Here is a 288,358-nt window from a genome sequence, read left to right as displayed (position 1 = left end):
ATGCCGTCCCCGGGCGAGTGGCGAATCGGCTTTGTGGGTTTTGTCAGCGTCGGCTCGGCTTTGGAGCCTGGCAGCGCGCGTGGGTGTGTTTGTGCCAGGACGTGGTCGCGGAGGTTCCGGCCACGCCTTCGCTTTACGCAGCCTGACCATCCGTGACCTGCTTGGGCTTTATCTTGTGGTCACCTTGGGAGCTGTTCTCTGGAGGAATAATATATACGTGTGTAGGGTACGCACGAGTTTACGCTGTATTGACATCTGGGGACAAACTGAGCAACGAAGTGGCTGTACAAATGAATCAGATGAGAGGTAAACGTTAAACGTATTGACAGACGAGGCTTTTGTACAATGACAAACTGAAATAATTTACATTAGAACGAACATTTGTATGCTGGAGCGCTTCGAGTTTGTGTTGTATACGTGTTTCAATGGCGGTACGTTAGCTGCTGTCTCTGCTGTATACATAGATGAGTAATTTAGACAGTGCAGTACCCGCGCTAGCCTGGGGTCTTTAAGGTGCGTTAAGCAGTAGTGATACACGACAGCATACCATTGAGATGCACATCGAGATCGAAACGTGTAGGGGTGGGGAGTGTTTACACCTGGCACGCCGTTCAACCTTACAATTTATGTGCGACTGAGTGAATCACAATGCCCGCCAATAAAACTAGAGCCTCACTCCAATATTTTTTTTTGTGTGATGTGTGTGTGTGTGTGTGTGTGTGTTTGGGACTGCATCATAAAAACAGTATTAAAGTATTATTCGCATGTTGTGACAGATATCACACTACATCACTACCGGTCCAAGAAACGTTGAATCTCACTTACTTCAGTACCGTCTTCGCAAAAAGGGTCACAGGGCATCGTTCCTGTGTAATTTTTTTTTTTTTTTTAAATCTTCGTTCTCTTTCATTTTCGTTAAACACACTGAACCACCATTAGTGTTTCCTATAATCCTCCCCATCATTCAGTTATTTGGTACAGGGTGTCCCCCCCCCCCCCCCCCCCAAAAAAAAAATATTTTTTTTATTATTTTTTTTTATGGCAAGGATAAACTGTGCATGGCCGAAAACTCATTCTTGGCCGAAAGGTAGTGAGTGCTAGAGGTCCAAACCACATGCCAAAGTTTCAGCACGAACCGGTACGTTATTCAAAAGTTATAAGTGATTTTCTGAAAATTTCAATGGGAAAATGGGGCCTATTTTTCGCCTGTAGTACCATGTATTCGAAAGCTCCTAAAACAAATCGCATCTTGTACGCGCGTTCGTCAATGCTTTATTTTGGTTATTTACTTCGAATCTTTTATATGGGGTAGGCGTGCGCGTGTGGCGCGTGGAACACCAATCCCTGCATTCCCCTTGATGCTTGAGTAATATAGCAAATGGTCTATTCATGCTAAACAAACTTCGAAGACATTTTTTCGCGTCAAAGATTTGGAACCAACCCGGGCACGTGCTTAAAAGAACAGCGCGAGCTACTGATACCAGAAGGATTCTACGAAAAGTCAAACTTTCGTAGAAGGAGTCGGCGAACGTGAGAGCGGGAAAGACACCGTCAACTCCACAAATCGACGAACTCTATATACCTACACACTTTTATGTGTCGTCCCCATCGTTAATACTTTACACAATTGTAAAGCTCCATGAATTGGACGCGAACCACAACTCTCAAATCCCTTCCGTGGTTTCAGATACACATTGCAGAAGAAGGAAAGAGTCGTTACGTTGATACGACATGCCCAGAAGTCATTCATTACAGCGCCGTAAGGGGCCAAGAAGATCCATGCCAAGCAAAAACATGGCAACCTCACATGGCGGTGACGACAGTGATCGTCGCTTCGCGTCTGGTTGTTACCTGGTGATGCTAGCATCTCACTGGCGGGCTGCCATGTGGGACAATCCATTTCTTTAGGAAAGTTCCGTATTGAGGTGTTGGGCAGAAAACGCGTGCGCGCAACACGAACCTTGGAACGAGCCTCTCGCTTGAATGCCTGTCATGGTCACTCGTGAATCCATGGAACGCGAATATCTGTTTCCATACCTTTGGAACCATAATATAAAAAAGTAGATTGCAAACGAAGAGGAATATACGGATATATTATATACAAGATTTCAAGGAGGGCACAAAGACGCTGCGATGTCTGCGCTCATGTGAGCGAGTACGTGCAACTGCAATCCCACCGAAGCTACTTTCACGCGCATGATGCACGTGCTTAAATGCATGTAGCAGAAAAAAAAGAAGAATATGCTTCCATGTTCTTTTCAGAGTACCTAAACTGCCGAGCTCTGCACAGTGGTGCTAAATTTCATCCATATCCGTGCCGCCATTTTTTTTAGCTCGCATATTACATTGTGCAATAACTGTATACGCATAGCGCTCCATCGTCGTTGTCGACAGGTTTTTCAGCTAAGTATGTGGCGCTGTGGATGTATCCACCGTAAATTACTTACGACATCATTTACACTGCAGTCTAGCTGCACTCCTGTAATCATTACTTCGTGCGGTTCACGTTAAAGAACCCAAGTTAGCAGTCATACCGTACTGGTCAAGTATCTCATTTTAAGATTAGTCACTCTCACTGTCTGAATATCCAGTGAACGCTGCGCGTTTGCGCGCGAGGCAAAACAGCCTGGATGGCACGAAGCGACACTTCACGCGTTATTGCGGTCGTTATCGGAGCACGGTATGAAAGCAATTCGTGACAAGAGGTCATGACGCGAGTCGGAGCAATCTAAACCAGGGTGTAGAGCCTTTGATGTGACACGAGGCTCATAACTGAAAGGCGCGGTCTGGTTGCGCAATCACTCCACAATCTCGAGAGCCCGCGACTGAAAGACCCGCTTGGCGTTGCGTATTAGGCAGGGAAGTTACAGTTTGGTCCTATAGTATAATATGTGAGAGTATGCAATTTTGCCATTGATAATTTCAGAAAATCATTTATAAATTTTGAATAAAATATCGGTTCGTGCTGAAACTTTGGCACCTGGTTCAGACCTCCAGCGCTACCTTCGGGTGGAGAATAAGTGTTCGGCGAAGCGTCGTGTATTTACTTTTATTTTATTTATTTTGTTTAAAAAAAAAAAAAAAAAAAAAACGTTCGGAAACTTCTTTTTATGGGACACCCTGTAGTTTCATTCGTGTGTTGGTTTTTTTTTCTTCTTTTCGCAATTTTCTTGCCGTGCTCCTCACTTGCAATCATCATTTTCCCTCCATTTAAGCCGCGGAACCTAATAAGATATTACCATTTCAACAGTTCAATAATGTGCGAATGTATGAAGTAATTCATAATTCGTGAATAGTTCATGACAAGTACGAAGAGCCAGGAGAAAGACTCGTAGATAGTAATGTTAAGACATTTTATTCCAAATAGTCTTACAACGCTCGTAACTTTGTCACCGAATTATGTGTCAACCTCCTCCCTACATGTTTTCGCCATATCTTAATCAATTTCTCTTTCTCTTTCTATCTCTCGGTTGTGGTTTTGGCTTTAATGACCAAACTTTGTTCTAATGATTGACTTCACTGACTTCTAAGATCATCAAATGTTTTAGTGGTAATAAACTGGGTTAATAATCGTTACAGATCCCCTCAGTGAGTATCAGTGCATAGTTCGTTTCATACAGACAACTAAAGTATCATATGGCAACATCCGCCGGTGAATTTGGAACAATCTGAGAGCGTTTATTCATGCTCGCACGTTTAGAGCAGTGAACAAGAGCTCGCTCTTGAACGCACATAAAGGTATGCTGACAAAACAGCACGAAACTAGACTGAATCCACCAACTTGTTTCATCATTAGATAAGGGATAAGGTTGAAATTTGGCAGTTATTAAAAACAAAGACTGACTCCAATGCGTTAAAACAAAAGGGAACATAAAGTGTACCGTAATGATGCAACGCGTGCTTGGCAGCAGCTGATGTTGGAGCCTCGTCTCCAAAGACTCCGCGAGACGCTTTCTTTCTCTCATCCCCATTTCGTTCTTTTTTTTATTTTTCACTCCGCGTCTTTACAAACACCTGCCGCGAAATTGCGGCTGACAAAACCGGCGTTACAACAATCAGCACTTGGCCGAGCGTTTCCAACTTAAATCCCGGCGACAGTTTCCATCCCGGCGGAAGGTCCTGCGGTCGTGGGCGTGACACCAATAAAGACATGTCCCGGCTAACGGAATGCGACAGTGTTGTATGAACCCGCGCGTGCGCACACTGACTCATTTCGGCGAGATTTATGCCCGCGCTCCGAGCGCCCACTTCCTTCGACTCCCCTGTTGCGCAAGTTGCGCCGCGCCAGAGTTTGGCGGGAGGATCGCAGCCTCGGTTAGGCCTAACGATGTCTGACAGGTCGAAGGTTTCTATATTACGCCGGGCAGCTCGGCGGCAGATCCCCCAGGGGGGGCGTATACGGCGATACGAAGAGGAAGCGGTCGAGGGGAAATCGGCGTGCCGCCCTCCATCCGTCTTGTCACTCGCCGGGCGGCCGGGCCCTGGGATTTCGCAGAAGGATTAAGCTCTGTTAACGTGTTCATTAACAGTCCTTTCCCGGTCCCGGAGCCGACCGCATTGTCAGGGTGGTTTCCCATTTCACGGATTGTTGAACTCTTGCCACCCCCTCGCTTTCCTGCGCTGCCCCCGCAGCACACTGCGAGTCTCCTCGGAAGGGGGGGAAACACTTCGGAGCGGCCGCCTGCTTTCTGACGCGCGGGGGAGAACTTTTGGGGGGCCATCTTCCTCTCCGTACGGCACGGGTCTTGGGCTCTCTTGGCTCTTCGCTGCAAACACCGGCGGGGCGCAATCGGCGTGCCGTGAAATTTCCCCAAGAATCAGCGTTGTCGACGGGTCTCGGCGTTCTCGAGGCCTTTCTTTGTTTTTTGCCTTTTATAGCGACCTCTTCTTTAGGTTCCCATTTGTTTAAAGAAGGCGCTGGGAGGAAACATTGGCATAACACTTTTGTCGTGGTTTGTAGACCACTGATTGCAAGTTCCACAGCCGCTCGAGGGGATCGAGGGGCCGTGCAAGTAAACTCCTGGGTGTTCGGTAAATTTATTTGTAGCCAGTAAAGCACAGGAGAGATCGATATTCCGGATGATCATGACAGTTCCTTGCATAGAAAACAAACCCTGGCACACTTCTGACCTGCATGGTACTTTCCTCACCTCAGGTGGCGACACTGCTGATGCATGGGGATAGAAAGAGTTATTATAATTTTTGTAGTGGTAAAGCAGTGTCTCGCTATATCCGTGTTGAGGGTACCAAGTTGCGAGAGCTGCAATTTGTAGGTAGCCTGGGTCACTACCCGCATAGGTCCTAAAATTCTTGCATCTCTCTCTCTCTCTCTCTCTCTCTCTATATATATATATATATATATATATATTTATCATTGCGGTTACAATTTGTTGCGGTAAATATGAGTAACTCTCCCTTTTCGTCTGTAGCCTTTGGGGTTCCTCAATTATCTGTTTTAGGACCTTTGTTTTGTTAATATATATAACGACCTCCCTCTTAATGTTTCCTTGTCTATTCGTTTATGTGCTGACGACTGAGTGATTTACTGTGAGATACTTAATGATCATAATAACAGCATGCTTCAGTCTGTCATTAATGCTATCTACCAGTGGTGTGATGTGTGGTCTATAAATCTTAACACTAACAAATGTAAGTCCATGCTTGAATCTCGCCAGTCACATGAAACGCATAACTACTTTTTTTAATCAGGCTCAGCTGGACACGGTATCTTCTTGCAAATATTTCGGTGTACATATAACTTCTAACCTCTCAAGGAAAACACATGTTCAGCCTCTAATGCTTCTAACCTCTAATGCTAACCGTATGTTAGGCTACCTCAGGTGTAACTTTTCATTAGCGCCTGTTTCCCTCAAGCTAACTTTTTATAAAACTCTAGTTCGACCGAAGTTAAAATATGCAGCCTCTGTCTGGAATCCCAGACAAGCCCTTCTCTTCACCGCGTTGGAGGCCATTCAAAATAGACTCACTCGTTTTATTCTATTACCATTATCCATCTAGCGTTACTTCTATGAAATCAACTTTGCCACTCCCGCCCGTCTTCCTGCAACGTAAGCTTTCGCGCCTCTCTGTATTCCACCAAATATATTTTTATAGCTATGTGGCTTCGCGACAAATTAATCACCCGTCACTTTTATATTTCTGCTCGTCATGCACATCAGCAAACAGTTGAGGTACCTATCGCTATCACATCTACATTCCATTCTTCTTTCTTTCCTTGCACATTCCTCGACTGGAACAACCTTCCCGGACCAATCGCATCCTTCACTGACTCCACTTTTTAGTTCTGCTCTAACCAAACATTTTTCTGTTGAGTGTGAATAACTGTACATTGTTTTTGGGGGGATCCCACCTTTGCTGTCCCCCTCTGTAATGCCTCCGGACCCTGAGGGTAACGCAATTAAATAAATGAGTAAATAAATAAATATGTTGTCGTATTTCTTTTAAATTCTTCAGCACTGTGCTACCGTCGTTTCATTAACGCTGCATCGACCGACTTAATAGGTTCCTATTATTTAAGTACTATCTTATTGATGTTGACTGATATCGAGAATGAAGCGGACACAGCTGCCGAGTGCGACTCGCAAATATCGTAAAAAAAAAAAAAATAACGAAGTCAAGACAAAACGTCAAGTTTATCGATGTACGCCTACCTTTTCTACGAAGAACAGCTAGCGCGCGCGATTTCGAAAGGAATTTCGAAGGATGCGAGCCCTAAGGGCCTGTCCCCGTGAACCTCCCAAGTCTCTCGACACCGACCGAATTGCGCACACTTGAACATTCTTCTTTTTAGGGGGGAAGGAGGGGGCTCCTCTTTCGCTATCTCCGCCTCTATATACGAGTCCACTTGGTTTGATCACCTGATAGATGCAATCTGGATCGCAAGCAATCACCTTAATGGAGCGCCCGAAGATCCACCCTTTTGTTTGCGCTCCTTCCGAAGCGCCGACGCTCCTCGAGGGGCGTTAATGGTAATGGTGCTTCGTGCGAGGAGCTCTCCCCCTTGCCCCGGTGTTGCTCGGTTCCGCCGCCATCCCGTCGCTCTCGCGAAAGAGCCCGCCGGTCACCACCACCACTAAACAAAACAAGGAAGAGAAGTACGCCAACTCAAAAAAAAGCTTTCAAGAAAAAAAAAAAAAAACAATGAACGACATAAAAATTTAGGCCTTTGTAGAAGCTGTCGTCGTGGCGTGAATCGTAATTCACAATTGGTATCCTTCGTGCTCACGGACTCACTCGAGACGGCGGCGTCGTTCTCCGAAGCGGTCGACTCGCACGTCTTGCTTCTTCCGTGTGCATGCAATGCCAGAAGTTGAAAAAAAAAAGAGTGTGTGTTTTAGTTTACACCGATGGGTTAGGATATTGTACATGCAGTTCAATATCGAGTACTGGCATTGGCTAAACTGGGGACAAGAGTGGGACAGGCCACGAGAGATAAATTCCGGAAGCATTGGCCCATAGCTTAAGCGGCGCTCCACGCTGGAAGGACAGAATAATCTATGAGAACAAGCCGGAATATAAACTATCGAAATAGATATAGTGTGGTGAGGCAACGGTGATATCGATATCGTAGACTCCTCTTTATTGCGCATCTAGGTTTAAAAACTGAAATTTTATTCACGCCAGCCTTTCGCAAGTTGCGGTTTAAAAATGACTTCTATTCTACAGTGGTAGGTAAACTGGCAGCCAATAAAATAAGAAGTTGCTGTAGTAACAGATTAAATGACGGATATTTATTCAAATATTCAGTGTTGCTTGTATTTTAGGTTGTGTTCTTAGCCGGTAAATAAGCACCGACCACTTAAGTAAAAAAAAGAATGATGGGGAACCAGCCACGAACGAAGTCAGAGAGAGTTAGTTATAGGAGACTGTCAAATAAAAATGGAGCTTATACATAGAACGTTCTAACGCGAGATGGCGCTACCAAGCCCATAAGGGTCTTCCTGGACACCGTGTGTACAGAACTGAATGTGCTATTGTCAATACAAGATGATCCTGAAACTCAGTAAGGGTCGCTGCTTTCGAACCTTTAACAAGGGGGGGAGAGAGAGAGAGAGAGAGAGAAGGGGGGAATGGACAAAAATACGTTCAAAAATTTATCGAAATACTAATACATAATACTGCTACAGAAATATATTTTATTACAAATCGAAATACACTTTTTTACAAAAGCATCTAAATACTAGATACAAATACAATGAGAGTATTCGGTAATTTTCAGATACTTTTAGAAAAACATTTTGTTCCCATAGTATGAAAGCTTGAACTTAAACATGACCCTGGTAAAAAAAAAAAAAACACTGTGCGAAATAAAGAGTGGAGTATATACTACCAAGAATCAAACGCTTAAAAAGAAAGCTGCAGCTCTAAAAATAAAATATGTTTGGCATAATAAAGGCGGGTACACCGTCAGGCAACAGTGAGTGTTCAGTATGAGTTTTAATATGAAATGCTCCGTCGAAGCAATAAAGCCTTAACAACATATGCTAGTATCGCAACGTTTAAAAAATAAATCGGTCAAGAAAAAGTTAATGATTGTACCCATTTCGTTGATTTCTTGCTTTACTCTTCTTTTTTTTTTTTTGCGATGTTTTGTTGTGAGCAAAAAAGCAAGTTTCATGCTCTTTGCATGTGACTTCCATCGCGAAGAGTGTCAAATATCGCATTTGATTGCGAAGAACAGCGCCCAAAATTGTATTTGGGCAGTATTTTAAACACTCCATTTTCAGTATTTAAATACAGGTGACCAACACATTCCCCAAAAAGTAATTAAATACGAAATATAAAATACTCAAAGTAATTTAAATACGTATTTCATATACTCGTATTTATAAAATTCGGTCAGTCCCTGCCTTTAACGTAACAACCGTGATGGTTAGATAAAAGGCGGCGTGATGCATAATTGAAGACGTAATACGATTTTCCTCTCTCATAAACGTAAATTTGGTGGGTTTACCAACAAATGGCATCTTGCATGTTACACCCAAGTATCAGGGATCATTTTAAACTCGAGTCATACCGCTGTCAGACAGGCACATTCATGGCCTCCAGAACGAACTCCTTTAAAAATTCGACGCATTAGCTCGCGGCATTATCGCCAATGCCAACTCTATGCTTGGGTATCTCAAAAGAAACTTCTCTTCAGCCCCTATGTCCCTCAAACTAATTTTATACAAAACTCTAGTTCGCTCAAAGCTCGAGTATATGCTGCAGCAATCTGGGATCCCGGCCAAACGACGCTCATGAATAACATTGAAGCCATGCAAACTCGTGCAGCGCGTTTCATTTTCTGCAATTATCACCGCACGGCTAGTGTCTCATCTATGAAAACAACTCTATCTCTGCCTCTTCTTTCACTAGGACGAAAAATATCACGCCTATGCCTGTTTTTCAAAATGTATCATTCGAACGCCTCACTGAAGGACAAACTACTTCTGAGCCCATCTTTCATTTCTCCCTGCATCGATCATCGCTTCAAAGTCGGCATACCTCTTTGCAAAACCTCGGCATACATTGACTCCTTCATTCCTCGAACGTCCTCCGATTGGAACCACCTTCCTGCATCTTTTGTAAACATACCATCAGTTGATTTATTTAGAGCTGCATTAGTTAATCATTTTTGCTAATACATATTAGGCTGATCTTTTCCTCTCTCTAGCAGAAGTGCATTGTTGGCCTTTGCTTTGCTTTTTATGTTTTTGCATTGATGTTGTTCTTGTCCACCCCCTCTGTAATAAATAAATAAATAAATAAATAAATAAATCTCTCACAGATCGGCGTGCGCCGGTTCGCAAGGCCCTTTATACAGGTTAGTTATGTAGACATTTTAAGTGCCCGTCTTACAGGCGTATTAGACCACTTTTACTGCGTTCCACATTAAAGGGGCACTAACACCCCCCTTCCCCCCCCCCCCCTCACCATAAAAGAGAAAAGAAAGTTTTATTGTTTGTCAGGCGATTTAATATGGTGCCAGAAGACTACGTAATTAATATTTTGCTGCAGAGTCACTTATATTTCTAATAAAGCCAAAAACCTCAACTGCTCGAAACGGAAATACGAGCACGGAAGCTCATGGCCGGAAGTCACGTGGCTACACCCGACCAAGTTTTCTTCTTTTTTTTCTCAATTTTTTTTGGCTTTTGAAGCAGACGGCGAACTTACGGGAACCGTTTGTCGTGCGATTGTTTCGCACTTCTATCCCTTCCGCTCGATGCTCTGCGCTTGAAGATCGATTGGCCGGTACCTCGAACGACAGTTCCGAAGTAGCGGCCCCATGTCCGACGCAACGTTGGTCCTTCGTGCGCCGCCATCGCGTCGTCCAGCCCCCGGTACGTCGCCATACAGAGAATGACGTGCACACCAGGGTGTACAATCCCCCCAAAGAACAGAATTTTTTTTTTTTTATTCGCGAAAATAAAAGATGCATCGCCGAACGCTCATACTGCGCGCAAACGTAGCACTAGAGGGCCAAACCAGATGCCAAAGTTTCAGCACAAACCGAAATATCTTATTCAAAAGTTAGAAGTGATTTTCTGAAAGGTTCCAATGGGAAAATGGGTTATGATAATAATGCAATTAATGCAAAGGTGCAAGCGAGCTGGACAAGGATGACGATAATAATCCCTGGAGAAGGGCACATTTTAGCCCGCTTCGGTTTCTGGAGCAATAGAGGTTCATGTCTTCGAGAGCTCCATCGGCAGCCATCTTGCCATGGAAATTTTCAGAAAATTACTTACTACGTTTGGATAAGATAACGGTTAGTTCGAAACTTTGGCACCTGGTTCGGATCTCTACCGATACATTTGGGTGTAGAATGAGTGTTTAGCGATGCCTAGTTTATTTATGCGTTAAAAAAATGCCTAGTAATTTTTGTTTTTGTTTATATCTTGTACTTGTGACTTCAGCAGCATTATTTTATTATTTTTTTTTCAACATATTTGAAATTTCTTGGAGGCCACACAAAATGGGGTTCATATTCTGTTCTATTTTTAATATTGAGTGTGTGTCTTAGAAAACCTACGACTTTGGATATATTTGGTACACATACAGCGTGTACACTAACGCTTCGATCTCACTTTGGGCGGTCTGCAAAAATTGGTTTATCTACGTATCGCGCTAAGATTTACTAGAGAGGTGCAACTTGGTGGTGCACGTATAAAGGTAAAATATTAACGAATAATCCTACCTTGTTCAAGAAAGAAAACAAGAAAAGCCTGTTTGGGGGAAACCTACGGCGTCATTTCCCGGGTGACGCAGACGGTGTTCGTTGACTTAGAGACGCTGCCGACAGATGGCTTATGTATCGAAGGCGCGGTGCACGGCGCGCGGATTCGGGTTTCGATTGCAAATAAACCTAACAAAAGTTTTTTTTTTCTGTTTTTTTTTTTCTGTTTTTGTATGCATACGTTATCTGTCGACAGCGTCTCCAAGTCAACAAACACCGTCTGCGTCAACCGGGAAATGACGCCCGCCGTAGATTGCCCAAAACAAGTTCTTATTATTTTTTTTTTTTTTAGCGAGCTAAGGTTATCTGTTGATATTTTAATGTTTATCGTGCATCACCTAGCCGTACCTCTGTAGTAAATCCCTGGGCGATACGTCGAGAAATCGATCTTTGCGGACCGTCCAAAGAGGAATTGAAGCGTTAATAAGGCTCTTTTATATTCGTGACTTTCAACGATGGTGGTACCGCGGTGTGAGAATCGCGCTTTCGAGTAGGGCTGGGCACTTAATCAATTAACCTACCGATTAATCGATTAATGCTTTAATCGCGATTAACTTTTTAAACTGGTTAATCGGTTAAATTTTGACTAACAAAAATACATTAAATATTCAAGGCTTTCATCTCCCAGACGTGGCCGAGTACAGCTGTATGAAGGTAAAGTTTAAGAGATATCTTGACCTAATGCAAACTGTAGGGGTGAGCTTTGTAACTCCAGATTATTGGAGTAAGTTGTATGCGTGTCCCGGCCTCTTCAACGCCGTGCGAGTGTCCGTTTGGCCCAGCAGAGACTGTTGGGAGCAATCAAGGCAGTTCGCTATTGCCGCAGAATAGCAACGAACCTCTTTGCTTCCGCGGCTGAAGTAATCATTTGGGAGTGTAGGAGTTTTGACTGTTATCTACTACACTTCTAGGTTAATTCAAAATCCGAAATTGAACATTGCGCCGTTTATCACCTATTTAGAAAAGGCAAAACAAAATGAGATTCTGACTTTAAAAAAAGTATTGTGCATTGGATTGAAGGAAACCGATTACTCGATTAATTAATTGACTAAAGGGTGGCGAATAATCGGGTTAAATTTTTAATCGACGTCCAGTCCTACTTTCTAGCTACTGGATGATTGGCTTCACAATAAGGGTAATTGCCTGCAGCTTCCTGACGTGAACAAATAATGTAATGCTCTAATACCGATCGTATATTTCAAAACTGGAATTATTTACGCGTCCCAGACCCAGCCTCGTACTTTTTTTGTTCTACGACTATAATACAGATTACAACCATTTTGATAGGCACCACCACGCCCCCTATTGGTCGTGAAAGTTGCGAATTAATACTCTGACGGTGAGCGCAGCGAAAGTATAGCGTAGCGCAGAACTTGGGCGTTTCATTAGACAGTTTTAGTATAGCGTTGCTGGCTCTTGCGTACGCAATACGCAATAGTATAGCGTACGCTAAAAATGACCTGCTCGGACCGAATTTAGTTGTGCGTTACGTTTTCGAGTGAACACCGCGCATGATCTTGATCAAATTTGCTAGAGCCGTAGAATTCCGCGTGCCTTATAGCGCAACCATGCTCCTGGAAAGAAATATTGAAGAAGAAAAAGTGTCCAATCATTTTATTTGAGATTAAACCAAGCCACAGCAGCCTCGTCAAGCGCGCTTTTCTGCGGGGTACAGAGGCTACGAGTACGAGTGTGTAGCCAAATTCGATCACGGAGCCTCCGTCAATCTTCCCTTTGAAACGGCACCTTTTATCAATGCTATCGCGGAATGAAATTCATGACCTACTGATGTCCAGTACATAGCGAGAACTTCAGCGATTTCTTTTAAAGTCGCTCGTCCGTCGGCGATGAACTGTGCGAATGGGCTTAGCGTTGAGCAGATCGCAGCGTTGACGCACATTCCAAGCGGCGAACATTTTCACTGTGCACTCCTTCAGCTGCACGGCGATCTGATTCAACCGCCGTAGGTCCCGGAAAGAATTGCCGAGCTGAACACCACGCAATTTTACGTAACACAGAACTTCGAAAACACCACGTCGCCTTTGCTGCGCCAGTCGAGGTAACCGCCATCTTGAAACTGGCCCTCTCGTTGGGTCCGAAATCTCTCGAGAACGTCCAGCAGAGCCCGCTAGCCCGTCACGCAAAATCCCCAGCGTTGCGTGCGTACGCAACACGCTAGCTCTTCTATTGCGTTCTGCGCACGCGCACTCCCGACCCGCAATTTTATTGCGTACGCAAGGCTTTAGCGTACGATCCACTAAAACTGTCTACTGTCCGGCGAGCAGGAACTCAGTATCTGCGACCAGTCAGTAGCGCTGTGCGCTGCGCTACGCAGCGTTTACTAGGTTCAACGTCGGAGTATACAAGAGCATTTAGTGTGCACGCTGTAATTTAAACGCCAAAAAGTAAAAAAAAAAAAATGTAAGTGGAAAACGAGCGACGGGCGTCTGGCACACCCCAGTGGAAGACTGATGATTGATTTCGACAACCTGGGGATCTTTCGACGTGCACCCCAAAGCTCGGTTACGCAACACCTTCTCCGCAATACCCTTCCGTCATATTGCTGGCACCTCGGCCGAGATTCGAACCCGCGCACTTTTTTGAACACCACGTGCCCACGAAAACAAGAGTGAGCGCCACTGAAACCGCGGCCAATTGGCGACGTGCGCGACCGAAAGCGTCGCTGTGGTCGGCCTTCCACGATTGGCCGAACGCTGACTATGACGTCAGAAAAAGATTTATCATCGACGGAAATAAGTGGAATGAAAGAACTTTAATTTTGACGGTGTTGGCAGTGTTCCTTTGAGAGCGCAATGATTTCAAGCTTCCACCATGCTATTTACAAACACCATCGAACTTGTTGTTTGCAAGGTAATGACGTCACAAGGGGGAACCGTAGGAGGGCGCCACTAAAACATCTCGCCGCTAATAGACCGATCTCACCAGCCAGTTTGACTGCGCCACCGCTGCCGCAATGCATCGAGGGAACTTTAGTCTTTCTGCACGTTCGCCAACCTGGCTGGAGCTCAGCGCATGCAGAGCACGAGGCGGACCGAGCCATTTCGTGCACTGCTGCCTGTCTCATGCGAACTAGAGTTATGGCGGCATCACGCATGGCGCCAAATACTTGGTGAGATCGGTCTATTCTCGACACGGCTGTTTTCGGGCAGAGAGAAAAGGGAATTTCGAGCCTCAAATTGTGTTCTGGGGGTAGTTGAAATTTTATAAACCTTTGAAAAAAAAAAAAAAAAAAAGAGCACCTTTTGCGCGCTGACGTTTTCGTCTGCTAGGCTGTGCCTTTCTGGCACAGCCTAGCTGACGCGCTAGCTGAGAAAAGCCTTTCTGAGCTAGCGCTGTTGCTCTGCTGTGCGGTATAGCAGACGCTGCGCAGGGATCCACAGCTCAGTGACTTGGCATTTTTTCACCCGGATGATAAGCGATGCAAAAATCTATAGGTCATGTTAAAAAAAAAAAAAAAATTTCGGCGAGCATTTAAGTACCCTGTGAGCTGTGAGTGTCCCTCGAAGCCCGACCGCCACCAACGGTATGGAGCTTTCCAGCGCTAATCGCCCTAGCAAAAACATGCCGAGTCAGTGGGCTAGCTGTGGGAGCATGTGCGGCGTGACATATTTTGTTGAAGAGAGCTACTGCGCACGCTCAGAACGCCTTCCATAGCCCAGTAGACAAAGATGGCAGCGCCCAGAAGGCTCTTATTGAAGAGGTCTATAAGATCCGAAGGAGTACGTCACTAAAGCAGCGCCAAAAGTGCATCGTCAAGACGCTCGTCCTCTTTTTGGGGTTCGCTGTCACCGACTATATACACCAATCACGCACATCGTATGCTGCAAAAACATAGAGCACCAAGAAGTCAACAGGGCCGAGAGTTTGGTCAATGGGTGGCGCGGGCAGAGCCAGGGCGTGGGGGCTTGGCATGCTCTCTTGGCCAACCAGAAGCCGAAAAGAATCCCCTAGCGGTGGTAGGGAGAAACAGTTTTATCGTTTTAGTAAGCGCGTAAGAGTTAAATGTAGTAACCCTTCGTGGTTGAAAATAGGATGCACGGGATGCTGCGATCATTATCATGCAGAAAGACGTAAGAAACGATTGTGTCGCTCAAACTCTGTTTTGCTCGGACAGGGTGTGACCGCTCGGATGGCAAATTCCCGGCCCTCGGCGCTTGGCGTACGGATTATGTCGATCGTTCCGCTAGTTGCGCTCTTCCACTATGACTTTGGATGACCTTTATTGAAATATCACGGGAACCATATACTTTCAGTCACCGAGAGTCACTCCGACGCACAATTAAGTTTGTTTCTCGCGACCACCGCCAAGGTATTATTTTTTTATTTCCGGATTCTGGTTGGCCACGTTCGAATTTGCGAAGACGCCTTGGAACACGCCCAGCCCGCTGTCGGCCAATGGCGCCTCCTCATTCGTCCCCTATACATCCCAAAGAATGGCCAAACTTTCTACATATACGGCTCTGGAAATGAAAAGATACACAGTAGTTTTTTCTGTTTTTTTTTTAATGGTGGTAAACTGCGCAACCTAGATGTTGTAGGAAAAATTACGGCCTGAATCTACTGTATTCCATTGCGTGTTATATTTCTTTTATATACAGGCCCTCGACTTATTAGGTGAAATATTAAATATATTTCCTCTACCAACACATATTTTGTTGCTGTTGCTGCTTTATATTTGATCACAGTGTCTCGTTTCGTTCGTGTGCCGTCTGGTACATTAAAAAAAATCATGTCTTTTGTGATTAGGTGATTTCCACTGCTCAGTTTTTTTCAGGATCCTACCAACCCGTGCACGAGTGAACTGTCCAGATACATCTGACGGCAGAACTACCCACATAATTCCATGTACAATCGGCAGAATGTCAAACGCAGTATAGGGCGGCGGGATCGGCAAGGCCTATCTGTGCGCAGACTGAGGTCTTTCTTGATGGTGGGACGGCAGCTTTTGTTTCGGGACTGCTTGAACTTCGTAAGACGAGCTCGATGAGGATTATACGCAGCAGCACTTTCTATCTGAAATACGCCATCTGAGTATTTAGAAAACAAAATGGAGTATACGGATGCGTGCAAGTAAAGGTTAACCGCCTCATAGCCACCGTGGCAGCTTTCACCTATCGCATGGAGTTGCCGCTATTAGTGGGACATTATTTAGTAAAGTATTCTATACCAAAGTTTAGTTTCGAATAATATCTAACAATATTACGTAGTATTTGTGCTCTACTATACGAAAAAGTCGTGTTGATAGTGGTGCGCAGTAAGATGCACACACAAATAAAAAGCAACAATCAAAACTCGTGACACATAAATATAATGTTTACGTCACGTAGAACATGACAGGGTTATTCGAGCAGTATCCCCCTATTCCCCTCCCCTTAAAAAAAAAAAAAAGAAACAAAAAATTGCAATTGGTTTGTTTGTTTTTTTTCCTTACGAAATGCTTAGTGGAGATGTCGTGGCCTGCCTGGCGCCTTCAAATGTTGGGGCTCGTGTGTGCATCACGTCCGTTCGGCCTCGTTTGTGAGCGTGTGTGTCCGGCATGGTCTGTTCGGCCCGTGCTGCCACATGATAGCCTTATTCTATGGGCATTAGAGTCACGCTCCAGACGCCGGGGACATATGATCTGCCGCTTCGTGGGCGGAAACACGAGCTCTTCTCGCTCAGAAACCCCAGCCTGACCGATACTCGAACAAAACAAACAAAAAAAAAAAAAAAAAGGAAAGGAAGCAAAAGCAAGGAGTGCTACAACGCCGCCGAATGATGTATCCGGCACTTGCGAGACGCAGCGAACGACATTACCATATTCGTGACGAGAGCCTCGCGACAGTGACGGATGGCCACGAGCGTGAAATTTGCCGGAGTAATTTTTCGACTACGCCGGAGAGCGAACGCGCGCTGTGTACGAATACCGGCGGCGGTCAACACGAGAAGCCAAAGCCGCGCGTGTGCAATGGTGTGTGAACGACGCATTGGCGCGGCACGCAGCCGCGCGTGCTACGAGCTCCCTGGCGCTTCGCGGTGTCCGCGGAGAGGTGGCCCGACTAGCACGCCTTCCCCCCGCGTGCGAGTAAACCGTGGGTGTTCCGTGGGATATCTGACCGAGCAGCGGAGGAAATAGACAGGAAAATGATCGGTCATCTCCGAGAATTGGCGCTGCACGCGAGAACGTCGTTGCCCGCGGGCTTGACGTCGTCGACCGAGCCCGTCCCGAGTCATCGCGTCGGACGCCGAATAATGATGACGAAGAGGCCCACGAGCCTTCATTCGGATGGCTTGTCCGTCCACCGCCGCTGGTGTTTATCGTCCTTTCGTCGTGAGTGAGTCTGCCTGTGTGTGCTTAGATCCTGCTGCATGCGAGCGCACGTCCGCGTGCCCCCTGAACGGGGAACCAACGGGTGGCCGTACGCTCACTCGGGTGCGGCCGGGCCTGGAACACCGGCGGCAGTTCCTGCAAGATGAAGTGCAGGATTGACGGCATGATTGGGAATGGATCATGTTGCGTCCCGGGCGGTAGAGCCAAAACGCGTGGCGCCATGCGGCGGGAAGCCACACAACCGACAGCACGAATGAAGACAGTGCGGTCGTCCGAGAAGCTATGGAGTCCTGTGTATCCACAAAGTTAAGCTGGAATTAACTTGACCTTCTGCTTAAGTTCGTCTATGCCTCGTCATCCCAAAGTTTTTTTATGTCACTGGACAGCGATATTTTGTTTTTTTCAGTTTTATATAATTTGAGGTAAAACAAGCGATACCAATAGACCGATGTCACCAAGCGAACTGCGCAGGCGCGCATTCCGGAAGTGGTGCCGCCGCCATGCTACTTGTAGTCATCCCTTGTCGGCTTCCCGGCTACATATGGCTGCGCGTATGTACATGATCATGGACTATCATGAGGCACGCCCCGGTATCACCTTAATTCTCTGGCATGTTTTTACTTCATAAGATTGCGTTGTTTGTGATGCCTTACTTTCCTCAGCAAGTGCAGAAAAGCAGTTTCAGTCGTCTTATCGCTTTAGAATCACTTTGTCGTCTGCTTCGTCGTCGTCTGCTCCTTCGTCTTCGTGAACGCCTGAGCCCACTGCCGTTCACGGGGTAATCCCACTGCGGCCGCGAAAAAAACAAAACAAAACCAAAAAATAAAAACAAAAAAAAAAACGGCACCACTACTCGAGCATTCCGACTCCTCGGACGTCTCAATTCCCTTGCAAACAAGTGAACATCTAGTGCAATAGCAAAAAACAAAAATATTCGAGGGACCATCGGCTCGGTGTAACACCACGGAACAGCATCAAATGTGATGAAAAACTGAAATTGGTGGTGCTCAGTCTTGTGCATAACGTTTAATCAGCCATCAAGTAAGAGGAGCTAAATAGACTTTCTCGGTCAGCGATAGTTTTCTAAAAGTTGTTTCATTCTGGTTGACAGCCTGTGCGACAGAGTACAGATGAACAGCGGGAGAAGCCTGCACACAAAGAACTGATCTACAGAAAGGCCATGTCTGACGCGCCGTAATAATTGGCATCTATCAAAAAGAAGCAACCATGCCAGATACCTGAAAGCTTGGGGTGGAGATGATTTTTCGTGCACAGTTCCTATTCAGTTTTATTTTGTTTGCGCAACATCCGAGCGCTAACAGTCGCCCGACGGGGGAAGCTTTTTTCTGCGGTCTCGACTGGTGCTCGTGCAGAATGGATCAGTAACACCAGCCTAATAGACCACCACAAAATGGATGAGGTTCGTTTGTTACATTTTTGGCGGTAAGTACGTGTTGCACTTCTAAATTGCATTATGTAATCTTTTCGCGTTGGTGTGAAAAAAAAAAAAAAATGAAGGCTGCTTTTGAAAAAAAGTTGTTTTATATCAAGTGGTGCATATCGGGAATCGCTCTTTTTTAGTGATTGTCCTGATCTTTTGAAGCACAGTTGTGCTTGAAACATGTCGTCGCAATAACAGTTATAACCACCAAAATACACCGAGTAAGAAGTGTATTAAAAACGGCCTCCGCAAAGCAGTGCGGAGGTCCTATTTAGATATACCAACGAATAGGAAGCTACGGAGCAAATGGTCAGCGAGATTCCAGCTTACGGAACACTTCGGCACGCTCTATGTCTCGTGCCCTGTAATCTTACATATTTTAGCTGACGTGCAATAATTGGATATAAATTATGAAGCAAACGCTATTTTTCCTGCCGCTCTGTCCGGCTCTGTCGACCTTTCTTTGCCATGCTTCTTTCTTGCGGGAAGACATAATATCCAAGGCCTTTTTGCCTGGTGCTGTTATTATAGCTCCGTGGCACACAACATGTGAAGCCACCGATTGAAAACCATGAGTCAACAGCTGGCTAAAAGTCTCGTGCTAACCCGAAAATTTCCAAACGCCGGGCGTACAATGCGCGCCGACGCGGCCGGAAAACTGGGGAGAACTACAGGTACCAGGATGCACCGCGGCAGCGGTGGCGTCGCGCAACTCCTCGTGAGATCGGTCTATTGGGTGAGAAAGTTTTGCTCTCCGTGGCGTAGGTTATTCAAATTTCCACTAAATTACGTTAATTTTCTGCCAATGACAATGTTTCCTAGATTAGGCTTACCTCGAAAAATTGTCATGACATTAAATTAATAGCCGATGCGACGCTTAGTTCTTGATATAGACCACTGAGGCTGGGCGTCGCATACATCAAATGGTACATAAATGAGAGCCAACGAATTCCATTCATAAATGCAGTATTCGATTGCTTTCGCGATAATCAATTATTTGTCATGAACGCCGCTTGATTGAGAATACTTCAGTGGCATCTGCTGCTCTAGCAATATTCTCTGAGACAGGTTGTGCGAGCAATAAAAGAAGTTTATGACCCTTATTATCGTTTGCTCGAACAACAGGTGAAACTATATGATTCGATGTGACAGCTTTTGTTACCATGATCAATTGCAGGGCAACAATTGATATTGTGAGGTTGGTATTCAGAAATTACAGAAAATGAAGGCTACAGTAACATTTGGAATATATAAACGTTCAAATTATGCCCGTTGCTCTACATGAGTCTTATTCCCAACGAGTTCGTTCAGTACACTGTCCCTCGCAGGGGGGCTGGCTGTTCAGGCCCGACTTCCACACGGGAAGAAAACGTGTCGCCAAAAGCGAGGGACCTCTAAATGACCCTTTCCCGGAAAGCTTACGCATATATCCAGATCGATAGGAAGGCATAAACAAGGTTATTCCCGCGCAGTATCAATCCCGGCACGGACAACAAAAAGGGCCGCGATAGCAGCGCATCTCCTCGAGTTTCGGGGCGAGGAACCGCCCAGAGGGAAGAGCCGAGGGAAAAAGCCGGGTGGGGAGATCGTTTGGGCGGGAAGGAAGGCCAGCAGGACACGTCTGTCTGCTCTCAAAATCCTGGCAGCGTCGTTGGGGAAACGTGTCGACAGCAACGGATCACCGGGTGAACGGAACGAGCGACCCTCCTTTCGGTCTCAGGCGTTCGAGCGACACGCACGACGCCTATCATATCCTCGCACCCGGACGTCCCCAGGGACCGGGCTCTGGAATTGAGGGGCATTTCTCTCTTACTGCCGCACACCAGCGCTATTCTTTGCCCATATCGCGTTGGAGAGGGGAGAGGGGGGGGGGGGGGGGGCGGGTTTGGGCCCCAGCGAGCCGCCGTGGGGACAGAGGGATCGCCGGGCCCCCATGGCGGTCGCCGCTCGGCCCGACAGCGTTCCCGAACGCCAGCGTGTGCGTCTGTCTGTTGCGTCGGTGTCTTTGTGCGTGTGGATATATTTGCGTGTGTTTGTATGTGCGAACGTGTGTCCGGCGTGTGTCCCCAAACGCTTCACAATTCGTCTGCTGCTCCCAAGACGACGAAAGAGGCCCGGAGAAAGTCTCTCCCGATGGGGAGATTGCATTTAGGGAAGCGGCCAACTCTCGCTCTCCGCCGTGTCTCATGGGAACGCCGTATGTAGTTATATATGTTCGTGTGTGTGAGAGTGCGTGTTTTATCTTTTTTTTGCGTCAATTTAGTATCTCGGTTGGGGCGTACAACCATGTCTTTTTTTTTTTTTCTTTCTTCTCTGCTGCTTCGCCCAGTGATCCATTTTTTTCCCTTTATCTGTTTTACTTGTGGTGTTGCTGTCAGGATGGTTCACTCTGAAAGAGTTGGAAGAGCAATCCCTGGAGGCGAAGGGAGAGAGGGAGTGTAGGTTGAAACGAAATGAGAGGTTATTAAGGGATTTCTACAGAGCACCACCCCCCACAACCCCATTTTTTCTTCTTGTTTTTTGCTTTGTCTGTCCCCTTAGGAAGATATATAAACTGAAATATATCTAGATGTATATTGTTTCTTTTAGCCGTACTGACACGTTGTTGGACAAGCTGTAGCGTATTGCTGACAAAGCGTGGGCAGCTAAAGCCGGCGCGGTTGTCCCAGACACGTGAGAAAAAAAAAAGGAGAAAGAAAATAGAATAACCGGCTATCGAGAGAGGGAGAGAGAGCGAGTGAAAGAGGGGGTAAAAAATGGAGTGCTGAAAAGAAGAAAGCTCCCCTGAGGATTCGTGCCTCCGCCAAAAGCTGCAGTATTTTGCTTATTGGTTACTTTTTAATGGAACCTTTTTTGTCCGAGTTTGGGAGGAATGCAGTCAGTGAGTAAAAGCTTCTCCAGATTGGAACAAACGCTGCTTCGAATGTTGTTTAAATGAACAAATAAAGAAGTCGCGAATCCAGAAAGCGGTCGACATAAAGACACATACGAAATCACAGTGGCGATAAATGTGAATTTACGCGTCTATCCAGGGTGTTCGTTTTCCTGGTCATCCTACACGTCTAGGTGACTTGCCTACGTCTTTGTTGATATCATTCTCGCGTGACTGAGAAGGTACCAACTAGTTTTAATGCGACACCGTCTTGTACCAAGTATTCTTCTTTGCCGGAGACATAGCTACTTTTAGTAAAGTTTTGTTTCAGTATACTTTCGTCACAATTGTTTCAACATGCTTACCTGAAGTGCAAAAAATTGCAACCGATTGTAAATTCATGCATAACTTTACACCACGTCGCACTGCGAAAGGTTCGAGTTGCAAGAGTCGGCCGACTTGAGAAGGTCCTCGTCTGACCATAGCTTGTTAACGTGAAACATTCGTTGGCTAGATGTTTGGCATTTCTTGTGGCGAAAACTGAAGCCTGGATAAAAGCGTGGCCGCGAGGCTTGACACCGATTGGTTTATAGTTTGTGTGCGTGTGTGGGGAGGGGGGAGGGAAAGAGGGGGGGGGGCAAGAGGCTATCGCACTACAAAAGCGTTTGCGCCAGACGGAAGTCGAACAAAGCCAATTTCGATTATTAAACGAGTGTCTGTCTAGCATGTCACGGCGCATTTTTTTATCGCTGTGAGTTGAGATGCTTGCTATTTGGCGGGAAAGCCTTGTGGGGTATCCGCTCTGCGTCCGACCGGCGGGTAGCAACTTGGCACCCCGTCACACGTTTTTTTTAAAAATCGGGTAAGCGCCGATCGCCATTCCAGGGATTGCAATCAAGTGTGCATGCCACGCATTAAGCCAGTCGCTAAACTAACCGACGACGAGCGCCGAGAGCGTAGAGAATGCCACACCTTTCACAAGCAACACAATTGCCCAGCAATTTTCTATGCATTTTTTTTTTAATGTTGCACTTCTTTGACTTTTCACATTTTTGCATTTCCGGCTTGTAATGTCGCATTGTGTTTCTTTTTGCAGAATGAGGAACGTATGACCTCGTCAGTTCACCATTCGACCCAACATCGATGTCCTCAAGTGACGTGACGGACCCCCGAACCGGTGTTTGATCCTTGCGTTGGCCTATAAATTCGTAAAAAAAAAAAATAAAAAAAATAAAAATATAATACATTAAGGGCGGTTTTTAAGTAAAAATAATCACATTATACGTGAAAAAAAAATGTTGCCAGAAGAAAAGGAAAAATACGAGGCAAAGGGGATGAAAAGCAGCCGAGTAAAAAACAAAGTTATTTGCGTTGCTTGAATTCAAACGTCTATTACATCTGCTGCTAAGTATCTAGAAAGAAATATTGTATCCACGTCGTGTCTGTCGTTCAGCGATCTTAATAGACGTAAATGTTTGGTGCTTTTGTTTTTCAGAGCTCTTGGCCAAGTGCACCTAGTCCGCGCACACACTCAGGCCGTGTTGCAGTCTTATATTTCAAAGAAGACGTGACTATCGACATTAACCCGAGTTGCCGTCTTCGTAAAAATACCCACGCCCAATAAAAAAAAAAAGTAAAACGGTGTTTGTTTGTTTTTGTTTTGTTTTTTACTGCTCGGGGACCTCGACACGTGGATATAATATTGGTGTATTTTCGGTGGCATAGCGGTGGTAACGGGGGCCTGCGAAAAACAACACTGCATGCGTCGCGTGGTGTGACGTCGTCCACTACCCATAAAGTAACCCTAATGGAACATAAAATGCCTTTACGATAATTGAAGATCGCCTACAGTCCGAGTGGCCTGGCCGAAATGCGGCCCAATAAATGACCCATAAATCTGATCATACGTTATATACGGAGACCCTCGGATAAGTGAGTCCCTTGCGAGACACGCGCTTTTTTACGACGGTGGCAGTGGCCGCGTGAGGATATTGCTTAATTTATTTGGCTGTTTAGTCCCCGACAAAAGCTGGCCCTGTCATTCAGTTACTCGAGAAAAAAAACAACAAAAAAGCAGTATATAGTCTCGGTTGGCAGCGGCACAACACCTGGTAACAACGACTTCTTACACAACACAGGAAGTCTCCGACTTCTAACTTCGCCAACGTTTTCTTCCTTAGAGATCCTGTCGCACTGAGAAAACGCGGCGGCGGCATGAACTCGACATGCTCATGAACAATCGGTAAACTTGTCGCTCGTTGCCCGACAATCTTGTCACATTGAGGGAACATGAACTGAACATGAATTACGGCGACAATGATGCCTCGGTGTGACAGCTTTCGGCGACCGAAACAACCGAAACTTGTGTGGGACAGCTCGTGTTGCCCTATATTCGGTGGATGAGCGAATTTTGTGTCGGACGACAACAAACGCAGATAGCTTCGAATGTGAAATGACCGATCAGACGTGTTTTTTTTTTAATCAACCGATGTTAGAAGCCTAGCCAATACATTTAACCATAATCAAATCTGAGAGCAGCTCAGGTAGTTTTTATCAACGCATTCATTGCGTAATTATGGAACGCGATTATCGGAAAGGTCACAGCTACGGCCCTTAACATTCGAACCGCCGATGCAACTTGAATTGCCAGCATGGACAAGCCCACGCACAACTAAAATAATTAAAAAAAAAAAAAATACGTGCCTGCTTTTTTGTAGAAAATATGTCAATATTTGCCTCGAGTGAGTTCATGAATTGGAGCTCAACGAAAGTCGGAGCGTGCAAACAACCGTTGTCAATCGTAATTGATAATGCTGGTAGCTTGAAAACGGCATCTGCTAAGCACCTAAAATTCTTTTTTAAAACAAAAGAAGAAGAAAAGAATCCCTGAAAATTGTTGCGAATGAAGCGATAACAGAGCAGACAGGAAAGACAAAAAAAAAAAAAAACAGTGTTTCTATACCAATTTTTATGACGGCCGAACCGACAGTTGCCATTTTCAAACAATGTCAGCTCAGCAGGCATTGTTTGCAGTTTAGGTTGTACCTGCGAGCCACGACGGCATCCAAACCAAGCACAGTTAGACACAGAGAAGGAATTGACTTGAGACCCCGCGTCCACTTTCAGCGAAGCTTCCTGCTCGGACACTTCGGTCTTTAGAATATAATCACGTTCAACGTCTCTATACGTTCGTGCAACGGGGACGCACTTAAACGCATCGGCATCATTACACAGGAGGTTATCATTAGCAAGCCTCAATCCTGCATCCACGACTTCGTTGTAAATGAAGTCAGACTAATATTGAGCTATACACCCGAACTTGTGCCTGTGACTAGCGTCGCGGGTGGTGAACTCTTTCACCACAGGCAGCGCTGCCCCTTGTGTTAGAGGGGTTTCACGAGAAAGTTCTACGGGGAGGAGCAACGTCAAAGGTATGTAACATGTTTGACGCCCCGTTCGGTCGCTACCGTTGTTCTTCGACTTCCGTTTGCAATAGACCCTGTCCACAAAAAAGTGACCGGAGCACAATCTACGCTCGGGGATATCGGAGTAATTAACAATAATAATAATAAAATTCAATCCAACCAAAGCATGTACACCATAAAGAATGCTGACACATTAAAGCCAAAGATAGGCTTTTGTGGCGTCGCCCGGCAGCAGCGACAATGCTCACAGAAACGTTATCTTGACGCACAAAATAAAGCGACGCAGATTATAGTTCTTGGAAAGCAAGAATGGCAGCTCGTAATTGGCTTCGCGAGCTTACGTCAAACGTATCATAAAGCAGCTCATTAAAAAATGGTAAGAATGCAACGAAGTCTTATTGTAATTTATTGTAATGTGTGCGCACTCTTGGCTTGACATAACGTTTACCGTTTGATTTTATGGTTATCCCGCCAAAAGTATTTTAATTAGGGCTGGGCGTCGATTAAAAATTTAACCCGATTATTTGCCACCATTTAATCGATTAATTAATTGATTAATCGGTTTTCTTCAGTCGAATGCACAATGATTTTTTTTTAAAGTCAGAATTAGATTTTTTTTTTTGCCTTTTCTGAATATGTGATAAACGGCGCAACGTTCCATTTCGGGTCTTAAATTAACCTTGAAGTGTATTTGATAACAGTCAAAACACCTACACTTCCCAATGATTACTTCAGCCGCGGAAGCAAAGAGGTTCGTTGCTATTCTCCGGCAATAGCAAACTGCCTTGATTGCTCCCAACAGTCTCTGCTGGGCCAAACGGACACTCGCACGGCGTTGAAGTGGCCGGTACACGCATACAACCTACTCCAATAGGCTGGAGTTACAAATCTTACCGCTACAGTTTGCATTAGGTCAAAATATCTCTTAAACTTTACCTTCATAAAGCTGTACTCGGCCACGTCTGCGAGATGAAAGCCTTGAATATTTAATATATTTTTGTTAGTCAAAATTTAACCGATTAACCAGTTTAAAAAGTTAATAGCGATTAAAGCATTAATCGATTACTCGGCAGGTTAATCGATTCAATGCCCAGCCCTAATTTTAATACAGCATTGTTGCTCGATTAAAATATCAAAAGAAGGCAGACCGACAGATCTAAATAAACTCTGACTCTCCCAAACTCAACCCGTAAAGAAAACTTGAACGTACATTTTTAAGAACACCATTAAAACGGGTTCTCCAGGTAGAAGAATGGTTCGCAAAACAAAATGGCTATCAATGTTCATTCCAAGGTATTTAGCGGACGTTACACATATTTCAGATCCGCAATAAGACTTGCCTTCAGTCGTATGAAGTAAAATGGAGCCACTGGGAGGCATACTATAATATTAGGATTGCAGAATCAAACAAGCTGGGTTTTTGCTGAATTGACTTGTATTAAATTCACTCGTATTACTAGACGGATGCACATGACTGAGGCTTCTTGAAATAATTCCATTAAATGAAACAAGTTCTCGTTACTTCACACATTAACACGGAGGAGCCATTCCTTCTAACATGCTGAAAATAGCATCAAACAGCCAAGGGCTGGTTTCAACTCGGTTGAGATGCTTGAGTCGTTTTTCGTTCAGATGTTCGCGTCGGCCGCGCTGAATCCTTCTCCCTTCGCAGATGGGTCAGATAAGCAATATTTCTCCACCTCTCTTTGTATTCCTACGCTGTCTGTGGTCCTGTCAGCTCGCAACGTCGGCTTCGTCGATCTGGACTAAAACGAAGACCTCCTTTGCTAATTCAAGTACGTAAAAAAAAAAAAATAATTTTGAACTAAGTCCGTCAAGCTACCGAGATGAAAGACGCAATCACAAAATTACATTGCAATTCACGCCACAATATTTAATTATATTTATAAATTTTTACATCTGTAAATTAATAAACGACATCACTAATTACTACAAAAAAAAAAAGAAGAAATTATCGTAATTGCTTTTCAGTAGCGTCATTATACTGCCACATGTTAGCTGTTCCACTTGCGTAGGACTGAGAGGAATGCCCTTCTGCGTGCTTAGGCGGAACACTTTCCACCCCACCACATGCGTATGGTACACTGTTCCATCTTCCATCTTTGGAGGTTTTTTTCTTTTTTTTTTCTTTTTATTTCGTCCACTTAGACGCATTCGATCTCATTTATCGTCTCTCAATACACCTCTGATTGTACCCTTTGAATACCCTTGCCCCATATTACATAACTGTGTGCAACGAAGCACATTTTCACCATAACATAGCGAAGGGGACTATGTGTTGCGTATTCTGCAGAAAAAAAGTACTAAGCTGTATACCAAAGGGCTATTTCCTCCACATCGTCGATCTATAGCGAGGAGAGGAGCATCCCAGCCACACGCGAACGTTTCCAATCTTCCTTCTCGGAGTAATTCCCCTCTCACGTGTTTGTGCATTGTCGATGCCGTGTTTGGTCGCCCATCTCCCTCCGCTGCCTTTGAAATCAAACCTGGCGGAGGCGAGCAATCAGGACTTCGTCATTCTACTTGCGCAAACTGGCGCCGGCCACGGCACAGCGGCCGCGCGCGTGAGCGCTTTCAGTGAGGGCCGTTGCGCATCGCCTTGATGGATAGCTGCCAGTCGGAGGCGCGCGGCCTTGCCCGCAGCGACAAGATCAGGGCGTCAGCTCATCCGTGACAGCAGCGCTTTTCAATCGTCCCGATCGGGAGTGCAGCTTCTGTTGTGTCCACTCCGGCCGCTCAGCTACAACGCTCAACATCTATGTGGCAAATTTCGATTTTGTACTCGTTTCGAAGGAACCGAGTGTGTGGCCGACCAGCGGGGTCCCGGAGTGGCGGACAATGGCTCCGAGAAGCGTGCATGTGGCCCGCGTATCTGGTAGGCAGATCATTAGGCTGTCAACAAGGAGATTCTTTCCTGGGGAGCCTCGCCGTAATAGGCTCAGGTGATGGCAGCCGGCACGCAAGAGCGCCCTACCTCGGCAGTAATAGAAAGAATTTCGTCCGATCATGTTGCTTTTATTCGCGCTTCGCGGTTGATGGATAGCCACTGCCTTGTTCCGAGCGCATGCTCTTCCTCCGGAGTACTTCTATTGTCCCGCCGGGACACGCCAACCGTTCAAATTCATGATAGAAGTCCTGTGCTCCGGGACTGCGCACGCCATGGCCTCCTGCATTGCCGTCACCGCCAGATCACTGCTCGGCCTGCCCAAATGGGCGCGACGTCCACGGCGGTGCTCATAAGTACGCAGACTGCGGGCGCCGCCGCTGCAGATTTGTAATTTCCTTGTCGTGACACCCAGGGAAACAAGTGCGGCGGCTTCTGCTCGGCCCGGCCTTGGAGGTGCCCCCGGAAAAGCGGCGTTGCTCCGTTGCGTGTGCTCGCGGGGTTAGCCAGCTCAGAGCTCTATTCACGAGGGAGGGGATTTGTTCAACAAGCTTGCGGGCTGGAACTTGACAGTTGGCAGAGAGCCTGGGCGAGGAGCAGCCTGCGCCGGGACTACACCACGCTGATTGCCTTAACTTATTGGCGGCGGTCGGCGACTCTTTTAATCTCCTCTCCTTGAGTAATTCGGCCCTACAATGCTTTAAATTCTGCAGTGGCGCTCTAATGGAAGACGAAGAGGAGCATTTGAAGCGAGGTGGCTGGAGGAACCCTGCTTCTGAAGTGCTGTGTGGGGCGTCCGTTGACGGGCTGCGTGGAATCGCAGCCGGTTCGCTCGGTCAGCTGCCTTTGCAGTGTTGTAAGGAGTAATTCGTGTTTATCATCGAAGTTCTATCTCTGCACCTTATTTGCCTGAGTCTTGGTGCCTTTCCCTACCCGTGTAGACATCATCCGTCTATTGTTTGATCTTTTTCTAGTACTTTGACTTCCTTCAGAGAAGCTGCTGATGTTACTGGCGATCCGAACAGGGTATTTTGAATGGTTGCTTTGTTAGCCCCCATTCAGCTTACGGTGTGCGCCTTCCAAAGCTTGCTTCATAGAGCTACCGTTGAAAATACTGCAGAATGCTTGTTTCGGACGAGAACGGCCTACTTACTCGTTCTACGAGAAACATTGAGACTCAAAGGAAGGGTTATGCGATCTAAGAGAGAGAGAGAAACCAACTGCTGTATGTGGTATGCCCGAGGATGAAGCTCTACGTGCATTCCTCGCAGAACTCTCATGAAACGTTTTTACTTTAGTATACCTTACGTCCACCGTCGGGGCTATTTTCAATCGTTTGTCGGTTACACGCACTGATCTCTATGACAATGGCTGGATCGCGTTTGCCCGCTCCGCGAATGCGGTCACTGGCGGCCATTTTTTTGGTAGAGTTATATTACTTCTAGCCAGGGATGGGCAGTATTTCAAATACAAGTATTTGAAATACGTATTTCAAATACTTTGTGTATTTTGCATTTGTATTTAATTACAAATTGAGTAGTGTATTTGACAGGTGTATTTAAATACTAAAACGTGGGTATTTCAAATACAATTGTAATTAAATACAATTTTTGGGCTAAAATACATCCCTCAAATTTATTGTCACTGTTCAGAGCAGGAAGAAAACTACATTCTGCACCGAATGCAGTGTCTCTCAATCAAGCACAAGCGTTTAGTAACTTTGTGATTACGACCGTGCTAGTCAAGCGCAAGAATAGTGACGAAATCGACGTTCACAGGCTGACTGGCTAAATAAGTGCCTGTGAGAACTTGTGATGCTTTCCAGCCTGATTTCCATCCATATTTTTGCCTGGAACATTCTAAATGCGCGGGTCGTCTAGATTTTCGTAACTGGTGCGAGTTGCAACAATAAAAAAAGTCTCTAGCTAGTGCTGCGCGTCTTGGTCGTCTCGGTTCTTTGTTGGCTTATACCAAAATGTAATCGACAAAAAAAGCTGCTTAAAGCTCTTTACTTCTTTCAACTATTACGTCCAAGCTGATTAAATTTTTTTGTGATTATATTTCTATTACGTTACTAGAGCCTCGCACACTAACTCCCGAGTGTGTAATACAAAATTAAAATGAGATACTCAGAAACTCGTTGCAGGTGCCCTGAAGTCGCTGACGCAAATTTTGAGGAATGTATTTGGAAAAGTATTTGGAGGAGACCAAATACATTTGGTTGTATTTGTATCTTGTATTTAAATGCTTTTTTGGAAATGTAATTAGATTTGTAATTAAATACATTTTTGACGAAGTATTTTGTATTTGTATTTCGATACATATTTGCATGTATTTGGCCCATCCCTGTCTCTAGCCAAGGTACAGCTGCTGCAGCCACTATCATCCATCCATGGCAGACAGCGTTGTAGCAGTTGTGGTGGCCGGCTGCCATCAAAATAGCGTGGGTGATCTTTCGTGCTTGATTGAAATTGTTTGACGAAACATATTTTTGAAACCCGGTGTGAACGGTAGCCCAATCTTTGAGGACCCGGTGAAAGTTTCACGAAATCGCAGCACCGGGGAAAAGCAGCACAGCACGCATCAAAGTCGCATCAAAAAAAGCATCGAAAGCAGACGCCGGTACGGAGTCTGCTTTCGATGCGAGCTGTGCTGATTTTCCCCCGTGCTGCGCTTTTGTAGAACTTTCGCCGGGTCCTCCAAGATGAGGGTACCATTCACGCCTGGTTTCAAGAATCTGCTTAGTCGAACAACTTCAGTGAAGCACGAAATAGCACCCACGGTACAGTGCACTAGATCCACGGTTATTTTATGCATCCTGCCGCCATTGCGCTGTCCGCCATATTACTATGATGGCTAGAGATTATATAACTCTACCAAAAAGATGGCCGACCGTGGCCGCATTCCCGTCCATAGGCGCAGCTGGTCAAACGCGATCCAGCAAATAGACATAGAGATCAGTGGTTACACGTGCATTTTTGACGTTGACGTTGACGATGAGGCTGATATTTAATGAAGATGCTGATATTAACAAACAGCTGTTTATATAAGTAACATAGACAAATTACTCTTTTACATCTCTTTGTACATTATATAATTTCAGATTAAACTTTTAGGGTTACTGCTCCTAACCCCTGATGACTTCCTTTGTCGTCCTTCTCGGCCACACCTCAAGCGGGGGTCCCGACCACAGTCGGACTCCACAAACAAGAGTTTCACACAAAGGCGGGCGAGCCGAACTCCTCCTCAGCCGTAAGGGGTCCTAAGTTTGAAAGTTAGCGGGCGGAAGACTTCACAGCCGAAGGGAATAAGACGTGCAGGTGGACCTCCAGAGGCACAGTGAGGATCAAGGCTGGGTATCCAGGAGCCAAGTTCTCCGCGGGCCTCTGGCGGCCGCTATATTGAGTTTAGCAGCATCCTGGGGCCACGTTGGCTACCATTCACAGAAGGTTTTCTTAGAGCCAATCAAAAGGCTCGGAGCCCAAAGTATAAATGCGCATCTCAAAAACAAGCGCATACACAAGACGAAACACATTCCGAACGTTGCTCACAAGAACAGTCATAAACAATATAAAGCTCATTCGTAGACAGAGAAGTTATACACGGTGCCAAACCACCTCCGAAGTAGAGATCCCAAAAGCAGACATGCACAAGACAAAACATCTCCGACGCGGGGTTCTATAAACTAAGTGTACCGTTACAGCGTTCGCGTTCTTTGGGGCCTCCGGACTCCGGCAGAAATCGTGAGCCGTGCCGTGGGGAGAAGCGAACCCTCGGAGAAGGTAAAAATATAAGATAAAGCAAGAATAAACGCGCGCGCAAGCAACATTTCGCGACAATATTGTCCATGAGATTTGGCACTTACACACACACTGTGGTCAAGTGCAGAACCAGACTCCTCATTACCTGATGGCTCAGAAGATGCTACGTGCAGGAGGTCAAGGCCACAAACTGCATTGACCCTGAGCACTAGCAGTATAGTTGCTGACAGGTTAAGATTGCAGTAGGAGCTCCACCTCGTCGCTTTCCGTCGTTCTTTCGCTGCGCGTATTCACGAGGCTCTGAATTGTTACCGAAGGTTGAAAGCTCGATCTGGAGGCGGAGCTTGTACGACGTTCTGCACCTGTCGTTGGCAATAGTGCCGTGGAAACAAACCTTTTTTAAAATTTAAGAAAATAGTGTGGATTGTCCGTTGATTGTCCTCCCCACTTAGCAAACAGCCGCACGTGTCAATTCCATTCACTTTGACCGTGCAGCGAAACAAACCGATGCGTTGCACGACCCCTGGCCATTCGGCATCCGCGAATCAACGGTACCCAGCGGCTTTAAAGCAGATGTACAAGTTACCTTAAAAAAGTAGTTAAGTTATTGGGTACCGGCGTCAAAAGTAATGTGAGTAGATTAAAAATTAATCATTTTCAAAGTAACAAACTACCGTAAAAAAAGTAGTGGACTACTGTCGAAGTTACATTTGATATTGTTTATGCATAATAGCAATGAAGTACAGAAGTTTTATCCATGAGCGAAATTCTGCTAACCTAATAGACGGTCACCTTGTCTGAAGGTTCTGCTTCTGTGTTCCTTTGTGTTTTGGTCTTTAAACTTTTGTTGGATGACATACGAAGTGATTCCTATTTTTAGGCGTACACTGTGGAGGTATGCAGTTTCTACTTTGAAGTTTTGCTCTGTGTGAGCTTGGTTGGGTTTGCAGACACTATGCTTCATTTAAATAAAACTGAAAAAATAAACAAAGGGATGGACAGAACAGCCCATCTTTCTACTTTCCATACAAATAGTTTTATTGGTTGCCGGCACCCGGCCGAAGAGACCCATAGAGGGAAACTTTGTTTATTATTTTCTTTTAGTAAAATTCGAAGCCTGGAAGACTTGCACATTCTAAGTTCTGTGAGGTAGGGTCAACCAATATAGATGACCTGGCTCTCCCGCGCGCCTACCAGCTTCTTTCCTCCCATTCCCTTCTTTCACCGCCACCACCAAAATCTTTCTCGAACCATGCCGCTTAAATTCTTCTACTTCACCCTACAGATTGCTCCCTTGGGTTCTGGCTGGTCATCCACGGTACCCTCTCGCCAAGTCAACATGGCTGCTCTGCCGTGTTTGTTCGATGCCTCATCCTTTTATGTGGACGACCTCTCGTCATCATGGGATGATTGTACGCCTTCTGACGATCGGCTGGTGCTTCAACTGCCGACACTGGATCAGCCCTTCTACGGAGGCACTATAGTTCCGCCAACATCCGACAGAGATGCCATAAAGCCATCGACGGAACAATTTTTCTTTCAGTGGGCTCGTGGCAGCTGAATGAACCATGCCGCTTAAATTCTTCTACTTTACCCGACAGTCAGAGTTTGTCTCTTTAGATGATAATTATATGTCTGATGATTGCTGTCATTTGTTGCTATCGGGCCCACTGGTTAGCATTTTGTCTGCTTTGCTGTATTGGTCGAGAATTTGTTTATCTATCCTACTGTGTAGTGGCAATGTTCAGCCTAACCCTGGCCCATCAAGATACATAGGTTCTCCTTGATGTTGAGATTGACCCTGGCCCTGATACACAGGTTCTTCTTCAGCAAATGTTTGCTGGACAAACGCAAATAGCTGAGGATGTTACCCTTATAAAAATGAACAAGAGGCCTATGAAACCTGTCTGGTTTAAACCGAGTCGGGTTTGTTCCAGATATCTGATCTTGTTAGGCAAATACTATCTTCGAAAGAAAAAGTGCCGCTCTCGAGACAGATGTCTCTTAGCTTACAGATACGAATGACGATTTGGAAAATCGTTCTGGCAGAAATAATTTGGTTGTGTATGGCCTGCTGGAACCTACGAATGAATCCCCTGCGTTGTTATTTGATGGCATAGATAAGCTGCTGTCTTCGAATTTGTCTGTAACTTGCGATGGCATAGAACGCTGTCATCGCCTCGGCTCGTTTCTAGAAGGTAGAACCAGACCTGTAATATTTAACGTGATTGATTTTTGAGATAAAATTCGCATGCTCCAAATTGCCCACAAACTTAAGGGCACTCGGATATTTGTTAACGAGTATTTCTCACCACGGGTCTATAATATTCGTCAAGAGCTTTGGTTCGGTACTGCTGAATTCAGAAAGAATGCCGCCAAAGTTAGTCTGCGTTACCACCAAATCCTTGTTGACAACGTTAGATACTCGCGGGGTGCGACAAATCGCAAACTTGTAAAAGTTCTTCCTTTGGCTCAATCTGGATGTTCAAACTGACTCGTATGGAATAAACCGTTTTCTGTAATAAGCATTAACGCTAAAAGCCTTCGTCTTAAAGTCAGCGAGTTCTTGTATTGCATCTTCATATTCATTGCACGTAATATGTGTAACAGAAACCTGCATGGTTACATGATGCCATTCTTGATTGTAAACTCACCCCTTCTAATTACAAAGTAGTACGATGTGATAGATCTTCCAGAGGCGAGGGTGTTGCGCTATATTTTTTTTTAACTGCCCTTAACTTATTTGTTTTTCCTAATTTTTCTAATACCGAGTCTTTATGGAGCAAGGTGTAGCTCCATAAGTTCGTTGTTGTTATCGGCGCTGTTTATGGAGCTCCTGGAGCTTCCCTACAAGCTATTCTTGATATTTACGATTATATTTTGAAATACATTCTTGCTAATTTTAAGCTCGTCTTACTGGGCGATTGTAATGCACCTGATATAAATTGGGAACACTTTTAATTGGTTGCCGAGATAGGGCCATTTGCGATGCTCTGGTAGATTTGTTGGTGTCATTTTCACTTAGATCAGGTTGTTAAAGTTCACACCAGAGATAATTCTATTCTTGATCTTGTTTTTCTTGGTCACAGCATTACAAACCTAGGTTACGATTGTGAAGTGATTGAAAGAATTTCTGATCACAAAGCAGTTTTAGTTACCCCCGAACTTCGTGTTAACCATATATAAGCCCTAGAATCGTCATGGTCTTTAATTTCAACGGGGCTGACGATGTCACTATAATTGATGAACTTAGTTATTTGTTTTGATAACTTTTATGCTGTGAGTACAGACGCAGATCTCGATGCGCTGCTTAGTCATTTTAACTTTCTTGTACATAAATGTATTAACAATTTTGTTTCTGTTACAAAGAAGAAGAAAAATCCTTCGAATTCCTGGATTACGAGAAAGGTCTTGCTGTTGATGCGGAAAAGAAAAAGGAAATGTTCTACGAAACGCAATGTAGCCTCGGCTGATAACGTTTTGTTTGATGGTCGAAATACCATTTTGAAGGAAAAGATCTTAGCAGCTAAAACAAAGTATTTTAACGAAACTTTGTCTCGATACAATAAATCAAATCCTGACAAAATCTGGAGGTCTATTCTCCCAAAACGTAATGGGTCGCAAAGCTTTATTATTCGAGATGAATGTCTTATTGAATCAGCAGGGATTGCTAACCGTTTCAACGAATACTTGAAGGGAGTGTTTAGTTCCGATAATGATTACGTTCCAGGTTTCTCCTTTGACGGTAAGCGCTCGGCTTTATCGGATGTTAACATTAGTGTATATGGTGTTCTTAATTCCCAACTGAAGCTCGAGTGTAAGAAGAGGCCTAACCCTTATGGAATCCTCAATTCTTTTTTTCACCGTTATTAACTTTGGACTTCAAAGTACTTATCTGTAATTTTTTTTAATATCCATTTATAGTACAACCGCATCTCGAAAGTCAGGTAAAATTATTCCGCTATATAAATCCGGTAGCAAGCAAGTGGTTACTCACTTTGGACCCATTTATTGACGTCATGTTCTTCCAAGCTTCTTGAACGCATAGTAAACTATATCTGAGTTCCTCGAGGCTAATTCGACTTTTGTCCCCAAGAACATGGCTTTCGTCATGGCTACTCTACCTCTACCCAACTACTAAAACTTGCCCACGATATAGCTTTTGCCTTAGATAAAAGGGGGCCTCTAGATGCAATCTTTATTGACTATTCAATGGCTTTCGATAAAGTGCCACATTCTAAACTTATTCAAAAACTGAAACTAATTTTTAAAAAACGCATCAATACTTAATTGGGTCGCTGTTTGCCTGAAAGGTAGATCTCGGTTGGTCTCATATGGGGATGTTTATTCTAGCAACATCTCGGTTGGTTCAGGTGTCCCGCAGGGTTCGGTTTTAGGACCATTTATGTCCTGCTTTATATTAATTACGGCGTTGACCATATTCCTTTTAAGTTTCGCCTTCATGCTGATGATTTCGTTTTATACAACGAAGGCAGTTCTGTAAATGATCAAGTCCTGCTAAATGACTCATCTGTATCATTCCTTAATTGGAGCCAGAAATGGAAGATGAAAATTAACTTTAAAAATTCAGTATTCATGACGTTCACTATTAAAAAGACACCGTCTTTGTTCAGTTATGGTACAAGTACTGCAATTCAGCAAGCAAGTGTGTAAACATTAGCAGCTAGAGAATTTTATTTACTCGATCGGAGAGGCACATTAATTCTTTCTCCTCTCGCGCTTTGCGAAGACTTAGGTATGTTAAAATAACTTTAAAATCTTCAACTAGGGAAGTTGAAATAACGCGTACAAGACCCTTATTAGACCAATTTTAAAATATGGCTTTGTCGTCTGGGACCCGTATTTAAAGGAAAATATTAAGCTGTTTGACGCAATACAAGCTAAGGCAACTAGATTTATTTTTAATCGATATGATCGTACACTTTTTTCTACTGCGTCAATGTCAGACATTGAACATGAAGCCTTAGGTTCGAGTCGTGTTGTGGAACAACTAAAGCTGCTACGCAAAATAGTGAATAAGAACTATGCAGTTACTCGTGAAACTATATTGATTTCATTACTCAATCACGTACTCGTATCTTCCATCCTCTAAATATTGTACCGTATACATGTCACCTCAATAGTTTTAAATATTCATTTTTTCTGAGGACCATTGATACTTGGAATAGCATTGATGGAGCTATTCGTTCACTTGAACTTGAGATATTTATATTAGAAGTGCACTAGGTTATGGTTCATATATGTTGTCAGTGCTGGAACTAACATGTTACAATTAACGACGATATTGGTAACACGTTAGTTGTTGTTTTTTTATTAAAGTACTAACGTACTCGCTAGAACCTCAAATGACGAACGAGTAAACTAATTTTGTTCTTATTTTACGGTATCTCCTCTCAAAATATGTTACCCGTTACTCCTTACGTTTGATTAAAAATGTCCGCATGATTGATCGAATTTGTTTTTTCTGTACACTACGTGAACCTAAACAAAACTTTGTATAAGCGGCATCATTTCAAACTCCTTCGGAAGACACTTTTAACCTTCCCACAAACGGGACAAGAAGGAGCGAGATCATTGCTGCGCGGAGTCTCTAAAGGCCGGTTCAGACACTTGCGTTTGAGTGCGTTTGACTGCGTTGCGTCGAGTGCGGACAGCTAGTCACCGGCACATCTGTACTTCGTATGAAGCGTGGAATCCAATCCAAGGAATCATCTTGGCACGCGATATAAGCAGCAGGGATGTCCTGGTTTCTCGCTGCCGCAACGCAGTCAAACGCAGTCAAACGCAACTGTCTGAACCAGGCTTAAGAGTCCTTGGTACTTCCAGCGCTGCGCTTACGCCGCTCCGCCGGCGGCAGTCTGCGGCAGCTCATTACAAAAATGTTAACCCACTTGGCCCACCCTTTAAACGCCGTGTCGCGGCGGCCCACTATTCGCTAAAGTGTCTTTTGATAGACAATTGACGTTCGCTAAAACGTTGTTCGAGCAACTGAGTGCCACCCAGCAGTAGTCTCGCTGAAAAGAGACATCCGTTCAGAAGGCAACAGTCTCCCGCCGCTCGAATGATTTTGCCTCAGCGTCCCTGGCTCCTCCCAGCTGGTCACCATCCTTCTCTTCAGAACAAACAAATTCTCGTTCTGTCAACAACAAAAAGGATAAACTCTAAGTTTGGAAGCTTTGACGTTCCCACGCTTTGAACCAAAACAATTTTGTCAGTGGTGGCCGGGTGCTCAGGAGTCAGGTGTCGTTAATTGGAAATGCGACGTTGGTTTGTGTAGGAATGAAATAACGTTTATTTTACCGGATTAGCCTTGATTACATGAAGAGGTCTCCTTTGCGTCCGTTACGTGACGTGTATTTAATCTTTCTTTTCAGAGCGGTTACTTCTTCCCTGGCGTGCTATAGGCGAATTTGAGTTCCCCTAATCGCGCTCGCGAAGCGTCACGTATTCGAGGATATGCATTACACATCCTGCCGACAGTGAATCTTTCATTAACCTGATCAATTGAATGTGAATTTCTTGGTTAGTATTTATGGAGCTGTTGAAATTTTTTAAATTTTATTTTTGTATGTTTTTTTAATTGTTTATTTATATTGTTGGCTGCTGGCTTGTGCTGTTTGTGTGAGTTTCCAACGTATAAACGGGATATGTAAACCTCTCCTCTGCTGTAACGCTCCGGCGCTGCAGAGTACAAATAAATAATCACTCTGAACAAGTGCGTTGTTGCCGAAGTTTATAGAGGCGGTTTATTATAAACAGCTGTCATACACTAACAGATAAACACAAAGTAACGACAAACTACCATAAAAGTAACGTCCGTTAGTCATGGCAAAGAACGACACCGGTATTTCGTTATGTTTGCAAAATGGTAGCGGAGCTTTGTAACTTGTTAGCTTTTTTCCAAGCTAACGAGTAAAGGAATTTTGTTACTTATTTTCGGTAACGGGCACAACACTGGTTGTTGCTTTGTTACCCCATTTTTATCCCTTGGTAATGTTTTCCTACAAGGTGCGTACTTCATACATTTTTGTGTTGTATTGACATGCAATGTATGTACTCTGTTCCACTCCTGCAATGTCCTTCTTAAAGGTCGCAGTATTTTGAAATAAAATGAAACTCTAATGACTCGAACGCACTATAAACAAATATCTGGTCGTAAAACTAACTCTTAGGGGTTCTTCGGCTTTTCCATATTTTGCACACACAAAAAGAATTTATTTTAAGCAACCCCTAAGAGAGTTCTTTGTAGAAAACTCGTAAGCGGTTCTCTTGAGCTCCTTTTTTTTTCTTTTTTGGTGTGTAAGAGTTCTTTAACGCCAAGTTGCCTTTGTAGTGCGCCAGGGGGCGATAGTGGCTGAGGCGAACCTAGACATGTACGTAACTCGTTAGTACTAACGAGTTACTGCGACCAGTTACTTTTTTCGGTAATGAGTAACGTATTTAGTTACTTTTGACACGTAACCAGTACAACCCGCTTAAACAGCCTCGTTTTAATTTTAACGTGAGCATGCGACCATTACGACGAAGGCAGATAGCCAACTGGAAAAACAACTAAACAGTATGACAGTGTAGCAACGCTTTTCGCTGAACACGTCAGTCGAACACTACAGCTGGGAATGTCCTTCACCCTTCTAGAAGGTTAAACCTTCTAGAATCGTGTATAGACCGAATGTAAGCCCGGAGGTAGCCAACGCGGTAGAACATAGAACCTATTCTAAAATTAGAGCTTTAGAAGCAGAGAAAACAAAAGAGAGAGGAGGATCCCAGATTCACCAGCTCTTCCTGAAGCACAACACTGTTCTTCCTTCTAGCGCTTCAGTAGAACCACTCTTCAGCGTCGCCGGAGATGTATTCTCAAGGAAGCGGGTAAATATAACTGGTTAAAGCTTGCTACTGCTGGAGAGCAACGACTACTAAAAAGAAAATAATAAAGCGTGAAACAAAAGCAGTTGTGTATTTGGTCGTCAAAGTAACGAAAAAAGTAACTCGTTAGTTTTAAGGTAAAGTAACGCGTTATTTTTGATAATCGGGAACGAGTAACGTACTTAGTTCCTTTTTCAGCGAGTAACGAGTAACGGCATTTAATTACTTTTTGGTGTAACGTGTACATGTTTGGGTGAAACCGTTCTTCACTAACAGAAAGAGTTCTTGGGGCGTCGAATAAGCTTTTAAGAACGAATTTTTGTTTTATATAGAGTGACTGCTTCAATAAATGAAGTCCTCAGACCGTCCTCCCTCTCGCGTTGTCCTAAAAAAAAAAAAAATTACTGAACGAAAAAAAAAAAAACGCGGGCACTTTTTCTGGGAGCTTAGGGACACAAAATCGCCAGTCGTCGGCGCTAACCCCGCGGTCACACCGCCCCACTGGAAACGCCAGCTTAAAGACTCACTTAGGGCCCGTTCACACATGCACATGCGACTGCTTAGGAACGAGTGCCTTAAAAGGATACTGAACCGAAATTTCGAGTTTACAATACAAGGCTGGAGCGATATCTGGCACGCTGCAAAACCCCAAAATATCACCCATACAACGATATCCCTAACGGGTGGCCGTAGTTTGGAAAAGTGCACAACCGAAGACGACCGACGAGGCCGACGAGACATCTGACGTCACAATTCTCATTCCCTCTCCTCATCGCTTTGTCTCCACGAGCTGGTGAAGCGAAGTGAAGAGGAGAGAAGCGAGGCCGCCTCGCCTCATTCTCGACTGTTTCAGAAGGATTGTGACGTCATAGTACTCGCTTGATCGCGCCTTTGTTTTCCAAAAATTGGGCCATCCGTTTGAAATATTGATGTATGAGGGATGTTTTGAGTTCATAGCGGTCTCGTTCAACACTTCTGCGGTCTTATTTTGCGAAATCCAAATTTCGGTTCAACAACATCCGTTCAAAAAAACACTGACACCCAATAAAAAAGTTTTTTTTTTGCCAGTGATTTATTATGGTGTCAGATGACTACCCAATCAATATTTTGTTACAACGTCCCGTATATGTTTAATAAAGTCAAAAAACGCAAATGCCCGAAACCGAAATCGAAACTGGAATGGGAAGGAAGAAGAAATATAGAGGAGGTGAGAGTTGGCCGGAAGTCACGTGGCTGTACAACATTTATTAATGCGTTAGCATTAGAACGCGTGTTTTGACAAAAAAACGCGGCAGTGACTTTCGGTTGTCAGCTACAGGGAAAAAGGGAGAAGAAGATGAAGAGTCTGACGCATACGACGCTCTGATTTGTCCGAAGCGATGACGTCAACACACTTCAACCTCTCCCCCTCCTTCTTCCTCTCTCCCCCCCCCCCCCCCCCCACCACCCCGTAGATGACAAACTGGAAGACATTAACGGGTCTTCATAAAAACGAGTTACAAGTGAAAACGAGCGTGTTGGTGAATAATACAAAACTTGAAAGTATAAAACAGCGAGGACGAGGACGGGAACAGGACATCTTTCAATCAGCAATAACATGGAATAGGACAACGATAAAACCGCCCCCCAAAGGTTTCAACGTTCTCAAAGAGGGAAATGAGATAATTGTTATAAGGGAAAGGGAATTTACTGTAAATATAAAAGTTTAAAAACGCTGGCGTCACGACGAGGTGTCAGTAATCTAGTCATCTCTCTGGTGTTAGCAATTCGACCTCTGTCTTTGTCAATGATAATGAAGGTGCAGAAATGTTGTTGTTTACAGTCCCCATGGCAAATGATTCAATTATTTCTCTCCCAAATCTGTTGTTGTGCCCGCCCAGTATTCTAGTATCAGAAAAATAAAGAGTACAGTCATCGCACGTGCGGCTCTGAACGACGATTGGGTGATACGACTCATTTGAAGCCTTTGATGCTTCCAAGTTGTGTTCTCTGAGTCGATCGTTGACGCACCTTCCAGTCTGTTCAATGTACTAACTGCGGCAGCTTAGTGGAATTGAATAAACCTTCCTTTCTTCGGGCATTCTACGAACTTTTGGCGTGCTTTACATTGCACCCTCTGGGACTGTCGCTCACATTAACCTTTTTACACATCTGTCTTAGGCGCATACGACAGGAAAAGACAACACTTGTGTCGAACTTGGACGCGATAGATCTTAAACGGTGCGCGGAAACAACACCATTTCTGCACCTTCAGTATCATTGACAAAGACAGAGGTCGAATTCCTAACACCAGAGATGACTAGATTACTGACAGCTCGTCGTGACGCTAGAGCTATTTAAACTTTTACATTTATAGCACATTTCCCTTTGGGACTGTAAACAACAATATTTCTGCACCTTCATTATCATTGACAATGACAAAGGTCGAATTATAAGTAATCGGAGATAACTAGATTAGGAATACCTCGTCGTGGCGCGAGCGCTTTTTAAACTTTTATATTTATAGTAAATTCGCTTTTTTTTTATAACAATTATCCCTTTTCTCTCTTTGCGAACGTTGAAACCTTTGGGGGCAGTTTTATCGTTGTGCCATTCCATGTTGTTGCTAAATGAAAGATGTCCTGTTCCCGTCCTCGTCCTCGCTGTTTTATACTTTGAAGTTTTGAACCTAAAAACGAGCCCTTTGGTTTTTGTCAAAGTCACGCGCAAAGCTGGCGCGGAGCCAGAGAGGAGGAGGTGCGCGCAACAGCCCCTAGAGATAACAAAGCCTTAGTGCTGAACGAGATCGCGTCATCAGAGAAGGCCAACACTGGACACATATCGGAAACGAGTGCCGCGTTTCGAGTCAAGTTTGAACTTTTCCGCTGAACGTTGACGTAATCGTCGTATCTAATCTGAGTCTAGCGTTGGCCTTCTCTGATGACGCTATCTCATCCAGCACTACGGCTTTGTGATCAAGAGGTGTTGCGCCACGGCGCAGTGGAATGCGGGCGCAGTGGCGTCACTGGGGTCAGCGACACCCGGGGTAGTAGCCCTACGCGACCCCCCCCCCCCCCCCCCTTCCCCCGCTCTCGTGGCCCTCCGCGACACTCCTAAACCCTTTCATTGCCCAGCTGCACCAGGGGCGGTCCGCACCCCCCCCCCCCCCTGCCCCCGCCCCGCCCTTGTGACTCCACACTGCGCGCGTGCACAGTTCCCGCTCTGCCATCGCCGGTTGTTCTTCGCTGTGGGCTTCTGCAGTAGCGGTGCGTGGGCTGTGATGTGTGTGTATAGTTAAAACTATGGATGCGGTTCCTTCCACGAGCGGTATGGATGTGGTTCTTTCCACGAGTAGAAAGGATGACCGTATCCAAGAGGGTCAACTTACTCTGACAGGCAGAGAGTACAGAAAAGGGGCGAAAAAATTGCAAGAAGATCCATTGGTGAATTCTGAGGGAATCCGTTAGGACGACCTTTGGGAAACGCCACACACGCCCCCTTTTGGGAAACGCTAACACTGACCCTGTAACGAGGCGAAAGAGAGGCAGCAAAAAATAGAGAAAGCAAATAAGAAAGCCAAAAGAAAAATGTGAAGGGGTCAGCGTTAGGCGTTTCCCAAAGGGGGACGTGTGATGCGTTTCCAAGGGTCATGCTAACGGATTCCTTAAGAATCCACCAATGAACCTTCCTGTATTTTTTTAATCAACGTATCTGCACTTTTTTAGAAGCCAGAAGAGTGGTTATCATATTCTTTCTATTTTTAATATTGAGTGTGTACCTTCGACGACCAACGACTTTTATTTTATTTGGTAGTTGTGTCTAAACCATAACAAACGGCACATGACCACGGCGAAGAGAGTAAGCGCGACTTAAACCGGCCAATTATCGATCGGCGGTTGTCGGGCGAAAAAAAAAACAAAACAAAAAAACAACAACAACCAACTTTGAGACGCAAATTGGGTTCGGAGATTCTGGTCTCACATGTCACGTACAAATAAAAACCTTCACGAGAAAAATACACTGTCAGTGTCCCTTTAAGAACTCTTAAAATCTCTTACGGCGACAGAACACCAAATTTTGAAATGAATTGCCGATATCAGCTTACAAATAATCAATATCAGTTGAAAGACTTCGATATCTTTTTTTTAGATTTTTTGTTTGTTTTAAATGTGTGCAAATGTTCATTGATAATAAAGAAATCCATCAAATTTCGAAAGTAATTTGTAACTTGAGTAGAAATTACTCGTAAAATATCATTAAATAAACTACTCATTACCGTAATAAAAATGCAATTGAAAGTCACTAAATTACTCAAAAAGTAGTTAAACTACAATAACTTGAGTAGAGTAATTGAATTGCGTACAAGTCTGCTTTCGAGTAACCTGCTCCGACCACCGTGACGGCGCTTCGCGTCAGCAGCGCTCCCTGGCGAATTACAGGTGGCTAATCTGCAACGGTCGCGTTCGTTCGGAGAAATGCGCTCCAGCCACCTTTCCAGGTGACGCCTAATCTGGGCCGGTTGCGTGCGCACAAAGCCCCGGAGCAACACGTGTGGCAAGATGTCTCCATTGGCGAGGCAGCGGCAGTGACGAGCTTTGTAATTAAAACGGTATATGAGTTTGCCCCGCGGTTTGGGCATCGAGACGAAGGAAACCCGGCTCGCGGCGGCTGCGCTATTGTCATGCAGACGAGGCGGCATGGTGCGTCGTCGTAAACCGGCACCGATGATTACGATGTCGAGTCCCAGCGGAGGCGTCACAAAGCCCGCCGTTCGCAAATATCCCCAGTCGCGTATGTACAGTGCTGATAGGCGACCAGTTAGTTTGGGTTGGTCAGCCAGCCGGTGCAACGAGAACCGGGCTTCTTTGGCGATCGGCTTTGCTCTCGAAGAATTGCGTCCCCGGCGCGTTTAATTATCATCGGCTGACTGTTCGAGCGCCCGGCTCCGGCGGGAGAACGGGAGGTTTTGGTAGGTTCCAGTTGGTCTCTTCTCTGTCACCCTGCTGTGATTGCACTCCGTGTTGAATGCGTGTCACAAGCGTGTCTGGAACCGCTTCTCTGCGGAAAGACCACCTTGAAACCTTAAAGGACGCGTTTTAGCTTGCTTGTAAATACGCTGACTTTAATAGCTTTGCTCTTGAAATTTGCGTTTAAGAAAGTAAAAAAGGGAAGCGGAGTGCGTATTGTTTAAGTACACTGCCCCCCCCCCCCCAAAAAAAAAAAAAAAAAAAAAAAGTTTTTCTTTTTAAAAATGAAAAAAAAAATACAAGGGTGCAATGCTTCAAAAAAATCTCCAGAGAATCTGTAGAAGCTTATTTCCTTTATAAAGAGCCAGTGCGATGAACAAAGGTGACACGAAAACACTTTCCACGCACGCAAGCTTCTCGCACTGAGTGGCGGCGCCTCTCACCGCCATTGTGTCGTGTCCCTCTCCGCCGTTGTTGGTTGTTGTTATTGTTTCCCGCTGTTGCCGCCGCTCGAGGGAGTTAATTCGCAGCTTTGCACGATGCCCGCGAACAGCGAAGAGTGGCGCGGTTCCTCTTTCTCGGCGCAACTTGGAGGGTCTGTGCGCGCTGCCGGCGAGCTGCGTTGTCCGGTCGCACTAATTGATCTTCAGAGCGGAGGCCAGGAAGGGCCCACGAGTCGTTTCCCAGCGCAGCCGGCCCCAACGAGCCGCACATTCGCGTCAAGGCGCTCGCAATTAGCGGTGCACTCGCTGTTCCTAATTTGTAAGGGAAAATGTTGTTTCTCTTTGGACGCCCCTTCCGCGCTCTGCTCGCTTTCTGCGCGGGCTTCTTGACGCGTGGTCTCCGCTCTTGGCGCATGACGCCTCGGCGTGTGGACGCGCTCTTCCGGCTACAGCGCTCGCTGGAACTGCTGGCACAGCCAACAACAAAGTCGCTCTCCTGGCGTGCCACGAGATCCGCTATCGCTGGGGGATTGCGCGCGAGGGTCTGCGTAGATGCAGCGTTGATGTATAAGGGGATATACACGGATACGTTGTTCCTACATCTTCTTATGAAGACTTCCTGCTCTGCCGCAAAACCGTCGAGTACCGGCATTGTGCCTTGAATTCTCCTTTCCGCACCAGAACGGTTGCGTGCATGTCCTCACAATAGGTGTTGACCGCTGCCCAGAGAATCTGCCTTCATCAAATGTATGTGCATTTTGTTGTTAAGACTTGAAAGGGAGGGATATTCTTGACAATCGACGTGTGCTGAAGAAGGTATTCAGAAACAATGAGCCAACACTTGTGCCTAACTACATGTTTGCCCGTGACGTCATTCAAAGAGCGCTCCGATGACCACCAAAGAAGAGGGGAAGAGGGAGCTCCCCTCTTATCAGGATCCTCTTTTGTGTCTCACGGATCTCCACAGAAGTCGCCATTCTCCTCCCAGAAGATTATAGAACATTAACCTGTCATTCAAAATTCTTACAAAAGCAGCTTCCCTCTTCTCCTCTTACATGGTGGTCAAAAGTATGCGATGTGACGTCAGTGCAAGCCATGTATAGACCGGCACGCTGTTTGCAAACAAGTCCGCGTTTGCCCACACCAGGTCTGGGCACTGCGCGTGCGCAGAAACCGGATTCGTGTGAAGTGAAGCGCCTGCGCATGCGCAGTGCCTTTGACAGCGCCACCGCAGCTACGTGACGTCAGGGCCGCGTGTTGATGCGCCGAGTTCTGACACGGCGTTAGTGCGCAATGTTTAGGATTATCGTGCGTGCTGATCGTCCGTGTTACTCACAAGGATTGTGATATGTACATGAGCATATCATAATCAACAATGTATATCAAGAACACGTCTGCATGCATTGCTTTTTTTAATTTTGTTGCTTTAAAGTTTAGTTTGACATCAGTCCGCCAATTTATACTCGGTAAGTAACTACAAGATAAGAGACATCGCTCTTTCGTGAATACTTTAATGACAAATCAAGCTTATCAACGATTTCTTGGCTTTCTATCTCCTGAAAACTACATGAGACTCTACGAGCCCCTTCCCTCCCCCCCCCCCCCCCCCTTTCCTCCAACTCCCTCTCCCGCACAACTGCCCTAGATAGAGTCTCGGTGTCGTTTGCTTACAATTAACCATCATCTCTTTCGATTAAAAAAAAAAAAAAAGAAGGGAAAAAAAGGAAACGCTTAATCAGGGTACAAAGGGAATACGAACCCAAGAGCTGTTTAGAGAGCTGCATACCGCCGCTGATAATGAGAGCGATGTGTCAAGAGAGGGATCTATCGAAAACGACGGGCGAGTGTGAGCGCATCTGTTTTAAAGCGAAATGGGTGAGATGAAAGTCATATTCGGGCGCTTATCTCCGGCTTCCACAGGATGGAAGAGGTCTGCTTGGATTCAAGGTCCCCCAAGCCCGTGGACCCGTCCGATTTTATCAGTCAGCATAAAGGACTCTGTCTTGCTAAGTACGCGAGCAGAACGAATGGTCTAGGGGCTCGGATTGTCAAAATTTCCTTCCGAGCCGATCGATTTGATCCAGACGTCTTAAACGGGGTTAGGCAGCGTGCGCTGGGCACAGCGGCTCGTTTAACTTGCAGGAACGAGAATTACTGGAAGGTCAGTGTTTTCGTTCGTGTGTTCGTGCATGTTTCATCCTTACGAAATTTCCCTTCATACATGACCCCTTTGGAACGCCTGTGTGAAATAGCCACGCATCAAGGGCTGCGTTGCGTTCATTTGCCTTCAGGAAAAGGTGGTACAAGCGTGTTACAATAAATTGCGCAATAAAAATATGAACGCATTTACGCTATGCCGCGTAACGTGTGTCACAGCGACGGCAGATCGCGGCTTGCGCGATTCGTTATCATTGTGGCGCCATTGTGATTTCTACGCCGCCCCCTGACACGATCATTCAAGAATTTTACTCCATTTTCACTCTCGCTTATAATTCCAGTCCCTCCTTCATCCGTACTTCGTCAACAATGAGACTCTTTTGCGCACCATAACTGAAATTTGCGTCCTTCAGACCCCTGACGGACCTTTCGAGGTCTAGCCATACTCGCCGTGCGATTTCGTCTGCTCAGATGGTTGTGCGCATGGATGGCACGACGGGATGACTTGAGTCAACACCCCTTAGTCACTATCCCTACGTTGACAAAATCACACCTCAGGGCGCGCAGCACGCACGTGCTCGTGACTTCGCAAAGCAAGCACAGCACGCGCCGAACGAACGCTGAAAATGGGACCAGCCAGAAGCAACGTTCTTTGTTGGTCAGAAGTGATTTTCTGGACCACTTTCGGAGGGAGTTCATAGAACGAGGGCGCGTCAGTATTTCGTGTTCCAGCAGACTTCCGGTACTGCGTTCATTTGCTCGCGACGCACAGTTATCGGACCAGATTCTTCTTCTTCGGGAAACTAATAATTGTAATACGTTTATAAGAGGGCAGAAAACAAAAGGATGCGAAACAAAAATAAAAGAGATGAAAACCATATGTGTGCAGGGGTCCACCGATAGCGACGTTAGCCAATAATAGTCGGTAGTGAGCTCGTTTGCAAACGAACACAATGCAGTGAATACAATTATTGACAAGGTGGGCACCGGGCAGGGCGTCTCTTTCGAAAGTCGGGCCTCCAGAGCGCGCTCCTTGCCCTTTGCCGTGCTCTGGCGTCGCGTGCGCACTCGAGGCCCACGAGAAGTCAAAGGGTTATCGAAGGTAGAAAGAAATTAAATGAATGCGCCTAGAAATTGAGAGAGAGGGGGAGACGAGATCGCGCGGGGACGTCAGAATGCCGAGCTCTCATTCGAAGGATGACTGGGTAGACCTGAGGTCACTGAATGTTCCCGGAGTACCGGAACTCCCAAGCTTCGTACCAGAACCGAGTAGCGGCGCAGCAGTCGCGATTTCCAATATGGCGCAGCCCTGTGCAGTCGAAGCGAAATGCGTACTGTTAGTGTCACTAAACAAGCTACGCTTCAGAGTAACGACACTTGCCCATATTGTGTCTTAAAATCATGGTTGCCAGTTATCTGAAGCTTTATCTGAAATCACAGGAAACACTTTTCCGTCCTCCACAAATGTTTATACAGAAGGTAAGGGCGCAAAGGAGCTGGTGGTGGTTAAACATTTCGACAGAAACCCCGAGACTAGGTCAAAAAGGGACGGACAAACACAAAGTCCTTTGAGACTTTGTGTTTGTACGTCCATTTTTGACCCAGTCTCGGGGTTTCTGTCGAAATGTTTATACAGTTCGCGAAGGAGCAAAGCTATATTAACATGAGTTGTCCAGCTCCGAATTTAATGCTGAGGAAGTCGCACCTTTGAATCATGACAATCGGAAGTTGCGTCTGCTCTGCACAAGCACCACGATGGCGGCACCCGCAACGATATCGGGGAAAAAGTGCCGATACTCTAAACGTATGGCTCATTTAGTGGCTCTAGACGTACACTGTAGCGTTCGTACTCATGTGAGCTCTTCAATCCACGTTTCTGACCTGCGGCGACACTGGCTTGTTGTTATTAAAGTTCTTTCCTTCGTTACGAGCGGTGCGTGACTTGCTCCCCGCTGTCTCGTCTCTCTCTCTCTATCTCTCGCCTCGAAACACACCGAAGTCGAGTGTTAGGCTTAGCGCCTGAGGCGTAGAGTTTCAAACGCAGCACCAGCGCAACAGGAGCGAGCAAACGAGCCGGCAATCTTCTTTGGTGAACCAGATTAGCGGCTACTTAATAAAAAATAAATAAAAAATAGAGGAAATTAACGCATCTTTCGTTCGGTCCTAACTCATCGATGCCCAGAGCTCCCTCCCGTCCATACCCGCCGTAGCCGTGGAAACGCAAAAACCGTTTTGTATACTTTTTTTTTTTCTCTTTTTTTACCGATCCACAAACTTATAATTTCCGCCACGGGCTAAACCAATCAATCAAAACTGGATTCTGCTGGATTGACTTCCGGTAAGCGGACTGAACAGAATTCGGTACTCTGGGAACATTCAGTGACTCTAGAGACAGACCCAGCTGCCTTTGTCTGCACTGCACTCGATCGTCCGACGTTCGAATGCTAGATGCGGCGAATGCGGCGTTCCGCGTTCCAACGTGTTATAGGAGTAGAGTGGAGACAGAGGGCGGCTAGTTTTAGGTCTACCCAATGTAGAAGGCTGGTGAGCTGGCATAGTTGGTATGATGACAGGCTAAACATAACAGCGCACGAAGGACGAGGACAAAGGAAAGAAACACACAAGACGCACAAGCGCCGTTATGTTCTTGTCTGTCTTGTATGTCTTGTGTGTTCCCTTCCTTTGACCTCGTCCTTTGTGCCCACTGTTATGTTCAACATGTCTACCCACGAATCGTTCGAACCAGAGCTCGGCGTTCTGGCGTCTCCACGAGGCTCTAGTCGCATACCACCTTTAGTTCACTGAAATTTATTCCCCTGATGGCTCTGCGGGTAGAGCGGTTGACCATAGAGGATACGACTGCTGTCATCCACAGGTCGCAGGTTAGAATCTGGCCGGACGGATGGAAGTTTGTTTTCTTATAAACCCGGCGGTGACGGCTGGGATGATCATGGGGTTGATGGCGTCACGCGGTTATATTACCATCGTATACATCATGCGACCACTGTATATAAAAGTACTTAGGTCATTCTCTCCTTATTGTGTATTTGTTTCTTCAGTGAGAATGAATTGAATCTCATCAAGAGCGGAATGCATCTAAATACAGTGAAATACACATGGAAAAAATATAGGAATTTGATCGATAACAAAGTATGCAATTCGACTGTACACGCGATTTCTGCAATGCTTTTAATTTTTCTGTAACGGCTGAATGCCGTGATCAAAACTGACAGTGTAGATGAAAGTGCATATGCGGAGCAGCAACCTATTCGCAACTCCAAGGGAGGCGACGCTACACGGCGAAGACGTGAAGAAGAGAAGAGGAAAGCTACTGCCTATTCAAGCGTGCAGTGAAAACTGGCACGGACTGGCGACAGAAATGGGAAACCGAGAAAATGGTGTTAAACGCGCGCCGTTGTAGATGAAAACAGGTGGAAAACTTTGGTTTTGGGCACCAACTAGGACGAGTCAAATGGAGAGGGGAAAAAAAACAGTTATGCCGTGTTCTCGTTAGCTGTGTCGCGCAGTGTACGCGTGCATTGGTAGTGCAAATGGCGCTTTAAAATCATTGTGCATAATGTTTTGCTTAGGTTTGAGCATTCAATCGGCAATTTTATGGCGAACGCTGAAACATTTTTGGTCAAAATAAGTTGCAAAATAGAGAGATGGTTTTATTTTTGTGTTAATTTAAGTTCCTGGAAGAACCCAAAACTTATCAAATATTTAGTTGTTGAAGCACCGCATATAACTCTGAAAGTAAAGCCTTTAAGCTGCATGGTGAAAAAAAAAAGTCAATGTACCCCGAATGTAACGGTTTCAAAATCAGTTTTGAAGTACGCACCAAAATACCCCGTGACGCTTAATTATAATTTTACTGGACTTTACAGGGAATAAACTTACATAGTAAAAAACTGTGTATAGCGGAGAACTTTTATACTTGTGTATCATAATTTCCAGGTTACGCGGTGTGAGCATGCATGTCTCAAGATTTCAAGGTCCGCCACACGCATGTTATTGATCGCTCACATCGTCCAATTGTCAACGAGCTCTCTCATATCTTGCCCCTTCCCCCCTTTCTCTCTCTCTCTCTCTTGGGTCAGCCAGATGCAAAAGTAGAAATAAAATAAAAAAAACGCCTGTACGGTACCTCAATGCTGCTCTCTATTGTTTGCGATGTAATGTGCTACGAGCAGCATTGCACGCAAGAAAGCTTGTCCGGAAAGCTGCTCAGTAATAACTCGATAGCAAAAATAGGATGGCGTGCGGCAGCGAAAACGAGCCCGGGAATTGTCTACCGTTATTGAGACCACGAAAGGACCGCCGGCGACGCGATTGTGAGAGTGTGTTGACATAGCAAGGAAACCTCCCGTGCACTCCGTGTTCTATTAGGCCCCCCCGAGTGTTCTCGCCGCCAATCTCTGGGCGCTCTCTTGCCACATATACCTCTTTCGCTGTTCATAAAAGTAAAAAAAGAACGTAATGAAGGCACCTTGAGTTTGGTATTTCGAGAGAGTATCGTTATTAAGGTTGCGCAATGTTACCAGCAAATTGGCTGCCGGTCTTTTAAAGGTACCGCGACGCAGCTCCGAGGGAGGATGTATTTCGCACAATGTCTTTTGCGAGAGTAACAGTAGCTCATCCGGAAATTTCTCGTTGTCAGCTGTAATGTTCGTGGCGTTCATTTTGTGTGCGCGTCCCTGGGAATCGGTGTACGCAACCGGCGGTCGGTGCAAGCGGGTGTCGGGAAGACGCCTGCGCTCTAGACGCGCCGCGCGGCGTTTAATGAAAAGCCTGGTGGTCCCTCGCAACACTGTGCTCGTCCAGGGGCTCTAATTGGCGGGCAGCCCGTCTAGTGCCGGTGGTCCTCGGTGGTAATTTCGTGTTTTTTTCTTTGCCTCGCGCTCGTGTCCATCCAAGTTGCGAGAGCGTAAAGCAATTTGCAGCTAGGGTGCCCTCCCAAATTGCGCCTAAGACGGGCCCCAAAAGAAAAATTCGATCGCGTGCGAGATTAGGGACACGTGACGTTTTTTTCACGGCTTCTATCTCCATAATGAGTGCCTAAATGGTACACTAATTGCGGCTATCAAGAGAATTAATTTTCCTAATGGATGTTTGCCTCGAATATACCTGCGCACGAAGTTTGCAGGCTTTTAAAACGAGTTCCATTTTTCTTCGCGAAAATGTGATCCGCCGAACGGACAGCCGCCCTGTGTGGCGGCGCTTCGCACCATGCCGCCGCCTGTCAGCCGCAGTTCAAAGATTTGCGTAATGGCAGTCGAGGTACTTCGCCCGAGCATCGAGGAGACATGCCGCCTTGACCGGTGCCGATACCTGCGCTTTTGATGTTTCGTTCGGCCGTGGACCACATCAGGAGCAGGTTATCCGCTCGCGTTAGCCCGCCTAATGACAGAGTGGTTCTCGATATTGTTTCAAGAAGCGATTAGAATGACGCCGTGACAGCGTATTTTCCTCCTTCGAGATAGCGCACGTCCATGGAGAGAGAAAACGTTACCGACCTTACAGAACAAAAGACGAGAAGACGTACTTTATACCTTGAGTCTGTGGAAAGAAAGCGAGGAGCACAACAAAAAGACTGAAACGTTGCTGGGTTCGTCCACGAGTGAACTGCAGTAGATACACGTTCAGGCAAAAAGAGTATGGAAAGAGAAAGGCACGCATTTGCAACGTCTGTTGACCGAACGTGGACAGACAGGTTAAAGGGATGCTCAACCAAACTTTTCATTGTCTATAATAAGTGGCGCACTACCTTTTCATGAGTCAGCAGCCGCCGGTGTGCGCGAGAACACGCAACGATATTGACGTCATCATATCCCTCATTCAAGCTTATTAAGCGTGAATGGAGGGTATGATGACGTCAATATCGTTGCGTGTGCTAGGGCACACCGGAGGATGCTGACCCATTGAAAGATAGTGCGCCATTTATTATAAGCACTGAAATGTTCGGTTCAGCATCCCTCTAACCGGCACCCGTATAACATTCATTAGACTAAAGAAGGAAAGTAACCCAAACACATTAGACCAATCTGTCGTAGCATGCTTCGGAACACAGTTCTATAAGCCTCTCGAGTTCTTCAACGGCACGACGAATGTTTAAACGCTTACTTGTCATCATTAGTGGGAGTAGTTCCGCAGGTACATTGAATGATGATCAACTTTGGGGAGAGAATTGCTTATAGGCCATAAGGAATTCCTGGGAAGGTATCCCGCATACCTAAAAACAGGCTTGATTCCATGCCGGTAAAAGTAAATATTTATGTAAAATAAAAGGAGTGCGAAAATTACTATGGAGTGATCGCGCTCCGCATTAACAGCACGAACTTCCATCAGCTGTTTTGGCATTCCGGTCAAACGTTCCAAATGTAAAACCCTTATGACGCAAGAGGATAGTGACAATCGTACGTGCAGCCCCCCCCCCCCCCCCCCCTTTTAAAAAAGTGAAAGGCATAAAATGTTCTAACCTGCAGGTACATAGTGCAATATGGTGTCAGCACATTGAACTCTCCCAGGTGCCTAAAAGGGCCACTAAAAAAAAATTAAACTCTCTGGTTGGGACACGCGTGTCAAGAAATTGATTTACGCGAAAACAAATAACTTTTTAGAGCAATATTGATGGCGCGAGATTTATTTCAAATTCTGCGCGCAAAGTCCATGACGTCGCGGAATGGTCATACATTCTTTCCACCTCAATGAGATGGTCATACACTCTCTCCACCTCAACGTGGTGGCCAAGCCGATCCACCTCTCCTCCACGCGCCCGAAACACCGAGAGAAAGATCAAGTGGAAAAAAGGTGACTACCCACTAAATAGCGTCTCGCGCAATCAATAGTACTCTAAACAATGAAAATATTTTTCACGTAAAATTTATTTTTTGACACACGTGTCGCAACCCAGCTGTTTAATTTGTTTTTTCCTTTTAGTGTTTTTTTAAGGCTCGAATCCGACGATTGCGAAGTTTCGTTCCGTCTTTCTCAATTTTTTGAAAGGTGACTGTTGGTCCAACATATATATATTGTTTATATGAGTCGATGTTAAGTGCTCGCTGGCAGTTGCAGCCTCTACTATGTTCATTTTAAACTATCGAAGTTGTTCTTCAAGGAAAAGAAGAACACACTCGTCCCACAGCTTGAGCTGATGACCACATATGAGCACTTCGCTCAGCTGTCTTTGCGAAGAAGGTTTATGCACCTGTCTATTGCACAGCGCAACGTTTCGCCTCCACTGGGAGAAAAGGAAGACGAAGCGCTTCGAACAGGTCTGTGATTTTCTCGGCTCATCTGTTTGTGCTTATTTCTATTTATAATACCGCCAGTTTAGACAACTCTAGCTTCAGCGAACAATTAATAAGGCTTCCTCCGCCTGTCGGAGGGGTGGCTTTCGATCGGCTCGGGGTATAAACCCTGATTTCACTTCGCCATGGCTACCGCAACCCCTTCGCTAACGGCAAGTCAAAAGACTCCAACTGAGCGCTACAGCATGCCTCCTTCAACATGCGGATCCTCTATCGCCGAGCTAGAGAACGAAGCCTCCGTCACTAACCTGGCAGAAGTTAGAGCTCCTGACCACGGACCCCACATATCTCCACCCAACGCTGAAATGTTAACTAGCGACATGGAAATCGCCGACACCGACCAAGGTGAATGGTACGATGCCAAGACATCCAAGAAGCGCAAAAAGAACTCCAGTTCAAGCAAAAGCGGAGACACAGTTACGAACTCGCCTACCACGACAGTTGGCCTGACTGTAATTTTTGTACCAGCGGCTGAAAACCAGAGGATCACAGCGATCAGCAGTCTAAAACTGTCTGTTGCATTGGAACAGATGTGTCCCGAATGCATCCACGAGATTAGGCCCAACAGCAGATTAAATCTGATCGCAGTGGATACTCGAAATGGCCAGACAACCCGTGCGCTCCTTGCCTGCACTCAGATCTGCGGCTTGAAAGTTCGGGCGTACGAGCCCGTTCCGCGGCATTTCGCAGTAGGAGTGATCAAAGACGTCGACACTTCACTTTCTGATGCCGAAATCGAACAGCATGTGAGATCACCAGAAGGCCGAGTGGCGAGAATTCGACGGCTTGGACAAAGTTCTATAGTAAAGATAGCGTTCAGCGAAACAGCTTTGCCGAGTTTTGTTTATCTCGGTCACGTTCGCCATCCGGTGACCCCGTTCAAGGAACACCCAATTCAATGCCGCAAATGTTGTGGATATGGACATCGCGAAGCCAACTGCAAGCGCTCACCTATCTGCAGTCGCTGTGGAGAAGCCCACGACAGCAACGACACGTGTTCTGGTCAAGAAAAATGCGCAAACTGCAGTCAAGCTCACGCTGCCACGTCCTCTTCCTGCCCAAAATGGCAGAGAGAAAGTGAGACCCGCAGCTACGCACGCAAACACGCAGTTGACTTTCGCGTCGCAAGATCCGCCGTCTCACAAAAGACGGAAACAAAACAAACGGCTGAAATTGAACAACGACCTCTACACTCACAGAACGCAATAAATGAGACATCTAATAAGCAGAACCCAAGCTCCCATGACTATGCTGCAGCTGTAAAGAAGAATCAACAACAGCTCACGAAGGGGGCCCCTCCCTCAAATGTCCGAAAAAGTCAAGTTTCAGAACCCAAGGGAGAAAAGGAAAGGCCGTCGACGTCAGCGGCTGTCACTCCTGATCCAATGTGGAAGACTACTTCCACCTCTGGCGCTCTGCCAATCAAAGGGAATGCATGGGAGAGCTGGATTCCGCTTCTCAAAAAAGCAGCTCGCATGGCCTATAGCCTATTATCTTCTGTCGACGCCCAATGGGCACGAAACATCACATCATTGCTTAATATGATTCTTCCGCTTATGGGAGAATTATAAACGCGGGAAGCACCAAGAAGCCGCATAAACGCGTCCGCAATAGGAAATTATTCAACATATCAAGACTATTCACTATCCCCATGAAGAAAGGCAAGCCTACGATCCCCACCAGAGCCCTTTTCTAGGAGCCACGATCGGAGTCATCGCCGATCCAGCTTAATGAAAAAACCAACCTAACCACTGACGTCCTTTTGCCTCTAATCTGTCAAGCTGCAAAAAACATTTTTTTTTTATCAGCAAGCAAGACACAGCTTTCAAAGGTATCATGCTCGCACTTTTAACTATGATTGAGCCTACTCTCTGCCTAGGCCCCAGCTGCTAATCTGGACATGCTATCAATAGATAAGATTCGATACCAAGCAACCATTTTCCAGTGGAATGCAAGGGGCCTTCGCAGCCGTCTTTCCGACTTTCGCCGATTTGTGTATAAGTACCAATTTCCGGTTATAGCGTTATCAGAATCAAACATTGCCGACAATTTTCGTTTATCTGGTTATGAGGTTTTTCACTCGATACGAGGTAGATCTCCAAGCAGAGTTCTAGTGGCGATTCGTAAAGACCTTACCTACATCTCCCACAGCCTTACTCCTGATGCCACCAACGAGTATGTCGCTTTAACTGTGAAACAAGGTCGCAACATGTTCACCCTAATCGCAGGATACATTCCGCCAAATACACAGTTTGACTCCCTGCGTATTAGCTCTATTATTAAAAACACCCCCTCTCCACACATCTTAACGGGGGACTTTAATGCCCATCACCCCTTATGGGGAAGTACAAAAACAACCACCCGAGGTACCTCACTTGTGACACTCACGCATCAGCATGGTCTTTTTACTTTGAATGACGGAAGCCCAACCTTTTTCCGGGGCGCCACAACAAGCAGCTGCTTAGATTTGACATTTGCATGCTCGAGCCTTTCGAATTCTCTTACATGGTTTACAGATATTGAATGCCATAGCAGTGACCATATGCCTACGTACACTCTTCTTAAGGGGTTTACATCCAATACCATATCGTCAACAATCAGACGGACAGATTGGGGCCTTTTCAAAGTTAATCTTGAAAAAGCATGTGATTCATTTAGCAGCGACGGTGATTTCTACCACGGTATCGGAGAACTTGTGAAACAACACACAAAGACATACAAACTACCCCGAAGGTTTGTTACCATTGACGCGGAATACGAACGTCTTCGTGCGCTTCGCAGGAGGTACGAAAGAAAGGCAAGAAAAACACATGATCCTGAAGATATTCGTAAAGTAAGACGCCAACAAAAACGCATAAAACGCCATCTAGATAAACTAGCCCAACGTCATTGGAGGGATCATTGCGCAACATTAGATCCTCGTAAGCCTCTTTCTAGAATATACAGTCTTGCTCGTGGTCTAAGGACGACACCACAACAGCGTCAACCTTTTCGTGCACTAGCCCTCCGACTAGACCTTTCGGAACTAGCTGTGGCTGAAGAGTACTGTAAAAAGCTCACGGAAAACGTCGGAAATTCGACCATTCCAGTTGTTAAATCCAACAGTCCATTCCGAGCGTGTCCATACATGGACACACCGTTCGATATACGAGAACTAGACGAGGCCCTTTCTGGACTACGTTTCACAACCTCTCCCGGTCCCGACGGTATAACTTACGCGGCCTTATTTCACCTGGGTACAATAGGCAAAGTGAGGCTCTTGAAACTGTATAACACATCGTGGGAAACGGGCCAGGTGCCCCGGGATTGGAAAACGTCGCGCATTATACCCATCCTTAAGCAAGGTAAATCTCCCCTAGACCTTTCATCGTTCCGTCCAGTTGCTTTGTCCTCTTGTGTTGGAAAAATCATGGAAAGGATGATACATACCCGACTTGAATGGTACCTAGAGCAATATGACATATATCCCGAAGTTATGGCAGGTTTCCGACGCGGACGCAACTCTCTTGATAATATCATTGACCTCACAACTAGCGTCGAAAAACAAAAGAAATCCCGAAGAATCACCACTGCAGTGTTTCTCGATATTAAGGGCGCTTTTGACTCTGTAAGCCACAAGGCTATCCGCAATGCACTCTGCTATGCCGGGATAGGAGGACGTCTGTATGCGTGGATTTTAGACTATCTTGAAAACAGAACAGTTCATATGGTGACGACAGAAGGGAAAACAGCTGGGTATATTGTTGCTCGTGGCGTGCCACAGGGTGGTGTTCTCAGTCCCACACTTTTCAATATCACCCTCATAGGACTTGTAAACAAACCTCCTCGAAACGTCAGAATAACTCTTTACGCGGATGATATCTGCATATGGACCTCATCAATCACGCAGCGATTTAATGTGATTCGCTTACAGAAAGCACTTGAGACAATTTCAAATTACTTAAAATGCCGTGGACTATCGCTATGCCCATCAAAATCCGCAGCTATAGCTTTTACACGAAAAAGTACGCTTAGGCATCAGCTCACTATTGATGCTCACCCTATATCATACGTCCAAACTCACAGATTTCTTGGTCTTATCCTAGACAAAGGTTTAACATGGACACCACAGGTTAGGCAACTGAAAAGAAAGCTTATTAGCATTACCCAGCTCTTACGATTCATAAGTGGAACTACGTGGGGTGCATCTGTAGCTTCACTTATCCAACTATATAACGCCCTTTTTGTCGGCATTATGCGATAGAGTCTGCCAGTACTTCATGGGATGTGCCGCACAAATATAAGAGCGCTTGAGAGTATGCAGGCTCAAGCCTTACGTGCCTGTCTAGGGCTCCCAAAATGTACTTCCAATGTTGGAACTGTAGCTGAAGCAGGAGCTATTCCCATAGGTGTCCTTAGACTGCAAGAGACCCTTAGAACACACCTTCGTCATCTTACCAGACATAAAGATCACTATCTTGCAGATATAGCAGATAGCAGAAGTGCATCTGGATTTGCTCAAGTTATTATTTCTGGCAGCTTAGACACTCCTCGAGATTTCGAACCAGCAGAGTTCTCTTCATCGCCTCCATGGACCTATCCAATAATTAATATAAAGACAAATATTCCAGGGCTACATTCCAAAAAACACATTTCGCTAACCGTATTGAGGCAACACTCTTCGGAAATAATTAGTGTTCATCACCGTTCGCGAACACATGTCTATACCGACGGGTCCTGCACTGACGAAAGCTCCAGTTACAGCTTCGCAATACCATCAATCAATGGGAGACTTCATGGAAAATTGGGTCACACGACATCATCAACAGCAGCAGAATTAGTAGCGATTCGAGAAGCACTTCGCTTCATTTCTGCATGCGACTCACGAGATTGGTCAATTTTTACCGATTCTAGGGCAGCTCTTCAGAGCCTCAAATCCACTAAAAACAAGAACATCAACGCACAGCTCGTTCATCAAATTTTGAAACTGCACCAGGAGGCTATCGAAAATGGGCATAGTCTGATGCTACAATGGATTCCAAGCCACTGTGGTATCCAAGGCAATGAAAGTGCTGATTTAGCTGCCAAAGATGCTCACCGACGTAATTCTGGTTTAAAAATCCCATTTTCTCGTACAGATGCTAGGGCAAGAATCAACTGTGTTGCTAAAACTATGATAAGTTCCCTCTGGGCAAATCCATTTTATTATTACAGACACCTGCACAGCATTGACCCCTTCCTTGTCTTTCGTTCACCCCGCGGCCTTAAACGCCGGACTGAAACCACGCTCCACCGAATACGACTCAACGTAGCTTCAACGGGATCCTATCTCAACCTCACCGGCCAGCTAGACTCTCCTCTCTGTGAGAACTGTGCCGTCACAGACACACTCGAACATGTCCTGTGCCAGTGTAGCCTATACACAAGTCAACGAAATGAACTGGCAAATTCTCTCCATCTTCCCAACGGAGAACCACTTTCCCTGACTCACCTGCTCGGACCATGGGACTCCGCATCGGAAAGGGTCAAATCAACGACCTCCTTCATCCGCTTTCTTAAGAAAACAAAACTGGACCGAATACTCTAAACCCAGAACATACTTTTACATGAACAAACAATAACGGACAGAATTTTCTTTTCCTTTATGCATATGTATGTATATGCATGTGTGTATGTATGTATATATATGTATATATATGCACATAGGTGTGTGTGTGTATGCATGTGTGTATGTATATACATGTATATATGTGCATAGATGAATGTATATAAGTATGTATATATATGTGTACATACCTTTTTATTTTTTTCCTTTTTTTTTTCTTCTCTCTCTCTCTCTATAATCTATACCTCCCCTCTTTCCCTCCCCTAAGTGTGAAGTAGCCATCCTGCCAATCTTCGCGGGATAACCTCTTCTCCTTTCCAATAAACCAATTTCTCTCTCTCTCTCTCTCTCTCGCCTCCACTGCCCAAAACGTGCGCGTTTCTCACTTAGGGAAGTGAGCGAAGCGCCCACCGTACTGTACGCACAAACTCTGAGAGGTCACCAGCTAGAAGTCAAGGCGACTGGTCGCCGTCATATCTCTGCTTGTGCGCACAAGCCCGTGCTGTTGCAAGCCTGCCAAATCTATGTTCACGCGCACGCTGCACGCGCAGACACGCATAGGGAACCAGTCGGGGCGCTATGCTTGAAATATAACATTTGCTAAATTACCCAAGTACCAAAAGGCATGCTGCGAGTGTCGTATACGTTAGACACGCTGCATGTGCTGGCGTCTGCAGTAGCATAGCCTTCTCTATACTCACGAAGCCTGGCAGTTCGACGACGGAGCCATAGAGTGCCCGGTCGCAGATTTGAAGCGCGAGGATCTCGTAGCACAGAGCATTTCTCGGGATGGATGGATGGATGAATCCGGGTGAGCCCTTTGCATCCGGCGGTAGCTTACGCCACCTAGCCATTTTGCTTTACCATTTAAGCTTAGAATATTTAAATGTGAAATCTATATCCACTCCGCAAAGAAACGAAAGTGAGGCTATAAAACCCCCTTGCCATCCGTTAATAAGAAAATACCTAGTTTTCCCTCACTTTCTGCCATCATTCACTTCATCTTTGCTTGGTAATCTCTACAGTCTTGAAATCCACTCTTCCTTCGCTGGCTCTAGAACCTAATTACTTTATTAAATCTATGTTGTCTTCGGTAGGCATAGGGTGAAGCCCTTCACAGTAGAGTATCAAGTGCTCAGCCGTCTCGTCCTCCTCTCCACAAGCAGTGCACACTGTATCCATTTTCTGGTACTTCGCTCTGTATGTCCTGGTTCGCAGAACACCCGTCCTCGCTTCAAACAACAATGAGCTTCCCCTAGAATTGTCATAAATGCTTTCTTTGGCAATAACTGTTTTGTTTAATCTATAGTTTTCCAGAGCCGTCTTTGTCTGCATTCCCTCTAGCCACCGATCTCTTTCTGTGACCTTAACTTTCTTCTTAACTGAGACTTGCTCTTCCGTATCTCCACTATAGCCTAAAAACTTTCCTCCTAATTTCCTAGTGCGCTGTCTCCACTTTGCGTCTATACTCCTCATGTATAAATAGCTGAAAACCTTTTTGCCCATTGATCCCCATCCATTTGCCTCAACCGATCCTCAAATTCTATCTTGCTCACAGCTTCCCTGCTCTCAAATTACACCCATCCCATGTCTCTTTGTACTCCCTGGTTTGGCGTTTTGCAATGTGCCCCCAAAGCCAGCCTACTTATACTCCGCGCTGTTTTATTAGACTTTCATGCACTTCGGATTTCGTGCATAGCACTGCGTTTCCAAAAGTCAAACCAGGCACCATGACCCCTTTCCAAATCTCTCTCACTACCTCGGGGAACCTAGACATCAGCGCACAGCTTTTGGAGCGGCGAGGATCCAAAACACACTTGCTAGATCGGGATAAGTGTGTTTCGGCGTCTCGCCACAGCGGGGCGCCAGTCACGTGGCTCTCCTCTTAACCGTTGTCTGCCACTCCACTTTTTCCATTTTGGCGGTCACTTCTCGTGGCGATCTGCCAGGCTTTGTCAGTATATATTAGGCAATGGCAGTAGTGACTGTTCTGAAGCAAAAGCTTAAAAGCAAATGGTGTCTTGCACGCGCGTTCGTCAGCGCCTTATTTCAGTTATTTACTTCGAATCTTTTCCACGGGGAAGTGCGAACGCGTGCGGCCCGTAGACCTACATTCCCAGCATTTTCCTATATGCTAAGGTAATTTAGCAATAGGTCTCTTGTCTATACACGATTGCGAGCGGGAAATTTGGTCGGTGCTACGTCTCTACTCGTGCGGGCAAGCACGTAAGCCTTAAAAAGCTACGTCCGCGCCCACGCTGCACGTACTCGCACGCATGGTGCACCGGACGGCGCACCGTGCTTACAATAGACTCATTCCAAAACTCGAAGCACCTCGTCGCGGCACCATGGTGCACGTTATGCATTGTGGGAAGCATTGGGAAGCAAAATCCACTAGCGCTCCGCTCCTGGTCCACTGGTTCCCAGAATGCGAAGCGCGAGGTGACGGATTTGTGGAAGTATAGTCTATTGTCTACAGTCCATTATTTTTCAATTAGCTTTCTTTTTTATCGCAAGTATGTTTCTGGCAAGAGTAATCCGGTGAAATGTTACAGCCGCGATTACAGAGGTAATACATTAGCACAAGAGACAGACTGTGGACATAGTCTGAGGTGGTTTGTTTATGACGGTCCTGTCATGTTGATAATGTAAAAACACTGTCTGCAGACATCAGAAGCTGCGTGAGCCGTGTCTGAAGATGTCATCGTGTCTGAAGCAAACGCCGTGTCTTTTGTAAGATGTACGAGTGTTGCGTCTGCGACTTAAGATGCAAGAGCAAGACGCGAGAACGGGACGCGGAAGCGAGACCCATAAGCGAGACGCCAAAGCGTTACCATCGAGTGAACAATGTCACCGCCTCAGGAGGCCGACAGGTGGCGCCTCATTCCCTTTAGATGGCTAGGTGGCGTAAGCTACCGCCCGATCCAAAGGGCTCAGCCGTATTCATCCATCCATCCATCCTGGTGTAAGCGATCGTGTGACCATATATGGCAGTGACGAATGGCGTTCTCGTCGGAAGTCGAGGAACGTAGGCAATTGCACTGAGATTTGCCCACCTTAAAATGTTCTCTACGTATTATGATGTTGTCGGGAATGACCGGAGTACAGTCGCATCTTTTTTTCTCGATAAAGTGTACGCAATTTTTATTATTTGGGAAATATCGGTGCGTTCAATAAGGCATCGAATCTCTATTGGTGGAATCTAGTCAACTACCAATATCAGGCTGTCGAGGAAAAACAATATATTCATGAAAACGTTGAGAGGTCTTGCACACTTGGCTCCTTTCGTATAGCTTAATTCCGCTATTCCACATGCAGTAATAATAGGATTCACCACACTTGAATGATGACCCTTCGAGTTTACTTGACCCACCTGGTCATGCTCAAGGAACGAACACAAGTCGCGTATGCACGGTTCCAAATGCATGCCAGTTGTCGGGGCTGCCACACACGAAGGGGAAGCGCGACAGGAGGCGGACGGCCATCTTGTTACAGAGCCGCTTTGTGCTCTACTCAGCCGCAGAATACAAAACATAATTAGCCCCGCGGGCCTCTGGACGGCGCCTTCCTCTGGCCTCGCACTTGCTGCCCATGACCTTCCCTCAACCGAGACCAGAGAACAGCTGTAAACTTCTTTTTTTTCCACCGAGAAAGGCAGACTCGGGTGGGCGAACGCCCGCATCAAAACTGCACTTCAACTGGAACATGGGCAACACAACACAAGTGCGATCCATCTACCGAGCGTTGCGAGGCTGGAATCGCGGTCCGTGAATAAACAAGATACACTCGAAAGAGGGAGGAAAAAAATAAATAGAAATAAAGTGAGACCACTGGAAAAGAAGAAGGCCGGCATCACGCACGGCTCGGCGATGTGCTGGACACGGCTTGCACGGGAGGTGACACGGTCCCCGTGCGTGTTCACGCAGCGACAGAAACAGGTGAAGACGACGACAAGTTGGCAAAATAAAATCAAGCCTGCAACACGGACCGGCAACGTGTAATTTCGCCCGCAGCCTTGGCGGCTCCAAGAAGCCAACGAGCCGTGAAAATCGAGACAGGAAGCCCAAAATTGTGCCCATCCGGTGTCCTGGGCGAGAGAGAAAGAAAAGGGAGCGAGAAGGCGCGGGTTTGAGGGAAGAGGAATCGCCGTGGAGAGGCGTCGTTTGCTCTCCCCCGCGTAAGCTAAATTTATTGAGCCTCAGTTGAGGAAGGCACGAGAGAAAGGACTCTTGACCGCGAGAACCACTTTGGCCCTTGTCACGTACACTGACATCTTTCCTTAGATGGCCGTCCTACGGTATCTAGTCTGCGCATCACAGGCTGGTGGCGACCACCGAAATGCGCAGTGAAGGGACGTCCATCTACGGGCACTAACTACAAAGCCGACAGAGTAAATTTGAGACGCAGTGTTTTAAGCCTTTGGTGACCAACGGCCAAACAACAGCTTAGATGAAGTTTCCTAATGGAACGAGCATCCCGTAAAACCAACTTTCAACGAGGCAATTTATGTCCCTGTTCCGCGAGACAGTGGCAGGAGCAGTGTCGGCGTAATCTTTGCTGCCCACTGAATTTGTTCATCGTGATCTTCACTGGTTGACAATTTGTAAATATTAATAAAAATGTGACTATACTCTATCGCAGGGGTTGTGTGCAGCAAAGGTAAAGGCATAGGCGTGGGCACATAGCTTTCAGATTTGCTTTTCTTTCGCCAGTGCTCGTGAAAGGAACGCAAATCTGAAAACCAAGACATGGCGCATGTGCTTTTGCCCTTTGCGGCACGTAACTCATGAGATGGAGTACAGAGTTCCAATTTCGAAGAACTGACTCTTTACAGCATCGAAGAAACAAGAGATTTTCCTTGAAATGTCTGATGTAATCGCATGTGAAGCATAGCGAGTGGCATAAAGAAAGCCAAAAAATTTGGGGGGGTTTTACGTGCCAAACCTACGACGGGCATCTGGCACGCCCCAGCGGAGGACTGAGGATTAATTTGGACCACCTGGGGATCTTTTGACGTGCAACCGAAAGCTCGGTTACAAATAAAGAAAGCCGGAGCCTTCTAATTTCATTCTTTATTATTCATATGTCAATATGCGGTACACATTATATATATATATATATATATATATATATATATATATATATATATATATATATATGAAGAGATGTTTTTTCGCGATTCTTTGGCGGATTTCTAACCCCGCCGAAATTGCATGGAAGAGGCTACGAGCGTCGTCATTACTTCACGTCGTTACACTCGATGGAACTCGGACGAAAAGACTAACGTCATCGAGGCGAACTGTTGCAAAGCTCTCGGTGTCGGAGCGGTGTGAATACCTGCGTTTTGTTTTGTTGTTGTTGTTGTTGTTGTGTTCGCGTGTTTGTGTGTTTGTATGTGTCACGCCGAGACGCTTTTATCTTCCCTGTCTACGCGTAACGATATGCACGCTCTGTTGCCTGCGTGTAGCCGTTGGCAATAATTGTAGAGCGTCACTCGCGTGTCCTTCCGGGAGAATTTGCCAGAACAGGTCAACAACAAGCGGAGCGTCAGGGCGAACCGTGCCTATTGTTCCGTCTTCTTCGGCGGTGCCTCGCGAAAAGCGGAGGGAGAAGAACCTGCAATCGCCGAGCGCCGTTCCTAATTCGTTTCATAAACGCGTTCGTTTCAGTTCGCGCTAAGTCCGATTCAGTTGGTGCGATTTTGCTTGCGAATTCACAGCAGCGAACGTCGGGCCCCGCAACTTCCCCCCGACTTTTTTTTTTTTTTTGCCGCACGAGCGACGTTGCATCTGCGAAATCGCAAGTAAAATTGTACCATGTGAATTAGGCTTTACGTGACCGAGGCACCAGTTTTGTTGCTCCGCTCTCCTCGCACGAGAACTTGATCAATCCTTTTCACGCGTGTGTTCGGTAGATTAAATAATGGCAAATGTGATGATGCCGGCGAGCCGCTATCATTGCAAATGAGTTTATCGACTGAATTCCATGAGCCTCTTGACTATTTGGCGGCTCTAGTAAAGAAGCTTAGTATATTTATTTTTCTTAGTTTTGTTTGGAAGTTTTGTTTATATTTAATTTTCTTAGTTTAGGTTAAAAATTAAAATATGCCCCTTTCGACGTATCATTGCTGCCTTCGTCGCATTTGTGAGAACCTGCACCAATAGCATCAGAAATGTGATGATGATAAGCACTAGCTTATTTTTTTATGCATACTGCCTTATACTAGTATACCCTTTGGTAGCCAAGACAGGAGTGGATATACATACCAAAATATTCCAACCGTACAGAGATGAAATAAACTACACCGACTACGAAAGCATAAAGCATTTTATAGGCATAAAATAATAAAAATATCAAAATATTACTAATATAAACTTACGACTGTATACGCGGCATCCCTTAAATGTTTTAACCACCCATTGCCGTGATTCTCCAGACTAAGTGTTAAGAATATGGTTTATGGAGTACGTAGCGCCGGATCCCCTAGAGTACCTCGTCTAAGAACAAACCATGGGCTTCAAGTGGTAAAGTATACATTGCCCACCGTACTAAACTTTTTAAAAGACCAACATGCTTGTATTGATGCACTTAATAAGAAAACAATGCCCAAAATGTTCACCTCTAACATATAAAATTTTTTCCGGCATGGCACTTCCTCTTTCTTTCCGTCTTTAAAATCTTGTGTTTTTTCCTGCCTGCCGATCTGCCGTTAGGGAGCAGGGGCTTCGTGAAGCTGCACCTTTTCACCTTTTTTCCTGTTTCCGTCACCCATATATATGTTGGGAATAAACAAATCAGTAAAAAAAGTGAACTTAAAGAGTAGTAATTGTAGTGCTGACGCAAACGCTCGATGTTATAATGTAATTGTAAGTGAATTCTTTAATAAAGTGTTCCTTCAATGCATTCAACATTTGTGCACTTTCTTTAGTTGCAATTTTGATAGCGTCATCAACGAAAACAAGAAGGGTCGCTCCTTTGGGATTTATCATTTTTCTTTTTTTTTTTTTCAGGTTGGTTAGTAGGGACACTTTTCAGATCAACTTAAAAACTTCGCTTTAGCTTGTGCAATTGCTGTTATCGACTCCCTAGTATGCTTTGAATATTTTTACCAAATGCTGATGTTGGTGTATTGCTTTTCCTTTCTTAAAAAAAAAAACATTTTGTTTTTCCTTCTTCATGCCACCAATTGCTTTGGTGAACCACGGATTTGAATTATCGGATCGAATCCTGACCCGCGGTGCGCAGGAGTTGCAAATTGAAGTCATCATATTTCTAAAACGACCCCAGTTTTCGTTCACTGAATACCGATCAAAGGTGGATATGATTTATATGAATGAGTTGTAATATGTTTCCAAGCCCTCGTTTATAGTCTGACAGTTTGCTTTATTTTAGTCCGAAATGTAGGTATGATACGCACTTTCTCACGTCGAAGGAAGTTCCAATAAAAAATGTATAACCATGGAAGTGGTCACTCAGCCCCAACAGGTATAACACATTGTTAATGTTGTCAGGATGAGAGGATAGGTCGAGTGCTCGGGAAAAATCTCTAATTCTAGTTGGTTTATTTATCATTTTGGCTAAATTGAAAGTTAAACATGTGTCGGATGAACATGCATGAGGTGGCGCTTCGTGGTGATAATGTGTGCTAATCAATATCGGGATAGTTTAAATAACGAACGGTTGTCATGCTGGCTTTAGCATATTTCTTTCTTTATTCGCATTTTTCCTGATTCCACCGGGAGGGGGGCAGAGAGTAAAGGAGCAATGAATGGACCAGGTCTCTGCCCCCTTTATATTTCTTGAGCAGCATTGCAAATCTTTTTTGTACAAAAAGAAGCAACATCAACAAAGCATACAAACACTTCAGAAAAGTATATGAAACTATACATTAATTATGCGATGCAATAAATACACACAACAATGAAAGCTTTTTAACATAAGCATTGAAATCTCTTAATCTCTAATTTAAATACTGCAAACGACTTATGTTCCGCGGGCTCAATATTTCGCGATTTATGTCAGACCTGAAGGTTTTTAATAATTTGCGGGTTCTAATTTTCGCGACGCGGTGGGATCTGAATATAGATTCCAAAGTGTTTACAATTTACCGGAATAGTTCGCGAAACCAATTTTTCGCGAATTGTAGGTGATTTGCGAAATTCGCGAAAATTAGGTCTTCGCAAAAATGAAGTCGTGTACAGTATATAGGAAGTGAAAAAAAAAAAGATATATAATGGTTAGAACTCATTAAAGGCACATAAATATTAAATATTAAAAAGCAATGCCACTGCCCACCAGGGTTTTTTTATTTTTTTTTTATTTGTAGTTCTCTTGTAGTTCTCGAATATCCGTAGAATATTTTTTTTTGTAAAACAATCAACCTATTATAATTTGTTGTCGATGTTGTGCCCCACACTAAAATACAATAACAGAGTTTAGAATAAAATAATTAATAATACATTTTTTTTTTGTCGTAAGGGAGGTTTTAAGATGCGCATTTTATGTAGATACCCCACTGCTCGGGAGAGCTCAGAGCTCAGATTATTGACGCGAGGGTTCCTTAGTGCTTGACTAAACCATACACCAAGAAACTTTTCTTCAGTAACTTTTATAACTTCGTCTTAAAAATATTGTCATATTACTGTTGTCGCATTTATTTGTGGGAGCGAAAACTATTTACTTCGTGTTTTTTTACGTTTGGTAGCAATTTGTTATATTGAAGCCACAATGATAGATTGGCGAGATAGCTATTTGCCAATGGTTTCTAAGGACGCGTTTGAAGTTGAAGAAAAACCTGCGTTAGTATCGTCTGCACACATGACAAGTTCCGGGGATTCCATAATAGTTGTTTTAACGTTGACATAAATAGAAAAAAAAAAGAGCCCAAGATAGACCCTTGTGGAACACGGTATTTAATTATGAGCGTCTTAGAAAAAAATATTGTTAAGTTTACATACTGTAATCGATTTTGGAAGTAGTTTTTTTTACTAAATCAAGAGCAATCACATGTTTGCCATACCGTTGAAGTTTAATGATTAGTATGTCGTGTTGAATAATATCTAAAACTTTTTTTTTTTAATCTAGAAATAAGCATTATATACATAACTTCTTTTGTATGTTTTTATTCTTGAACTCCAAAAGAGCCTGCTCCGATGATCTCGATTTTGTAAGGTCATACTGACATTTCTCGCTCGTGCTTGGAAAAAAAAACACTTCTTAGTCTAGTATTTATTTATAACGCCCTCGATGACTTTTGCAAAAAAAAAAAAAAAGGCAAAACCGAGATTGGTCTATAATTTCATAGAATATTCTTCTCCTCCTCTGTAACGGGAGCTACTCTCACAAACGTCAAAATATAACATATTCGCCGTGAGACATATTTGACAGGCAGGGGTTTCAAATCGCCAACGCATCTAATAGCATAATTTGTAACTGTGTTTGTGAGCCTCTTTAATTGTTATTGTGTCATTGTTAATTACATTATTTTGTTTCATACGGAAGTCATTGCCTCTTTGACTCGGTGTTAAAATCAATTTTGTATGTTATAGGTGAGCCAATGTCAACGAAATGCGTATTCATTGAATTTGATAGTTCCTTCCTGGCCGCTCACGTTTCTGCCGTCAACAGTCACACTTGGGTTCCTTCAATACGGATTTTTCCATCGGTAATTGTGGCAGTTTCCCACATCCTTAGTGGTTCATTGTATAATCTTGATTATAGGTCCTGATAATACTCAGATTTTGTTTTTTCTAAGATAGGAGGCTAATTTATTTCTAAATATCTTAAATTCCGTGAATGGGATTTGGTCTCGACACTTAAAAAAAATTATAGTGCATCTTGTCCTTTATTTTTATTCATCTGTATAATTGATTGGTGATCCAGGACTTTCGTACTTTATTTTTACGTCTACTTGCTTGTATGAGCGGAAAAGCACCGTCATAATAAAGCTTAAATTTTTGTAAAAATCTGCTATACGCAAGGTGGCGATCCAATTCCAAGAGGACTTTTTTCCAGTCAGTTTGATCAACCATGACACTGAAATGTTCCAATGGTTCGTCATTTATTTTTCGAGGAGAGTAGGTATTTTGTTCCGATGTGTGTTCATCTATTAACGATGTAAGACAAACATTGGCACGTAGTCGCTGATATCTACTGTAAATACAACAGACGTGACTTGGCCAGCATTAAGATTGGTTATACATATATCGATTGAACTAGAACTTTGTGGCGATGTAGGTACTGTGTAAATAAATAAATAAATAAATCGATTGAACTAGAATGTTCTAAGGTTACCCGGGTGGGCAGTGTCACGGTTTTATAACAAACAGAGGCGGATAAGAATTTTTTTAACTCGAGTACATAACTATCATGCTTAAGTAAATCGATGTTAGTACCACCCATAATCACAATTGGTTTAGAGGTCATACCCAGAAAACTCAACAGATCTTCCAAAAAGGAGAGGAAGTCCCTCTTACTACCGGCAGGGGCATATATGTAACAACTATGAAACATTTCTAGCATTCAACATGAGGCACTCGACGTCAGCTGTGATCACCGAAAAATCATCAACAATAAACATTGAGATATAAGTTATAACTGTTCAGATCGATCACAACGCCACCCCCTGTTTTTGTTAGATCTGACTGAAGTAGCACATTTATAATCACTAAAGTAAGGCGGCTCAGCATTTTGAGTAATCCAAGTCTCCGAAAAATGGTATGCGTCCAACCTTATGACTAATTATTAAAAAATATTTCCAAGTCATCTTGCTTGTTTTCGATACTCCTGGTGTTGAGATATATCTCAGAAAAAACTACTATCAAAGGTATGAGGAACAAGATGAAATGACGAATTGTCAAAATACCTACATTCTACCGAACATGATTTATTCAGAGAAAAACAATTTTACTTGAAAAGGACGTAAGAAAAGAAACAGCCTCTTAGAATTCGGTTCGAAATAAGTAATGTAAATCTGGTTGTACGCAGACTCCTAGTAAAGTTTCATGCGGACATCAAGAGGTAACCTTTCTAGCGGCGACGGTAGTGTCACCCGAATACATGATAAAGCGTTTAGGGTATTTCAGATATAAACAGCACGAAATTTATATTTGCCGGGAACACCTCCAAGCCTTATTTCAGGACGTAACCAAGTTTCTGTAAGCAGTATTACGTCAGCATCTGACAGATCAATCAAGGAATAAGTTCACCTTTAACGCGATGACGTTTATGACCCCGTGTCGCAGAACATGCGACGTCGACGTTGGCATCGGTGGGAAGGGAAAATCCTGATTGGTCGATAGGATGATGACGTCACAGCCACATAACCCCACTTGGGAATTTCAAACAACCCACAACGCTACCGTTAAAAGTGACGGCACGGGTGGAATGAAAGTGATTGAAAACATGACATGTAATGCGAATTAAAAGACGCTGCAAGTCTCAAAAGATTTCACTCTATAGAGTAATTTATTTTCCTTATAGAAAACTATTGAGGAGGTTCAGGTGGAGGCGAGATTCGAACCCACGAACCCTTGGTTACGAGCCAGACTAAAACACCCAAACACGTTTTTTTTTTTTTCGTTTTTTGCAAAAAAGCTAAAGTGTTAACTTTTTAAAAAAGCTTTACACGTCTTTTTTAGTACATGTTAAAACTCTCGCATATCGAGCAGGCACTTACAAATGTCTAAACGCGCGTGCTTCAGCTCACACTTACCAAATACACTCTCTACTCTTTTTTACAAAACTGAAGAAATAAAATCGAACTTCTTTCGCATTGCTTTCGGCATGCCTGACGGCCATGCGCGGGCGCCATATGCTACACAAGTTCCCCCCCCCCCCCCCCAAAAAAAAAAAAAAAAAAAACATATCATAAGGTACAAGGCTATCGTTAGTAACGTCGAGGAACCGGATGCCAGTCGTGTTGATACTAATTCCCTTTACAATGTTCGCTGCAACACATGAAAAAAAGAAAAAGCAGCGTCCCAACAGAAAATAAAAACATGCTCTATGGTCTCGGGTTTTTTACACAAAATGCAGTCAGCCGACCATGGCACATCCATTCCCTTCTCTCAAAGGAAAACCTTGACAGGCAAAGTGTTTGTATGCAATTTATAAAAGAAAGTTTTGACTGAGGGCGGCATTGACATGCACTTGACTCGCCTGAGCACATCCTGTCCTCCGTCACCAACGACAGTTCCAGAGGTGCTGGAAATAAACTATACTTCGTTTCAGCTTCAATCCAAGCGCGGCCGATGTTGTGAGCCGAAGGGCCAATCGAAGAGCGCAAAAAGCGCAGCGTCATGGCGTTCTCTCTGTGCTGGATAGCACTAGCCGGCAGAGGAGCGCGCACAGAGAGGCGGCGAATACAGGCTGGTCCTATCAACTGCAGAGAGCACGCCATGACGTTGTGCCTCTTTTGATGTTTGATTGGCCCTTCGGCTCATAACATAGGCCGCGCTTGGACCAAAGCTGAAACGAAGTATAGTCAGCAGATCGCGTCTGAGCTTTTTCTTACTCACTACAGATAGGCACTCGAAAGATAAACAGGCTGATAAAAAAAGAAACGTGTGCATCACCTCTTTCTGAAAACGCACGAGTCTTATTGGTTCGCCGCCCAATGACGAGACAAGAAAAAGAAGGCAAATTGCGTGCTAGTTTAGTCTGAAAGAGGGTACGGGTAAAAGTGTACGGCTTGAGAACGAGCGGGGTTTGTATGTTTACCTATCACGTCGCACTCTTAAAGGCGAAGCCTAAGGGGCCCTGCAATCATATTTAAGCGCCTACCTTTTTTACGGTTCCAACATCTTTTGGGGTTCGAGCAAGCCAGCGGTCGCGGCGAGAGTAACTAAATATCAGTGCGTCATATTTTAACCGGACGACGCGGAAACCTCCTCCGCCTACGGGGGCGACTCGCGGTGCCGAAAGCGCGCGATACGTGACGACATCGTGACGTTTTTGGTCCTGGCCTTACTACTGGTCAGAGCCGCTAAAAGCTGTTTTTTAATTGAAATACAAAATATAAGTGGCGCGAACCGTTTCCATTATTTATGAAAACATTTTTTCAGTATTTTAGATAAAAAAAGAAACAAACGTAGTTTATAAAGTACGGAAACAAGAAATGACCCGTCGACATACCCGCCACCAAGCGGTGGAAAAGGCGGCGTATGCTAGGAAGGGGTAGTGGGGTCAGGCGCTGACACAGAAAGGTCCCGGATATAGGCGGCGGCGCTGCGGTCGGATGGGCTGGAGAATCCGGCCGGTTCCGAGCGCTCCCATGGCCTTCGACGAGCAGGTTTGGCTTGCGGTTTGGCCGTTTGGTGGTTTGGTAGCGAGAAGTGGCTCCCGATCTGAACTGATCTTTAGCCCGTGTTTGCTGTCGTTCGAGGGCAATGAAGTGTCATGCCGAATTAATGTTTAGTCGCGCAGCATATGCAATGCGAACCGCCCTGGCCGCCCGCTTCATCCAGCCTATCCTGCACATGCTTTAGTGGCGCCCTCTCGAGCCGTCGAAGCCGTGAACGTTCGCTGAGCCCAATACCCCTCCTCTAGTTGACGGCCACCCAAGCCAGGACCAAGGACGTCATGAAAACGGTTATTTTTTTTCTTCTTTTTGTGATTTTAATTTGCCTTTAACTGTTAAAATAAAGCGAAATTCGAGAAAAGAAGTTTCAGTAAGTTACTACATTCAGAGTGCTCAGGTTCGGTGCACATTAAAAAAAAAAAAAAAAAAAAAAAACAGTCAGAAAGTCCCCTTGTCATTTTTTGGGAAGTGCACTTCGAATGTTGGCAAAAAGGAGTGCGTTTTGTTAGATGGCCTTTGGAGAAGTAGAACAATTTAGATGGGATACCGGATTGTTCTGCTCATGATCCACACGTGATGACCGGAATACAGAACTCCTGGCTTGTCATTTCTCATTTTCAATGACACTAACGGGCCCCTCATGGAAAACGTATAGCACTGTTCACCAATGAGTAATTTCTCTACGCGCAGTTTATAACGAGTACTTTCTTGTTTGGTGAATCCAGTAGCTTCCGCTGGTCGAGTTTTACAGGTTGAGAAAAATCCTCAGACTGCAAAACCACTGCTTAAAATTTACAACTCGAAGTCAATACTGCTTCCTTTCGCTTAAAAAAAAAAAATATATATATATATATATATATATATATATATATATATATATATATTTTGCTGCACTTGACCTGTTTTCTTCTTCTTGAAAAACACATATGTGGTGTGCTATATAAATGCTATCAGGGTTTATCTGTATGTCTAGTTTCTTTAGACACCGATCGACCACAGGTGACTCAGATTCTAACCATGTTTCTGTCGCTTTGTTTTGGATCCCGAAGAATACCAAGTTTGACCGGCGTGACCGGCTCTCGTTGCCGATGCAGCGTGTTTTTTGGAGCGCAAGTTTTGCTTGCCCACGTCGCAGATCTGATTCAGAATTTCGCTTGTTACATTGGTCTGACCAAAGATTAGGCCCCTACCTTGATTGCGCTCACCCGAGCATTTAGGTCGCGCACCGAATGGTCAGTGCGTTTTGTAGTTCGCTAAGTACCCCGATTTATCTAACTATAGTTCAGTTTTTCCAGTCTGTAATTGTCATAGTGTTAATATAATATTCTAGAAGTCCCATGTATTGACGTCACTGACGTGTGTTGCCAGTTGTAGCAGCGGACAAGACGAGGGGGCGTCGTGTGCTTGTTCTTTGTGGTATAGGTTGTTGGAGGCGGGTCGTTGTAGTCCGTGGTAGCGTTAGTCCAGCTTGCAGAATTGGGCCCAGGATTATCGATGTTGTGGACGGTTGTGAAAAGGACCATCTGCAGAAGAAAAAGGCGTGAGTGCATCGTTTCATTGTTGTTGTTGTGCCTAGCATTGGGGCGTGGAGATACCGCTTCAATGAGAGCAACTTAATTGAAAAATAACAGTACTGAATATTTTATGAGCTACATTTATTTGGTAGATTTCGGAACCTTGTTCTTCCGCGGATTTTATTTTCCCACGTTCAGCTTGCCACATTTCCCGAAAGTTTAATTCACTTAAGGCTGCTAAAGACACCACATTCAGAAAAATGAGGCCCCATTAAGAGTGTTTTGTACACTCGGACCCGTGAGAGCGTCGAAAACTATATACTGGATGCGTTGTCACCACCGCTATATAGAAGAGCCGACCATCACTAAAACAAAACTTGTTCTCGCTGGCCTGTCCAACGTATTATTTTACTCGACACTCGACGCATCTCAACAAAAGGGAGATTATGCTGCTCCGTTGTCCCGCCATCGAACTTTTTTTTTTTTTTTTTCGTAACGAAACTGGCTGGCTGATCTCGCCAGCATTCCCCATCTGTTTTAGTCGCCGGCCGCAGAGGCGCTAATGACAGCGTGCGGGGCGTCGAGTATTTTTAATCTAACGCGAAGGCCGTCAATTAGCCGGGCACCTTTCGCCTTCGAGCGTTTTTGCTCGAGTTGCTCGCTTAATTCTTGGAAACAAACTGGGACCCGATCAAAATTACCATGGTCGTAAAGCGGCGTTCGACGTCCTTCGCCTTGGGGCGCTACACGACGGGAGGCGTTTCTCCGCGTAACACTGGAAGCCCAAGAGGAGGAAAAGGATGGAGGTTAGAGGACGGCAGCAGCGGCGAGCGTGGCCACTCGACTACACCAGGCGAAGCCGGCGCTTTATCACTCGATCCGTCCCAATAAATCCTTGAATGTTCTCTTCATTAAACAAGTCTATAGCTGGACCGCGTATATACGTGGGCACGAGGTGCCAGGTGCACTGTCTAGCGACGCCGTAAATTTTCCCTGGTCCTCGTCCGGAGGTGCCCCGGCCGCACCGAGTACACGGACGGGCTGCGCGTCGGACTGCCGGACAGCGGCGGCAAAAGCGCGGTCGCCATGCTGTTTCCAGCCGCCGGCGCCGAATGTATAATTACCGGCGGCGGACTCCTTGATTAGCGCCCTCTTTTGGGCGCAGGCCCCGCGATGCGCGAGATGCGCCGTCGCGTGATGACCGCCAAGGTTGTGCCCTTAATGATGCGCCTACAAGATGATGCGGCGCTCGGATGTGTTCCGGGGCGGAATTCCGGTGTGTGTGGTCCCATGGTGTGAGATCGGGACGTCGTGCGCCGAGCGCAAAGGCTTGGTTACATAGTGCAGGCAGACGCGATCTGTCACCATTACTTGTTTACGCCGCAGCGTCGCAATGTGTATGCGCTTCTTAAGTGCTGGTAGAGGATTCGTGATACAGTTGAAAGCGGCGATTTTCCGTCTTTAAAACTTATTAAAGTTTCTTTGACAGTGAACAAACGTTGCGCCGATAATTCGTGAGAGAACAGAGTAATGACTTTTTGTATATCGAATATCTTGAAATATATATGGGTAGAGACAATCTGCATTGCGCTGGGGCTACTATGAAAGCTGATCAAGTGAAAATGGTGGACACTTACGACGAGAAAGTATCGTTTCTGGGAACCAGAATAGATCAACATCGTCAGCGCCTCAAAAAAAGAAAAAAAAAAAACGATTCAATGAGTCTGCCTGAAGCATATACTTTAATTTAAACTTTTACGTTCTCCTTCACGTGTCGTTTTCAGTCCAGGATCACGCTCCCTTGTATTTCTAACGTCTGAAATATCCGACGTTTATAAAAAAAAAAAAAAAAAAAAAAAGGAACGCAACGCGTTACATAGGTCTACAACTCCAACACCCCCCTCCGCCCCTCCCCCAAGCCTACTAAAAAAAATGGTTTTGAAATGAGAAGCAAGGCCAAAATTGAGAGACAAGACATAAATCAAGTGAGCCGTTGGCGTCAACGCCGAATTCGTATGCCGACACCGAGTCCGCGAGGCCCGTCTTTGTTCTCTTCATAGTCCTTACCAGAAGCCGCGTCTCGTCTCACGGTGCCAGGTCTAATGGCCCGGTGGTAGTTTTCCTCGCGATTAATCACCAGCAGCATCATCCCGGAGCTTCGTCGGGAGCGTCAAACAGTTCTTCTGTCTCGAGTCTCGTGTTGGTTTGTTTCTCGCATTCGGTGTGTCACTGCCCTGTGGAGATTCGTCCTATTCCGGTTGTGGCCCTTGGCTCTTCTGCCTCTTTTCTGCTAGTGCCGCCGTTTTTAGGAGAGGGGAACGCCGATCTTGCCTTCTTAATTTTGTCTCCAAATGGACCCTGCAAGCGTTCTGAGTTATGCAAACACAAGTGGGGCGCGCGTCTGCGACTTAAAGGCTAAATGGCAAATTAGCCAAGAACCGCCGCGCTCAACACGGTTGTTTGAGGGCAGTCGGCAATCAGCGAGCGAGTTATATTTCTTACTGCCGTCTCTCCTCTTCCTCATTTGCTGTTTATATTTCCTTGCTTCTGGTTCCCAAGAAGTGGGAGCACTGTGGCGTATAGGCTTTCAGTCTATTAGAGCGCCTTGTTGTCTGCTGTCTACGTGATTTGAATGCAGACGAAACGTGGCATCCGAACGTTTCTCTTGTTTATCTTGGGCGTTGAAACAAAACCAAAAAGCTACTTTTTTTCTGTTTTGTTTACTATGGGAGAAAAGATAACGAGAGATTCCAGGTTTATCTCAATGCCTGTAAAGTCCGGTTCTCTTGTCTCGCACTTTCTGTGATGTAATATAAATCTATGGTTTAGCGCGTTCCATGTGTTGTATGTGTCTATGACGTTGTCTTTATTCCAGCCTTTCACGTCATAAAATAGGAAATTCTATAACCGGACTTTTCGTTTTTCCTGATCAAGGCTTTTGGAACTTTTCATGCAAAGTAACCCTTCACAAGGTTTTGGAGCTCGGAATTACCCCCTTTTTTTTTCATGGCTGCATCGAGAGGCCTGTATCTGAGCGAACTCTCTTTTGGGGGCGATTATATAGATAATTCAGTCACAGGAGAAATGCAGAGAAGAGTTAAACTTAGCCAGTCGAGCTCTTTGACATTGGTCAACATTGGCAAAAACAAAAACATCAAAGTAGCGTCGCATTAACCTGCGTTTGAATCACCCAAGGCGCAGGGATACCACATGTGAAACCCATAGTTGTAGATCAACCTAGAATTATGTAACCTATATTAGGCTAAAATAATGCGACCACAAGTTACAGCCTCCATAAAAGCGTAGCGCAAACTGCGCCAAACAGGTAGCACAAACGCGACATTGGTCGTTTTTCTTTTTTCGTTTTTTAGGGGGGGGGGGGGGGGGGGCTGGGGGGGTTGACTCGAAGAAGCTACCTGCGAACTCAAATGTTTTACCTATGTTGGTGCTTTGGATGAGCACCCGCCACTACACTATACTGCGTTTCACTCTGTCCACCTCAATCACGCGCCAGTTAGAAATCGAGTGGTATGCTGATCCGACGTGTGTATCAAGGCTCCGAGACTCATGCACGGATTTACGAACATCGAAGCAATATTCCATGTGGTTTATATGTGGCTTGTTGCTGGACATGTGAGCCTGTAACTTTAGCTGTACTTTAGAATAGGCTGGGAAAAACTAGTATGTTTTTAATAAAAGCTATTTTTAACGCAGGAAACAAAGTATCACTTGTTCGCGAAAATACTGTGCTGTGCTCTCTGTAATTTCCTTATTACCGTATTAGTGAAGTCGAAGGGGGAGAGTCCGGAGAACGTTTCCGGTCAAGAGGTCTAAGAAGTAAAGAGATCCAGTGAGTCAAGAAATCCAACGAGTCAGTAGATCCAACGAATCGAGGGATTCAACAGTAACGTGACAGCCGAGTCAAAAGATCTAATATGGGTCAAGAGATACATCCAGTCAAGATATCCATCGAGTGAAGAGGTCTAACGAGACAAGAGCCCAGTGAGTCTAGAGGTTCAACGAGTCAAGAGATCTTGTTAAAAGTCAAGTCCAGAGCGAATTCGGTTCGCCTGAGTCAAGTTCACTTTTAGTTAAGGGCGATGAGTCAGAGATATCCGCTCAAGTTCTTTTTTTTTTTTTATGAGACTAAAAAAAGTTTGCTGCTGCATGTGGTTTTGAGTACTCAATCGCGGTTTTTGCCTTACAACATAGTCGACCGTAGCGGTAAATTTGTTTTAAAGGTTTTTGTTTTGTTTTTGTAGACACTGCACTCTGTCATCTGTTAGGCGAGATTATAGTAGTGGTGCAAAACTATGCAAAGTATCGATAGTCGCCACCAATCTCACTATCGACAGTAAAAAAAATATCGATAGTACTATCGATAGTCGACTATCGAAAAACTATTGAAAGTATTATCGATAGTCGACTATCGAAAACTATCGATTCAACTATCGATAGTCGACTATCGATAGTTCTGCGACACTATCGATAGTTTTTCAAAAACTATCGATAGTGAGATTGACACTATCGATAGTTTTTCAAAAACTATCGATAGTATCAATAGTCGATTTATCGATAGTTTTGCATCACTAGATTGTAGACGTATTGGGTTTTGATGAGTTACATACGGCTCGTTGGCTTTCACGGATTGTGCTAATGAGCCCTGGAGCATTTCTGGGAAGCCAACATAAGCTTCTTCTTTGAAAGGAAAGAGGAGTTGACAAGTTATTATTAGATTTTCTGACTCGTTGCATCTACTGGCTCGTTGAACCTTTGACACGTAGGGTGAGTTAAGAGATACAATGGGGGTCAAGATGTCCAATGAGTCAAGAGACCTACGCCGAGTCAAGAGGTCCAACGAGTCAAAAGGTCCAATGATTAGAGAGGTTCAATATTGGTTCTTCTGACTCGTTGGACGCCTTGACTCGGTATCTGGAGAATTGTCAAACTGCAACCCTACAACCTTTCCTCTGGCCTTCCATACACCGGCTCTATAGTTGTGTGAAAAATATAAATGTGGTATTGCATGAAACTGTAGCCGCGTCGCGCTCTGTGCTTTATACAATAGGTATGTTGCCGCATTACTGTGTGGGCCTACGTAAGTGACCCTACATTATTAGCGCCCTAATGACGCAAAAGATCCGTTCGTTCTTGACAAGACACGCCCACACATTGAGGCACGAACAGATTGAAGTGTAAAGCCCAATCTCTGTACCGCCATCTTGGTTCGGAAGTCACAGCAGTTCCGAGCGTGCATGCATCGCCGCGGCTGGTCTCCGAACAAGTGTCCGCGACAAACGGACCACCCGACTGTCGGAGCCGTTCTCCTTGCGCGAGTCCTACGCCGATGCTGCTTGCCCTTGCGGTCGCCACCCAGGTAGAGCACATCTGGACCGCTTCCGACTCGTTCAATCTTCATTGTTCCTTGGAGGTTGCGTCTTGCTAGCAGCAGCAGCAGAAGCATCCGACGGTCACTGGGGACCGAGCATTAATGCAGCTTTCCGGCCAGCCAGTGTGGCCATGGTCTCCGGGCTGCGTGCGGGTGACGGTGATGCATGCGTCAGCTCTTTTGTTTAGGATCCGGGCTTGCCATGTAGATCGAGTCCTTGCATGCGCTTCGACGAGCCGGTTGTCCACCGACACAAACATACACACACTCAGGAACACACGCAAGCAGGCACGCGAGCACGCACCAAACAAGCAGAAAATACGGCAGAAGGTCTCGGGGTGTGCGGATCCACCGAGATTATAATAATCGCAATTACGCGCCCCAAGGATCGCGCGGATGTAGAGAAGCGCGCGAAGCGTTCGGCCCTCTCGGAAGCATCCTGTGTGTAGTGTATAGTCGCACGTGCATCCGCAACATTTCCCGCTTTCCTCGAGAGCGAGGAGAAATTGCCGGGCCCATTAATGGCACATTTACACCGCAGTTAGCGCTGTTTTAACACGTACGCTCGTCTACCGTTTAAAGTTAATGCTCAGATTATTTTGTGAGCATAGAGAGAATTTTGTTTCTTCCCGGCACTCGTACGAATAGGCCGGGTCTAAGTTATTTAAATTATTTCCCACTGGCTGCTAGATAGTGTTGTTGAATTAAGAGCGTGCTCTCTAAATATTGTACTAATTATACTGCATGCCCTTTCATTCTCTAGATGCCGTAGAAAGGAAGCGTAACAATTAGCGGGTTATTCGGGAATACTTGAACCCGGTACTTCAGCCAAATTCAAGCGTTTCCGCTACTCAATTCTGGCACAAACGAAAACAAAAATGTATGTCTGAAAAGCGCGATTAAAATAACCTGAGCGTTTCCGCAACGTGCAGTTCTTTCATTTGGGATAATGTTAATCAATAATTTAATTTAATTATTTTCAAATCATGTTTCCACGATTTTTGTTCCTGCAATTATAAGTTATTTAATTTCCCGTTCAGTGCCATATAGCAAGATGAACATAAGATCTCCCATATGGGCAAGATGCAACAAAGCCAGAGATACTAGGAGATTGCATATTATCTCAAAAGAGTGCGATAGATTAGACATCTCCATTTTTTTTAATCTTACTTTAAGTGGGTTAGTAACCTACCATTAACAGTTGAATAGAGGTCAAATAATCTGCACAGTTGTTGTCGACAAAACGTCGTTAAATATTGGGACGGGTTTAAGAAGAGGAAGAAGACGTCACGTCGGGGACAAGCAGGGAACAGCTTGGGGCAAGAGACACGCTTAAATAAAAGCGTTACAACTGGTGTCAGAAGTGGGGTGTTCAGTCAAAACGCCTTCTGCCGGCGCGCATGGACCTTCCTCAACAACCTGAGGATGAGCTCCCATGAATCAAAGAAGCCATCAGGCCTCGGCCGGTTCGCGACTCCATCGACCTTAACATTCAAACTGACACTTCATCGGCCATTGACGCCCTGCTGGACGCCCACCACCAATGGACCACCAACGAGCTCAGGCACAAAGACAGGGCCCTTTTGGGGGTTCTATCGAATTTATTCGAACGAATAGATAAACGAGTGTTTGACAAATAAACCTTCAGCTGTATTTGAGATGCCGTGTTGTGTTCGTCCCCTTCTGTGTTCCTGACTCTCGGATTTTTATTACCATGAATACCGGTCGCACTTCTTGATGGCCTGCGAGCGCTGGTCTAGCCAGGACTTTTTCAGGAAAGTCCAAATGATCTTCTGCCCACATAAGTGACGACAAATGTCGCGCCCACTATACCTCTATCTACAGCACCCCTTAAGCTGCGGCCATCGCAGTTTGACGGCACAGGCACATGGTCCACTTATGCAACCCAGTTCGAGAATCTTGCTAAAGCCAATCGCTGGACCGAGGAGCAGCAGGTACGAGTACTTGCAGTCGACCTCCGCGGTTCATCATTGCAAGTCCTTCACCACATCTCGCCAGAATCCCGTGGGTCGTACACCTTGCTGGTCCAGGCGTTAGAACAATGTTTCGGCGATGGGACTCAACGTCACCTTCACCATGCTGAGCTACGACATCGACGATAAGCATCCGGTGAGACGTAGTCCCAGCTCGCCGACGACATTGAGCGTCTTGCACGCTTGTCGTATCTAAGGTCTACCCGTCTTCTGAAGATACCGTGGATGCTGTCGGCACTGCGGCGTTCATTTATGCATCTGCAAAGATCCAAAATGCGGTGCGTCTTTTCCACCCCGGCACATTTCGGGCCGCTCACAGTTATGCACTAGAAGTGGAAGCAGCTCGCATCCATGCATCAGTCGGCACACGCCCTCCCAACGATGACTTGCTCGAGTCACCAACACCAAGGCCACAGCAGAACAGACTATTGCAAGTGAAGATGCCCAAACAAGAGTTGCTCTATGTAAGGAAACTGCATCTTCTACCTTGCTAGGCTCGTGTTCTGTTGACCTCTACGCTCTACTTATTTCGCTATACGAGACTACTGCTTCTCGCCTTCAAGAGGATGACGCTATCCTCCTAAAAAACTTTCTATCTCCTTTTTCAACGGCATTCAGCATTAGCGACACCAATTAAGGAAAATTAAATCTAGCCACACAATGCATCGTAACCGGTGACGCTCTGCCCATTCGACAGCCACCTCTCAGGGTGCTGCTAGCTAAGCGCTCGCACACAAATAACCTTGTTCAAGAAAGGCTCACTCAAAGTGTCATTGAGCCAGCCTATGAACTCTGGTCTGCACCGATCAGCCTGGTAAAGAAAAGTGATGGATCGACACGATTTTGCGTAGATTACAGAAAGCTGAATGACTTCACAAAGAAGGATGCCTTTCCGCTACCACGGTCAGATGACATCTTAGACGCACTCGGTTCCACTTGGTTCTCGATTCTCGACCTGAAGAGCGGCTACTGGCAGGTTCCAGTACATTCACCTGACCGCGAAAAAACAGCCTTCAACACATGCTGTGCCCTCTAGCAATTCACAGTCATGCCATTTGGGTTGTGTAATGCTCCCGCAACGTTCCAACGTGAGATTGAGAAGGTTCTCCAGGGACTGACCTGGTCCGCGTGCCTTTTTTATTTAGACAATATCGTGGTCCTCGGAAAGACGTTCGCCGAACACTTGATAAATCTTGAGCTGGTTATCCAGCGAGTTCAGGACACAGACCTGAAGCTAACTTCTAAAAAAATGCATCCTATTTGCTAAGGAAACTCGGTACCTAGGGCACATCATTTCAGCCATTGGAGCATCTCCTGACACAACGATGTTATGTGTCATAACGGACTGGCCGACCCCAACGTCAGGTGCGAACGTTCTGAGCTTCCTTGGCTTGGCGACTTACCGACGATTTGTTCCTGGTTTTTTCACGAGTCGCTCAACCGCTTTATGTTCTGATTGTGAAGTCCAAGGTGTTCAACTGGTCCACTGAATGTCAAAAGGCACTCAATCAAGCATTAACGTTGACCCTTGTACTGCCTTACCCAAGAGGTGACGCCTTATTCATTCTTAATACAGATGCAAGCAACGCTGCGGCCGGTGGCATTCTATCCCAACAAGAGCGCCATGAGCGAGTCATCGGGTACTACAGCAAAGCCTTCTCGAAACCAAAGCGTAACTATTGGACCACGAGACGCAAGCTTCTTGCCATAGTCAAGGCTCTTTGACAGGGTTGCTTGGTTTCGAGGCGCCAGAAGGACAAGTGGCTCGCTGGCTAGAACAACTACAGCAGTACAATTTCGAGATGAAACATCGTGCCGGATCACATCGCAGGAACGCTGACGCCCTCTCCAGACGACCATGTAGTGAGGGCTTCTGTCGACAGTGCTTGAGCATGGTCCGCCGTAGTTTAGCACCAACAGACACCTTCTGCCAGGTAGCCATCTCTAACAAGCCATCTCTAACATCTCCAAGAAGCCCAGTTGCGGGACCTTGCTGTCGGCCTATGGTGTCCAGTGGAAGCGAAGTGAACACCGACCACCAAGTACCGAGATATCGTACCTTTCTCCAGACGTCTTAAGCTATTGGGCCCAGTGGGACACGTTGTAATTGCGCAACGAACTTCTGTGTCGACGCTGGGAATCACCTACTGATAACCGAGTCGTGTGGCAACTAGTAGCACCACGAGAGTTCCGCACCCAGATATTCAGGCAGCTGCACAGCAGAACTGAAGGAGGACATTTTGACGTCAATCGCACTTTTCGGAAGATACGCGAGCGCTTCTACTGGTTGCAGTGCCATAATGACGTTAAGTATATGGTGCCGGCAATGCGACATGTGCGCCTCGCGTAAGGGCCCACACAGGAATGCGCACGCGCCATTGCAAAATGCATCGGTGGAGCACCATTTGAACGTATTGCCATTAACGTTCTAGGTCCATTACCACGATCAAAAACTGGAAACCGGTATCTACTCGTCATTGTGGACTATTTTTCAAAATCGCCAAACGCCATCGCCATTCCTGATCAGACTGCTCCTGTTGCGGTGGATGCTCTGGTAACTTACTGGATATCCCGATACGGCGCACCCTTGTGGCTGCATTCCGAGCAAGGGCGGAAATTTGAGTCCCAAGTATTTGAAGATGTTTGTAAAAAATTTAACTTAACAAAAATACGAACGACACCAGTGCATCCTCAGTCCAATGGACTCGAGAAGCGCTCTATTCACACCATACTGCAGCATTTGGCTACGTTTGTTAACAGTCACCAAGACGACGGGCATGACTCAGTTCGGAGTTTCTTTATTTATGTACTCCTACCGAACAGCGGTTTATGAAGTCACCGGGTATACGCCTTCAATGTTTCTCTCTGGGCGAGGAAATTCGTATGCCGTGCGACCTTGCCTTTTCAAGACCGCCAGACCGTCCCTCTCAACCGGAGTCGTACACTAATGACCTGATGACACGTCTTTAACAGACCCACGACTTCGTCAGAAGCCGGTTGTCTATCGGCTTCCAGCCCATAAAGGCACGCTATGACAAGCACAGCACGCACCAGGCTTTTGAGCAGAGTGACAGAGTGTCACTGTATAACCCACTATGAAAACGAGGAATTTCACGGAAACTTCAAAGAAACTGGCAAGGGAAATTCACTATTGTCGCGCGTCTTAACAACGTGGTGTACCATGTGAGACACAAGACCCGTTCCCGCATGTTTGTGGTACACAGGAACCGCCTTGCTCGCTACGAGTGCAGCTCTACCTAAAATGAGAATCAGAAGTAGATAATTTTGAAAGAGGGAATAGTGTGACGGGTGTAAGAAGCGGAACCAGACGTCGCGTAGGGGACAAGCAGAAGACATCTTGGTGCAAGAGACACGTTCACATAAAAGTATTACAATATATTTCACAGCCCGATAGAATTTTCAGTCTTATTTTAGCCTGCTCCGCGATTCTAGAATGCTGAACGCGTTTACTTTGTTTATAAGGAGAGCAGAATAGAAATCCATAAACAAAAAAAGTATTATATTTCTATCTTAGCCTGGTATTTTTCGTTTGTCTTGAAATTGGATTAGTGACTTCAGGGCTACCTTGACACCTGTATGTCTGAGCCTCGCTCGAAGCGGAACGCGTCGTCTGGTATCCCGACGTTTCCGCAGATCAAATACCCGCTAGCTTCTCGGGCGTCTCCAAATTTCCCGGCAGCTAGCACCACACTCTCGATCCCAGGGCGTGGGCACCGGCCCGTGTCTTCTAATTTCCCGACTCTCGAGGCCGAGTTTCCCTTCCCGAGCACGGCGGTGCACGTTGAAACCAAAGTCAGCCGCGCGGCGCATTGTTTCCGAACAAAATGTCTGAAATTACGTCGGTTACAACGGTGCGAAATGAGCGTCCTCCCGGTTACAAGGTTCCTCCGGAGAGAATGGCGCGATTGTGCACTCGGACATCCCGAGCCAAGGTTAGCTAAACCTACAAAGGTTTTTCTTCTTTTATTTTATTTTCCGGCACGGTCCGAATGCGCCCCTTCCTATCCTCCTCTCGCCATTGAGCTCTTCTTCGCTGGCTGTGTTGGTATTTGGGCGACGCTGGAAGTGTCCTCCTCTGAGCGGAGCGCCACCGTCAGATGTGGCTCTCGCTTACCAAGTGCGCATTTTGAGGCATGTTTGCGGGTCCCTCCTCTGACAATTACAAGCGCTATAATATCGTACGGTCGTAACGCAATAATATCTGTTATTAGGCCTCCTCTGCTCATTACGGTAGGCTTCCGAGCCTTGAGAAGGGAGTGGACGGCGTGGCAGCACTCCGCAGACTCATAAGCAGAGAGCGCGTGTGTGTGTGTGTTTTAGAGTCTTCTTTTTTATTACTGTTATTATTCTATTATTGAAGTTGACTATGTGACGCGGCGCTCAGAAGGACAACATATGCTGCCGGTTTCCGCTTGAGCCTATGTGCTTGTGCACACCGTGCGGGTTTCATAAACATATATTTGCACATGCCAGTTGTTTGAAGTGGTAATGTCGGCGCCATGAATGGTATTTCCTCAGACCGTTTCTAGTGCTTCGGAACATCTGCTCTTTGGGCGGGCTTGATTCTTAAGGGGAATCTTTGTGTACCACAGTTCGAAAGTGATACCATCTGTCTTCTTTTGAGGTGGGGTGGCTTAACAAAACTGTAAGCAATTGTATCCACGCTTTCCAAAATAGATGTTGTCTTTTCCTTGGTCGTGTCGGAACGCAGACGTAACATTTGCTTATGTTACGTCTGCGTTTGGTCTTACAACCTCGAATTAATGTATCCTACAGGAAAAGCCTGCACTCTAAGAAAGGCCTGCGAGTCAACTTACCGGCAAAACACGCAAAGAGCCAATCTCTGCGATCTATGGAATCAGCTAAGCGAATGATGAGGCGGAACATCCGTTTAGACCTAAAAAGTAAGTCTGCGCTGTGGCATTACGCAATGCAAAGCGCCATGCTTGCATTGCATGATGCCACAGCGCAGATTTCATTTTTAGGTCTAAACAGATGTTCCGCCTCATCATTCGCTGAGCTGATTGCGTAGATCGCAGAGATTGGCTCTTTGAGTGTTTTGCGGGTAAGTAGACGCGCAAGCATTTCTTAGAGTGTGCGCCAACCAATAATACATTTGGTACCAAGGGGAATGTAAATAATAGCGTTAGCGAACAAAATTTCGATTTTCTTATTAGTTATTTATTTTGTTATTCTTAGTCCTTCTGCCTGTTATCCCAGTAAAGCATCTTGGCACATTCCAACAAATTATTCCAAGCTGGCACATTCTAGCTGCATTTGCTCGTCGGTTACCTGTTGTAAATGAAGATCTTGAGCTCATCATTTACGCTCATGTAAATGACAAACTCATGAAAATGACCCTCATGTAAATGACAAACTCAAAAATATTTCTTTTTTTTTTTTTTAAGCAAGATGTGTGCGTTGGGACATTGCATATAGTGCATGAAGCGAAAGGCTGGAAACCAAATCTTGAACCACACTTGCAATCTGTACAGATATAGCGCAGATTTTAAGTTTGCTTTAGGACGTAATTAGTCTCGGTTATTAGTCTTCGTAAACACTGGACACCATTTTTTTGGATCCTTGAGCGTTTTAGTGCACTAGAATGCGAAAACGGAAGAGGGACACGGACGTGAAAAACTGCGTCGCGAGTATTGTCTTTTGCCCCGCTTTTTTGTTTTCATAGTCAAAACACAGCTGTTCAAAAATAAAAAAAAAAAAAACCTTTGCATTGGCATTTGTTTTGTCTTATTTTGGAAGCATTAATGTCATATATCCGAGCCTAACGTGGAACGTCCGTATCCACTCATGATAGTGGTATTGACATTGGCATTGTTTATTTCACTTTGGAGAGTAAGGGTACCATAAAATGCCGCAGGCCCATTCCTGTAGGTTTGAGATATTGGTTTCCAAGTGAACGATGCACGTAACAAACGATGTGGGAACCATGTCCCATTCCCGTTACAAGTCTACAAACACTTATTTTCCATGTCTAATTAAGCCGGCCGGCTACCTTTACAGGGAGTCTATTGATTAGGAAACTTAAATTAGGGTCGTTTGCTCCGGAGTAGTTTACATAATGTGTTTGCCTACTCACGGCGGCGTCATTTAGCCGCCGACGGTCATCGAGATAGGCATTTACAGCGTTCATCAGTTCTTTGCAAAGGTAATTAGTAGGGAAGGTTTCGTTAACACGATGGAAACATGTATCGTAGTATCTTCCGGTGTCTGCCGAAAGTTGTTGCCCAGAGGAAATAAAATATCCCTTGAGTTGCGTACATGGACCATTCAATTACGCGGAAAAATATCTGGCCATCCGTCTCCCCTGGGAAAGCGTATACCCAATTCTGTACACTCAGTCCTTTTTTCTACACGCTTTAATACCAGCAATGGACGGTAAAGAGGTTTTTATTACGTTTAATAGTCGCGAGGACGTTATAAAAGAAACTAAGTGCAGCAGCTTAAAGACCGTAGCTCCTATTGTTTTGCTTTGCTATGATGGTTCAAATTACCTTTGAGTGTGTGAACCGCTATCTGGTACGCGCACGATCCATCACAATATGTAATTGCTGCTTGTTCCTATTTCATTCATAGGTGCCAGCTTCGCACATTCGCGCATGCCGTGAGAGGTTTCTGATGGGATCTACTACGTTTCCTCGCATTTAAGGAAATAGAGTGAGAATCCTGTCACTATGCATTTGGGCCAACTCTGTCGCGCCCCACACGCTTATAAAGACGCCATAAAATATCGGCAAAACTAGGTAAAAAAAAATAATAATAACGTCCCACAGTTGTTGATGTCGATTTTGTGCGCTTCATAAATGAACACGTCATGGGCTTCTTGGCACACATCGAATGCATCGCTGCGCCATCTTTTACACTGGCACACCTTGAGCCTGGGGACACAAATGTGCTTGTCAGTTGACCCGTTTCTTTTTTGTACATTTCGGCGGATTTTACAACCGTCTGGCTGAGGACACGCTTGGCGTTGGAAGCGATAGGCGCAGTGGCCCTTGCGTCTTATAAGGTCTGCCGACGGCGCTGCGTGCATGAGCGCGCTTCGCGTGTGGCCAGCAAATCAGTGTAGATTTACGAAGAGAGGTTAGAGAACCTGGTGCTGGAGACAGGTCCTGTTTCTTTCTCGCCAGCACCGCGTGAACCGCGGGCATAATGGTGAGCTTTTGTCTGGGGCATACAAACTTAGCATGCGGGGTGCATATAAAAGAGAGGTTGTCATAGGTACGCTTTGCGTTTTGATTCTTCTCACGGAGAACCCCCCCCCCCCCCCCCCCCCCCCTTCTCAGATGTCCTGCTATTACTACGGTCTGCCGCGTGCAGCGGAGTCAATTGCCGTCCTCCGAAACACGGCCTGTCATAGTGTTAGGTCTAACTCATGCATGGAACCCATCTGCGTTGTACGCGCAAAGGTCCTTATGAACACGCTTCAGTTCAGATTGTTTCGTTGTTGTTGCTATTGTTGCTCCTGTTGATGTTGTTGTTTGTTTGTTTCTTTGTTTCTGCTCCGACTAACTCTTTCCTTCCAAGTGCGCCTGGATTCGCGCCATCTCGGGTCGTGTTTCTGCTACTCTCAGAGGAAATGACAATGGTGGCAATGAAAAATAGTGTCTGATTAGGGCTCAGCCGTAATTTCTGGCCCTCCCAAGCGTGCCACTTGCCGCGGCGTTTATGCTCGCCTTAACTCGAACGGAAATAAAAGCTGCAGCTTCATAACTCAAGTGTCCCTGTTTGCGTTTTGGACTGCCGCTTTCCGAGAGCGTAAGTGGCCATTTTGCTGGCGCGCCACCGCGTCGTATATGCGATGAGCAACGCCGCCTGCGCTCGCCGAGCCCGGCTGGCAGGATCCCTCTCCTAATGGCTGTTAGCTGGACCCAGAAAGCACTAATGGAGTAAATGAAACAAGTGCAGTTGTTTGCGATAGTTAGCCAGCTTGGAAGATGATGGAGGGTAAGCGAACATGTTGCGTGTATGCGAGAATCGGACGTCAGGTGGGAGAGTGGGCTCGTTATGAGAAGATATATATTCTTGGATGAAGTATTGGAGGACAGGAAGGAAGCTGTGGGGAGAGAATTCTAGAGTAATTAGACGAATTGTATTCTTATAAGCGAGGAAGTATTCCGGCAGCTTCACCACGGTAGGAAATGCCTTCTCTTTATTTGAATTTCTTTTTAGTTAACATGGAAAGAAGCGGTCGCACAGGAATTGGCAAAGATAAAAGAACGGTGCTTGGACTGTTCAGCTAACCAATATATGACAGTAGAGTAGATTATTGGGCTAGTTGGTTTTGGAACTTGGAATATATTTTAGCACTCAAAACACAGGGACACAAAGACGAGAATCAGACACCACAGTGGCACAGCTGTTGGTAGCACACTGTGGTGTCTGATTCTCGTCTTTGTGCCGTTGTGTTTTGAGTGCTAAAATGTATTCCAAAATATGACGTTCGCTGTTGAATAACAAGCCGCGCACTTATTTTATAGTAATAATTTTATACTGGTGGGTATACATAAAAGTTCAGTCCTTAATTCTCAATTGTAGCATAAAATATTGCTTGCTGAATTCGAATGTCTATGTGGGATACTAACACGTTGTTTTCAAAAAGCTTGCAATTCGAAAGGGACTGAAGTATGCCACTTAACCTGTATCGTAGAAATAAAAAGTTTGCGACTCGGCAATGTGGTTACCACGCCATTGTGCACGTTTAGCGTCGTAGCCGGTGATCTGATTTCAAGTGGGTTTCTTGCTCCGGAGAGTGAGCATTTAGTTCGCGGTTTTATATGGCTCAAGGAATTGCGTGAATGCCCTTAACAGTGAATTTGGGGGAAGTGCTGGTCGTTTTCGTTTTGAAACCGGCCATCAAGAAAAATTACTCTGTATCACGTCACCGAGCATTGCATCATTTATATGTGTCTAGAACTGCGTGCCGTTCCGCCGTTCTGAATAAAAATAAATAAAACAAAACAAAACCGTGAACTTTAAAGAAACAACCTGGTCTTGCAACGCTCTCACAGTGTTAACTTACAACACACGCAAGCATATACGACACATATCTTCAAACCTTAGGAGGTGATTCATTTCTGCTATCTTCATTAGTGTAGTATGCAGTTCGTCTCTGACGAACGTTCTTGTTTGTTTTGATCACATGGTGCCCTTTCTTCTGGTTTTTGTACTTTATAACCTTTCCTTTGGATAAATGGTGCAATGGGACTGAGCGTTCTACACATCTCTGAACTGCTCTGTCTTGCATTGGGGAACAAGTATTATTAACACACGCAGGGCCGGCGTTAGGCATAGGTTACCGGGGCGACCGCGCCAGGCCCCGCAGCCCCAAAAGAGAGTATATATATATATATATATATATATATATATATATATATATATATATATATATATTGGAAAAGAAGAAAAAAAAAAGAAAAAAAAAATATGCACGATAGTGTATTATGTAATTTTTGTCACAGGCTCCGAGAAGAGGGTACGTAAGCATGTGAGTCGCCCACCTTCTCTCCCTAGCCAATTTAGCTGGTTGGTGTATTCTTCGTCCGTGTGCGTATGATGTATAATTTGCTAAATGATCGGCATGGGTTCAGGTGCGGAAACAGTGACACGACATATTAGTACGATTCATGAATTTGCTTGCTGTGGAAAAGGATGGCCAAGTAGGTGCTATTCTTTTTTTTTAAAGATTTTTCGAAGGCTTTCGTTAGAGTTGCGCACTTGAAAATACCTTATAAACTTAAACAGCTATTAAAACGTGATTGTCTTTTACGTTGGATGAGTTCTTGCCTTACGAATCGTCAACTGTACGTTACTGTTGGTAATGCGAAATCTGTAGAATTACCCGTTCTTTCAGGAGTACCCTAGGGTAAGTACCCGGTGCTTTTTTTATTACTATTATTATTGATCTGGGAAGTGTCAAGCCCTCAGTACAGCGTCGTTTATTTAGCTGATTTTTTCGACTATTTCGTTTTGTTTCAAAAAGTGTCATGTTCTACCGATCAAACAAGGTCTAGGCGATAGCCTTCATGTGGTATTTTCTTGGTGTCAACAGGAGCGAATGAATTTAAATGTCATGAAATGTGGGCAAATGACATTACCACTGAAAAGGTATCCACTTTTTTTTTTTTGTTTATGCTATAACTGAGCGCCTTTCGAAATTCACACTTCATAAAAGTATCTAGGTGTGAACATTACGTCTAATTTGAATTGGTCTGTTCATAGTGAAAATATTATAGCAATTGTGCCTCGAAGCTATGGTCTTAACGCAGGACAATGTGTCATTATACTTCTGAAACGAAGCTGGTGGTATACACGTATTTGACTCGTTCTTTACTGAAATATGCGGGCACCTCTATGAAATACATATTCCCAAGAATTTATTGACTAAATGGAAGGCGTTAAAAAAAGACACTAAATTGTATTTATAATGTTTACAACATGGATAAGGTCGTGTGATCCTATATTGTACCTGTGTTACCAGACCCCAGTTATTTACTCGCAGAAAAGCAAACCGTCTGAAATGTTTTCACAAGATAGTACATGGTAAGATTTGCTTGAAGTTCGAGGACTGTCTCAGGTGGAATAACAGCCGTGACACGAGACAAAAACATGGAAAACTAATCCTTGCGTTTTAATCCAGAGAATGCATTTTTAAATATTATTTTTTTTTTCGAGGTCCGTCCACGACTGGAATGGTACGCCTTCTAGCATTGCTACATTTGGTAAAAAGTGCATTCTCTTTCTTGCTACATTTGAACCTTTATATAGTCCTTTTGATTAAATGTCTTAATTATAAGTGAATAATCATCGTGCCAACAACTATTTCTTGCTAGAATGTAAGTTTATGTATTCATGTATACTTTCCTGCGGTTATATTGTGTAATCCTCAATGCCTTGGCCGGTAAAAGCCGGCCGGCAGAATTCTTCAAATAAATAAATCTTCACAATATTTGCCTGCCACATTTCTTTTACATATTTGTAGTTTTTACATGTGAACACAACCAAATGTTTGTATATATAAGAATATTATGTATAACTAATATAATCTCGCACATATCCATTTTCCTCCGTCTCATCGCGTTTTTTTTTCTTTTTTTTTCTTTTTTTTTTTGGGGGGGGGGGGGGGGGGAGGGGGGAGTGCGTTATTTTTCGCCGGCCCTACACACGCGGAACACGGAGATGTCGCCTTCGGTGTAAGATATTTTTCACCGACACGGAAAGCCCAAGTCGCTAACCCTGCCAAGTCAAAGCCCACACGCGTCCTGAGATAAACGACCGTTTCTCCAGCTTTACAAAGAGACAGGATAAAGTCGGAGCGTCATACACAGAAAACCTAATAATTGGGCAGCATTATCGCAATCATCTCACCTTCGACTGCACACACTTCGATCCTCCAGCGGAGTAACACGCGTATGTCGTCGCGATAAAACGCAAACTATATATACAGCGCCGTCGGCGCCGGTTTTGGGGGGCTGCATTCGGTGCGGTGATGGTGGCGTGCCGAGGCTAACTTAACGCAAACCTTACCGAACCGCTAAAAAAAAAAATCGTTCGTGATTCGATCTCGTAAACTAGTTTTTCGTCGCCGGAATATCGAGTTTCTACAGTGTTTCCCGGTTGATAACACGTATTGTGCATGAGAAACGTTCGGTTGATAAATTTAAGACTGACTGTTTCTTGTTCCGACCGGTGTCAACGTCCTGGCACGGCAAACCGTTTAGATCAGGATTAGCGGACTGCGTCAGAAACAAAACCTTGTAGTTTGGCGCAAAGTCGGATAGTTAGTTGCATGCTATACGCTGCTTGGTGGCACTAAACAACGGTTTTTCTTTTGTGTTTTGCAATTCATGCAGTTTCCTAGGAACAAGCGGATATGTATATTTTTTTTTATATATACAGTACGAAATGGGGGAAGTTTTCCGCAGTTATTTTCTGCTCTCCCTCAACCTGTTTTTGTTGTTTTTGTTTTCTTTTTGCTGGTTCGGTGTGCAAGCTGTTCGTTTGGTTCGCGCATTCGGCGTCTTCAGCGCGTTCTAAAAAGTCATTTGTTCTGGTCCGTCGGTGACGCGCTTTGCCGTGGATCAGGCGCAGTGTAGAAGCTATCTATCTGGTCGCGTGCACGTGCATTAACACGCACACACAACGGCGGTCGTGGTGGCCACGGTCGTGCTCGGAGACCATCTAATTGGACCGTACTCGGAACGCGTTATGGAAGCGCCTATATGACGAGATGATATGCTCGATCTAAAAAAGCGCACACGCGGAATTTGCGGTCCAAAAAAAAAAAAAAGAAACGTGCACACGCACGTCGCCTTCGTGCACGCGTGTACGACAGCTACCCGGCGCGTTTGTCCTCCCGACGCGCGTGAGCGTTGTAATCCCTCGTTGGCGTTGCTTCTGTCATTAGGCCTAATTGCTTATAATTTGCCCGCTCGTAAATTTTGAGCGTCCGCGTAAGAAGGTGATCGCGTTTGCCGCCTTTAACGACTCTTAATTGGCTGCCTGCTCGGCTTGGCTCTCCCAGCGCGGGGTCGCTTACTGCATCCACGCGGCTGTCGCGTATTCAACCGACTGCGGCTGCATAGTGGCACAGATTCACTTAAAGTCGCTCGTCGGCAGCCAGGCGGGGCCTCGGCTGGGCCGGGTGGTGCGGGAAGGGGGCTCCGCTTATAAGGTGCGCGGATTCTCGACAAGGCGAACTTGATGACTGTAAATGGTGCCTGCTCGACTGTTAGTACACTAAGGACGAACGTTTAGGCGGGGTCTTTATCGGGCAAAACACGCCGGTACAAGAATGTTCTTGTAGCTGCGTTTCGGTCAGTGTGCTGGGCCTCTGATTTATTTTGCGACGGCCTGGCCTGTATGACTTTATTTCAGTGAGCGGCCTCTTTTGAGTGTAACGTAGGGTGAGATGCTCCTTTTTTTTTTTCGTTTCTTCGTAAATCAAAAGCGTGTCTTAATAAAGCAATTAAACGACGGTTTTGTCCGAAAATGGCACTGTCCTTCGACGGGATGGTGGTTGGAGGCACTTTTTTGTATCGTTTTAACCCCGACAAGTGACATGATTTGCAGGACTTGGTGAGGGGAGTGAACTCTTAATTATTTTTTTTTCTTCTTCTCTTGTACAGCCCCGGGTATAACGACGTCGAATGGGCTTTGACTTGATGCCGCGCCTGTAGTGCCACAATGTGTCGTCACTTTAACACTAAAGATTCATGTGTAGCCATTTCTGTCTCGGCTGGTGTGGCGGGCCAATGTTGGCATTTCCGTTGTCGCAGGTGGGTTTTCCAGCTGCACGTTTAACGCGCGTCCCTTTTTATTTATGTTTTAATTACGTTTCTTAGTTGCTGCAGAATATTATGTTAATTTTTCATGTGCTTCTTTTGCCCCTTTCAAGGGAGAATATTTAATTTAACCAAAAGCAAATAAATAAAGGTTAGTACTGCCTGTATAGTGCGCGATCAAGAGCGCTATATAAAAACTCTCAATCGGTTTTATAAGTTTATTTTATTCGCTTTAATTGAATAGGCTATATTACGCAACAATAGAACACGTTCTTATATTATTTTTACTATTAACACTGTGCAACACGGTGCAATAGAACTGAATACCTCTGGGATATTGCGACAAAATGATATGGGATGGAAAGCTTCAATCCTCGAAGTTATGAAACGACATACAACAAAACTAGGACTCAGCATCAGTCACGTAAACAAAAATAGTAATGGATGCTAAATGCCTGCTTCTATGCAGCTAACAATATAACTTTTTGTAGCCCGCGACTCGCTACCGAGAACCCATTCAAAATTACTTCGAGCAAGACGTCAAGTATACGTTTCCTAACGTCACCACATAATTTTAAAATCCCTCTTTCCTAATAAAACAAATGTGATGTCGCCATCCCAGGCGTTTCAAAGGGGAAAGCACTGATACAAACAAATAGCAGCAGCAATAACTCTAGTACGATTACTTTAACTAATTACAACTGTCAAAGTGGTTCTACGTGTTTCTAGAATTGCTATGACAATATTTTTCAGTTAAAGGAGGAGCGCGGTGCTTTTTTTTTTTTCAACTCGAAAAAGCGTGGGAATAAAATAATTATAGAATTCAATATCTAATACCTCCTTTCAGCATTTGGCTGTTGCACACTGAATGCAGTGAAGTCATGCTAGTGATATCTGCATTTGGATTTTGAGAGACAAATGACAAGGCCTATATATAGTAAATAAACACTGCGTTTTTAGAGTAAGCTACCTGGACGTTCTGAGCTAGCAACAATAAGCAAAACATGGTGTCGGAAGATGAACGAACCAATATTGTAGAGCAGTGGTTCTCAACCATCGATGTTTTGCGGACCCCTCGTGGATCGGCGGAGATGATGGAGGACCCCGTTCGTGGTGAGAGGAGAGGAAGGTATAGGGTAAATATAATAATGATTTAATAAATGGATATAACTAAGGACTAGTGTGAAGTAGACCTCTCTTATTGACGTTCACACGAAAAACTCGCCCGAAAACTGAATCATTTCTTTTCGACCTGAATAAAAAAAAAAAAAAAAATTTATTGCCGGGCTTGAATTAAGGTTTCGCGGACCCCTAGAATGCCTTCGCAGACCCCAAAGGGTCCGCGGACCCCCATTTGAGAACCATTGTTATAGAGGAAGGGTGAGGGATGGCAAGCACCCACAAATTTAAGTGCCATGCAGTCTCTCAAGGAAGTCTACTTCGCGACTCCCGGTGGCACCTGAACCAGAACAAGTTAATGATCTTATCTACCTCTTACGTGATAAGGCAGACAATATCGTCGATATTCTGACGATATTTCGTAGACCATCATAACGTCACTTTTGGAAGAGAAAAGTTCCACTAAGGAAGCCAGCGAGAAGGTGAATTAGTTGAAGAATTTGTCACTGAAGTTTATAGCCTTGCCAACACTTGCCCATTTAGAGTTATGCATAAGATGACTCGAGGCTACATTGTTGCCGGGCTTCGCAATCATTAGATATTGGAGAAGATAAACTTGATCCTTATCAGACGCAAAAAAAAAAAAAAAGCAATGAACCTTTTAGCCTCCTTCGTTTCTTGACAGCCAAACGCTGTCAAAAAACAGCAAGCTGCTCCCCGCACATCGCCGGAAGATAACACTGACACCTAAGTGACACCTTTTATAAATAGTGCAAGTAATAAGAAACAAATGGAAAGGTGAGGAGACGCCATTTCATTCCAGTTTACCTGATCCTGAGAATGTCTTCTCGAACTGTGACCACGGAGTACACAATAAAGACAAGTGTGCCTCACAAAAATCAACATGTAACATATGCTGAGGTATTGACCACCATTCACGTGCTTGTGGAAGCTTCGCACTACGGGAAGTGAAAAGAATAAAGAAAGATTTTCTCGGGGGTATTACATCGTGCCCTTTGGAGAAACAAAGCAAGTGTCAAAACTAAAAAAAAAAAAAAAAAAATTAAAAAAAATTACATAACTGAAGCAAACTTCTAGATGAACACAAGCAAACTTATTCAAGCAAATCTTGCCCCGAGTCGGAGTAAGAGAGCTACTGAAATGGAAAAGCTGCATCCACACAATGAGACTCTCCAACGCAAATTCCACAGCCAGCAGAGTGAGTTTAGGTTGCAGAATCAAATTCTTATATATCAGCATTCTGTGGATGTGCAGGCCGATAAGGGTCTGGAAAACAAGCTGAAATAATTGCAAAAATATCTCCTAAAATGGGTTTAAAGTCAAACAGAAGAAACTCAAAACTTCGGGATGAGACGTTGTCGGAGAAGCCTAAACATACGCAGGAGACGTTTCAGAGGATTCAGCCGGGTATAGTGAGAAGCTGGATGTCAAGGTGACGCGATTACAGGTCAGCAGATTCAGTACGGGCTCTCTGACAAGCTGAAGCATATGTAAGAGGGTTTCTAGCATGTGCAGCAGAAGGACACGCAGTTGTCAAAAAAGTTACGGGAACAAGTGAGTTTTCATCAGATTCAGCAAGAGAATGTGAAGTACTGGCTCTCAAGCCGAAACGAGGACTTGCGGCAGATTCACCGGGAGAGCGAGAGATTAGCTGACAGGCTGAAATTAATGCATTAGCGTGTACAGCAGAATTGTTAGCGTAAGCGCGGCATTTAACATGGAGCGATAAATAACTTAAGGGACGCTTAAGGTTCGCCTTCAAGAATGGAACGCGATAGCGTGTATCGGGCCCCGTTCGCAAAGCCTTCTCATTAAACCGGCGCTCGTTCCCGAGCACTGCAAGCGTGTGTGCGTGGTCCAGTCGGTAGCGTCACGTGTTTTAATAGCAACTTTCCCGCCGAATATGGCGAGAAACTTTTCCGCTATTTTTGGCGGGAAGCTTTCCTCTAAATTTGGGAGGAAAATGTTCCGCTAAATTTAGCGGAAAATTTTCTCGTTAAATTTAGCGGGGTCATAGGGTCATGACGTCGCAGCCACGTGCGACGTCACATGTGGCTGCGCGCGTTGCATTATGGAATTTTTTGGTCCCACCGACACCGACGCAGACGCCGGATGTTTTGCAACACAAGCTCCTAAACGCTATCGCGTTAAAATTGGCAGCGACGTTTTACTTCAATGTCCCTAGAATCTATGAAATGCTGTTTTTAGGAACGATTGTTTTAGTTGTTTGGAATACATTAAACGTTTAGTCGTTACGTTAGTGAAGAACCTACTTTTATCAATTTTGGGGAAACTAAATTGGTGTGTCACGTGACCGGGGGGGGGAGGAAGAACGGCAAGTGGAGAGGTAGGGGAGGAAGGGCACTCTAGGGAGGAAGGAAAGGGGAGAGGGGAGGGGTAGGGGGAGGAAGCGATGGGGAAGGGAGTCAGATGAGGAGGGGGACAAGGCACTGAAGGAGGGTGAAGAGAGGGATTGGACGAGTGGGAGGGGGAAGCGAGAAGGGAGTAATGGGGATATGGAGTTGGTGTGACGTGACGTATATTTCGCCACTAAATTTAGCGGGAAAGCTGAATTGCTGTGTCACACGACCGAAGAGTGGAAGATAGGGAGGGCTCAGTATTAGAATGGGAGAAGATGAGGTGAGGGGAGAGGGAGGGTGGGGGTTGTAAGGAAGGGGGGTGGGAAGGAAGGGGGAGATGGGTGGGGAGGAAACCCTGGGGACAACGTCACCCAGGGTTATCTAGGAGGGAGGATGGGGAGAGAAAAGGTGGGGGAAGGAAGGAGAGAGGATGGAGTGAAGGAATTGGTGGGTCACTTGAAGTATATTTTCCCGATAAATTTAGCGGATGAAAATTAATTGTTTTATTGGCCATGTGACGTTGATTTTCCTGGCTAAATTTAGCCGCGAAACTGGATTGGTGTCTGGGTCACAAGACATGAATTTTCCCGGAAAATTAAGTAGATAGCTTATTGGTGTATAGGTAACGTGACCCCAATTTCCCGCTAATTTTAGTGGGGAAACTGAATAAATTTGTGGTCGCAAGGCGTGAATTTTCCGGCTAAATTTAGCGAGGAAACTGAGTTGACAAATAGGTCACATGCCTTCAATTTCCCAAAGGTGTATAGGAAACCTGACGTCACGTGACACCGCTTTCCCCACTAAATTTGGCGGAAAATGCACAGACGGATGGACGGACGGATGGACGGACGGTCAAAAGTTCGAGATTGGGGGAAGCGTTAAAAAGCATTTTAAGCTTCAAAACAATATCTTTAAAACCATTCCGATGAGTATATATATATATATATATATATATATATATATTTTTTTTTTTTAAGGTAGATGCGTTATTTGGTCTTTGACCCATAAAGAGGACAACGAGGACCGTTAATAAACGTGGCGTTTCTACAACAAGCTGCCGGGAGCGCGCTCCGAGTCACTGACAACGAAAAACACAGAGCTTATAATGTATTGCGCGAATCACAAGCACATGTCAGATACTTTTCGGCGTTGGGAATGAGTGAGAATTTCCAAGCATAGAAAACGTGGCGATGGACACGAGCAGCTTCACATTCTGTAATGAGTGCCTGAAAACCTTGGTTTCAGACAGACACACAGACGCTTCAAATATGTGGGGTCACTACTCGCAAGGCATTTGTAAAAGTCACTTTCAGCTACGCGTAACCAAAAAAAAAGAAAATGTTTTTCTTTAGGGAATATTTGACGTGCAATTAGTATTGTGGAAAACATAGCCTAGATCAGTTTTTCATGGCAGCTTACAAGTTTTTTCGCCTCCGAGATAACTTTCGGACATTGCCTTCAGGCCGGTTTCCCGCAGCTAATGCCCAATCATACAAAAGCCACTCCGCAGACGCGGTCAGACGCGCGTGTCATGACGGTCTTGTCATGTTTGTCATGCAAACACTGTCTCCAGTCATGTTCCAAGCGTACATATGCGCATAAAGCATGCTTTGAAAATGCTTCGGAGCATTTTGTCATTTTCGTTTGATTGGTTCGATCGTTTCGTTTCATTTGAAGCCGCATCTCATCGTATGATTTGAAGCGGCAGAAAAACACACCGCCACCGCGACCTGAGAAGGTATTTTCTATTCGCCACCTGCCCGCAAGCTTGATATGGGGAAATAGATTTGACTAAATCGGACTAAGACGAAGGGAACTGTTTAAAGACATTATAATCTCCGACCTATTCGTTGCTCGCTCATCACCGAATGGGGTCAACGATAAACAAACTTGGACGTACACGAATGCAAGACAAAAAAGCGGAATATATAGATCTCAAAAGCATGAAAACAGAGACCTCTGAAGTAAATTGACGCGGACCTTTGAATCAAAAAGGAAGTCCAAATCTGATAACCTCTTTCTTAACTCGCACGCTTTGAAGCTACGCCGCTTACAGATGAAACGGTAGAAATGTTACAAACCGAATTTCCCGAGGATGTTTCTCGACGCCCCAACAAAAGTGCGTAATGCCCTGCATCGTTTGTGTTTTGTAGTGACAGCAGTGGGTAATGTTCTCACATTAATGTTTCAATTTGTCTTTGTTTTTTTGGTGTGTTTTTTTCTTGTTTTTTTGTACGCAATGTCCTGCTGTAGACTGTGTTTAAGTGCACGCGTAATCTTCCTCTGGGTTCTTGTCGCTAACAGAATGACACTTATTCTCGACGCCTCTCCACAAACGCGCTCGCGCGTCAGACAGATCTCCGAGGCGACGTGGGGTGCCGACCCCATCTCCCTCAAAATCCACCCCGCTCTTCCGAATCGAGATGGAAGCCATTAAAATGCCCGATCGGCCCCTGCTGCCTCTGATGCTTCAGCTCAGCCCACAAATCATTCATCCTAATTTTCCTGCACGACGCCCCTCGACAGTAGAACTTTGGAAGACGCTCCTCTGGCCAGAGCGCACACGCTGACTTCGGCCGTCACCGCCCCGCCCCCATCAGTAGAGAGAGAAAAAACGACCGAATAAAAACCGAACCTACGCTCACCCGTACTCGAAAATAAGAACCTAAACGAAACAAAATTAAATAGCCACTGAAGAAAGGTCATTCATTGTGAAAATCGGCCTCTAAAAAAAAACAAAAATAAGCACAAAAAAAAAAAAAAATATCCGCCTAGGACTCAGGGCTCACGGGGCCGTTTCCGAGACAAATAGATCGGCACTGGAGAATCGTCATCTGTTGTTGAATTATATTTCGCCATGGTTTAGGACGGGGGATTGAGCGATCGCCTGTTTCCGTCCAGTTGTGCTCGCGCGTGCGTGCGTGCGTTGGTGGAGGACTGGGTGCGCGAGCGGTGGATGCTGGGTCTCGAAAAGAGGTCGGAGAATGTAGAAAAACGGAGCGGTCGAACCCGGTGTGTTAGACGGGGTCCGGGGGACACTGGTGATTGATATCGAGTGGGGTATGCCTCGGGCTGAGTGCCTTTCAGCGTTACTCCCAGTCGCTACCACCACCACCACCACCGCCCGCCGCCGCAGTGTGGTCCGCGAGCCATTTTTTTTTCCTCCCCCCTTCCGCGAGCGCTCTTCCGTGAGCTTGTGTCCTGCTCACCCTTTCGCCCCCGCCTGCCTGATTTGCCGCGGTGGTTCGCGGCTGGATGCAGAACCCGGCGACAAAAGCACCGGGCCCGCACTTCCCACGAGGTTTGGCGCGCGTGGTGTCAACACAAAGGGCGGCGCCGCGCGATCGCTCGAGTGCGGACCGCGACGACAGGGAAGTTGGAAGGCGGCACGGGCACGCTTCGAGTGAGAAACCGAATTTACGAGTGATGCGTGATGTTGGGACTCGCAGGTTGAACGCCTTGGCCTCTCGGGTGCGAGTTTGTTTCAAAAATTTGCTTTAGCTCGCTCCGTTAACTATTCGCTACTACTAGGTAACTACGCCGATGTCTATAACCCTACCAGGCACGTAGCCAGGGGGGGGGGTGGGGGGGGGGGGGGGGACCCGCCCCCCTTCCCACGAAAACTTTTATTTTTGCCGGGCCCTCCTCTCCCCCTCCCCCTCATACAGAATTCTGTCATGGGCCCCCCCCCCCCCCCCCCCCCCCCCCCTCTCCCGAAACAAAAGCCTGGCTACATGCCTGAACCCTACAAGGACCTTTTGCCGATTGTTTTATATATTTTTGTTTTGTTTTTGCTCTGAACGTGTTAGCGTGTTTCGCGTACTCGAGTGCGCGGAACGCCCAGTTGGACGTTCTGCGCACTCGAGTAACACCCATTAAGTTGTAAAGGTTGTCATTCAACTTTTTCGCTTTTATTAACCGAGTCGTGGTAAGTAGGCTTCTGTTAGCTACGAACTGGAGGCGTCAAACTATTGAATTATTTAGCCATTGTTTGACTTATTTGTGTTTTCATAATATTGTCTTTTTTCAAATCTACCTATTTTTATCAGGTACAACTTACATGTTTGGAAAGAAACCATGAAAATTCGTGATAACTTCACATTATTAAGACATTAAAAAATAGTGCTATATTTTTATCGCGTACACGAGAAAAGCTTGAATGGGAACGGGTACTTTTATCCGCGGGATTTATGCTTTAATAACATATTTTCATATAATGCAAAAATAACCGCTCTTTGAGTGAACCAAAACTGGATCATGAAGTTTAATGTTCTAAGTAGCTCATGCATGCCAAGCATGCCTCCATTTTTCCCAACTATTTTCTTTAACGCACCGTCGCGCTTAGCACGTGCATCACATCTTTATACAATTGATTGATTTAGTGCTTTTAGATGACGCTCAGCAAGTTTCTAATTGAAACCAGATGTTTTATTTCCACTAATTTAAAGTCATTTGGCACTTTGTTTTTAGTTAATTATGTTTTTTATTCGGCTAATCATCCCCGTATATTTTGTCTCCCTTACCTTATAACCCACACGCACAAATCCGATTTATGTTCGTTTCAATTTTTTTTTTTTTTATCTTCCAAAATAAAATTAAACACCCTGTATATGTTTTTTTACGGGCACTGTCATAAGTAATTTTGTTTTATAATGAAGTATTCGTCAAGAACAAAATATAATAAAAATAATAATGTTTAGTTTCTTGAACTTCTGGTTTTAAGAAATATTGGACAATGTCAGCTCGTCGACATGGCCATTTCTATATCAGTGCAGCTGAACTCGAGGAAATGAGGCCATTTGTGATATTAAGTAAGACTAATTGTTGCAGAATCCACGGAAGGCTGAACGCTTTGATTAATGAGAGGCGAAACCCTGCTATCGCTTGCAAAACTTGCGGCACCAAGGTAAAGCTGCCTGGAATGTTTTGTTTGTACGTGGAGTGAAAAGAACAGATATCACTCGTTATCTTCCTTACTGTTATTTCTCTTTAAAAACGACCTTTCCTTCTTCTTGATTTCTTGTTTTTTAATACAGGTACAACGTTTACTGAATCTCTGCCCGCTGTGTATAGCCAGTCGGCGTTTTTGTTAGAGAAACCTCGTTCGGCACGTATCTGGTAATCAATTATTGATGTCATTTCTTGTTTACTGAACGACATAAGAAGGAACGCTAACAAAATTGCCTCGAACTGAATGTTCCATTAACATCAAAACGCTGATGGTAATCTTTCGATTCCGCGTTCCCGGACTGGCAGCGTTTCGCATGTTGAACTAGAAGAAACTTTAGAGCACCCCAGCGCTTACCACGTGCTCCACATCTTTCTAAAATTGTCTGATTACATGGTTTTAGATAACACTTCAGCAAATTTCTAATTTGAACTATACGTTTAATTCCAGAATGTAAAAAGTTGATCTACAAAGTTCAGATAAAACTTTTTTTATTGTTACGACATATAACTTACCTGCACAGACCAAATTTGCGTACCATTTATATTTTTGTTTTTAATAAATATGTTCAAATTCAAATCAAACGTTATTAAACTTATACACAAACTACAGTCCTGATATAGCCGAAGAATTTCTGTAGAGGTGGTACCTGATTGGTTGCTTAAAAAAACAGATGTGATTTTTTTCATAATAATTGTTTATTTTTAGCACATTTACCAAGTGTTGGAGGCACAGAGCTCTGGGTAGAACAAGAGTACAGAACAAATTCTTTTTACGCATTCTATTTGACTAAAAGTGTCATAGGAAAATCAGAAGGTCCAGGGTTCGCCTAATAATAATGTGGTAATGTATTTACTGTCTTCACCCGCAGCTCTGGCCATGGGACATATATCTTTTTTAGAGCTTCGAGATGAATATATCTTTAGAAAGAATAGCATGAATGACCCCTCAAATGACGGACATGGCACGATATTTGTGCCTATAAAAATTCCAGAGGCTAATCATGGCTGCACGAAGTCGACCAGCCCTGCCGTTTTGTATCACATCTGTATAGTTTGGTCATCCGTGATCTAGTTTGCAAATCTGGAAGCAACAGTCCCTGAACTTTCTATTTGCTGCTTTTGGCCAAAATTAGGGCATTTTACAGCGTTTTCATATCCGCCAGGCGCCAGCTACTCAATACTACGCGTCAGAGGTCGAGCTACAAATCCTGAAAATTTCATCTTCCTTGGGCTTGAAAATTGATTACGCGTAATCAACGCCCAACAGGTGTTGTAGAAACTGTCAAAACAATAAAAAGGATCGTACAAGTTAAACGTCATTATCACTGAGTTCAGTATATTACACAAACAGCTGCCGTCAAAATATTTCAACACTACCTGGAGGCTCGTAGATAAAATTACAAATCTGACTTTGGTTCTGGTGACAACATGCTTCAGTTAACACTGCAGAGCCATCCAAAAACTAACGGGAGAATATGTGCACGAAGTTTATGTGTGACGTTTTTGAAAAATAATTCAAATGAATTTCGTTTCATTTTTTTCTTTTTCTTTCTTGAAGGTTCAAGACCGCAAGAAAATTGCCGATCATTTCATGAGTGACACTCGAACGCATTCGACAAAGCAAGGTTCTCCTTTAAATATTAATGGGATGCGAATGAGCGTTTCCAACTCATAAATTAGTCGAGTCGGTGGAGGAGTGCACTCGAAATCTCATAAGTATATAGGCAACAACTCACAATTCATCGTAAGCTTACATATGTACGAGGACCCTCAGGATTCGCGATGATATCCTATTAATCTGGTATATGGTTCGACCTCTCATGTACTATTTGGCAGGAAAATAAGTGTTCTAGCTTCAACTCACGAACACGAAAATTTAACAACGTGTTCTTGATGCACGATGTTTGAAAGGTTCTTGTTTCCAAGTTCATTCACACTTACCATGGGGTCGTCACGCAGAATAGGTTAAAATGCGAGGATGCAGATACGGAAGTGCAGTAGAGAGTTGTGTGAAAGCATATATTCATTTTTATTGAAAATAATTGCATAAATGCATTTTCTGTATTTATTTAGATGCTTGGCACTTTGCGTTCTTCAACCTGCGTTGGAGTCATTAAATCCATGGAGGCAAGGATAGTGAAGACTACAGACGTTCTTCCTTGATTTTTGAATGTGTGCCCGGACGAGACACGGCGTTTTAGAGGCGAAGAATACCCCCCCCCCCCCCCCCCCCCCTTCCCGACTGCGGGGCGAGTGGCAGATCCGTGAGAGGCGCCAAGACGCACGCACATGGCGTCGTCGTTTAGGCAGCTGACGACGGGGGCCAGACCTGGCGACTGCATCTCCACTCTCCGGGAGATTTTTGTCGCATCCCGGGATGCGACAAACCGGCGTCCGGAGGTTTTGATGCTTGACGGCTTACACGGTCGTCCGCGGTCCAATTTACGAGCGCCATCTTCGTCAACGTTTCTGCTCATGCGCGGGGAGATAACGCGGGCCAGTGCTCAGCCCTGGCACCTTCCCGGCCGCTGTCCGCACTCGCTACGTAATGGCGGGGGACGAGGGGAAGCGAGTCCTCGCTTATCGCTCGCTGCGTGTTTCAGCCCCATGATGAACGACCTGCACTCTGTGTCTTCAATTTTTATGAGTTCCCGCTTTATCAGGGGGCAGTCTGGAACTTGATATCGATGACGACGACGCTCGCTTTTGCCTCGCTCTCTCCGCGGCCCCGCCGCTGACTGCGGCGAGGAAACTGTGGCCAGGTAAGCGAAGGGGCGCCGTACGGCACCGGGCTAAGTGTGTACTCCTCGGGGGTGATCGTTGTAGACAGCTTTTCGAGATAGAGCCTATCTTAAGAGGATGCGCATCGCAAGCGTTCGGCCCGGCAGGCCGCAGCACTTGCTGGCGCTTGGCCGCTCCCCCTCCTCCCTCGCCCGGAAAAGCGACTATGCCCAAAGTGCTGTTTATCGAGAGCCGAACTCGCCGGGCCTAGGCGCGGTAGCCCGGCGTATATGCGCTTTGGGATACAAGCATATTAGATATGACGCTCATATCTAAAGCAGGCTGCCTTGTGTTTGCAGAAGGTAACAGCGTGTAAATACGCCAAAGCACACGGGAATTATCTCGGCGTTTGTGCGCTTTCGTGCGGCTTCCATGCGGGCTGGGAGACTTTCATTGGGTCCGCTGCCCTCCTCCCCGAGTTCTAGCTCAAGGCACGCCGTTTATTGCTTCTTTTTTTTTTCTTTTTTCTCGGGAAGTGACGGGATTCTCGATTCGGGAACAGGCTTGATAATGGGTACTGGTTAATGTTCGGCTCTGTGTTATATCTCATTATGATTGAGCGGTATGGTGGTTTAGCGCGACAAAACTGGTCAACTGATGATTGAGGACTTTCTTTATGTAAGATGCATAGCCTTCTGACTTCGTTCAAAAACACGGTTCTTTTCATTGGTGCATATATGGCATATTAAATCAATGTGCAGCTTCTATTTTTTTTTTTTTTTATTAATTTCTCCTCTTTTTTTAGTTTGCTTGAAGTCTCGATTTTTGTCGTGACCAACAATGAAATACGAAACAAATGCTTTAATATCTATAATCGTGAAATTTGACAAGATAATTAAACAAGTCTGTTATTCTATCGCACGCGATACTGATCCCATTTATAAATAGGAGCTGTGGATCTTGCTAATAAGATACGGCTGAACCACTTAATGGCTGCTTGTATCAGTGAAATATGGTCGCCAGACCTGAACGAATTTATTTTAGAACAGGGAACCGCTAAAACTGACGCCGAAAGAGACCAAAACAAACGAACAAAAGGGGGGGGGGGGGGGGGGGAGGGTGCAAAATAACTATTGCAAGCCGCGTACAAGCAGCAGCAATCACCGTCGCAAAATGCGCGCTTTTCCTCTCACTCTCTGTTGGTCGGCTACTACAGCCATCACCCGTCGGGCAACATTGTCATCGCCATCATTCCCCAGATCTCATGAATGATGAGACGCATTTCCTCAACCGGCGTCATTTATTAAACGCGCGATAAGGACCTCTGCGGCGTTTTTTTCCGTGCGCGGACCGGTCGAAGCTCGATCCCTTCTTTCGCGTGTTTCTTTTTTTTTCTTTTTCGTTTCTCGGAGATCGAGTAGTCACCATATGAACGGCCGCGTCTTGACGAGACACGTTCGCCGTGTCCCCGCATGCCGCATGGCGGGGCTGCTCCCTGCAAGGTGTGCTGGCCAGCGTCACGATGTCGAGTGTGATAGGATGTGTCAGGGACCCACGGTGCAGGGAGTCCCAGCCGGGATGACGGCCCTCTACCGCAGCCAGCCTGATGGGTGCTCTCGCTCTCGCTTATCGCTGGCGCCAAGTGTGAAACAATATATGCCTACCGCTCCTCTCTCTCTCTCTCTCTCCTCGCTTCTCTCTCTTCCTCTCTTTGAATTTTGCTTTACGGTTCTTTCCTCAAAATGCGCATTCCGGGGAACTCGACAAAAAAAAGGCATCCTCGGTCCGTCCGGTGTAGACGTTTTGTTACTTTTTTCTTCCTCTTGATGTATTTTTGGTTTTTGTTTTTCGTTTGTCTCACTCGTTGTAAGCTTTACAGTTCATTAGGAGGGCCTTTAGTTTAAAGTGTTTCCCACGGGTGGGGAGCGAGGCGCCGGTGTTGAGTTGAGTGAATATGTGCGTCGTTATGTGTGTCTAGCTGTCCGGTTGTATATTTTTGCGTACGCGTTTTAGATTATTGACTTTTCCTCGTGGAGTGCTGCTCTTGCATAGGTTGTCCGTTAGGTGGTAGACGCTACTGTTGTGTTGCAGGTACAAGATAGGGAAGAGTGGAATACAAAAGAGACCGATGGCCGAAAACAGGCACTCGCGGTTTCTGTCTTTATTTGTGACTTGCTTCTTCTCCTTCGTATGTTCAGTGACGCGTTTCTCACTTTGCTAGTACGTATAAGAGAGGATATGTACATAATCGGCCAGACTGGCTTTTATTAAGGCAAAAACCTTATATGTCTCATCGTTCAGTCGATCTTCAAAGTCTCTCGACAGAAAACGAGGGTGCTCCTACAGAAGATATTCGGAGTCGGTGGCACATTTGGTCCTCTATGTGGTCTGGTATTGCGAATCCCCCCCCCCCGAGGTTTAGAACGGGCAGTATAGTATCTTCTTTTGTTTCCGTACGTCCAACGCAAACTCGTGACCTTTCATGACTTTTAAAGGACACGAACCTCGACACAGACAGCGCTGTAACACAGAGACAGCGCTGTGTCTGTATGTTTCCTTTTGCTGGTCCTTCTCGTCTTTTTGCGCTGTTTTAACCCATTCAAAGTCATTGAGCGAAAAACACGTCGGCGTCACGAAAGCTACCAAAACATTTACGGGACCACTCAGGCGAATTAGAGGCAATGAAATTACGAAGAATGACAAAGCGAGTTAAGAGGAATATAATCTAATTGAATTTAAGTAAATCATGTGTCTGTCTGTAATGCATCGGCTCTTGGGCTTTCGCCTTCAAGTCGTCTTAGGGATAACATAAGAGACCCGTGAATTTTTGTTTCTACGCGTGCTCTGGTGAAAAAAAAAAGGAACTGTGGTCACGACCCTCGCTTTAAGGCGCCAGCCACGTCTTGCATTAGGATGTAAGGTCGTCTTGTTGCTGTTATGTTCACGCCGGTGCTAACCCTGCAAATTCAATCCTAAAAAAGAAAAAAAAAAGCTGTTTTTTCACAAGGCATCCTATCGCTATACTAGAATCAGACCACACAACACCTTGAGGTACTCGGAAACAGGCTCGTTGTCACATGATCATACAAGTGCATCCTATCTCGAACAAAATTCTGACAACACATCGCGGGATTTTATCAGATGGGTCGCATGCTCACATGAATTTGTGTAATGGGACATTCAGAAGCGTGACTACTCATTGCACACTCCCGCCGTCAGATGACATCAATTATATAGTAATCGTTCTCCTCCCGGTGCGGGAAAGAGATAACACGGTGTTCGAAAGCGAGGGAGTTTGTCGATGCCCCTACGGAAGCTGTTCGGAGTCGGTGGCACCTTTGGTCCTCTCTTTGGTCTGGTATTGCTAATCACTCCGAGGTTTAGAACGGGTAGTATAGTATCTTATTTTGTTTCCGTGCGTCCAACGCAAGCTCGTGACCTTTCCTGATTTTTAAGGGACACGAGCCTCGACGGTAAAAGTACACTGCGCAAGCACTATCGAAGGCATAAAGTTCGCACGAAGACTATAGTCGGTGGCATATTAATAAAGCAGTGGATGCTCTGCCTCGAGCGCGAGCTTTCTGCCCTCGATTATAGCCCTTCAGCGCACGCGCAGTCAAGCTCGACAGGAGGCAACGCTTCTACTGCATTCTTAACCTGTCACCGACTACAGAGTAAAACCACAGGGGGGCCGGGGTATTAACGACGTCCAAAGTCGACGCAATACAATAACCAAAAGATATCCGGACGAATCTTAACGCGCAAGTGCATGGCATTCGGTCTTCGTTCCCTCTCGAAACGATGAACGTGAGTTGGCGTGTGTGCGAACAGCGTTTGTCTCTCCGTGCAGCTAACGCAATTTACGATCCCTGAGTGGCCAGACAGTGACCCGAACAAGACCCCTGAGCGATTTCCTCTTTAGTCGCGTAGCCCGCTTTCAGCGGAGTGTATGATTACGCAGATAGGGATCTCGCCGGCTCGTTTACTGGCGGCGGTTCCCCCTCCCTGGTGACATTAAGTGGCACCGCGGGGGTTAAAGTCGAAATGGAATCTATTAAAAATGGGCGGTAATTACATCGGCGCATCGGTATGACCCCATCTATCCTGGCCCCGCTGTTTAAGCGGACGCGTACAAGCCAACTCGTGCTTCTTAGGCTCGGTACCACCGTGGCGAAAGCCGCGGGCGCCTGAGCCGACACGAGTCATTTGTTCCGACCAATATGTACTTGCTGCGTATCGCTTGGTCAAAGAGACCAGACCTATACCTGCAATTATGCGAGTCAGCGAGTTGTTGCTGCGTTTTGTTGTTGTTCTTCTGTTTTTGTGTTCTTTGCCCGGTAATTCGGCGAGGGGGGAGCGGGGAGGAAGCTTCGCATGTTCTCCAGACTTCCTGGTCCCGTTTGGATCGCCTGTGGTCGAGCCGGATTTTTTGTATATGAGCGAGATTAATCGTCGAGGTCCGCGGGCCAAGGCGACACCGGAGGTTGGACGCGTTGCTGCAGTCACGTTGTTGTTGCGAAGTGAGCGCGAGGTCTGGAGTTTCGCTGTGGTCACTTTTTGATATTTCGCTCGAAATCCGCGAGGTGGCGACTTCATCGCTGGAAAATGGGATTACGGTTATGGCGTTCAGTACAGCGTGTTGTTTTTGTTTCCCTCGCTATTGTTATGCGATACCACAACTCACTAATTCAACTGTGCCTCTTCATGGGTGATGTTCCTCAGGTTACCCTATTGTAATGCACTTGTGCGCACCTACAAAGTTTCAAAATGCGTTTTGTTATTTATAAGCTTGTGTTTTGTAATTTCGAGAGTGGACAATGTTCGATGCATTTACTTTTAGAATGTTACGCTTTTAATTACACCACCATGTGTAGTGTTGGGCACTGGAAGCAAGTTAAACCCGCAAAAAGATTTCTGTGTACCCTCGGCGTTCATTCCCATTAAATATCTCTTTTTTTAATAATTAAATTTACCGCGTTTTAAAAGTTTGTGATATCGTCAGAAAGTTTTATACCGCCGTAATAATTTGGGTTGTTATTGAGGAATTTATATTGGTATGGTAGACCAACTTTGAGTAAAATGAGCAACGATAGAAATCATTTTCTTTGAAAAGGAAACTGCGCAGCGATATACACCGTCAAGATACTCTCTCCAAAGATGGAAGGAGAATCGCATTTATCCGTTTAACTTTGTTTTTTTAGTTTATTTTTAAAGTGCCTAAGAAAGTCGTTTTGTATTTTTAGCCCCGAGATTAAAAAAAAAAAAAAAGTTTTTATTGTGCATTCCCCAGGAACAGCCCTGAGATTGTATCCAGGAACACCCCAGGAACAACCCTAAAGTATACACAAATATACAGAAGATAATGCACTAGACACTATAAATGGCTCAGAAATTGAGACATGATGTGCTTCGTGAGAATAAAAGAAAAGAATATTAATTTTTAAACATAGTACTAGGCAGTACAGGTGTAAAAAGGAAAAATAAAAAAATAATAAAAAAAAAACGCGCGGCAGTAGCAGCAGGCCCGGAACACGATACCGTAGGACAAGGAATGCACCACCAAAATGTACGCCATGGAGAGGACGAAATTCAGACATAACAGAGCCATTCAGCAATGCTCATCCTGCACGGGCAAGTTTTTAATAGAAAGGAAAAACGTCCTTTAACATGTATGGAAAATATCAAGTTTGTCAAGGGGTGAGTTTTGGAGATTCCATTCCTAACAACTGAGGGATATTCTAACTGCAACTTGCCCTTACAAAGTGATCAATGACTTTCAATTGAGTTCCTGGTGTATTCCTATAGAGTCAATTGAAACTCAATATAAACTCAACGTCTAATGAATTTGATCATAAGAAACTCAATATCATTCTATTGAATTTACTCATTAGGAATGCAATTGAGACTGATCGTAAGAAACTCAATATCGATTCTATTGAATTTACTCGTTAGGAATGCAATAGAATAATAATAATAATAATAATAATAATGCTTACTGCGTGTTCAAAAACAAGCAGTGGCCCTTTTACTGAAACATGAGGGAAACACTGAGACAAAGACTACATACAAGAGAGGGAAATCAAAGAGTAAAAAGGCGTAAAAAGGCATAAAAAGGGACACGAAGTCAATAACACAAAATATGTGAAGTCAGACATTTGTCTAGATAAATACACATCCAATCAGTCCACAGAAGTAGATTCACTAATTTCCACCAAAAACAACCGTGGCCAAAAAAAAAAAAAAAAAATCAAGAACATGATCAACTGCGTCGCAATAGCCTTAATGACGCGCGAAGACCTGAAATGCTGTCGTTGAATAGGCCTAGTTTTTCGGCAAAGTCATCGTAATTCAGTTGCATGCGAGTGACCGGGTTCAACATATTTGTCGCAAGGGGATAAAATGTGCTACTAAACACAGTGTTGTAGTGTGGCACACGCAACGAAATAGATAAAATCTAAGGAGAATCAATCTTGACGTGTAAACATTTGAAATGAAATAGAATGTCAGCAGCGAGCCTGCGGTGATACAGTGATTCGATGTTGCAGTGGCTACAGACAGTGTAATAAGTGCACGGCTCGTTTTGCTGGTAGTGGCAGTTAAATATGTAGGCAAATCTATTTTGAACACAGTCAAGTTAAGTTTTTTTTTTTTTTATATCGCTTATCCGTTCCAGATTATAGGTGTATATTCCATGCCGGATCGGCAAAGACTTTTATAATGTGTGATAAATACCAAAGGCTGCAAAAATTCACTCGTTATGTGACTGATCACTCCTAGCTTTTTCAAAGCAGTAACAAATGTTGTCCCTACATGAGAGATAAACTTCCTTTTTGTGTCGAAGTAACCCAAATCCCAGAACACCCAGATCTCAAATTATTTCGATCCGCGCAATTTTCTCCGACTCATATTCGTCGGGGAACATCAATTGTCCCGTATTGCAACTCTAAGCGACCACTTTCGTTTTTGTTCTTTTGAGCACTAAATTATTGACCGAACACCAGGCTCCAATTCTGCCTAAATCTTCCTGCAACTCGTGGCAGTCCGCCCGACTGGATTTTTCAAAATATCTTCATGTCATCGGCAAATTGAAGAACGGATGAGCGGGATAGGCACAACTGTACATCATTGACAGACGATGGTAACAATTGGGGTCTCAGAACCGAGCCCTGGGGGACACCAGAAGAGGTGTGATATGAACAAGACTATAGATCTTCAATTTGAACTATATTCTGGCGGCCCCTTAGGTAGCAAGAAAACCAAGCAAGCATTGATCCTCTCACTCCCATTCGCTGTAATTTGTTCAAGAGAAGATTATGGTCTACTAAATCGAATGCCTTGCTCAGGTCAAAATAGATTACATCAAGCTGATTATGCTTACTCACAATGGGTACAGCGATATTAATAAAACACGTTAAATTGGGTACTGTGGACCGACCCGGCATAATGCCGTGCTGACATGCGACAATGATGTTTCTAAAAATGTAAGACGTATATAAGTGCAGCACAGTTTAAAAAAACCTTCGAAAACACGCAAAGTAACGACACAGGTCGGTAGTTCGAGGCCTCCGATTATTTTCCAGATTTATAAACCTTTACGGGGGGGGGGGGGGGAGTTAGATGTTTTCCATAACTCTAGAAACGCACCAGACCTTACTAACCAATTAAAGACAGCTGCCAGTGTAGATGATGAGGATGATAATAATAATGAAAATGATAATAATAGTAATAATAATATTAAGGATAACGATAATGATGATGATGATGAGGAGGAGGATAGTAATACTAAAATATTAATAACGATAATTATGATGACAATAATAATAATAATAATAATAATAATAATAATAATAATAATAATAATAATAATAATAATAATAATAATAATGGCAATAATCTTTATTTCCCATTGCATGTAATGGTGGGTTTGAGGGGACAAAAGGCGCTAAACGGCTTGACCATTTTTTTTATTACACTACTAGTCGTTACTTTAGCGGGGCCTTTCATATAAAGTTTCATTAACATCCCTAACCCTACAGTGAAGCACATTACAAATGTTCCTGTGCACTAAAAAAAAAAAAAAAGTTAGAAGAATCACGTGAACTGGTAAAGTAGCAAAAAGTAATAGATACTCTTCACGTAATCATTCCATTACGTTTGGTGTCGAGTGAGCACAAGTAATGTAGTAAGATGCGTTTCGACCCAGAGTAATTGTAATTGTAATTGTATTGTATTTTCTTCAGGTATGCCGCTGGCAATAAAGCACATCTTAAAGTCGTCCGGTTCTGTCTATCACCTAGTAGTCAATTCAATAAGACGATGTCCCGTGGAATTTAAAACGACACCAGGAGCCAGTGCTTAGATCTGTTTAGTTTTGTTCAAGTGATCCAAGCAACTTCTCGCACTACAATAGTAGCTTGGCGCTATCTTTGGCTTCTTTAACAAGCCTGAGCGGGTAGTTGGTAAAACACCGACGTAGACAACAGCCGGTCAGGAACAAAATGTCTCCCACCGACTAAAAAAACTGAGGTGGCGTTTTATAATGTAGATGCTTATCGTGGCGCTGGGCGCGCAAGCCTTCCGGCCATCGTCCTTATCAGCTCACCGTGGCGCGAGAAGGAAACGTTAATTGGAACTTAATTGTTGCTTAATTGCCCCGAAAGGCCCGTGTTCTCATATAAACTAGGGCAAGACGACGCTAGACGGCTGAGAGCTTTGAAGTCAGTGCCACTTGTTCTACGTGTTCTTGTAGACATGCTGTCTCGATTAGACACCGTAAAGAAAAAGAAAATTTCAAAAAAGAGAAACCAAGAAGTTGTAGGAGGGAAAAAGCAAGCGAGAGAAAAAAATAAAATAAAAAGGACAAGCAAAGCTCACAACGTGGAGCGTAATCGGCTAGTTGAATTCTGAAGGCCGTACATAATGAAAACAAAGAACAATTTTGTTTATGGGCCGAACACTTCCTTCTTGGATTATCTAATTAATTGCTCGGGGGAAACAAGGAAAAATGGTTGTCGGAGGTAAACGTCGCGTTCTGTGAGGCTGTACACGCTCGCTCGTAAGAGAGGAGTGGGGTCTGCGGAACCGTTAAAAAAGAAATGGACAAGAGCGGAGCCATTATTCGAGAAAACATAATGGCTCATTCGGCCGACCGGCCTGCTGGACGGCCGGCCCTTGCTCTGTGATAGTAGCCGAGACTTCTTTCGGATTATGCGCACACTTTTGTGTTCGAGAAGAGTTACTGTTGACGTATACGCATTCTCCCGGTCGTGGACGACGTTTAGCGCGGAACGGTGTCACTCGCTCAACGTCCAGGTAGCGTATACAATGGCTGGAGCACGGCCGGCACCATATAATAACTGCGGTTTTGCGTGCAGCTTTGCTTCGTACGCGTGTGGTGGCGCGCCTGCCTAGTGTACGACTGCGTCGCGGCATAGAGTCTCCCTCGCGCTTGCTCTTGTTTCACTCCGCAAAAAAAAAAAAAGCAAACAACGCTTCCCGCCAGACACCGCGGTGCAACCATATAAAAGCAAAACCGTTGTCTCGGCAGCAGACGGTTTCGTTCTTGCGGTCGTTACCGTCGTACGACATCTTCTGCCTGTCCGCTCTGCCCTGGCCGACTGGGAGGACTAATAAGCACCCCAACGTTTGCTGAGCGAGCCTTGCCACATGCCAGATGCACGGGTCCTCCTCCCGAGCTCCTTGACAAGCCACACTCTAGCTGACGGCAGAGAAGGGCACAAATGAAATTCTGCTCAGCAAACCGTGAAACGAACTCGGCACTATCCTCTCCTTTTGACAATGAGATCTGGTTAGCGCCAACTCTGTTATCGTGAACTCGTTCCGCTTTGCGCGGGCTCAGGCTTGTTGTCCACAATGGCGACAGTCGTCTGCTTGAAGTGGTGCCTTCCGCTTTTTGTTTTCTTTTTTTTTTTTTTCGGACAGTGCGGCTCGTGCGTGTTTGTGTGTTTGGGCTCGACCGCCGAGGCGGACGGCTCCAGAGGTCTCGACGTACCTGTGTTGCCTGTCCGGACGCACAGCGAACCCTCGCAAAAGACAACATGAAGCTATCGTTCCGCTCACGCGATTCGCCGGCATATATGCACTCCGGAAGTGGGCGACGCCGGTCCCTTTTCGTTCGCCGGTTATCACTGGACAGGAACAAAGGGCGGTCGCCATTATCGAAACAATCCTGTTGGGACACCTGAATAGAGGGACACGGGTACCTACGTGACGATGTGCATTCGTCTCGCCGGACGCTGGAGTAGCTGCACCGGCCGTTGTGGCTGGCTTCTAACGAGTATATGCTCATCTGTGGAGGGAGGATGGGGACACGTACTCGACGGATTATTCTTTAGAAATTGCTAGGACTCGCCGGCTACTGTTCAGGTGTAGGCATCTGTATATGAGTTCCTCTGGTTTACATGCCGTGCCTCTGCAAAACAAAATACCCTACAAAAATAAAAAATAAAAAAGGGGGGGGCGGGGGGGCGACATTGAGGAAATGACACATATATCCTCCGACGGGAGTATACCTCCCACTTGAGGACGAAGAGTCTTGTCACCTATGTAGTCCCAGTCTCGGGTATTCTTCACCGTGAAGAAAATACATGCTGCCATAGCAAGAAAAGAAAAGAAAAAGGAAGTGAGAGAGAAAGAAGGAAAGAATTAACGTAAGGCAAACAAATGAATGTCTGAGGGGTCGGGAACGGACTCTGCGCGTGTAGAGGAAGCAATTAGGAGCTCCGGAAAGCCAAGTCAATTATTTAATTTTTCAATGTTGCTCTCGCCCGTGGGCGTGCACGAAAAGTTTAATTTTGCATCTATCGTCACGCACAGGATAAAAACAGCAAAAGGTATTTCAGCTATCCCGCCTGCAGAGCGAGCTTCCTACGTTCCTTAAAGGGGCACTGACACCCCAAAGGTCGTATTTATTTTTATTGTCTAAAACGATGCAAGTTGCAGTCATAGACACGCAAAAAAAAACCGCATCGCGAAAAAAAATTTTCCCGCGCGCGCGCGCGCCTTTTTATTTTTGGCGTTTGATTTTCCCGCCTCTCGCCTCCTCGCTTCTTTTGATCGGTGACGTCAAAAATCAGGAAATTTAGAAGCTTTGTAGGCGACATCTCTATAACATTTAATAACGGCAATCCTAAAACATGTTTTTTAACGCAATTGCGAACGCACTACGGCCCTTCTTTTTGAAATACCAAAAATCGGGAGTTCGTTGTGGTGCCGTCTCCTGGATTTGTATCCTCCAACGGAAAACAGGCGACACCGCTCAAAACCGGTCCGCCGTAACGCCACCGCTCGCTCCTTTCCTCCTCGCTTTGGGTCGCCATGGCAACAGCAGGGAGTGGTGAAAGAAAGTCGACTATCAGGTCTCCCCGATTTTTGACGTCAAGGCACCGGCGCCGATCGCGCGGGAACTTCGAATTCGGCATTTGGAAATTGTTTTTTTACTTCACAAATACTGAATTCCCAAATTTCAAATTTTGAGGGTAATGTCCCGGCATCGTTTTCAATCGTTTCGGATAATAAAAAAAAATATGATTTTGATGTGTCAGTGCCCCTTTAACGCTTCAGCGTCTCTCCCTACGGTTCTTGTCCAGTCGCTGAGCTTACTTCTAGCCAAGCGAAGGTGGCAGACAAACGCAAGATTCGCATCCCCCCCCCCCCCCCCACACACACACACACTTTTCACAGCTTCCAGCGCTTAGTGCCCCTATCCGCCGAAATCCGGCGACGTCAGTGATAGAAACTCACGTAATAGCGGGGCTCGCACCGCCCCATCGCCGACGCGTAATCGCCCTCTTCCCATTTCCATTGCCCTCCGCGCAACCACGTCACCTATGGAAAGACGCGGTGTTGCTTCCTCTCCCTCTTGTCCCCATACCCGGCCTCCACCTACACAGCAGCATGCAGATCCGAAATCCCAGCTGTCGCCGCCGTTTCGGGGTTCTTGGGGGTTCTCCTGAGCGTCCAAGCACTTCTCAGTGTCATTTCTTCGCCAAAAGCACATCTCGTAATAGCCTTCCGCAAAAAGCACAGCTCCGCTAAAGCACGTCTCCTACAACTATTTTACTAAAAGGAATGCTCCGAAAGCACGGCTTTCACCAACGCAACAGCTGCCGCTGTCAATCGCAGCATACTTTGTGTGGTCGTTTTCAAATTATTTTTTTTTTTTAGAGCGCAGCTCTTAGGCGCCCCCCAGTTTCCGGGTTGAGCGGCGTCGGCGTCGGCGTCGGTGTCGGCGTCGGCGTCAGCGTCGGCGTAACCGCGCGTTTCATTATAGGACGTTTCAGCACTAAACTTAGCGGGGAAATTTTTCCGCAAAATTTAGCGGGGAAATTTTTTCGCTATATTTAGCGAGGAAATGTTTCCGCTAAATTTAGGGGGAAAATATTTCGGCTAAATTTAGCGGAAAAATGGCGCCACGACTTCGTGTCACGTCACCCATGAACAAATTCTGCGACAGGAGGAGAGAACAAGGAAAGGAGGAGGAGGAGGGGCGTACCCTCCTCTCCGCGCCCTCCCCTTCTCCTCCTAAAGAGCAGCGCTCTAGTTTCGTATTACAGATTTGTTAAAGTCTTTCATTTTCCCCCTAAAGATCTAGACGTCCCCCACTAAGTTCCAAATGAAAAAAAAAACATTATAAATTTAACTTGCCCGCATTTTTATATGACGTGTCTAGTCATAATGTATCAAATCAGATTAGATTTTATTTCCTCAAATGGTATCCCAAGAGGGATACATTATATGAGGGGGGGGGGGGGGGGGGGATAAATACAACATTCAATGTACAAAAATAAAAGGTAAGTACGAATATCGCAAATATGTTCTATTGCACCTAGGAAAATGCGGGTAGCAGTGTGGTCGTTTTACCACAGCTCGGCGGCACAAATATATAGTTGTGCAACAGGTATTGCTGCAAATAAAACTGTGCTCACAAGCAAGAAAAAAAAAATTATATATATATATTTTTTTTTTTTTTTTTTTTTTTTTGTGACGTTGCATAGTTTACAAAGGAATGATCAGAAATCATCGTAAAATAAACTCGAACGTTTAGTTCCGCAGAAACTGAAATCTACCAGAGGGAAAATAATTGCGTCAAGTAAGACAAGCTTGAAGCGCTGGGTTCAATAAAAGTTAAATGCTTCGTCGAATTTGAGGATTCTCTTTCTATATCTTACTGTGGCTTCGCGCCATTGGCACTGTTCAATGTTTTCTTTAAGAACGGTGCGTGCAACAAAAAAAAAAAACAATTTAAAGTGACAACTCTTTCACGTTTATAAAATCTGTGGTTCGCGGAGAGAAATGCAGCGCCTGAATTCTTCAAACCGGTTCTTCGAGGAGTATATACCGCCAGCACATTTGTTTGGATTGTGTCAAACATTATCTCGTAATAACTAGCGAACCCGCCGAGTTCGCCCGTAATTTCATAATGAGAGACTTCCGAGTCCATGCAAGCAAGGCGAGTGGTAACACCAATTCTGACGGGAAATCTAGCCAAATAAAAAAAAAGATTACAACCCCGATCTATTACTTCCGCAAAACGAAAGAAAACAGAAGTAAAGGAAACGAACAAAGAAACGGCGTTCGAATGAAGAGACGCTGTACTACAGGCCCGTCATCCGTTCTCTTTAGGTAGGCTGCGCGCTTTTTCTAATGAGGTCCCCATAAAAAAAAAAAGAAAAAAGAAAGCTTGTCTTGAGCGAGTGCAGGCGTTTTCTGGTCCTCCTGTCATTAATCTTGAAAATGGTAGAGCGTTGAGAATACGCATGGCGCGATGTTCGGCGTGACAGCCGTAAATGGATGTAATTATACTGGAGAGGCATGACCAGAAAGATATCTCTCTTAATTTGACCGGTCGCAAGTCCTTCCTTCTTTCATTACGGACGTCCCTTCTTAAAGTGCGATTTCTTTCGCGCCGCAATTTGTGTAGATATATTTATTCTAAACGAACAATTAGGAGAACTTTGTCGTTTATTCTTTTGTCCTGATTTACTTTCTTTTCTTTTTCTTCTTATTGTTTTGCCTCCCGCGCTGGTGCCTCAACTGAGACGTTCCGGGAGGGTTTGCTCCGACTTGTGCGTGTGGTCGTCGAGTCCGTCTAACAAACAGCATCTGTCCGAAGTTCTGTTTCTTGAGATTGGCAAGGTGATGGTATTGCCGTCCTCGTGTAATGACTTTCTTACGATTACGCTGCGCGGCCTGTCGTAATCTTAATTGCTACCAGGTATTAATTGCCTAAGCGACGAGACACTACATAGCAGGCAACGAGGTTAACCTAGGCTTGCGTTCGAACCGAGGCGGAAAACGTTGCTCGCGAATTCGATTTGTGCGAGGTGTTAAGGCATTTGATTTGTAGCTCACAAGAGTATGTATCTTTTACGTGTACGTGCATATAATTTTTTTTTTATCTGCCTATTTCCTTGTCTCGGAGTGTTGTAATGTGGCCTCGAAAGGATCTTTCAAGCAGAGTCGCTCACGTATGAATTCTAATGATGCTGGCGTATAAGATCCACTCCTTGCTATGACCTGGAACTTGCGGGGCATTCACCATACTGTTTTCGTTTTCAGCATAGAATGTATATTCTAGTAAAAGAACATAATGCAAAATTGCCAGGAATACCTGAATTGCTTGGGAGAAGAGCGTGTTGGTTTTGGTCATGGATGAAGAAAGAATAAAACAATTAAAACAGGGACAACACAACCACATCTTTCACTGAAAGATGAAAGATGTGGTTGTGTTGTCCCTGTTTTAATTGTTTTATTCTTTCTTCATCCATTACCTGAATTGTTAAGCGAGTTTTAAATCAAATATTAAAGTTCGTTTACAGATAATTATAAATTTTATCAAGATTCCCTCATTAGGATGTCATTTATGAATATGCATATTTTTGCAATGAAGTAACATTTGTAGCACTCAAGGTCACTACGTAATTTATACATACCAAATCGATTAGCTAATAGACCCTTTACGAAAGTCAGTCTACCCACCTTGTGCAGAGCCAGACCCGACGCTCTAATGGCGGAACTACACTGTTTCTCCACACCAGAAAAATCGAACGTCTTCGAAAGCATAGAGCAGAAAAAGGAAAAGATGTTGGTCCTTTCACGTCACCTTCGATGCACGGAATCGAGGGTGTTTGATTTAGCCGCGCATGATCTCCTATCACCGCCATTAGAGCGGCAATAATGGAGCTTTTTATACTGCCACAAGAGGACTCTGACTTTTGAAAAGGGTCTATTAACAGGTGGAACTGAACTCGGAAAACATCCGACAGCATATTTGGTATGGGCAACCTTCTATTTCCCAAGCAGCTTAAACTTTCTGAAGATTGCTTTTTTTTTTTCGTCTTTTTATCCCCCTAGCTGTACTTGGACAGTGTTGTGCGGAATAAAACCCTGGATACACTACGCGTATTCAGTAAAGGACCATTAATTGTTTCGATTGCTTCTCCCATTGTGGAGCTCTCAGGTATCTTACATTAATTGCGTTATCTCTAGGAGAAAGAAATATGAATTTTATCTCGTCTATCGATAAAAACTGTTAAACCTTGCTGAACACTACAGCGGTTGTTAAGGTTGCTTACACAATTTCGATGTTTTGAAACTGGCACTGACAAGTCCACCCAAAACCTGCTTCTGTGGTAGACGCACAGTGGTTTCTAGAACAGCAATGAGCCCTCGAGTGACCACAGTGACGAAGTGTAGCGATCAGAATAAAAAAAAAAAAAAAAAATGGGCCGAAATTTCCGCTGCCGTCACGCTGATTCTCGAAGAAATTAATTTGCATTTCGCGCAGTGGTTATAAATAACAAAGCATGGTGAAGGCAGCCTCAGAAATTTTCCACGGGGTGAACATTCCGGAAATCCCTTTTCTCCCTGGTGCAAGCAGATCAGGTAACTTAGCATGTGCATGAAGGACGCGCGCGCGATGCGCGGAAAGCGACAAAGTAATTTCGTTGTCGTGCATCAGGGGCGTCGACACCATACGCTTACGGCCCGGTGATATAGAAGACGACTGCGCGTCAAGAACGGCGTGCCAGGTCGAGGAACGGAACCGCATCCCGTGCGCGTCCACAGATCTCCAAAGCCGGCAGCAGGAGCTTCCGAGGACGTCCAAAGCGTCAAGCCGCAACCCGGCCGCTTGTTTCGAGACGCTAGGCGATAGGACGCATATAGCCACGCGGCCGCACAGGATTGGCTGATTGTAGAGAGCAACGGCGTGTCGTAACACCGAGCAACCGAGGTGCAGGGTGGGATAGCGGGGCTAGGGCGTACTAGGGCCGCCGGCGGGACGCCGCAAAGCGGAGTGCACGGGTGGGCCAAGGTGGGTTAATATTTTGTAATGAGCCATCCGTAGATTGTCGCTGCGAAGCCGGGCGAACCGGGGGGGGGGGGGGGGGGGGGGGGTTTGAGAGAGAGGAGGGGGTTCACACGTGCCCCAGTGATACACATGCCGTCGCCCACTGCTCGACGGCGGACATGGCGAAGGGGGACGTCGCCGGCGATCTTCGCTTGGTAGGTCTTACATCACGGCGTCGCTCTTTATAACCAGCCAATCCAGCGCAGCCTCCGTTGCTATGCGTCCTTTAGCCTAGCCTCTCGAAATATGCACCCCGTCGCCAGCTCTCGGCGCTTGCAAAAGGTGTTTCCTAGTCAGTTTCCCCAACCAGTGAGGCTTGGCGAAATCCCGTGGCGACGTTGCGAACTGTGGATACGTGTGCTCCAAACCAGTCCAAGGTCAGCAGATGTATTAGGTACTTATGCTAACGTCTTAAGAAATAATGTTGTAAATTATAATCAAGGCCAGTTATAACAGCGTTCCTTCACAAAGCGTCTGTGATTCCTCCGACCATGCGCACAAGTGGAGCCGCCTCCCTAAGGGCCGGTTGGTGCGGGTTTCCTTTGCTCGCTCTGCTCGCCAGCGTGTCTCGAAGCGCTTTCGCGGTGCCCACAAACACTGTCAGAGACCGCTGTTTCCCCTTCAGGAAGGCCCCAGTTGCCGTCCGGAGTCCTCTTTGTCCTAGCGCGGTGTCTCCGTCGTTCGACCATGACGCTCTTCGCCCACTGGCTTTTATTCCAAAGTGCGGGTTGTCATCGCCATGTATAAAAACCGGGCGACGACGGCGGCGGCGCTGACGCGATCGCGTGAGCTGCCCGGCCGCGACCACCGAGTGCATGCATGGGAGCGCTCCTTCGTCTCAACCTGGCCAAGAGACCCGCGATTTGCGGTCGCGATCCAGGATAAGGCAACGACGGTGGCAGTGGCGGCAGCGGCGGCTGCGGCGGCGACGCATCCGTGCTGATTGTTGTCGCGAGCGCGAGCATTCAGCGCGGGGACGGTGGGTGTTTGGAAGGAGTTGGCGACGTAAACGCATTTCCTGCTCCTGTGACGGACTCAGTAGGAGCGGGCACGCCTCCCCCGGCATCACTGAATGGCGGAGTCTGACGATAAAAGGCTCCGAGAGCCGTTAAAGAGCGGGCGGTCAATCTTAAGCGGCTGTAATAATAGAGACGCCGAGTGTTGTGGGTATATATATGTCACAAGGCGAAGGAGCGTTACGTGATGGCTACGGGGACGTTGCCCGGAGAATAATGCGCAAGAAAGCTTTGTGTGTGTGTGCGTGCGTGTGGTTTGTAAATACACTGCGGTTCGCGCACTTGTTGCGTTTCGTGCGTATTCACGTTCACCTTTCTGCTGTATCAATTGTTGTTTTGTCTGCGTCAATTTTTTCTTTCTTTCTTTTTTTTCATTTCGGCTTATATAATATCCATTGTTCAGATTGTACCTTTGTTACCTCTCATAATCTCTGTACCCGTTTCTCCAGGGATGGCGAACTCTGGCGTGGTGTCCACCCCGCGTCAGCAACCTCCTCTCCCCGCTAGCGATGCTATGCTAAGTATTGTTTTTATTCCAAATAAGTCGGTGCACCCACGAACGCTGTTGTTTCCATCACGTCAGTATTTCTGCTGTCCTTTTTGAATGCTCGAAACAACGTTAACCCCAAGAAATGTCTAATGGCGTAACGATATTCGAGATTTAAAAAAGGAAATCGCTTCTCCTTTTTATTAAATACTTCATAATGGCATCTTTATTGCGTAGCTAAAGAGCACGAAACACACACAAAAAAGCTGAAGTCGAACGGATCTCGCGAAAATGCATATCGAACTCGGGTCGCGGATGAACTGACACTCGAAGCGACGTCACGTAACGCAACCAACAAATGTCGGGCAACCCTGTAGTCGGGCTTCACGGCATCCCATCCGTGCTCCCACGGGTAGCCCTCCCACAGTGCGTCCGGCAGCCTCACGGTTGTTCTTGCGCCGTTTTAATTGGACCTAAGCGCTGCGGAGGCGCGCTGCCGGTCTCTCGCGTGAAAACATGCATAGCGTCACCAACAATGACGCTCTTTATATTCACGCATCGACGTGATGAGCTACCAGCGGATATCCTCGTTAAGAAGTGCGCTGAGGGATGTTCCAGCGCGCAATCTTTCCTTTGTAAATAAACGAACCGTGTACCATTCGGCGTTCGCTCCTCCACCACTCTTTTCCTATTGTTTCACTCTTATTTGTCTCTCTCTCATTCTCCTGTTGTTGTTGTTTCTTTTCCCCTTCTCCTTCCTTTTGATTTGCTTTAAAAAAAAGTGTACTCGGTCAGCTCCGCGCTTTTTGTGCTTTTAAAACACAAAGACTGTTATGAAGGGACCCGACAAGGCTCCTGGCGCAAGGCGTGTGCATTACAAACGACATTTTAAAGGCTGCGGTGACTGATTAGCTGGCCCGGAGCACAAAGGAAGGCCGTTTTTATCTGTAACCGCTGGTTAGCCCCACGGTGAGGTCCACTTATATACGACGCGTGCGCTTTATGTGAACGGAAGGGGAACGCTGCATGCAGCCACAATGGCGCGGCGTTCTTTGTTTAAACGAACGAAGTTTACAATGGGGCGTAATTCTTTTTAACATCGCGCGCACCCATGTGGGCAACTCGCGACGTGCCTTGAAACAACTGCTGTTCCGTCAGAGGATGCGGTCAGCGATTCTTTGTGTTTAGTCAGAGTCTGCACTCATTCGTTAATTAGGCTGTTTATATATCCTCCTCTAAAGTGCCTTCGCTGCTCTCGACAAGCGTGCCCAGCTTTTTTTCATAGCCACAGCAAAGTATTTTTGTATCAGAAGGTGCAGACTTTCTTAACAAAAACAAAAACAAAGCAAAAAAAAAAAAAATACAGATTTCCTTTTTTTTTTTTAGTTTAACGTTTGAATATACATGTTGGGCCTGAACTCTTCCCCTGATTAAGGAAGCTCTTATCTTAAGACACATGAAAGAAAAATACGTGGAGCCTGTGGTGAGTCTTGCGTATAAAAACAGGAGAGAAGTAGGGGATTACAATTACAGTTACTCTTAGTTAAAGAGTACTCAATGAGATTACTCGATTAGTTGACAGAAAATGTACCTGGTCTTTACTTGAAAACGTGAGCGTTACATTTCCGATTCCTTTAGAGTTTCAAAACGACAGATCTTTCTGCCGGTTTAAAAACGAACCTTTCCTACTGTCAATTATTGGATTGAAATCACCGAATCGCAAACTACTCACCTTATAAATCCACCAATTCTGGTAGACCACCTTCCCGACGGACACGTAGTCCGAGTGTTCCTTGGTACCAAACTTGTAGAAACAAAGAGCACCACTATATAGCAAAGGAGGGAAGGAGGTATTAATGGTCACGAGTAAGTTTAGTGCTTCCAAACGTAATCAGATTGCCTCAGTGATTACCTCCTAATAAAAGTAAACAAATGATCACAAAATTACTCTAAAAAGTAATTGATTACAAGTAATTGGATTACTTGCAAGGAGTAGCGCACGAGTGTCTGCGTGTGGCGGTACGTAGACCAATACGTCGAGTCGTTGTTTTTTTTTTTTTTTTTCTTTTTTCGCGAATTACATTGAGATGACTTGTTTCAACATGGTGGCGACGAAGAAGAAAGCGCAGTGCGTTTTGTGGCAACCAGGAAATAAATTGCCGGCTATAGTTGAACGACAGATCAGAATGCTCGTTTCATACTCGACTTCTGGGGAGCGGTGAATAACACGACCGTCAGCAGTCGCTTTATTCACACTGTATATAGTTCTATCAGTACTCTGCTTCCACCCACACTTCCAGTGTCTTCGAACATGGAACCATTCGAAATCTTTTAACGTGCCATGCCTTGATACCTTAGAAATCTAGAGTATCTCGGCCACACTCATTTCTGAACTCTCTTTCAACACTAACCCACGACTTACTTTTCCGAAGCCACGAAACACACTGCGCTTTCTTTCTCATTGACGCCATATTGAAATTAGAAGGCCTGTATCACAGAGAGTTCCCAACTGTTCGATCTTAGTCACGTGGTTTCTGGGCCGCGCTTGCAATACGCACTGCGAGGAGGTGACGAAATCGTTGATCGTCTGCAAACGCCTCCGCCTTTCCTCCTGCTTTCCTCCTCGCCAGGGAAAAACGCGGGGCATGTGCAGTTACGACCGATCGCCGCAGGTGTCCGCCTTTAAATTGCAAACGCTTCCCATGGTTTGAGGGGAACCCTCTCTTCAATCGAGGCTCTCTAGTTGTAAAAAGTGATCGTAGCGCAACATCACGAAATGAAAGAGAGAAAAAAAAAAAGAAGAGAAAAAGAACTCCATGAGTTGGTTTTGCGTCAATTTTGCTGTATTTATCCTCCTATAATGAGGATAAATACAGTCCGTTTACATCATTATTGCATTTGTACGACACATTAGATATTCTCCTATTATTATATTTACGTCACCGAATATGGTCATGCTACGCTTCAGTGCTCTTCTGCTTCCACTTCACAACAGACCAATCGATTCGCGTGCCATAGTTCGTAGCTTGTCTCGTGACTTCGCGCTTCCCGCGTCGGTCCGCCCGATCGGAAGGACACGTGACCCCCTCCGAGCTATGCAGTGGCTCCGGTGGCTCCCTTTGCCGTCCATCGTAAGCTGAAACAAAGTGTAGTAACCTGGCAACATGGTGCATCCCAGAAACGTACAGTCGAAGCCATGGTGTATCGGAGCAAGTGCTACGTTTAGTCATCAACTCTGTTTAGTGAGGCTAGATCTTCGATTCACGTACATATGCCCAACTTCTACTGTATTATTTAATGGGGCCGTGCAACGGTATTCGCTTGGAATGTTTTTCACTTTACACGAGCTTACTGGCACTAGTGGGACCCAAGTATACTCGCACGCAGCACCACTGACCAAGAAACTCCTTTGCTGCGGTGTAAATTCAAAGACAAAAGCGAGCGTGTTTTTTTTCTATCTTTCCTTCGCGAAATTTGATGGCGTAACTGGGGTATCGCAGAACACCCCAATGACAATATTTAAATGCGACTCATAGATTGGACCCAAGCATTCCGTGAGCACTCGGTATGGGCTCGTTATAATCAATAGTTCGGCAAGCATTCGGGTAGTGGCCCGTGACCAATCGCTGCAATGACGACAATAGCCGATCCATAACTATGTCTGCAACTCAGCCCGTGTCCTGTGCTTTGCCAACCCCTGCACGTGGCTATGATCAACATTGGAGCCATATAATCGGCTCTAGATCACGTGGCCTCTCGTTCTATCTGCGAATTAAAAAAGTGAACGTTGCTCGTTTTATGTTTTTTTTTTCGATTTGTATTGCGTTTAGTGAAAAACGAATTCTTGTTTCATCGGACATTAACGTCAGGGATTCGTTCTAAGCGATATTTGCGCAATGTACAAAAATCGTGACATCGCCCCTTTTAAGTGTGAAAGGCTTTTGAACAAACCACCCCCCCCCCCCTCCCCGCAATCGCAAAATTTTGTCCGTCCGTGCATTTTCCGCTAAATTTAGCAGTGAAATTTATGTCACATGACTTAACGTCTCGTGACTTATGCACCAGAACGGAAAATGACGTAACGGGTGGATGTCCTCCGCACTTGCCTCCTTTCTCCTCCCTCCCCCTTTCTCTCCCTTCCCTCCCCACCTACCTCCAATCAGACTTGGGAAGTAATCCGTTACAAGTAACGGATTACTTGTAATCCGTTACTTTTTCAAGTAATTTTGTAATTGCCACGTTACTTTTTTTAAGTAATTTGTAATGTAATTTCGTTACAAAATATTGGTAACGGATTACTTTAATTACTCGTTACTTTTGAAAATAAATAGCATAATACAGTAACTGCAGCTCTGCATAATACGAGCAGAACATTCAGCAGCATAAAGAGAGCAAGTTTAACAAAATAGAAATCATCAGGAAGGGGAGAATACCCGAAAAGGAAACACGATTTTGTGTATGACCGGTCACTAGAACCACTAGAAAAACGGGCAAGGCATGTACAAATATACGAAAGACAAAGATCAAGCAAGACAACGCCGAGTAGGCTCTCCGTCGCCTTCCATTGTGTTTTTCTTCTTCTCCCGAGCAGGATAAAGCTCTTCGTCTTCATCTGTTTTTGTGTTTTACACTGTTTCACCCTTTCCAACTTCTTCGATGTCTCCCGCCACCTGCACAGACATCAAACGCGGGTCCGTACCCCCTCGATTCGCGGGTTCACAACTCGCGTAATAGACGATGTAGCCTCGCGCGAGGGGGTCGAATTATCTTTGTGTTTGATGTGCGCTACTTTATTCTAGCACGCTCTTGAGGCACGGCTGAAAAGCGCATGGCGCGAGGCTAAGAACATCGTCTTCGAGGGTACGGACGATACTTTTCTTGGTTTACTTGTCTGGGAACGGCGGTCGAGTACACTCCTCACTTTACGGTCAACTATCCACATAAAGGGAGGGGGGGGGGGGGGGGGGGGGGAGGGGTTATGCAAAGTAAGAAGTGCTGGCAGAGAGAGAGAGATAGAAAACGCATAAAAGTGGTGTGATCCTCTATTGTTTTGCGAGACCGATGGCCACCGCTTCTCTCGCTCTCTATGCCTTCCCTCCCCTGGACTCCACGAATATTGGTACGAAAGTGAGAACCGATGAACGATCGATAACCCGTAACCGCCACTTTTTTTCTGACTGGTCGAGTTTTCGGTCATGGAGTGTCCGTCGTCTCCATGGACTTTTGAATATCTCTTAATGATTTATTCAAAATTCAAGGCCTTAAGGAGAACGGCAACCTAGAGTTGCAGTGCACACTTTGTTTGCGAAAAAGACACATTTTAATCAGCAAGAACAACAAACTCTGATCTACGGAAACAAATCAAGGTAAACTCGGACACCTGCATTCTGCAATGGCTATACATTGTAACGTTAGAACCAAGTTTTTCTTTTCTTGTGAATAACAGACGAAGCACCAGAGTTAAATGGGAGCTTTCGTAGATCGCTTCTTTAGCCCCGAATCTCGTAGCGGAGGTAGACGCTACTACTGAGCATGCGCACCGCTAGCTTTGTCTGCACAATTCCAGGGATATTTTCTGGAGGCTGTAAGCTAGCGGGATGGCGGGTGTGGTTGCAGTTTTCGCTGCATTTTCAGCTTACAGGCGAACGGAGTGCACCGACAGTCTTTCTCTTAAATACAATATTTTATTTCTACAAGGACTACCATAATACGGGCGCATGAGAAATGAAAAGTAGTGTTGCAGAACATTTTTTAAAAAAATATTCAAATTGTTTCTACGGCTTTCTAGATAAGTGTACGGAAAAAATAACCTGAAAGTAATTTGTAACGTAACGAGTAAAGCAATCCGTTACTTTTCAGCGAAATTAATTTGTAACGGCTATCCATTACATTTGAGGCTCGGTAATTTGTAATTGTAATCCCTTACATTTTTCAAGTGACGAGCACAAGTCTGCCTCCAATTCACTACTACTCCCTTCTCTTTCTCTCTCCCCATTCTCTTATGGTGCCCTCCCTCCCTTCCCCTTTTTGTCCCTCCACCTCCTTGGTCGTGCGACACACCAGTTGTCTCCCCGTTAAATTTAGCAGGAAAATATACGTCACGTGACGCGCCAATCTCCTCTCTCCATCTTTCTATCCTCCCTTCCCCCTCCCACCATCTCCCAGTTTCTCTTCTCACCTTCCCATTGTGCCCTTGCTCTTCCCCCCTCATCTGCCTCCCTCCCCCTCTCTTTCCTCGCAATCCTCTCCATTCCCACCTCCCCTCGCACAGTACTTCCTTCACCATTTGCCTCCCTTCTTCCTTCCCTCTCCCAGGTTACTTGCCGCACCAATTCAGTTTCCGAAAAATTTACAAATGATATAGGTTCTTCATTCCTAGAACAACTGTCAGTATCTCCAAACAATTGAAACAATCGCTCCTAGATACTGTATTTCATGCATATAGGACTTTAAAGATTAAGATGGCTGTCAATGTTTTTTTTTTTACTTTTCTTTCTGCAGTAAGCTTCACTCCCGTGCTCTAGTTAAGTGTGATTCGGACTCTACAACCAGGACCTGAATAGCGTCCATCAGGGATAATGCGAACGGAATCCATCAGTCAGGCGCCATTTTAATGCAACTAACTAACGTAAGCCGATGTTGATTAAAGTAATAAAACAGCTCAGTTAACGACCTTTTGTGTGGCTGAACCAGGCACCTGTTCCAAAAAAAAAAAAGAACTACCTAAACTAACTTCTTTTTTTTTAAACGTGCAAGCATTAATTTATTTGTGAGAAGATTATTCGGATAGAGTTTGTTGCCTAACCGTTCCGGCTAACCTTCTTGAAAATTGAACGGCATACACCGTCCGCCTCAAAGATAGCTGCTTGCGCAGTAATCTCATCACGTTATCCTTCGCAAGATTTGCCTGCGGAAAGGTTCCCTCGCGGCTTCGCCACGTCATGACAGAGCGTCACCCCGGTGACGCTGAGGGACATAAACGCCGCGAGGTGCCCGCCAAGAGATCGTGGCTTCGAATAGGTGCATTCTTCTATTCGCTGCCCTGGTTTTCGCTCGGTGTGTGTGTACTTTATTGGGGTCGGGAGGATTCTGGAGGACGGGGAGGCATGGTTGCGCGAGCAGTCATGGAACGCGCACGGTCGCGACTCGAATGCGGGGGCGTTTTGGGGAGCGCTTTTCTTTCTCGAGAAGGGATCGTGCCGACTTCGTAATTAACGCTGTCGGCGCCAATTAAAAGGAAGAGGGAAAAGACGAAGAAAAAAAAAAAAAAAGGAGGAGGAGCCAGGTCTTTGTTCGCGGCCAGGGCTGAATGCGAGTGCCGGGGGTTGTTCGCATCGTCGCCTTTGTTCTCGCGCAGGTCTCGTTAAAAGGCATGCGCCGGGACCCGCGTCAAAGCCGGTGGAACGCACTCGATCACGTCAACTTAGCCGCTCCAAAAGAAAGGGCTGCGGCCGAAACACTTGTGTCTTTCTTTTGGGGGACGTGCCGCTTAAACGCAATGTCATAACGATGGGCCCCGCCCCTGCAGTCATGGATATGCCCTTGTGACCGAAACGTGGGAGGGCAGCGTGTTCACTTTCTTGCCGCTGATTGAGGTGGAGGCGTGTCGAGGAGACGGCCCATGTTTAGGTACTTTGGCGGGCGTGCACCACGTTGCGTGAAGGCTGGAAAGAAAATATCAATTTGTGAGGAAATTGAACTTGCTTTCTCCCTCTCTCTTCGTTTCGGTTCACTTCTCCGAACGATTAACGAAAGATAAAACGGAGGACCGAAGAAAATTTGTTTACTAAAGCATATTTTAATATCGTCTCTGTTGAGGGATTTTTTTTTTCTAGCGAAGCAGTTGTACGTGTTAATGACCAGGTAAATATCAGAGACTAGAGTAAAGGTAGTCAAGCCATCGGATGAACACCGTTATAAACCAACGAATAAGCACTCGGTTTAATCTCCCTTTCTCCATTATTTTTTGCTTTCATTACTAGTTCAGCCTTTCTCGTGTGTTCTTCAGTTTTCTTCGCTTTTTTTTTTCTTTTTTGATGAATATCGTAAAACAAACCCAAAGGCTGACGTATTGCCAGATTGCTTCCACAGATATACGTCCAGAGCCCAAACACGACTCGTTCCCTCGCTGCCGTCTCGCAACCCCTACACGAACGTTTCCTCCGCAGGAGAGCGATTGTTCGAGCCAGTGAAGAACTATGCATGAACAGATGTAAACTCTCATTCCACATAAGCTTCGCGGGCCGAAATCCCGAGCACGCCGAAGCTCCCGCAATTTATTGTTCCAGTGTCATGCCCACGCTCCCCATATTCCTCTCGCTTCTTTTTTGCGGCCCGCGTACGGCGCGGGCGGAGCGGTGCAGCCACATTTGACTAAGCCTCTGGTCGCATTCAAAGCACAATCTGGTCGAGATAAAACGCCGAGCAGGAGTCCGAGGAATAAGCGGCAGCTGCACGCGGGGGAGGGCGCGTCTAAGATGAGCACAAAACCTCTTCCAGGAGCGGAAGACGCCCAAAGGCGGGAGGGGGGGTACCAGAGTTGGTCTCCTCCCGAGGCCTGGATTACCGTTGATCCCGAACCTTATTTGAGCGACGTTTCGAGTCTCCCCGTTCGCGTGCGATCCGATTTCCCGTAAGGAAATCCTCCTACCTCGGAGTTGTGCGGGACGCGCTCCGGCGCCGACTGCTGCGGAAGAACGAACGCCCCCGGGCTGGCACGCTGGCAGGCATGCAGCGGCCCGGAATGCGAGCTGCTTGGGCCGCGCGCTCTGGCCATTTGTATTCTCCGCATTTGATCCCCGCTTTACTTAAGGAGGGCTTTGTCTCGATGCTGGGGACGCTGTAATGCGCACCATTAAAAAAAAAAAGGTGGGGAGGGGGGGGCGAAATTTAGCTCGCTGGGTAGAGAGCACCAAGAAGCAAACTTTATGGAAGGATGGCGTGTTTGCGTAAGGGAAAAGCTGAGTTAGTAAAAGCTTAACCCCGCGACGAAGGTGGATACAATGCAAACAAAGACAACGTTGTCTTTTTGTTGTGTTTTTTGTTTCTTTGGGGGGTAGTAGGTTTCAACGCCTACAGCCCATGTTCTTATTCTTCTCAAAGTCATTCACACGTTTCAGGTAAATCCTGCAGCCTAACCTCCGGCCATTCTACGGTCATGGTATGCCTCGTTTTATGGTTCAAAATATGAGATAGTATGGACCGATGGTTTTTGAAACATTATTGTTGGTTAGCGGTGGACAAGATTCCCACAACGACTTTGTTCAGTTGGCAAGCTTTGTATGATGAAATTCAAAGCCAAACTCCATTTCTCTCACCCTTGAACTGGCGTTTAGAGGAGCTGACCTCCCTTCAGAAAAGCATCAATCAATCACTTTTAGTGCAACCGGAATCACAGGGTGTCTGCATGGTAGGTTGGTGCAGTGGTGGGCTGGGAATGGAGAAACTCATTCGGCAAGCCCAGAATTGACACGGCTGATGTCTCCGCGGTTGTGACACAGCCTCAGCCGTTGCCATAATGGCGTCGCATCTGGCTTAGTCAGCCCCATGCCGATTGTTGGAGGGCTCGCTATATCGAACTCAAACAAACATGAACACTTTCTGGTTCTGTAAACTGTGGGCGGGAGATCGGTGCCGTCGATGAGCTTGGATACTTGATACCTTTAAATCGCTTCTATTCATACGTCACATATAAAATTAAAGTTGTTGCGATGAATTTTACAGTCGCACATTAGATTTCTTTAAGCGTTAAAATTTCGTGACCCGCGTGAAAACGTTCAGTCCCTCTTGAGCCGTTTTCTGGCGCCAATACGCCTTTCTGTGGTACGGGGATGGGCGAGAAAGGTGATGGGATGTATTTTGTGTGGCATTCGAAGCTCCCACAGGCCGGGCAATTTCGCGCGCCGCCCTGGCCCGGTGGCCAGGAGTCATCGAAGAAACTTCGAGCCCGCGTTTTAGCCCCGAGCCGGATCGTTGCGGTACAAGCAGCCGGCCGGCTCTCCTAATCGCGATAAATAACGACCGCTGGCTTCGCGCAGAGCGCGTCGTCATAACCCGTATTGCCCCCATGGCTCATATTTTATGCTAAGCGCTTTCTCGTCGAGCGGCCCAGAGATTTCTCTCCTTGGCGAGCCTACTTCATAAATATTCGCGCCACGAGGGGCCCAGCGCGAGGCGGCCAGGCCCATCTGTGTACGACTCTCAAAATATACACGCGGCCAGAGCGAGCACTGCCGCATGCAGCGGTGGCCACGCTTAGCGTATGTGGCCCAGTATAGAGAAGCACCAGCGTTGCACCACAAGCGTGTACGAGCAGCGAACACTCCGCACAGGAAGCAATTATGATTAGGAATCGTACTTACAACAAGAGGCGGGTCGCGATGGTGGCCGGCTAACGATTGCGCGAAACAAGAAGGTAAACAGCCGCTCGGAACGCCAGAGGAGGAAGAGCCGCCACGCGAAAGTAGCGTGTAATGGCATCAAGGAATGACCGCGAGCCAGACTCTGCCCTCCGCAGCAGCGGGCGCTTGGCTGGTGTGAAGGCCTGCGATGAGGCAATAATTGCGCCCATTTAAATGACTGCACACGCGGACGGGATAGAAGGCGTGCGTGTCGGTGCGTGTGTGTATATACACGCCGCAAGGTCCCGCGTGTGTGTTGGCGCGGGACATTGGTCGGCGTAATTTGGAGAATGCTATTTCCGAGGGACCCGTAGCGGCGGGGAATTGGTATACGCGAGCGAGCGCATGGTACCCGGCACTGGCGCCATCCATCATGCGATTAAGTATAGGGGACGCCGGCGCTCGCCGGAGTGGTACTGGCTGCAGGTATGTTTGTCTATGGATGCCACTCGTGTGTACGCGTACAACTTATTAAAAGCTGATCTGTCTTGCGAGCCTCGCGCACTGCCGAAAGTTTTGCGGCGCGCTTGGGCATGGCGCTTCGGGGGCGCTTTGCCACTGGCAGCTCCAGACGGGAAAATGAGCCTTGATTCGAGGCGCAGCCTCGTTTCGTTGCGTAAGACGCGTAGTCCGGGCCGGCGCGGCAGCCACAGCACGTCTCGATTTCCTTTTTTTTTGTTTTCCTGGCGAGCAGACTTAAATGTCCACGTAGACGAAGCTGTTATCTCAACGTGTTTCCGCTTGTACCAGAATGTTTTGCCTTAAACGTTCTCGTAAAGACACATTTAAACTGTTCGAGGAAAGGGTTGGTGCTCCTTCTTTGTTATCGGAGAACCTAGAGGAGAAGGCGAAGTATCGCGGGGCTGAGTTCCTCCTTTGTTGCGGTACCTGGCCGTTTTCCTTTTTTTTTTTAGGCTACTTCGTGTAATCAAACGGCATTATATAAAGTCTCGGTCATTTCTCGGCTTTTAAAACGTGATCAATATTTTTTTTTTGCTCTTGTAGTTAGTTGTCAGGGCCTTTTATGTTCAGTCTGTTCAATTATTAGCAATACCTTTTTTTTAAGGAGATCTAAAAAGAGATGATGCCACCTAATCTATAGCGTCAGCCAAAATCAAAATTGGCACATACCTTGGAGTCATCGTCCCACCGGAATATTGGAATTTTTTGACTAATACTCTGATAGAAACACCGGGTTTTTCAACGAAGACTTCAAAAATGCCTAAAAATAGAGTAACTGAGAAAAAAAAAAAACTCCTAAAGGAAAGAATTTGCCGCGCAAAGGCGGACATCCTGGATTGCAAAAAGACATGCTAATTATCTACGTGATGCACTAAAATCTACTACTTAACGTTTTGTATAAGTTGAAATGAACATATAGTTCTGGTTAGAAGCTTGCTGAGCATCATCGAGAACCACGAAATCAGTTCATTTGAGAAAGTTAAAAGGCAGGTAAGGCATTTTACGACGTTCCGGAAAGACGCACCATTTGGACGCGTTTTTTTAGGTTTCAGTTTTCTTTTGGAGTGCATCTTTGAAATAGCCAACCGGTAATGGCCAGGCGGCGCCAGCAGAGTGAGAGCGCACGGTTATACCCTGTCTCGTTGTAACTTGGCAAAGGGTGAACGATAAGCCCCACATTGCGTGCCGAAGGCTTCAAAATGTGCGACGTATACGAGCGCAACGCACACATATTGGAGCATGACGCAGCGAAAAGCCTTATACTTCTTCGGAGTTGAGGCGCGCTCCGGTGATAGGCAGTTACGTTCCGATTGGCCCGCGAGGGCCGTAGCTTCCGCTGTACTGGCACGTTACGCGATCACGGCTTCCTGGGATACCCAGTATTTCTTGCTTCAGACACTAGGCTAACCGGCGCCACCAGAGTAAAAGCTCACGTTTGAACAAAGCAGCCGCCACTTCCAGGGGTACCCAATATTTCTTGTTTCAGTCGCTAGATGGCGCCAAACCAAACAGCATTGCAGGTTGCCTATAGCGGTGAAGGAGGCGGGGCTTCAGCTGCGCACCCTGGCCACGTGAAGGCAGGGCCGCTTGCGCAAAGATGCTCTGGGATAGGAAACCGCAAAAGCCGAAATAACACGGCCAAATTGAACGCTTTTGTTTTTTCCTGGGGGAAGGGGGGGAGGGGAGCGTCGTAAGATAATTTTGTGTGCCTTATAGCTTTATAAGATGAGCGACTCAAATGGTTTTCGATGCTGCTCAGTAATTTCTAAATGAGAAACATATATTTATTTACATAAATTAAAAAGTTAGTTAATTATTTTAGTTAATAATATATAGCTCATGAACTATTTATTTGCAATCCCTAACGTCCGACGTGGCCGGCAGTTTCTTTCTGGATATAATTTTTTCTCTCGACAACCTTTTTTTTTTTATCTTCGCTGAAACACCGATTTATATATATATAAAAGTAGAGTTATAGAGGGTGTTTTTAAAGGCTTTACATATTTGTTTTAAAAAAGCAGTGAAACTGATGCGGTCTGTGCGGGCGAGTTATACGGCCAGGGGGACATAATATAGGGGACTGACTAATCGTCCCGATAAGTCGGATTAGCCTTTTTAACTAGTGAAAATAAGCATCCGGATTTAATGAGAAACTTTTGAAGCCCCATAGAAAACCACTAAATAAGCTGATTTGAAGAAGAGGCTAGCGGTGCGAAAACGGGAATGATGACAGACGGAAAAACCGGACGGGCGCATTTTCGCAACCATTGCCTTGGGCCCGTTGCATGAGTGGTAGCGCACCCCTTCCCCCCCCCCCCCCCCCCCCCCCTCCCCCGCGCTTATCGCGCGCCTAAAATCTTTCTCATATTTACAGATTTTGTGGTTTTCGATGACGCTCATCAAGTTTCTACTGATGATCACATGTTTATTTTCAGTTATGAAAGAGGTCATTCACAAATGTTGGTAATTACTTTATTTATCTTTACAATTAGCTCCCTATGTAATGTCCCCTTGGCCGTACAACACGCTTGCACCTACCGTATTAATGTAGCTTTCACGTTTTTTTTTTTTTTCTTGGTTTTTCTTTTACAGATTTGTAAAGCACGCATTTAGGGGAGGCTGCTAGCACAACTTGCCCCAGAATACCTCAGGCTCACAGACGTGTCTTTGGCACCATGGAAACAGGAAACAGGGTCTTCTGAAAGCACCTTCTCCGCTTCGTGGCCGCGAGTGTGCTCACAGAGATACAAAACAATACATTCGGATCACCACGATCCACCGGTTTCGTCCTATGTTAGTCGTCTTCGAATCGTGTGCACGGACAACGTGTGTGATGAACTTCACGCCAGCAAGCGGGAAAGGCCTCCGATATCCACGAGGAAGTATGTATTCCATATACTTGCATCTGGGATTGGCCTTGTCGTTCACATGCCCACTTGGCTCGCCTTGAACAACGGGATTTACATGATCCGACTACGTGTTGAACACGTCCAAGTCGACGGATGTGTTTCTCCTTTGATACTCGTAAATTGTTTTGTTTTGTCGCAGTGTAATCTCTGCATAAATAGAAGACGTACCACTCTTTATTTGAACGAAGATCGTCGCGCCCAAACAAAATTAAAACCGGTTGTTTTATTTCCCAGCTCAGGCATGTAGTAACGGAACATGATATTTAAAATTTAGAGACACAGTTACTATAGACGACTTATTTTTCGCGGGCTCAATATTTCGCGATTTAGGTCAAAGCTGAAGTTTTTAAATAATTCCCGGTTCTCATTTTCGCGACACGGTGGGATCTCAATATAGATTCCAGTGTGTTTACATTTTATCGAAATTGCTTGCGGGTGCTATTTTTCGCGGATTGTAGACGATTCGCGAAACTAGCGAAAATTATGTCCTCTAAAAAATTAACAGATCAGTGGTATTTGACTTGTTGATGGGGTAGAGACGGCGTTTACATGTGATGTCGACGTCCGATGAAACGCAACTATTCGAATGAGGAGATCCGGAATTGCTCGCAACACACTTGTATCCGTGAAATTCTGGTTTGTCCTGTGTCACTACACCGTGACATAAATAAAGCTGGCCTGCCTAAACATCTGCCATTCTGAATTGGTTGTCAAACTATTTTTTTACGGGCGGTCCGGTGTTCGTAAGATATAATTATCACCCTAACAAAAACCAAAAGTGAAAAAACGAAGCTGCTAACATTAAATGACGACGATAATCCCTGGAGAAGGGGAACGAGGGCAACAAAACACAAAAACAAATCTCCAAAGACCAGTAGGTGACTGGTGCGTGACCGAAAAATATCCGCCTGGTCATGATATAGTTAATATTAACTGTTAACATTAAGTTGACAAAGTTTTACATATCCTAGTCGCTATTTAGTTCGTATGATTGCATTACTAATCTTAGCGTTCATCAAGAAAACCGAAATTCTTGTCAGCGGTCAGTGCTGGGTTATTAAACAGATTAATTTCCTCGTATCAATCGGTCGTATTTTTTTAATATCTAACTGTGTCATCCTGAAAAGTTTTTTTTTTTTTATAATAATATCAATTTTGTCAAAGCAGTACAAGACTGATTGACACTATAACTGAGCTGTTAACCGGAGAGTTATCGCTTTCCATCACCATGATTCAGCAGGAGAGTCAGGCAAACTTCTAGCGAGGTCTCCGTCGCTTTTTTTTTATTTTAGGCTATATAAAATAAACTCTAAAATAAAAAAAAATCTGACTAGCATTTTTTTAATATAAAACAATTCAGCAGAAACCTCTAAACGTAATTTTCTCGACGTGCATTAATCTATTTGTTGTTGTTTTTTCCCCTTTGCTTAATTTTTATTTTCGTTTTGCGTCATATAAATGAGCCCGGCTCGCCTCGTTGTTGGTTTGCTTTTTCAATAGAGTAAATTCTTTGGGTGGATTTCACTTTGGATGAGGAGATACGCATCTAAACATTCTTGATGCATGAGTCCGTGCAGCGTCGTCGTTCGTATTGGCAAGTAAACGGCCCCTTTACTCGCGTACTAGAACATCGAACTTTCGTAAGTGGCCCACTTATCAGCCCTTCTCGCAGCCGAGCACTGAATTCTAAAGCTCTCAAGTGCGATGTGGAAGAGAGTCAGCTTCTTTTTTTTTTTTTATGCTTTTTTCTCGTATCGTGTTTGTGTTTATGTGTGTGTGCGTGTGTAAAAAAGGTTTGTATCGAAGTGGAGAAGGCGGCGGGACCGGATTGCCCGGTGCAAACCTGAGAAATAAAAACTGGTTGGCCCGTGGTGCCTTCGTGGGACTCCGCCCGTCGGGACAGCGAGCGAGCATTCCGCATGCGACTCACACTTTCTTTGGCCAATGGACTTCTTTGGCTGATAATTGCTCTCGGAGAAACACAGCCCGCACTTTCGAGAGAAAGGCGTCATTCTCCTGGCGTCATCCAATCCACGAGCCACGCGCTATCGGTTGATAAACCAGTTGAATGAAAACATAAGAACTGTTTTCGCCGCTTTCTTTTTCTTCTTCTTCCCGCGCTTTTATGCTGGAAGTCGTTATTGGGTTTCGTAATGGCCACCGCATATAAAGACTGAGTGGGATGGGATAGTGGATCGGTTGGCGGGTGGCATTAGAATTTTTATGAGCCTTCGTCGTACCAGGTTTCAGCAAACGGGGAAGCGGGGAGGGATTTCAAGCGGTATAAGTAGCACGAGAGATAAACACTTCTCTTTTTGTTCGCTATATTTGTTTGGCTTGACAACGTGTTTTTTTATTGTTATTAAACGCACTTGTCTGAGACTTCGAAACTTTTAGAGATGTCGAAAGCAGAACGCACATGTATGCCGAATTCTGTCGAACCATTTTCTGCGCCTGTATAGCAGCAAATAATGTCTAGTCAAGTTAACCCTTTGAGGTGTGCAAGAATGGTTATCCTAATGGCGGTGTATCCCACATACATAACACCGTTTTATACCCAAAAACGCTACGAAAAATGTAAAAAGGTTTTATATACTGAGGTGCTTTTGAAATAAACGTACACACCTGTTTTAATCTGCTCCGGCATATGTTGTTTGTAGGTTATATGGTGGCGTAGAATAAATAAACATTGAGTTCGGGAGCCACTGCTTGCGAAATTTACGGGAGCTTACCTCTCACATGGGTCCACGTTTCTTCGTTTGGTGTGGACGATTCAGTCCCCTAATGTACGCCACGTTCCTTAACACACACAGCCCGTCCAGTTTCGTGCTGAAATACACCTCGCGAGAAAACTCGCTTCAGCAGGGAAACTGAAGTGAGCATGCACAAAAAGTCTGCATTCACGTTATGCAAACATGTCCTGTGATATCGTATTAAAAAACTTTGTCGGGGTCGGCTCCCCTGCTGAAAGAATCCCTTTCATTTAGTTATTTCCTATGGAGACTGCTATAGAGATAAATGGTCGACGACTTTGTAGAGGAAAGTTTGAAAACTAACTCGGATAGTTTTTAAAGTGAGCACCCGAAAGTAGACTAGGTTGAGAACAATTGGATTGAGTGTTTTCTTCATTTTTGTTACTTGGAATGTTGATTAGCCGAAACAAAAATTAGTGGACACGTGCAAGTATGGTTATTCAGTAAGAGTGTTAAGTATACCAAGTATGTCAGTTATTACTAATAGCTGACACGGTTGTCATACTTTCAGCTCGCATTGCAGGAGTTATCGATAGTTAATAGCATATTAACTATTGATAACTTCTGCAGTGCGAGCTAATCAAGGTTTATCAACAAAATATATAAGTTGGAGTCATACAATTGGTAGAAGAACTGTAACACTCACATGAGGTACGACTCAACGCCGAACTGGTCTAAAGATATGAACACATGTACCAGGCACGTAGCCAGGATTTTGTTTCGGGGGGGGGGGGGGGGGGGGGGGGGGCGCCCATGAAGTAATGTTGTATGAGGGGGAGGGGGAAAGGAGGCTCTAGCAAAATGCAAGATTTCGGGGAGAGGGGGGCATGGTCCCCCCCACCCCCCCTGGCTACGTGCCTGACATGTACCATGCACAGCGATGCGAAAAGTCAGCTGCCCCCTCCCCTTGTAGAGTGTCTTCACCAGTTTCTCGTCATGGTATGCAAGACATTGCATTGAAGCATTATATGATGAAGAAATGTCCTCTTCTCCGAACACCCAAAGCTTTCCCTCCTGATTTACATCACCTTCTCAAAGAGTTCCAAGAACGACTCGAAATATGCAAGATCGAGAAACACCTTAAAAGCATATTTGTCTCAAATCGTTCACCGGTAGATGAATTTCTTTTTTCATTTAATGAAACCAACACCGAACAACAAACAACGGCAAATTTCTCTGCTTGGTTTCTTCCGCAAGCATTGCACTGCACCTCTTCTTCGCTATTATTCGCGGACGTCGCACTATGCCTGCAAAGCCGCGTCGCGCACAATTGAAAGAGAAATATCGAGCGAGAAAGGGGGGTGTTGGAAGGGTTGCCAGTCCATCAGGAAGCATGCGTGCCAAGCACGGCGGCCAGGCAACGCGACGGGGTGTTAATATTCAAACACCATGCTCTTCGTTGGCATGCGCTGCCTACCAGGTCTAATGATGTCGTACAATGCTCAATAGCTTTTCAATGTTAATGAAGCCGGTCTCGCCGGTCTCGCCGCTCTGCCTGGTCGCCTCTCGCAGAACTGTCGTTTTTATTTTTCCTCTCACTTGCCCCGCCGCTCGTCCTCCGGCTGCACTTGGTCCGTTGGAGTCCCGGCTTTGGCAGCGCTCTTATTATGCACGAGCAGAGGACACCGGCAGTCACAGAATGAGACCATTATGTGCCGCCGATAGCCGCAATAGGAATGGTCTCGACCAGTCCGCTCAGAGCAGAAACAATCATCCCATATGCACGACGGTGTCTAGACGGTGGATTTGGACTGCGCTCTTGGACTGACCATGGGCGCAATGGACGTGAGACAGATTTGTTGTTTTTCTTTTCTTTTCTTTTTTCCTTATCGAACGCGTTGTCGGCTTAAACCCGAGATATTTATGTGTTGATCACCTTGGAAATCTTTTCTTCCTGCTTTCCGGGTGCTGAGGTTGTCTACTCGGAAATTCAGCACTTGGGAACGAAGCCTGGCAGCGCCATCGGCTCTTTTGGAAATTTTCACCGCGAATGGCCAATTTTATTGTTTTTGAGAAGGCAGTCAAGGTATCTGCGCAGTGCCCTTAGAAGTAAAACTGCATCTGTATTACCGACCATTGAGTAGTAAAAGTGCAAAGGTATACCTGTCTAACACAATTGATCAAAACATAGCGTGACCTATTTTGTTTACATCTAGTTTTGAGTGTTTTAAAAATAAATCTATTTCGCCTCTTTTTTTCATTTTACGTATACCACCTTTTTTTAATTTTGTCTGGAAGGCCACCTAGAATTTGAAATGTAAGCAACGCCATACATTTACGTGCTGTCGTGGCTAATTTCATCGGAAAACCAGAAGGTAAACATATTTTGTTTAATTTAATGGAAGGCTGCGAGGAAGCTGGTTTATCGCATTCCGTTGTCCTGTGGCAGGCACTACGTCGGGCAGACGGGGCGCTGCCTAAACGATCGGCTTCGCGAGCACAATAACAACGTGCAAAAAAAGAACGGTGGCTTTCTTGACTTGCATTGCAGGACATGCGGTTGTACCCCACTGTTGGATGAATGCGTAAAAATTGGGAAATGCAAGTCAGCGGTAACACGCGAAATCATAGAAGCCGAGCACATTATTTAGGAGACACGTGTGTTGCTATGCCGTCGATTGCATTATCGGAGAAGGAATTGTTTTTCCTGAGAACGAGATAGTGTTGTTTCCCAGTTATGCTCTGTCATGGAGTTTTTCCTTTACTTTTGTCTTTTTGTTATCATTGTAACGATGGTTGAGACTATATATACCGGAACACGTTTTCAATAAAATTCAGTTGAAAGTTGCGCCTTGTTGTGTCCTCTTCTCTGCTTTTGACCTCGTCTTTGTTGCGCACAAGATTGTATAAGATGTCAAACCAACTCGCCCAAACAACCACTCTTCAGGAAGCTTAAATATATAAATGACTACGGTTACCACGAAGGCTAGTACGGTCTGACCCACCGACGGATTCTTAAACAATTTTGTGCACATTTTATAAAATAAAAACAGAAAACCCACATGTTCAGGCATATTCTCGGCCTACTTTTTCTGTTTCGCTCTGAATGACGACTGACTGTTGAGTCCTGAGAAAGCTGCCACGAGCATTATGCCGTTCTGTTGCTATCTTGTTGCAAATACCTCTTTTTTTGTTTTCAATATTTCCACCATTTCGTTATACTCCTGATTTTTTACGTTTTACTAATCGAACTAGCTTCATTTTTTTTTCTCGCGTTTTGCATGGTTTGGTTTATATAGTTCCGCACGATTATACTCCTCGCTGTATGCCGTGACGTCTTTTCTATAGGAGATTATTATACCTGGCGACGAAAACCTAGACGCTGAGGCTGCAGGCCGAAGACTCGTTATTCAGCTTTCTCTCGTCAACCTTTCACCAAATAGAAATATTTCCCTCCCAAATTTTACTTGGAGTCAACATTAGTTAGTGGAGCCCTCCTCGAATAGACTTACGGGGACTTCGGGCTCTTTTGTTTCTCTATTTTTTTCTCTCTCTCTATTTCTCCCCCTCTTTATGTCCGATTTGTGCACGACTCCGAAATTTCCGCTGGCAAGTACACTTTGCTCCTCAAGCTGGCACAGTCTTCTGCCGGGCACACACATGCAGCGGGCTGTACCACCGCCCGCCGTGTTTATTGCAGCTTCCGCCGAGATGGAAGCGCTTCGACTGCAAGAAAGGCGCAAGCTCCCGCTAAAGGGCGTTTGCTCTGAGGTAAACAAAATGCCGCTCATCTACCCCCCCCCCCCCCCCCCCCCCCGTACTTTGTTTTATTTTTTTTTATTTGTGGGCGTGAGTGAATGCCTCGGTAGTTCGCGAGCTTTATGCCGTAGTTTGTCTTTCCCGTGTTGCCCGCAAAATAAACTGCGATGGTTTATTGGCTTATTTAGCTGCCACGGGCTGAACTGCAATCTCTCGGCGCGCTTTATATAAACGGCTCTGGGCCCGGCGTCGCGCGAGCGTTCTCGGCTTACGCCGAATTCTTAGTGGTTCGGACGTCGGCGCACCAGAAGGGCCTTCTGAGGTTTCCAGTGGCAAATAAAGAGCGCCACGTGGGGCTACTCACTCGTTGCTCGTTACTTAGCAGCGCACTTGGTCGGCCCGAGCCAGTGCGTACGTGTACCAGCGCTCTTGGGCTCGATGCTGTGCCGGCCACCCCTCGTGAATTAAACGCCCGCTGCCTTTCCTTTCGCTCTCAGGCACGAATATCACTATAGCTTTGTTTGAGCCTGAGCAAAGTGATCGTGTGTCCGTTGACGTCTAAGCCTCACTCAATGTTTTCTTTCTAACTATTTGTGTTGTTTGGTCTTCGAATCATTAAAACAAACCTTTTTTTTTCTTAGATAATAAACGTCACTTCGTTTTCTTTTTTTTTTTTTTTTTTGTCAAATAAGACACTGCTCATAATTGCTTGGTTTTACTTTGGCAGAAGAGATCCTTCTTCAAGACAACCGATGTTAGTTTTTTTTTTTTTTTTTTTTAAAGACGAGTTGGCAACTTTATTTCAATTTAAAGCTTTGTGTTGAAATTATATCCATAATTGAACAAAAACTGATTTCCATAGTACACGATGGAGGCGAGGCCCGAGGGAAATTTTGTTGCGAGTAGCCAAAATCGCGAGTCTGACGTGTAATACATATCTATAGCTTCTCAACGACATGTCAGTTCCCGTAAGCTCAGTGTAATTCTCGCGGCCGTTTGTACTCTCAACGCTTGAACTGCTTGAACCGACGTGCCTCGATATCTTATAACGACTGCGCTGAACAGATAGATCTCTTTGCTCATGTTCACTCGGCTTTCACGGCCTTGGAGCGTCATTTGCGTGTCCATAAATGCTGAGAGACTCCATAATCCCCATACTACCAGCCTCTGAATCAGTCATAAGCTGTGAAACACGGTTCACTGATCTTCAGTCGCATTACGTGGCTGCTAAAACACGAACACAGGCCGAGTACTCTCGTGATTAAGTCCAGCTCTCCCTCCTTTTTTTTCCCCCCCAGACTCGATCGCTTTCGCGCACTTTACCCGCGTCGTGCTCTTGTCCACACGCCCGTTTCTGTTTGCCCGTTAATCCGTCAGGTGCAATCCTATTTCAAGCAAGTTGCTAAGTGCGCTCTAGTTTGCCGTGCCCCTTGAGTTAACACGGTGTTACACGGGAAGCTCGATTGGATTTCGAGCAAATTGACTTTTCTGGAGTGGCACGGCTTCCCCAAGCTGGACCTAGCGAGGGTCTGCGGGGGAGGGGTCCAACCTGTTTTTCGGCAACTTTTTTTTTTTTTTGCTTGACTTCGTGTCTTGACGTCCGTTTGCGTTTGGATACGCGGAGAACGCTCACGCAATGAGCCCGCTTCCTTGTGCCTGTTTCGCAGCGCGCCGCTGATGGGATTACAAAGGGTGGCCTTTTAATGCTGCCCTTCTCGTCCGAAGTCGATGGGACTGCCGTTCTAATATGGGAGGCCCGAAGGAAACATGTGTGTGTGTGTGCCGGGCACGCTACGGCTGACTCCAGGCTTCGCTCTGTGTGCGTTTGTTCTGCCTGCTAGGGATGGGAGTCAGGAAATATACTGTATACGCTTGGTCGGAATTAGCGAGGCATAAATCTACGGTTGGAACAATGAGTAATTGATCGACAACCTGGAAAATGTTCATTATTTTACCACGACCCTCCCCCCACCCATTTCCCCGTGATGGTCGTTGTCAAAGGCATTGACGTGTTCACTTGATCTTGAACGTTTGTTTCCTGTTAATCTTACAATCGTACTATATTTTGTTTTTAATTTTATAAGTCATGAACCAACTCGCCTGCTCGTTGTGACGGATCTCTTCATATATATTTGCCGTGCTATCCGGTTTATAATCCATCGTTTGAGTCGAAATAGGGCTAAAGCCTGTAGGAGATAACCAGTGTTGTAGGCGTTACCGAAAAGAAGTAACGAAATACGTTACTCGTTACTTGCAAAATAAAGGAACGTGTTACCGACCTCCGTTACCTTTCCGATAACAAAAGGAACGCGTTCCCGTTACCTTTACCGATAACAAAAGTAAAGCACGTTACTTTTGCGTTACTTTTTATTCATAAATTGACGGTTACAGCGCTTGTTTTGACGACAGCGTTTTCCGACAATGGGCCTGGGCGTTGAGGTTGTTCTAAAGTGGGACTTTTGCAGTGAAGAAAAGACAGGTAAAATATTGAAGGTATGTGGAATGATTCCAATAATTAATGACTGGTCGCATATACTTCGTTTCAGCGTAAGTCCAGACGCCGTCGACGCTACGAGCTAATGGGGGCAATCAATCAGCGTCAAAAGCGCAAGTCACTGGGCCTTTTATGTTTATGATTGGTTCAGCGATGATAGAACACGCACAGAAACAGGAGGAGCACCAAGGTGGTGCCATGTGACGCTGTCTGATTTGTCCCATCAGCTCGTATACCGTCGGCGGTGTCTGGACTCGGGTGCAACGAAGTATAGAAACATGAAAAAACTTTAAGTATACTTTTTTTTTCTTTTTTACAGCTTTTGGGAAGGTGTAACGAGTAACGTAACTACGTTACCCGTTACTTGAAATAAGTGACGTAAGTACGTTACATGTTACTCTTTTGAAAAAGTAACCAGTACGCTGTTGCTGAAAAATGTAACGCGTTACCTGTAACGGCGTTACTTGTACGTACCGCCTTACCGCGCCAACACTGGAGACAACGCATGACGCAACACACTTCCTTTGGTAGGGTCAATTATTTGTGGCTGCGAGTGATACTTGTTGCCAATTACGGGCAGCTTGGGTTTCCGGAACACGGAAGGGCACGGGCAAGAGCTAGCTAACTGAAAACAACGAGTCCATGTCGTACCTGTTTACGCTGTAATTCACCCGCGGCTGCCTCCTACAACCTATGTGTGCTCTTAGTCCTGTACGCACGCTACGCATCAACCACCAAATTCTATTCGATGAAAGCTTAGTAAAGCCCAAAATGATCGTAGCCCCCGGATGACGGCCGATTTACGATGAATCTTCATCTTAACGGTGTACGTCTCATATAAACTACTCAGCAAGATTAATTACTCTAAAATAAAACAAACTATTTTTTTTTACCAATTTAAAGCGACGTTTTAATGCATTAGAAACAATCGTTCATATATAAAATGTATACCTACACAAGTCAAAAGTCAATTACGAGGGAAAAAAAGGGAGATAATATTTGGTTTTACCTTGAGATGGAGCGTAGTGGACGCTACAAGCAAGTCGAGCCAATCGAACGCTGTCAGAGTACCACGTGATCACACCCCCCATCCGTCGTCGCGCACCTACATAGGCATCGTGACACTCAGGCGGATTTGGATTGGCTTCGATGGCTTGTAAGGGTGGTCTGTGGTCTAGGGTACGGTGAGACGGTGTATAGATGTAGGTAAGGAATATTTGAGGGGAGTAACGATTTATCATGCATAAATTGTTCGTACCCTATTTATGGACAGTCTAGTGCAGTGTGCCTCGCCGTTGTTTCGCAACATTCAATTCCGTGATTTTCATTTATCATGGTTTCGTAACACCTTAACGCATTAATCATTCCTCCCATTAAAACACCTCAACATCATTTCATGTCAGATATTGAGGGTGCAATTATCGTCAATCAAGTTACCAATCTTTGTATTTATCGGAAAATGAAACCGCATAAATTAAACTAGGGACATGCGATAATTCTCATTTATCGTGACGAGGAAACTTACAAATCCTGTGCCAAAACTTTTTTTTTAGACGTATAATATGTTTTGGGCTGACACTACTATCGTATCCATTTCATAAACCCTGATATTCACCAAAGGAGGTTATTGGACACGGTGGTGAACAGTTTGTTATCAGCAAGACGTCGTTGTATGCGGTACAATAAAGCCAACAACAGTAAAAATCTTAATCCCTAAAAATTAAAAAAAAAAAAAACGCGAGAGTTTCGCTAGAGCCCGGAGGAATAAAAACAGCGTGAATTTGTTGATCCCTGACATTCGGTAAGGACGGATGTGGCTATATTTCAGTTTCATTGTTTTGCAGGAGAATGTTGGAAAGAGCTGAAACTGTTGGACAAGTTACCCTAAAAGACGGGGTCAAAAAAAAAATTAAAGGCGCCTACCGTGGTTGCAACAATCTTTGGCAGCTTCCATTTGTAGTAATAAATGATGGCAATCAAGACATCACATATTTATTCAAGCTGAGTGGGTATATAAAACGTATGATTTATTACAATTTTTTACTGGATGTGGGCCGGGGAAACGAAACTAATTGTCCCATTCCATTCGTCACTCAAAAAAGGTCAGTGGTTCACCACCCCTAGTCATGTTTTATTTATTTATTTTCAGAGCGTATATACCAGGTGCTGCTAGCCGCCGAAATGGATGAAACGTCAATCCTGGATCCTCGAAGTTTAAATATATCCCAAAGACACTTCAAGGCCACAGCATTGTTTTGTTTTGTTTTCCAATTGCTTTAGAACAAGTCTTTAGTTCTGCCTGTAGAAAATAACTTCCTCCTTGTGACCACTGCGGATGCTCTTTGGACTTTGTAGGCTCGGCTCCAGACCTTCTCTTTTCCCTCCCCTTCCCCGTGCACAGAATGGCCAACCGGGGGACAAACTTCCCACGTAAACTTCCTTGTACACTCGAAAAAATCTGGAGCGTCTCCTTTCCCGCAGGGAACTTGGGAGAGCCTATCGCTGCAAACTTTGGAAGGAGCTTGGTCAATCACGAAGCTGATATGTTTAGACCTAAAAAAAAGTAGTATGCGTAATGGCACTTTGTTCATGGTGAACATCATTCTGAGTGTCACGGCAAACAAAGCATTTTTAGGCTGAAACGTATCAGCTTCGAGATCGGTTCGAGCTCCTTCCAAAGTTTTCTAAAAGTGTATTCGTCCTCCTCTTCCTATGTCTCAAATTCGGACAGACTTCAATGTCTGTGAGCATCACAGTGTGCCAGAGACTGCAGAGCCTTGCAGTACCGATGTTAATCACTTTATCCTAACTTGGTATCTACCTACTGAGTGTGGTATAACTGGAAAGTCAGGGAAGGTGAACCATCACATACATACCTACCTGCGCATCTTCCATACATGTCAGCACGGTTTTTTCTTCTTTCTTTTTCTTTATACCCTCACATCGTTGAGTTCGTCTCCACGATCTGTCACTGTTGCCAAAAGGAAGCTACAAGAGACGCAATAAAATGCGGTCCATACCCGTATGCTGGGCATGCTTGAACCTCATCATACCTGGAACCTTTTATCCTGTAGTAGGGAAGACTAAGTTTATAATAAAGGATCTAAAAAAAAAAGGCAGGCAAGTCCTACGGGTTGCCTCCGCATGGGTCAATACATTTGACTACCATTCCAAAGGCATTCAATTTAAAACTAGATCTTATCAGTCGTACTGTGTGAACTATGTAGAAAATTAATAAATTCGCTTTCGTAAAAACTACATATCTTCATTGGGACATGCGCGAAGCCCTCTGCCAGCCTGATCTTGGTTAGGTTTGGTTGGTACAACACCTAACCGCGGCAAGGCTTCAAACGGATCAGCAAAAAAGTTTCGGTCATGTCTACCGAATGTAGTCAACAACACTTTCAAGATACTCGTAGCAACAACGTCACCAATTCACCCTGCCACTGAAGGCAAAAAAGACGAGTAGCCAGTTTGTTTGTTTCTCATCACTATATTTTAATCCAACACGTTGTATTTCACTGTATTACACACGCAGTCTCATCATCATCATCGTCATCATGTAGAACCAACCATGACGGCAGCGGAGGAAACGGAAAATAAAGGATTCCAAGACGTGAAATCAACTGCTTCGAAATGATAAACTAAACAAAAACAAAGGAACACAACGCCAATGAAACACAAACATTTGACATTTCATTTCGAGCTTTTACGTCGGTAATCGATCCTACCGTTCCTTCTCGGTTTTCACTATGTACAGTCTGTTTGCACCATTGCCTTTGAATAAGTTAACGACTCGGGTTATTCGTCAATCCGTGTGAACTGTCGCGAGAGCCCTGCATTTTGAACTCCGCGGACATTCTCCCGACCAACGCGCACAATAGTTTCTTCGACGCGTCACACAAGCATTCATCGCAAAGAACCGTTCGGCAGATTTACGCACGGTGCACAGGAAGAGTTGGCGTGCCGTGACCGACAATGTCTGCCCAATGTCTGCCAATCAGAAACGCGACACCCCGTTGCCACGCCCCTCTTGTGACGCCGTCCGTGTGCCACACCCTTCAGCAACGAGAGAACTCGGACACCCGATGATGCGATGTAGGATCAAATCGAACGCAGCGCTGCATGTTTTCACTTTTATGAGACGAAGCATTGAAATCTGCCAATAACCGAAAACAATTCAGAAGGCTGATTCGGACCAAGGGCCAACGACTCACAATATCCACTCGAGCAAAAAAGGAAACGAACAGCGCGTGTAAAACGAAAGGTAAATGCAAGTGCGCCTGAACATTGTTTGCAGTACGCTGTACCCTACGTGTATACAAACGCAAAACATTTCTAAAAAAAAAACAAAAGTCTAAAGGTCATTCAAGATTTGTTTACGTTAAGTTTTCGCATGAATTTTCTTCCCATACCGAGTTTTTTAGTTCACGTAACACAACAGCTTTTATTACAAAGGCTTAACTTTCGTTGAAAGAATTAAAAAAAACTCGTAAAAGTGTATGGCATGCTTGAACAGTTTGTCATTATTATATGCCCGCTTTTATATTAATCATGATAATTTTGTAGAAAATGTAAAACATAACCAAACCAAAAGCCTACATGAGAGCTTGTTTCTAGTACACTCCTTCGCGCTCTCTCACCTGCGACGGTTTGCTGACCACTACGGATGTTTTCTCCGGGAGATACAAAGGACATTTTTCACCTATGCGAGGACACAGCAATTCCTAAATGGCAGCCGTAAATCCTTGGTTTCTTTCTCGTCACTCCATTACTTTCAAAGCGCCGATGGCTTGACGGACGTGACCAGGAGGATACATAAAATATTTAAATACAAATCTGCGTAATTCACGTAAAAAAAAAAAAAAAAAAACTGCAGTTAAATAACGCTACTTATTTCCGTTTAAATGCCACAACCGCAAACAATATTCTACGGAAGCAGTTGTTACAGGACTTTTCTGATCGAAGTGAAGAGGCATTTACGGCAGCCATTGAGGTACTGCTCTATCCTCACATAGATGATGATGATGATGATTGTTTTTTATCCAGCGTTGAAAATATCCGCAGTGATCAGCAAACCACACCTGGAGAGTTGCAAAAGGAGAGCATCTCTTTTACCTTTCAACGACAATCCTACGGTCTGTGCCGAAGCACTTCGATAATTTAAAAGAGTAGAGCAAAGAGCATACATGAATAAAACTGGAAAAGCTCCGATGAACGAGATTTCTCTCTCTCTCTCTCTCTCTCTCTCAGGCATTCGAAGCTATTTTCAATCGTTCGTTGGTCTCGGAAGATTGTGGCTTCCGAATCGCTTTTCGGACGTCAGAGAACAGATCGAAATACGAAGTTATATTAGTCGGTCTTTTCCTCTTTTTTTTATCTTTTTTCGTCCTGCACAATCGTAGGTTTTGGAACGCATGACGACAGAACGTCGAATTTCGTATGACTTTCCCACCAAACGCCTCGATAAAACCTGTAACTGCCTCGAGTGGCAAAAGAGGGAGCAAAAAGTCTGCGTGAACTTCCCTTTTGGGGTTATATTATGCTCGTAAGCGAGACTATCGAAAAGCTTCGTTTGAACACGGCACGAGTACTATTCGGAAGCAAGCAGGCAATGCAATACGTCATTGTTCGAAGTGGTACGCTTCTCTCGCTATACAGTTCTTGAGCTGCTGGGGTAGACACTTAAAGATCTGTGCCAAAATTGTCTACGGGAGCACCACTCGAAGTAGCGCGGCTCGAGTGATATGTAAACTGACTTCAACTCTTGACGGCAACGCGAAACATGCGATCACAGATTAGCTCAAAATCGGTCCTACGACAATAGGGCGTTTACCATACCTCCCCTGCTGGGAATCGATGCAGCTTCACTGCCCGCCCTTTTTGGTATTACTTTTTCCGCTTGCTCGGTAATTTTGGGCCAGCCCAGACTACTAGCACGATTGCCGAGAAGAAGGTATGCATTTAAAAAGGTGTCCAATTGATTAGTCTCTGTTTAATGAGCGGTTCCCGCGAGAGAGTTTATATGGTGAAAAACGTCGAGTAACTTTTAAACAATAGGACACTACTTTCTTGTAAATTTTGTTCCTAAGTGGGGCCTCGTTGGATTTGGGGGTAGTGACATTTGATCGACATGGTCGCTGAATTGAGATATCGGATGTTACAAGCTTCTAGAGAGTATTTTGTATACAGGGTGTCGTAAATCACGTGATATGTGACGACCAATGGGCTTTCGCTTTTGACTTGCTAGTGGCAGAAGAACTCACGTGCAAAAGTGTGTATGCAGAAATTATTTTCGATGCGAAGCATTTTAAGTGTGTCATTTTTCCTGGGTTCACTAAACCAAAAGTCGAAGAGCAGAAATTGAAATCGCAGCGTTATTAAAAATAACGGCAGATACGGACAGCCTGCGGGTGACACTTGTTTCTCGAACCTTTTTTTCAACTTTTACGATGCGGGATGACATCAATTGTACAGAGGCGGTAGCGAACAGAACACGAGAGATTTCCGACTTCTATGTACAAGTGGGGGGGAGTGGAAGGGGGGGGGGATGGAAGAGGCTTGCACGTTTTCCTTTGCTCTCGCATTGCCACATGTGCTGTAAGCGCTGCACCTGAACAGCAGCCCCTCCTCCCGTGGCGCGACCCCACAACAGCCAACGAGAAACGACACCGTCCGCCACGTTGTTATAACTTAGTTTCAACACGCCTCGCCATCTCGCAGTCACGAGAAGACGTGGCAGCGTCGAGGTGGCGGGCGGTAGTTTCTCGGTTGCCCCATGATTCAAGTGTGCACAATTTCCTAGCGTACGCAATACGTTATGACGGAGTAGGAGGCTCAAGCTGGTGGTATCGACACAAGATGCAAGTGCACACTCGCTGATCCCCGGTGGTCGGGGAACCTGTGGGTGCTGCCGCCGCAGGAGAAGGGAAGCCCTCTAGCGTGCCTCCGGCAATGCAACGAAAGACCGCCCCGTCTACAGGTGCTACAGCGCTGGGACAGCGGCACACACACTCGCACACACGCACTACGCGGGAGGGAAACACGGGGTCCTGTGCACACTGCCCTTGTCCCATCGGTCGGGAGGAGCGCCAGTTTTTGGCCTAGGCGGCCCCGCACGCTGCCCCTGGCATGCGCCAGCGATGCGCGCAAGGCCGCGAGCGGATCAGTCCAGTGACGGCGGCGCTGCCTCATGACGGACTACTCTGGTGTGGCGCCGCGCTGGCCGTCGACTGGCTCACCGACGGACTGCTGCTCGTGGACGCGACGGCGGCGGCGATAGCGGCCGCAGAGGACCGCGCGGGAGGCTGTCCCGCCGCGCTGGCGGCTAGCCGCGACAGGTTGAACACTGACGAGGGCCCAGCCCCGTGGGGCGCTGCACCGGGCTTGGGCAAGACCATGTCGGCGGCTGCTGAAAACGCCGCGGCAGTCCGTAACCTGCTCAACGACGCGGCCGTCGTGGAGTCCGTGAGTGGGGAGCCCGCGGACACTGGAGCCAACCCCGCAGCGGGCGACATGATGGTCGGCACGCTGTACACCGTCGAAAGCGGAAACGAGCCCCCGGCGGCGCCGAGACTGCTCAGCGTGCTCGCGTACCAGGAACTCGTCTTGTGGTAGGGCGACAGGTAGTCCAGCCGAACGGACCTCTGCAGGGACGCCATCCGCGCGGCGGCTGCCACGGCGGCCGGCGAAGATGCCGTCGGTGGAAGCATGGCGCTGCTTGGACTCCCCGACGTGGCCGTGTCCACGATGGACCAGATGCGGGGCTTGGGCGCCGATGCCGACGACACGTCGGTGCCAGAGTGGCCGTTGGGCGACGCGGCCGGCGTGCGCGCCGACGACTCCGAGTCCGACAAGGACGCGTCGGACAGGGTGCCGCCGGCACCGTGGTGCAGACCGTGCCGAGGCTCTTCAGACGATTGCGACGCTCCGCCGGGTCGACGCAGGTCGGTCAGGTCGGAGGACCGGGAGTCATCGTCAACGTCCACGAGATCTGCGCAGAAGAGTCATACCAGGCTCATCAGCATTGGAGTCATGGTTCCTCAAGCGGCACATAGCTTCTATCGAGCACGTGGTATACACGCACAAAAGCGCGCAACGAAATGGAATACTCCAGGGCAAGTATCCTCTTAGCTCTTCGCCCAATTTCTCGGAGTTAGTTTATGAACGTGTTGCATCTGATGATGTATTACGCAACCAGAAGGCGTGGGCATATTTCCCACCTCAAGAAAGGTCGCTCATCGCTATGCTGCTTGGATCTAACGAGCTGTATTTGAAATCTATAAATAATTACTAAAAAGTTAATTCTGCAGGTCTTTTTTTTTTTCTTCTGCGATGCACACAAAGTCCTACGATTACAGACTTTGTGGGATGCGCCTTTTTATCAGAAAGTTATAAGAAGAAAAAAAAAAGAGAGAGAAGGAACTCAGGTTTTGTTAAAGTTACACACATGGAAAGGAAATAATACACGCCATCTAATCTTCATTGATTCATAGGCTCAAAGAGGGCGAACAACTGCTTACAGCGTCCTTATCAGTTTTTCCTAAAGTCCAGTTCAAGCAAAGCTTATAAGCGAGGCACTCGTGACAGATGCCGCCACCCTCCGAATAAGAGTAAAAACGGTGTGTATATCTTCCAGGCGCTAAAACCGGTGGGCCTAACAGAGCTTCAGTTTAGATGTGAACTGCTTTTACGTCATCTGCTCTCAATAAAAGCGGCGGCGGCGATTGTTACAGCTCCGGCCCTTCTTATTTGTGTCATGGGGCTGGTGTTGTCGTCGTTCTTCGCCTGGCTGACCTTCAGGGCTCCCCATCGACAGCAGATCGGCGGTAAGCTCGCACGCGCGCGCTCCACCGGAAAATGGCGACCGACCACCGACGCGGCTTGCGCCGTCGGGGCGGAGAAGTGGCCCGGCACGCGTGGAGGACGCTCCACGCCCACCGCTAGCCCTCCCCTGGCGGTTCGTGACGCTTCGCGGACGGCCGAGCCAGCGCGGAGGCGTAAAGTGCCGTGCCCTAACGAGAAACGTCCGGTGCACACTCCGCAGCCGGCCACAGAGGGCCAGCGAAACGATACAGACGTCGGATGCCAGATGATGGAAGCTCTGTGAATCTGCGGTGTCTGCGTAAGCGCGAAGCGCACGATGAGACTGCCGCTTGCTACCGTGACATAGAATTCCACGACGCTTGAGTTGAAGAGATGAGTTCGTCTAAGTTCCTTCTGCTGCGGTACGCTACACCCATGCTTTAAGATTTTATACATATATATATTTCTTTTTGGCATGTGTGTTTATCACAGCATTCGACTCCGCCGAATCATAGGTGCCATCATCCTGCGGCAATGGCTGTGGGTTATCCCACACAGCTCAGTGTCATATCCACCGCGAGTGTTAAAGATGCATCGACCGATGCCGCTTCAGAGCTGTCCCCCGGAAACCGAAGACTTCGATCAGGACCATTCATCTCTATCTAACACCCCTTTCACAGCCGTGGTCCCTGGTAACTAGTCCACTTCTGCCCCCATCGCAGCCCACGAAGAGATGCCCGTAAGGCCTACCATCTGACTCGTCTCGTGGCCTTTTGCGGGCCTCCTGGAGTCCCGCAGCCCCCGCCGCGGCCGCCATGAGCTGGTGGTTCCTCCGGGCCAACTCTTCGGCGGCTCTGGCGGCGGCCTCTGACGATGACGTCGACGAAGAATTGTTGTTGTTCTCCTGCCTGGAGGCGGCCGCTGACGCCTGGCCGTCCTTGGAGTCGTGTCGCGCGGGCGGCGCGTCGTCTCCGTCCGCGTCGTCGTCGTCGTCGCATCGGTTCCTAGGCGACCAGGTCATCTTGTTCTCCTTCTTTAGCCGGCGCCGTGCATTCGCGAACCAGGTGGACACCTGCCAAGGACAAGCGGTGCGACGCACAACAGGGTCACTCGACAATTGCCACAATCGGCTACCCTTTCGCCCTCAGCCTTTCGCGCCTGTTTAATAGGTTCATCCCCTCGATTACGGGCTAAAGAGGAACAATTTGCCAACGAAGAACCCCTAGGTTCTTTCTTCCTTATCACGCCCTTCGAGCGCCGATGTATGTAATCAGGCCCGCAGAGATTATTATCCTATAATGTAAAGAATTGTTTGCTCTGCGCGACACTCAATTAGTTTCGCGGAATGCGAGCGTCTCTAGGTTTTTACCTGGGTTAGCGTCATCTTGGTGATGATTGCGAGCATAATTTTCTCGCCCTTGGTGGGGTAGGGATTTTTTCGGTGCTCGTTGAGCCAGGCTTTGAGCGTACTCGTGGTCTCTCTGGTGGCGTTCTTGCGTCGGGCGCCGTTTAGGTCCATGCCGTACCTGTCCATGAAAGAAAACATCATTTGTCGAGGACGGACGTCAAGGGGTGTCGCGGAAAACGACTCACACACCCGTGCGAACAAATTACTAGGGCATTGTTTAGGTTTAATTCCTTCATTATCCAGCCCTCTACTTTTTTTATTTTTTTTTAATTCCGTCTCTGTCTACTTTATTGTGTAGCACTCAGCATGACCGCACACAATACAGGAAACAGTACGACAGACAGCAGTATTGTAATTTAAGGTGAATTATTACAGCCTTTCTTAAAATAGTAGTACCTCCCAGTTTTTCCCCGAGACGACGATAAAGCAACAGGCCAACAAATTAGTCGTCTTTGGTACCTGGGGTGTAATGTCTTGAGATTAGGAGGCAACTCGCTGTATGAAATGCTGAGTCCTCGTCCTTCCACTTAATCAGAACGATAATACAAAAGGCTCGCAAACGAGTGAACACGATTGAGAGCTCTTCTGGAACGGATCCAGAAGAAAGCATTCCAAGCCAGGATAAATTAACTACAAGCGCCCCGAACATAGTTCCAGCTAAAAAAAAAAATATATATATATATTAATTTGAAATAGAGAGCGTGCTGGTAAGGGTAATATAAATAATGGGAAGAACATAAAATACAGTGACGGACAAGACGATTTCCCAACTGGCAGCAGACGTCTGCAGATTTAAGCGACTGCTGCCGGTTGGGAAATCGTCTTGTCCGTCGCTGAGTTTTATGTTCTTCCCACTATTTATATTATAAAAAAATAAACTCCGTCCTTATATCAGTCAGTTATTTTGACTTTTACGTAGAAATATTTTTTCGAGGCACGTGATATTCAGGATCACCTGTGTGGATAGACAGACGGTGGCGTAAGGTATTGGCAATACCTATTCAAACTTCTTTTCTTTTTTTTTTTTTTCGTTGCGCCATGTTTTGAAAACTAGGTTGTGTCAAAGGGATACTGAACCGAAATTTCGAGCTCACAAAACAGGGCTAGAGCGATAGGCGGGACTCTGCAGGACCCCGAAATACCACTCGTGCAGCGATATCTCTTACGGATGGCCGTGTTTTTGGAAAAGAAATGCGCGATTGAACACGGCCGACGAGGCCGACGAGACACGTGACGTCACGATTTTCATTCCCTCTCCTCCTCGCTTCGTCCCGTCAAGCTGGTGACGAGAAGTGAGGAGGAGAGAAGTGATGCCGCTTCCCCTAATTCTCAAATCTTCTAGGAGGATCGTGACGTCAGAGTCCTCGCTTCATCGCGCCCTCCTTTTCCGAAAAATACGGCCATCCGTTTGAGATATCGATGTATGATCGTGATTTTGGAGTTCGTAGCGTCACGTTCAACGCTTCTGCCGCCTTGTTTAGTCTCCCTCTAAAGGGTACCCCGGCCATTTCTTTAGCCACCCCAGCTAACTGTATTTTCTTAATCTCCGGCCTTTACCCTTTCCGGTATGCTATTTGGTATTGCAAAATTTAGGTATTGTCCGATCGGCACATGAAACACATGCCAAAACCATCATTCACCCGCGCTTTTAAGTGCCGTGACGTCAGTGGCAGGCAGGCTTGCAGGCCGAGCAGGCAGTCTGAAAAAATGGACTGTGCCGAGCATTCGATTGGTGATGATGCGCAGGTGCTGAAGCGAGCTTCCAAGGCATTTATTAGAGATAATGCAACTGCTTGTAATCCGTTGGGAACAAATTCTACAGTCCAAATAGTGAGGCCCTGCCTGCCGCTCGCGTCACTTTTTTATTGTTGCTAGTATACAGGGTGTTGTTTTTCTTTTATAAAATGCCATTTCTTTTTTTCTTTATTTAAGCCGTAAAAGCTACACAAACGCGGTCTGCGCAAGTGAGCTATACGACCACGTGGGCATTATGTTCAAAAGAAAACGCAACTAATAGACGATTCCAAACAAGGCATCTGCCATTCGCAATGTGCTTGCGCGTGCGAGCAAGCATGTGCAACCTCAAGCTTGCCAAAGCTACGCTCACAGCGCACACTTTACGTACTTGCACGTAAGGGCCACCAGTCGGGACGCCATGTTTGCAAACGCCTCTAGATGACTAATTCTAAAAAAAATTCACTAATTTCGTTATATTTAGATGTTTTAGGGTACACGTTTATATTGAAGAAATGGTGGCAATCAATGTTGAAGAACAGCCCAGTTTTTAAAAATCCTAAATCCAGTACGCAGTTTGAGTTATTCATTGTCGGATTTTGTTCTGAAAATCTGTCGATACCGAATCCAAACCCTCGATGCCCGCCGGAAGCGCAATACTCGTTTGATACCGGAGGGTCCCGTGTTAATGACAAAATTTGCCGTCATTATTTTGCATCACAGCGCCTTGGAGCTGATTGCAGTCTGTGTTCCGTGGCTGGCAAACTAAAGCGATTAGCCACCTTAATGGCCGCGACAAGGTGCATTGCCGCGCGATATCGCTGAAAAACGTTTTAATCATGGGTGCGAGTCAGGAAACAACCTGAACATAACTACTCAACGAAAGTGAATGCTTCGACGCGCTGTGACGCAAAAGTGACACAAATTTCGTCAGTAACACGTGACCTTTGGCTTGAAATGAGTGTTGTCCTTCTGGTGGACATCGCGCGTTTGATTTTAGTATTGAGATTCCCAGTACGAAATTTGAACTATAAGCCTTCCCACTGGCTACGCCAGTGAGTGTCAATGTCTGAAATTGTTTTTAACTACATGTCGAGATTGATTCATAAACCAAGTTGTAGATTGCGTCGTTTATAAAATATTTGACATAAATTCAAAAGAAAAAATGAAATGTTGACTGTTAAAAGTAAATATGCATGAAAATAAAGGAAACAGATTAATCGATTAATTAAGCGACTAAAGGGGGCGATTAATCGGGTAATGACGCCAGCCCTATTTTTTTGCAACTAGCTGAATATGGCTGTCTGATAGAATGCATATTGTGGTGTTATTGTGGTGTTAATATATATTAGCGACCTGGCGCGATCAAAAGCGTCGCTATAGCGACGCTTTTGATCGGCCTTCTACGGTTTGCCGAGTGTTAGCTATGACATCTGCAAAGGATTTTTCATCGATGGAAATAAGAGGAATGTAAGAACTTCAATTTTGACGGTGTTGGCAGTGTCAGTTTCAAAGCGCTATGATTTCAAGCTTCCACGGTGCTCATTACAAATACCATCTAACTTGTTCTTGTCAAGGTAATGATGTTACGAGAGGGAACCACACGAGGGTGTCACCAAAACATCTCGCCGCTAAAGGTCCAAGCCTCGGAGTAGTCAACCATAATGCTTCTGAAAACTAAATTTTGTATCGTATCGTTATTTTTTTCTTCTTTTTATGTTTGACGTTACAGGTGTAAACAATCGTTTATTTGACATTGTGAGGATTTTCATTTCGTTCATACAAATTTGACATACTTGCCTAATGTCCATCCATACACAGAATGCGGGTAAAAGCCGGCATCACGCGCTACCTGGTGCTCCAAACTCCTGATTTGACTCAAGTTCTCAACTTTCCCTCACGCGCGATTGCGATTCTTCGCGGTACCTGAGTGAAGTAACCAGCCGAAACTCCAGAAGGGAAGTAGCAGGTAACAATGTCTGTGGCTGTGACATTCTATAAAACTCGAACTGCGTGCTCGATCTAGGATTTTTAAAAACTTGGCTGGCCTTCACCATTCATTTCCTCCATTTCTTCAATATATACATGTGCCCTAATACAGCTATTTAAACAAGTAATTAAGGAATTTTGTTAGTTAGTCATTTATTAGTCGCATTCTCTTTTGGACATAATGTCCGCCTGGTGGTATAATTAATTTGCGCAGACCAAATTTTTGTAGATTTCACAGTTTGTGTAAAAAAAAAAAAGTTAAAAAGAAAACAAACAAAAAACATTTTGTAAATTACCGTGGAAATCATTGTGAGGACCAAAATTGTAAACTTCATAACTTTGCGGAAAAAATTATTTTATGCTTAATATTGGGGTTAATATTTCAGCGATGTTTGTTTGTATGTTTAGCAAATTTTCAGGCAAATCGGGGACTATAAAGAAAACGACGGAGTACCCTCTTAGGTAGCTGCTTTCCTCTGACAGGATCGGGCTTTGATACGAAGCTTGACAGCGCATAACAACAAAAGAAAAACTTCAAACTCTGAAGATACGCACCGGCATTTATTTGTGATGGAATAAAAGGACATGCCTCATAAAAAAAAATGTTTTTCCCCCTTTGAATTTGCCTCTTCAGTATTCAATCTGCGACGCACCAGACTTCCCTTCAAATAGGTGCTTACATTTATGTTCACGGAGATATAACTATCATGTATGCTATATCTAGTATATATCCCTGTAATGGCCCATGAGCCGACGGTATCTGAAAATAAATAAGTAAAAAAAAAAAAATTATTACAAAATTAATCTACGTTGCATTCAAAATACAGAGGATTGAAATCAGGTCAGAAACAATTTATCTGGAGTCGCGCACGTATATATAGCACAGTGATGCAGCATTATTGTATCTACTTCAATTTTTAATCTTGACGTATATGAATAAACAAAACGTCTCTGAAACGAGTGAACGAGGTACGTTAATCCATCGCAAAAATTAACAAGTAAAGTATCCAAAACAACACGTACGCGTGTGATCTTGGATCATTTTCTCTCTGCTTTGTGCACTTGCTGTTGTCTCCCTATGCATCGACGTGACACATTCGCACAGCCCGCAGAAATTATTCTTTGTTCCAACTATAAAAAATATCGACACAATCTTAGCCAGACCGGGAAAGCTACAGCTGTAAAATGCCAGAAAAGTGCACTGCACACCGTTAGTCCAAAGAGAAGACCCCTTTAGCTTCATAACGATGAGGACAAGCACGAACAGGAAAATGGCCCAACTTGTTTCCGCTCTCGAGACGTTCTCCCTAGTTTCCCTACACTCCCCACGTTTCCCTAGCCGTCTCTTCTACGGACCTCCCCAACGGCCGCTGTGACGTGCGTGTTGCAAGCCCCTCCGACAAGAGTTCCACCGCAGCATTGTACGCTCCTGCCGCGGCTCCCCGAAGACAATGAGGGATACCGAGACAAAAGCAATTCACACACAGTTAAAAAATAAAAAATAAAAGCCGCTTTTGGCAACACGTCTTGTTGGGTTCCGGCAAAATCAATATCCAACAGAACTCACTCATAAACAGGGCCGAAAGCGAGGCCGAGGCGGAAAACAATAGAAGCGGGCAAGGGGTGCCTGTGTGCGCGCTGGAAAGAGCGCTCTCTCAAGTGAGAGCGGGGAGTGCTCACGGCGTCGGACGGCAAAACAGTTTAATCACTATTATCTCGTCATTTATTAAGTCTCACTCCCAGTGGGCCTTCCATGGCGGGGAGTTCGCCGGCTCTCGGCGCGAATTCGTCTCACTCGAAGGCTCGCCGTGGTGGGATCTCCCGTTGCACGGAGTCCTTCATTAGGGGCGCCGAGGAAAACAGCGCGTTTGTTTAATTCTGAAAAATGAACTCTGCTTCGCGCGAGCAGCGACGAATCTCGGGAGATACAGTTCGCAATTACCCCGGAGCTATGTAGACGCGAACGGGAACGAGCCCTTTCCTTCTTGGGCTCGGTCGCTTGTGGTCTCTCTCTCTCTCTCTTGACCGTGCTGTATGCTTCTGTGTTTAATGCCATGAACAGTTTTCTAACACCTCTATTTACTTTCGAATGTTCTGGTCAGAGGCCCTAATCCGTGGTTTGTTGGCGAGAATGGCAGAGCTTAAGCGGCACTAAGCAAGATGTGAACTATTGTTGGCATTCAACATATAGTAAACAGTAGAATCTAATCAAATATCTAAAATTATTTTGCCACGCGCTGAACTTTATATTAAGAACGCAATTTTAAAGGGAGAAGAGCTGTCAGGAGAAAAAGGCAAAATAAATATACCTTTCTCTTATATTGTATGTTGCGCGACCACATTGTTAACAAGAACGCAACATCGGCGCTTTTTTTTTTTTTTGCATTTTACTTTGAAAGGACATTAGCAGGCATCAAATCATACCGCTTAGGTGTAAGTGTCCCAAATTGTGCCAAGCATGCTATACACGAGTAGTTTTGATACTTGAATTAAAAGGCCTATAGACAGGGACAGAAGAAAATAGATGCTAACAGGACGCGGCGTGTCCAGGATGGCTAGGTCGGACATTTACGTGAACGTTGTAAAAGGTCGCGGAAGTAACGTAATGCCATCTGATGGGTAAAGGCGATTGGTTCCACCAATCAGACGCCAATACGTCATTTCCGTGACCTTTTAATACGTGCACGTAAATGTCCAACCGAGCCATCCTGTTGGCATCTATTTTCTTCTTTCCCCGTCTCTGGGTGTTTTACTTCAAGCATGCACAACCAACCAGCCTAACTTGCCGTCTTAGTATAATTTTTAATGCAAAGCATTAACTATCACATGGACCGGAGCCGGCGGCATCTGTACCTGCAAAAAAAGAAAGAAAAAAAAAACGCGAAAGAAATGGTCATCGTCCCATTGGCTGAATAAATGGCTCCCAGATTGCCATTGGCGGCCCTTTCACGAGAGCGCATGCTCTCGTGTCAGGCGTTCCCGAAGAGGGGGGCGAGAGAGAAAAAGGGGGGGGGGGGGGGGGGGGGGGGGGCTGCGGCCGCTTCTGTTCCTCTCGGCGCCGAGGAACAGGACGGAGCCCGAGTCTATCGTCGGCGGCCGCAACGTCGGCAGTAGCGAAACGTGGCCGTCCACGCCAATACACAGCCGACGAACTAAGGAAGCGGAAGAGCGACATTCATGCTTTGTCATTCACAACTCATGAGAAGGGCTTGGGTGTCGCCGGAATTTTTATGACAGTTTCCCAAACAAAGTGAAAATGGAGCGCATCGTTTCGGATTGTTCGTTGCTGAAGAGCAAGACTCGCGGATCAGCTATTTCTCCCCTTATTCAACTATTTTGTAATATCGAGATACCAGATTTTGTTGCCTCATTTAAACCAAGACAAAATCAGGTTTTGTGATCTTGAAAGCTGCTTCGAACCTGGTGACGCAACCCTGATGATTTCAGCTAATGCGGTTCGTAACTCGAGGCATTTTTCCGCCCCTGCTTCGCAGCCAGTGCACGAGCCAGACACAAACGTACAATCCCCTCTCAGCAGCGACGACGTTAGATCCGAGTATAACATGATTATAGGCTCAGGCTTATCGTTTTTATGAAGCGCAGACAACGACTATTTTATGCCCGCAAGGCGACGTGGAGAAATTTCTGGGGTGGATCATTACAGTCAGGGGCACGACAGACTCCTCATGAATAATTTCCTCGAAACTTACACTACGAGATTTGCCGAAGCGATTAAAAAAATAACTGGAAAAGTATCGTCAGCGAAAAAAAATCTAAAACCTTTTAAACGGCGGGGGACAAATGTCGTATTAGAAGCTAAACAAGGTACTTCGATCGTGTGTTGGCAGCCTTAACTACCTGCCAACCGGGGTGAAGGCGTCATTCGCATGCAAACCGGATCTCAACCGCGACGCCAGAGAAGAAAAAAGTAAATAAGAACGAGGCGCGACTCGCAAATGAGAAGTGACACGTTATTCGTCTCGATTGCGCAAAAACTCCCATTCGTGCTCCGGCGTCCTTCGAAACTCGCTACCCGAACAAAGTGGGCTCCTCGCGCATCGAACAAAAAACACATATGCGGCGGGGCCAAGTAATGACGATCAAATTGGCTCGTGCATGGGTTCCGACGGCTTTCCCGAGAGCGTGACCGGTGGACCACTTCCGTGGTAGGCGCTGAACGCGCGAACAATGCGTTTGTGCAACACGTATTACGTATGCAAAGTGGCCTTTGAGCGCTTCCCTCGGATTCCGCACAGTTGGCTTGACGCGAAAGGGCTGCCCAGGACTTGGGTTCACGCGACGCTTCTCTCGCAGGCCGCGCGAGAACGCACGCAGCCTCCCCGTCGCTCGCGGCCGGACTCACGCGCCGCTCACGGCACCGTCGACCGACACGGCAGCGGGACTTGATCTCGCCCAGATACGCAACGGAGGACGTTGTACCTCCTTGTCTACTATCCCCCTCCCCGGATGTGTTCCGTATCTCCCCGATTGAACCTGGTCATTTTCTAACCCTCCCCGAGCAAACTACGCCGTCTGCGCCCTGTCGACGTGCTCAAGCGTGCGAAGGTCAAGTACCACGTGCTCTCGAGACGGTCGCTTAGTGGACAAACTGATTTGAAACTTTCAAAAATATTCGTACGACAGCACCGAATGCACGTAGCGTCCAGCTGCCTTTCTGTTGCTTTGTTGATGACCGTTGTAAGGGTGAGGTATTCGCAACTTTCATGACGCACTGGCGCCTATCAAAATGGCTGTCATCTGGATGATCGCTGCAGAACAGCAGTACGAGGCTGGGTCTGCGGCGCGTAATTCTAGTTTTGCTATATACGAGCAGTATTAGAACCTTACTTTATTTTTTTCACGTCAGCACCTTTATTGTGAAGACCATCATCCAGGAGCTAGAGAAAGCGATTACCACACCGCGGTACCACCATCGTTGAAAGTTGCGAATACACCCTTAGCTCGTCGGATCTGTCGACGACCAAAAGCCGCGCGATAGGAGAAAATTTACGCTGATTGCACCTCTCTCGACGTATTGACGTAGCTGTATACACACGCTCCTATTGGGCTATGAGGCTCCATATACCGTTGAGCAGTGTGAGTCTAGTGTTCGCCGCGTGTGTCCAGTTGAGCAGAAGCTTCACTCGGTGTGCCCAGACATAAATTTCCAATTTATGGCGGCCTACTCGGGTCACATGCAGGCACGCAATGCGACTTCCGTGTCGGTACGTGCGAATATGGAGATCTACGCCGTACATCGAGCGCTGGTGGCAGATTAATTACGACTCATTAAAAGTCTGGCCACGGAAAGCCGCCTCCAATCGGAGCTTGCCCTGCGCGTGCTTCCTTTGCCGAACGACGCCCATTGGTTGAATATTTATGCGTTCCGCGTGATCGACCGCGACGCATGCCTGAAACAAGTTTGCAAGAAGCTAGGGAGGCGGAGAAAGGGCGGAGGGGGGCACGAGGTGGGGGGGAAAAGAGAAGGGGGGAGGTAGCCATGTGTTTTGGTTAAAGATTCCAACACCGAAGTCACGTGTGCTGCATCACTTGCCTGCCGAGATGTCGGTATCAATCGATTTTGTTTTTCCTCTGGCGGTCTGGGCGCGGCATCGACGATGTAATCGAGCCTCGTGTCTTGTTTTCACCATTCCAAATTTATGGGCGTGAGATTTTGCGTGTGAGCTCGTCACGTTAGTGAATCGCGATAATCCGCGTGCTTTGCGGGCCGTACCAATGGGTACTAATTATATATTTTTGGTGAAGCTCGTCAACTTTGCCGGAGGCAAAATACAACCCTTCGCTACATATTTAACAGCATTCCTTTGTCTCGTTTGCTCAGATGAGGAAAAAAACAAAGTGCCCGGGGAACCTGCATAGCCACGTTGGTTCGTAAATACGCCAATTTAGGTGCTCATAAAAGTGGGGGGATGAGCAACACTCGTTGTGTTTTGATGCGTGCTATGACTTCGAACGGGACGTTACGTTGTACAACTCCTCATAAAAATAGCTAGTGCGCCGCAAGCAACGTCTTGTTTAATGGCACTTGGAAAATTGAATTCTGATCGTCGTGCTCAGAGAACTGCCGACTTCGCAAACAAAAATCAAAGGCGCCGGATAAGTTTCCGCTACCTGTATACGCGTGTTAGTGCACCACACAGCCCTCGACGCTTCTAGCAGCCGCGCTCTCGCCGTGCGCTGTACCTATTGTGGGAGCTCCGTCTCCGAAAAAAGGTTCCCCCCTGAGCAGCGGTTTCTCGGCGACCTGAGACAGCCGGAAGCCCACAATTACCGGAGTTTCCAACGTGTCTCGGTTCCCCTGCCTCTTTCCAAGTGACAGCGTAATTTGGCCGTGCGCTGCTCGTCTCGGTGTGCGTCGGACTGTTTGCACAGGCCTCTGTTAATGCTGATGGATCACGGCGGCGGCCAGGAAAGCCGGCCGGACATGCGCCGCCTCTCTCTCTCCCTCTCTCGCTTTGTCTTGCACGATCTCTGCCCGACGACGCCACTTAGCATGCCTCATCATGAAACGAATCTGATCCAGTTAGTCGCCAGACGGACGCAATTTTCCGGCGGTGTTCTAATCCTTCCCTGCCCAGCGCGCTGCTGTGAGTCGAAGTACCCTCCGTCACGAGCAGTGAACAGCCGCTCGTGATTGACCATAATGTCGATGACCGCCTACTCGCCATGCCACGCAATCATGCTCTGCAACGAGCAGGTGGTCGGGCTGACCGACCCACGTGTGGCATACCGAGGTCAGGACACGCTCGTCAGGCCCATCCTGACCTCGGACACAAACGAAGGTTTCCGAGCCACAACGAAGCGTTCTCGAGAAACCCGGAGCTTGTTTGCCCCTTAAAAAGACAAGATATGTATACTCTTACAGCGATATGTATTCTTATGTAGAATACTTAGGTAAAATCTTCTTTGACGTGAGTATCGAAGCGTGCTTCTGAGGGAAGGCAGGAGCTCTGGGTATATGTGAGAGAGGTAATATCAACGGCAGGGACTGGAAACTGCACGATATGGTAGAATGTGCACATTAATGTTAATTTTGTAGATAGAAAACGTCTTCAATCACGTGACATCGCTGTTTTTCCACAAGGAACGAAGGGAAGGCTAAAGGCTGGCTCAGACATCTACAACGAGCGTGTTAGCTACGACTGCGTCCGCTGTGACCGGAGTGACCGGAACGACAGCTCTGCGCAGCGCGTACACACTCCTGCAACCGCCGCAACAAACGCAGCAGGTCATCAGCACGGCGGCCGCTTCTCTGCCGCCGTCAGCTGTTTCCGCGCTGCTTCTAAAAAGAAGGGGACGCGCTGCCACTCACTGGCGTAATAGAAAATAGACAGATCGTTTTCCATAGCCTCAAGCTTTATTCATATTTATTTTTCTAGGATAGGCTCGCAGGGCAGAGGAGGTGAAAAAAAAATTAAAAGAAAAAGATGCTATCCACCGTCTTGGACGATAACGATTTTAACACACGAATTTACTAATGCCCGTGTCCCACTAGAGCGACATACAGAAACAAAAGACAACGACAAGCCTCAAACCAGAGTCTTTCGCAATTTGAGAGGCTTTGTAGAATAGAAGAGGCTATGCTCAAACACGAGCATCATGCACGCGAGGGTATCTTTGGCAGGCTTGCGATTGCTCGTGCTTACTTCACGAGCACCGAGCGACTAAACGCCTGCCAAAGGTGCCATCGCAAGCGCGCTGCATGGGTTCGAGGCTTGTCGCTGTCTTTTGTCTCTGTCTGTCGCTCTAGTGGGACACGAGCATAAGAGTTCAAATCTCGCCACACGCGTTTTCTATGACTACAAAATACGGTGTAATTTTAGCAGCGATATAGCAAAGTAGATATATGACTTTACATTCCCATAGACGTTGCGAGCATTCAGGAATGGTAACACTAAACACTTTTCTCGGGTGATGAAAACGCGTGATAATTCGCATTCTTCATACATGCCTTCAAATTTACGCACCACTGAACTTGAGCACACACGTGGAGTGTGTAAAATAAGGAATCCGGGCGATGTTCAAGTACACAAATGCAAAAAAACGACCAGTCTAGGTAAACAAACACGACGGCACGAGCGTTTCTGCTATCTTGAGTTCGTTGCCAAGATATCGCCGCAGCAGCAGATGGATCTTCTCTTCTAGGACGTGTTGGTTTGTCATCGTGACACACGACTCGAATTAACAGCGAAGGAGAGCGCGCTACGCGGAACGATGAGCTTCCACCACGCCGACCACATCGATGATCACTCCCGACGCCATGTTTTTCAGCAGGTATAGCAGGAACCACGACCGGTATGCAACCCACGTGGCCGAGCTCTCCTCGGCCTATAAAAAGTATTTCTTGTGGTCGATCTGTTCGTTCTCAAACGTAGCGCTAAAGTTCAGCCAGGCTCAACTCTTTGCGTTGCGAACGGACACGAACGAAACGGCTGTTTGGCGCTTCGTTGTCACAGTAACTCGTCGTAGCAACCGGTTGCATCCGTTCGCAGTCATAGCGGGCGCTCTGAACGCAAGTGTGCGAACGGGCCTTTACGGATCAAGACCTTCTTGCGCCGTCCGACCTGTACCGTTTTCTGTCTTTGTCTCTGTGTGCCCTCCGAGCTTAGCACCCCGTAAAACTATTCCCATTCCCCATTTCGAACGGCAGTATCGAACACGTCCGCATTACTTTCGCAAGGGGCTGCGCGGTCTGACAGGTATATCTGCATCTGGCCGAAGCACCAAGTCGACGCGTTATTGCCATTCTGGATTTATTCGCGTCGAACAATAAGTGGGAAGCTCCAGAGCACACGAAGAGGGAGAGAAAGAGAGAGAGGGGGGCGGGGGAAAAGAATTTACGATGACACTGCTCCTCGGAAGCGTCATTGCTGCCCCGCGGCGGCTCCATGGCGCACGGCAGCCGCGGCAGGAGCAGCTTCACCTCGAACGCACGGAGTAAACATAAATCACAACTGCGTTTTGCCGAACCGTTCATCAAAGACGAGCGAAGGCTGTTGATAGAGGAGGGAGGGGCTCCTCTTCCGGCCTTCCTTCTAAGTATTTATAAGCGGGAGCCCCGGGTCGGATCAATGGCTGCGGAGGTTACACTAATATGCCACATCGGTTAACTCGCCAGGATCACTTGATGAAAGAGGCTCCCATCGATTGCACTTAGCCGCCGGTGCGGCCTCTCGTCTGCCCCCCAGCAGCCAGTTCGAGCCCCGGAAAGAGCAATGCCTTCATTGATTTTGAGTTCCACAGATGGGAACGCCGGGAGGAGGTGTTGATTACTCGCCAGCTCAACTTCGTCCATCTTGCCGCGGCGCGCCGGGCCTGCCGCTGCCTTCTCTTTCCTCCTCGCTCGGGGTTCCTCCAACCTTCCAGACGGGGGCTCTTACATGATTGGCTCCGCGGCTGTTGTTATGGGCCAGCCTTTGTGCCTGCTCTCCTCGGGGTCCCGGGCTAAAGATTCGGCACCCCTCTTCTTCCTCCTATCGCTGGAGGTGAGACAACTGCCGGCGGCCCCCCCCCCACCAACGCTCCGTGCTCGACGATCTCTCCGATGACGATGCATCATGTCTCCAGGCCTCCTTTCTTCTTCACTGGGGGTGCCGGGCGGGCGGGGAGATGTATTTCTCGAGGAATTACTTGCGCCGACGTACGGCGCTTTGTTTTAGCGGCTTGATTGATCCCATTTCTCACGATGTGGTGGCAACGAGACGCGACGAAACAATAGAACGGAAATGCGTGCACCCCGCCGGTAATAGGTCAAGTGTTGAAGTTCGGTGCTGACAGGAAATGCCTTGTAATTTGGACTAAGGCTTCGAAAACTAAGAAAATAATAAAAGAAACCGAGAGAAAGAAAGAAAAAAAACACCGATAGAGCGAACGTAACTGTTTCCTCCTATTGTGAAGCATGTCTGAAGCACGGAATATGATCCTGGTTAGAATCATTTACTTCCACCCGATTCATTTATCATTTCCTTCCAATAAATTAACCTAGATGCTTTTGTTTGTGCTTTGAGTTTCTTTGCATGTTTTTGAAAGCAGCTCTGTGGGATTCAAAAGGCGAAAGAAGAGAGCAGACTAATGTGGGTCTGTAAATCAGAAACTTACGGCTACAGTTAAGAACACTTGACTGTCATCTTTGTTATTCTCGAAATGGGCGAACTGTCCTCCGTTCCAGTTAATAAAATGATGTTAAAAGGACACGTGTTTTTAACCACGTTTGTCAGCGGTCATGTGCTCAATTTTCTTAGATATTTACATGTAAAGCCTTCCACAAAATCAGAAATGAGGTTTAAGCTGGACTTCATATTCTGGGGTTTCATGAGAAAATAGGCTTCTGAGGGAACGGTCGTGTTTAGGAAGTTGCCGAGTAACGATAAATGTGAAAATCGCAATTCAAAACAAATATTAAATGTTTGTCCTTACCGAGGCACGAACATTTCGCGAAATAAAATCGACAATTTCAATACATATCATAAGACACTTTTGCAATCACGCAATACACTAATGGGATAATAGCACGTCTCGTAGCCATTGCTACTTCTCGTCACAAAGGGTGTTGCTATCGCTGCAAGAACATATCGCCACGAAACAAAAATGAAGAAACGAGCTACGCCACGCAATCAAGCGCAGACACTGCGGTGTCTCAAACAAGCCGCTCTGAGCGCCACAGTCGTGCAAACACAAGTCTCTTCTTTTCTTTTTTGCCTCTGATTGGCAGTGGGCTTTAGACGCGGAGTCTCCAGCTTCAACCCGACAATCGCAGAGGACAGCAAAAGTAACCCCGGACTTCTCGTCGGAAACGGCATCTCCTTTCTTTCTCGAGCCTCCTACGAGCGCACACAAGAAGCGCACATTGTCGCTCACCAGGATTCCCGACCGTTCCACGTGAGCCCGCCGAGAGGTGAAGCAGGACTTAGTGTTATTACCGCGGTCGCCGCCGAGTTCTCCCGTCTCCCCCATTCCCGCGATTTCACTTTCTACACCTCCCCAAATCCCCTTTGATATCTGCCTTCCCCCGTTCCATGGGAGGACTTTCGTGGTTCTTATATAGATGTATAGATATAAATATATATTGCGCAGGACAAGAGCCAGCCCCAAGCAGTTTCGTTTCCTTCAAGGAGGTGACCTTTGAGATCTGTTTGAAGTGGCTTCGGGGATACGGACGTTTTGAAGACGGGGCTCAAGCCGTTTGCGTGTATTTGGCACTCGTGCGACAGCGAGGGACTTTGGGGTCGGGAACATTATTTCCCCCCGCAATATCTTTGTTAGCCTGAGATTAGGAGACTCGGAGCGATTGGTCGGAGGTTGTCTTTTCAATAGTGCTCGTGACAAGCGCGCTGCAGATTCGTGCGTCCTTTGAGAAGAATGTCCGTTGTAAGGCGTACTCCCCCTGCATCCTGGCGGAGTACGCATTACAATACAAACAATACAAACAGCTTCAGAAAGTAGTTCGTGCTGTGCTCTTGTTGTGGAAACGCGCGTGGTGTGACAAAAGTTACAGGAAAGCCGTTAGCGACGATGCAGAGCAACCACTTTCAGGTTGGTTGGCGCATTTGTGCTGCGAAGCGTTGTAGTTTTATTTCTTTTTTTTAACGTGAGTTTGAAAGCATTTATCCAGAAAGCACGAGAAAAATCTGGGATTTCATACGTTGAGAAAAAAAAAATTTACAATATTAAAACAGATTCATGCATGCGGTACAATCGCCAAGGTTGTGGGATGCTGGGGTCTTTATCTGTAAATTTGATACCTTGATACCTGCTTGCAATTCAGTCACTACAATTACTGCAGGAATGTGGTCGCATGGATGTTTCAGTGAACGAATGGAGGTCCATTATAACTATACGTATCCAGTGACAGAGCCACGGTATAAAGCGAAATGTGCGAAAGTTCTTATACCATTGTAAAATCCAGACTCGCAATTATCGCAATTATCGCAACGCAAAAAATCGCAATTTAACAAAACTCGTCTAGTTAGAATAGCGTTCAAGGTAACTTGTATAACACCTGTGAGGTGAGCTAAAAGCAGTCTGGTTCGATGTAAATGGCGATTCGAACACTGACCACCTCACCCCCTTCTAAATTTAAATCACTACAAACCATAAGTGCGGTAATGGAAGAACGGTTTCTGGCGGATTCAGTCGGTCGATAAGTTAAGAGATAGGGCTGTATGTTAATACGAGCATGCAGCTTTTATGTAAAGCATACTGGAAGCAGTAGCACTAAAGAGGAAGAGTATTATTTACTCTGCGACCGCTTCGTGGAGGTTACATTCCGCGGATTTATTACTAATGAATACATTCTTGATATTCTGCTAACAACTTTTTGTCCAAACTGCGCTCTATACATGGGTCTACATCTAACATCCTTACCAGGCACACCCGTCTAGCCACGACTTAATGAAGGTACATTTTTGTTGGGCTGGTAAAATGATCGATTAACCTACCGATTAGTCAATTAATGCTTTAATCGCGATTAAACTTTTTTTTTTTTTTTTTACGGTTCATCGGTAAAAATTTGAAGACCCAAAAGAAAGTAAAAATTAAATGCACTCACCACGTAAACGTGGACGGGTACAATCGTACAAATGGCAAACTTTAGAGAAAAAGAAGGTTTAGAATATTGTAAACCGTAGGGGCGAGATTTGTAACTCCTGACAAGGGTGCAGAAGGTTACACTTGTCCCGACCACTTCAACGCCGTTCGAGTGTCCGTTTAGCGCCGCAGAGACTATTGTGAATAATCAAAGGAGATCGCACTTGCCGGAGAATATCAACGAACCTCTTTGCGTCATGTAGCTGAAGTAATTATCTGTGAGCGTGAGCAGTGGCGTAATTCTTTCTTTTTTTTTTTTGGGGGGGGGGGGGGGGGGTGGAAGGGGGCTGTGGCTGAGGTGGCCATGATGTCCTTCACTTGGGGTGTGGAAGGGGGGAGGGGGCATCAAAATGTATGTGTATGTACGTATAGGGTCGGCTGGACTTTCCCGTGGGGGGGGGGGGGAAGCGACGGGGGGGGGGGGGGGGCTAAAGCTTTATAAGCCTCCCCCCCCCCCCGGCAACGCCACTGTGTGTGAGTGTCTGAACTGTTCGTAACTTCATGTCGAGACTGATTCATAAACCAAGTTACTGATTGCGCCGTTTATAAAATATTTGACATAAATTAAAAAAAAAGAAAATGAAATGTTGACTGTTTAAAGAAATATGCATGAAAATAAAGGAAACAGATTAATCGATTCATTAAGCGACCAAAGGGTGGCGAGTAATCGGGTAACTTTAACTTCACGCCCAGCCCTATTTTTTGCAACTGCTGAACGTGGCTGTTTGATAGCATGCATATTGTGGTGTTACTATATATCTTAGCGATCTGCGCGATCAAAAGCATCGCTGAGTGTGGCCTTCTACGGTTCGCCTAATGTTAGCTTATGGCGTCTGCAAAGGATTTTTCATCGATGGAAATAAGAGGAATGTAAGAACTTCAGTTTTGACGGTGTTGGGAGTGTTGGTTTCAGAGCGCAATGATTTCAAGCTTCCGCCATGCTCATTACAAATACCATCTAACTTGCTGTTGGCAAGGTAATGGCGTCACGAGAGGGAACCACACGACGGCGCCACCAAAACATCCGACCGCTAAAAGTCCAAGCCTTGGAGTAGTTTACCATAATGCTTCTGAAAACTAAAATTTGTGTCGTCTCGTTTTTTTGTTTTTTTCTTCTTTTTTTTAATGTTTGACGTTGCTGGTGTAAACAAGCGTTCATTTGACATTGTGAGAATTCGTATTTCGTACATACAAATTTGACATACTTGCCTAATGTCCGTCCATACACAGAATGCGGGTAAAAGCCGGCATCACGCGCTACCTGGTGCTCCAAACTCCTGATTTGACTCAAGTTCTCAACTTTCCCTCACGCGCGATTGCAATTCTTCGCGGTACCTGAGTGAAGTAACCAGCCGAAACTCCAGGAGGGAAGTAGCACATAACAATGTCTGTTCTCTGATTCACAGAGAGAAAAATATGCAACCGAATCGCCAAAATACGATCCGGCAGTTAATTGTGTATTTTTTTTTTTTTGGCATACTGAAAAGCAGAACTTATAACACCACTCGGTGAAGACGGCTGGCTGATCAGCAGGTTCGGTTTTCCTTTCGAAGGACACGTTACGCATACGGAAGGTGTGCGATGCCAGAAAACTGGTAAAAAAAAGAAAGCAATATATGCAATATATGTATCCATTGTTTCTCGTTTCGCGTGGTCGGCTTGCATCGCCTCATTTTGCTTCGCCCTTTGTTTCCGAAGCGCGTCCTTTTGTTCTTGGACGCAACCGTCCTTTCTCTTTCGACGACATTTTCCCCTTCTTTGTAGCGTACTGAGCAAGATTACGTTCTTGTCCGCGCCTTGCTTTGACGGCAGAGGCATAATTCCGCAACGGAAATGACTCGTGTATTGTGTGCCGCTACCGCAGGAGTAATGTTTGCAGCTTGTAGTGGTGCAACCGACAGGTGATGGCCAGCGGTTTGTCGCACTCTGGCTAACTGAATTTTAATGCCCGCTAAAGGCTGCCCAAGAGCGACCGTCACCGTGTGTGTTTTTCATGACTACAGCCAGGTGATTACCCCCCTCACTCGTTACGTCTAAATTCGTCTGTCGTAACATTAAGATTCATTAATATGGCCGGGCTATATATAGACATTTTCCAAAGGGGCGCCGCCATCTTGAATTGTCGTCACTTCCAGTATGGGCGAGGAAAAAAAAGTAAAACGTTTCAACCTGTAACCAGGAAAAAAATAGAGTGGAGCGAAAACGAGAATGTGTGACGGTTAGGCTTATGTCCTAAATGTCTTCTATTGGCGTGGCAACGGCAAAGTAATGTGTTCGCCCATACTGGAAGTGACGACAATTCAAGATGGCGGCGCCCTTGTGGAAAAGGTTTATAGCTCATACCAGAAAAGCCGAGCACTTATTTTGTGAGTTTTCTTTTTATATTGTTTTAGACGAAGCTATTAAAAACATCGTTGTAATGTGTGGTGCTAGATAGTGATTCAAAAATGAATTTTAACTGGGACCGATTTAAAATGGGTATTTGTGTAGCTTCAATTAATTTTATGAGCTCTTTCATTGTAATGAAAACGTGTCTCAGATATTACATTTTTAACCACATCTTTATCGTCCCTTAGCTCTTTCGAATTGCTTAAGAATAGTATATATTCATTGAATATGCGGTGCCCAGAGTATAGGCATACAGGTGACACTATATTGATGCGTATGGCCTAGTCATCTCACTTCCGAAAACGTGGGGATCAAACGTATTTGTGCACGGTAACTTATAACTTGCGACAAAAGGCGCCCGATATCATGACACATTCTCGCGCCCTCCCGTACACAACGAGCGATTTGGAACGCAAAAAATAAAATGTGTCTCCTTTTAGAAACCCCGACAGTTTGCACTCTCCCCAAACAGCGACGGGCTTTATTTATAGTCCAGTATAGCCACGTCGTTACACGACGGGCCTGCCACTATACGCGCAAAGCGTCTATCTTCGCGAGCATATCACGAAAAGCCGGAATCCGCGCCCACCGTCCGTGACGCAGAGGCTCGAGTTTGGAGCCGCCGACCCGATAGCCCGTAGCCAGGCCCGAAATCGATCGATCCCCGTCTCGTGGCAAACACGCCACCCCCCGATAGCCACAGCCGCATGCACGGTCGCCCGCGACCTCCGGTGAGTACCAAACACGTAACTTAGTGTCTGTACAAGTGGTCCCATACTCGGAACAGAAGCATGCAGCAACGGCAGCAGCAGCAGTAGCAGCAGCAGCAGCAGCAGCAACAACAACAGACCAGGAGCGGAAAGAAAAATGCGCGAGCGGTTTCCCGACTGCAAAGGCGGGTTGCGTGACACCGAGGTATCAATGTGTGTGTCTGTGTACAATTTGGGCGCTACATTTCGTGCGCCTGGAAGCTGGCGAGCCATGGGGCTGTTTGACGTATGAACACGTATTTCCTTTCAGGCCAATTTGGGAAAGGGGGAGGGCGCACCGGAGGAGGGGAGTGACGCAACTGATGGCTAAGGCGTTTTTATTTATTTGCTTCTATTTTTATTGTTATCACTCCGTCTACCCCCTATAATGCAACGCTTTTTTTTTTCTCTCGTTTTGCCGGATGCACTTTATTTTAACCCAGCCAACGATACCCGGCAATTTTCGAAGCTGCGAACTCAACTGGAAACCGGACGCCCAAGCGGCACGCGAAATTCGTGTTTGTCATTATAAAGAGGAAAACCAGAATAAAACCTGGGGTCCCCTCTCTTCTGCCATTGCGGCGGCTTAGCCTTAGAGTGGCGTCGACCGCAGCGCCCCCGTGCACGCGCAAATGTGCAGCGACAGCGTGCTGACTTGCGTCGCTGCCTCTGTGTGGCGTTGAATGGCGTGCATGCGTGTGGCTTGCCGGCATCTGCGTCACTTCCTCGTGTGACCGGGACCGGTTTTATGCAAACACCGAACCCTGAAGAGGCAAGGACGACACGCCGGAGAAGAGGCAGAAAGAGAAATCCACGAGGAGGGGCAACGCGCTGTGTATAAACAGACAGCCGGAGGAGTGGAGAGTGACTCCCGGAGGCTGGCGGGAGGAGGGAGTCTGTAGGTTTTTTTGCGGAGCTCCGAAGCTCGGTTCGGGTTTCGCGAAAACTGGGGGCGCCATGAAGTGACGCGGAATCTAAAGCACGCCAGAGGAATGACGGCCCTGCTCCTCCAATAGAAAAAGGTCCACGAAGAATGCCCCGAGCGATTGATGCAATTTCGTTTTGTATTGGAGAAGCGTCGCGGGGGAAGGGGGTGGCGGGGGCTCCCGGGGGCATTGCATCGCGCTCCTGCCTGGATATGAAAACGGGGACACGCATTCCTTGAGCCGAAAGTACGACGCTTTGATCAGGATTGTTTGTTTGCCACCTGCTGCACGAACACCGAGCGGCGTTTGTGCAGCCCCGGTCAAGAGGTCCGGTATACCGCACCAGGCCTGGGCCTCTGGCTGGAGCAGCGCCCTCACGATCAACATCTTCGAGTTGGGTAGAGTTGACTGCTCTACCGAACTCGAGGGAGTCGGAGCCGTCTACCTGAATTTGCGGATGTTTCTTCTCGGCCTTAATTACTTATTCTGTCCACCTCCTGTTATTGATCTAACAACTTTCGTGTACTGACTGAGCAAAGGAAAACCATATTCAGATAAATTAACCAAAACGCTATCGACTGCGCAAAAGACACAGGAGCACTGCAAACCACGTGAACGTTAAAGCAATTTATGGTTACTACGAGTACTTCAGCATACGTTGAGGGACAAAAACTGAGGAGTTGGATGCCCAGGGTTCGCGTCTCCTCTGTTTCTATCCATGCTCGTGAGTTGATCGACGTTAATGTGTAAACTTTCTGATTAACGCAATCACCTCTTTTATAGTGAATATTTTAAATGCCCCTTCACTCTAAACTCGCAAAGTCATTCCTTGACGTCAGTATGCGCGAGCAAAAGTAATCAAGCACTCGCCGGAAAAAGAAAGAAATTGTGGACTCACCCGTTGGCAAAGGGGTAGCCGGCGATGGCGGCCGAGTCGTAAGGATAGTACATGGACGCTGCGTAGGGGAGGTTTCGCCAGGCTTCCAAGTTCTCCTTCAGGTCGAAGCCGTTCGCCTGCGCACAGTTGACACCATGTTTGTAGACAACGTATCGAAGACAAAAAAAAAATAATTTAATACAGAGTTTTACGAGTTCGTCTGTTTTAAAAAATGTAACCCCTTCATGTTTGGAGACAACGTTACGCAGTGTTTGCAGACAACGTTCACGAAACGTTGCTTGTCGCCTCGCAGAATTCTAAAACTGCGATCACACTCTGCTAATATACGTCGTACAAGAGGCGGTTCGCAGACACTGGCTGAGGTCTTCCTTGTGTGACGGTCACATTGGCCATACAAACACTGTCTGCAAACCATCATCTAGTCATGCACGTGTATGAAGCAAACATGCTGCGAACATTCGTGAGGCGTGATCCGCAGATAATTATGCCATCATGTTTACATTATGTCTTTTGGTTGATGCATTCGAGCAGTGCTACCTGTGTCTTAAAGGCCGACGACCAGACACGAGATTCTGCAAGGCAGAAGATCCTCCTCACCATTGGGGAGGAGGAAGCAGGCAACGGTGGACAGGCTAGAAGGGGGGAGAGGAGGAAGCGGGAAAAAAGTAGAAGGCGCGAACTGGTCGTCGGTCTTTAACACACTAGGCAGGTATTCCTACCAGTGTCGGCTAAGTTGGTGATTTGTAGGATTTTTTTTTTAAATCTTTGTAGGTTGTGCATGGACACTCGTTACTTTCATTTTTTTTCCCCCTACCAACACGTGTAAATACGCGCGTATACAATGTCTGCGTGTAGTGACCGGATGATGGCGCTTCGCATCTCTATTCGCGACTCCAGCGACGTATAGGGGACGCCATTATGGGGAAGATATGGCGGTCTAATCACAGCTCGTGCCGTGCCACGTGCAAGTTTCATAACGCACAACGCTGGGGGCATCAGCGAGCGTCCACTGGACTCAAAATGGCTTGCCCCGCATTTTATCCCAAGTCTGGTTCACGCGGTTGCGTCGGTTGAGTGCAGAGCGAACCTGGGAAAAAGCTGCTACTACAGCTACGAAAGAGTTGCCGGGACAACTGTTCCATCTCGCAAACCACAGACAACATGTAATCACGGCAGCCCCAAGAGACAAGCAGAAATCGCGAAAGGGCCTGTTCCGGCCAGTTCAGTGTTTCTTCCGCTAGGTGCAGTCCGTTTTGCCGGTGTCGCGAATAAACTAGCGATGGGAATCGATTAAAATTTTAACCCAATTATACGGCACCTTCTATTTGATAAATTAATCAAATATTTGGTCACGGTAATTTCCGGGCATAATAACGCCAAAAGAGCGAGACACGATTTTTTTTTTTTTTTTTCGTGTGATAAACATTAGGGATAAACGTGTGCAGTCGAGTTTCCTGCTTCTTCACAATCATCCTTGCTGCACAAGGCAGGCGCTCGAGGAACGTTAAACCAAAAGCGGCATCCCTTTCTTTTTTTTTTTTTTTTTCACAGCCGACGTTATTTCAGAATTGAGGGAGCGATTACCACTACAGTTCGCTGTTCGTCACGTCGGCTTTGGGACGGTACAGCGACACCCCCAGGCTTTTCCATTTGCCAGTCGACACTGTGGCACATCGCCATTGAGTGGGCACGATGCACGGTTCACCTATGGAGATTTTTTCCCTTAACGAAGACCGTATTCGGGGGGGGGGGGGGGGGGGGGGGGGTAGCTTGTGAGCTGCAAATTACCTCATTGGCATCATCCCGTTGTATCGATTTTTATTGTTTTTTACGTCCCATACTACCGATGCTCAATACGGAATCGTCGAAAGAGACGAAAATGCTGACCACGTTGGTCGTGCCGGACAGTACCCTTCGAAAACGCGTCAGCGGGAAGCAAGGTCAGGAGAGGTGGGCACGCGCAGAGGCTTAGTGGGAAAAGATCCATTGTAAAAGTCGATGCTTTGATAGGACTGAAGACGTCCGTAGACCGACCTGAACGACGGATTATGGAAAATGCGTTTGCAATTGTCGCCTTGAGCGCCTCCGAGTCCATGCCAGAGAAGTGCGGGGAAAGGCCCCAAACCCCGACAGGTTTGCCACTGAACGGGTGAGCAGGCAGATTAGTGAACGTGAAGCTGCGGGACTTCGTACTTCCCTTCGGGGAATCTTCGCCTGTCGGTGGCCTGCTGTCCTTGAACAGCAGCGCCCTCTCTGGCCTGGACGCCTGCGCTCCTGAGTGTCGCAGACGATGAGAAAGTCTGATGGGCTTTTTTGAAAATTGGACACGAGCTACCCCAACTACCAATATTTTCTGAATCCCCGGCTTTTACCCTTTCCCGTATGCTCTTTAGTATTGAGAAACTCAAATTAGTAATTGTGAAATCGGCAAACAAAGATGTTGCAAAAAAAAAAAAACAGAAAAAAAAACTTTCAAATATATTCGCGTTTTTCGGTGCCGTCACGTCAGTGGCAGGCAGGCTGCAAGTCGTGGAAGGCAGTAAAACAAAAAGGACTATGCCGTGCTGCTTCGTGGGTGCTGGAGCGAGCTTCCAAAGCAGCCATTTGATACCACGAAAGTGCTCGTACTCTGTTGGGAACAAATCCTACACACCAAAGAGTGAGTGAACCCCTGCCTGCACCTGGCGTCACTTTTTCATTGTCACCAGTAGAGACTTTCAGTTTCAAAAACACGGTGAGGTCTAAAATTGTAAATTCAATGATTTCGCGGGGAAAAAAAGTAATTTGGCCTAATGTTTGGGGATACTATTTCAGCGATGTTTGTTGCTGTATTTAGCAAATTTTCAGGCAAATCGTGGACCATGAAGAAGACGCGGGACTTTTTCTTTTCTTTTTTTAGAGAAACATTGAAACAAAAAAAAAAATAAAGCGAGACAAAAAAAAACAAAAAAACTTTAGTACTCTCGTCCGCTCTCGCTCCTTCTCCTAAGACAGCATCGTTCCTGACAGAGAATCCAGACTCCTCGGGCCATTGTCGAAAAAGTCTCGGGTGCACGGGGAGTCTAGGACTATAGGTCCGTCGCTCGACTCCAAAAGAAGGGACTAATTGGCTAACGAAGCTGGGCTCGCTTTCTTTTCCGACTTTGGGGCTTGTTTCTTCTTGGCTTGTGTCGGAGGAGGAGTCGTCCCCTCATTGGGATTCCGAAAGTGCATCCGCAGAGGGGACAAACGAGCAACATGGCTCCTTTGCGGAGAGCTCCCAAAAGTAATAATGAGGAAACGACAGAACGACTTTCCCGACAAAGGCCCAGCAAGGAAAAAAAAAACCAAGAGTGAGAAGGGGAGTACAGACGGAAGGCAGAAGGCTGTCCCGTCCGCGCGCTCCAACTCGGTCGGAACAAAGAAACGCCCCTTCTTTCGCATACAAATCAGGACAGAAAGTTTGAACTCGCAAAAGAAAGAAACGGGCTCCGACCGAAGACAGCAGAAACTCCTCGAATCATGGCTCCCAGATGAATGCTCCCGAAAAAAGAGAGACGGAACACGAGTCGAGTTGAAAACAAAAAAGCGAAACAAGATAGAGAGAGCGGTGCGAGCGAAAACTTTGGTAATAACGGAGACATTATTAGAGTGTGGTGTTGCTTCTCTCACCAATGTTGGAGTTGCTCGGGCTTCATTAAAGAAATGAGTCATCCCCTAAGACACTTTTTTTTTTTGGTTCTTTGCAACGGTACGAAAGACAAAACTTAGAGGAGAGGAGAAGGGGAGAAGAGAAGAGACTTTCTATCATAGTTCGTAGAGTCCCGTTGTGCGACGCCGTTGTACATGGGACCCCACCGGAATTAGTATTCCGCGAAGCGTTCAAGGAACAAGTATGGGAAAAAAAGGGCAGCATGTTTTGTCCGTGTCGGACGCACGTGGCGCATCGAATCCGATGAATTAGTATCGTATTTCTAATCGGTGTTCGGAAGGACGAAAAAAAAAAATTGGGTTGTGTGTGTGTTTATACAGCCTAGAACTTGGTCTGCCTCACAGGGGCGACGAGTCTCCCAGCTGTAGATGAGACATTTAGCCAGTGCAGTACAGCCGCTAGCCTGGGGTCTTTAACGTGCATCACGCAGTAGTGATACACGACCGCACGCCGGTACGATGCTCATCCAGATCGAAACGGGCAGGGGTGGGGCTCGAACCCAGGATCCCTGGGTTCTGCAGCGCGAGCTTTCGCTTGGAAGGACGACCGCCACCTTCTTTGTGTCGATGTAGAGCCGCAGCGGTAATCGCTGTGGACTAAAGTGCATAGCTTATGCCATGCCTTGACACATTTAGTACATATTAGTCAAAATTATGAAACGTCTCCTTCATGCTTATTTGACCTGTGGCGTCGATTAGATTTGTTCACTGCACATTAACGTTCCCACTCTTTATCTCCAGTTTCATTTGAGACGCGATAATCTTAATAACGGATTGATTGTATTATATTTATTTGAATATGGTTGACTCGTTTCGCTACCAGTTAGTGAGTCCAGTAATTGTACGTGGGTTACTTACAGTATAAGTTGTTCGATTGATGAGACTGGTTGAATTTTATGTTGTGCGCGGGGAACACTGATGCAGTTCGGTTATCCTGTGTGGCCAAATATGTTTGACAGTTAAGACCTTTGTAGATTGACACGGCTGAGTGTACGGTGTCGTAAAAAAAATCTACATAAAATGAAACAAACATTCTAGTTGCATTTGTTCTCTCTCGCACGGACTCACCAGAAATAGCTTTTATTTGTTTGGTTTTGCTCTCAAAAATAGTTCAATGCTTTCTTAAAAACCTCGAGAAATTGTATTCACCGTAAAACACAAATGTACAAATACAATTCTCAATTTAGCCGCCCCCCCCCAGCCTCCGGAATTGCGCTTACGCAGGCTGTCACGGCCCACTGACGAGAAAAGCCACAGCCCAGGCCAGCGGAGACGGACAACGATGACGTACACTCCCAAAACCAGGGACGCGCGCTGGAAATCGCTTCATTCGAGACTTCCGCTGGAAAGGTGTATAGGCAATTCAGCTGCACCTTGGAACATGACAAACACGACTTGTGGCTGCCGTCGCATTGTTCCCTGTCTCCCACGCTTTTCGTTCCGGCCGTCCCTTTCCGCAGAAGCGACATCGTCTGGCGCCTCCGAGCCGGGACTCGTACACTCGCACACGCGCGAAAGAAAGAAGAAGAAAAAAAAAAACATGTCGCACACGCAACGGGTCGATTGGGAGCCTCGGTGGCCGGCGATTAAAACCACAGTTCACGGAGTACGCACAAAGGGGTCCTGACAGAATCGGCGATCAGCGGCGCGCTGCCGGCCATCGTGAGCACGACGTTGCGTGAAGAGGCGCCATAGTCCGCACCGGCGTGCCTGGACGCGTCAAGGTTTTCTACGCGACTCCCTCGGACGCGACGCGTGTTCGTCGATGGTCCGACGCTGACATTTCATGCTTGCGTAAGGAGGGCCCCGCGACGATACACGCGCCTCGGGAGCGAGAGCTTTCTTCCCGCCGGTCAGCATCGTCGAGGTAGAGGCAACTAGAAGAAAAGGCCCGTCTATGACGTCATCGTTATCTTCCCCAAGCGGCAAAGTCACGCTCGTTGTCAAACGCTGCGGGGCGCGCTTATGGCGACGCTGACGAACGCCGCGCTACCTCGATCCACTATAGTGATGACGGGGGCCTTATCTTCTAGACAGGCGGTAGTAGTCCTGGTTGCAGCCTCGTTGCCCTTCCGCTTGCTGCGCTGTCCCGATTATGGCCAACCCGTGGGCTTCGGGGTGAACGCGTCTGCGAGAGATCGCTACGGATGTGTTTCTTAGTCAAAAAGCGCTTACCTAGATCTCGAGAAAATTTCCCGCGCCCAAGGGCTGTTGCGCCTGTTGGATGTTTCTTTGAAGAGGGGTTCGCTGGCCAGCAGCCGGTTAGCGTGGACGCACTTCGTCTATACGGCAAACGTGGCGGTCGGACGTGCTGGCATTATAGCATGGTCGGCAGTCGTTAAAGCGGAGGCGATAAAGATGCAAATAGAAGTTTGTAACCAGCCGCAACACTGCACCGGTGGCTAATGGTGGTCGATAGGGAAAGGGGAGAAGGGTGGGGTAATATATTGCCGATAAAGCCGGGCATCATTTAAGGCAATGGCCGCGCGCGGACACGGGTAAACACCCCAACACGAATGACCTCGATTGAGATCGAGCACTTTGGAATAGTCACATGGGAGATTACTCGGGAACCTGCGCTTCTTTCGTTTTTGTCTGCAGTGGGGCGATACGGATTTCATGATCACAAGGTATGGTGTAAGCAACAGCATAACACGATGAGGAGGAGGAGAATTAAGTCAGGATTAATGTTTCTAGAGAGGATTACGAGCTTCGACAGCATGCACCACCAACCGTGTTACGACCAGATTGTCAAGCGGAACGCTGCTGCACAAAGTGTCAAGTTGTCGTGCAAGTCGCGTGCGGCGGAACGTCGCCTTATGGTGATCCTTGTCGGCATACGATCGGAAAGTTGAATAATACTTCCAAACTTGCGGCAATGACCTCAAAACGCAATATATCTACCAGCTCCATCGTTAGGGAGCCCTCAGGGACTTCTTTCAAACTTTAATCTTAAGCGATCTTAACTGAAAGAGGCTCCTGATTTGACATTACACGACACAAGAGGACGCAGGGTGAACCAGCGATTTGTGCCGTTTTGATGTTGGGCTTCGTGCATTGTTGATGTGTTTTCCATTTACCCCCTTTTCCCGTATCTCAACAATCCTCCCCCCCCCCCCCCCCCCCCCCTTGATGTGTATTCTCTCCGGATCTCTGTTTTACGTATAGAATTAGCGCAGCAACGTTGGTTCAGAAGACAGGCAACATTCAAAATAAATCGATTAAACAAAGAGCCGAGCAAGATTTTCATTTCCGTCCAGCTAGGAGTGTCTCGTAGATCAGCGCAAACTGTAGCCGATCTCTCCTCGTTCCCTGTCGACCTCCATCTGCTCGCTCCGAGCTCTTTTCGACGCCCTCTCGCCGAGGTACGCCTCGGGGGCAGCCTTGTCGTCACGCGTCGCGTTCCCCTGTAAGCCCGCCGGACCCGTGGCGCCGCGCGACGCAACGCCGGGGTGGCGGCACCAGCGCATGTGGGGGCTGTCTCGAAGGGGCAGACAAGGGGGGCTTCTCTTTGTACATACCTGGCCATCCTCTCTGGCTCGGAGCGGTATAGGGATGGCTCGCCGATTGCCCGATAGTCTCTTTTTCCCACTCTACCGTCTTGCGGCGAGTATCTCGCGCCTTATCAGGAGCGTTTTCTCCCGGCCCATTGCCTGGAAACACAAGCGGCCGTCGCGAGTCCACCAGGCCGGTCCGTCGCGCGGCTATCGCGACTCCGCATCGCTCGGCCAGCGCTGGTTTCGCCTCCTCCTGGGCCATAACAAGGCGGACTGCCATTGGCCCATTCCGGTCACGTGACCGACCTGGCGACAGGAATACTGGCGGCTGCATTGTTTTATGGCGTCTGCGACGTGATTTACGAGCTTTTATTCGATCTGGACGCTGCTGTTTCGTCTCCCTCTTCCTGTTGCACTCGCGAGCTGTACATTCGAGGGGCGCCTCGCTTTCACGTTTTTATGTCGCTCGAGCCTCGCTCACTTTGCGGCCGGCCAGGAGTTTACATTTCGGGGCTTTTTGTGCTGCCCGCATATCGCGACCTGCGTCTCTCGCCGTTCACTCGAGACGAGCGTAATGCCACCGTGTTGCTTCGCAAACGCCTCGGGTCTCTTGTCTTATGACCGGCGCTGTTTGTGCTTGCCTTTCGTGTTTGCTTTTGTACTGCCTCGGCGTGTCTGAGCGATGGAGACTTTATTACCGTTACCGGACCCGACTGTGCACCGTATGTACGTGGGGAAAGTGGGATGTCCACCTCCTATATACCTTCGGTCACTTTCGAACGTCTTTCTACTTTTTGTGTTTGTGTTTGCTTCGATTTGTCCCAAGAGAAGATACGTGTCGTCAATGTGGTTCGCGGAGTGCGAAGCTTTATATAGTTTGCTCGTTTATTTACAAATTACCTTTATAGAATGTATCATGATGATAGTATGGAGCAGATTAGGGCAAAAACTAACATTAAACATTTCATTCGATGTTTTCTTCTTGTAATGTAGTACAGACGAAATATAGGTAGCCTCTTTCCTCTGCATAAACTTACAAGAAGAAAACACCGTCAAATATAATAGAAGTCGCGAACCGCGAATGGAAGATACGACTGAACTAACATGTCTTAAATGCACGCAATTTACGCGAGTGCCTGGAATAGTGACAAAAAAAGCGAGGGAAAACTACAAGCTGTATAAAGTTATATCAGTCACGAAAAACACATCACTAAAGGAAGAACATACATAGGTTACGCAAGAACCAACCCCACCCCCCTCCACCCCCCCTCAAATTTGGCAAAGCGACTCCCGTAAAATGTATTGTCGATTTGAAGAAATCCGAATCAACCGAAGGTGGCATGTATCGAGCTACCGGCACCCCCGGTGTCGCCTTTCAGTAGCAGCAGAGTGTCATTCCTCGAGCGTGGGTGACAGAAAAGCGCAGCGAACGCCACCTCGCTCGCCAAATCTCAGCGAAGAGAGGGAGGAAGAGGGGGGGCATGTGCGAACAGCGGATGCTGGTTCTCGGCTCTAATCCAGCTGGCAACAGGTCCAGCCCGCGATATTGGTTATCTGCGAACTATTCATTTGCGGCCAAAAGAGTCGCAATCGGCGCTTGGCGATCGATGTGTGGCGGGGAAGCCTCCCTCCTGCGGCCCCATGCTCCAGTAATGCACCATTCGTATGCCCCGCGTTCCGCTGTGCAGCCGCCGCCACGTTTGGGGGCGAAAGGACGTTTTCGCCGGTGTGCTCCTCGGGCCGGTGCGAGCCTTGCCCACCCTCCCGCTTTTATGCCTCGGCTCCCCGCTCGTTCTGCGTCTTGCCCACTTTTCGCTGCCTTCCTTTATACCACTCATAGATTTCGTATGTCGCCCTTATCACAGAGTCCATTAGCTGAAGGCTCCCCGGGAAGCAATCAGCAAGAGTAAAACGGACACACGGAGGGACGTAAAAATAAAGGGCAACCTGTTTTGACGATAAGCTCGAGTTCTCTCCTTGGTAGTACTACCACCTATGCGCCTCCTCTGCGTACAAGAGTCTCGTTAAAGTGACGGCTGCCGATAGTGTGGTCTTTTTCTTCTTTCTTTCTTTTTTTTCTTCTTTGGGAAGGCCCAAGGCGCACAGTCTTGTGTATATGTGGTCGCTGGGTGGCAGGCACGACACGATCGCTTGTCAAGCCGCTTACAGGAACTATGGTTCTTTTATTCGAACCGGCATCGTCGGTTAAAAATGAGCAGTCGTCCCTATGCGCTCACTTAGTGTGTCTGAAGACGGAGGAAACGCGGTTTAGCGCCGATTCCGCGAATTTCTGGGAGGTTCGACAAGAGAACAAAAACGGAAGAAGAAAAAAAAATTATATATATATATCCGCGACGAAGAGGTAAAACTAAACGTGAGCAAACTCGGAATGGCATTTGACGGATCCGGAGGGTTCCATTGGTAATGTATCTCGGCCGATCTTTTTGAGTGTTGCTGATCGAAGTGACCCATCGCCTCGCCGTTTGCAAAAGCAAAAAGACACACGCACAAAAAAAGAGAAGAAATGGAAACAAGGTACGACGAGGGATTCTGTGGATATCGGTTTTATACTTTTTTTTCCTCGTATTTGTTTTTTGTAAGTATACCTGTAGTCGTGTTTAAAGCCTCGTCTGCTCCGCCTCCTGTAGATTAAACAACAGCGACAACAAAATGTGCGAAGGCACGGCGACGACAGGACTCGGTTGTGAGCTGTCGAAGGTACGGCACGAAGATACCGGGGGACGATCGCCACTGACGCCCATAATTACTCTGTCCGACGCATGCGCGTCCATATCTAATCGACCTTTAACGGTGCAGGTGTCGGTAGCGGGAAATGGTTTCTTCATGGGCTCCCGGTTGTGTTTCGCGACCCATCAACGTGTTCGCGCAAGGCCCCACTTAAGACGTCGTTACCCGTCACCTCGAAGGGCGAAAAAGAGTGAGAAAGAAAAACAGAAAAGGAATGAACATATAGCGAATGCATGCTTCTTCTATTTTGTTTCAACCGCGCTCCCTCGCTCACTTCGCCCCTTTCCTGCAAGATAAATTTGTTTAAATATTCGAGGCTCATCGCCGTATGTGACATCTCTCTGGGAAAATGTTACCACATTCACACTTCGTCGCTATCTCTCGAAATCTGGTCTCCAGATTGAAACTCTCTTTAATTGAAAGTAGAAACAGAACCGAGAGGAGTCACTGGTTTGGTCAGAACTTAAGTATAAAAAAATAGTCAACTCGTGTCGTTTGAAGTCGCCGAGGCCAGGTGGCTCATGGCCGCTGAAACGATTAACTTGAGTAAGTGACATCGAGATGGCGCTGCAAGGAGTGCCGGAAAACCGAACGCGTTGCGGGCCAGAGAAGCGCTGCGGTCGCCCGAAAATGATCCCCCAAGTCCAGCCTGAAGGCGTAGGCGCGTGGAGGCTCGTCGGCGACATTGATAAGGCTCTGGGAGACGCTATCGAGGTTCGTACAACGCCGCGCAACATCGGCTGTGTGTATACACCGAAGGCGCGTTCTACGACGTCTGCGGCGCAAGCGTCCGTCGAGGAAGGAAGCGTTATTTCGGGACGCTGATAGGACCACGCTCCACAGGTAACGCGACACGGTGGCCGTTTTACCTGCGTTCTTTGGGTATAAGCCTCGAGCGCCGGGCCGCCCACGGCCGAAAATTGGAATTGTCACGCGCGCCTCTTTGGGCTTCCCTCGAGCGCAGTTATATCTGCGCTAACATGCTCCGTTTATCGGCCAAAATACAGCTAGCCTATTTTCTTTCTTTTTTTTGCGTTTGGAGTTGGTATTTTGTCGGTACTCCAAGCTAGTTTCCCGATGCTGTAACTTTATGTCTTGAGTAATGGTCCTGCATGCCGGGGCCACGGACGTACCTCGTATGCTGCCCTTAATTGTAACTGCCGAAACGCACACCTACTATACCTAATGTGACGGCAGAGAGTATGCCAGATGGGAAGCAGGATTCACTGGGTGTCACAGTGACAAACTAGGATAACACGCGGCATTGTGAAATTCGGTCGGTTACGTTATTTCTTTGGTCTTACGTTCACCGCCGACATGTCGAAGGCGTTGCACAAGTAACCGCGTTAGGTCGCGCATAATAATGTTTTTTTTTTTAATCATGTTATTAGCCAAACAAGTATTTCAAGTTGTGCTCATTATCTTTAAAAAATTTTACTAGAAAATGTATTATTTATACAAGTACGCTTTGCCATTTTTAATGCGGATCTTAACTGATTTTTTTTAATCCTCTTTCGAATCATAAGAAATAACTTGTGTGCAGGGAATGGGCAAAGTATAAACGAAAGCATCGGAGGTTACATACTGGAACTCCTCTTTAGCAATATTAAATTTCATTTTTTTTTCTTACCTTGAAATTTACATTTGAAGTCATGCCCTTGCTTCACTCAACATTTTATTTGGCCACTTTTATTTCACCTTTGTTTTTCTATTTTCATCGTTTACACGATCAGTGATGGCTGTAGTTAAATTCAAGTGCCCGCAGGACTCGAGCGCCCTGATGGCACGTTTGTTTTTGCAAAGCGGGATGGGCAATTTTGCAGACTCGGTGAAGACATGCTTTGAGGACACTAAAACGACATTTTATCTTTACGAGCCAGCATTCTTCGTTTATGGTCCCAAGAAGTAGGTAGAGCGGAGACAAACTTCGACACTGAAAAAACACAAACACAAATACTTTTTTTTTTTTACAGTGCTTAGTATAAACGAGTTACATCAACGTTTGATGCGTCTCGAGTTCTCCGTGAGAAAGAGGTGTACGCGCGCGAGACCACCGCTCCGAAATCTCGCCAGTCGTCAACAAGATCGTTCGCTGGCCGAGCGCTCTTGTCGGGGTCGGAGCAGGGCCCGCTTCCGTGCTCGATTACTTGGGGAAAGAGCCTACAGGCGGACTATGAAACGAGCAGCATTTAAGGGTGTTTGTTCGCGCTTGTAAATGCTCCCCGATCGTTGATGGCGACGACTGTGGCGACAACGACGACGTCGTAGGCAGCGGGGCGGCCACGAATGCGGGGAGACCTAGTTAGTATTCCCAGCCATCTGCGGGGCGCATGAAACAAGCGGCGCTGACCCAGAGCAAGATAGGAGTTGACCCCCGCGGGCCCTCCGAGAAACCTGTTCGTCGCATCGGAAACGCAGCGATCCATCATGCTCTAATCGTGCGTTAGTCGAAGGCGCCCGTTTCTGTTATGTTGCCAGCTCAGTTAGGGACATGCTCAATCGCTACTCGATTCTCAGATCTGTAGCGAGCTGGGAGACGCCGGAGAAGAAAGAGGAAACAAAAACACAACGAAAACAGGAGCCAACTCCAAGAAATACGGAACAAGAGATAAAGCCCGAGGAAGAAAATCGGAGCGGTAGTTCATAACTTTTGGGGTTGCACGTAGACGCGGTTATCTGGTTTCTACTTTATCGGCTGCGGCAACCTGCCATTTTGAGCTCTTCCAACTGATCGCTCTGCGTGAATGAATTCCTGTTCGAGCAGACTCGGATCGAGGGGTGGTCCGGCCGCTTTTGTCTCCCCGTCGCGGCGACCCTTGCGCGACATTTCGTGCTTCGTTGCACGTGTGTCTTGCCAACAAGACCGCGTTCTAATGAGGAGTCACGGTGACGTCCCACGGTTTGTTGGTCCGAGTCGAACCGAGTCGAACCGAGTTGTAAGCCGACAGCTGCTGCAGGTCGAACCCATCGAGGAGATAACCGAGACATTGTACCGGAAGATTAGCAATTATTTTCCGCCTCAACGTCGACACGACAACTGCGGATGCGATCGGACATCGGTCGGAAGGCCCTAATCGGAGCCTAGTATCCCGGGCATAGGATGAAGATGAAGGGGCCGATTGACAAGCTGTAAAGAGAACCGCCGTCGAACCTCGCCATGATAAGGTCGGCGATTGAATTCCCTCGCGAAGCTCGCGTATTCCTTTTCTAATGATTTTCAGAGGTCAAAAATACTAGGGACAAGAATATAGTCGCTGAGGCCACTTAAAGTAAAAAAATTCGGGTTCTGGCTGGTTACCTCCCGTTCTACGCTTCACATTTCTTTTATTGCCGTTTTTGTGGCCTCACAGAACAAGGTCAAAGACTGACCAGCGCTAACGACACGAGTGTGAAGTGCTCACGCCGCATCTTCAGCTTTCTATCGTGTCGTCAGCATAAGAAGAAGTCATTCTGTTCGGTTCTACCCTCCGAGAGAGAGAGAGAGAGAGAAAGAAAGAAAGAGAAAACGAAATATTTATTTAGAAAAATTAGCAGTTTTATACACGAACTCAGCTCCGTTACGTCATGGCGCGGTGATGGCATGGCGGGCGCACTTCTGGTCTGGAGCTGTGGGCGGAAGTCACCATGCGGGACGTGCATTCCTGTGTTGTTTTGGAAGAAGCCAGACAAAAACCTGCCTTCTCGTCAAAACCCCGCGACTGGGGCTGTACTAAAAGAGTCGGAAAAGGTTTAAAAGTCTGTTTTCATGCGTTTTTTGCCTGCTCGGTTAGTCCGAGAACATGAAAGGGGCCGTGTAAAAGGAAAACCAGACGCTGTTAGACCACAATTGCTTCTGCAGGAAGCACTCTGGGTTGGTTCACGGATACTTGTGGTCATCCGATTTATTTGTTTTGTATCAACATGAACGCGGGAAAACCGTCAGGTTATACGGACCACCTGTGGACTACGTTCTGTGCATCTTTAAGTTCAAACGGCCGCCTGATCGTTCGAACTGTCGTCTGCTCTTTCAAACGTTGCTGCTTGTCGTCTGCTTTTTTAGACGACACCGGCCCGTAGACCAAAGGTTGACCCGGTAATTGCGATAAGTAAGTGCAGGCCTCAAAAGACTTTTATCTTTAAAGGTTGCTTGGGGCAATAGGCTCGGTGTAAACAGTACATACAATGATATGTTGATCATTGTTTCCATTGGCCATCACCAACCTGTTATGCCCGATTCACTTGGTCCGATTCAGCTTGCGATGTTCAGTATCAACGCCGACCATCTCAAATACGGTTCGACAATTCTGCAGCCCGAGCGACGTCATGACTGAAAATAGCGAGCAGAATCTCATCGTGCGAATTTGGGTTTATCGTCCATTCTGTGGCGTCCACGCGGAATGAATCGCTGCGTGTCCCATTATCACGCGAAGTTTTGCGGTGTAATTTCGCTGATGCCGCTAAAGTAGTCAGACATTGCCAGAAAGACGTAGAATGAACAACTCCAACGCGAAAAAGAGCACGGGGACTCACACCGACGCCGACATGACATTACAATGGTTTGTTTATAGGTGACGGCGAGCTTCTTGTCCACACTCCATTGCGCATGCGCGGTGCCGGTGCCGGCCGCTAGGGGCTCTCCGGTTTGTTTGTAAACATGAGTCGGTCTATAGACTATAAGCGACACTGCCTACTCCGTAACAAGAGAGAAAAAAAAGACACTGCGTGCAACACTGCTCCAGCACTCGAATCTCTTTCAATTGAAAAGCACCCACAGATCTATTCCTATATCCGGTCCAGTTACAAGGGGGGTCCACATGCGACTCGAAGAGCCGGCACATTGCCGTGTCCGTTCCGAGAGCGTACGAAAAGACAGCTGGGGACCCGTGGGCTCGCTGTCCGGTGCAGTGTCCAAAGGACAGGGGGAAGGAAGGGGCCCTGCTCAGGGCGGCCTAAAGGTCCAGTGGTCACTTCGGGACGCTGATGTCCGAATCGTCGTAACAGCGGAAGGGCGGAGCGCGGCCGGTGCCCCGGAATCCGTCGAGGACAAGTGGGAAGAAGACGCGGAACGCCAACTTGTGGAGGGGACACGGCCCGGGATCTTGCTGGACAAGGCAATCGATCGACCAACACGGCAGGGGAAAGTGGACGGAACAAGGCCAGGTCAGCTCGTCGGCACCCTGGCCACGTCGGCCGCCATCTTGAAGCCTCCTTGATCGAGCGCCCACGCTTTTATTATTTCCGCCGGCTCAATATGGCAGATGAAGCCCGGGGGACATGCCTGGTGGAGAGGGGCTCTACTATACTAAATGCTTGCCTTCAACATGAGTCCATCGTTTTTCTCTTTGTATATATCTATATTAAATATATATGTGTGTATGTCTGTGTGCGTGTGCGCGTGTGTATTACTTCTCTCCAGCTCGATTTTTTTTCTTTCGTCTTGTCAGTTCCGAGTCCACAGGGGAAGAGCGCCTCGTTTCGGTGTTCCAGCCACATTTATGTTCGGTTATTTAAAAGACTAGTACGGTTCACCATCAAGGTATCTTGTATGTATTCATTACTTTTCTGTGTTCTGAGTGGCTACGTCGAATTATGACAACGAAAAACTTCATTGACACAGAGACGTATGTACGTATCATGTTCTAGGGCTGGGCATCGATTAAATTTTCTTAACGATTAATCGGCACCCTATAATCGATTAATCGGTCGCGTTAATGTTAGGCATAATAGCGCTAAATGGGCAAAAGCAGATGTTTATTTTGTTTGTTTGTTTTTTTCTTCATTTTTTGTGTTAGACGCTGCAACGCGCATTTTCAGCTGGGGATAAACATGTGCAGTTGAGTAGTAGTACAGTCGAAAGATACCGATTATTATCCGTCCAGTGAAGTCATAGCCGAATGAGTTTGCTGGTATTCTTCGACATGACTATGAGCAATCGAGTTTCTTGCTGGTTTACAATAAAGACATCATTCTTTTAACAACCGACACTACTTCAGAACTAAGGAAGTGTGCGATTACAACTACAATTGGCCGTTCCTCGCGTCGGCCGGCCGTAGAACAATCGAAAGATCCAGCAAGGCCTTTTCGCTAGCAAGTTTACACCGTGGCCCGTCGCCATTGAGCAGAACGACGCGCGGTTGCCCATTGTGAATGTCGGCTGCTTTGAAAGGGTTGACAACGCTTCGTCAGACCGACTTCAACGACTTATTATGAAAAATGTGTTTCCAATCGTGGCCTTGAGTGCCTTGTGGAGGCATTATGCTGTCCTTGTGAAGCACCCTCTTCGCGCTGGATGATGGCCTTTTCGTAAACTGGGCACGGCCTTCTTTCTGGAACCAGCTCTGTCTTAACCTGCAGAAATATTATTACACCTGGCGGTATATCCTCCTCAACCTCGTTTTCGCCCTTTCCTTCCTATTCGAGAGCTAAAAACGATCCACTAAAGCTTTCTAATATCGACACTCACCCTCACTACCCTTTCAACTCATGTTGTTGTTGGGATCTGTAAATATAAATTTCATCCATATTTCGTCTGTCATCATACCCTACGAGTTAGGCACACAATAATTTGTGCGCGTTGTACAAAAACAGAGATTCGCTAAGATGCCCGCGCCTGGTACACATTTATGTTTCCCATCGTTCCCCATTTGAGGCAGGTTTGAGCCTGATATGCTGGCTTTTTGAGGATGCTGAAGGTTTTGTGAACATGTAAATCATGCTCAAATATTGAAGCCACTACATCTCGCGCATGCGTTCTGTACTCCTTATTTGAGAAACCGAGAATAAGTATGAAAAGTACGTTCCATGGGTGTGAAGATTCATCGCAGCCCTCCAGTAAACGTTTACTTTGGTACAGGTTACAGCTAAACAACTTCGACGCTCAAATGGGTGACTGCCAGGGCGCAGCCTTCCACCTTCATAAAACATCCACCCGGAGGGCTACGCAGTGCGAGGGGCCAAAAAACCTGCTGCTCATTATAGGCTTTTCTCGGCTTATCCTCTCAGAAGAAGCCGGTACAAAAGGGGACCTCCCCCCCCCCCCCCCCCCCCCCCCCCCTCTGAACAGCCAAGCAGCCAGACAAGTGGGAAAGGGCAAAAAAGATGGCGAGGAGAACTTTCCGTCAGGCGGAAGAATATTTCTGCAGGTTCCCCTTTAACCATGAATAATGTTGTCCTCATTTGTGAAGTTCCCGCTGACGAACAGGATAGCATTTGCGTTCTGAGAATAAAAAGGGTGAAAAGGAAAAGAAAAAGGGGTTAAAGTTAGAGCTGTTTCTTTTTTTCTTGTTTAAACCGATTAACCAGTTTGAAATATTTGATCGCAATTAAAGCATTTATCGATTAATCGCAAGGTTAATCGACTAATCGCCTAGCCCTAAATTTATGTCCATAACGCAAGTTTTTAACACCACTCGATATGTCAATTAGAAGAAGAAGAAAAAAAAGGCCATTAACGGTTGTTCGGGACTTAGGAAATTCTCGCCGATCAATCAATGCCATGTAAAACAAATGAACGCATTTTAGCACAATTTAGTAATTGCAATTCCAGCAAACTCTAAGTTTATGGTAATAATATACACCAGAATTGATATATCAGTACAATCTGTTAATTGCGCTTTTTCGTTGCGAAGGACTGAACAATTAAGCATGCGTCATTACATTTACCTTATTAGAAAAGCATGTAAATGAGAGTTACACATTTCTCTTGCGGTTAGTTTTTTGTGGAAAAACTGAAAACAGGTGGCTTCTAAACAGCATTGTGGTCACTGATACCTTGTATAACATCATTTTATTTAACAACGACTGGGTAGCTAAAAAAAAAAGTGCGTCCAGTGTGTTTGGGTTGCGTGAAGGCTGGAGAACATGCTGCGTAAGGGAACCATGCATGTACACCATACAATTTAAACGAACAGTTAAGCGATTTATGGCCCTGCATCCACACATTTTATCACTCCATTTTTTATTCGGTAGATCAATACCGCCAAGCACCACCACAAGTCATTACAAACAGTACTATACACCAACAGACTGTTTACAAACAGCCCGCGTTTACCCGCACCGGGTGTGGCGTGTGGCAGTGAGCGTGCGCACAAACCAGATTTGGCCGCGGCGAAGCATCTGCGCATGTGCAGTGCCCACAGCAGCGCCACCGCAGTGGAGTGACGTCAGAGAGTTGACGAGGTCGAGAGATACCTCTACGACATCGGGATCGGGAACGTGTTGAAGTTAGAATACGCCTACAATATATATATATATATATATATATATATATATATATATATATATATATATATATATATATATATATATATATATATTTTTTTTTTGTTATCGGACAACCCGACATGACACCTTATTGACTCAAGCGTATTGCATAAGGCATTGTAATAAAAAAAACTGTTTTACACATATAAGAAGCCATATACGACTAGGAGAAATATTAAAGCAGTTGTGCGTACTTGACGACAAATAATTAAATTATTTAGACCTAGACACCAGCTTGAAGGAAAAATTTTAGGGTCACTTGACTGCCGTTCTCTCTTTGGCGCTTTTAATTGAGCTGTGAACGCTAACGCCGCCTTTCAAAAGCGTATAGTGCACGGCCTTAGGAGCGCACACTCTCTGCAGCTCTATTTTAAAATCCGAGCACCGCTTTTATCCCGCCAGTATTTGTTTCTCGATATCAGTAGTCGTCTCTCCCGGCGTCGCATCTTGCTACGTGTCGTCGGGAACACGCGATTGAAACAGTTACTCACGCACGGGGGTCCGGTGTCTGTATAGATGCGCCCGATAAGTTAGCATGGACGGAGTCGCGCGTACGCGTGGCTACATTCGAAGTTTGATTATCGTCCCCCTCCCTATCGCCGTCGCCCTTGTTGAATGCAGCTGCTTTTGTTATTCGTGACTCTCGCAGGACGCGGATCACCAACACACACGCACATACAGTATAGACCCAATCAGCATAGAGCAATGCTGTTCACGTCTCAGTTGGCCGCGAAACCCCCGTGTAATAGTGCGGGAAAAGAAAGAAGAAAAAAAAAAAAGGCTTGTCCTTTTGTACGTGTGTTCATGTCGATGCAGTTGTTGTTGTTTTGAGTATGGTGGAGAAAGTCCCTCCGTGACATGGAACAACACGACGCTGGGCCCAGAACACCGCTCTTGGCATTAGAGGCGCGGCGATGTTCGATGTCAAGATAGCGGCGGGCTCGGGCCCCGAGCGATGCATTTACATTGCAGCCCGCTTCTGAGATTGGGTTTCGGGCAACTCGAGACGTGGACGCGACTAGGGACACGGGACCATTGTTAGCGAAATGAAATGAGACACGCGGCTCACGTGCCTCTCGTTGTCCGGGTGCGGGAAACATGCGGGGGCAACCACGGGTTGCGGCTGTTCAGGAAAATGAAGGCGGCGCTACTCTTGTCGCTATACGTTACGGGGGCTTGGTCGCTCCGCAGCACGTGGGTAGCCGGTCATTCGCTTCGAAGATCACGTGACTCTAATCTATACGCACGTCTAGAAGGAGGTTAAGTAGCGCAATTGACATATCCGAAATTTCACGGGAGAGCAGTCGATGAGCCTTGAATTAACTTTTCAAATGTATAAAGTGAGCGGATACTACGCATTGGCAACCGAAGAAGGATAAGCGGTATTGCTCGCCAACAGCCCCCTTTTAACCGAGGATACCCTAAATCAAATAAAGTAGATCGACAGGATACAGGAGATGAACGCATTAACCCTAACATATTGACCACGCGCCAGAAAATGATAATCTATGGTAATTCATAAACCTAAAAAAGCAATGCTGCTCCGATCGGGCGTAGTGAAGACGTCCTAATACGTTGGAAAAATCCTACCGCCGGTAATAAAAACGAGAGGAACATAGACGTATGGAACTGTTCCGATGCAGCGAGCGAAGATTTACCAGGATTTATTGGGAATGAGATGGAAGAAGCGACGCCGATGGAGATCGTGGTCTCTCTGCCTCGTGGCCCCGGCGTTGGTATTCGAGTCAGGAGACAAAGGAGAACATTAATTTCACGATCCGCTGTTCGCCAGCCAAGAGCAAGAAGAAAGCAGGAACAGAGCCGCAGATCTTAAACAGCGCATTATTTCCATAGGTTATACATTACCGACAAGCAGTCGCGTATCGGCGGGCGAGCGCGTTTGTATTAATAACCCCCGCCGCGGCGCTTCAGAACAGAACGACGGGATCATTTGCGATTCGGGCGGTCGCTCGGCCGCCCGATAAAGCGGCGCTCATCCGTCTTTCTTACTGCCGCCAGAGACGTGCGAGTCGCTTTGCCAGCCGCGCAGAAGAAAAGCTTGTTTCTAAGGTCAAAGAGTGGATCTCCGAATCGGAACTTGCAGCTTGAGACTGCAACCGACCGCATTGACGACGCCAGTCTCGTATCCTTTCCTCGTTTTTGTTCTCTTTCGCCAGAGCGATTAAGACAAAACGCGATCTGCGAGAGCGCGTGCCGGGCCATCAGACGCCTTTATGTTACACGCTCTTGTCCCGACGAGGGTGCTGCCAAGCAGCTGCCCTCTCGTCCACCTCCTCTGCCTCCTTCTCAGGGTCCTCCTTCAATCCTTCTCGACAACCGGCCCAAAACGCTGCTAGCCTTTGCCACCCCCGTGTCATAAAATGTTAATTTCGTCTCGCGGAGTTGGGGATTATGCAAATTTCCCCCCTCTTCACACCTCTTTCGCTCGCTTCTTTTTATCCTTTTTTTCCCCCTTCTTCTCGCGGTAGCCTTCCCAGTTTCGGGAGCGCCTGGGGAGACCCCTATTATGGGCTCCCGAACGCGCCTCTTATCAGCTCTATCAGGCCCATCACCTTGGACTTGGGCTCGCCCCCCTCTTTTTCCCCTCGGACGGGTTGCACCTTGGCGACGCGGCGGCTCCCGCGGACAGTAGGCTGTCGGGGTTATAGAGCGCAACGGCGCTAGAGCAGCGGAGGCGAGCCCCGCATGCCCAATTGAAAAGAGTTAATCTACATCAGGGGGTTCTCCTCCGGAGCCGGGAAACCGGTGGGGTGGGCCTCCTCCAGCTCGCATCCGTAATGGCTACTCTCGTACCCGGAGGAAATTGCACTTCCAGACTCGCTTCCTCCGCCCGTTTTTATAGTCGGCCACGAAGCCAAGGGGTTTTTCCGCCGCCCGACGGGAAAGGGGACCCGTCGAGTGCTCGCCGGAAGGGAGGGAGGCCAGGCTGATCCCTCTCGTGCGAGAAATTACTTACGCCGTTTTACCATTTAGGATGCGGACGGGGTGGGTTAGATCATCTGTTCGATTGCGGAGCTCGGATTGATGAATAATGTCGGGGGATGGTCGCTAACGGACTGGGACGGAGAGGTTTTTATGCGCTCGTTAGTTGCGAGTTTGGCTCGGGCCTTGGACGAAGCCTCGCTGTTTTCGCCCGGGGGGCACTCGCGGGATCGATGTGGGCCCGGAGCTTTTTGCGGGCTTCCCTCGCGGTTTCCTGCCTCGACGTTCCACGCGTGCTTTCCCAATTAGGGTCCGAGTTGTCGTGTAGCGTCCCGACTATGGTCCGAAAGTAGCTCATTTTCTCGAACTTCTCGCCTCGTTTGCGTCGTTTCACTTCGCAAATAAAAACCGACCGACAACGATCATATTTGTGAAAGTCATGCGCTGAAAACCAAGCTCCCCCAAGCAAGACACACACAAAAAAAAAACATAATTGCGCGCGAAGACCAAAAACAGTGTTAATACAGTGGCGTTTGAAGTTGATAGCGTCCCCCCCCCCCCCCCCCCCCCAATCCTCCCGCCACAACTCTAAAAAATTTTTTTTTTTTTTTCAAAACGGCAGTATTGTTGCAGCAAAATAAACTCTTTGGTCCGAAGCAAAGAGCGACTTCCGCACGCCCGCTCGCGCATAATGGTGCATAACGAGTGCGGCGACAGAGACGAGTCGCTGGGCGGCGACCCTCCGTGGCCCGGCTTCCCATTTTCGCGGCTCCCGCATGCATCACCGTAAAGTGGCGGTGGACCCCGAGAATCCGTTCGACCCCGGGCCTAATTTAAAAGCGCTAACTGCATCATCAAGCCGCCGAGAGCAACTCGCCTCTCAACGACACTTAGTTTATTACGCTGTGCGTTTGTGCGTGTGTGTAGTTTCCCCCTCCACTTTGCAACTGGAGAGAAATCGTTGTTGCGAGGAGTGTTCTGCCTTCCCTCTTTTTGCCTCACACCCCCCTCACCCGTCCTGATATGTGACGCCTTGATTGAAAAATAAAATAAAAAAAGAACGACGACTGTGTCTGTTGCATGCGAGGGGTTAAACGGTTCGAACCCACCCGCCGTCACGACTCGTTTCTGTATTTATTTGGAACGAACACCTCTCTCCTCTCTTCCCTCTCTACCGCTCTTTTCTTTCCACTTTTCGGGGGGGAGATGATTATCTGCGTCATAATTCGGGCGATTCTTCGAATCCCGCAGGCGATGCTCCTGCCGATAACGCAAAGTGTGCCATGAGCGGGGGGCTGAAGTGCTTTAAATAGCGAATGGTGGATGACTCAATTCGGGCTAGTATACGTGAACGCGAAAAAACATGGTGTGCGCCATTGGCTAATTGGAATCTCGTCAGCGACCTATACTCCGCAACTCGGCACTTAAATTACGCAGGCCATGGGAATCCAGCGTCAGTGCCGACGTTTCCGCCGAAACAGTACCGAGCGCTACCGAGCCATAAAAAATAGCAATAAAATTGCGAGTTTTGGAATAGCGTACGCGAAATTGCGTACGCAAAAGTCGTAGCCACTGCGCATACGGTGAGTCTAAACCGCGTTTCGCATCGGCGCATGGCGGCGACGCTATTTATTGCACGTGAAGCTTTTGCGTACGGTCTTCTGCTCGCTAATATCGCTTTAAAGTGCGCGCGAGGTACCGATCGTCACACATTAACAAAGAACTACGAATTGATAGTGGGTATCTGCATGCTCAGAGCCAATGCGCATTTTAAATTTTAAGAGCCCTGGACTGGTTATCGACCAAGTTCTTTCGTAAACCCGGGGTCACACTGTTCATACATCGAACAAGAGACAGTCTGCAAACACGAGTCACCGCAGTATCCGTGGTTCGAATGCCGCGTGGCCCAGTTTCTCTTTGAACTAATTGTCATGCGGCATTCGAAGCACAGATCTCGCGGTGACTCGCGTTCGAATCTGTAGGCAGACTCTTTTGTATGGTGTATAAGCTGCACTGTGAACCGGGCTGAACGGATTTAGGCTGTCGTTTCACGTTACTCATATTATGTGTGTTGCAGTACGCGCACATGAGAGTGACTGAGTGTCAAAAAAAAAATTAATAGTCACGGCAGTTGAAGAAACACCGCGTGACTTACTACGCTAAACTTCCTTGCTTTGCTTTTTTTTTTTTTACTTTCTCGGCGACAATAATCTGCTCGGGACTTGCTTCGCACTGCGTTGTTGAGGATATCAGTGACTATAGAAGTGCACCTCGGAACGGCATTCAAACTCCACACCGAAACATACCGAAACATCGCATTCGAGAAGTCGAGAGGAAAGATTCAGGCAACCGACACCGTACAGGAGTCCACATGGACGGACCTGCAGCGCACGAATTACGTAAAAGACGAATTTCGAAGAAGGCCCTCTCGCTAATCGCCCTGGCATGCGCCTCTCCGCGCTAATTGGCACCTTGACTGCAGTCTATCTTTGCCACGGCCTGCCGTCGACAGCCGAGAGGTCGCCAATTTGGCGACCAAGCAGCAGCAGCAGCCGGCGGGGCAAGGAATCGACGCGCAATAATTGGGATGTCGCGGCGCGTACGCGAGGGCCCAGCCAGTGGCGGCGACTGTCAGTCGAGACTCGCGAAAAGCCTCCCGCGTACACTTTTTCTTCTCGTTTCGCCGCGGCGGAGGGCAGAAAAAGAGAAGGCCCGCTTGCATAAGGCACCCGCGCGCGGTCTTGATGCCGCCGCTGATTTGCATGAGCCGCATGCAAAGTGCGCGCCAAAGACCCGGGAACCGGCACACAAATCTTGGCGGACAGGAGAACGAGATTTGTCTCGATAGCGTCGTGCCCGGCGCTGTTGTCGCTCGGGCGCGACCTCAATTGAGTAAGTTCGATTACGACGTGCAAATGCATGCCGACATGATGATAGTCAGCGAGCGAATTCTCTTTTGGCGCTTCTGATAACGGGCGCTGCAATCCGTGGCGGCGCGAGGAGCAGCGCTGGGAACCGACTGATCCGATAACACTGGCGGGGATAGCCGAGACCGCATGGAAATGGGCTGAATTACATGGGTGAAGCGAAGACATCGGTCGCCCCCTCTCGTCCTTAATGGATGTGTACTCGCGTGTCTCTTCACAAAAGGCCAGTATAGTTATCGGGCACTGTCGATTGAGGGGGAAGTACCGTCTATACAAACTTAAAAGGGCGTTCTCATCGTTTTTTGTTTGTTCGTTGTTGTTGTTTGTTAATAAAGAGCAAATATTTGAGGTATGCAGATGAAAGAACCGTACCGATCAAATGGAAATAATAGTTAGAAATCCACAGAAAGATAAAGTTTGGAGGAACCGTGATAGGTCCGATCTAGTCCCATCCAGATCAATTTTTTTATACACGGGCAACGCCGAAACGAAACTAGTGGCTGGCGTGGCCATGTGCCGATGGTCTAAAAGCAATGTCATCGATGAATAAATTCGACCATCCTTCTTTTTTTTTTTTTTTTTTTCTTAATATCGGTTTGACTCGCAGGTCTCGGGCCCTGTTGGCGCGTGCCCAATCCACGCTTCAAAGTTGCAGCACAAGCTCCGACTAGCACCACAACGATGACAAAAATGCTTCACAAAATCTCTATTGTTCCTGGTGTCAATGATGATTGAAGCTTCTCTCCATACTAAACGTGACCCTGGAAAATAAAACGTACTTCCAAAGACAATCTCCCAATCGGGGTGTGATATGTAAATGTTAGCTTCCTTTTTTTTTTTTCGGTCTCGACTTCGACTTGCCTATGCTTTTATACCCTTTCATCGTTAAGCTTCTCTCATTTATTGCAAGATCCATTAGAGATAATGTAAGCATGACGTGCGCCAGTTTAAATTACTGCTTTACGCATCATTTTAGCCGTAAAGGCAAGGCACGCTGAACCGTACAATTTCGAAACGCTTAACGCCCTTCCGTGTGTTTCTTGTATTCTGTAAACTTAAGCAAAACCTTTGATGGTGGGTCAATGGTCAACGCGCCAGTCTGTTACATACGCATGTGCCCCACACGAAGGTCACAACAACGAACCCCAACAACACAAAGTTCACGATCAGGCGGTTTTACCGTGTACATAACTTGGGAACACAACGAAATTTGGAATTATAATCACAAACTAAATCCACGCTGCGCTGTCTTTACGCAACGTGACGTTCGACGTCGTGTTCAGGGGTATCCCGAAACGTTTACCTTCTATCTAATCTTTGTCGCTGTAATTGTAATGCGACATAAAGGAACGACGATAACGCGAGTTCAACCAACTCCGAATCGACCGGCTGATTTGACGTGAGCTCACCAAGCGCGAGATATATTTCAGATTCCTATCATAGTGGATTCCGTCACAAACTGCGAGTGTTGTGTGTCTGAACAGACTCGTTCTTAGACGCTCGAGGACTACACAACCCGCTCTCAAATGCGAAAGCGTCACTGTGATCAGGGTCAAGAATGCCCGCAGTCCGCCGAGACGGCACGACGAAGTACACCCACAGAAGTCCCGCATTCGTGGCCGGACGAATGCGAGCCTCTCAAAGTCCCCGCGTATCTCCAGCAGCCGGCGGCTCGCTCAGGAAACGGTATCATTTACAGCACCCGGAAAGGCGACGCGCGTGAACATAGCCCGGGCCCCCGGGCAAACCGCTGAATCGACAGACTCCCAAAAGACGCGGCGGGCGACAAGTTGGCCGACGTGTGCCTGCAGCGACAACCCCGCGCCAATCTCGGGTCGCCAGATATTAGATTTCGGTCGGGGCAACTTGCATGAAGGCGCAGATACAGCGCCGGGCACAGGCCGTCGCTTGTGCTGTGCTGGCAGCGTTGCCAGCCTCGACACAGTGTCGCTGGTGTCGCCCGTTGGTAGCGACACCGCTGCATCGGCAGAAGACGGAATAAAAATGGGTGGGCTTCTGACGGGCCAACTTTGCGCTCGCGCTCTCCTGAGGCTCCTTTCTCTCTCTCTCTCTCTCTCTCTTTCTCGTGTCTCTTCCACGCGGAGGCTTTACGGGGATTTCTGCACCTCATTTCATTTTGCAATAAAGCCAATTCGACGTTGTAAATGCATCACGTGGCTGTGCGTCACGCGCGTTGCTGCCTCCGCGCTCTATCATAACGTCAAACGGAGTATAACGTATCGGTATTTCTGCCGCTTGTCTGGCGTTTCTTATCGTATTCTCCTGGTAGGACAAGGGCTGATTGAGGCTCGTATCGCGAAGTGCGATTTCTGAGAGGTCCAAAGCATGTATGCTTCTCGGACGAGGTGCGATCTGTGTAAAGCGATTTGATGGAGACGTGCTACGTTTCTCGGTTTCCTTGCTTCTCCAGCTGGCGCGAAAACAAAGTTACATGAAGTAGAGCGGCGAAGGATGCATTTTTATTGCTTTAACATACGAGTACATTGCGCAGCAACATGCCCATGTTACGAGTACTGTTCACCGATACAGGTTAACATACAATGCACAATAGAATGCAAACAAAACACAAAAAGCAATACGACTCATTAGGCCTACAACTGTACAATAAAAAAAACAATAATGGAAACACCCATTCTAATAGTACAAGAGAGAATACAGCCCTCGTTATTAGCTCCTCAATATAGAAGAAATTCGAAATAACAGAAGCAAATTAATCCGCATATGTGATTAAGGCAATACCCTAGGGAAGGTTGCTCTAATCACGGATTGTTTTAGGCAGAACCGAACAATTATATATGTACGCCGTTATCATACTGTGGAAGTTTACATTGGTGTTTATGAATACTCGGTTCCTTCGAGACGCGATGCTTTTTACCCTCAGTAGGGACCGACATTGTAGAAGTGATGGGGAAGCATAAAAGATATAAAATTCAAACTATTTTTTTTTTACAGTAAATAAGTCAGGCAGGCTCTATAAATCCCATCCACATATATTAACGACCCTTTCAGTCTTTTATCCAATCACATCGTATCTACAATTTTCAATAGATTTTCTATGAAATTTCTCGATTCTCAGCCAACACGATAAAGACATTGCCGAATTTCTAAGGACACGTCTCAATAGACGTTCTGTCACCGTATTGCTACAGAACTTCTATAGACGAGGCGTGGTCGAATAATAAGACGCCAGTGCGAAGATACGACATCACACCCAGTTCGAGCCTCCGTGCGGAGGCTCCTTTTTTCGACTGTGTCAAATAATTATTGCATCTTGCAACGCTTTATAGTTGGAAATACAATTCACCAACCCTTAAGCCGGGGTCACGCTAGTCATACCTCATACAAAAGACAGTCTGCAAACATGAGTCAACGCAATATTCACGGCTCCAATGCCGAGTGCCAAGTTTTCTCCTCGAAGTCATTGCCATGCGGCATTCGAAGCACGGATCTCGCGGTGCCTCGCCTTCGAATCTGTATGGAGACTATCGTTTGTATGATGCATTAGCAGTGTGATCCCGGCTCTAGAAACCACACTGTATAAAGTATTAACGAGAAAAAAAGCAACATACTTGTCATCTTTTTTTTATCTTCTTGGGTGGTCCTCGTTCAAATGATTGCCTTTCAAGCGTACGGTATATTTAGCGGTGCAGCAGTCAACGCTACTAAATGGCTAGTGTTATGACTCATGAGTGCTTCGAGTCGTATGTATCTGTAATGTCTGCCTGCGTATGTGCGCACAAAGCAAGTGGCGAGTGCATGTTTCCAGAATGTATTGTGACAACCCTAAAATTAATTTTCAGTATTTATTTCTTTTTTTGTGAAAACGTGCTAAGTTTCTACAGAAAGGGGATGGAAATGGTGTTAGGACCTATACAACGTCTATACAATTTCTATTTAATCTCTATATGTTAAGTTTTATTGAAAGTCTACAAAAAAGCGGTCAAAAAGCCATGGACAGTGGATATAAATGTGCATGCATTTTCTTTAGAGTGATTTTTTTAGCCTCTATCCACGATTTTCTACAGAAATCGTTTCCTTGCACAAGAATCACAGTGGCTATATACAAGTAAGTTCGGTGAACAGCTCGCGTTGTATGTCGAGCAACTGTAGGGAATATCCAGTGTTTCAAGTCTGCCATAAATGAATAAAAATTGCTTCATTCGTCGTACCTATTAATTTTTTTCCCCGTTTACCCCTGACAACAAAGTCAAGATGTCGGCGCTCGTGTCGAGAGACGCCTTTTGTACTCGCTCGTTAAACCTCGAGCCAATTGCTTCATCAAGAGCTTCGTTCGAACCCTTCACGCTCGAGAACGCCTATAGTTTTGACGCGGCGTTTTATCGACCAGGTTTCCCAGGAATTTACGGACTAGGCGACCTCCTTGGCGCGTGTTGTGTCTGAGCGAGCGGGCCGCGCGGGGAGGGCTCACATGCGTCGCTTGACGTGCCACTAGATTTACGGCAAGTAGCCGAGAATGTCAGACTCATCACGTGACATGTCGCGCGAGCTATGCGGCTCACCCTTGCTAGGGAATCCCGAACCGACTTTTTGTTGCTCCTGACTTACGAGTAGGGCTCTGCCGCCACGTCGGTCTAATTCGGTCTGGGTTTGGCGGCGTCGTTCAGTCGGCTCGCCTTCACTGCATATACCCCCTTGACTAGTGGCTCTCGCATGCCGACTCCCAGCCGAAGCTTTCGTGTTTCGAGCGCTCCCTTGATTGCGTCTTCTGGTTTAGCTAGGCTCCACTCGTGTAGTGCGATATTTTATTGGACGTGCGCGCCCCTAATCTGCGGTTGGAGTGTGCACTTAAATCCCCAAGATAAGAAATATCTCGAGTCCTCGACATACATAATACCGACACCATAAGAACCTGCTCATTAGCAGCCATCTCAGAAAATAGCTAGACTGTCCCTGATTACGGGGTAAGGTAATAGCGTGCGCGGCTTGGAAGCAGTCGGCCCAGATTAAATGAGTCGAGACGTAGGAGGAAATGGTCACATTTGCGTGACGCCGACAGCTTACTAACCACGTGCCCTCGTTAACACAAACTCGAGGTGAAGCAGCCTAGGACGTGTCACACGAAATAATTCAAAGGAAGGTAGAATTAACTTTGAAGCAGCATTTGACCTGTGCCGACTTGCTAGAAACAGCGTCTCAGCTGAGACTGGGGAAAAAAAAGCACTGAAAAGCCAGCGCACGAGCTGAGCGGGACTCAAAACGCTCGCGCACCCCAGCCTTTGTGCTTTTTTTTACCCAGTCTCAGCTGAGACGCTGTTCTCACAAGCCGGCACAAGGTTTTCGATAATATATAAGCGCGTCAGGGTCTTATTGTTAGGCGTGAGAATTATAATTTACTTACGATTGGATGAAGCATTCGTAAATCTCGATGTGTTCATTGTCGTGTGTTCGTACTGTTGGTGCCGGACCACCACACAGTAGGTTTCCAGACTGATCGATTGGTTACATCGTTATGTCGGATCCATTAACATGCTTTTCGCTTTACAGTCACATTTCTCGGCGTGTGATCGCGTGCACTATCACTCCTTCTTTTCACTTCAGTACTTGTAAGGGGCACGTTGGTTTATTAAAAAAAAGAAAAAGCATAAATCCCCACTTTTCTGTAATGAGACGCAGGCGGTTGTAGCGCAGATCAGCTCAAGGTGGCGTCACGTGCTGCACTGGCCATCGCAAGCGGCCTCGTACACGCGTTGCCCGAATGGCCCGACCTGCCTCCAGATTCCCCCCTCACCGGAAGCTACCCTCGGAGCATTATGCGGCAACAGTCACCGCGGCCCAAGTCACGCGTCACCCCGACTACCGAAATCTCCTCGCGTCGCGACACTCCCGGGTGTGCAGGAAAGGCCTGAACTGCGATTTGACGCCGCACGCCGAGGGAGCGATCCCAAAGCCGCCGATAGGCGCCAATGTTCAGTGCGGATCGCGCAAAGCACATCTTAATTGAAAAACGCCGGCAATGGACCCCCTTTTATGCGTCTCTTTTATCTGGGCCCCCCACCCGGGGTGAGACGCGGCAGCCGAAAGGGTGGCGAAGCCACGATACCGGCGCCTAATCAGGCAGTTTGTATGAGGCGCGTCTTCCGTCCCATTCACGGGCGGCCGAGCCCTCGCCCGAGCTCTCTCGGCGGCGGCAGCAGCAACAGACGGTCGGCATGCCCCAGCTAAACAATGACACACATCGCAGGCCTCTTCCAGTTAGACACACCGGGATATCTGGAGAAAGCAGGGCTGGCCCCCCCCGCGGAGCGTGTGCGACACTGGCCGAGATTATGGTTTCTGCTGTTGTTATTCTTGGGGGTGCCCGGTCGAGCCGGCCGGAAATGAGAGTCCCGTGTCCACGATAAAGTGAAAAGGGCTGATAGCTGTCTCGGATGTGACGTACTCTGAATTTCCACGGCCCTGACTCGTCGCTGGCTCGCCCTTACCCCCGGAGGCGGTTGTTGTTTACTACGCAGGGGCTGGCATCGGAGAGGCAGGGTTGGGTGAGAGCTACATGCTTGACTCTTACGAAGGAACAACAAGCTTTTTTTTTTTGTTTGTTTTGTTTTCTGAGAGCAAGCCTTTTTCTCTGCAAAGGAGTAGACGGTGGTCGGGGGCGTGAAATGGGCTGTGCTAACGGAGCTATGCTTTTGACGCGGTTTCCATGCCCGGTTCCGCCTGCAACTGGAGCTCGCGACCCACTCGAGCGTTCGTTTTGATGTAATGCAAGTAATAATACGCATTTGGTATATATGAACTTGAAGTTATGTGTTCAACGTACAGTCGTAACTTACCACCACGGGTCCTAAAGATGCTCGACGTCGTGCAACACAAGTGACACGCCGGCGCGCCATCCCGATTGCGAATTTCCAGACGCAAACCACAATATACGCGCGCATTTGCGCCGGTCTCTCCTACGTACATTTTGCGCCATAAATGTCACCCGTGGTGATATATGGCGTCTTTGTCTGTTTTCTCTCATGGCGTGTGCGCGTCTCCGGAGTTATTTGTGCAGCGAGCTCATGCTCGAAGCTTTCCGAGGCGGCCCAGCGTCCCCTCCGTGCCTCTGTCTCGAATTCCGATGGACGTGTGCCTCGGAGCAGCGAAAGAAGCAGCAGATAATTGAGTCCTTTCTCTGGGAAAGGGTTCAAGTATCTCGGCGCGGATTCGACGCGCCGAGGACGGGGGCCCCGAGCTGCAATTAATCAAGAGCGCGAGCGAAGAGGGCCCTTGAGAGCAGCCAGACGACGGGTCAGTCGTTGCCGTCCGGGCCCGTCTGTCACTGCACGGCTCAAATATCTCAACGAGCGTGACGCCAGCCTCAATCTGACAAGTGGGACGGCATCGCGGAGGTCTCCCAAGGACCAATCAGGTGGTTGCGCGCTCGGAAGCGCGCGGGAGGTCGCCCGGATTGATTGGGTCAAATGGACCCCGGTCTCCTTGTTGTCGTCGTCCCTCGCGAGCGCGCTGGAGGGAGTCTCCGACGTCTAGATTAGTGTTCTAGCAGCCGGGCATGAATTGGGATTGATTCGCCTCGCATGCGTATACGCAACTGTTCGCGGATTGTTCCAAGAAAAGACGAAGCATTCGCTTCTTTTCGTCGCGACTGGATGATAGTCTCCAAGAGCTGTGATGCGGAGATGCGGAGACGCGTCTTGCTAAACGCGAGCGTAGTTGAGTGCAGATATATTAGTTGGCATGCTCCGCTTTCCCAATTCATAAATAGGAAAACGGTGAGGGGGGGGGGGGGGGGGCGGTTGGGATAGGGGGTCGTCTAGCACGCTACTCTGAGGGACTCTGCAGGCCGCGAGAGAGCTCGTAAAACCCAAGTTCCCCCCCACTCGGCGCTGGCACAATCGCGTATGGGTCGAACAAGGGGTTGGCCGAGGGTGTTCAATACTGCAACAAAACACAATACCGAACTCTGTTCTCAGTAGATCATTGGTTAGTATCGGCGCAGGCCGCTGCGCAACTAGCGGTTGTTACTTCGAGGGACATCCAGGGTCCCTTTGGTGGCATTGGTTAGCCCGTACACCTGTCGTACCTGGCGCTCAATCAGATGAACCCGTCTTTTTTTTTTCTTTCCCGGACGCGCAAGAGCGAGTAGTGCGCTCCAAGCAGGAACTACGTCACGCTAGGCCGCGTTCATTCATGGCCTCCTGCGCTCGTGGCGTGCTGCAATGCGGGCCGTGATAAGGGGCGATCTCTTTTCGAGGAAACGGGCGTCGGATTTGCTTTCGCTGAGAGCGCACGACGGCCGGGCCGCCGCGAAGGCGACGAGCGGTCTTCGTGTTGCGTGTTTGGTATGGATCACGTTGCCCCTTATCTGGAGAAGTGCTAAGTGCAGCGACAATGTCGGACACGGCGCTGGGCAAAGCGGATTGCCCGGCTGCAGCCTGCCGGGCATTTCCTCATCTTGCTCGGCGGCCGAGCGACGAAAGCCTTGTTTCCAGGAAGGATTACAAGGCGTACGTGTCTGCCATTTTGTTTGTGGACGCATCGGCTCCTCTCTCAGTCGACGAGGACACAATCCCATCGCGTCTAAAGGCCAGGCGTCCGTAGACGACTTAATCCTTGGACGCCAAGAAGGTTCGGATCCGGCGTCCGGATCGTTATGCTTTCGCCTCTGCTCGCCCAAACCGGTCCCGAGGCCAAAGAAGGCGAAAACACGCCAGCCGAGAAAGCTTTGTTCAGCGACGCTTCGAGGCAGCGATACGTCTTTTCTTTACTTCTAATAAACAAACGTTCTTGGAAAAAAGAAGAAAAAAAACAATGACATAATTTCAGTATTCCTTTTTTTTTTTTTTTTGCTTCCTTTGCGCCAATTTTCGTACTTGGTGTAGAATATAGGAAAGGGGGGGAAGAGGGAAAAAAAGGAACTGAACTTGCATTTCTATTTTTAAGACTTGCTGAAATTGATAAGTGGACAGATTCCACCAGAAAATATTAGGTATTTGCGAATTAGCTTATTTTTATTTAGTCGCTTACTATTTACTCTAATATTAAAATTATTTGAATATTGTATTAAAATAATGCATCGTTTATTGGTGAGCTTTCATACCCTGATGAAACGGTTATGATTTTGAAATATTCATATATTTAACCCGATACCGGGAGGGACTTTCGTTAAATATGTGTCTGGCACACCAGCTTGCCGGCATTTCTGCACTTTCATCATGATACCGAGTCGTTCGGCGAATCCATCAAGAAATTGCGTTGTAAGTCATAATGCGTGAAGAATTCTTGTCTAATACACTACTAATCGTCAAGGGACTGCGGTACAATAGTCAGTGACAAGTTAAGAGTGAAGAGGAAGTTCCTTACGCCACTTTCCACTTTAGTAGAGCGAGCGCTGGAGAGGCGGTCGCCTCCTCTCCATCGTCTGCTTTGCTAAAGTGGAAAGAGCTGGGAGGGAGCTTCCACTGAACTCTTGACCTAGGAATTTCTAGTACAACTGGAACTTTATGCTCGTGGGCAGTACAGGTACACTTCCTAACAGCTGAAAGGAATTGACCTTTCTGTCTTAAAATATTGTATTCGCAACTTCAGAGGAGCCGACGCCGTCCAAAGTCAAAGACGGGACTTTTAGAAATGTGAAGCTCGCGCATTTCGAAATGTACGGCGATAAGGTTTGCGCGGCCTGGTTGTTGAAAATGCAAAACAGAAGAACAGGAATTATATATACCTTAGAGAGGTTTAGTAGATCGTTCCGATGACTACGCTGCCGCCTTTACGCATGCATCGTATCATTAGAAAGTTTTAGTAGATCGTTCCAATACCTCCGATAACGATACGATGCATGTGCAAAGGCGACGGCGGAGTATCGGGTTCCGTTATCGGAGCCGCGAATACGTCCTGGGTCAAAGAGTAGGCGAAAAGCATATTTGCGGGCGATAGGAGAAGCCAAGAAATACCTCCCTTAAATGTTTTCCCATCATGGTTACTTGACCATCCGAAAGCAGCGTGTAAAATCGCCAACGGCGGGCACGAGTCATCAATATGGTTGGGACGTGACTCGAAGGGCTTTGAAATGTAAGTATGCGAGCGTGGAGTAAAGTGGGGGAGGGGGGGGGGGGGGGTTTAGACTGCTTCCCCAACGAAAAGCTTCTAGGGAGGATTTTTCTGGAAAGCGTTTGTCGACAATGGGTTAAATACGCGGGACCGACATTCGCCCCATGGAAACGACGTCGAACAACCCCAAATCCTGGCTGGCTAGAGCCCGTGGAGGCACTGGCGTTTTAGTGGGCCACACACGCACCCAGAAAAGGAGAGGCAGAACTCTAATACCCGACTCGACAAAAGACCCGTGTCCTCCGGAAAGTAGGTTGGCTCGAGAGCTGCTCCCAAGGCCCCCCAGCAGTGTCAGCGAAATTTCGCCACGCACATTTCTTGGGGCTTTGGGGGCGCTCCTTCTGTCGAGGCGCCGTTCTTCCCGTCCTGTTCGAAGCCACAAAGGGCTGGTGTGGGATCTCTGTCAACCGAGCTTAACTTATGTGCGACATGATCCCGAACGCTGACCCCAATGGGCCGCAACAACAACTCTGTGTCCGGGCGAGGCCCCCCTCCCCTCCCCCGCAGTGTCCGGAGTGTGAACCGTCATTTTACGCGTTTCATTTGGGCGAGCCTCCCTCTCTCAGCCTTCCACTTGGTCTCTGGGCATTGTGTCCGAACTTGCCCGAGCCTGACTGCCCGTGTTCACACGTGACACCTGTGCATTCACGCGTCGGATTCAAAAATCGGCGGATTAAGCGAGCACAGCTCAGCGTCCGGATGGTGACGAGAGACACACGCTCTCCATTCGTCTCGGGAGTGAAAGAAACGCCAAACAGGAACTTCCATTTTTCGATAAACATTCTTAGAGACGCAGTGTGCTGCCGTTTCTTTTTCTTATTATTATTATTTTTTGGGGGCGAAAATGGGAAGAGGGGTGGGGGAGGGGGGGGGGTGCGGGGGAGAGTTAGAGAGAGAGACTGAGGCCTTGACAGGGTGGGGTTGAGATTGCTACACGTTCCTACTTGCTCTGTGTGTAGCGTTGTCATCTTCTAACTGCCATTACCGGTGTACGGAGACTTTTTTTTTCTTCGTTTTTTTGTGAAGTCTGTGTCGTCCACATCCGTTTCTAAAAAGGACAAGATGTCGGAGCGAAAGCGCATTCCGGATCCGCTTCTTTTTTGTACGTTGCTGTTGGTGGTCTAGCTCGAGCGTTCGCCAAGTCTCAAACTGAGCGAGAACAGAGGCCGACGATTTGAAGGCTGTCTCGCCCTTACCGTTTCTGCCCTCGTGTCCTTTGTCAGGGCGTTTGTTCGGGAGCTAAATTGTCTCCGCATACTCGCCGGGTTTGTCTCACTGTCCACCAAGGGGCGTAACTGGTGCGTCTTTCCGGATCTACAAAGTGAAGCGGAGGAATGTCGATAATCGCGCCTGCCTCGCGAGGCTCCCGTGCAGTCGACAAGCCCACGGCAGAGACAGCGTGCTTCTGAGCATTCAAACAAGCGCAAGACATCGGCGTGAGCTCAAAGTGCTCGTAAATGGGCTTCAATGGGTGCTACGTACCGGTCTACGTGGTTGAATGTCTACATGGTTGAATAGCTTGAACAGAGCAATTTACCCGCAGCTTTAAGAGACTATTCAGACAAAAGGAACGACCCTAATCGATTACGAAGGCCGATTACCGAAGTATGGGAAATACCTCCAAAGCTTTCTACACTGCTTCAATTAGTTTGAATTGACAGAAAGTTACCAACTGACATGTTTAATCGGAAAGATTACGATGAAATATGCCAGTTTGTCACTTATGCACCTATGCAAAACGTATCATTACTTTTTTTTCGTGAATACGAATTTGTTTGTAGGATTCAATTTTTTTTTTTGTAAGAACGTTTTATGAGTCGCCCGGATACTCGGTTGAAGTATTGCTTATCAGGAAACAAAGGGCACCGTTAGGAAAAGGCGAAGGCTCTTTGTATGAACTGGGGTGAGACAGATAAGCCACAATGGGCACAGAAGTGATGTCGCGGGAGCTCAGTCTAGGTCACAGTAGCTCGATACAGCTAGCAGGATCTAGCTTGGATGTTCGAAAGGAATGTTTGTACTATTTCCTGTCACGCAAATTCATACAAAAAAAATAGCAAATCGAGAGCTGGGAAAACGCTGGATTAACCTAATGAGAAAACTTTAAGACTATTCGTCATAAAACTTAAAACTGAGCCTTCACTCAAAATACTATATTCGTAGTGCTAGATTAGCAGATATTCAGCATTAACATGTTTCTGCGAAGGAGCCCGATCGGTTCGATACCTGCGTGGCCTAAATATGTTTCAAATTTCGCATCTTCGCTCGTTTCGCACAATGCCTTCTACCATACCGCAAATCGTTTGGGCACGGCATCTCAAGCTGAACCATGTTGTGAAGTAGCCACCTGCCCCGGGTAGCGACTTGCCCCGTAAAGGAGGCCCACATTTCTCCCAGCTAACCTCCATTTTCTCTGGACAACACCGAACAAGTAGCGCGACGACTTCAATCAATCGACTGATAATTATGAAAACATGAGTTGTTTAGTTTAATAAATATGAACTAAACTTCACTTCCCCATCAAAGCCAAATATTTTTCTATAAACCAATTATGCTTGCATGGGTAGTATGACATTTTCCATTGATACACGTGTGTGTGCTGAACGTTTCCCCGTGCCTTCTTGGTTGGAATGCTAAGTTAACGTAACCAAGCTCGTACATTTTGCTCAGACTAATTAATGGTACCATGTGCACAGCGCGACACTGCTCGCGCGAACAAGTGATTGTCAACTTTTCGTGATTTTCTCTTGGAATCGAAAAGTTGTCGTTCAAACACTAGTGCCATTAAACGTGCTCATTTGCGTCACTAACTTAAACGGCGAAATCGGGTGCACGCCAATATCACTTCAAAGTAAAATGCTAAACAGCACCGCTGTCGCGTTCGCGAGGAGTGTACAGGGTATTTGTCTAAAAGCAGTATGTAGAGATAGCATCTCATATATGTATGCTGGGTCTGCAGCGACGCGCACGCCACCAAAAATAATTACAAAAAAAAAAAAAGAAAAAAAAACTCTTTTACGTGTATATAATACTATAAATATAATATAAGGAAGTTGGTTACTTCATTATCATGAAAACCAATTATTAGTCCAGGGAAGAAGGCGCGTACATGCTAGCACACCTGTACAGTTTGTACCACGCCTTCTTCCCCATTCCAGTAAAAACGAGAAACACAACAAGGGCTTGCTCCACGGACTGGATTAAGCGCCGCATAAGTTACCCCCAAAATACTACAATGTAAATTCCACCTCTTCGAAACAAGGCACCGAGCAAGCAGCGGAGGGTTGAACAAGTACCAATATGCTTCGAACTGGGATTGGATTCAGGGGAATGAACTCTTGTCGGAACTTGCATAGTTCTACGCGAAAACATAATCGAAAAGATGCACACTGTTGCGGTGAGGTGGCGGGTGTTGAGGGACCGGCGCACGTAGAACCAACGCTCCCGAGTTTGTGTACACGTACAAAAGTATCATAAGGGCCACATCGCGTTAGCAACAATACAGTGCACGTCCGGATTTAACCCTGCAGAGGGGAAGATCTGATGACCGTCCTCTCAACAAGGCCAACACAGCTCCAGCGCATAATCGTGTTAACCATACGCATAGGTAAGGACGTGATTACAAGAACAATAAAGAACTTGTGCCCGATTGGACGCTCTCCTTTCGTTTCCTTGCAGTCAACTTACGAAGCATACCCTCAGAAACGCTTTGCTCCCGTTTACATTAAATTTAGTTTCGAATATGCAACGCCGGAAATAAACAACCAAGGGGAAACGGTAAGTACTCTGTTACAACAAAATTTTTGTGCTGCTGCATTAAAAATATTTGATAGCCTACGCCATCAACATTCTGACTTTGATCCTCGTGTGGAAAGTGGCATAACGTAGCCGCAAAAGTAATGCGCCGGCACTTGGACACCTGCTTTCACGATGCACTAAGTATCGCATTACCTCTCACACCCGAAATAACGTAACACGTAGGTTCTTCGAGCCTCGAGAAACACGACGTCAAAGAAGCACGCGGTCACCGCGGCATTTGCGCGACCACGGCGAGACCGTCCCGCGCGCGTTTCGACGGCACCCCGGTCACTCAAGTCCGGAGCGCGCCCGTCGAGGGAAGAAGGGAGACCAGAGGACGGCTCGGTCACTTACCGAAGGCGAGTAGAAGGCGGACTGCTCGGCGGCGCCGAGCGGCAGGAAGCCTTGCTCCCCTGCGGCGTACGCCGCGGTGCCGTACATGTTGATGGGCAGACCGGAGGCGGCGAGCCGCTGGTAGTTGAGCAGCTGAGCGTCGTACTGGCACGAGCACACCGTCTGGCCCGTGATGGGGTCGGTCAAGACGGGGCGCCCGGACTCACAACACGGCGTCCCGGCGGCTGGAGCGCTGCCATGAAGACTCTGAGTCGTCTGGCCTGGCATCGGGACCTGCGAGAGAGCCGGCCGGTTGTGACGGTGCGGCCCGCGATCCTCCTCTCCGCTAAGGGGGTCAGGGGAAGTGGGGACTGGGCTAGCCTCGAGCACGTCCGAGGGTGGGGGGTTCCCGGATTGCCTGCCCCCCTCCCCCATCTTCCTAAGTTGCCCCCCCCCCCCCCCTCCCCTCGGGGTGTGTGTGTGTGTGTATGTGCTCTAGCGTGTGGGTGTGTGGGTGGGTGGCTGGGTGGTGTGTGGGTGAGACTGACTTCTCTCTCCTCGCGGTGTTGACGACGTCCTGTGGTGGCGGACAGGCGATCGAGGCGATGGGGGAGGTCGAACTTACGCGGGCTGCATCATTTTGACACACTGGCTTTTTCTTGTCTCCTTTTTGGCCCGTTTCGATCCGGATGAGTTTCGTACCGCCCGGCACGCGTTCGTGTAATCACTACTGCGTGATGCACGTTAAAAAATCCTAGGCTAGCGGTTGTACTCACTGGCTAAATCTCTAACCTACAGCTAAGAGACAGGTCACCCGTTCAGGCGTACCAACATCATGGCTGTATAAATATACAAGCAACACCATTTTTTCCCCTGCTATGACGGTGTGGGTGCTAGTTGCTCTTTGACATTTCCACTAGATTTTAATTGTGCGTGTCAGCGATAGGTCAGACTATTGTCAGTGGATCCTGGGAAAGTAGCACTAAGCTCAAATTCCAATTCGTTATTTATTTCTACTTGGAAAGGGGAGGCAAAGAAAAAAGCAGCTCAGTGTTGATTGGCAAGCCTCTGCCCCCCCCCCCCCTTCCCCTTCCCCCCCCCCCCCCCCCCCATAGAGCAGCAGAGGATACACATGCATGCACAATATCTATAACATCACTAATATAATTACCAACAAACGAAATACTAGTATCAAAGATAGTAAAGAGAAAATAACCTAATCGCACAATCACTTCATGCTTTACCATGCGAAGACATAATTATAAAAACCTGTAACAAAAACAGACTGCTCCTCTTTCCGAGTCCAACTCATAATGTTCATGTTAAATTCGCTGCACCAATTTAGAGAACGCGGTAGTGTAGATCACATTATTTGATTGACATTATTAGTCCTGGAATGCGGTATTGAGTATATATCCGTACAACGAGTATTGTAAGTCTTTTCTCTGAACTCAAGGTGGGAAATTGATAGGAATAAATGGTTATGACATAACGGCATTTTGTATGAAAGGGCAAGTGTGTAACTTAGTAATAGGTAACTTGCACAATATTGAATTTTTCGAATGGTTTCGTATGACTACATAGGTTGTATATTATACGAATCACTTTTTTTATAGAATATGTATTTGTTTGATAATCGAGAAAGTAGTATTTTCCCATACTAAGAAACAATTATTATAATGAGCGTAAAAAAATAGAGTTGTAAACGAGTACCATAGCGGAGCTGGGAATCATGTGACGATATCCGTATATCGTACCCACAGCTTTGGAGAGTTTATTACACATATATTACGCCATTTCGTTCCAAACCATGCTTTGACTAAAAATTCCCCCTAGGACTACCACGCTCCCAGCTATAGCAATAGTGCCGGTGCCAAGAGAAAGCACAGACGTATACCTACAATTTGTATTTCGGGATCTAAAAAGGACGGCCTTCGTTTTGCCTACATTTATTTGCAGGGAATTTGATGTTCTCCAGTCATTTAGTTTATTCTCAATAAAGTAGTTCACAGTATTGTGAAAAGTCAGTGTTTACCAGAGCATAAATATACAAGTAAAAAAGGAAGCGGCCTCAAAATACTGTCCTGGGACACCCCAGCGGTAAACGGCTGAAGATTAGATCATTTCTTATTTATTTCAACACACTAATATCGGTCATGAAGATAACTCTTGATCAACTGTAAAGCCATTTTAGCCCATGGAATGAGCAGTTTCTCGTCCACCGCTCCATTCTTGGTCAGCCGATCTAAATTCGCTGGTGACGGGTAGCTCTATGGAGACGTTTCTCAAATACCAAGATTTTGTTATCCATACACAGGCGAAACAAGCTTACACCTTCGCAATGCCACCATATGTGGTGCCGGTGTTTGGCGGCATTGAGAAATACTTTTCCTGTCTTTCAGTAAGTAAGAACAACAAAACCATTGTAAGAGATATGCAGAGTTAAGCAGGATTAACAAGTGGATTGCATGCACAGCTCTTAAGACGCTTATATTGGTGAGGAACGCTTTCAGTACGGTGATGCTCCATAGTGATCTTGGCGCGACTGGTTCAGAACGACCCTTGCGAAGCTTCGAAGATTTGAATGGACGGATATGGCGATTTCCATGGCAACTGAGACCGATTAGCCCATCACCCTGTGAGGATTGGTCGGCTGTATGTTATTATCTGTTTGTGTCCGGCTAGCAAACAGGGAATTCGGCAATGGCGCTACTTTACCAGGATCCACTGAGTTTAGGTAAGACGAGACAGTGCTCAGAAAGCAGACTACTCTTATGTTTTTTTGGTTTTTTTTCATCACGTTCCTCTACGTAGTACATTCGTGCGTGAAGTGCGCACGCGGAAAACGGGGCGACGTATTCATTAACTGAGCCCCCGCAATAATACCCTGCGTATACACACGCTATGCTGAAACACATTTTCCGCGGCACCTAAAAGCCTAATCTATAGATTGGGGAGTTAGGAGAGTATGTTAGATAATGAATTAGGAGAGCCAGCATTCCGGTGACACAAAAGACCAGTCGATTGCGGCGCCATTTCCTGAACAAGTAATGTTGAAACTGATTAATGTTCAGCCTGACAAATGACACGAACCCCTGGTCGATCTATCTCTCTGTTTGCATTGGTTCAATTAACACGTTGCCTGTCAGCACACGCGATGAAGATCTTCGTCGGAAAGGATTGCTTTAGCTGCGCGCTGTGTTCCGAGTTCGGAACACACGGTTTTCTATTTGTCATGGCTTGAAATATTAGGGGCCAAGATAAATAAGAAGCGAGAATACGTAGGAATGGCCATAACAGTAAACAGGAAAGGAAAAGGAGAGAACACAGTACGTCTTGGGCCCATGCTGATTTTTTCTGGCGTCAGCAACACCTGGAGAGTTCTTGAATTAAGAAAACAAGGCTTGGTCGGTATCAATGCACACGAACAGCTTTACGTGACCTTTCACACCACTGATAAAATGCATGGGTGTCGTTATCGCGAGATCTCGTTACTTGGCTTGGTTCACACGCCCGAGCAACTGCGCTATAGGTGGCATCTTTTTTTTATACGTGTGGTAGCCATTTGAGACTGTTCTTTAAAAAGCCAAATCTCTCGGACAGTCAATGAATGTACGCAGTTTTCAGAAGCTTGTAAACAATCTTATCTCATGTTATTATGTGAATGTACAGACACAACAGATATAGTGAGCGCCCTCGGCACGATGTACGATCTTGAGTCGCTTCGATAAGGCCACTTTACCGTTATCGGCTAGTGCTATTCGTATGATAAAACGAGCTACTAAAACGTCTATTTTTTATATCGTTGCGCATGCCACGTTCTCGATCCCTCGAGGGTCCTTATCATGTAAAGCTAGGCGACTGTAGAGAAGTTTTGTTAGTGTGTGTAAGTACCGTATTTTCCAGGCTATAGTCGCGGACTATACATGTTTAAAAGTTGAACTTGTAAGCTGTGCGGGCGGACTATACAGGAATGTTGTTTTTCAGAATCGTTCATTATGACAAGACGTGACGGATCTCGTGAATGAAAAAGTATGTTAATGATGATTTATGTATAATGCAAGCTACTTTGAGAGCTAAGAAAGCAGGCATTTGTCTAGGTGTGCCGTGTATAAGAAGATTTCCGTGTCAACTAAACACCAGGTGCGGTCTACGCACGCAGAACAGCAGTGCGAGGATAAATCAGTCACACCTGTTATCGATGGTTGTTTCAAATAAAATAACTTCTTGAAAATAAACGAGGTCTTGATGGGTTTTTTTTAAATTAAAGAAACACTAGATTTAAAATTCTCGATACAATTTTAGTTTACAAGACAGACACTATTGGTGGTCGCGTACCACCATCGCACACACACTCTCGCTTTGAGTGCCGCTGTTCGACTCGCGCATAGGTTTCTTGCGCAGCTTGGTCTTGCCCAAGGTTGTGACCCGATCTGCATCCTGCCCGACGCCAGCCAGCCGCACCTTCATGGCGCGGGAATCCACGTGCGAGACCCTTGATGCCGAAGAGTTAGTATAAACACAACCTTGCGCCCAGCGAAATAAAAGAAAACGGCAAACCACAATGGTGCTCGCTTGGAATGTGCTCGGCGAAATAAAATTAAAAAAAAGGGCCAAAACAGAATTGCGCTCGCTTACACCACCTAAGTAAATCTAATCTCTGTAAATACGGATTTTAGAAACTTGCATAATATTTTCATATCAGGGAGGTGTAAACAGAGATCGCTATTGTAATATCGATCATTCACAAACAAGGGAGCGCGTTTGTCACACCGCGGTACCGCCATCGATGAAAGTGGCGAATACAGCTCGGTTAGTAACAGGGGTTAAGCAATTGGTTAGTAATCGGCAATATAAACAATCAAGCTAGCTATATTTTTAACATAGAAACAAGATGAAAATAGTTCTGGGGCTATGGTTTGAGCCCCGAAAGACGGTCGGACGGGGTAAGACAGAGAGAAGATTTACCTGGTGTGACACGCTGATTCAATATTCGCCCATTGTGGCTGTCCCCGATATAGAGGCAAACTATGTTCTCACCCCCCCCCCCCCCTCCCCCCCCCCCCCCCGGCCAAAAAAAAAAAATATTGAATGGTTTTTTTTTTAGGAACAATGTCCAAGGATTACTCAAACGAAGGCACTATTAGAAACAATAGGGAAAAGCTTTTTGTGTACGACCTTGGAAGGGGGGGGGGGGGGAGGATAAACTACAATGGACACAAAAGAAATGTTCGGGAAGGCTTATCTAGGTCACCGTAGCTTCGTTGATCGAAGGAACGGTCGCCCTCGCTCGCGCCACACCCAAGCAAATCCATCTCGAAAATCTGCAAACACTGCGACAAACGTTTCGAGGCCAGGAGACGGCCATCACGATTCGTCAATGCCGGAAGAAAGGTGCGCTACGAGAAAGCAAAATGAAACGTCACGCCAAGGACATTTTGATTTGAAGCCAAGATGTGGCCATCCTTTCGTCTGCGCAAGTTCTCGGTGAAAGGACCGCTTTCCGCCAACGACCTCCCTGAGACGGCGCGGGTTCCCCGGCGTTCTCTTTTCTGCCACTCGGGAGGCAACCTTTCCCATTCAGACGGGCTCTGAGACCCAAGAAATGTTAGACGGCAGAATCCCCGGAGGTGGTTTTGCGCCTTTTCATTCCCCCTTCCTCCCTTCCCTACGTCTCTCAATTTTTCGTTTCCCGTTTTACCCTATTTCCTTTTCCCCTCTCTACTCAATTCTCGCCCTCTTTCTCTCTCTCTCTCTCCCTCTCTTTCGCTGAAAGGGACTTCAACACGTGTTTTCTTGTGGGAGTGTGTATGGATACTTGGAGAAAACCTGAGTTTTTCGCCATTTCGGTTTAGGTGGACTCGCTGCGCCGGCTAGGGAGCAAATAGGGAACTGCAGTAGGAAGTAACTGCCCGTAGTTCTCGTTTGACGAAACCCTAAATCATGCGAGAACCCTTCAATGCCAAAACTCGCCTTCTTTATCCTCTTATGATTGCCTCGGCTGGCCTCGGTCAGAGCTATTTATACTGGAAGAGTTTGGCATTCTTTTGAAGATGCCGACAGCCTAGCAAATATGACCAGATATCTGGCAACCATGCTTCCCCCGCCATATTTATTGCCCTATTAATTCATGACCCCCTTTGAATTAGCCACTCCGTGTCTGCAGTGGCGTGTCACCGCATCGCCGTTGGCTCTTTCCACTCGTTCAATTGCTCACACTTTCTTATCTGCAACGATCTCCAAAATTATTAACAACTTTCATTCTTTTTTTTTTTTTTTTGTCTCAAAAATTATATGTTTACGTTCCCACCACCGCCACTGTTCAACACCGCGGAAAGCGTGCTATGCAGAAACTGCAAACACGTGCTCCCAATCGTCTGACCTTATTATTATTTTTTTTAATGAGAAAGCATATTTTTGTTTGAAAACAAAATGAAAAGGCTCATTGTAAGTTTTTCTTATTGGAGATTGAAAAAATTTAGTGGTTTATGAATGTAGTCACCAATTACAGGCGAACTAGAATATAAATGAACGGAAAATGTTTTCATAGCGCTACCTGTAACTGCGAATTAAAGTGTGTGCACGCTCATAGTAGAATGGCGGAACGAAAACGAATCTCCATATTGTGTAATCGTGCAGCGAAAGGTAGAAGCGCGAGCTCATAGTGTTGGCAGGATGTGCATAGAGCAAGGAGCTGGCCCTTGCCTTTATTGCAGTAGATCATAAGGTGAAATGGACAATAGCTCGCCCCATCCGCCGAACTTTCTCAGCATATACTGCTCTCGCCTCGGCACAGGGAGTCGGACCTCAGCGGCCTCTGCGTGCTGCAGGCGCCAGGCTGTGACACTGTCGCGGTGTATTCATTCATTAACTCATTCGCGTGTTTACTTTATGCGATAAAAATGTTCACCATTTTCGAAAGAATTAGTGTCCCCTGTCGGTGTTCGAAGACTCCTTGTTAGGAAACTCGATGAAACAAAGGGCGTCATTTGAAAAGAGACGAAAGAAGCTACTTTGTTCGATCCTCGGACTCGAAAGCGACCATTCGGGAGCTTTTTCGATGATGCCAAGAGGATCCATCTTCGCGCCTCGATCAAGGTCACTCTATAGTGTGATCTTACCCTCGATGGACTGTTCGCGCCCCCTTGTGCCATGCCCGCGCCCAAGTTCATATATATAAAAAAAAAAAAAAAAAAAAAAACTCAAACAGGGAATTCAGAAAACGATGAAGGGGTCTTTCTTTTTTTTTTTTTTTTTTGTAATTTCTGTATACAGCTTTTATGACTTATGTTAATGTTAGAAATTTCCTGACACTTAAAAATAAAAAAAATAGTATCTCGATTGTCACTGTTGTCAGTAAAGCGTATTCAACCAAAGGTGTCGCTAGAAGGCCTCCGATGAAGCGAATATTTTTAATCCAGTTTTCAAGTGATCCTTAAAACTGCATCACCTCAGTTAGTTCTCTATTAATAAATGAATGATGGCATCGCATTGTAAACTAGCCCAATATTGGTTTGAGTTCAGGCTGTGTCTGTAGTAAGACTGCTCGTATTTTCAATTCAGGGCTTTAAGGAACATACAATACCCTAATTTGTCCTTATATCTGACGCGTGCATCTTTCGCAACTATGGTTGCAGAAAGCATATTCCACCTTCTTTAGCGCAAAACTTCGGGGTCTATGCAATAGGCAGTTATTTGAGAACTGCGAGAATCTGTTGCCTGATGCTTCGATATTGCTGACGTGCAACCGGTCCCCGTAGTTTCAGGGGTAAGGTGACGGCTATGTTAGACAACGAGGTTCAGTAAGATTCATACAAACCGTGACATTTGTTAGTGTTAAATCTACAGATGGCAGGCACCTTAAAAGGGCACTACAGTGTATCTTGATATCATCTTTGTACTGTGCGAACTCAATCTACGCACTATATGGATCCTGTAACTCCTAAAACAGCAAATTCGCAAACAATTATCGTGAAATTGAATCTGGAAGATCCGTTCAACTCCTTTCGGATGTAATAATGGTCTGTTTAACGTTATTACCTTCTCTATAGCAGAGAGCACCGCAGTGATCTGGCTTTATAATAATCGGCGGCTGGAAGCTGCCTCCCCCGAGTTTACATGCAGGCACCGCGATGGAAAAAGGCAACTAAATGCCCGAGATAAGCGCTCCCACAACAATAGTACTAAGACAAACGAGCGGATAAAGAGAGAAAAAAACGAACCAGGAAAAACAAGAGCGAAACACCGGGAGACTTCCGCATGTTTTATCTGACTGGTGCGCGCAGCACTAATGTCAGCTCGGAGCAGACACCATGACTGGACGAAGGAACTCTTGCCATTGGCAGTTGGCATCATTAGTGCATTAAGTGGGGATGAAGATACACCGAAACAGCGCTGGAACAAAAGCTCCGAGTCTCTCTCTTCCTCTCTCGCATATGCACGCACGCCTTTGCAGAGCACCGCCCGACCACACTCACTTCCAATTTGGCCTGTGATTACGCTTGGTGCCGGGATTCTTCGAATTTGGACGTCTAATTGCGCTGTTCGCCGCACTGTGTGACCGTTGCTTTCCTCCCCCCCCCCCCCTTTTTTTTTGTTAATTTTTAGCTTGTTTCTTTAGACATTCTATTTTTATTCCATTCTTTTTCTAACGTTGCCTTTCTTGTTGGTTTTTTAACAAAAGTTTGAATATTCGAAGCCCACTTTCCTTTTTAGATGATGACTGCTAAACTAAATTGTGAATGAATAATAAAAAAAAAAAAGTTGTGGTATTTAATTCTGCCCACGATACTTTTATAACGCTTTTGTTGTTCTGTCTGTCTGTGTGTGTGTGCGCGTGTGTGTGCGTGTGTGTGTGCGCGTGTGCGTGTGTGTGTGTGTCTGTGTGTGCGTCTGTGTGTTTGGAATCATGCGTTTGTTTGATTTTAATTCTTGTTACTTCTCGAACGGGGTCAAGGACTAAAGTTGAAGGATACATTTGAAGTTGAGAGAGCTAAATCGCGTTTACATTTATCTACACTAAAAATCCTGTTTTAATTAAACGCCACAATCCGCTGTCGCTTCGTGCAATGAACATACTGAATCCACGAAAAGCAAGAAGCTTCCAATTCCGAGCGATGCTGTACAAAAAAAAAAAAAAAAGGTTTTAGCAACCGAAGTTTTTGGAATACAATAGTAGATATTGACACTCACGGTCCTTACGGCACTCAGCATCCCACGCCGGTCATGCTCACGTACCCAAACGGACGCATTTACAATGCGCGTCTCAAAAAAGAACGACACGAAGAACAAAAATGCGAACCACTGTCGGACTCGTTTCGTCTACAACTGGTAGCAAAAACATGCGCTTAGCAAATAATTTTTTTTACTACTCCTTTTTTCTTTTTTTAAAGACTATTCGTCGTTTTGTGTGTTCCGTTCTGCCCATTTGCTCAGTGAGCCGGAACTAAAAGGGCGCATTTGGCAGTGTGTACAATCTCCGGCGTACTCTGCCGGAACCTTACCCGTAAGTCGGGCAAGCTAGCAGCCTCCCGTTTGTTCGTTGTAAGGGGCGATGCACAAATGACAAGCCTCTGCGCAGGCTTTCCTCGAGGTCACCACGCCACCCTAGGCAGCTCTATCTGCGAGTTTTCAAATGTTTGGAAACGTCGAGTCCGCAAACAATACCAAGCGCCTGTAGTTACGTGATAGGCTGGTGCAGTTTTAATAAACGATACATTGGAATTTGGGCGCTTTGCGACGGCGCGGTTGTATGCTCTGAAGCCTGAAGGATAGCACATCCTTTAGAGGGGGAGAGAGAGAGAGAACTTTTGCGAAAGAGGAACTACTAAAGTGTAAAGGCGGCACATCTTACAAGTTTGACGGGTTAATAAAACACCTCAACAATTTGGTCTGTTTTGTCCAAATACTTGTCTTATAGACCTTTTCCACAAGGGCGCCGCCATCTTGAATCGTCGTCACTTCCAGTATGGGCGAAAATATTACTTTGCCGTCGCCACGCCAATGGAAGACATTTTGGTAAGCCTAACCGTCAAACATTCTCGTTTTGGCTCCCCTCTATTTTTTACTGGTTACAGGTTGAAACGTTTTACTATTTTGTCGTCGCCCATACTGGAAGTGACGACAATTCAAGATGGCGGCGCCCCTGTTGAAAATGTCTATATCGAAAGAACCTCGATACATTTGAAACTCATTAAAAACAAAAACAAAAAAGTATGTTTTTTTGTTAGAAGTAGTCGACCGAGCGATTTAAATGAATATCTTGGAACACGTAAAAATATAGTGAACTGCGGCGTTTCGTTTGTCAAATTAAAGCTGCGACGAAAAAGTAGAAAAAAAAAGACATGTGTTTTTGATAATATTACGCTAGTGTCCTGCAAATACAGCATCGCTATCTATGAAAGACTTCTTGGCAGACATACAAATTGCTTAGAACTCCGCAATTTCCTGGTTTCCCCCGAACAGCGTGCTTTTATTTTTCTTTATTTGTCCAAGAATGAAAACTGTTACGAAAAGGCCTCTTGAATTTGCATCCATAGGAGCTGTCCAGGGAACTGTGACTAACTAGTTAGAGGAGCTGGTTCTTCAGAGAACGACTTCCAAAGGTGCTCCCAAGCATGGCGGAGACGTTGGCAAGCGTGTAGATGAAACTCCCCGAGATTATTCCGAGGACAGCCAAGGAAGGCCATTTCCCAACGTCAAAAAAATAAAATGTAAAAAAAAAAAAAAAAATTAGCTCCCACGCAAGAAAAAAGATATTTAGACGAACGTTTCTGGGAGATACTACTGCGAGAACCAAAGGAATCTAACCCACTTTAAAGGGACTGTAAACATCGGGTTCTCAGTGTAGCACGCTGCGATTTATTACAGAGGTGCGGCTAGGTGGTGGAAGTGGGGAGTCAAAATATTAAAAAAAAATAACTTACATAATTCAGAAACTAAAAAAAAAAAAGAACCTGTTTTGGGCAATCTGCGGCACCATTTCGCAGACGATGCCATACGGGCATGGCCTCCAAGATCCCGAAGCGGGATCTCGGAGCCCATGTGCGGGGCTGGCTACTTGTGTACGGTGCCGACAGATGGCGCAACGTGAGGCACGAGAGGATGTGGCGCTTCCACCGATCATTTTTGTATACGAAACGGGGGGCTCTGAGGAATTTAAACACTTGTTTTTCTATGTAGTTCATTTGACGAAAATATCTCACATTGAAAAGTGTACATTTGAGATACTCGCGCCGCGCTGAAAGAAGCGTACCAAAAACTTTCGGAAGATCGTCTGCTAAGCTCGGCGCCGGCGCGCCCGAGCGCGTCCTCGACGCTTCCGCCATTTGTCGGCAGCATTTCGCAGACGGCGTGCAATCTCCGCCAATTGCTGCCGTACATCGCCTAAAACAGTTTATTCTTCTTTTTTTTTCACTTTTAAATGGTAAGTTCATCCAATGACATTTTGACTACATACTTCCACCACCTGGCCTCACCTCTGCAGTAAATCGCAGCGTGATACGTTAAGAAACCGTTTTTCACGGTCCGTCTAAAGAGGGTTAGACTTCTCCGACCCTCGCGGTAGTTTCAGACCAGCCCAAATTTGTTTCAAGAGTCAATTTTCGGTTGCGTAAATTAACTGAAGAATACCTATGCGAGCAATTTTTTCCTGATTGTAGAAGTGGCACCTCACCTTAAACAAAGACAAATTTAAAACACGGCCGCTCTGCAGATGCCCGGCCACCCTGTCCCTCCTACCGGCGGCCGGGCCGCTGCGCCATGGAGAGGGCTTTTCTGTGGGGTGGCGTTCCTTGGAACTATAACGCGCGCCAGCCAAAAGGAGTTTATCCATGGACTCGCTGCTACGTAATACAGGCTTCGCTCCATGGGATAGGGGAATTTAGGTGCCGTTTGGCGCGGCTTCAAGAGCTGAAAACGTCGGTTCGCTCCATGGAACAATTAATGCCTTCGCATTAAAATGAAACGAGGACAGGTCGCAGGAGTTTCTTCAGTAGAAACACAGAATAACATTCACATTGGAAATATATATAAAAAATATTACCTAATGTTTTAGCATAGTGTTATCTCAATGCCGTTACCGTTACCGCCATGCCAGAGCCGGACCTATAGCGTACCGTGATAAGGAAAGGTTTTGCCAACCGGCAATATAAAACAATAATTGGCTAAATTTTCTTTTTTTTTTCGTATTGACGTGTTACGTTTTCGGCCCCGTTCCAACATGGTGGTAGCGGTATACAATATACTGTAACGCAATGCTAAGGCTCCCTAATCTTCACTTGCCTATTTGATGAATATGCAACTTCCCCTCACTTATGCTGAAAATATTATTTGAAGAAAAATGAGTAAACTTGTCCATTTATGTTATACTATCATATGGTGAAACAGAAGAGTGCCACCGCTCAGAGTAGGATCTCAACTCGAGCGATTAGTGCTCACAATTATTAAATTCGTAAAATATTTAATACTGTCGTTCCGTGTCTCCGAATGTACCGATCCCCGTTAAGGACCCATAATCGCATCATTTAAAACTAGCGCGTCAAATATGAAACAAGACTTCTGGCTTTAACGTATAGTAAACTCAAATAGCGAACCAAACAATAAACGCTACTTCAGACATCGGTGTTTGCGTCTGATCAACTGTGACGACCCCTTGCAGTGGTTTATGACGAGATGCTAGAGCCACTGAGGGATACGCAACACGTCGTAGTGAAACGCAAGACGTCGTAACGCAGCCGCTACTGAACCGAAAGTTTGGAGCTCACAAAACAAGGCTGGAGCGATAAACGGCGGGACGTTGCAAAACCCCAAAAAACATCACTTATACAGCAATATCCCTAAGGGATGGCCGTATTTTAAGAAAAAAAAAGCGCGCGATTGATCATGGCCGACAAGGCCGAGGAGACGTGTGACGTCGCGATTTTTATTCTCTCTCCTCTTCCCCCCCCCCCCCCCCCCCCCCCCCCCCCCCCCCCCGAGCAACACCTCGCCTCGAGCAGGTGAAGTAAAGCGAGGAGGAGAGGAGCGAGGCCGCTTCCCCTCATTCTCAACTGTCCCGGGAGGATCGTGACGTCATAGTCCTGGCTTGATCGCGCCCTTTTTTTTTTTTTTTTGCAAAAATACGGCCATCCGTTTGAGATATCAATGTATGAGTGATGTTCTGGAGTTCGTAGCGTGCAGTTCAACGCTTCTGCGGCCTTATTTTGAAAAATCCAAATTTCGGTTCAGCATTTCTTTAAACGCGAGCGTCTGAACCAGCCTTAACTCTATCATTTAAGCAACGTCATAAATAAAAAATAAAAAAAATAAAAAAATTCCGGCATGCATGGTTAGCCGACGAACCAACTCTCACTGTCCAGAAAAGCACCACCCGTGTCCACGCGCGCGCGGTTAATGGCTATCGAGCATATGCAGGCGCGGTCAACGGATGCCGGCTTGATTAAAGCTCGGACACGTTTCCTGCTTGAGGAAGCGTCGATGTCCCCCCGGAATCTCTTGATAGCCGGAGTCTGACCCCTTTTTCTGGAAAGGATATTTCATTAGGCAATCCTGGGCATGAGTCGCCTCACGGCCCCCTTGGGGGGGCTGACGTCTTTGTTATTGGTAGCGAGGGTGTTGCCATTCTCACGGGCAGGAAATGAAATTACCCCAATTGGCTTAGTGCTGGTCGCATGTGCGTGCGTGTGTGTGTCTCCCCCGCTCCCGACAACGGAGACGCCCGACTCGCGCGCACAGCCTCGGCGGAATACTAAAAGGGTGAAGCAATAGAGGTAATGCGGATTATGACCGGTTAGGGCTGTTTGTAGACGCCGTGAGTCGTGCGTGTGTGCGGGCCTGGCGGGGAAGTGTAGTTTGCTTAATTGTACAGACGGGACGACGCGTGAGTGTCTTTAAGTGCGAATGAAGCTAGGGGAAGGCTTTTGTTGACCGGAGGTTGTTGGCGTGTCGGTCGACTCGAAGAACAACATGCGCTTGTTTGTGTAGGAGTGTAGACTGAAGTAAAGGTGATGAAGTGGGTAAACTATTCGCACTCACGAATCGTTCATGCAGATGGACACGGTAAAACAGTTGTAAAATATTAGTTTTTTAGTATGGCGTATAATGGGCAAACGCACAGCGGTTGCGTTTGCAAATATACGCATTACTAAAACTCTATAATCTCAAGCATATATAGACGCATATGCCTCCTCCTTTTCCTCTTTTTAATTAGAACAGTAAAAATAAAATATAAAAGAAAATGGGCGTGAGGGATAAGAGTAGATTGTCCTTTTTAACCTTTTTATTAGTTGATTTAGTTTCGTGAAAACGGTAATTCTGTAATATATTTCTTTTTTGCCCTCGTTTAAAATGCCCTCAAGCAACTCTAAAAGACCACACACAAGAACAGAAGAGGCAAATTTACGCCGTAAGATAGAAATCATCTCTACGATGAAGTTTTGAAGCTACGCTCGGCAAAGAAGGATGACATCGGGGCGACGGAAAGACGAAGGTACAACTCGCCGAGTTGACAAGTCTCCGAAGCAGTACCCACCTTGATGCACAGATTTCTATCTTCCCCGCTAGCTGCCGTGGTGGACAGTTTGTGGGTCGCCCAGCACTGCTAGATCCTCGGACATGTCATCTCGCCGAACCCTGGAACGAAACGGCAAAAAGGGAGACGTTTGAGCCACGATCATTAAACAAAGGCAGCGATATGAAGAATGGTTGCTCCTGGCCGTCTCATTACGCCAGCTGATAAAAAGAGCGAGCGGGCTGCACCGGGTTCATTTATGCGTCTGCAGCGACACCGGGCATGGGCCATGACTGCATGATGAGCGAACCGAGGATTGTTAGCCCCCTTTTTAGGGTCCCCCCCACCGTTGGCCCGTATCGCCCGCGCTGTGATGGATAGTGGCAACATTCTGGAAAACGTCGGCAGGCTCCGATAGCATCTAAATTTACAACTGTAGAAGTCCCTTGCCGGGGAAATTCGAAGCGAAAGGGCCACTCAGGAGCTGATCATTTTATCTTTTTTTTTTTTTTCTTTTTTCTCGAGCGGATCAAAAGACAGGTTTCATATCTCCGCACGCCCGGACAGGAAGGGCACGGTTCCTTGCTTTCGGTTCCCCCGGTCTTGGTTTCGTGTTGTTTGAGAAAGAATGCTGGGAGGCGGTGTAGCCTTTACTAATACGGAATCCCCAAGAAGCTTGAATTTTGAGAGCGACGACGTGTTGTTTAAACGGCTCGCCCGATAAGGGCCCCGAGGAATGACCCTAATCCCGTACCGCGACTTTTGACAGAGCAATCGCCGTGGGCACGCAATTCATTAGGTATACGCGAATTACGCAGCAGTAATGGATTACACCTGGGTCCAAGTTTCGCGCTCTGGAATAAATGACTTCGCGAAAAACTCTTTATTGTCGCCATCTTGGGCGCCGTGGTCACAGTTCTGCCTTCATCGCAAGACGCTGTCTCCAGAAGAACACTTTACTCATGTCGAAGCCTATATTCCGTAGACTTCCAAACTTTGTTTCCTTGTGTATCTGTATTCTATCAATTTTGTCAAGCTCCTTTTTTTTTTATCATTATTATCTTGATTTTTTTTTTTTTTTTTTTTTTTTTTTTTTTATTTGCAGACAGATCAGAGGGCCAGAGTCGGCTGACGCTTTCCCTTTCGCTGCCATGAACAAAAATGCAAAAAGGAGAACAAAGGATCGCGTCGCCCAGACCGCGCAGCCACATAAAAGGACATCGGGAGGGGATATAGGTTTATGCCAGGCTCTTACCTTAACCGCCCTCCTTCGAGCGCATCTCTATAAACAACGGCCCCAGACGCACATAGGCTCTCCGAGGTAGGATTACGTTCGGCTGGATATGACATTAACGACTGAGCGGTTTACACTTCCTCCGCTGGCCACGGTCCGTCTTTTCCCCGTTTAAGTGGAATCTATGTGCGGCCTCGGCTGCCGCCGACAGTCGCCGCGCGCTTTTACTGTTGGCGGTCCCTTCTTTCTCGAGCCCCGGCAGACGCGTTTCTCAAATGCGCTCAGCCGAGGCAGCGGACTTGGAGAGAGCCAGCAGCGCTGTCGTCGCGGCGCGAAAAGTCCTCCGAACGCGGGGCATCCTCCCTCCGGAGGTTTCCTGGCTTTTCACCTTTTTCCCTGTGGCCTGTTCGTTTCTCCTCTCATTTCGGCCGTGTGCCACCGATCCTCTCTCTCGCTGGCTTTGTCCGCTTCATCGGCCCCAATCGGTTCGTTGTTTGTGTTTGTATGGGCAGCGTCGGACGGGAGAGACCGCTTGTGTTTCCTAACGCCCGGCTATTTGCGGAAATGGATCCGACCGGGAGTGTCGCTGTTTGGTGCCGTGTTCGTTAAATCGTAATGAACTTCTGCTGCTTGTTTCTTGTTTCTCGAGTTCGGACGTCGTCGTCGTCGTCGTCGTCGCGGAGAAACCGCACCGTGTCTTTTGTTTTGACGGTCGCGCTTTTGGGGGCAGCGCTGTTTCTCGGCGGCACCGTCCGCCTGTCTCCCGTGTCGTGCTTGGGGCTTTGGTTGTGTACATGGCCACTGGACTGGTTGGGAGGACCTCGGCCGTAAAGGAAATGGAGTATCTGGGATTTCTTCGCTCGGGCTTTGTGGCTACCTCTCGTTCTCCGTCAGTCGGCGCTTTTTGGGCCCAGGATCGTTTTCTCTTTCGCGCTGAGCGTCGTTGACTCGGGAGCTTTTGCAACTCTATGGCCGTTTGATGGCGCCGATGAGCACGGCGGGCTTATATAGCGAAGTAGCCTAGCCGGTAAAGTGCTCTCCGTTTGTGTTGTCGAGCTCAAAATGGGCTCCTGTTTCATCACTGATGTACACGTTCCGTCTCAGCGCATTGTTGGGTGTTGAATGAGGGCTCAAAGCTACCGACGATTGAGGGGACTACAACCACGCGCACTTGAGCAGTCCTTTGAAGCCAATGAATTTCGGCACGTGTCTATCTCGCCCTCCTTCTCGCCATCGAAGGTTCTAAGAAACGTTTCAAGGCCCCCTCTGGCGCTTCAGCGCAGCTTTCCTCACGCACAGCTGGTGCAGAGCGAGCTCTGGCTGCGCACGCAGCGCCTTCGCACTTTGTCCTTCGCTGCATCGAGTTACATTCGCACACAAACAGACACCTCGACGCATTACACACTCGGAACAAGTGTATGTATGCGCGCTGTTTATACACAATACAAAGGGACCTCGTGCGAACCGGCTTCCTGCGCGCAAAAGATAATAACGTCGTTAGCGATGATGAAGTCGAGGAGGCATCATCCCTGGTGGCGAGATTAATCGCGCCCGAGCACGAAGCGGAAGCCCAGCCGTCTTGGCGCTCTGCGGTGGCGCTGTCGTCGCTTGCGGCCCATTAGCAAGCGGAAGTTGTTGTTCCACTTGTTCTGGCGCGGCCGGCGTCTCCTCTCGGAGCTGCGCCGACGCCGGGCAGCCAGGAAGAAATGAATGCGAATGACTTTTCCCCCGGCGTCTTGCCGCTACACACCGGGTGTCTGGAGTGGTTCGCGCACGCGATCGCTCGCCCATGCAGGGCCGCTCGACGGCGAGCCCTCCCAGAGCGTCTTGCCCAACACGCGGATTTTTGTCGCGCCTGCCGGCGGCGACGAGCACGCACTGGCCGATAAGCGTGTCGCGGCTCTTCCCGAGGCCTGCGACCCAACCGAAGACATTTTTCTTTTTCTCAAACATGGGACGAGAACAAACATTTCCGGGGCCAACGATACGGAGAGATCAGCCGGTTGAGTGTCGAGAAAGAGAAAGGCGAGCGTTCAAAGGAGGCGGCGCCACGCTTATTACGCCGTCTTTTTAATTGATAGCTGCTTCCTAATTACTCTAATCAACTGGGTCCGGTAACTGGACCTGACTCGAACCCCGCTTAATTGGTTTGCGTCTCGTGAGCGCTTAGGCCTAACTTTGGACCCGCGTGATCAAGTGTTGTAGCAATCAAAGAATCGTAGCCATCAAAGTAATCAGAACACGCGAACATAAGTGTACGGTGAGAGACAGACGCAGCTCGATCGCTAATGTCCTTGTAGAACGAAAGCTCTCAAGTTCCTCTGGACCAGGGGCGTTCAGGAAATAGCCACCTAACGGCTACGACGTCGCGAGCTCATTAGTCTATCGCCAACTGCAGTTGACTCCGCTGCGGTTGAGAGCGCGAATCTAACACGAGTAGGACTTTACAGGTGGCGGAAGCTGCAAACTGGGTTAGATTTCTCAGACCTACCGAATTCTCAGCATTTCGGTGAATCTACGATAGCGGATTAGAGTCTTCTGCAGACTTGGAAAGTAATCCGTTACTTTTTCGAGTAATTTTGTAATTGACACGTTACTTTTTTGCGGAAGTAATTTGTAATGTCATTTCGTTACAAAATATTGGTAATGGATTACTTTAATTACTTCTTATATTTTAAAAATATGAGCATAATACAGAAACTGGAGCAATACGAGCAGAACATTCAGCGGCCAGAGAGAGCAAGTTTAAGAAAATAGAAAACATCAGGAAGGGGAGGATACCCGAAAAGAAAACACGATTTTTTGCATGACCGATATAACTCACATGGTATAACAATCCGTAAGCGCCACCAAAATAGCGCACAGCCACGTTTGCTACCACTACGCATGCGCATAAACCAACCGAAAAAGGCCCGTTTCCAGTATATCACAAGCCAAATCAGAAGACACAAAAAGTACACTTAGTATTGGCAACACTGGCTGACAGCCGCTGTGCATGAAAACGTTCTGACGCTGGCATCGGATCGCAAAGGGGAAAATGCTTCGTTGAGTGTATAGTGCTGATGAACGCATCAGCACGGGCTTCGAAAATTGTCTTTACCACGCTAGCTGTAAGCACCATCGAAAAATACGAGGAGTGTACCACGCACATTACGCTGGAACAAAAACAAGGAATTAACAAACGCAAAAGTTTCAAAATAGGGACCCTGTTGGGTCCTGAGCCACTTCACTAACACGTAATTTTTTCCCCCAAGATTTGACACATTACCGTTTAGAGCTGTAATGAAGTATGTAAAAAGCACGCATTTTAGAATTCGGTCTATTTGTTTTTGTTTTGTTTTTTCACAAGATAAAGACAAGAGACCCCGCCGATGGAGCTCGATGCATCATGAGAGGGCAGTACTTAACTTGCGTCTCAAATTCAGAGCGACGCACACCGCAGAGTGAGCATAATCCTGGTAGTTCTTGACGCGGAACGCTATTATTTTTTAGCTTGAAATGAACTCCAAATGAACCAATTTTGCCTCGCTTGCATATATGAAAGCGAGGCAAAATTGGTTCATTTGGAGCGGTCGAACTCGGAACTCAAAGAGGTACTCGAAAAACCTTGCAGCGAACTTGGAATTATGCGATGAAGTTGCATTAAATTCATGGCACATTTATCAAAGCATTAAAAAAATATCGAATTTTATTGAGTTACCTAGAAAAATGGCAGCAGGATTCTCTCTTTTTTTGTGTGTGTCTGACTATAAAACACCGGTGGCTGTGACTATGTGCCGGCTGTGAGTTCCTCATATAATTCTTTCGGTATCCGGTGAGATTTCTCCGTTACTGTTCGAAGGTCAGCGTTGGGGATGCGAGGTAAGTAATGCCTGACCACTGAAGCATGAGTTTCATCGCCAAGTAGGGTGGAGAACTCTGCGAACCATAGGTTAAAGCGCGAAACGCATCAACTCCGAAATTGAGACGGCAGACCAGCTAACGCTGAAAATATAAAACTAAGCCAATGTTTTCGTTCCGAATACAACAAACGCTAAACGAGGCATAAAATTAATTTCATTTCTTTTTTACCTTATATCACACGATCCGCAGGCTCGCGTTGCTTCATGGTGTGACGCAACGCCGTACACAGTAGTATATTACGCGCAGCAAGTTTCATGACATCGGCTACAATGTATGTACTACGCTCTGCTAGAAGCAGACTCCCCGCACTTCACTGAAGGCAGCTCAGAAATCGGACGCGACCACTGTGTGAGCGTTATGTTTAGACTCCAGTGATTTCCGCAGTGACAGTAGGGATGGAGTCTTGAGATTCAACGCCGTATACAGTACAGTAGGCAGACTGTAGCATGAGCTAGCGTCAACGACTGGGAGCTCAAATATATACAGGATTTGTTTTATGTAAATGGCCATCCCAGGCTCGTTTACAAGTTTCGCATTTAACGCGAAAGTTTTACCATAAAAAAAAAAAGTAACATAACGTTCTTGTTATCTCAGCTATAAAAAAAAAAAAAAAAAAAAGAAAGCCCGCACATTCAGCACGTCTTTTCAGAATATTAATCCTTAATTTATGCCGCGACTGCTGCGGCGATTTGTAAAGCCTGTGCCCTTCGAATCGCCTATATGTAAAATGTTTCCTTGTTGTCAGAAACTTGTTCGACACCGTTTTGTCGACAGACGACTCAACGCCACAACGTTAAGCGAAGGATGTTTTCGCCTAGCGCGGTTATCAAGGGAGGTTTCAAGTTCTCAACAACACCCGGGAACGTTGTTTATGCAAAATAAACAAAGAAAAAGAAAACGCCGAAGAGGAGGTGCGGATAACGCATGCACTGCTGCGTTTCGTGGCGCTGTGCCTTTCCATGACACTGTGAATACCGATCTTAAATAGTGTCAGTCGATGATCCCAGGTTTAGTACCTCGATCAAAAATCAAAGAGTTCACCAAAGACTAATTCCCGGAACGCTTCACATGGTTAACTTTTGATCACGACACCCCATAATGACTATGGCCAGCGCCCAATAAAACACGCCGGAACTTAAGCATACAAGGATAATCCCCAACAGTTTTACTTTCTGTTAAACAAAAATCTACACTTCAAAAGTTATTCTTGTCCCAATTATAATTCAAAGCGGGGGGACATCTGATAATCGCGTCACACGCACAATGTGAATACGATGATATGAACTTCATTACACGATATATCTACAAATGGTAATGTGAAACTCTTTATCTAGTGCATGTGTCACAAAATGTGTTACTTAATCGCTTGCATGTAATAAAATCGTGCTTAGTTGTTTTAGGTATAGTATTTAGACATTGTGCTAACGAAATTCAATGGTGCTACTGTAAATGTTTTCCTTATTTCTTAATTGAGGATCCGTCACTATCTTTTTGCTATAGATTCAATTCATGTGCACATCTGTATCATATCGTTTATAAATAATAAAGCATGCAGTCTTGAAAATCAACCCATTTGTCCTGGAGCTTTCAGCTTAGCAGAGATTTCCTGACATACGACCGTTAGCAATGAAATGACACGATATACACCTCAAGACAGGAGCTCCATTCATAGATGTTCCGACAGGTAACCTGCCGTTTATAAGCCCTTGACGTCAACACCACTTTAGCGACGGATGCAAGTTGGACGATATACGGCTCAAGAATTTCAATACGAGGCAGGTTGAACAACAAAAAGAAAATTGAAATGCGCTGACTCCGCAAAACAAGGGCAGCTCTAGTGAACGTATCTAGCTAGTGGTGGTGCTATGGAACAAAGCAAAGCAAGTTGTCTCTTCCCTCATCCGCCATTTGAACTCAAATTTTGTGATTTTTCCTCGTTTGTTTGCAATGTACAATGAGGTCGAAATAAGGTGGCGAAGATGTAGCTCACTCATGCCGAGCTGTGGGCTTTCTAGACCCGTTTCTTTTATTTTTCAAGATTATATATTTTCGAGGCCAGATGAAAAAGCACCAGAAATCGGGAGAATTCTACTGATTCGCAGTGCATATATTATCTTTGCACTCTTTAACACCTCACAAAAATTCAAAAGAGGGTGACATCATTTTAGATGCTGTACGTCCCTTAGCTAAGCCATCAAGTGCAATGTGTTTTAAATAGTGTTCCGAGGTGCCGAGCACTTGGAATGGCCTGAGGGGTCAACGATTATTTGCACAGCATATTCCGAAAGCACGCTTCTCCGACGTTCACCTTTGCGCGAGAGCCTAAGATGTGTTAGGAGCAGGTGGCCCCCGCGGCGCTGGCTCCAACGAAGGTCGAGATGTATCGCAACGCGGCGTATGAAAAGGGCAAGAAAACCCTTTCGCAGAAAGGAGACACGGGCTACTACGCGGCGGAAGCGCTAGATCCTCCATTTACATCTCCGTGGCGTAACAACTCTCAAACCAAATACTCAAATTAATCTGTAGAAGCGAGACAGATATAGCGGAATCCGGATAACGTGATTCAAAATAGTGAATTCCGGATTCCTTCCGGATGCAGTCTGACGTTGAGCAGATTACATTGTCTAAATTCCAATAACGTTACGTAGTCAGGGAGCAAACTTTCCAGTTCGACCGCCGTAAAAAAAAAAAAGAAAAAAAAAACTTGTTTCTGTCGAAGTGGTTTAGGATATTCGATTTACGAGTTTTGCTTTTATTAGGATAGTTCTAGGAGATGTGCTAAACGCGACAGAGAATCTTCCAGAGCCCCAAAGCGGCGGCGGCTGTGGTTTGGAAGCTGCTCCTGTGTGGGCGGCGGCAAAAGGGAAGGGGAGGGTGGGGGGGGGGGGGGGGGGGGAGAGGCAGGGAAAGAGAGAGGGGGAAGGATAGCGCGTTTTGCCATAGATGACGTGGTTGTACGAGGGTCGACGACGATGGGGAAATAGCGATAGCGCGGCGGCGACGGGGCGGCGCGTGTGGATTTTTGCGTACGGACGCCGCAACGGATTTCGCCGCGGAAAGGACCAGTACCAGCTGCCGCAGCAAAAAAGGAACAGAAAGAAGTAAAAGTGGGCGTATCGCTCTAATTGTGGCCGAGGTTGTTCACGTAAACTGCAGCACTGGCCGCAGCACGGATGGTAATACCATAGAGCTATTGTAATGTACGCGAAAGGTTCAGCTCACGCTGAACCTTTCGCGTTGCAAATGTTGCAAATTGAAGCATACAGCAACCAGCCGAAAATTTACTTCCAGTAATGCATTTCTATGGGGAAGAGTGAGTGCATTTTCTCCCTGCGCTTGATTATAAAAGCAAATATTACGAATAATTAAGATGTAATAAATAGTTTGGAACATTTCTCAAGCACGTGAATGAAAATATTGGTCAGTTACAGTGTGGTTTTTTTCGTCAAATTCATGTCATTAAATGCACAGTGCTAAAACAGCTTCATAGGCGCATGTATGTGCACGGTCGGGCACCATTAGCGCGAACACGGCGTCGGCGCTTTTCTGCATGGGGGATTCACGTAATGAGCGAACGATGCACATGCGGAAAACCAAGAGACGGCAAAAAAAAACTACGCCGTAACACTGGATCAGTAATACATGAAGACGATAAAATAAAGTGAAGGTGAAGTTAATGTAGCCTGATTTGCAATAAATAATTATTGATTTATTCTCTCTGCTCGTACATATATGCGATGATTCTTGTTCTGCATTCCAAACATCACCCGCACGCTCGAAATATTTCAAAAAAGGGAGAAGCCAGAAAACATGTGCCCGATAAAAGCTGCCCGGCATATGAATTAATAAAGAGACACCTTTCATAGCCCACGTACTTTATTATTTGCGTTGTGAAAGTTTTTAATCGCTCGTAAAGATGCAGAACGGGGTCATTTTCATAGAGTGATATGACGGGCATATTAGCAATATATAAGCACCACCGGAATGATGGCTAACCTTGAACACACTCTACATTCCTTTCGATTGTTAGTTTGCTTAGAATCGCCGCTCGTTTTTAGGCATCTGCTGTAGAACATAGGTTTGGGCCTTAAATATAGCGAAGTTTAACATCGTTTACTGGTGAAGAAAAATGTCGTAACTAAAGCAATTACACTTTTGCAATATTAACAAAGGTGCATACTATTCGGTACGGTAAAAATAACAAAAGTTCTACATGTTATGGTCCGGCGAAGAGACAAAATGCACGCGCGTTTTCCCATAGGAATGCACAGGATCACCGTGAAAGTAGACTGGTTGCTGTCTGCTTCAATTTGCATCCCGGAAGTCGCACAGTGACCAGCGCCAGTTGAACCTTTAGCGTACATTATAATAACTCTATGGGCAAATACTGAGGGCGATATGACGACACCGTCGTCTTCTGGGGTTCAAGCCTCTTATTTGACGTTGTGGAGGGCGCGTGGGCGCCCGGTCGATTCGAGACACGAGCTTCCGGACCTCGTTAAGTGCACGGTGCCGCTCTCTGCGGTTCGCGCGCTGAGTTCCGGGGCGGCGGCGACGAAACCATTTGACGCATTTCTCGAGATAATACTCTGAGGGGCCAGCGGGGTTAAATTGAAGAACACGCGATCCGCTTATCCCGATCTGCCATCGCCGCGGTGGCGCCGCGAGATTCTCGGCGTTTTGGGGGGACTTGCTCTTTGCGTCGGGCCCCTTGCAGCCCCCGCTAACGAGCTTCCATCCATCTTGCGCGACCCGCGAAACTGCGGGCCCCGCCGTCCTCGTCTGAGATATCTCCCTCCCTCTCTAGACAGTATTGACTCTTGGTCCGCTTCACGTGTCTAAAGAGCTTGTCTTTAGCACATGCAAATGCTCGCCTGGTCGGCCGATTCGGTGAGACGCATCTTCGCCCCCGTGAACCGGTTATGCTAATTCCGACCGCCAGATGGCTCGCGTTGTTCTTCGCCCCCTGCGGGGCAGCTGTCCAATCGAGCCCGCGAGCCGACACCCGTGTCGGGGGCTACTTCGCACATCTTTTGTGTCATGGCGTGCGGTTTCAATTAACGGCCCCTTTGGTGGGGCTCGCTGTTCATTGGCTGTTCATTCGGCACGGGCTCTCTCTCGTCGTCTCCGATGAACGGTCTTGGCCCGATATCCGGCGAGGATGGGGGGAGTCACCTCGAGATGCGAGGCGAGCACTCTGGTCAAGAGAGACGCAAAGACCGACGAAAAATACCTGTTTGAAGGCGTGCGAAACGACGCGCAGCCCCCCTCCCCTGTGCAATGTGTGATTCCGTGGGTGTGTGCTTGCGATGTCTTAGGGACGCCTGTCCAACGTTTGAAAGACGGGTGCGGCACGATGTAGATATGTAGCAGTGCCAAGCACGGGTGCAAACAGTGCATCTAATCTCCCGCGACTGCCTCCACGCTGCAGTAGTATGTAATCATCGCATACCGCAGCTTCAAAGCCCCTGTCGTCCTGCGTTTGCTCGTGTCCTCCAAGTTATCTTTTTTTTTTTGTTTTCTTTCTTCCTCGCTTCCTACACCGAAAGCCAGGAGTGGGCAGCCCTCAATCGGCGGGGCGATTAGCCAGTTATTCCCATTTATCTATTAACACGGCAATAATTAATTATAAGATTATATTGCGAGGAGACGCGGGTACCCCTACAACAACAAGGTTGTTATCCATTTAGAAATGTTCCAAGGTAAGTGAAACCGCTCCAATCCTATCGGTGGGAGGTTGCCTATAAAAATGATTGAACTTCCATCCGAATTCCCAAGGTGAAACAAACAGGGGCGTTTAGCGCAATAAAGCTATATATTCATCGCTGCATAGCGTTTAATTGAAAACGCGTTAAGCCGCTTTGAGACGACTCAAAAGTTAAATTTGTTGCGACAATGCCCAGAAAGCAGTCCTCATTTCGACGCGAAAGGTTATAATTATTTCCCCTGAAACGCAGCACGCACAACTGGTGACTTTTTTTTTTTTGATATGGGTTTAAAATATATTATTTTATGACGCTTGTAGCACGACAGTTTAAATAAAGGAAAAAGAAAATCGGCACAAAACATTTTTGAACGTCCCAGAAAAATATAAAAACCGGACGAGTTCGTGCAACCGGCAGCATCAAAATTCGGAGCTTTTCGTATGAATTGGAAACCGTAAAATGTTTTACCGGCGAATGTTATTGGATTTTATCGGATTTATTCGAAAAAACGGAACCCATATTGGCAATATTTATCTGGGACCATTTTTTCCTAGTTTGTACTTGGGACCATTAGTTCCGGGACCATTTATTCCGGGGCCATTTACTCCGGGACCATATGTTCCGGGACCATTTGTTCCGTTTCCCATGACTGCTACAGAAGCAGATTATGGCGTGTCGGTTCCGAAACTGTTTTTCCACTATGACAGCAGCCATTTTACTAACGAGCTGTTTCTGATGTTGGCACTCAGCCTTATATTGAAAACGAATCTCTACTTGGTTTTGTCCTTAACGTCGCGATTGCGAGCGTTTAAGGTGCACAGCAGCTCCCTCTTTTTATCGCGCGTACAGCAGTAGAACAATTTGGATTTGTGAACTTATCTACGCGCGGACTTAACCGTCGTTTGCACACCCTCAAAAATGCCTGCGCGTCTACTTACCCGCAAAACACTCAAAGAGCCAATCTCTGACGTCTACGAAATCAGCTCAGGGAATGATGAGGCGGAACATCCGTTTAGAGCTAAAAATGAAGTCTGCGCTGCGGCATTATGCAATGTAAAGCGTCATGCTTGTATTGCGTAATGCCACAGCGCAGTCTTATTTATGAGGTCTGAACGGATGTTCCCCCTCATCATACGCTGAGCTGATTTCGTAGACGCCAGAGATTGGCTCTTCAAGTGTTTTGCGGGTAAGTAGACACGCAGGCATTTCGTAGAGTGCAGTAGATGTTTATCGGTGGTTTTTCAGCTTTAACCGATTTTGCACTCTTGCCACCAACGGACCTGTATCGGTGTTTTTCGGTTAAAACCGGTACGGCCTGCCTATACACCAACGCACTGTTTAGAAACAAGCCCGCGTTAGCCCAAACCGGGTGTGGTCTCTGCGCAGAAACCAGATTCGCCCGAGACGAAGCATCTGCGCATGCCCAGTACCGACAGCGGTGCCACCACAATGCCGTGAGGCCAGAGAGTTAAGTTGGTCTATAAGCTGTAAGGCAGATTTCCTGCATGAAACGGAAAATTGGGATGCTATGATGCGCATACACGTCGATGCACCAATATTGTGTACTCGATGGATGTGCTCAGCTAGGGACGGTCATATGTTTGTCATGTCTATTTCTTGTTTTCAATTAAATTTTTATATGAGGTAGTAACGCCAGGTCCACACAACGGGACATACCTATCTTTTGCAAGATATGTTCTTGTTTTTGTGAGAAAACATCGCGTCTGATAGGTGGAACAACGACTTTCCCAATTGCGCATGGACGAAACTGCGGGGGCTGCTGGAATAGGGAATACAACTTTCTACAGCGTAAATATCTTTATGTGTAACGCACGTAAACTTCTACACTATAATGTGTTATTTTTATTTTATTTAAGTTTACGGTTAAAAAGAAATAAAATGACAAACTTGGTTACTTGCGCAACTCTTTTATATCAAAGCATTGTTTGGCGAATTTTTAAACACATTTTAGAATTAACTCTTTAAGATGAAAATTTTTATACAGAGTATTCAATGCTGTGTTTACTTGTAATAAGAAAATTGTTGTTCTCCTATTGTAAGTGGCTTTTGCATTATGCCCAAAATTTTTCTAAAGATCGACAAAGGCAAAATTGTGCTATTTTTGTGCGGCAGGGCAATAATAACAATAATAAAAAAAAATCATCCCAGATTTTCTCCGAACTGCACTCTATTAACCCTCGAAAATCGGCAAATTAAAATCTGCAACATCATGTTGCACTATCTTGTTTACCTTTTTTTTTCCCTCTAGGTTTACGTTGCAGTCAATTACCGTTGGAGGGTTTCTGTCTTTACGACTAGTGGTACTCTAGCACCGCATCCACAGTGGCCGTACTTGGTTACATTAGTGCCCAGACACCCATCGAGGACTATAAAAAAAAAACAAAAAAAAAAAAACATGTGAGCTTTTTATGATAACTGATGTGTCTGATATTGCCTTTGAAAACTGTACGTTGTGGCGCGTTCGGTCCTTGTGGTGTTGCCTACTATGCTGATTGTATGTTCACTGCGCTGCCGGGTCCGGGGTTGTACTTTAATGTGTGTAGTCTGCTGACAAAATGGTTCCATTTATTTCTCTAAACATTGCCATAGTCCCTTTCCTTTTACAGTGTACTGTAGTGGAAGTCACCAGCCATCAACAGCCGATCCAACGTATCACGTGACAACGCGTCACTGCGCCCCTCTCGAAAGTCACGTGACGCACGTCATTGGATTGATTTTCATGGCTTGTAGCGTCCTTTGTGGTCTATCGTAAGATGAAATGGAGTATATAGGAACAGGGCGACGTTACGGATTCTCCTTCCCCGACCAATGGCGGGCGGAAAAAGCGCGAAACAGTCCCGAATTGTAAAAAAGAAAAAAAAATTACGAAGAGGTGGAAGGCTAGGTAGCGTCACTGGAGCAGCGTTGCATCGCCATGCAAGTGATGCCTCTGGTGCTTCTAAGGCCGCAGCACATTGGGTAATGTTTACACCACGCAGCGGAAAGAAAAGATGATAACAAATTAATTGTTATCATCTTTTGTTTTTTGATATTTTTGCATGCCAAAATCTGAACAACGGTTTTGTAAAGAACAAATATCAACGATACTCACAGCATTTCATAGCTGCGTGTAAAGTAAATATTATGGGAATATTTCGTCTATGTGATACAGTTTATTTTTTCATTCAACGAAAAATGGCGGGAGGAGGGGTGGGTAGGGAGTCCGAAGAAAAAATCTGATAAATCAGCTTTTTTCTCCCGCCTCCATTCCCAGGCGTGCGTGCCAACACCTTTTAGAAACTGAAGCCTGCGTGCTTCGTTTTGTTACGTCAGCTACGTCACTGCCCCTAGGCCAAGCGTGGAGAGCCAGCACAGCATCTTCACCGCCGAGCACCTGTGACGACGCTCACGAAGCATTCCGGATCATATGTAGTTATTATAATGTACGCTATAGGTTCAACTGGGGCTAGTGTGCTGTTGCAAAGTGAAGCAGACAGCAACCAGTTGAAACTAGACCGATCCCACCAAGCGAACTGGGCAGGCGTGCGCATTCCGGAAGTGGTGCCGCCGCGATGCTACTTGGAGCCGTCACTTTTCGGCTTCCCGGCTGCATAGGGCTGCGGTGCGCGTACATCATCGTATACACAATCTGTATTTTATAAGACTGTGCTGTGTGTGATGCCTTAGTTTGTCATCAAGCGCAGAGAAGCAGTTCGAGTTGTCTCTTTTCGCTTTACAATCGCTTCGCCGTCTGCTTCGTCGTCTCCGTGAACGCGTGAACCAACTGCGCTTACGTGGTGGTCCCACTGCGGCCGCGAGAAAAAACGACGGCCATATTCGAGCATTCTGGCTGCTCGGACGTCTCAATGAACTTAAAAAAAAGTGATGCAAAAAACACAAACATTGGAGGGACCATCGGCTCGGTGAAGCACCGCTGAGCAGCATCGAGTGTGTAGGTGCACTCTCAAGAAAAAGGGGTGTCAAAGGGTGTATCGTTACACCCTTTGTCCCATATAATACATCCCAAAACTTCAATTCGACGTACAGCGCCCTACAGTCGAACAGACGGCCCGAAATTTTACGAGGGGCTTGATAGCCGTGTGGTAGAACTCATTAAAATAGCTAATATACGTTTTATTGACAACAAAAGAAATGATCGGGGTTTTCTTGGCCCTTCTGTAAAAACTCGGTGTTTTCTTTATGTGGTCTTTGATATGTACTTCAGCTATTTAATAAGTTATATCGCACCGTTATCAAGCCCCTAGTAAAATTTGGGGCCGTCTTTTCGACTATAGGGCTGCGTACGTCGAAATAAAGTTTGGGGGTGTATTATATGGGACAAAGGATGTAACGATACACCCTCTTACACCCTTTTTTCTTTAGAGTGTGGGATACGGAGCTTGGTACTACTGTTGTGCATAACGCTCAATCTAAAATGAAGTAAAAAGAGCTAAATAGACTTGCTCGGGGAGCGAAGTTTTCTAAAAGTCGTTTCATTCTGGCTAAGAGCCTGTGTGGCAGGGTAGAGATGAACTGCGAGAATAAGCCTGTACACAAACAAGAGACGATATATAGAGAAAGACCATGCCTGATGTGCCTTAACAACTTGCATCAGTCAAAAAGCAGCAACCATACCAGATACCTAAAAACGTTGTGTGGATATGAGTTTTCGTGTACAATTTCTATTCAATTTTATGCGCTGTTATTTCAGCGCCCTGGCACACAACAGGTGAAGGCAGCGATTAAAAACCACGAGTCAACACCCGATCAAAAGTATCGTGCTGACCCGAAAATTTACGAACGCTGGGCGCGTACAACGCGCATTGACGCGGCCGGAAAACTGGGGAGAACTACAGGTACCAGAATGCACCGCGCTATCGGTGGCGTCGCGCAATTCCTGGTGAGATCGGTTTATTGACTTCCGGTAATGCATTTCTATGGGAAAAGGTGCGTGCATTTTCTCCCTGCGCTTCATCATATAAGAGCAAATATCCTGAATAATTTGTACGTAGGTCGGAACATTTCTCAGTCAAGCAAACGAAATAATTGGTCACTTACGGCGTTTTTTCTTTCAAAGTCTTTAAAAAAGTGCCAAAACAGCTTCATACATGCATTTATGTGCATTGTCGGACACTGTTAGCGCGAACATGGCGTCGCCGTTTTTCAGCTTGGGGGATATACGTGCCGAACGAACAGAGGACATTTGGAAAATGAAAAGAGACGGCAAAAACTACGCAGTAACACTGGATAAGTAACTGCCTGTGCATGTAAACTGTGAAAATAAATTGAAGGCCACGTAATATAGTTCGATTCGAAATAAATAAGTACTGCTTTATTCTTTCTGCTCATGAATTTGTGCGAAGATGCTTGTTCTGAGTTTAAAACATCGCACCCTCACGCTCGAAATATTTGAAAATAGGGAGACGTCAGAGAACAAGTGCCCGATAAAAACTGCCCGGCATACGAAAGAATAAAAAGGAACACCTTTTATAACCCCCGTAATTTATACTGTATACGTTTTGAATGTGCACGACAGTGTCACATTCAAAATTCAAGATGCTCGACAGTGTAATTTTCAAATTGTGACATGACGGGCATATTAGTAATGTATCGCCACCGGACTGCTGGCTAACCTTGAACACATTCTGCATTCCTTTTGATTGGTATTTTGCTTATATAATCTCGCTCGTTTTTTAGACATCTGCTATAGAACAGAGGTTTGGGCCTTAAATATAGCGAAATATAGCATCGTTCCCTGGTGAAGAAAAATACTGTAAGTAAAGCAATTACTCTTTCACAATGACAATAAAGGTACATACTAATCTGTGCGACCGGTATATACCAGAAGTGATCCATGTTATTTTCCGACGAGGAGGCAAAATGCACGCGCGTTTCTCGATAGGAATGCACAGGAGCGTTGCAAAAGCAGACTGGTTGCTGTCTGCTTCAATTTGCCGCCAGGAAGTCGCATAGACACTAGCGCCAGTTGAACCTCTAGCGTGCATTATAATAACTCTATGCTCCAGATGACCCCGGGTAAAATATATATATATATATATATATATATATATATATATATATATATATATATATATATATATATATATATATATATATATATATATATATATATATATATATATATTTTTTTTTTTTTTTTTTTTTTGTGGTGTGTGCCCTGGGTGTCGGGGAAACTATGCCGGATAACCGAAGGTCTGTATACTGTTCTTCCCAACTGACAAGCTATTCGATGGATTATGGAAATTCCGGAGAAAGTTCAAGTTACGAGATTTTTTAAAGGTAAGTTGTTTTGACGGCGTTTTTGTTTCGTCCTTGCACTTCCGTTTTGTCATTGTGCCGGAAGGATGATAATAGAGAGTTTTCGTATGGCGGATGCGAGCAAACGCAAGCACTCTGCGTATGCGTTGTTGCGCGCTCCACGCTGCGCATGCGCGTTGTCGCCACGTGCCACTCCAAGACGCTGCTTGGGCTCCCGCGCACGCGCAGTGTGGAACACGCAACGATGACGGAAACACAAGGTGCTTGCGTTCGCTCCTGTACGCAGTACTAAAACTCTATATTATATATAGTAAACAACTCCGTTTTTTTCAGCATTCTCAAGAGGCATGGCAGGTATTTTTTGAACAAGATATCGTTTCCGAAGTGCTGTAAATATTTTGTTGGTTTTTAGCATGCGAGCCACCTGCTCGGAGTATTTCGCTTTGTGCTCTAGAACTTTGTTTACAAAAGCTGTAAATCGATTAATTACGTTTTCGTTACGTACGGGTAAGTAACATTCGTACAATATTTCCATTCGAAGCTACAGGCCGCCCCGCCAGCGCGACGGCACAGCCAGTCCAGCGCCCATCCAACTGTCATTTCTCCGCGCGTTGGCCTATAGTTACGTTGACGACACTGAGCGGGCGCCTTTAAATGCCTAGAAGGTGTTGCCCCCCCCCCCCCCCCCCCTTTTTTTTTTTCCCCCTTCCTTTCCCGAAAATATTCCTGATGACGGCGTTGAGAGTGACTTGAGACACCCTAAGGACCGAACGCACCGAAAAGTTCACTTATTATAGATAATATCAGCCCCGTAACTTGTAAGACAAACCTCTCAGAGGTTTGATTGTTATAGTGCTCCATGGTGTCTGGATAGTAATTCGACAAAGTGTGGCTACTGTGGATGCGGTGCTCCAGTACCGCAAACCGTAAAGACAGAAACCCACCAACGATGACTGACAAAAAAAAAAAGGCCTGGCTAAATATTGATTTATATAAAACAAAATAGTGAAACACGTTTTTGCAGAATATGAGATACCGGTTTTCAGGCATTTGTTGAGTGAAGTTTGAAGGAAATCGAATATTATTTTTAATATCATTACTGCCGCACAGAAATTGCAATGTTTTGACTTTTTTATTTAAAAGAAAAGTTATGCGGGGAATGCAACAGGCGATTACAATAGAATTATTTTTTGTCAAAAGTGCGTAAAGCATGAAATGTTCTGCGCAAAGAGTTTCAGCTTAAAAAGTTGCCTTCAAATTTGTTACAAATTTGCTGAAAATTGCCTAAATATGAAAGACCTGCGCAAGAAGCAAAATTTAGTAAATTATTTCGCTTTATACATAAACCTAAATAAAATAAAGTTAACTAGTACCCCAGATCGCGTGTATTACACATACAAATATTTCCGCTGTAGGAAGTTGTATCCTTCATTCCTGTGGCCCTCAAAGTTATGTGTACGCGCAGTTGGTAAAGCCGTTGTCCCACCTCCCCTCAGGCCAGACTTTTTCTCACAAAAAAACGACAAGTATCTTGCAAAAGTGAGGTCCGTTTCGTTGCGTGGACATGTTTTGCCGCCTCATACAAAAATTTAATTGAAAGCGATAAATAGGTATGACACTCCTATGATTCTTTCTCTTTATCTGAACACACCCCTATACATTTGCTAGTGTTTCGCACATCTGGATGAAGCTTCAGTAAACCAAGGAAGTTCCTTTTTTTTTGCCTGTGTGTGTGTGTGGGAGGGGGGGGGGGGCGGAGAGAGAGAACCTGGTGCGATTGATTTTGGAGTGCCACAATAGTAATTGATTATCGGCACATGTTCAGATAGAGCAGACATGTTCCACACGGCTTTCGAAGGTTAGTGATAGAGCCAGGCAGCCGAGAATGGGGCTGCAGCACCCTGTTCTGAACAAAGTTACGCTGTTTGTATCGAGGATGGAGCAGGAAAGTCGCTTTGAAAGAGGTCGGAGTAATTGGCCCACGAATATCGTCTCTTCGCTGAACCGTGAAATAAAGCATACGAGAAAAAGAAAGCCGGCTCACAATTCCGAAATACAAATACAAATGTGTATATATATATATACAGTAGTTCGTAACTGCGGTCAAGCTTTAAGGCGGAGAAGCAAACATTGCGTTCTTTATTTTTTTTTTTTTTTTTTTGCCAAATCCATTTATTTGTACATTCACAATGGAGGGGTTGGAGATTCTCCGTGGACGCGGACGCGCGAAACGTCACGCTGTGGTGACCGCAAAACCCGATGTTGGAATTGCCTGGTGGCATAATACCTCAACCAGTAAGATAGCTATAGTGTAGCAGGGAACTGTAGTACGTTCCCACTGACATACATGCGTTTGGGTGGAAGGTACAGTCATACGTCTATCTTTCGCCACGTGAATACATTCTGGCTCATACTCACGCGCAGAAATCGGGGTCAGGTGATTAAATCGAAGTGGTTGATTGGTACGGCTAGCCCGTAACTCCCATCCCAATATCAGCTAGGAGGTAAACGAGGCATACACAGCAAACTTCAAAACACCTATATAGGTGTAAGCGGCCCTTTATCCAACGTCCATATCTCATTTGATAGGTGTTGTTGCAACCTTACACATTTTTTACGAGCAAATTTGAAGTTTCTGCATTACACTTTTGCTATAGGTGTCTTTTTAAGAAAATCCCGACACGTTTCTTATTGGTGTGCCGGAAGCGTCACAGTTAATGAAGCAATGTTGTCTCTCTTCTCTATAAGGCCATACATTTCTCTGCTGTATAAACGTTTTTTTTTTAGAAAGCAAACACATACAGCATTGGAAAGCACTTGAGCTACACATTATATTTAGAATAGTTTTGTCTTCAGAGAGAACTTTAATAACAGCAGTGACATGCAAAGAGTTGTGTGCTGCTCAATTGCTCTACAAAGCTGCTTGTTTTCTTTCTGAAAAAAAAAAGTTGATACTACAGGGAAATGTATGGCCCTATAATGAAAAGTAACAACATTCAAAGCGTCATGCATATACTTTCACATTCCTTAAAAAAATTGTCGAACTATTATTGGATTTAAATGAAATGCGAACAGTCACGGAACTTCGATCCCACTACCGACGCAGGTTCCAAGCTTGGGTTGTGCCTGGCGATGTTTAAACACATCGGAGTAGGGCGCTGCGAGGTTGTGCGTCTCCCGATGTGTTTGAACCTCACTAAACACAACTCAAGCTTGAAAGCTGCGCCGGTTGTGGGATCGAAGTTCCGTCACTGTTCGCTTTTCCTTTGAACCCGATGGTACATGTTTGTGAGTCGAGGGTGCCCAGATTTTTTAGCAGAACCGAAGGTTGTTTGATCCTTAATTGATCCAGTAACGTGTCCACGGTATACATGTGTTGCACTCCACCAAAGCAAAGCGTCATGCTTGCATTGCGTAATGCCACAGCGCAGATTTCATTTTGAGGTCTTAACGGATGTTCCGCCTCATCAATCGCTGAGCTGACTTGGTTACTCGCAGAGATTGGCTCTTCGAGTGTTTTGCGGGTAAGTAGACGCGCAGGCATTTCTTAGAGTGCGTGCAGACGCTTTGGAAAAAAGTTTTTCTCTTCAGAAATGCCACCACTCTGTTGAATGTCCCTTGTAATGTTTTCCACCTGCCTCGCCCAATCGGGCATGCGCACTGCACTGCTTATCGGGCTGTGATAAGATATGTTACGCCCTCTTCTGAGGCCCGCTTCATAAGGGGCAACTTTCTCGGCAATTTCGGGGTTGCTGGCGCGTTGTTCCCTAGCTTTCCCTAGATCGACACGAATTGCTGAGTGATTCTGCTCGAAACAAGCGAGCAACTCGGAGCGATTTGAAGACGTTTAAAGCGGCAGCAGCCAATCAAGGACGCGATATTTTCACGTGATACACCGTGCCGGTGATGAGGACAGCTAAAGACTTGGTTCTGGTTTGAAATTGATCGTTTTTGGAAATAAACCGTTTCAGAAGGAAGCCTTGGTATTTTCAACGCCATTTAAATGCATAAAAACACGTTTACAGCGCGAACTGTGTGCCTAAATAGTGCAAGAAAAATAACTTTAATGACGATGATGGCGAATTGCAGCATTTGGTTGCTGCGTGTGAATGCGGGCGGCCCGTGTTGCTGGTTTTGCGACGTCAAGTTGCTGGGAAAAATTGCCCCGTCTGAAGCGTGCCTGAAACATTTCGAGCCCCCCTTTAAATTGCACGTTCTGTGTTTTGTAGTCAGGTTTATAAAAAGAGCGAGAAATCGCGAGAGAAAAAATGTGCGTATGAGAGAAAGATGTAAATGGTGTTCTGGCGAGTTCAGCAGCCTCACAAATGGCAGCGGCTACTCCGCGAGGAAAAATAGTTTGTTAGGAAAGATGAAGAGGTGGGAATTCAATACCACTAGATTTATCACGATCTTAAGTTTGTATGATTCATACCTATTTTGCTGAAAAACACCGTTACAAGTGCTAGGTGTATATTCTAAACCGACGTTATACTCGCAATCGAAACGCCTTAGAAAAACCTCTAGGTTCGGAACCTAATCATGGATCAACCGGTAAGTACCTAGAAATAGGGACACGTTCCCTATCAAGACCCAGAGACCTTCGCACAGAGTAGCATTTGCACTTGCCGTCCATCCCCGTCATCTCTCTAACTCCCTTTCTCTTAGGTATTTGCATAGCCGTTATAAAAGCCATTACCTAAGTTTATTTCCATGAAAGCATTTACCGTCAGAGTTAACAGCAGAAGTGAAAAGGTTTATTTGTTCATAGCTCATGCACATTTAACGAATGTATGTGCAAGGGTCTGTGCGTGCAAAAACCTGTAAATTCACTCGCAGAAGTGACCCACAAAGACTGTTCTGAAGAAGACACAGAAGGTTGTCGTGAGTCATATTTAATAACACCGGTGTTTACTTTTTTCCTTTTTTTGTACCTGCACTTTAAAGGCATTCGTTCTGAATGCCTTTAGAAAATCGACGAATCGGCTCACAATCTCAGCTCTGCGCGTGCCCTTCGGCTTGCGAGCTGGGTGGCTGATTCTTTAAAAGCCTTCGTTGTAAAGGCTTTTGAATTGTCCGTATAATAGGAATTATCAAACAAGTTTGGTTGCATTGTCCAAAAGTATTGCGGAAACTACTATGTCCGTTTTTTTGTATTAATGATTTACTCAAGGAAAACATGAATAAAAATGGTATCTTAGTTTTTCGCAACTATATTTATACCCGATATAGGACATGTTTCCCTCTAAAAAGATTAACATGGTTGTAAAATTGAGAGAACTGAAACGTAGGACTGAAACGTTCGGATTCTACCTGCGCGTTTGTGATGGAAATATTATTTATTTCATAATTTTACTCCAGCAACCTTCGGACCACGATGACCACGCAATATACAGTGAAGCTACTGGTCAGTAATGACGTTCAGCGGTTAATTTTTCATCTAACTTTGAGAGATACACGGTTCTTTTGGCGAACTAATGCATTCTGAGTTATGTCCACGGAACGACAAGGCATTCCTCCCTTGAAAAATAATTATCAAAACGTAGTTTCGTTTTCACAATACCAGTTTCACTTCGAATAAGGGGGAAAAAAAAAACCTCCGTACGATGCTATTGCCGTAGTATCGTTCTCTAATCCGTGCATGCCATAGTATCAATAACATAAAGCAGCCAATTACAAAAGTGTATAACGAACTTTGTTTTCTTTTTTTTTTCTTTTTGCCTTTTCTTTTTTTTTTTTATTGTAATTTATCATTACTGATAATTGACACGCCACTGGCTCGGAACACATACGCATTCCTGTATTCAGATGTTTCTCCATCATACATAAGAAAAACTATAAAGAGAAAATGAACAACAAAAAAAAAAAATGAACCGCCTGTCCAGCAACGCCGCGTACATTGATTCCGTTCGCACATATACGATCAATCCTTCCATCCGTTCCGGCCTCTTCATTGCTCACCCCTTTTTCCTTGTCTGCCTCTTATATACGACAGGAATTCAGGAGGTCAGATTTTATACGCCGTAGACAATTCATCATCGGTTCGTTCTATATAAGCGCGCGCAACGAACAATGCATGTCCTTCTATACACGCACAAGGCAGGCAGTGAAACCTCCGCAGCCAAGACGGGTGATGTACGGTCGGTGACTTCGACACCGTCCAGTGCAAGAGCATTGCAGTGGACGGTGACTTCGTTGGGACTGGTCCAGGGTTGGCTGTGACGTAAGGGATACATTATCCCGTCAGCCCGGGGACGCTCCGAGTTCCTGCCTTCTGAGAACACGTTTTATGGGGTTGCGGCAGTGAGCGTGATATCACAGCGAGGGCCGGCCGTTTTCCCTCCGCGGCGTTAAAATGCGGGGTGATTCATTTTATTGTGCCGTCGCCTTTAGAGGACCGCATAAACGGTTTCGTGTGCCCGCGCTCCTTCATCTTCTAGGGAGACACATTTGGTTGGTGGTCTTCATTTTCCAAAGTTTCAAAGCGCGATTCAATTAACTAAAAATTTAGAAATTAGACATAATTACTTTCTAACGGCCGGGTGCCCCGCTAAACCCATTTTTCCCCCAAACTAACCACAAGGGCAACTATGTGCGGCATCGCCTTGGTTTCTTGCAATGAGAAGAAGAGAAGAAAAAAAAATGTCCTTTACGTTTAGCCTTTCTTTCTTTCTTTCTCAGAAAATGTCGGGACATTCATATTAAAACACAATATACGTTCATTCCTTCGTGCGAAGCGGCAACGCAATTAGGGCAGTAATTCACTAATTTTAAGAAACGTAACAAAAAAGTGATTACCCCGTGGTTCATTTCTCGGACAAGATTAGGTATACTTGCGCGTTCATGTTCGAGGATTTGTTCCTGCCGTAACGGAGTAAACGTAAAACGCAAGGGGGCGCCGCGGCTACATCGTGCACCGCTATACTACCCAGCGTACGGGCACCGGGATTATTTATAGTGGCGGACCGCGGGCGCTTTCAGGCCAGGGCCACAACTCCGAGACGGGGCTCGTCGTCGTTTTCACGCACTCGTGGCACGCACTGCCGATAAATCTTGACCGCTCTTTTGACTCCGATCGGCCAATAGGCGGTCGATGACGCCGGCGGGCCTTACGGGGCCAATCGGCTAGCCGCGCGAGTCGCCCGTGCGAGACGCGCAGTGTTCTCCTGTGGCGCCATGTACGGAATGGGCTCGCGCAGCCACGGCGGCAGCTGTTCAACGGGCAGAATTTACGCCCGCGGCGTGAGTTTTCTGTCTCTGCGTGTTTTTGTGTAGGCCGTGGCGGGGCGCTGGCGGTCTGAAGGAGTGGCTGAAACAAGGACGCGTACAACGACACTTGGCGAGGGCGCCCACGGCAGCGAAGAAGCGGGCAGCCAGAGAGGCGCCAGAGGGAGGAGAGGCCCGCAGTTCTAAAAACAAATCCGCCGGGGAAATTGTCGTAAACTTGAGTGACTTTCTCACGGCTTTCGTCCGGCCACGCTGCTTGCTGCTGGTGCGCCCTCAAAACCAGGGCTGGGGGGAGATCGTAAAGGCCGCCCATACATGTTCGGCGGCGGACGTTACGGGGGTACCCCCGCGTTACTGCGGGTGCTTAAATGCCCCCCCTAAGTGCTTCCTTTAGCCCTCGGTAAATAGTATCCGGAGTAGTTTGTTTTGCGCACGGGGAGCGGCAAGTACTACTTTTGGCCCGCTGTTATTGTTGTCCGTGGCTCGCGTCCGGGAGTGGATTTTGCCCTCAAGACCCCCTCACCCCCCCTTCCCGAGGATGTAGTGCTTCATGTTAAGTGAAAGCGTAATCTGTGTACGGCGTTTGTCTGCCCGGCAAATAGTCAAGCGTAAAGCCCGAATATTGGCCGAGTTTAGACTTTATGGGCTGCGGTCGGTCGGAACGTGTTTCTTAGGCATCGCTCGGCAACCTCGGCTGAGTCAGACTTAACGTGAGTCACACCTCTCACTCCTCGCCCTCGCCCCCCCCCCCCCCCCCCACTCCCCCCTCTCCTCCCCCGATAAAAACAAAAACAAGAAACCAACTGAAGAGTCTGTGGACCTCAAGATTTCGAACTTTAAAACGAGCAAGTTAGGACTGAATCGCGTCCTGTAAAAAATGGTTTCATCTTGTTGCTTTTTGTGCAGTGCATGCGACCGCGATAAGGGCCTCGTCGGTTTATGTGCTTCCTGATTTGGGAGACGTCCTCTATAAAGTTCGTCCGTGTAGTTTTCGGGTCGACAAGCATCCGCTTTGCTTTGGTTGCGTGCCACGGTTCCAAAAGATTAGTGAAAATGCGACATTCGAAGGTTAACCCGTTTTTCGTTCGTTTGACTGGGTAATAAAACGTTTCCAGTTTAGGCCGAATTAACCAACGATAGGAAATGTAGTTGCGCCCAAGTACCCAGATTACCTTTGCGTTTCGTAAAAGACAAAAGCTGTTGCTTTCGAGCTGCGGGTCTGTGTTGTTTTTCTTGTGTTTCTAGCAGACTTGTACGTAGTTCAACTACTCTACTAAAGTTACTGTAGTTTACTACTTTTCTGTGTAGTTCAGTTACTTTCAATTACATTTTATTTCGGTAATTAGTAGTTTACTTTTAATACTTTTCTTTAATTACTTCTATCAATTGATAGAAGTTACTAAAAGTAACTTGTAACTTAAGTTATTTTTGAATTTTAGTGGTTGTTTTGCCTATTAACAGGCATTCCTGCACAAAGGAGATAAGACGTTGGAAGATCATCTGATATTTGCAAAGAGGGAGAAGCATCTGGCGTAGAAACGGGGAGGGGGGAGGGGAGAAGATAATTTAGAAAGTCCGAACCCCCCACCGCCCCGCCTTCCCTGCATTAACACTGCTTCGAGGCGCGGGGAGCGAACAAACACGACACAAGAGAGGCCGAGTAACTGCGGGATTAGTACCGGAGACTGGCGTTCTCTGTGTCCTGAAGCTCAAGGAGACTTGACCCATTTGAAGAAAGACTGGTCCCCGCTTCTCCCCAACGTAGAAACTCTCGCCCGCTACAGGAGGTGCACACACTGCATCTTCACTCAAAGGAGGCAACAAAATGCAGCACCAGCTCTGAAACTCATCTGGTGCTCCCATTGTTTGTGTCGTACTCGAAGAATCGCGGCCTAAGGGGTAACGCGAATGTGACCTTTTTGCGTTGCCTTTCCTCCCAAAACTCAGAATATGCAGATCTGAAAAGATTCAAAGATCGTTCGAGAAACCTGTAGTAATTCCCCGAAAGTTTTTATATGAAAAAGAATAAACAAGCAGTGTTGGGAAGTAGTACTTAAAGTAATACTGTTTAGAAAAATTGTACTTTACTTGAAGTAAATTCTCTGAACATGCACTTGTATTTTGCGAGGAAAGTAAAACTCCCGACTTCAGTGTACATAACCCGAATTTGAAAACAAAAATGGCGGTATCGTCGTGTGAAAAGGCGCACTTTCGAGACGTCACCTGGTCATTTTTCTGAGTGAAGTAATGGCGGCTGTAAGACCGTTGGAAATAAGTGTCTTATATAGGTTCATTGTGTCAAATAGCTCATCACCGAGAGTAAAACAACTACTCTGCGGCGACTTGACCTTATACAATATTTGCTGCCATTCCCGTAAAAAACTGATGCACATCAGATTGCGCCTGAAGCAATGCATACCAGTTAAAAAAAAACACTGTATAGGGAATGAAAGGGCATCATGAAGCATTGTGTTAAGAGTGCTTGTACTTTACCTTGAAATATAGTGTATTTATATACGTTACTTCAAGTACATTGCACCCGGTGTACTTACTACTTTACTTGACGTACATAACCTCTCAATTACTTTGTACTTTACTTCAAGTACTTTTTAGATTTACTTTACGCAACACTGTAAAAATGCAAGCACTGTCTAAAAAATTAAGCTCAGAAAGTGCTAAGCCTCAAAGTAGAAATGACACAGTTGCAGTACATCATTGACCAAACAAGCAGGAAAGTACAAAACAATTAGTCACGAAGCAGAACCAGCTATAAAAGAATTTCTGTGAAAAAAAAAAAACAAGCCGATTCATATTTGGCTAGCACAATTTTGCTAACGGATCAAAACTTTTGTACTTTCTTTTTACTATAAAAAACATAAAAGTAACTTCAAAAGTAAATCGCTACTTTTTACGGTAATTAGTAATTTTCTCCATTACTTTCTATTTTAGTAATTTCTACTCTACTCAAATTACTTTTGACGTCAATACTCAGTAACTTAGCTTAATTACTTTATTGAGTAGCTTGTGCATGTCTGGTTTCTAGTTACCCAAGGGAATTTTTGGAAGACTTTCACTCGCTTAGTTCCACTCAACTGTTAGCAAACTTTTCTTAAACGGTTTAAACTCACGAAACCCCTTTACCTTTACAAAATTCCTAATACGTGCTACGCTCAAATGTAAACGTAAATTATTTTTTTTTTTTTTTTGATAGGGAGATTACGAAAGCCGAAAGCATAGAGCCAAAAGCCAATGTTGGTCCTTGTGCATTGCCTTTGATTCACGCATCGAGTACGCTTATACATAGCCGATCTTGTTCTGATATCGCCGCCATTAATGCGAGAATGTTGAAGCTTTTGAGGCTGCCACTGGATGGCTCTGACTTTTGAAAAGGATCTTAACGTCAAACAATCAAATAGCAAACAGTGTCAAAAGAGCACCAAGATGGTGTTCGTTGTTTCTGTGCGCGCTCAATTATGTATCACTGAACCAATCACTGTACAGGGCGCAGTGACTTGCGCTTTCGACGCTGCCTGACTGATCCCATCAACACGTAGCATTAGCAATGTCCAGAGTTGGGGTGAAACTAAGTACAGTATAGACGGACGGGTATTATACACATATCTGAACCAGAAGATAGTGAGAGTAGACAGGCGAGCAGGGTTCGCACATTTTGGAAAAACCGGAAACGACGGAGGTAAAAGAGACAAACACAAAACGTCTCAAACGGAGCTGCGTTGAAACGTTTTGTGTTTGCCGCTTTTTTTTTTTTTTTTTTTTTTTTTTTTGCCCGTCGTTTTTGACTTTTTAAAAATGTCTGAACCGCAAGTTTGTATTGGTACTCAATTCGGATTTGAAAAAAAAAAAAATAATAAAAGACTTAACTGCAGTATTTTAAACGCTGAATTAGGTTTTTTTACTTTTTCTTTTCGATTGGTCCTTCCTCGGTCACTTTAGAAATATGCGCACCCAACTTGATTGTTTCCTGAGACGAACTATTTTTTTTTTTATGTCAATGGAAGGAAAGGTATGCGGATGAGAGGCGGCTATCCTTTGAATGAGGCAAAATGCAGACGGGTCAGACGTGAATATCACCGTGAGGAAGAATACCGGGTGGCTTTTTGCCGCAGCCCCGTATTTCAGATCGTGTGGTGAAAAAACCAGAAAGGAAAAAACGCGACCCCCACCTCTCTTTTCTTTTCGTGATATCTTTATCAATCTGTCAATTAAATTGCGCATTCGCCTGCGATAAAAAAAGACCTCTTTGTAATTGTTAATTGTAGTGTCAGTACAAGAGCGATAATGCTATATTAATATTAGTATAACTCAAATGGTTTTCTTGTTTTTAGCCCTCCCGCGCTTGGTACAGAATTTGAAGTAAGCTCTTCAATGAATCGTGGCGTATCATTCGGAAGCTGCATGCCTTCCCGCTTTACTTGCTGATTGAGCTAGTCAAGAACATGATTAAAAAAGCAATGCAACCATATTGGCTTGGAATGTTTCTCGCTTTACACAAGCTCACTGGAACTATAGTGACCTTCAAGTGTATACACTCGCACGCAACGACAATGACGGTTCTTTGATGCGGCGTAATTTCACAGATAAAAGATGACTATTTCTTTTAGTGTCTCCTTCGGAAAACCTGATGACGTAGGACCAGATGTGGCGGACTTTAGACGGAACGATATTCATCACGATCCGTCGGCTAATTAACAAAAATGACCTAATGAATTTTTAAGTACTGGTTCTTTGTCATGTTTCAATTGCAGTTTCAAAGCTAATCACTGATAATGGGTAGATAAATTTATACAATTTGAGAAAGGGCAGTGGTCTTAGAGATATTCACCCATGAGTCTTTGCGTGTTTGTCTTAGCAGCGCCAGGTTGACGCTTCCATCAACCACGCGCTGCCGAAATAAAGTAGAGGTGACAGGCACGGGCCAACACCACCTAGAATAATCAAGGCCTCCGCATTGCCTTCTCTCCCCTCATGACACGTCGTCAGAGTCGGATCGCGCTAACTCGGCTATTGGTCATCGACCTTCGACGCGCTGATTGAACACGAGCCCCGGCCGAACACTGACGCAGCACTCGTGCCCAATCCCAGGCCTCGATCGATCTGACTGCGATGACGGTGCGGAGGCCTCCTGCTTATCTAGGTGATGTTGCACGGGTACGTCACTCTTGTACCTTAATAATACGACGCGCGCGCACTTTTTTTGAATTGCCGAAAAAGATTAGAAAATGTATCGCTAAATACAGTATCTCAAAGATCATTGCCATGGTCATGCAGCGACACATTCTCGTGCTAACATTTTATATCCATCTTCGGTAGCAAGAGAGGGTGTCGTCAAAATGTTATTAGCGATGTTTGATGAGGGAAGAGGATATGTATGTATCATTTTTAAAATTTCATCAAAACCGACCCATAGTTTGGAGCTCTCATTTTATTTCACACGTATTGCCCTTAAATTTCCCATCCCTAGGCTTTACATTAAGGGGGAAGAGAACCAGGTGAAGTTGAACATTTACACCGAGCAATTCACAAATTAAGTACCTGGCCCAGTCGTGTGTTACATAAGCGCCCATATGCAATCACCTGTTACATAGTGTGGCCATGGTATCAGGCAGCTTGTTCCACACTAATTGACAGTTGCAACGACATGACTTGAAAAAAGTTCTGTTCCTGGAGTAACTATGTCAAGTTTGCTACTGTTTTCTCTTCACGGAAATGTGCCATAACGAGCTAGGCTTACAACATTTATGCTATGTCAATCCGTAAAATTATAATACAATATGTGTAGCATTAACAAGCCCGCACTTCTCAATCTCGTAAAAGGAAAATATTAAGTTTTCTTGTTCTTTTTTTTTTTATAGCCGGTGCACCGTTTTCTCTCTCGAAGCCACAGACCAATACGTTGGTTAGACACAACGCCGGGTTTGGCTTGGCCACACATAGTGTATGCGCACTCACGCGTACACAATGTTGCTCCGGCTGTTTGTGCGGACACCTTGAATTAAACGTATTTTGCTCTCGGCGCTGCAGGACGTTACATGATCAGATAAAGCACAACTCATAAGTCTACCCTTAAATTATCCCGTAAGAAATAGAAGCATCAAATTCGAAAGAACAATAGCTCTGTTGTATTTCAGGCCGAAGTCATGGCGGTCATCTTAAATTTGTCCGAACATGTGCAGTTTTGTCTTTTTTTTTAAGCTAATTCAAAAGAAGACACGTACTTTCTCATCCCTAGCAGCTTCATCATTATTGTAACTCTCTGAAGATCTTGTAAAAGACAGTCGTTATCATAAGGACGTGGTATTAAGCGAGATAAAGACCAATGTATAGAACGAAATTTGCTCAGCGTTTTTTGCCTTTCAGACACAATCAACAACGATCTACAAACCGCGTTGTATATGTCTGTCTTTATCTCCGAACCGAAGATTCGCTTTCGCTGTATTTCAGGCCCGCTTCAGACGGGGCAACTTTCTCAGCAATTTCGGGGTTGTTGGCGGGTTGTTCCCTAGCGTTCCCTAGACTCTCACGAATTGCTGAGATGGGGTCCGGCTCGAAACAAGCGAGCAACTCGGAGCAACCCTAACTCGTTTGAATCGGCAGCAGCCAATCAGGGACGCGATATTTTCACGTGATGCCCCATGCTGTTGATGATGACAACTAAAGACTTGATTCTAATTTAAAATTGATAGCTTTTCTTAAAATTGTTTTACAAAGATGAGCTGCTACTCTCAACGCCATTTAAATGTATAAAAACACGTTTATAGTGCGTAAATGTTTGTCTAAATAGTGCAGAAGAAATAAAATGTAATGATGATGGTGGCAAATTGCAGAAATTTGTTGCTACGTGTGAACGATGACGGCCGTGTTGCTGGTGTTGCGACGTCAAGTTGCTGGGAGAAATTGCCCCGTCTGAAGCGGGCCTTAGAAAGTGCTCTTTCAATTTTGTTTTATATAAAACTCGAGTCATTGTCTACATGATAGATGAAATCCTCCTATCGGCAATATAGATTTCGTGTTATTTTATAAGCGCCAGAGGTATTGATCCCAGTAACAATTTCCCCCCCCCCCCCTCTTCCTTCTATTTCCTGGGCATGAGATTCAGCGTTTAGCGGCAAGCTTGATGGCAAGTTTTACTGAGCAAGCGTTGGCACTCTGGAAGCCGATGTCGTCATATGTGCAGCCCTCGCCTGGCGATTTCTGCCATCACAAAGGCGTGAACCTTGGGCGAAAATCAGGTCTCACGTATTTGACACAGGCTATGGAGAGACTCTCACTGCGCCAGCCACAAGAAAAACAGATCTTTCTCAGCGCCTCCTGGCTTCTCCGAGCCGATCTGCTCCTTCTGTGCCTACATAGAGACGTCTCGTTCGCTATCTGTGCGATTTCTTTATATATATATTTTTTTTTATTTGTTTAAAGAAAGGCGGCGGGGCGAAAGGGGACCGGCTGAAATAATGGAAGCACCAGCCAAAATGAGGCTACAGAGCAGAGCCGGGGTCACAAATTAATTGCTTTCCGGCGGGGTCCTCGACAAAAAGAAAAGAAGAGGAGGACCGACCCAAACCCAAAGTGCAATCGATACTCAAGAGAGGTGTTGAAAGTGTCTGAGCTCCCTCCCGTCGGCAGCCGGCACTTTCTTTTCTATTTCTGCTCGGCGACGGTTCCTTCTGCCAGCCCGCATTGTTAGGCGGGTATTATGGGCCGCTCATTGTGCGGTGACCCCTCATGGCGGGAGGTTTTGTTTACCCAGAGCGGAAGCAGGCGACAGAAGCGCGTGCTTCCCCACGCCCGCGGTGCATGCGGCGCGATGGCGTCGCCGTCGTCGCTATCAAATTCTGTTGCGTGCCCGCGCCGCCTACCGTGTCCTCTGGGGACGTATACGGTGAGAGCGGTTTATTGCCCGGAGAATGCGGCGCGGGGGACCGAACCCTTCTCCTCCGTCCCCCCCTCCCTTGCTTATGAATATTCAGGACGCCACCGCGATAGGGTTAGGTCTCAAGAAGAATGAGCTTTTCCTTGCGGTCGGCTGAACAGCGAAAACATTGAAGGGAGCTCGTACGCGGGCCCTAGACTCGTCCCGCGACCACGAGCGACGATGCCGTCCGGCTCATTTATCGCGCGACTGGAACAATCGCTTGTGACGGCACAGGCGCCAAATCTTTCTTTCGCCCTTTTTTTCTTTCGTTTTGTTGTTTTTGTTGGCAGTGAGCCCGTTGCAGTCGATTTGCTTTGAAAGCTGGAGAAGTGGATGCACTTACGGAAAGGGCGCTACGCACTGCTAGAAGGTATACGCGACGAAGGTATACTGGTGGAGGTGTGTGAGTCGGACAGGGTCTCAGGGGATTTGGAACGTGCGCGATTGTTTTCATTTGTCTCCGTGTTCCCTGTCCGCAGGAAATGTAACTCTGTGACCCACGATTTCAGTTTAATTATCCAGATAAATAGAAAAACTATTCGGAACAGTTTTCAGTGAATGGTTTAGTTGTGCAATTTGATCGCACCACCAGCCCGAGTTCGCAGGCTTTCGTTGTAACTATCAAGTCGTCTACAAAACAGTGTAACCTCTCCTTCTTGGGTAATATTTTTTTTTCTCACGCCACCTCGTTGCCAATGTTGTGAGAAAAGCAACTAAAAGCAGAAGGTATAGCCGCTTGTGTTTATCTAACACTCGCTCACGATGTATGTAGTAAGCTACTTAATTAAGAACAGTGAAAAAAGTGTTTAAGAGCGGGGACCCATATGTAGCTTGAGGTGACTCGCAATGTATATTAGCTATGTTACGTCTGTTTCACAATATATAGCATTGCAGATATCATCCCAAATTTCTTACAGTTCTTTTTAGAAGCCGTCTCCTCAAAGAAAAAAATAACACAAACAACAGACGAATACATTTGAAGTTAGAAAGTGCCCAACAAAAACCGGTTACTGCACGCAGTTGCTTTTTCATCGTCCTACTGATAACCAACTGGCAACAGCCACTCACGAGTGACCAAAGCTCCACCAGAGTGCGACTCAACACGTGTTTACCGAAGCGCATCTGCATCCCATATAAAGTCTCCCGCGCACCTTTGCGGCTGCAGCGGAAGTCTAAAAAAAACAACAACCGAGACTTGGTCAGTGATGAGGAGACGGTGTTCCACACCGGACGCGTGATGTCTGTGAGTATCAATGAACCAGTTTACGGCATTGCAGCAGATGGTTCTGACGACCCCCATTATAATGACATTGGAAAATGAAAATCTCAAAGGGACAGACACCGGACTCTTTCATTAAAGGAAATCGACTGTGGATAAGAGTCTTCGACAAAATTAAATATTCAAAAGCACACAAAAAAAATATTTCTTTTCAATCGCACGGACTTTTAATGAGTCGTTTCGAGACGAACGGTTCGGTCCTCGAACAATCTGCCAACGCCACTGCGCATGCGCGCGTGAATCGTTGTCGACTTCGTGAATCGTTTGTCGCGCGCGCGGGGCTTTGGAACCGTTTCGCTGAAATCGGGACCTGTGAGAAAATTGCAAGGTGGCGGACGCCGCGGTGATGCGGCGGTGCGTAAGGCTTAGGGCAGAAAAAAAGAAAAAGCAATTTTACACCCAGGTACGCTTTACATCAATTGAAAGATTGAAGGGAATCTTTTGATGAAGGCTCACTATAACCATTAATCGTGAATGATATAAACAACGCGGGTGAGTAAATGTTTGTAAACAGTGATAAGCATAACCCGCCCTGGCGGCCCTGAGTCGGCGACACGACGGCATATGATATGAAGGATCGTTCACCTCCACAATGACAAAGTGCGCCTACATGCTAAAAAAAAAAAAAAAGTTTTAAAGGATTAACGACAGCATTTCGTCCTCTGAACTCCATTTTGCTCCCCGGGCGCCGTTAGTCCCCAGCTTTCGCACACTGTACCTAGCTAGGTACAGTTCGCCAAAGCTGGGGACAAACTGCGCTCGACTGTGACTAACCGAGAGGTGTGCGCGAACAACAGCAGCCATTAGTCCTCAGCTCAGACAGAGTGCATCAGTATGTTTTAGTCCCCCAAGGCAAACGAAATGCTCGCCAGGAAGATCGCGGATACTTCGCCCGTCTTGGGGATCGGCCCGACTCAGCCCAGTATATACGGTTGAAAATGCTGATCATACTCGGACGTATCTGGAGAATGTTCTAAATGTGAATGCAACGATCTTTCCAACATTACATGGTACGCTGAGCTTCGCGCGTTGTGTGAAAAAGAGTTAACGATTGTGTTGACTCGCATTCGTCTTACTATCTCGTCAACAATGATGTATCGATATTTGCCAAGTCTCATTGACATAATTTGCCCTCGCGAAAACATATCAGCACTTGTCCAAAAGAAACACCTCTAAATACTAAAACTTTTTTTTTTTTTTTTTTCAATTTAAAGTTTTAAGTTTTTGTAGAAGACGCGTTTTCAGCACCGGAGTCGCTATAAACGGCCACCCCTATCCGACGCTTTTGCAGTGACGATGACGATGATGATTTCCATAATCAGACCCTCTCAATGTCTACATTTTTTTCTGAATCGGCGATACCCCGCCCCATTCTGGGCAATGCATTATAGACTGCGTTTTTCACATCTCCCATACCGACGCCCTTTTCTCTCCGCCTGCAGACCCAAAAAACGCATCAACCCTCTTATCCTGACATACCAGCCCTCTTTCTCTAAACTCATCCATCAGCTTCTCTCCGCCACTGGCCAGCTCAACCCTTCCAAACACATTTCTAAAGGCTAGACTCCATGGAGTGAACTTTCACGGCGAAATTCGCGCGGCAAAAATCTACAACGGCGCGCCGTTTCGTAATCGTTGAGCGCTGAACTCCTTGAGTCAATCAAGCTGCGAACGCCGCCGACGCGAACAGCGCGACTGTCATTGTGACCAAGGGGGAAAGTTTATATCCGCTGAAGTCTGAAACCAAACACTTATAAAGCTTTGTTTAAACACGTCATATTCGTAAAAAGCACAAAATCAAGCCACGTACGTCACTCGACCGGCGTGCCGCGGCCCTGCATATATCGTCTCATCATTTTGCTCTCTCGAACCGGGATCGGAGGGATTGCGGGATCCGGTTTGGAATCGCGGTGCTGCAGCACTGTCCTTGATCTTTGCCGAAGTCACAAGTCAACGGAACTCGATAAAGGTACATCGAAGCCACTTCTGTTTACGGTGTACTCATTCTCTGCGGCTTCAGAAAGTGTTTTCAGTTTTAGCGTGTTCTCGAGCTTGCAAAGCGGGCGCCATGCTCCATTCTTTTTAAGCACCATGGGGGCTGATTTTGTTATGTAGCACAGAGACCTGAGATTCAATTCAAAGCGGTTACCACATAAAAGCTAGCAAAGCGCCGATTTTTCCTTTTGTAGACTTTTGCAGAGGCCGCTTGACCATAATAAACTTTTATTCGACCGTCAACAGTTTCACGTTGCTACACTCTAAAAAAAGGCCGTGCGTCTAGTTTCCCGCATAACACTCGGAGAGCCAATCTCTGCGACCTATGAAATCAGCTCAGCGAATGATGAGGCGGAACATCCGTTTAGACCTAAAAATGAAGTCTGCACTGTGGCATCACGCAATGCAAAGCGTCATGCTTGCATTGCGTAATGCCACAGCGCAGACTTCATTTTGAGGTCTGAACAGATGTCCCACCTCATCATTCGCTGAGCTGATCTCATAGATCGCAGAGATTGGCTCTTCGAGTGTTTTGCGGGTAAGTCGACGCGCAGGCACTTCTTAGAGTGTAGCGTGAGCTCGTGCCGTCAATATGAAGCACAGATCGAGCACGTGCCCGTCGGGTCTACAATCCTCAGCGTACGGTCTACTAACACGTTCTAATATTGCTCTGGTCTGCTGTCAATAGTGGACTTGGAGGGACAAAGGGGTTTCGTCCAGCGAACCCGGCGCTTGCTTCACCGGCAGACTGTGCGTAGGTGTGTTGGTGAAGGGGTGACGGAGGGGTAGGGGTTTTCGCAGGACCAATAAAGAGGTTTTCCACCACCACCACCAATAGATCGCATCCTTTATGTGAACTGTTGCAGCACTTATGCATCCTAGTTGTTATTTTATTATGTGTATGTTATGTCTCATACATTTGTCGTACCATCAGGAATTTCACACTGCCAGTGTTACTTATAATTCAAATCTCTCGCGAACGGGCAAGAAGCTGCCGGTCCTCCAATAAACGGTGCTCGGACCACGACCGGTTTGGAAAGACGTTGCAGCGTCTAAGTCATCGTCGACGCAGGTGAGGAATTAGGGCCTTAGCGTGGCGCTCAAGAAATTCGACTTCAGTCATCCTTGATTGTGATATGTATCTACGAGGCAATAAAGCTATGCTTGACTTGAACTGCAACAATTTGTTTCTGAGATTGCAGTACATTATAGGCGACTTGCACGAAGCTTGTTTCTTGAGTTGTGCGCAATTTGTGGGGTACAACGTTGAGTCGAATAAACGCAGTGGACTGCGTCAATTCTTGGTCGATCTTTTATTCTCGAGGCAGAACATATTGAAGAAGGAACCACACTTACGAAGACTGACAACCACACAGTTGCCATGTCGCCTACTCCACACCTCGCCAATGCCTCGCTCTAACTGCTGGTATACTACTGTATACTATACACCGTGCGATGGCAACCGCGCATGGTGCCTGGAGCGCGTCTCCGACTGTTGTGTTTAGCGTCCCAGCCTGCCCATACATCAAAAAGTGGTCTCAAGTGGCAACAAATGACGTCACAGAAGCTGGTGTCTCATGCTGTGGGATGTCGCGATCCTGGCGGTTGGTCGTGGAAATGCCGGTGAAAAGCACGAGCGAACGCGAGTGTCGCTGTCGTCGCGGCGTCCCAACTTCTGGCTGCGGAAGCTTCCGTGAACTGCCACACTGGAGAGCGTCCTGCAGCAGAGCAGGCGTCGGCCACATGCACCACAGCTGTCGGGACGCCGCCAGGATCGCGACCGGCGACAGCGTGTCACTTGTATGAGGTCACCAGATGGAAATTAAGGCACTGCACTTTTTTTCTTTTTGACGCGGTAAACACACCGGTCGGAGACGCGTTACACCATAACCGGACGACTGCAAGACCGCAAGGCGTCCATTCCATGATCCTGTGTCACGTTCTCGCGCTTGCGCAGACGTTTGCCGAATTTGTTTGCCAAATCTTTGCCGAACCTTCCTTCAAAAGTTTGGCACGTGGCGAATTCGGCCGATTCTGAAGTTCGGCAGATTCGGTCCATCACTAATGTTCACCATGAGATGAGACTGCAAGTTAAGTGCCTTTATCATCATCGTCATCATAATCATTATCATCATAAACATCCACAAGATGTGCTTCTGTTACGAATTTTCGGAACGCGCCGAACTGCACGTACATGGTTTCGCGAAACGGTTCAGCTCGCTCAAGATTTCGGAACCGTTTACACCAAAAAAACGACACGTTAAAGTACTGCCTATTCACCCATTTTGCAACCGCCTAACTTCTTTCTCAAAACGAAGTAGAGGCAGCCGTTTTCATAAAATCTTCTCTTCTCAAAAATACACTTTTTTCTTTCTTTCTTCTGTAGACATAAGACAAAAAAAGAAAAGAAAGAAACGTGCTGAACTTGGTTTGTCTCCGATAATGTACGATATTCATTTTCCCGTCTTAGCTCTTCTAGGAGGATATCCGCAGTAAAACATTCAAACCGGTTGCACGCGCAGATCGGAAGCAACAACAACAACAAGAAAGCTGACAGTGGACACCCGCAGCAAAACATCGACTGACTGCCCGCGTTGCCCATCCATACTGCGGATTGCTGGCCATATAGTAAACATTCAGACCCACTGACAGCTATAGCTTGTGTTTGAAAGCTGGCGCCTTTTCACGGCTCCAACGTATATACGACGGACATTCGCTTCAGGACAGGTGCTCATATGAAAAGGCAAAGTATGAATGAACAATTGCAGCATGCATGCGCGCAACGATTTACAACACTTCGTGTGCGCAGGGACTATTTTGTGTCTTGAAAACGCATGCCGCATAGATAGTTTGATGTGGATATGTGAATATACGTACGGGCTGCCGGGAAGGGAAGTTGAACGTCCTGTCGCGTTTAACAAACCGAATCGCTCCTAAGGCAGGAGCACGCTCAGAGAGGTTAACATTTCGGTTAATTTCAAAACACCGGAAGTGACGAGCGTCGGTCGACCCTTGTTTACAAGACTGAGCGAAAAAACGTTTGACCAGAGTCGTTGCTACTAAACTGGTCGTTCAACCAGAAGGACCGTTCTCGTTCCGGTCTTACTTGATTTTACGGATTCGCACTTCTTATTTTATTTTTTGCCTAGGCGTGTAATCTTTTATTCTCTTAGCATCGGAGCGAAGAGATTGAGTCTTTCGATAGGCACTGAAGCAATGACAGCGTTTAATCCATTTCACCCCTCTCCCTTTTTTCTTTTAATTTTCAGGCTGCTTTGTGGCGTTTTGTCTTCCTTCGAGCGCCTTTTTATTTATTCATTTTTATTTGTTTCTGAGCAACGGTCGGGTTGGATACACTTAGTTTCCTACCTGACTCGCTGAACGCGGCAATAATTTTCCCAAACGGTGACCGTTTAGCTGACTGTAAACGGGATCCTCCCCGATACGACGACCAGAAAACAACCAGCGCGTTTCCTCGAAAAATGCATTCGCTTCCATTACACATCCTCCTTGTTTCTTGCGGACTTCTTTTTTTTTTTCGAAGTTTAAGAGTTTTTTTTCGTTTGTTTGTTTGTTCGTTTTTCTTACTGCCCGCGTCGACCTCCCCGCCTCTTCCTCGTCTTGTTCGCTTCACAGATGATCGGTGGCCTGAAAAGAAACCTGGCTATCGACCTCAAATGCCAAATAACGTATCGCCCCGAGATTTACAGGTTGTTTTCCAACGTCAAGAGCTCTCCGCCAGAACCCACCGCGAGGCTCGCGCGCGCACGCGCGCGCAAACGATTGCCTGGTGATTTGGCGCCGAGGAGCCGATTCTGTAATCGGCCATGTTTTTCGTGGCCAGATGGTGTCCCTTGGTAGTAAGGTGCGAAACCCAACGAACCATGCTATCGTCCGATGTGGTGCTAAAGTCTTCTCTGCGCACCTAAAAAATAAATAAACTGGGTGATGTTTTGGTTCCTCTTCCATTCCGTGTCTCTCTCCCCTGATTTCCACTTCCCCTTTTTTCGACGCCCTCTTCCCTTTACTGCCACGGGTTCATGATATGGACACACTACGCCGAAGGCCTTTTTTTTTTTTTTATCCATCGGCCAGACGGGGGAAGGGGGGGGGGGGGGGGGGATCTGCGACTATCGGGCCGCCGGGTGCATGCATGTATACGGCGATGATGCGGGAACACGCACGCTGGTTTCATTTCGTTTGTTCGTCGGGATTCTCTGCGCAACTGCGGCGCAGATGTAGCCACTTCGCGACTTCCCGATATACGCCTCAATATAAATCGCCCCTCTTCGGGCGGCTGTATAGACCGACGACGGTTAATCGGTGCGGTTTGTTTTTGGGAGGGGACTTCTTTTCGGCGCCTTTTGCATTTCGAGCGAAGCGTGCGTCGGTTGCGAAATGGGCGCAGAATCGTACGCGGCGGTCAGTATCAGGCGTCGCCGGGTCTTTGCATGCTGCCTTCGTTTTATTGTGCGTTTTTTGTTTTGTTTTTATTGTTGGTGGTTGCGTTTGTTGTTGTTTGTGTACTCATACAGGTGTGCGAATCTAGCAGCCATGGAATGCCCAATCTGCCTTTTTTGGTCAGAAAGCAACAGCGAAGGAAGATATGTAAGAAACACGTTATACCAAACCGTGATAATAGGGTGGAGAATCCGATATAGGTCTGTATTTGTCTGGCGGAGCATGTTGGGTTTCGACTCGAGCTTGGAGAAACGCTCTTCTCCGCAGCACGATGATCCGAACGCGTTGGCACGGCCAACTTTGGGGGACATTCCGTTGAATAAAAAAAAAATATTTTCAAGAAAATATCAAAATGCTAATTGATTTGTATTCTATAATACCCAGGTAATTACCGGCCTAGGAAACATTACGATTCTTTGTCAACAAAATTAGAAATTTATAATTTTGTGAATGTGGCCGGTATGATTCGATGCAACTGTAGAACCGTGAAATAAAAACTATATCCGTCCAAGAGTTTGATTACTGCTTATTGACATTTTATGACTGTCATCTAAAATATTCCCGGGGAACATTGCGATGTTTGTCGTTGTTCAGTTGAAATTCTCAGCGCCGAGAGAGGGCGCAAGGCGTTGATGTCCCAGAAAGTTGGGGATGTGGCATGCTGAGCGCTTCTACGTCCGGTACCGTGAACGCAGCAGTGCGACCGGTTTGCTGCTTGGCAGTGAACCCACCCGTAATTATCTGATAGTGCGCACACTTAAATTGCGAATGACGTTCTCAAGTGGGCGTGGTTCCGCGCCTGCCGTTTGGGTAAGACGCCCGAAGTGCACTTCGTGGTTTACCACTTCTCCTCGTCTATAGATCTTTAAATCTACTCGCAGGTAGGAATTTAAAATACCAAACATGACGCTTAAGCATCGATGTACCTGAACTTTATATCGTCGAGGTACGTGATTCTCTCACTCCCTCAAGAAACCGAGAAGGAAAGAACAAAAAAAAAAAAAAACGAAAAAAACGTTAAAAAAGGGGGAAATTAAGAAATCTGGACAAATAAAAAAAAGAAGAAGTGGATGTCGCGAAGTATCCTTTCAATGAGTATGGTGTTGACGCGCTTGCACGTACCAGCCTGACGCGAAAAAAGATGGTAATAACAAAAAAAAAGAAGAAAAGAAAAAGAGAAAAGCCGCTTGATGAAAGCTATGGGCAGTCCACCGCTAGACTGACAGGGCAGTGGTATAATAGCTACGTCTCCCTTTTTTTTAATTTCAATGTGCAATTGTCTTGTATATGTAATTCAAATGATCATCGAGCAAGAACGATTGTAGCAGGCTGAGCACGGGCGAAAAGCGGCGCTCTTCTGAGTAAATCGGAAAGTTGGGCCTTCTTTTTACCCATGCAGTTATTTCGTCGGTTGTCTTGTATCGCGAGCAAATGATAAAGCGAAAGATGGAAGCGCAAACAAGATACTGCCATATTGAAAACGAATTGAAACATGCTGAAAACAAATTGAAACATTGAAACCTTTTTTAACTATCTAAAAAAAATAAGCTGTATCTGTTTGAGTAAGGTGGAATTTACACCCATAAAAAGTTGCTAGTCCAAGTGTACTTTAAATGTAAGTAATCTTTTGGTCCGCATTCTTTTCAACAATTTGATGGATGGGCCATTTAATATTCCATGTCTAAAAATACATGTATTGATAAATAATTAGTTTTTTTTCTGGCTACAATGATTTAAAACGAGTGAATCTGGTTTAAATCGAATAAATCTGATTTACTTGATCTTCTTTTTTCAACCTGGACTTAACGCACATTGTCAGATAACGAACAATTGACCAACCCTAGGTGACCTAACAAACATCGTATTGACGTCGTGTCAGACACCGACGACGCCAACTACCGACAAACGTCCGCGAGTTGGCCAGTTGTTAGTTGTTACGTCCTGTACAGTTGATGCATCAGAGCGTAACGCGCGTGCGCAAATAATTTAGCGCTTTTTTTTTTTTTTTTTCCAGTGGTCAGCGCGCATTGGGCGACCGATTATTGAGTTCTTAACGTGCCTTACGCGTTAAATGAGCGGATTCCCACGTCTATAGAGAGCAAGACTTAGATAGATAGATATACTCGTCCACACCCCGAAAGCTGTCCTTTTATTTCCTCGTCAATTTCCGCGTTACTATACTACAGCGCGGGGGAAGTGCAGCGGCGCCCTTAACAATCAATAAGGCGGCATAACGCCGATCCGCGGAAATAAATTATGGAAGCCAGAAGATCGAGTGAGGCCTCCCGGTCTTCGGACTTCGGCGCGTCGCAGTACTTGGGCAGTAATAATAAAACGATATCAATAAAACGTTGCTGCCCCCCCCCCCCCCTTCTTTCTGTTTGCTACATTGCGTCGTACACCACGGGACGTGACCCTACGTTCGCTCCCATAAACGTCGGCGGAATTAGACGCGCTCGTGGCTCTCTTTTGCGTTAATTTTCTCTGGGGCGAGCGTCGGGACTTATTTGTTGGACGTGCGCATTGGGCGAGAACGCGTCACTGCGCCGACACGGGTTCCACGCCGCGCGGAGTCGCTGCGCGCGAACAACGAATGAGTACGAGCCACGCGGGACTGTGTGTTTATACGTTGATTTCTATTTCTGTGGACAGTATTAGGGAGTCCGGAGGTTCAGCGGCTTTTCGCTTCTGTTGTGTGTGTGTGTGTTGTGTGTGCGTGAGTGTGTCTTTGTTTCCTCGACCACACGGTGTGGTGATGTGAGAATCATTAATGCTATACGGGCCTGTTTTATTTGATCGAGCGATTTGTTTGCGGATGCGTCTCTGCATGCAGGGTCGTTTACGGGGCTCGAAGGGGAAGGAAAGTAAACGTCGAATTAAAGGGAAGACGAACGAAACTGACGGAGGGCATCGAAACAATGAAGGACGTCAGCGTGGAATGTGGAGAAAATTGTGTATCATAAGATAAGGCATTTTTTTCCTTGTGTTGTTCGCTGTCATGAATCTGCGTTAGCTTATATGCGAGCGTAAAGCTGCTTTCACTTCGAAACGTGGGAGCGGTACGTTTTGTCTCGACTGCGTTACGAGTGTTAATGCCAATTCACGAGACTGCGTACTGCCTGTGACTCTCTAATTAAGTTGTGTAATACACGGTTGCTTGTACGTCGCACTTCCTCATCACTGAAAGTGGCTATAGTTAAAGGATCGCAATACGTCTTTAAAGGCATCAACCTCCAGTCCTCCACCCCGCCTTTGTCCCCTTTTCTTTGTATTTTTTAAGAAATGAATACGAAGCGGTTGTCTCAAAATATAAAGTATTCATTAATCCTACTAATGGCGTAAGAAGGTTATATGTGAAAAAGCTGTATTTATCAGGGGCTGAAAAATACGTCCGTGTGTATATAATACTGCTTGGAGTTGATAGGTTTTAATGAAATATAGTTATGCGACAGCCATTGGCATTTTATGGCAGGAGCAGAACACGAAAAATGCGCTTCCTCTTACACGTTTTCATATCTTCGCCGTGTGATAAGCAGAACTAACAGCACATTTGCGTGTCAATCGCACATATTAATAGCTCATCTCACCGACTGCATACGACAAGAACAGAGCGGTTGCACTTATGAAAGTCGACATCTAAAAAATCAAACCCGCGTATCACTGTCAAACTGCAATCAAGCTAACCAGCCAAGACGAATAGCAAGAATTATCAGTAAACTTTTGAATTAACCTGCGCCTCATATCCATTCACATATAACAGCAGAACGAAAGAAGAATGAAAGTTTCACACGCTTACAAGTTTAGAGGAAAAGTAAACTATGGTCTGTTTCAGTATTCACTCTTTCTCGCGTGAGCTGAAACGTTGTGGCGCCAGTGTGCAAAAAAAGCCCTCAAACATTTTCGGTTCTGAACTAGACGGCGGGTTTTTGCGGTATTTGCGAGATGAAATCCATATGCGATATTTTCGGGAAATGGCCGCTTACATCATTGCCAGACGTAATTCACTATTGTGGTAAAATAATTATGAGTAAAAAAGTAGGAATTAGGACGTTAACCAGAAATGTGGCAAGGGCGGCTGATAGATGGCACCACTGAGTTTGTTAAACAAACAAAAAAAGGGGCGAATAAGAACGTCAGGTGATTGGTTCCAGATTGGCTTGCACAAAAATCAAGCTCCGTGTGATGTCCTCAGCTGTATATGGGCCTCGTTATAGGCCGTAGGGCATTAATGAGCGCAGAAAATATATGCGATTCTCAGTGGCAGGACCAAATATAGGACGGAAGAACTATTGATTCCGTAAAGCTTCGTAATTGATGATAACGTAATAAGGCAGGCGAGCTGGTTAAAGTAAAACATGAGACGTCTTGTGTTTGTCCCCTCTTTGCAGCCTTGGAGTTTATAAATGTGTAAGCTCCTTAAATCGAAAACATTTCATTTCGCAAAAGGAGACCATTGAGCCGCAGTCGAGTACACCAGTTCACTGGGGGTTTCCTTTCGCATTCCCCTATTGTTCAGCTACCAGGATGTACTGGCCGCACACGGCCGTAAGACAGCGCTGCTCCGGAATTCGAAATGAACGTTCCTCAAATGGGTCGGTGTTTGAATTAGAAGGATCAAGAAGAACGGAGGGGGGAGACAATTTCGGGCACCGCCGCATGTGAGTACGTCGTTAACGTCACTCCCCCGCTGATCTGTCGAGGGGAATCAAGACGAAAAAAGAGATTGAAGCGGGCGAGAAAAATAGGCGCCGGCGACGTTGAGCTCGTTAGAAAATCCATCGGCGGCAAAAAAAAAAAACGAAAAAAAAAACGGTGACAAGCAAAAATGCGTGATGGGGTGTAACCCGCGCAAAAAGCGAGTGTGCAAGCCACGCCGCAAGCGGCAGTGCTCTGTGGCTGGCCCGCCGCCAGACATGCAATAGGCGCGTTATACACGTAGATACCGGCATATAGCTCATTCTTTTTTTTTATTTTTTTTTTTCCTGCGACGAGACAAGCTCTACACAGACTTGCGCAGGTGTCAAGGCTCCTTGCTTGCCGCCCCGCTTTTAATTTAGACAACCCCCCCCCCCCCCTCTTCCTCTCGAGCTGCGTGAAGGGAGCGCGAGAGGGTATGCGACCCCATATTTAACAACCCGACGCGACTCACACATACTCCGAGTATGCGAACCGCAAAGGTAGATGGCTAATCGGTACAAAAAGAAATAAAAATGAAAGCGCTCACGCGTAGCCATTACTTCATGTGGAATCTGATATTTTAAGCTGAGGAAATCTAATATGCGGGACTTCTTGCTCGTAAACTTTCCACGTGTGTGATTTCTCTTATTGCCTCGATTATCTCAATTCGTGTACCTGCAAGCAATGCGATAATCTGAAGTTGTCGCAAGTCGGCGAGCACAGATTTAGAACAACTTAGAACGAAACTTCTTGAACAACGTGCTCTCGCCTGCAGCCCCGCCAATTCGTGTTTCCTAATTCCATTTGTTTTGTTTCCAGGTGCGGCATTGCGTGAACGTCCCTTTTTTACGCGTCTGCAGCATTCGAATTGTTCGATATTTTAAAAGTTGTAGTTACATTGGATTGGTTTCCTCTGCGTCAGTTCCAACACTATGTTCACGACCTTCCGAATGCAGCTGAAGCTACAACCTGTGGCGTTTGTATATACCTCACAGACATATATCGCAGTTCATACCCGGCCGCAGTGAGACATCGCTTAGTTACGGACAGGAGGCATATATAGTTTAGACGTTTCTCTAAGAAGAACACCTGCTGTTTCTTGAATTGCATACCGAATAATTTGTTCAAATACATATCCACTGAGAAAAAGTATCGTATATATGAGGAATGGCAGTGCAGTCAAGTTTCATGTGAGTATCGTGTACATTTGATACTTCCATCCGGTGTCAACGTCCGAAGTCACGCCCCACAGCGGTGCACAAATCATTTGTTAGAGTCGCACGGCTAATTGGTGGCTGCTGCTGCAACGCAAGCTGTTATCATGATATGTTTATTACAATTTCGTGAGTTACTCAATCTATATAAAAGGAACGGCATTATCATACTGTCAGGTTATAATTTCACTACGATACAAAACTGAATTCCAGGTAATATTTGTATGTATTTGTTTGAAGAAGTCGTTTCTAGAGGCCCTTCGGAAAAAAATGCGAGATTTCGGATAATTCGATTAATTTGAGGTTACTGGCATTCACATTTTACTTCAGGGGCCCTAAACTCGTCAAACATAAAGTTCGAGCAAAACGTTTGCGAAGCGCGCCGATCGGACGCTGGCGACAAAAACGCGAAGTCATTGTCGCGATTGTCCAGTCGGTGCGCTCCGCCAACTTCGGCCCAAACTTTGTGTCTGACGAGTTGAGAGACCTTAAGTCGGCTTTGCATTATATGAAACGCCCAGCTATAATTCACCGCGTTTTACCCGCTATGCAAAACACAAGGTCGAATACCTTAAACAAGCCAGATTAATCAAGTGGAGCGGAAATTCCGCAAACGTTTCCTAAGTCTGGCGACTGCCGAACGTAAGTAAGATTTCGCATAGAAAATAAGCTGAATGGGGCAGGGAGCATGACCAACTTTCTGCGACATTCCGCAGAATAAAAAGTGTTCAAGGTATACGGCTGGGCGTCGATTAAAATTTTTAACCCAATTAATCACCACCCTTTAATCGATTTCTTAGTCGATTAATCCGTTTCGTTTATTGGTATGCGTAATATAAACAAGGTCAAACTTTATTTTTGTTTCGTCTTGTTTGCCTTTGTTGAATATGTGATAAACGGTGCAATATACAGCTGTGATTATGAATCAATCTCCGAGATAGGAACAGTTCAGAGACACTCAATCTCACAGATTGTTATACTTCAGCTGCATGAGACAAAGAGATTCCTTGATACTTTCCGACACGAGCGACCTCCTTTGATTGTTCCCAAAAGTCTCTGCTGCACTGAACGGATTCTTGAACGGCGCTGTTCTTGGAGCAGCAAGCGGGGACACTACCTTTCTGCACTTGTCTGGAGTAACTAATCTCGCCCTTATACGGTTCACTTTATTCTAAAATTTGACCTAAAGTTTGCCCTTCATACATGTGTACTCCTCCACATCTGCGTGGTGAAAGCGCGTAATTTTTACTTTCTTTTGGTTCGTCATAACTTTACCGATTAACCGGCTACAAAAATTAATCGCGAATAAAGCATTCATATATTAATCGGTAGGTTGATCGATCAATTGCTCAGCTCTAGTTCAAGGAAATATCAAAATTCTATTTGATTTCCGTTCTATGATACAGAGGCAATTACAGTTGAAGAAAAGCAGGAATTGATAATTTTGTGAATCTGGTACTGTAAAACTCTTTGTTTTTGCGGTAACAATTTCTCGAGAATCGATCACAGAGAGCATAATCGCGGCCACTGAATTCCGTGAAATCCAGATGCCTGCAATGAAACGCGTAAGGACCGAAATTTTCGCGTGCCCTTAAATTTTGCGAAATTTTCGATTAGCGAAATTCGCGAAAATGAAGGGCTCGCGAACATCAACTGGTTTTACAGTATATGATTCATTGCAAAGAAACTGTAGAGCCACAGAATAAAAAGTATAAGCGCCCAAAAGTTCAGTTACGGCTTATTGACATTTTATGACTCTCATCTAAACTCTATTCCCGGGGAACCTTGCGATATTTATTGTTGTTTAAGTGAAATTGCCATTCTAGCGCATTTAGCATGGCGTTCATGTCTAGAAAGTTGGAGATGGAGAGGGTGTGGGATTTTGCGATAGCTCATTTGAACGATGGAGGACAGCGCTTTTAAATATTGGCCTCTTTCGTCGAGTCTCTGTGCGATTTTTGCATTCTCTCACGGCTGTTAGGCTTACTGCGTCTGTGAGATTAACATCGAGAACAAAAGACGACGTTCGAACACTAGAGATTCCGTGTAAAGTTGGTTGATCGGCGATTTTGCAGTAAATTCATGAACGTGCGTATTGATTTGACACAAGCAATATACCGATTGCGTCTGAAATAAGGTTCGTTAAGCTGACATTCTTTGTGACGGCCAGCACAAAATACGTTGAAAAAGGGCGACTCTTACTGAGGCAAATTTTTGAATTTATTGTCACGCGTCATTGCGTGATTACCTGATTTAATCAAAGTAATGGGATCTTTTTGGAATGCACATTTGTGTCCCTGGAATTTGTCGCAAGTTCTACTCAAATGAGCATCTCCACGGACTCGAGCGAGCGATTTTTGTTCCAGCTTCAAAATTTAGCTATCAAACGCACTTCGAGCCTTTCAACATGAACACGGTTTAGTGGCAGATGAATATTTGGTTTCTAATGACGGTCGGATGTTGTCTCACTGCTCTTCCTGTTCGTTAGGGACCTTTTCTGCATCATTGTGCAGCATTTTCGTCTCAGTATTGCAAAATCCCTGGCTTATCAAATCTTCTTACGGTAACAGCTAACTCAGATAAGTTTGAATCAACATTTGGGGCGTCTATATAAAGGTATCTCGACAGATTGATAGCAGACGAACGCTTTAGAGCTGGCAACAACGTATTTTTTTATTATCATATCTTCCTCTTTGCTTGTATCCTTCGCTGGCGAATTCCCCAACGTATTCCCTAGAATTCCCCCGAGAGTCCTCAGTTTTCCCTTCTTTCCCTCTCGGAATAGACGTCGTGTCCCAAAACATCTTATTCGCTTTACTCGCAAACGTATATGCTTACTGCGCATCAGACACAGCAAGTTTGACACCGACATTATCAATAATTATCCAGCTGTTACTGCTTCATTTTGCACAGTGCAAGATTTTTCTTTTTTTTTACATGTTCATTTTATTTTATATAATATACTTAGACTGCAAAAGCGAAGTCTTGTGCGAAACGTCAGCTGCAAGTTCGAGGTTATCCAGAATCTCCTTCCTCAAAGGTTTCTTTATTTTGTTGTTGTGATTTTTACATTGCCGACTCGGCATGCAGTTGCCTCACGTTTGTTCATGTTCGTTTTGTAACTTTCCAGATATATTAAACACTTGAGCGCCATTTATGTGCAACGACACTTGTAGGCAAGTTGTAACCTCCTCGTTTGGCGTGATGGGCAGGAGTTTCAGATAGCACCTGCAACGGCTGACTCGTGGAGTCACAGCTTTCTTAAAAGCTTTCCTTGTCGCTTTGGAAGTGGTGGAATTTTAATCACGGGGAAAGAGAAAAAAAAAACGATTACGAACTCAAAGTAGAGTTATTCTTACTTTTTTTCTTTTTAGAGTTACTGTCGAGTTTTTGTGTGACATATTAAAGTTGGGTCACATGGAAAAGAAGGTTCATCGTCACGAGTGCCTCACCTGCAGTCTTAACAAAGAAAGTGGAAAAACGCAAGCATGCTAATGTATGATACGATATTTCTATTTTCGCCTAAGACAGAACTATAACAACAACAACAGAAAAAGAGAGAAACTGTAAAACTGCTAACAACCTCTACTTTATTTAGTGGCGAAGTTAAAATTGTGCACGTCATCATTTTTTTTTAATATTTTAGCATTCGTTTTAATTTTGGATAAAATATATGAAAAGGTTCAATATCTCGGATTGCAGCTATAGCTTTATAACCTCAAGGTCAGGAAAAAGAGGGACTTCTAAAAACAGCGAAGGTGTCAAAACATTTAAACGGATGCACCCTCTAATCTCCGACGGAGTTTCCTGACTCTGATGATGCTTAAAAAAAAATTAATGAAAGGTAGCCGGGTGACTAATCGTAATTATAAAAACCCGAGACTGGAAATAAAGAAAAAAAAGGGACAAACACACAAACACACGATCCCCTTAATCGATGTGTTCCGCACTCTCAGGTGTTTATAATTGGGAATTGGTGATTTTTCCCGCGTGGCGAATAAAGCGTAATTAATGTGATCCTTTTCTTTCTTTTTTTTTTTCTTTTTTTTTTTTACAGAAAAGGATTGACACCGAAAACTTTCTCTCAACCGGATACATGGAACAAAAAATGGATGAGGCTTCGTCAAGATGAAATCAAATGAGGTCTGAGCTTCGCCAATTATCCCTAACATGACCGACAATCTCGAACACCAGGTTATATAGGTAATACGTCTTCGCGTCAAATTCAAATGAATACCCATGATGGGACATGACATTACCCATTTTACCAGAGTTCTTGCTTGTGGAAATCCAGGCCTTACTCTCTTGACGGTGTCACTGATTTGATGCCACGGGCGGGTGCAAAAAGCTGCACGACTTGGAAGCTTCTTACAGTTATTTTTCTACACGACTCGAATGGGAATGCGTGCGTCCCTGTTGACGCCCTTCTTGCGATGCTCACGAAATATAAATCTGGTCGCTACGTTGTGTTTGATATATCTAGGTGGAAAATGGGTTTTAAATAAGAGAAAACTATCCCGCATGACATGACCTTTTTCTCCCCGCGTGCCGTATTTCCCAAATTTTTTGAATAAGCGATTTGAACAGGCAATCCAACGGCTTTCGGTTATTACAGAGTGGTTCGCATTTCGAAACTACGGCCTAAATTAATATGAGTGGAATAAATATTTCTATCAAGGCGGATATGTAATTGTTGCCTATACGACCACGGCAAGTCGATGATATGCGCTGAAGTAAAACAGAATACAAATGTAAACTAATATTTGTCGCGTTGCCGATGCGAGAAGTTTTTCGTGCAACGAACATAGTTCTTCGTAGTGGTTATGCTTGCTAATTAAACTTGCGTGAGTTGACCCACTTTTTGTAAGTTCGCACTTTATCGGTAACCCACTTCTTGCGATTGTTTCTACTTATGTTTAATTTTTTTTTCCTTCTTCCATTTCTTCGGTGGTTGTTTGCGCCCTTTCGTAATCGATATATGTGGCGACTTTTCGCTAGTGGAAATAATCGAGGATTCGTTCGTATGTGGGACACATGCTATCGTGATTGATTTACAGCAGTCGAAATGGACTTGTAAGACGGAAGGTGGCTGGCTGTTTGAATAGCGAGGGCTGACCGAAGCGCGTGACAAGCAACCCGTCTTCTGATTGTACCGTAATAATATAGCGTTTTGTCGGGCCTACGAAATTTCCCTGGCAGCTCCATTTTATCCCTATCGTTGTCTACAGCACCCCATACAATTAGCCGCTCTTCACGTGAAGATATCAAGTTAAAGTGACACAAATTGGACATGAAAACTATATATATATATATATATATATATATATATAAAGCGTATTCAGGACTTTGTAAAAGCCGGTTTATTAAGAAAACTAGCGAAAGAGATAAAAAGAAAAGGAAGTCGAACGAATGAAGGATCTATAATTAAATGAAGGGTTGTTGGTCAGAGGATTCACTGAGGGGAACGTATGGGCTACCCCATATGATTCAGAGTATAATGTGATCTCACACGTGGGATAAAGCAGTAAATCACCTCGTTCACACACCTGCAAGAATCTTTGTTTCACCAATAGAAGAGACACTTTCTTTTAAGCGAACGGAATTCGTAATTTACGATGAAATAGTGAGCTGAGAACACGATCGGTCCTACCTCAAAACCTTAAAACAATACTACGTGCGTGAGATTGGCGCTTTCAAAAAACCGCTTCGTACCAACCATTTCTTTTTGTCTTTTTTTTTTAGCACAGCAGGTTTGTTCATTTCGCGGTTAACTTAAAAAAAAAAAAAAGAGGAAATAAAAGGCCCTCGCTATTCAGAAGTCTTTCCTGCGTCTACACCCAGCTGCATCGCTCAGCATGTGTGAGGCGCCTAAACCAAAAAGAAGAAAAAAGAGATAATAAATAAACGTGACGAAATAAAAATAAATATGAAAAAAATAAAATGAACGAAGTTGGAGGACAAATTTGTCGTATATAATCTGTTGCAACAACTGTAGGGACGTGTTTAAATAGATTCAAAGGCAACGTTGGTTTCATTTTTTTTATCCCTATGCCTCGTGCTAGGGAACTAGGGAACATCGGTACTAACTCCCATGGCCCCCAGGCTCGCTTACTCTAAAACAAAATGCCTAGGTAGTACCGTGGGAATGACCGTAACACACTTCTAGCCAATCAACTGTCTCGCGATTAACCTGAAAGTAGAGCTTATCGTGAAATTTCGAAAGCCAACAAGACCTCAATGACGGGCATCGACGAGAAAGTGGGCGCACATAGCTCCGCCAAGAAGGAGATGTGAAGAGCGGTGTGATGTCAACACTGAAACGCAGGCAAAACGATGTTTTATGAACAGGAGAGGAACGCTTTTGACCGATTAACTGTCACCGACGTGGCCGGAGGCGAATGGCCGCAATGCAAGGTTCCGAGAGGATGACAAACGACAGGCACAGCAGCAGCACTGCCAATACACTAACAGTGTCAAGGTTCCCGTAGCATCGCCGCCGTTGTAAAACGATCCTTGTCAACGCTCGTAAAATGGAGCGTCACGCTCGAGGACACAGTCGCGATCCGACCGAACACATGGCCGTCGCGCATCAATCAACGACACCGCGTGGATACGTAAACCGCGTAAAGAGGGGCATGCTCACTGCTATTTTCGAGTACTAAATAGCAGCGTGCAAGCGTACCCTTTGGCGCGGAGGAGCTCTCGAAACAAAAGGCGTGCACAACGGTGACCGACCGCGTGTCAACGAGAAAAAAAAAGACACACGCGTCGTATACTGACAGACGTGGGGAACCAACCGGCGGGTTGTTGCTCGCGCCGAGCTCGGCGAGGCTGGTTTTCGGGCGTTCGTACCTGAGGTTCTGGGGACGTCGGGTGCTGCGGCGTCGCGTCCCCCCTATCCGAGGAGGGCACGTCGCGCGTCGTCACAGCTCAGAGACGCGACAATCCAATGCGGGCCATGGCTGCACACGCGTGGGCGCGCCGGCTGCGACGGCACTCGCTTGACGCTGGGGCAGTCGACGACGGTGGCGTGACACGGCGACGATGCCACGGCGGCGGCGGCGGCGGTCGTCGTCGTCGGCGGCTCGAGTCCGACTGCGCGGCCGGCGGCGGGGAACACGCGCGGCGGCGTCCACAACAGAGAACACGACGACGCACACACACACGCGGGTATTCGCCGTCCAAGTACTACACTCGGCGCGCAGTTTGGCAGGCTGCTCTCTGAAGTGCCCGGTCGGCCGCCCCGGACCGTCGGCGCTGCCCTCTCCCCCGGACGCCCCGAAGCTGGGCAGTTCCGCCGGAGACCGCGGGGCGGCGAGCGCGGCGCAACCTGGCGCCCAATGGCAGCGCCGCTCGGCGCGCCGGGGGACGCGGGAGGACGCGCCGGAGGTCTCGCCTCCCTCGCTCCAGACTCCGCCTCGAGGCTTCCGGCGTGAGGTTGCCAACTCCGCCTTTCTGCTCCCTCCCTCCAACGCCTGCTGCCGTTCTCGGGGGGGACCCCCACAACTCCCCCCTCGAGCACCGCTGCCATGCATGCCGCCACCCGGCCTTCGCCACGACCGCCTCGCGGGCGCTGGACGCCCGAGGGGGGGCACCCCCCCTAACTATTAACCGTAGACGCGGGGGGGAAAAAAGCGATAATCAGACGAGGGGGGCCGGCCCATGGCGGCTTGGCCCCGTGGGGAGGGCGACCGACGGGCGAGGGAGACAAATTAGCATGGCTGTCGACAAGCCGCGCCAACATCGGTACCCAGTTGTCAAAAACCGATCCTGGCTGTCCTCCTCCTCACGGTTGAAGAAGAAGAAGAAGAAGAAAAAAAAATGTTTTCCCTCTCTTTTCGTCGGTTAAACACGGTGTGGCACCAACCACCGAGAGGGTCTATGCATCTGTAGCTACGTTTGTTTGGGGAGTGTCGTCTCACACAGGGCTGTCCCTCCTTTTTCTTTTTTCTTTTCCTTCTCCGGGACCTCTCTTGTCCCGCAGCCGGGCTGGAGTTAGCTCGAGCCCCTGTCCTGGGGTTTCGCCGGATCCTCCGTGGAAATCTCCCGTCACGCTGACGCTGTTTATCCCCGTGTATGGATGTGTCGCGACTCGGGCAAATATAGCGCGCCGGTTTCAGCCGTGAGACGCACACGACGCCTTTGTGCACCCCTGGTCCTTTGTGGGGTGATGCTGACGTCATTGATTTGAGGTCGGTGGGAGCCCCCCGCTCCTCCCGAAATAGAAAAAAGAAAAGGCGAGGATCATCTGTTAGATCCACAGCTCGCCCTTCTGCTCCTTTCGCTGGTGCGCGAACGAGACCACCCTACTTACTCGCGCACTAAAGCGCGTAACTTTTATTTCTCTTTCCCCCCTTCATCCTTTCAAACGCACTGGTGCAAAGCGCGCTATTCGCGAACCAACATCGTCTTAGACATGGCGTGATTTATTTTGTTAACGTCCCAAAAACGAATCGCTTGGGATGGCGACGGCTCGAAATGCTCGAAATTTGTTTTTCTCATTCACGTGTTTTGCCATGACCAATACTTCATCCAAGAAGCAAAAGTACATCGGCGAGCTGGTTAGGTTAAACCTCGAGAAAAGGGAAAATAAAATTGCACGCGGCACCGCGGAAAAATTTGTATCGTGATGTCCTTTATTTTATTTTTTCCTTGTCTCAAGGATTGGGATGCTTTATCCACATATGTAGCTTGTAACGCTGCGCTAAAAAGAAGAAAAAAAATTAAACGATTGTGCAAGTTTCACTAACCTGATAATCTGAACGCCCAGACACGAAGAAATAAACATGTTATTTCACCGTGTGTGAGGATTTAGATTATAGCGTTTCCTAACCAGCTCGCCTACACACTTTGCTTCTTACAATACTTCATTAGAAATCGTCCCGTCCATCTCCGAACAACTCGTGCCTGTTTGAGTACTATCACATGTGCCCGACCCCCTCTCGAGCAACGACGCGATCCAGGGACATCCTGAACCCGGAATACACCAGCAAATCCGACAGGGACACTTTATCGATTCCCTAGGGAAGGCCTGGCGCTCATCTTGAGAATGCTAGGGAACCCTGGTAGCCGTGGCCGTGGCGTGCTTTTTTTCTCCGAGGAGAGCAGTGCAATTGAGACGAACATCATTTGCGAAGCAAAGTAAGATTGTTCTATTTGTATCTGAACGCGTTCCTCGCTGAGGGATGACTTGTCTTGGCAAAGAGAATAACGCGATTTCTGAAGGAAACGTCTCCAGTGGGTCATTATACGTCTTTTACGCGTGAACTAACTTAGTCGAGCACCAGCAATGGTTCGATTCAGTTGCAAGTCGCAAAACAGAAATCTGGGACGCTATATTTGGGGCACGAATATCTTGATTTATTAGTCGAATAACTTCGCAGAAAGGAAAGTTTGGCATGGCGATATTTTCAGGATTACTTACGGCGTTTTCCAAATGTGGGCAAAAGAACACAAATTTCAGCTTCCACGGCCTTTGTTCGGCATGTTCCCCATTCGCTTTGGCTTAAACTAAAAAGAAAAACATACTTGTGCAATAAAACCGTAATATTTGGTTAGCTTATGTAAGTGGTAACGAAGCCTCCAATGCTGCATTTATGTTTGCAGATCCAGCACGTGCTTCCCGTGTTTGTCGGTGTGTCCTGGACTTCCCCGCGAAAATATAGAAAAATACTTTTGTCATAGCATAGTCTCGACGACATACGAACTTTCGTGAGAAAAGAGATGCACTATACTGGCGCCCCCCGATGCCGAAGGAACTTTTTATTCGGGACTTTGCACACTTCTTTTTCAATTCCTACCAATATTATATACGAAATGAAGGACCCCTGGCACGCCTCAGCGAAGGACTATGGATTTAGACCACCTGCCGATATTTATCACGTAACTATCATTTTAGTTCTACTGCGCCTTCGCCGCAATACATCGTTGTCACACATTAAAACATTTTACACCGTCAAGGGTGAGGGACGATTCATTTGCACCAGGGCTAACACCCCAAGGGCGTCCCAGCAGCGCCTCGAGGGTGAACACCACAAATGGTGCTGGTGATCCTTGCGACGTCCTCTTTGAGACCCTTGGACACATTCCCTATGAGAGAGAGAGTATATACATGCAACACACATCGCATAATGTTCTCAGATAACATAGAAACGAACACTGACGCCGCGAAACAGCACGCACGAGACCGCTATCCCTGCCCCGTTGATCACTCCAGCGCCTTATACATGCTGTTTTTACTTTTTCTAATCGGACCAGAATTTAAAAAAAAACAAATAAATAAATAACTTGCGTTAGGATTTTTTTTTTTTATTCCTGGGGCCAGGCCACTAGAAAATAGCCAAAATTGGTGATTCATGGCTACTTACTTCGCCCGGTGACCGCCTCAACTATTCCAATACAACATAATTCGTCCAAGTTGGAAACACATGTATTTCTTAGTAAAAAGGCATTGGTAGAGACAAAGTCCGCTGAAACTGTCTGAAGGGTTCTCTTCGCCGCACTGCACGGGAGCATATTTTTCCACAAACTTTTTTTAAAATTATCAACAAATGAAGAATGCTCCATGCAGCAGCACCCTATACTTCAGAAGTATAG

At 46.2% G+C, this 288,358-nt stretch overlaps 2 protein-coding genes across 2 annotated transcripts; one reads left to right on the top strand and one right to left on the bottom strand.

Annotated features, from left to right (window-relative positions):
* Positions 1 to 59,740: 59,740 nt before the first annotated feature.
* On the top strand, positions 59,741 to 60,283 carry LOC120836631 (the record flags this gene model as incomplete). The annotated part of the gene is made up of 1 exon (XM_040205636.3): positions 59,741 to 60,283. A coding segment is annotated over one exon (543 nt), but the record flags the coding sequence as incomplete, so codon positions are not given.
* Positions 60,284 to 151,060: 90,777 nt separating this feature from the next.
* On the bottom strand, positions 151,061 to 285,107 carry LOC8023365 (homeobox protein araucan). The gene is made up of 7 exons (XM_002400517.5): positions 284,615 to 285,107; positions 231,883 to 231,983; positions 217,374 to 217,646; positions 179,087 to 179,202; positions 157,758 to 157,914; positions 157,139 to 157,460; positions 151,061 to 155,576 (listed from the first exon to the last, which is right to left on the bottom strand). The coding sequence occupies exons 3-7, from the start codon at positions 217,638 to 217,640 to the stop codon at positions 154,774 to 154,776; spliced, it is 1,665 nt and encodes a 554-aa protein (XP_002400561.2). The 5' UTR covers positions 217,641 to 217,646; positions 231,883 to 231,983; positions 284,615 to 285,107; the 3' UTR covers positions 151,061 to 154,773.
* Between the last annotated feature and the right edge of the window lie 3,251 nt (positions 285,108 to 288,358).

The sequence above is a fragment of the Ixodes scapularis genome, unplaced genomic scaffold, assembly GCF_016920785.2.
Source record: "Ixodes scapularis isolate PalLabHiFi unplaced genomic scaffold, ASM1692078v2 PGA_scaffold9__187_contigs__length_104089568, whole genome shotgun sequence".
NCBI classification, from domain to species: domain Eukaryota; kingdom Metazoa; phylum Arthropoda; class Arachnida; order Ixodida; family Ixodidae; genus Ixodes; species Ixodes scapularis.
Note: the sequence above shows the minus strand (reverse complement) of the source record. Positions and strands in the feature narration are given on the sequence as shown.

Excerpts from the sequence above, each read along its gene's own strand:
- LOC8023365 (XM_002400517.5), bottom strand. The coding sequence starts at position 217,640 with ATGCCAGGCCAGACGACTCAGAGTCTTCATGGCAGCGCTCCAGCCGCC. Across the intron at positions 157,461-157,757 it reads CCAAGATGACGCTAACCCAG|GTGTCCACCTGGTTCGCGAA; the intron begins GTAAAAACCTAG and ends TGTCCTTGGCAG. Across the intron at positions 155,577-157,138 it reads GCCACGAGACGAGTCAGATG|ATCTCGTGGACGTTGACGAT; the intron begins GTAGGCCTTACG and ends TCTTCTGCGCAG.